General features: G+C 42.1%; 2 protein-coding genes across 12 annotated transcripts; both read right to left on the bottom strand.

Moving 5' to 3' along the window:
* Positions 1-98458: 98458 nt before the first annotated feature.
* On the bottom strand, positions 98459-255145 carry ATE1 (arginyltransferase 1). Of its 11 annotated transcripts, none has more exons than XM_067709196.1 (13): positions 254432-255145; positions 251651-251714; positions 249547-249609; positions 245275-245378; positions 243282-243536; positions 238021-238250; positions 236008-236136; positions 234963-235091; positions 205789-205821; positions 184664-184845; positions 180701-180800; positions 136846-136966; positions 98459-102564 (listed from the first exon to the last, which is right to left on the bottom strand). In XM_067709196.1, exons 1-13 carry the CDS (start codon positions 254514-254516, stop codon positions 102386-102388), a joined length of 1674 nt encoding a protein of 557 aa, XP_067565297.1. In that variant the 5' UTR covers positions 254517-255145; the 3' UTR covers positions 98459-102385. The 11 variants fall into 11 exon arrangements, with proteins under 11 accessions (XP_067565297.1, XP_067565292.1, XP_067565302.1 ...); XM_067709191.1 differs by lacking the exon at positions 254432-255145 and adding an exon at positions 253950-254131; XM_067709199.1 differs by lacking the exons at positions 98459-102564; positions 254432-255145 and adding exons at positions 102571-103438; positions 253950-254132.
* Positions 255146-272399: 17254 nt separating this feature from the next.
* Positions 272400-286759, bottom strand: NSMCE4A (NSE4 homolog A, SMC5-SMC6 complex component). Its single transcript, XM_067709190.1, has 11 exons — positions 286377-286759; positions 285558-285635; positions 282599-282729; positions 280220-280371; positions 277918-278017; positions 277078-277168; positions 276140-276234; positions 274933-274981; positions 274107-274201; positions 273930-274016; positions 272400-272564 (listed from the first exon to the last, which is right to left on the bottom strand). The coding sequence occupies exons 1-10, from the start codon at positions 286666-286668 to the stop codon at positions 273942-273944; spliced, it is 1158 nt and encodes a 385-aa protein (XP_067565291.1). The 5' UTR covers positions 286669-286759; the 3' UTR covers positions 272400-272564; positions 273930-273941.
* Between the last annotated feature and the right edge of the window lie 1599 nt (positions 286760-288358).

Below are 288358 nucleotides of genomic sequence, written 5' to 3'. Positions count from 1 at the left end.
CAAGTTCTCTGTGTGTCCATCGCTACACCTGTTTTCTAGATGGCGTATTAGTTTCCTACTGCTGCTGTAACAAATTACCACAAACTTAGTGGCTTGAAACGACAGGAATTTAGCTAAGCCACAGGTCTGTGGTTCAGAAGTCCGGGTGGGCTCAGTTGAACTCAAGATGTTGGCAGAGCTGTGTCCCTTTCTGGAGACTCGGAGGGAAGAACCTGCTTCCAGGTTCATTCGGGTTATTGGCAGAATTCGGCTCCCGATGGCTGCAGGCCCTGCTTCCTGGCTGCCAGGAGCCCCTCTCCACTCCCCTCTTCCATTGGTAAAGTCAGCAGCAACACACCAAGCCCCTCCCACACTGGGAATCCCTCTGATTTCTTCCCCTCCGGCATCCCTTCTGCTCAAGCCAGAGAAAGTTCTCTGTTTTTAAGGGTTTACATGATGAGATTGGGTCCCCCCAGTTAATCTCCTTATTTTAATGTCCATAACTTTAATTCCATCTGAAAAGTCCTTTTACCATATTCTGGGGATTAGACGATGGATGTCTTTGGGGCAGGGGAGGGGGGAGGCATTATTCTGCCTACCGCAGATGGGGTAGTGATTTTGTAGGGTAAAACAAGGTGCATTCGTTTCCTAGGGCTGCTGTGACAACGTGCCACAAACTAGATGGCTTAAAACCACAGGAATTTATTGTCTCACAGTTCTGGGGTCTAGAAGTCCCAAATCAAGGTGTCAGCGAGCCATGCCCCCTCTGAAACCATAGGAGAATCCCTTCTCTTTTGTCCTAGCTTCTAGTGGTGGCTGGCAATCCTTGGCGTTCCTGGCATTGCAGCTCGTTGCTCCAATCTCTGCCTCTCTCGTCACGTGGGCTTCTCCCTGTATGTCTGTGTCCAAATTTCACTCTTCTTAAAAAGACACTAGTCATCCTGAATGAGGGTCTACCCTAACGACCTCGTCTTAACCTGATTCCACCTGCTAAGATCTTATTTCGAAATTAGGTCCCATTCACAGATACCGGTGCTAGGACTTCAACAACTATTTTGGGGGGACGCAATTCAACCCCAACACGAAGTAATGCCAGAAAGGCACCAGGCATGGGGCCTGACCACTGGCCGGTGCTTAATCAATAGTAGCGGTTGGCATGCACAAGTGAAGTCTCAGACACACTGGGTGACCACGGTCATGGACGGGGCCGGCTGGTGCATGTGTGGCAGGAGCCTAGAGATCACACTTCCTTCTGTCCTGCGTCCTGACCGTTCCTTTCCAATCCTGTGTTCAGCTTCACCCCCTCCCCCCAGCCCTTTACTCAGGCTGCCCCCTTGTCGGTGATGCCCCCTCCCTTCTCCCAGGCTGTCCAAACCCACATCTTGGCCACTCTTCAAGCCCCACCTGTTCTGGAAGGCCACCCCCCAGGTGGCTGTACCCATTGGCAGGTTGGGCCAATTAAAGATGGAGACTGGAAAGGCTATTCCACCCCGAAAATCCCGCCGCTCAGCTGGCTGGAAACAGAGCCTTCCTATCAGGCAATGCAGGTCAAAAACTCAAGGGAGAAACAAAGATAAAGCAAGATGCTGACTCAGTGGCAGAAAGGTTCAGAAGAAGAGTAATTTTCAGGCAAGAAATTGCACCCTCTGCCTCTCCTGGTCTGATAATAATCCGTCTTGTAAGCGCGAGCTGCTCTTCCTAGAAAGAAGAGCAATTAACATCCAAACACCCTGGCCAAGTTAGCATTCCAGGGCTGTAATTCTTTGGGGGTCTGCACTACATACAAGACACTGGGTACCGGCTGATCACCACCCTTGCACATTTGTTCATATTACGTTGGCCTGACTTAAAATGCAAAGGAGGAAAGGTTTGATGGATTCCATCAGCAGTGCAGGAATCTCACTCCATTTTTTTTTGTACCTCCATGTTTAATCAATTAGAACATGTGCAAACGCAAAGCAGTCCCCAGCCACGGCAGAGTCTGTGGAGAGTGCAGGCCTCGGCGCTCACTCTCTAGAACGACTTCCAAACACTTGAGCGTCCTGACCTCTCCTCGTTTCTGGAAACATCCTTAAGCTCACTTCCCCCAGCACAGATGGGAACAGAGCTGGGCGGACGAGGGACAGCTGTCGCTGCCGGAGGAACAGAAGAGACAGGCAGTCTTGTTTGGGGCTGAAAGACGCTCCAGAGGGAAGTCACCATCCCCCTCAAGACACGGCCCCTCAAGGCTCTCACCTGCGGGGTGAGGGGCTCCCAAGGGCCTGGCGGATCACCTCTGCATCGCGAGGATCTAGCATGGGGCCTGGGCAAGATCACTATGGGTTGGCTGAAGAAACAAATAAACTGAAGACCTGGGATTCGAGGCAGCCAGAGAAGATTCTGGAATCTGCCCCTGCTTGCAGTTGAGAATGGGTCTCAGCCCCACCTGAGTCCCAGGATGCAGGCCTCCACCTCCCATGGGCGTCACCTGGCCTGGCCCAGAGCACAGCAGGCAAGAAATGCAGCCACCTTTCAGCTGTAGGCCTGCAGGTCAGAGCCGAGTGCCACAGCCCCATGGGGCAGCTGGCGGGGGGTGGGGTGGGGGGTACCGTTTGCAGCTGTTTATATGATGTGTATCTGGTAGATAAATAAACTTCATTTTCCAGGGCTGCCAATCTCTAAACATGCAGAAATATACATTCGCTCAGAAACTTAAAAAAAAATAAACAGACGTGGTGATGTTTGAATCTTCCTAGCATCAGGGCCCTGGGTCCCAAGCTACTCGCCTTTCAGCTGGTGGATAAACCTAGTTTATGGATCCCCCCTGTGGGCCTGTGTGTAAAAGTTCTGCTCGGAGGAAACGCTCCCTGTTAGGACGTGGGGGAGGGACGGCGTGAGCAGCAGGTCCACCTAGTACATCTGCAGGCAGGCCCACGGCACAAGCCAGGCGACCCTTCGCATAGCCCAGAAGGCGGCCCCCAGCATCTGCTGCTGCCAGCCTCAGCTCAGCCTAACGCGGGGGGTCAGGTAAGCCAGGTGAGAAGCCACCCAAGTCTTTTAAGCTGGGAACCCCCGCCCCCCGCTTTATTGGGACTCCGAGGCACCTTAGACAGGCATCTGCCTGCCTCCATCCCTTCACGGGACACGCAGAGAGGAGAAGGAGGGAGAAGATTCGGTTCTGGGCTTCACTCCTTCTCCATCTCAGGCTAGAAGGTACCTGGAGATGTCCTTGCCACCTCCCTTGCTCTGAGCCGTCACAAAGACGGCACGTTTATTCTTATGGCGCCGGTCCCCAAAGCCCGTTCGCACAGCAGCCCCTGGGAGGCCCACAGGGGGGCCGTTCTTTCCTTCATTCATTCACTCACTGGTGCATCAGGTGACTGGCAACCCGCTCAGGACTGGTCCTGGTCCCGGCGCCCATCACGCAATGCTGAGCAAGACAGCAGCCTTCCAGGGGCGCATACAGTCCAGAGGAGCCAGAGGCCAGGTTTCAGGAACTGGAAACCCAGAGGTGTCAGGGAATTGGGCCAAGGGCTCACCTAGCAGGTGACAGAAAGAGACCCAGAGTCTGGTCCGATTCCCCGATGGAGGGTCTTCCTACCACTCAGTGGAGTCGCATCCTATCCACAGGGTTTTGTGTGAGGAAAGGGGAGTCGGTCGAGAGGGGGAACAGGGTCAGAAAAGAGAGAGAAAAAGAGAGAAGAGGGGGAAGAGAGGAGGGGAAGACAGTTTAAACGGCTCAGGCCACACGCCCCACCATTTGAGGCCTGAGGTGACAGACAGGTAACACTGTTCCCTCCGTCATGATCCTGGGCACCTGTCACAGTGCCAGCGCCTCTCACTCCTGAGGTGAACCCCCTTTTTCTCCTTCTCGACAACATGGCTCCAAAAAGAAAACCCACCACTCTCTCTGGTGCCCAAGGCAGTAGAGCCAGCTCCAGCCCTGGGGACGGACTGGTGCTGGAGGACTGACAGAAACGGCGCAGTCTCCAACCCTTCTCCAGGGATCTCCGAGGGTCCTTTCACCTGCATTGTCACCTTCGCCACTAACTTTGCACCCTAACGCCTCCCGACCCACACGCCCAGGCAGCAGAGGCCACCAGGCTCCGGTTCCTGGAAGGACGCCTGGGCCTGCTGCCTCTCCTGTCATTCCCCGTGGCTCCCGTCACACAGCCAGGAGCACCTCGAGGAAACACACGGCTGCAGTGGGCCCGGGGGAGCACCCATGCCCCCTCGGGACCGTGGGCCTCGCTGCCTCGGCCGCGGTGAGCGTCGGCAGTCATGGCTCTCAGCCCCGTGGGGAGCTGGCCTCCACCGCACACGCCCTCCCCTTCCCAAGGTCATGTCACCTCTAGAGGCAGCCCACGTCCAGTGACTGGGCGTTAGAAGGGTGGCCCATTAATTTTGGGGCTGAAAGGCCACGTGCCAGGAGCCCCTCAGTCCCGCGAGAGTTGGTCACCATAGTTGTCGCACGGGGTGGGCACCAAAGGCCTGGCCCCTCGACCAGCAAGAGACGGCTCTGAAGGGCCACTCTGGCCCCAGAGGCTCCTGAAGGGCTGGCTGAGGCCTTTGCCGTGGCTGCGTCGGAGCTCACCTTGGCCCCGTCCTACCTCCGTCGCTCCCCCACGGATGCAGGTGCCAAGGACACGTCCAGTAAGCTTCCTCAGAGTCTGTGGCACGGGGATCCGACCTGAGATAATAGCGGAAGTTGAATTTTGGCTCGGCAGTGCCGGCTGAAAATTGTCACTCGCCATCTGCCTCTACAAGGTCACTAGCCACTGCAGTCGCCGACCTTCCACACTCCCTGAGAGGAGTTCAGGGCGGAGATCAGGAATGAGGCCCTCTGTGCTCTGGGAAAACTGGCAGAACAGGGCTTCAGAGAGAGATTTTCAGGAGGAGGTTTTATGAGCCCATGTCTTGCACCTCCTCAGATCTAGAAAAGCACTAAGATCATGAACGGAGACATCTGCTCCTCGTGACCAGCAGCGGCCTTCTGCTGAGACGTGCGCTTGACTGCACGCACCCCCTTCACCAAAATCCTGTGTAACACTGACCTTCCCCCCACCCCTTCGGAGCAGTTCCTCAGAGCTCTCTGAGAGGCTGTCTCCCGGGCTGTAGTCCTCATTTTGCCCCAGATAAAACTTCACCCACAACTCTCACGTTGTGCGTTTTTTTAGTTGACAGCAGTCACAGATGTCACAGCCAGGCTCTCCCAGGGACGAGAAGGAAGGCGAGGCTCCTAGCCTACTGTTCCCCTTCGAGAGGCTTCTATTCTTCCCTCTGTGCCTCCTTTCCTGCCCCGATAATGCAGGCTTACTTGACATAAAAGTGGATAATCTCTTACTCCATTTAGCTCTGAGCTGGCATCCCTAGGATTGGCAAAGACATCTGGAGTGCTGCTAAAATGGGCCTGCAGACATGAGACAGTGGGGAACAGCATGGAGGTTCTGGGTATCCCAACCCCTCCTGATCTTCCCTCACGCCAAACACAAATAAAGAACACCTTTGGCACTTTGTGGCCACAGGTACCAAGTTTTGACTTAAAGAAGCATCTGGCTGGTTGGAGGCCGAGGCGGGGAAGGTGTGTAAATACCAGGCAATCCATCTTACAAGAATAGCTTGAGAAATCGGCCGAGGGAAAGAAAGGCCTCTGGGTGCCAAAGTGAGGACAGGGAATGCCAGGTGACGCTGGACCAGGTGCATCACTGCCTGTGTAGCAAAAGGTGGATGACAGGGTCTACATTGTTCTCCTGGTCTCTGACACTGAAGAATTCACCAACCAGAGGAGTTTTCATTAGAAATTCACATCTTGGCTAAACACTGCACTTTATAAGAAATGGGGAAAACACGTTCCCAGCCTTCAGAAGTCTGGTCAGCAAGCCCATCTTCGGGTCTCTCAGTTATCCACTGTCACATAACAGCCCATCCCAAAATGTACTGGCCGTTGTGTGAGCTGGCTGGGCTCAGCTGGGGGGTTCGTCTGCTCTGCGCTGGTGTCACCAGGGGCTGCACTCATCTGGAAGCTTAACTGGGATGGAATGACCACTGTCATTCACTCATGTGGCCGGCCATCTGTACTGACCATTGACTGGGTGCTCAGGTGAGCTGTCCACAGAAGCACCTGGGCTCTCTGCCCCCCCACCCCCAATGCATGTGGCTGCCCCACAGGCCTCGAGCATCTCACAGCACAGCACGCTGCTCCAAGCAGGAGCTCTGTAAGTGAAAGCAGAAGCTGCACATCTGTGAAGACCCAGCTTGGAGGTCCCATAGCATCACTTCCATCACATCCTGTCAGGCAAAGCACGTCAGACCAGTCCAGATTCAAGGGGAGAGTAGAGCGTCTTCACCTCTTGATGGGAGGAGTGGCAGAGAATTCTCAGCCCATCTTTAATCCATGGGGATGGAGAATGACACTCCACTTTGGCCCTGTCGTTATGGTGCAAAAGACACCAGTGTGTGGGCTTCAGACTCACGACAGCCTGGGAAGAAGGATCAGTTACATGCCTGTCCTGGATTGACATGGAACTGGCAGGGAGACCAATGGCCGGAGGCACAAAGTCATGTAAACGGCAGAACATCTCCATCCTTCCCTCAGTGGGTGAGAAATGGCAGGGGGAGAGTGGCTTGGCTTTGAAACCCATTGGCCTGGCCATCTTTTTCTTTTCTCCTTTTGAGTCTGAACATTCCTGATTCAAACAGGAAGCCCTCATTGAACACGGACGCCTACTTTAGGTCTACTGGTGAGATGAGACTAGGAAGTATCCTTCCTCTCTGTACTTTTCAATCCCAAGCTCCAAACACACTTCCAACACCTGTTTTCTCTGTGACAGCACTGGATCTAGAGAAAGTGGAGCTTAAGCCTAGGGTTTAATTCACCTGTAGTAAATTTAAATCAACACAGATAGAGAACACCGCAGGAAAGAGAGCTACACACTTGCTTTTGTTTTTTAATTCATTTTGCCCATTTCCTCCTGATTTCACATGCACAGACTGCAGGTAAGGCACCTTCAGCCCAGCAGGGATCTCTGAGCTGAGCCCCTAAGGAGCCCCCTGCATACCCAGAAGGCCAGTCCAATCAATTCCTTAGAAAAGCACAGGGGAGAGGTATGGGTGTCAGAAACAGCTCGAAATGCTCCCCAAACTAGTAGTGTGAAAACCACACCAGATTTCCAGAAAGGGCGTTCTCATCCCCAAGGCAATTCCAGAGCATGTGACGGCAGAGCTGTAGACTACGGCCCAGAGGGGCTGGACAGCCACCCTGCTCTACGTCTCCACCCTCCACAGTGCCAAGTGGTAAGCCAATCCGCTGTTTCAACGTATTCTTCTGCTTCCTTTCCCAAGGTTATCCCAAAGCAAATTTCAAATCAAACCAAATGAAACGAAAAAGGTGGTCAGTCTCCACAACAAGGCATATCTGGGAGGTAACAGGAGCATTTGATAAAAAGGTACCATGTGGACCAACATGCAGTAAATAACCAAGAAACTGCAGACAAGTTCCATTGACTCGTGGCTGTGTGTATTCAGTCATTCAATCAACGTTTATCCAGCACCTGGGATGCCAGAGCTAGGGACAGCGGTAAACACGAGCAGGATATCCCTGTCGTCTCAGAGCTTGTGGTCAGGTGGGAATGCAGGTGATCACTAAGTCATTACGAGTGGGAAGAGGGCCACAGAAAAGGCAGGCCCAGGGCCACATGAAAACAGCTCCTTACTGCAAAACTGAATCATGTCATCCATCCTGTGTATCACTGAAAATCATAGCAATTTTGATTCTGCAGCTATAAAGCAAAGTCCTATCTGAACAAGTAATACATTATGAACAAATAAGTCCAGAACTAATGCTGTCTGCTGCTGCGTTTTGATTGACACAGTTCCACACGCGATGAAATGACCCCCAGCTACCAAATATCATACAAAGATTTGGAATTTCATACCAGTAAGTGGACACTTGACCACAGAGAAAAACAAGCCACCTCTCCATGACCCACACCTAGAGCCCATCATTCCAATGACCCCATCTTAGTCCACTCAGGCTGCTGTAACAAAAATACCACCAACTGGGTGACTTAAACAACACTTATTTCTGGAGGCTGGAAGTCCAAGATCAAGTCACCAGCAGATTCGGTGCCTGGTGAGGACTCTCTTCCTGTTTCATAGACAGCCGTCTTCCCTCTGTGTCCTCACACGGGGAAAGAAGAGAGGGAGCTCCTTGGGTTCTCTTTTATAAGGGCACTAATCTCACCCACCAGGGCTCCACCCTCATGAGCTAATCCCCTCCCAAAGGCTCCACCTCCTAATATCACTTAGGGATTAAGTTTCAACATATGAATTTGGGGTGGGGGGACACAAACCTTCAGTCTATAGCTCTCACCAATGCTTCGCATTTTTCTTTGGCTAACAGACAGGGCCAGCCTGGGGAGGCAGAGGCAGGGCTGTCCCAGCTCAGCCACTGGGGGCCAAAGGCAGGTCACTGCCCTTCTCTGGCTGCAGTTTTTTTATCTGCAAATTGGGTGGGGGAAGGACTGGCGGACCACGTTCTCTCACTGAACAGTTCTTCAAAGCAACAAGGAGGCAGCTGCAGGCAGGGGAGGTTTCCCCTGGGGAGCAGGTCCTGATCCCCCAGCCACACTGTTGTCCTAGGGACCATTCTGCTGTTGTTACCTGTTTAGTAGGACAAAAAGCTCAGCCTAGGTGGCTGGGGCAGGTTGCTCTGCCTGCACCACTCTGCGCCCTGACCATGGAGCCCCGTCATGAAAGGCAAGGAGCGAGAGCGCTTTGGGCTGTGTTCTAAAGGCGGCGAGGGTCAGAACAAGAAGGCTCGAGGTGAGAGTGTGCCCAGGCCAGCCCCCAGCAGAGGCTAACGAGGAGCACCCTGCCCCCATGCAGCACACCTGGTGGGGGGCCCTGGACTGGGTGCACCGGTGTCCCCTGATCTGGAACCCCAGGGCGATGAACACCGGATTACGTGTGTCATCTAGGTTGGGTTTCCACGTCAGACTTCATTTACAAAGAGTTTCCCTGCTAAAACGAACGTGACAAGCATGGCGCTGGGCGACTGAAGGACCCTTCTGACGAGTCCGCACCCCTTACAGCTAACCTGTGAACACCACACATTTCTATCAATGGACCTTTGTGACAAATAGTGACAAACAGTTCACAGGTGAGAGCGGCTGACAAGACCTGCTTTAGGAAATGTCAGCCAACCCACCTCCTCTTTCCTTCTTTACTGCCCTCTCTCCATATTCATTCATTCATTCATTCATCCAACCAACTAGCCAACCCACTAATAATTTTTGCGCACCTGCCTTGTGCGGGCTCTGCCCAAGGGCACGAAGGATCCAGTATCGAATAAGACAGTATCTTTGCTGCCCCCTAAAATTTACGTTCTGGAGGAGACAAAGCAATAAGTAAGTAAATAAATAAACAGCAATTACAGGTTGGAACAAGGTGGGGAAACAAAACAAAGTGATGAAAGTCACTTTGTCGGCCTTGTCGGCCTCCGAGCCTCAGCCTTCTGGGCGGGCAGTCAGCGCTGGAGCGGGTCTCCACTCACCCAGCAGAGCCTCTGAAACTTCGGTGTGCACGTGGAGCCTGCTTGTAAAAATGCGGAATCCGATTCGGTTGTTCTGGGATGGGGCCTGAGATGCTGCATGTCTGCCTGTCTTCCAGGGACCACAGAACACTGAGTACTCCCTGCAACCCTGACCAAGCAGCTTGTCCTTAGCAGCCCCCCATCACACAGGGCCTGTGGGAGAGCTCAGAGGGGTCTCCACCAGGTGCCAGGACCATCAGTAAACTTAATTAGATTTACCTTTGCCTGAAATAGTATTCTGTTCCAGCTGGGTGTGTGGCGTGGATGGACAGCTGAACCGTGGAAGGTGGATTTGTGATGGACTGCCTTGCGTGGACTGAAGCCATGAGACACATCTCTGCCTCTTTTCATTCCTGAGACTTGGAGAGCTGTGCTCAGTCCCCGGGTCCCCCAGGGTGCTGTGCAAAGAGCACTAGTTTGGACTCGATGGCACTCAAGCCTCGGCTACATCACTGACAAGCATCCCACCTCCTGGCCCCGGTGGCCCATCTTTACAGGGGCCAACATCACCTGCCCTGCTTTCCCATCAGAGGAAACAGACATCGTTAACATAACGAGCAGTCAGGTCTAGAAGCCTGGAAGCGTTTAAGCAGACTTGAAATAGACAGACCAGAATCCTTAGTTGGGGATTTGAATGAAGGTGCTTGAGAGTCGGCCGTGGCTTGTAGTTCTAGGGGACTTGGTGCAGCGTAAGCAAATCTGCAACAGTTAGAAAGACAGCGATCGGGAGTCATAGAGCAGCTTTGTATAAACATCACGCAAAATGGGCGTCTAGAACAGTGCCTGACACACACACAGGGGGCTCTGCTTCAATGACCGTGTGTGAGCATAGAACCAACATCTCCCCACCTCTCACCTGCATCCTCCTACGGATCCTACAGGATCCCTTATTCTTTTCCTTTGTCTCAAAGTCCCCGTGTTCCCGGTTGAGCCATCCAGTTGTATCTAAAAAGCTGTGCTGTCTCTTTAAGCCCCTGGTAGGTCTCCCTGAGTTTCTTTGGCATCAGGGTTGGTCATCTCTGGGAATCTGACCCACATCTGGGTGTGATAAAGAACAATTATCAACCTGGAACATGCCCTGCACCAAACACACCTACCTAACTGGTGCTTTACTTAAGCTAACATTTCACATTATTGTGGCCTCCCCAAAGCATCGAGTAGAAAAGGCGAAGCTCGTTTACTGCGAGATTCCTTGAGGCACGGACGGGCCTGGTACGCACCACACGTGCACAAAAGCCTCCAGCGTGTGCCGTGGGCACGGCCTAATTACTGATGCGTTTATTTATTAGCAAGAACCAACTTCACAGGCAGGGCTTTCTGAGCTGGTTTCTGGAACTGTCTCCGGAACCACAGGACTAGAATAGAATAACAGGCGCTCTGTAAAGATTTGCTGAGTGACTGACAACGTGGACGCCGTCAAGCATGGTGGCTCAGAGGGACCGAGACTCTGCCTTCAGACAGACCTAGGCTCTGGGTCTGGGTCTCAGTTCTGTTTGTCGTTCATTACTGGTTGACCTTAAGTTCTCTACGCCCGTGTCTTCATAAACTTAGGCGATTTGATGAAAGTACAATATTAAATGAAGCCACATTTATAAAGCACATTATCTGGCAAATAGTAAGTCCTTGAAAAATGTTAGCTTTTAAAGGTGACCGAATACACTATTGCCCAAACAAGGACACTTTTAGCAGCGAATAGGGAGCTATCATAACTACACCAGAACAGCCAGCATCAACCAGGACTGTCCAGGCAGGCGAGGGCATCTGGTCACCCTGGCTGTTCCTGTCTGATACAGGAGATCCTTAGAGATCATCAAATCCAACCTACTTCTTTGACACGTGAAGCTAGTGAGCTGGTGAGCCCTGGGGAGGTTAAGAGTGACCTGAAGTGACACTGCCTCCTAGCAAACCCCAGGTTCAGGGTCACACTGCAGATGCTAAGTTCCTTGCCCTCAAGAACATGAGCAGTCCTGAGAGACGCTGTAAGGCGCCGGTCTCTAACTGTCACTGCATTTTTGCAAGACCCCATCTTGCAAAGGACGACGGTGAACCTCCGAGAAGTTCAGAAACTTGCCCAAGGCTACACAGAAGTATGAGCAGGTGCTGGGACTGCAGCCATCTCCCAGACTCTCGTCCACTGAAGTGTAAGCCATCGCTGCGTGGTCTGTACCAGCACGAGTGGTGGTTAGCACGCTGATGTCGGCTGTGATACCAGTGACGTACTTTGAGTGCACCCATCTTCTTTTGGTGTGTTTCAGAGCTCACCAATTCATCCTGATTATTGGTGCGTGACACAGACATCCCAGTCACAATTCACTGCTCCTTCACCTTGCTCCCATACACGTCTCTATCATCGTATCTATCATCGTACCCGTTCCCGGTGTCTGTTTCTAAAGACTGCACTCTGTAGAGAGGGATGCTGCCCACAGTGGTATTAGGCTACGCTCACACAGAAGTGTGCTGAATGTCATTGTTCTCAGCGTCCGTCACATTGCTGACAGTCCAACAGGAACTACCAGTGACCCAACTTTCCCAATTTTCAAGACATGAAAATTCTCAGAAAGGGCCCCAGGCATCCCTGCTGCAAGGACCTACCTCCAGTGCAAAGTGACGGGTGAGAGTTCCTCCTGAATAACTGAGCCTAGTTTACACCTAATCGGTTTCCTCATCCAGGTCTTCTTTCCTCGTGGACATTTGCGTTTCTCTTTTAAATCTGGGAGAATCAACATTTATCTCACACAAGTGAGGGGGCCGGCTCGGCCTGGCTCACGGGAACCAACTTAGTGCTACTGTTGCCAAGGCCGTGTACAGGGAGTTCACGTGGATGGCTTGAACTTGGCCATGGTGGGAGTATTTGCACCACAGAAATCAGCAGATGCTATAAATCAGGGCTTCTTCTTCTTTTTTCTTTTTCTTTTCTCGGAGAACCAGTGGTTTAACGTTTACAGCTCACCACTGCGTGTGTGGCACCAAACCCTGCCTGACTGCTCACGTCACATGCTCTTTATCAACTCAGTCCTCCCAAATTTCTACCAGCTCTCTCAATTCCTCTGCCCTTCCCTGGTAACTATGGGCAGTCAACATACCACGGTCACAGAAGACACAAGTATCATCTAGAACAGAATCAGATGAGTCCGTTTAGCACGCTGCTTGTAAAACTGTGTTTACAGAATCTCTTTCAGATCCAGGCCCAACACAGGCCTTTACTTGCTAAAACAATTACCCAGTTCCCCTCCACTCGCCGCTCCCACGTCCCACACCAAATGTGATCATCACATTTTGTACTCTCCAGCGCGCCCTGGGTCTTGTCAGGGGTCCACACATGGACCGAGTTTCTTTCAAACAGGCTAAAGTTTCCCAGCTCTCAATTCCGTCTTTAAGCATCTGATGAGGGTGACAGGCACACACCACTTCCAAGCGAGGCTGCCGAGAAAAGGACGGGCAGAGCCCCGCAGCTGAAAACCTCTCCTTCTGCGGAACGCTGATTTACAGAATTAAGTTACGACCTGACTGTTTCAACGCATGGTCACAGACTGTGGCAAACCTCTGAGGCTGAAATCTGAGCTGCCGTTCTGCAGCGCGCGTCGTGATTTCTAGCAAGCCTGCTCCAGTCGCCCACCCCGCATCTCAGCACGACCTTGCATTTTGGTCAGTTTCCAAGCACCAGGGCTCTCCGCGTAACGAAACATCAAGGGCTGGGCTTCAACCGCCTTTCTCCACAAACATTTCTTTATGGTGGTTTTAAAAACCAGAGATAAAGTTGACCTTGAAGAGAAGTCTTTATGTAACTCCACTGTCCTCCCTGCTGTTCTGACTCTGTTAGAAATGACGGTTTGGGGCCCTGCCTGTTTCCATAAGACGAAGCAAAAGCCTCTTCAAGCAGTGAACCAATCATGCCTTATTAACTTCTCTGCAACTCAATTATTTTGGAAACAAAATGAAGAGACTGGAAAAGCTTACTAAAAATAGTAAGTCACTGCGTTTCAAGAGCTGGTTTTAAGACAATTAATTACATAGCAGCAGTAATGTTCTTAACCATCTCTAAAGGAAACTATTTGCTCACAGCACTGGAAGAAACCAAGCAAGCACTTTGCCTTAGCTCCGCATTCTAAGATCATTATGCAGGGTCATTTCGGCCCGGCTGTTTTCTGAGTCTTACTGAGGATGCGCTGAGTGGGGCTATGGGAGGTGGAAGCCGTATTTGGGCCACCTGGGTGTCATATGATAGAAAGAGTTCAAGCACATGCCTTCGATGGTTGGCTTCCTTCGGTGGGGAGGAAAGCCCCAACGCCTACCCGATTTCCCCTGCTGTCTGTGAGGATCCGCGGGCAGAGAGATTCTGCTTCCAGGGATTCATTGTGTGTGATAAATTTGGGACCCAAAGTGAACACGCTCATTCATATCACAAGTGTTACCGTAATGTTTCACCATCATCCTGTTTCAACCTTACCACGTAGACGGCTTGCATTTGTTGAGTGCCTGCTGCATACCAGGTACAAGTCTAAGCACTGTATGCACATCCACTGTCTTTTTTTAATTGTAAAATGTACACAACATGAAATTTATCATATTAGACCTTTTTAAGTGGACAGCTCATTGGTGTTAAGTTTATTCACAATGGTGAGCAAGCATCACCTATCTTCAGAACTCATTCATTACCCCTAACAACACACAACTACTCTTTAAATCCTTATCCCCAATTACAGATGGGGAAACTGCGGCAGAGAGTGGTGCAGTAACTAGTCCAATGTCCCACAGTTCCTAAGTGGCTCTGACTAGGGACAAACACAGGGCCACACACACCCTCACAACTCTAAGTAGACTGTGGCCCTGAGAAGGAAAGGACTTGTCCAAAGTCACTCAGACCATCTGTGGCGGAGCTAGACCCCCATTGTCACCATCTCTTTCTGTCTCAGCATTCTGCCCCCAAAGCGACACTTTGAATTCAGAGATGCCTGAATATGGGGGGATACAGGCTGTGAATTAATGTTCTGACATAGAGTTGTGCCCCCCTCGAAAAAAGCAGCAGGTTTTATGTCTCTAAACCAGGGCTCAGCAAACGTTTTCTGCAAAAGGCCAGATAGAAATACTTTAGGCTTCGTGGGCCATATGATCTCTGCTGCCACTTTTCAACCCTGCAGTTGTAGCAAAAGGAGCCATAAATGACCCTGAAGTGAATGGGCATGGCTGCGTTCCGACAAAACTTGGACTTATGGACACTGAAATTTGAATTTCACATAACTTTGATTGTGGTAGAATAGACATAACATAAATTGACCATTTTCACCATTTTTAAGTGCACAGCGCAGGGGCATTAAGTACATTCACATTGTGTACAACCACCACCACCATCCAGCTCCAGAACTTGTTCATCATCCCAAACTGAAACACCATGAAAACTAAACAACTTGCCCCTCCCCCTCCCCAGCCCCTGGCAATGACGCTGCTACTGTCTGTGCCTATGAGTTTGACTACTCCAGGTACCCCATGTAAGTGGAATCATACAGCATGTATCCCTTTGCATCTGGCTTATTTCACTGAGCGTAATGTGAATTTCATACAACTTTCGCATGTCACATAATATTCTTCTTCTTTGGACTTTTTCAATGATTGAAAAATGTAAACCCTTTCTTACCTCACCAGCTATACAAAAGCTAGATGTGACCCATGGGCCACAGTCTGCCAACCCCTGATCTAAAGAAGGTTTTCACAAATACAAGTCTGACCGTCTGCTCTTTACCAATCCCTAAACTAAGGCACAAAGAGTCCGAGCGACCTGCCTGTGGTAGCACAGCTACAAAGTGACCAGATTCAAATCGGAAGCTGGGAATCCACACCCCCAGTTTGGTAACTGGAACAAAGAAGTAAAGTTCGGATCCCTGAGTTTTTTCCCCCAAAGTGGTTCCACGCTGAGTGATTCAGTAGCAGTTACATCGTTGCTGGGGAACACACAGAGGAGGTCTCTTCCAGCCGCCCATCCTGGAGGCGGATTGGCAACGCATTAGACGCTCTGTTTGAGAAGAAATGGCAAGTACGCACTCATGCTTCTGCCTGTCATTCAAGTCAAACACACTGGGCCAGACAGTGAAGAGTCAGCCTTATTCACTCAAACCCTCCTTTCACTGGAACATGCATTACTTTTATATACGGTGACTTGCCACATGCTTAAGAGACACATTTTAGAGAAGAACAAACGTTCCTCTGTTCCTTTCTAGTGGCCCAGGAGATCTGGGGTTTACAACACCAGGTTCTCAGCAAAGCCAGCCTTCTCCCGGCTGTCTTCCCCCCCAGTCAGCCAGAACTCGCACACGTGGGCTTTCCTTCAGGCAGCCCCTGTTGGCGGGACCCTGTTGGAGGGTGGAGGTCGGCCTCGCCCACGCCCGCGCAGTGACCAGAGCACGCTGTTTGCTTGAGTTGGGCTGCGAATGTAGTCGACGGCCTGTACTTCTAGGTCAGTGCCAGCGAGAAGGGCAGGCAGAGCTTATGTGCAGGAAAATAAGTAGTTCAGGGTTATTTTCAACAGCTGCCTTTCGAAAGCTGGAAACAGAGACCCCGGGGCAGGGGCAGAGGCATGACTATCTTTTGCTGTGTCTTCCAAGTGGTCTCACTCATTCCTTTTCACAACTGCCCGCCCCAGGTGTCGAGATAGCAAATCTCTAACTGGAGGGTGCTTGTCCCCGGGGTCTTGGCTCGGCCTCCAGTGGGTTCGGAGTAGCCTTCCCTCTGTGACATCATAAAGTGGATCCCTGGAGCAAAGCGTCCCCCAGGCCTCCGGGCAAGCAGAACACGAGCTTTCCATTTTCATTCGGCTGGTTCTATGGAAACTGATAAGGAAGTACTATTGTAAGCTCCTGCCTGGAGCTTGAGCCTTGGGAAAGCCTACAGATAAATATAATCTTGGGTCAGTATTTTGTAATTTGTAACCAACCAAGAATTCTTATTTACAACAAACTTCATCTTTGGGACAAAAATGAATGGCTGGGAAAACTATTTCTTCAATAATTCTAGTTCATTGCAACTTCCAAACTGGATGAACTACATGATCAATGAAGCCGTCGTTACCATAATGAAGAGAAGGAGGAGGAGCAGCAGCAGTGGCTGCTGACTCGGTAGCAGATCCTGGCACAACCCTGGAAGGCGTGCACTGCAGGGACGCTTGTGCAGCCCAGCCAATGCGATGGTCGCTCAATGGGGTCCAAAGATGAGATGACCCTGCAGAGGGGCTGCAGTCCGCAAGGGGAGATAATGCCCGCACATCGATAACCCTAACACAATGGAGAGCGGCAGGTCAAGTGCTTTGGGGGCTCAGAGAAGGCGATATGGCCTCAAGCCCGAGGAGGAGGAAGTCAAGACAGTTTAAAGCCTGCAGCTGTCTTCAGAGCCCTTTTCTGGCAGTCACTGTACTCTGACCACCCCTGGTTTCTGGACCGAGGATGTCGCTTTGTTCCTCATGACCACGCTTCTTCACACCTTGCTGTCCGCGCAGGGCCCCAGCTCATTCTCTTGGCCCAGGGCTCTCAGCTGATCCCCCAAGTTCTCTGATTAGAGTGTCACCTTGCCCGCCCGTCGGGTGTCCCAGGGATGGAGTCCAGATCCAGAACCACAACCCCCAGGGACCCAGGCCTACACCTCCCATGTGCGGGGATGTCAACAGGCACCCCATAAGAAACGGCTGCCTCTGCAGGACTTGTGTTGGTGCCTGCTGGAAGCTCCACCAGCCTGGCGTACAGCCCTGGTACCCAAAGCACAGGCCTCATCTCTGATCTCTCCATCCACAGGGCCTGGTGAGCCGCAGGTGCTCCAGAAAAGAGAAATGGATCATAGCAGGTCATCAACAACCTGGCACTGGGAGAGATGAAAGCAAACTGCAGTGGAACCAGATGATCTGAAACCTCAGCAGAAGGAGCAGGGCTGGAGGGTCAAATTTGCAAGGTCAAGTGCTTGAGCTTCTCCATTTCCATTGTGGTTAAACAGAAACTTTTCTATATTATACTGTATACTTCCCTGATGTTTTTTTGTTTTGCGGTACGCGGGCCTCTCACTGTTGTGGCCTCTCCCGTTGCGGAGCACAGGCTCCAGACGCACAGGCTCAGCGGCCACGGCTCACGGGCCTAGCCGCTCCGCGGCATGTGGGATCTTCCCGGACCGGGGCACGAACCCGTGTCCCCTGCATCGGCAGGCGGACTCTCAACCACTGAGCCACCAGGGAAGTCCTCCCTGATGTTTTTAAGGAGAATTTTGACAAATTTGGTGGCAGAAAAAAATAAAACTTCTGTATAGAGATCATAATCAGAATTAAATGTCAAATCAGGAAATCGTTTTATAAAATATATAACCGAGGGTACAATCTTTACGACACAAGAAGAAACAGATGCCCAATTTTTTTTAATGGCAAAAAACATGAAGGTGAAATTCTTATAGAAGAAATAGAAATGACTCATACATAGTAAAAAAAAAAGAAAAGAAAGAAAAGAAAATCAACCTCCCTAGTAATCAAAGAATGTGAAAATATTAAAGCAACTTTCAGACACAATTTTTCACCTACCAGAAGGTTTAAGGAACCAATGGGATGCCTTTTTAGCAAGTTGTAGGGAAAAAAGCAGCCATGTACTTCTGGTGGGACTGAAATTTGGTCAAGCTTCCTAGATGGCAGCCTTTGATGTATGTCAAACATCTTTTAAAAATATCTTTTGCTTTTGTCCCAGCAACGTTACATGGAAAGACATATGGGTGTGCACAAAAATTTATTTATAAAGCACATTCACTGCATCATGACTTATAATAGTGAAAGACAGGAAACCATCTAAAGGGCCAAGAGTGAATTAACTAAAAATAAAGAGCGAAACCATACAACAGGACATAATCATTAAACTAGGAAAACGTTTAGTGACATGAAAAAATGTTCACAGTAAATCCAGTGAAGAAAAGCATATTGCAAAACAGTGTGGTTTTGTGACGTTTGTGTAAAAAAAAAAACATCCCAACTTGTATCTATATAGAAAATCATCTGGAAAAGTGCACTCCAAGGTGTTAACGGAGGTTGTTTTTGAATAGGTGGAATTGTCTGATTTTTTCCTTTTTCTCCGTTTATATTATCTGACTTTTCTGCAATAATCATGTATTTTTATAAAGAAAAAAGATTATTTTGATGATAAAAACATATACACACATATAAAGACATATGCACACATATAAAGACATATGCACACATATAAAAACATATATAAACAAGACTGGGGAAAAAATATTTGCAGCAAAGACTCCAGTGCCTGGCTGCTGCTCTTTGGCTCGCGCTGGTTTAATATTTTTGGATTTTGCTTTTCTTTCCTTCAGAACACGCTAGACATCACTCCATTGTCTTCTCTCTCTCTCTTTTTTTTTTTTTTTTTGCGGTACGCAGGCCTCTCACTGCTGCGGCCCCTCCCGCTGCGGAGCACAGGCTCCGGACGCGCAGGCCCAGCGGCCATAGCTCACGGGCCCAGCCGCTCCGCGGCACGTGGGATCTTCCCGGACCGGGGCACGAACCTGCGTCCCCTGCATCGGCAGGCAGACTCCCAACCACTGCGCCACCAGGGAAGCCCCATTGTCTTCTCTTAATGAGTCTGGGACACCTGACTTTTCCCCTGTAGGATTCTTCTGCCTGAATGTCTGAGAAGTCTTTGTTTATCCTCCAAGTTCAATATCTTAACCAGGATACAGCCTAATGTCAGTACTTACATATTTTTCTTCTGTGCCCTTTTGATCTACAGGTTTGTATTTTATTTCTGATGATTTCTCTCTCTGAGTGGTGTGTTCCCTGTTTCGTCTGTTGAGTCTCTAATTCAGAGACATCAATTATTTTATTCGATCATCTTTGTCCTTTATTGCTATATCTCCTCTAACCTATCTTACTCTTTGCCTTTTTCCTGTTTATTTATCATGAATAATTTCAGTAATTCTTCCTTGTCAGTAATTTGATTTTTCAGTGGTGACTTTATTATTCCTTACTTCTAATGTATTAAGTCATCAAAATTGCTTTTTAAACTTAGTGTGTTTCCTTTGCTCTGAAATCTTTTAAAACCTCGTTCTATTATTTCACATCATCACACTTTTGAGGTTTTGCCTTACTGAATTAATAGTCTTATTAAGTTCTATTATCCAAAATGTTCATAGGTAGTTCCTGGAATATGTTTTCATCCAGGACAGGCCCTTCATCTATTTTTTTTTCCTGCTATGTTCCCTTTCTTTCCTTTGTTGTTGTTGTTTGCTATCACGAGTTTGCATGATGGCTGCACTGTTCAAGTTTAATGAGTGCAGCTCTGTGTGAATCTGTTTACTCTGAATACCAGGGGAATTTTCCTTTACACCCTTTTCACATTATCTGGGTCTCACTGTCCTGTAGGCTACAGTGCAGTGATGGATTTTACTAAACTCTCCACTCTCCTATAGTCTGGGGATACAGAGATGGGGAAGGGGCCAGTCATGGGTAGGGAGCATGGCCAGTAGCTTTCTCTTGGAAGTCAGGGCTCTGCTCCCTCTTCTGGGATGCCACTACACATCATAAATCAGGGTCCACTCCATCCAGCCAAGGCTGTATCACACTTCCGTGGTTCTTGGCTTCCTGCACAGTTGCAATCCTTGGCAACTCCTAATCTCCCCCAAGGTTTGAAGGTGACATTTAGGGCCTTCCAAACTCAAGGGATCTTTTCACAGTGTTACCTACTCTTGTCTTCTCTGCTAGAGATGCTGTTTCTCTCTAAATTGAAGAGTATTAGTAAAAATGCTGAATTTTATCCAACCTTTTTCTTTTCTTGGAGCAAGAGTTTGGGACTCAGGAGCTGCACTACATTAGAATTTTCCGGTTCTTTACACAGTCATGACTTTTCTAGACACAAAGGTAATTCCTCGTTTGGTTACTATTTATCTTTATTTACTGTTATTTCGCTTTTTTAATTTTTGTGTGTTTACTAATTTATTTCCTTAGGAATTGGGCAAGATGTATATCCTTCTACCTTCTTCAGCTAGAAGTCCCTCCCTGCCTTCCTAAGCAAAATATTATATATTGAACATAACCTTTTCGATGATTAGGGACGTCACTGAGATCAAAATCAGGGGAATGTTCCTTAGATGTGTCTGCAACTCCAGGGGTTAATGGGAGGGTGGTAGAGGAGTGAGGATCCTATGACAGGACCCAATCCTTGATACTGGTAGTTTCTCGTTCCTTTTCCTCTGTCTCAGAAAGGTAAGATTAGCCTATAAAGCCAATGCCCCTCTGACCAGTGGGAAAAAGTATACTTCCCGTAAAACCAAGTTCATTGAAAAAGTCAAGAGGAAGAAACCTCATTCCAAGGGGTTTTCCCATCATTTTCACTCTTTTGCGGTACGCGGGCCTCTCACTGTTGTGGCCTCTCCTGTTGCGGAGCACAGACTCCAGACGCGCAGGCCCAGCGGCCATGGCTCACGGGCCCAGCTGCTCCGCGGCATGTGGGATCTTCCCGGACCGGGGCACGAACCCGCGTCCCCTGCATCGGCAGGCGGACTCTCAACCACTGCGCCACCAGGGAAGCCCCCATCTTTACTCTTGCTTGCAGGTCCTTTGATGAGTCACTGCTATTGAGGAACGATCAGTGCTCTGATCTTACTAAGTCAAATGACCAAAGCACCACCCAGTCAGCTTTCCTGCCGAAGCACAAGCAGGTGTGTCTCAGCATTTTGAGATTCTAGGACGGAGGCTCTACCAGTTAAGGTTTCTTGGTTGTGAGCAACAGAGAACCACTCTGGTAACTTAAGCAGAAAAAGAATTCACATAGAATTATGGGGTAGCCCACATATTCAAAGAAAGACTGAGTACCCAGACCCAGAAAAGAAGACCAAGGCAGCTCCAGGGACCTGAGAGGGAGGACACAGAGGATGGGCCCTTCTCGGCGTTGCTGTTGAAATAAACCAGCACCAGCCAGTCCCAGTGTCACTCTACTCAAGACTTAAGGTCACGGAGAGAGGGTCTGCTTGGTCCATCACTTGACTGAGCAAGAGAAGAGTACCTGGGAAGATAGTTCTCCAAAGCAACACCAGGTTTCTGCTAAAAAAGAAGGGCACCTTGGGCTCCCCTGGTGGCGCAGTGGTTGAGAGTCCGCCTGCCGATGCAGGGGATGCGGGTTCGTGCCCCGGTCCGGGAAGATCCCACATGCCGTGGAGCGGCTGGGCCCGTGAGCCATGGCCACTGAGCCTGCGCGTCTGGAGCCTGTGCTCCGCAACGGGAGAGGCCACAACAGTGAGAGGCCCGCATACCGCAAGAAGAAAAAAAAAAAGAGGGCCCCTGGATGACAGGGCAGGCAGAATCCTCAGCTGTTTATAAACTCAGTATCAGAAGATGATGATTCTCCTGGTGCAACACCACCAGGCCATTTTCCCTTAGAAACACAGGTGACTTTAATGAAATCACACACACACACACACACACACACACGTACACACACGCACACACACACCAATAAAACTGCACTCTTAGTATGATATTATGTGATGGGTCAACTTTTCTCAGAAAATTCTAAATTTAATAAAATTTGATCGTCTGAATAACACACTCTGCAGCTTAGGTTAAAGCAGGAAGCGACTCTGAAGGGAGAGAGAAGTTTAAAACCCACTAACCTTGCCTTTATAAGGGAAAATGCAAAACCACCCTTTAGCATCAGAGTAGCTTGCCCATGTGAAGATAAGCCAATAATTCTGTAGAGGAAAGAACCAGTCAGAGGCAAAACAGGTGGTCCATCAGCCTTGCTACTCAAAGTGTGGTCTGCAGACCCAGGAGCATCTGTACCACCTGGGAGCTTATTAAAAATGCAGAATCCCAGGCCCCACCACAGACCTACTGAGTCAGAATCTGCATTTTAACAAGACCCTCAGGTGACCTGTGCAAACGTGAACGTTTGAGAAGCACAGACTGAGTACAAAAACTCTTAAGTCAAACTGCCTGGGTTAGCGGGTAGTTTATGTGGGAAAACTCTTCAGAGAAGCAGCTCAGCTAATGAATACAGATCAGAAAGACAGGATTAGAAGTCAACGTGTTGCTATCCCCTATGATACAACGGACCTTAACAGCATTCGTCGAAGGCCGCTGAGATGAAAGAGGGACGGGAGCTGTGTCATGAAGTGACCAGGCTGACACCACCTGAACCCACAGAACAATCACATCATTAAAAACGGAATCACCAGACAGCCCGTGTGATAGAGAGGAGGAGAGGTACCCATGGAGGGTTCTTCCCAGAAAATTAAACCTGAATGGAATCCCACTTCTCACTCCCAGTTTAAAGGAAATATAAGGGACAGAGGAACATGTTAAATGATACCACCAAGATATAAACAGCAAAATCCAGAACATTTTACCAGTAAATGGTAAAAGTGGGCCACAGTTACAGGTTACAAGACAAAAGTTATAGGTTACAAGACAAAGAGCATCAACCAGATACAATATGTGGTGGTCGCACCCTGATTCAAACGCACTAACTGCCAACGGGCCTTCTGGAGGCAACGGGGAAAACTGAACTTGGATCAAGTATTGGATGATATAAAGGAATATTTTGGGGGGGGGGGGTTATAGTACTACAGTCATATAAAAAGGAAAAGAAGTCCTTATCTATTACATACAGTCACTAAAGTATTTACAAGTGGAATGATGTGATACCCAGGAATGAAATATTCCAGGAAACAACAACAAATGCGGGGAAGAAAGATAAAACCGGGTGGCAGAATGTTGACCATCGTCGAAGTGGATGAGGAACACAGAGGTATTCGTTGTGCAATTCTCTCTACGTTTGTATGTGTCTGAAATTTTCTGAAATAAAAACTTTAAAAAAACAAATAAACAAACGTACCTGTCTGGGCTCATATCTTGGCTCCAACACTTCCTGGCTGTGTGAGCAAGGGAAAGTTACTGAACCTCTCTGGGCCTCAATGTCCCCATTTATAAAATAACAATAATGACAGCGCCTGCCTCATAGGCTTGCTGTGAGGATTCAGGAGGCAATATATAGCACATAGTCAGCACTCAATAAACATCCACCATTGATTCCATATTTATGTATTAGCTCAGGTCCTGCACAGCAACAGACTAAGATAAGGCAATAAAATAAAAGCCCTGAGTCAATAAAATCTTTTAAAGACAAAGGTCTTTATGGGAACATTAGCAAATACACAGCAACTATCAGCTTGTCCTGATGCTGCCCGAAAGCAGAGGGACTTTAACTCACTATCCACTGTCAACAAGAAGATAATAAGCACCGTCTCCACATGCCAATTCCAAGTAATTGTAAAACTCTTCTGGTCCTTGCTCCACGCTCAGAAATTAGGTGACTGCAGAATCCACAGAATGCTTCTAGAAGGTCCTCTCGTGCTATTTTTCTCTATTGAGCTTTCATAGCTGCGACGTCTCCGTTTTTAAAGTCAAAATGGTCCTTTCTAGAGAACGGTCACCGCCACGCAACCCCTGACACGTGGCTCTAGCTAAACGTGCCCCCGAGCCAGCTGGAGGCCTTGGTACACCGCAGACTGCTTACAGACACAGTCCTGAGGCCCTGTCTTCCGGTGGCTACACCGAGGCTTTAAATGGCTGCATCCGTTAAAGGAGCCTCCATTTCTGCAACTGTCAAACGGGCATAAAAACATCTACCTGACGAGGTCCTCCGAGGATTAAGTGAGTCGACAGGCCTGTGAAGCACTCGCTCCCGGGAAGATGCTTGGTGACAGCTAGTTCCTTCTCAGGGGTGATTTCTCCCGATCCTCAGCCTTTCCCAACCTTCCTCTCTTGCTCTGAGAAGAAACCCCTCATTTCGCCCCCCATCGGCCTTCACTCTGGTGCCTCCTTTTCTATTTCCCACCGACCAAGGAGGCACCTTCAGGGTCAGCATCTCCCCGCAGCGCCTCCGCTCGGCCATCTCCCTGCATCCAAACACACTCTCGACTGCCCGGCAGCCCCTGGCCCTGGCGCGTCTGTCCTGAGTCTGAAGAACAGGAGCTTTGAAAGATGCTTCAAAGCGGTTCTTTTCACCACGGACCACTCGCCCCCGACTCACACTTTAAAATTTCCAGTGCAGCCCAGTCACACCTCACCCTACGAGATGTGTCTGAAATTTATGAAACCCAAATGGGGACACACATTGGACTCCTTTGCCAAGAACATTCTTACTCCCTTTGAAAGAAAGGGAAAGAACAAAATATATGATTTCTGGTTCTCCAGCCCATATCCTAGAGGAGACTGTTGCCCCATAAATTACGAGTAGACACTGAGGTCCAAGGCCTGGCGGCTGCCAGTGGTACCAAGGGTGGGGTGACAGGGAACGGGTACCAGCTCTGCTGGGCCAGGGCAAGTGCAGCACTCTTGTCTCACCTTCTCTCAGGATTGGGGTGCACATTCTTTTCTGTTTTTAGAATATTCCAGATGCCTCAGTGCACTCATAGTCTCTGCAACGTGTCCACCCTCCAGTAGACACTAGAGTGCCAGCTGGAGGACCAGGTGGCGTGGGCTCTGGTCTGGGTGGCCCGAGGAGGGGAGCTGGACCCTGTCCCTGCCCCCTGCAGCACGGTGCAGCCCAGGTGGCAGTAATACGACACCCAAAGTCACACAAACAGTCGCCATATGAGTGAGAGCAGAGACCAAGGCGGGTAAGAGAAGCCCAGACTCCCGCGGTCCCAGTACATCCCCTGAAGCTCTGCGCTTGACCCCTCACCAATGGGCTGATGGCTGTGCCCATGGGCAAGAGAGCTGGCCTCAGGCTCAGAGCAGCAGACTGAACAGACCGCAAGGGCACCTTCTGCGCCGGGTCACCGGCCATTAGCACAGCAAGGCCACAGCCCCTTCTCTTGTCAGCCAGGCTGGTCTCTGCTGCCAGGACTCCCTCTCCAAATGTCATCAAGGAATGAGGCTTTCGTACCAAAAGAACGGTGGAGAAACCCTGTTAGGAATTTTCTAGAAGCTCCCATGAAGGCCTAGCCAGCACACACACAGACTAAACAAGGGATTAAACATGGAGGGCCTTGCACCCCAGGAGTGGTCAGAGGACCAGCAGCCCCCCTTTACCCGGGAGCTTGCTAGAAAGGCAGGGTCCCAGGCTCCACCCCGGCTTTGCCGAATCGACCTCTACATCTTGACAAGGTTGGTTTGTAAATGCCTTAAAGTTCAAAGTAACGCCAGTTTACGACGCTTGTTGGGTTGCGGCTAAACCACCCAAGATTGCAGTCAGCTCCTGGTGCGACGTCGTGCGAGCAGTTGGCGTCATCCTCAAAGCCACTTGGGAGTAGGACGTGGGGCGGGTACGCTGCAGAGGAAGCTGTCTCTGGTTTGAACCTTGTTAACTGTGGACCCCAAACTGGCACGCAGAGCCAGCTCCTCTTCGTTTCCGGGGCTGACAAGGAGGTGCAAACGCTGTGGTTCACGTCCAAGCAGCCACAGGCGGTGATGCGTAACTCGGTACAAGACAGGCGCACGGTTCCCATTTCAAACCAATGCAGGGAAACTGGGAAATTTACCCAGCAGATGAGACAAGCCAGTCACATTTTTGTACTGCCTTTTCCAATGCGCTAAATTATAATATTAATAATTATCGCTATTATTATTATAGTATTCACAGCTACGGTCAGTGAACACTTACCATGAGCCAGAAACTTCATGCAATGAACTCGTGGAATTGCCCCAGGAACTCTTGTTCGTGAACTCATGACCCCAAGATGGTCCAGTGAATAGAACCTGAGGAAGGTTCTAGTGAACATTGAAGAGTTCCACATGGCAGGAGGAGGGAAAAACAACCTGGACCCAAAGCTGGACACTAACCGTGGAACAGGGGAACGAACAGATTAGAACCTCAAATGTGAAAGGCAGGAGGGGCTCGGGGCCCAGTTCTCTCTTCCTCTGCACAGGGAGGGGAGCAAAGTCCAGAGAGGAAAGGTCTCCCCCAAGTTGCCGGTGAAACGTGCAGCCGGGCTGGGAGGAGAGCTGCCTCCTGGCTCCATCGCTGGTGTCGTCCCCACACTGGCCTCTCAGGTCCAGTTTCCTTTGGGTTCACTGGGTGGCATGTGGTAAAGTGGGATCTCCCCCCACTCCTGACCCTCACTTTGCCTCCTCGGGGACTTCTCAGTGTCCCTGAGGGAAGCGACCATTCGGCGGGCTCCTTCAGACGGAAGTGAGCTTTAACCAGACCGAGGCGAAGAGCCATCTCTCAGGGCACCTGGTCCGAAGGCATCTGCATGGAGTGTGAGGTCCCAGGAAAGTGCAACTTCTTCATGCAACCTCTTTAAAATGCCGCTAGATAGGATAAGCAGAATGTGGTGACCCATACAAAGGAACGTTATTCAGTCATAGAAAGGAATGAAGTACTGACACCTGCTACACCAGGGAGCCTTGGAAACATTACACTAAGTGAAAGAAGCCAGACGGCAAAGACCACAAATTAAATGACCCTATTAATGCAACACACCCAGAACAGGTAAATCCAGAGGTGGAAAGCAGATTACCAGTCGTCTGGGGCCAGGGGAGGGGGAGTAGCGACGGACTGCTCATGGGCGTGGAGTCTTCTTTTGGGATGAAAAAATATTTTGGAACTTATATAGCACGACATTGTGAACGTATTGAATGCCATTGAAAACTACGTTCGTTCAGAAAGCATCTGGGGTGCCAGTTCTGGGCCACGCACTCTTGTAGACGCTGCAGAAACAGAACAAGATGGACAGAAAGACCTTCCCCCATGGAACTTCTGATCCCAGGGCTGAGCAGTTGATACGTATGAACACGTGGCTTCATCACTCTGCACTCTCCCACACACACCTTCACTGGCAAACATGCAGGAGGAACCACTCTATGCTAATTAAAGAAGTCAGGGCTCTGCTGGGAGGAGCACGGGGTGTTTACATGGAGTCACCCAATCCACCTGCCCACCTCGCTGAAATGCCACTCTTTTGAGACCAGCAGTGTCCCTCAGGTTATGTCACTTAAAATGCAGAGGCTCATGAAACTAGGAGCCGTGGCCTTGGTGTGAACTAGTTCATCAGACTATTGATTAACCCAGGAAAGCAGAAAGGTGCTGGTAGGTAAGAAGCAGGTACATACGAGGTACGCAGAAGAGCGGCAGCCCAGGACGTGGGGTCTGGGCCAGAGTATAATGTCCATCCCTATCCTGGGCTCAAAGAGGCAGAACACCTGCTGGGTCCCTAGGAAAGCCAGGACGCTCCGCCTGGAGAGGAGTGGGGCACACAAAGCCACGGGGCATCTTCCTGCAGCCGCAGGATCATGGCAAGGAAGAGCCTTGATGATGCCAACGTGACATGAGAGGGAGAAGACATTAAGTCACTGTCCCCAGTGGCCGCATCAGCCCACATGAGCTCAGATCAACCAGATAACTGGTTCGGTAAACAAGTCCTTGGGCCACGCACCAAGCCATCCATCTACTCAGCAGGGTTCTGAGGGCCTTGGGACACAGGACAGGTACATTTTGATGAGGGGAGAGAGGAAAAGAAGACAAGATGGGGACTAATCTGAAGACAAGGGGTGCAGGGTGCTAGGTTGGGGGCACCAGCCAGAGAGGAGCTAGTGTGAGGGCTCGGGGCTCTTGGGGGGAAGGCCTGTGGGAGGGGAGCAGTAGACACCTCTGCACAGGCTGGAAGCGTGCAAGTAACAGGAGTGGAAGGGAAGTGAGAGAAGACGGCAGGAGAGAAGGAGAGAGGGAGGAGGGAGGGAGGGAGAAAGAACTGAAGGACGATGGGACAGAAGCACAGAGAAGCAGATATGCTGCCCACGGACCCAGGAGCAGCCTGTGCCAGCCCAGTGCTGTCTGGCTCTGTCCTCGGCCTCCCCCCACCCACCCCACAGCCCATCAATGCCTCGTCTGTGATTCAGGTACAAGCCCCAGCCCCTCCTCTGCTGCCACCAGGGAGCTCAGAGGCCTTGTATCATCTGGTACCCCAAGCAGCAGGACGCAGGGTGAAGAGGGAGCCTCTCCCACTGGCACCAGAAACGGCAAACAACTGACTTATCACTGCCCCTTTGTGTGGGAACAATGCAGTCCCCAAGAGCCCCGGAGACCAGAGAGGAAGTCTCCGGACAATGACCTCCCTTCCCCCATTTCCTAGTCTGCGTGGAAATGTGGAGGTGGAAGTGATCTAGCGCTGTGAGGTCTCAGTGGCTCAGTGACCCGGGGAGCCAGGTTCTTACTGCACGCACATGCTCACCTCCTCTGAAACCCTGCTGCCCGCCCGCCTCCTTACCCCGCATCTGCCCCATTTCCCAGCCCCGCCAACGGATTTCCTCCACAGTCCCCTCATCTCCACGTCCCCGTCTGCGGTCCTGGCTGAACCTTCTTCGTCCCCCGTCTGGACTCTTCCTTGACTCCCCAACTGTGCATTGTGGTCCCTCTAGCTCCTTCATCTTCCTCTACCTGCGGCCAACGGGGAAGGAGGCGGGGGGGGGGGGGGGGTGGTCTTTCTAACAATGCACGTGAGCGTCAGTCAGGCGGGGCTGCCCAGACAAGCCGCACAGACCTGGGCTTAAACGACAGATGTGGATTCACTCACTGTCTGGAGGCTGAAGTCCAAGGTCACGGCATCGGCAGGTTTGGTCTCTCCTGCGCTGCAGATGGCGCCTTCTCTCGGTGTCCTCTGAGCTTATCCTTGGTGTCCCTTCCTCTTCTTTTTTTTTTTTTTTTTTTTTTGCGGTACGCGGACCTCTCACTGTTGTGGCCTCTCCCGTTGCGGAGCACAGGCTCCAGACGCGCAAGCTCAGCGGCCATGGCTCACGGGCCCAGCCGCTCCGCGGCATGTGGGATCTTCCTGGACCGGGGCACGAACCCGTGTCCCCTGCATCGGCAGGCGGACTCCCAACCACTGCGCCACCAGGGAAGCCCCCCCTTCCTCTTCTTATGGGGACACCAGTCCTGTTGGACTAGGGTCCCACCCTTATGGCCTCATTTAATCGTAATTACCTTTCTAAAGGGCCCATCTTTAAATACAGTCCACTGAGGGTAAGGGCTTCAACATAGGGATTTGGGGGAGACAGTTCAGTCATAACAACATCTCTCTGCATCACCAGTGTCCCCCATCACCTCCCAAAGTTTCTGAGCGTGGCCTACAGAGTTTTCCCCACACCACAGCGCTTATGGGCACCTCAGCTTTACCTCCTGTTGTGTTTTTCTCAGAACTTATCACTGTTGGACACTATAGTATATACTTGTTTGTTTGTTTTCTGACTCTACTGAGATGCAACCTCATTGGAAACGGAGAATTTATCTCTTTCAGCACAGAATTCCCAGTCCCTGGAACAGGGCCTCGCACTTACCAGGTACTCAATAAATATTTGTGGAAGGCAGGAAGGAACCTTCCCCTTGCATTTTGCTCTCCTTACCCCCTTAAAACTCTGAGCTCCACCCATGCTGTTCCCTGGGTCTACAACACACTTCCAACCCCTCCTTTGTCTGGACAAGTGTAATTTATTCTCCAGCGTTCAGCTCCATGGATTGCTGTCTCTGCAGTCCCTGTGTGGACTCAGTACCTTGGTACAGGACATAGGATGCGCCATGCTGTACTGAAATTCTCTGCTTGTGTCCAACTGGACTGGAAACTCGTCATGGGCTGTGTCTTTTCCATCTCATTATACCCAGTACCTAGCACAGAGTCTGGCTCTCCAAAGCAATACAAATCTTTTCTGATGAGTATTAAATGTAGACGTCATGCCTCATCTGCTCCAAAACCTTTATCCTCTCATCTATTTGTTTCCCAACAAATTATTATTTAGCACCTACTACAGAGTGTCTACTCCTGGGGTCCCTGAATTCAGGGAGTCTGAACGTAGACTAGAAAAAAACTGAAATCTTTAATTTTACTAACCTATAGGTAATATTCAGTATTTTCATCAATGATGAATGGTAAAACATAGTAGTATTAGACGTTAGTCACCAATAGAAAGCTCAGATAGTTTCACGTCAGATTATAATTGTTGCGGACATTGTAAAATAGCATTTACCTTCATCATCACCTTGAAATGTAGTTATTACACCCATACAGAATTTCATTATTTAGTATATTAATAAAGAAGTATATATGTTATTATACTATACATTTTTAATACTGTAATAACTACTTCAATTATATTTTAATATTCTTATTCTTGGTTGTTTGGCCACGCAGCTTGCGGGATCTTAGTTCCCCGACCAGGGATTGAACCAGGGCCACCGCAGTGAAAGTGGGAGTACTAACCACTGAACCGCCAGGGAACTTCCAATATTCTTGGTTTTCTTTGCAATCTTACGTGTTTTATTTATTTTGTTTTTAAAGATTTAATTTTATTTATTTTTGGCTGCGTTGGGTCTTCGTTGCTGCGCACGGGCTTTCTCTAGTTGCGGCGAGCGGGGGCTACTCTTCCTCACGATGCGTGGGCTTCTCATTGCAGTGGCTTCTCTTGTTGCGGAGCACGGGCTCTAGGCACTCGGGCTTCAGTAGTTGGGGCTCGTGGGCTCTAGAGCACGGGCTCAGTAGTTGTGGCCCACAGGCTTAGTTCCTCCGCAGCATGTGGGATCTTCCCGGACCAGGGATTGAACCCGTGTCCCCTGCATTGGCAGGCGGATTCTTATCCACTGCACCACCAGGGAAGTCCCTTACATGCTTTATTTTATGCTTTTAAAAACATTGTTCTGAGAAGTTCACCAGATGGCCCGAGGAGCCCTGAACTGCCTGGGGTTCGGCCCACCTCTAGGATGTGGGTCTCTGACAATGAACAAGAGCAAATGAACCCCCCACAGAACTACACTCCAGGGAGCGAGACAGAATGATCACAAATGAATAAATAATATAATTTCACCTCGTGACAACTACTGTGCAGAAAATAACTTCTTCGTGGAGGAGGGGACTCTCGGTGGTGGAATCAGGAAGGGCTCTTGCGGGTCAGGATATTTGAACAGAGACCTGACTGAAAATGTGAACAGTACAAAGAGCTGGGGGAAGAATGATCCAGGCACAGAGGTAAGAGCAAATGCAAAGGCCCTGAGGTAGGCTTGAAAGGGGCATGTTGCTGTCTGGCTGGAGGAGGCCGGGGGTGGGGGGATAGACGTGGAGAAAGGGGGTTCGCTGGGCCAGTCCCACAGGACTCTGCAGGCTGGGTAAGGAGCTGGGGAGATGGAAGTCAGGGCCGGTGAAGGAGCCACTGTATTTGTGCAGCCAAGAAACAATGAAGCCTTGGACCAGCACGAGAGCCAGAGAGGGGATGAAAAGTGGTTGGATTTGGAATATCTTTTGAAAACAGAGATGACAGGACTTTTGATGGACTGTGGGAGGGTGAGCAGGGTGGGGAGGGCTGAAAGAGAGGAATTTAGGCTACTTCCAGGTTTGGGGCCTCAGCAACTGGGTGGATGACAGTACCAAGACGGAGAAGCCGGGGTGAGGAGCAAGTGGGGCAGGGTGGGCCCCTGGAGCCGTGCTCCTGAGTGCACCCGGAATAAAAATCCAAACCCTGTCACTTCGCTTTAAATTCCCCACGACCTGAGCCCAACCCACACGCCCATCCTCATCCTGACCTGCTCTTAAGGCAGATACTCTGCCACAGCCGACTCTGTCTGCTTGCTGTGCCCCTCGCAAGCGCTCCCTGTGTCCCCCCACTCTCGTCCTGACTGCCCCGTCCTCCAGCTCCCACGTGAAGACCCAGATCCCAGCAATCACTCCCTCCTCTGAAACCCTGCGCTCTCTAGGTCCCCTTGTTTGACACTGGGCGGGTCCTGCCTGCTTCGCTGGTTGCGTTTCTTCCAGCCTCTCTCCAAGTGGTGTCAGTCCATGGGTGGGGGACAGGGGGGCAGACTCTCCCTGTCCTGGTTCCCCCACGAGGCACTGTCAGAAAGCATTCCAGGGCTAGTCTCGATGTGTCCACATTTAATCTCCGAGTGTCCTTGGTTCTGCCAACAGCTGGAGCCATTGGTTTTGAAATCTTTGCTTGAGATTTAATAACTTGAACAGTCAGTTTAAAACGACTAATTGAATTATTACGAAATGTGACATTTTAAAATATCTGTGAATTTCTGGAATTCTTTTAAGGATGTTCCAGAGCCATTTTCATCAGAAAACTTACCACTGAGGTCCCCTCGTGGCACAGATGGATGCCAAACCAACATAAAGTTGGTTGGAATTTCTTAACTCGTTTTCAGGTCACACTGACGAGACAAAATAGGGGAGTTTCCTTCTAAAGCCGCGCTTGCACGTCTACGGCTCCCTCGAGGTAAGGAGCAGGATGGATGGGTCTCCGCGTCTCTAGAGCTGTTGGTTTCATTTCTTCACCTCAACCACAGCACACTAGCCAGCAGTTAGGTCCGTGTAGCAGTGTGTAGTCACAAGTGTGTCTCAGGTTCCTGTAAACAATGCAACAAGCTTTGCGTTCTCTGCATGGGTGTTTCCAATCGCCAGCCACAATGCAACAAGCTTTGCGTTCTCTGCATGGGTGTTTCCAATCGCCAGCCACAATGCAACAAGCTTTGCGTTCTCTGCATGGGTATTTCCAATCGCCAGCCACAATGCAACAAGCTTTGAGTTCTCTGCATGGATATTTCCAATCGCCAGCCACAATGCAACAAGCTTTGCGTTCTCTGCATGGATGTTTCCAATCGCCAGCCACAATGCAACAAGCTTTGCGTTCTCTGCATGGGTGTTTCCAATCACCAGCCGGCTTAGAAATGTGCAGCTTGCTCTCAACAACCCACTACTATTTTCAGGGTAACATACAACCCTAAGAATTAGAATACCTTCAAGGGAACCTGTAAGTTCAAAAATACATTCCGTCTATATAATAAAAACTCTCTTCCATCCCAAGTGTCCACCAAGCTTGGAGTGTGCACACACAAATTCAGCATGGAAATCAAGGATGAAGGATGGGATAATGTCACAGCAGCTCCACAATCGTGGTAAGCTGAGGGATGCTCTCACCTGGTGATTTGAATTTGTCTTTGATGGAGGGGGAGGGCTATTCTAATGAGAAATGATCCCAGGAACATGACAGAGGCCAAGCTTCTGACTTAACATGGCAGTTCTGATTGGCTTTCAAACTCTCTGCTTCTGTAAAGGGAAATCAGCACAGGCTTCCAGGGAAGATGGAATCCAGTTCGAATCCCAGCTAAGGCAGGAAGCCACTTTTTGACTTGGGCACGTTCATTACCTCCCTGACCCTCCGTTTCCTCATCTGTGAAGAGATAATACTTTGAGGGCCGGTATGAGGAAAAGGGAGAGGAAGAAACGGTTCTGGCATTCCGAGAACCATGAAGTTGCTCAGTAAATGGTAGCTATTAATAATATGAAGCAAGACCCAGACAGTCATTGGTAGACGTTCAACACTCCAGGGCCCCATCCGAAGAGGGGAAGGCAGGGTCTCCATTAGGGCAGCCAAGGAAATAAGCATACCTGGAGCTATTGCCAACGAGAGGCACCGGGTCAATCTTTTTTGCCACTCGCTTCTGGAATCATTTCGCAGGTCCCCATGTTCGCAGCTGTGAAGTGACCTGCCAGCGCCCCCGGGCCTGTCCCGCCCGCCGAGCAGCGCTGGGGGCTGGGGTGAAGCGGAGGGAAGTGCGCATGCGGGGAGAGAGAGGCATTGATGAATGTGAAGGCGACCAAGGAAGAGTTTGCAGGCCGGATAGATTTTTGCAGACTATTGATTTTGGAAGCCCATTTGCAGAATTCATTTGACGGCTGGTCCAGGAGCGCGGCGCCTGGAAGAATGAAGCAGAATGCTTGCTAATGTCTTCTGTGGCTCTGGGGCCATCGGGCCGTGCCAGCCCCTGCTCCATCCACCACGGGGCTGGCTCGGTCCACAAATCCGCTCCTCCAGGCCTCCGGGGGACCTAAGCGGGGCAGCGGATTCCCTGCCAGCGTTACGGAAAGAGGAGGGTGTGATCAGACCAGGGAGGCGGCTGAGGCCAATTACACATATTATAAGCTAGTCTTGATTCTATTCTTTTTACCTGCACTTTTTTCTCGGCAGAAAAATGCATTTCTTAATATCAAGAGGTAGAGAGCACAGTAAGCCTGATAAACCTTAGGAACATTTTAGCGCTCCAAAACAGGTGTCAGTCATGGTACCCACACCAGCAGCTTTCAGTTAGAAAAATGACTCCCCTGGCCATTCATGCTACGGTCACCCAAAATCTAGACCCAAATTCCTACAATCTGCTGTATGGGAGAGGCAGATTCGAACGAAAGGCAGCTAGAGTCACTAGATCCATTCCAGGTTTTACCTGTAGACATCGTGTCAGTTATAACATCTGACTTGCCATCCTTAAAGAGGCATCTTTTTTTTTTCTTTTCTTTTTTTTTTTGTTAACCAGACCGAGGGTTGAACTTCAACTCAGCCACTTACTCTCTGCTTGATCTTGAGCAATGAAACCTCTCTATGGCTTGCTGTCACCATCTGGGAATGTCACCTACTTCATAGGATTGCTGTAAAGTTTATATCATTGATTCTAAGGTACATCATTACTGAACCATCAGTGAACTAAGGAAAAACACTGTCATTTAGACCATGACACAATGCTTTCCCATCACTTAGGACAGGGGCTGGCAACCTCTCAACCTGCCATCTATGTTTGTATGGCCCATGAGCTAAGAATGGCTTTTATATTTGTAAATGGTTCTAAAAAAACAACAGTTTTTTGAAATTCAGATTTCAGTATCCATAAATAAATATTATAGGATATTGATACCTATGTAGGAACACAGTTTGCCCATTCGTTTACATTTCGTCTGTGGCAGCTTTTGTGTTACAATGGCAGAACAGTTGTGACAGAGACTGTCTGGCCCACAAAGCCTAAAATATTTACTGTCTGGCCCTTTCCTGAAAAATGTTGCCCATCCCTGGCTTAGAATATTTATTTTATACTTATTAAGAGAACCCTCTTAGACTTATATGGACAGAGAATTTTTAAAATCGCGTACCACTCTATTGCGTTTTTGATGAAATGAGAAATTTAAGAGAGTTGAATTGGCCAAAAAAGCCCTGACCCTCCTCATTCAGAGTCCTATTCTTCTCAATTATCTTTTAAATCAAGAGTTGTCCATCCATGTTTCTGCGCACAGCATTACCCTCTGTGCCTGCTGGGGACACAGCATCTCTTAGAGTCCTCATTCCGGTAGAAGGCAGCTTTTCCTGAAAGACTGCTCGTCGTTATCTCTGGGATTTCTGTCTAAGCCGCTGACCCTGCAAGGAGTGATATTCACGCACCTCCAGCTGGCTCTGTGACTGACAGCTGGGATCGAATCATGCCGATTTTTTTCATGTTAAAATGTGCATGTGTTGGGGGAATGTGCACATTCAAATCCATGGAATACAAGGCTTTGCCACATTTCCTGGCCTGGAGGAATATTCAACACACAAGAGGCTCCCCGTCCCTGTGTCATCCCATCCTCACCACCTTTGTGTCCCTGTCCACAAAGAAAAGTTGATAAAATTCCTTGGTTGCAAGCAACAGAAACCAGCTCCACTTGATTTATGGGATTATCTGGAAGGATGGAGTTGCTAACAGAACTGAAGGAAAGACTGAAGATTCATATCTTGGAAAAGACCAGAACCAGGTCAGCTCTGGGGATTTAAGTTCGGAGAACGAGCAGATCTTGACTTCATGACGTCACTTGAGCCCATCTGTTCAGGCCTGATTCAGGTCAGAGAGAAGCAAAGCAGGCTTGAGGAGAGACCTAGACTCGGAGCTGCGATTGGGAAGGAGAGAAGGATGACACATGTGGATGAATGGTCTTCTTGACGCTCCTTGACCTCTCCCTGAGGGTGCTGGTGAGGAAGCCCACGGAGGCTTGCAGAGCCATTCCTGATGCCCTTTGCACAGTGAGGAGAAGCCTCACTAAGGAGATTCAAATGATGACCACAGGCAGGCTGGCTGCCTTCCATGCCTGTCTAGAGCAGAGCAGGAAATAACATGGGCTAAATAACTTGGCTAGAGAAGTGATCAACTGTCAATAAATATGACCGTGGGCATCCAGTATTATGGGGCTCCACGCAGGGCCCTCAGGGGAGCAAAGAAACTCTCTTCCTGGAAGCAGCTCGCACCTAGGCAAGATGGTAAGGTGTCCTTCTGGACCTGGCTTGGGGTCCCTCCTCTGTGAAGCTGTCCCTGCCCACCAGCTTGGTTAGAGGGTCCTCTGCTCTGAAGGCACTTTGTACTTCCCCTACTTTTCACATTGTAGCACTTCTGTTGGTTGACCTGGCTCCCTCACCATATTAGGGTTCTCCAGAGAAACAATAAGATGTGTGTGTCCGTGTGTGTGTGTGTGTGTGTGTGTGTGTGTGTGTGTGTGTGTAGAGAGAGAGAGAGTTTTATTTTAAGGAATTGGTTCACACAACTATAGAAACTGGCAAGTCTAAAATCTGCACAGTGGGCCCTCAGCCTGGAGACCCAGGATGAGCCAACATTGCAATTCAAATCTGAAGGCCGTCTGCTGGCAGAATCCCTCTTGCACTAGGGAGCTCAATCATTGTTCTATTCAGGCCTTCAACTGATTGGATGAGACCAACTTATGTTGTGGAGGGCAATCTGCTTTACACAAAGTCCATCAATCTAAATGTAAATCTCATTTTAAAAAAATCACTCTCATAGAAACATCTAGAATAATGTTTGACCACATACCTGGGCGCTGTGGCCCAACCAAATGAACACATTACATTAAGCATCACTCTAATCATGTTGTGGGGACTCTTCTCTGAGAGTGGGAACCAGGAAAACTTGCACTTTGTTGCTCTGGTAATTACGAGCCAACCCCACGTTTGCTGAAAATAATGAACGAGGAAAAGTATGTGCTGCAGACCAGGGGTTCAGACGTCTGCTTCTGGGTGTCAAAACAGGGAACAGTTCCTGGGGGAAGAACTTCCAGAAATTTTCACAGGGGAGGAGGGCCGGACCTGGACTTTGAAGGAGCCTTGGGGTTTGGAGGAGTAGAAAGCGTCCATCCCAGCTGGAGGGGAGGCATGTCCTCAACAGCTATTTATTGGGTGCCTGCTGCGTGTGGGTGCTGTGCGTGCAGAGGGGAGGCTCTTGGGCAGAGTGGTGAGAGGTACGGGCACTGTGGAGGTCAGTGTCCAGAAGGTCTTGGTGGAGGCTGGAAAAAGTCCCCCGTCTTTATAAACGGAATCCTGTCCAAGGCTCTAAAAGGTCTGTTTGGTTATCCTGGCCCTGGCTTTTCACAAGCTGAGGCTGGCCAGGTGGGTCTCCAGGAGCTGGTCACATCGACTCTCTGCATGGTTCCTGCCCTTAGACTCGACTTACAGGCCTGGAGGAGGAGAGGTCGGATGCCCACTGGCACCGCAGCCTCGGAGAAAGCAAAGGTGAAGGATCAGTTCCCAAAACGGGGGGCGCCCTGGGCAAGGAGGTGCTGCGGGGAGACCCGGCGGGCAGCCAGCCCGCTTGGTGGTACGAAGCAGCCGGCAGTTTCCGTGGGGAGAGCCAAGTGTGGAAGCAGCCCTCCAAGTGTCTCCTCCAACTGTTTGGGCAGCCAGGGATCGTGGTACCAGGGGCAACACGGACAGCGTGACCCAGAGGAGTATGGAATCAACACTGGGCCGGGGGGGCCTGGCCTCAGGTCAGCAACAACACTGGTGGAAGTGATAGCAGGAAGAGAGCCCTGGGTTCCAGTGGGCAGAGGGAAAACCCACATCCGCTGGGCCCACGCGCTGTGCGGCTTGTGCGGGCGGAGACGGGGGGCTCCAGCTCCCCTTCCTGAGAACGGCACCATCTCTGTAGCCCTTCCAGGCCTGCTGTGCATCAGGGAGCACAGTTATGAATCACTAGCTCTCCAGGGGAAAACTTACTTTCAAGGGAAAAGTGGTTTTATCGTACAAAATGCTACACCTGCTGGTCCAATTCAAATGAGAAGTGACTTTTTTCAGTAACAGGTAACATTAAAACTCTCCTCCTCCTCTGAAGGCCGTGCTAGTAGAGGTCTTTCTGCAAGGCAGAGGCAATCCAAACTCATGGGACACACGGCCACCCATGTGTGCAGCGTCTTGGTTCTGGGAAGCCCCACAGAGACAAGCTCAGCAGGGGAATGGGGGAGGGGCTTTATAATCCACACCCTCTAGAAAGTCACAGAACTCTTCTCTTTGGCCTCAAAATGTCACTCCAGCCAACACTTAACTAAATCCCTACTCTGCCCAAGCCATTGTGCCGTTTTGTTTTTAAACTTTTAATTTTGAAATGATTTCAAGCTTACAATTGATAGAAAGTTCCAAGAATGCAGAGAGCCGCCATATACTCTTTCCCCACCTTCATCGGTTTTTAGCATTTTGTTCTCATTTTGTTATCAGTGTCTTTTTGTTTTCTCTGAACAACTTGAGAAAGGTCGCAGGCATCAGTCCCTCTACCCCTTGTACTGCCACTTGTACTTTCTAAGAACAAGGATATTCTCTTAGGCGACCACAGCACTGTTCTCAAATTCAGGAATTTAGCTTTGATATCATACCTTTAATCTACAGTCCATGGTCCAATTTTGTCCATTGTTCCAATTACGTCTCTTACAGCACTTTTTCCTCTAGCTCAGAATCCAGTCCAGAATCATGCACTACATTTAGTTGTCACGTGTGCTCAGGAACTTACAATGCAGCCACAGACAGGGCGTGGGGTCCTATCCCTAACATTTACAGGACCTGGGCAAGACACTGAAGGAGACCCACATCGCATAGGTCTAAATATTTAAAGGTTATTCTTTTTTTTCTTCTTTTTCTTTTTCTTTTTGGCCCCGCTGGCTCGGCATGTGGGGATCTTAGTTCCCTGACCAGGGATCAAAACCACGCCCCCTGCAGTGGAAGCACTGAGTCTTAACCACTGGACCTCCAGGGAAGTCCCTAAATGTTATTCTTGTAAAAGTCGGTAATTAAAATATGTTCTCTCTTCCTTCCTTGACAAATAGAACTTCAGAGCAACTGGGAGGTCCGTGTTCCCGTGCAGAATTCTCGGACACCTTGGGGCTCTGTGCTGGAATTGATGACTTGGGAAGAGAAGACTCCTGTCTCTGGTCTGTAGCCTGTGCCATCCTGACTCTATCCCACACTGTTAAGAGCCTTGCGGGCACACGGGAGGTCAGCCCAGCCTGCACGTCCAAGTTCCATTCAGACCCCACAAATGCTGCCATTGGACCACGGGCTCAGGGATGCACACATCAGTGACACGATCCCCTCTCGGGAGGGTCCACACAGGGAAGAGGCCTCCTCATGTCCATTTGGGACTGGCTACCTGTGGCATGACCGAAAAGAGGCGGAGGAGGCACGGGCTCCAGGTGGGCTTGTCCCCCTGGTCCCAGAGACTCCTCCCCCCTGTGGAGGGGGGCATGGTTGAAGGAGGGAGGGTCAGAGCAGGGCCCTGAAACGGGGGCCCTGGAACAGGGATCCCTCTTGCCTGGGTTTAAGGGTGGTACTGAAAATATGGTCCCTGTTCAAGAGCTTTGAGTCTAACGGAGAAGATACACAGATCATCTTGATCCCGTAAGGTCAGTGCTCAGGTGGAGGTGAGTCCCACGCTGTTAGCACTTGCTCAGGGCTCTCTTTTCCCTCTAACCTGACAGCCTTTACTTACTGCTGTCTTATGGCAGCAACTTTGTCATTTGAGTATAAATACTTGTGTATGTATCATTGCCAACCTGGACTTGTCTGGATGGCAAGAACCATGCTTTTTTTCCTCTGCATTTCTCAGCACTTAGTACATGATGGTCACAGAGTAGGTCCTTAGAAAACGAGGACTGGATGTATGAACAAGTGCACAGCTGCTTTGCTGGAGGGATGGATAAATGGATGGGTGGATGGGTGGATGGGTAGGGGGTGGATGGATGGATAGATGGATGGATCGGTTGGTTTACAGATAAGTGGATGACTTCACAGGTGGATGGGTGGGTGGATGGGCGGGTGGATAGGTAGGTGGGTGGATAGGTGTCTGAATGAATGGCTGTATGTTTTTATGGACAGACGGATGTGTAGATGGATGGATGAATGGATGCGTGGATGTGTGGATGGATGGATGACGGACGAACGGTCAACCTCTGATCTTTCTTGAACAGCACATCAAGGTGACAAGTACTGTCGGTCCTAGGAGGAGTCCTGAGGTGGTTATGGGACCGGCCAGAGTCATCGGAGGATGTCAGCAGCAGAGCTGGAGAGAGAACCTAATGGTCTTGACTCCTAGAATCACCACCTTTGCCATGAGATGGAGAAAGCCTGCCACTCCCCTCTGGACTTGTACAGAGCCTCTTGCCAGAGTTACTGGATGTCCCCCCGGCTGCCGTACTACGACAAGCCTATCCCTTTTGTTCAGCCGAAGCACCCACTTCCTCTGGGATCATTTCTGATCACCCCACCCCTTCCTGGACACCCACAGCAGCATTTAGGTGTGTCACATTGCCTTTCTGAACTTCCACTTAACAGACACGACCTTGTCACCTTTATTCCCTCTACCTACCTGCACCCTATGTCTTATATCCTAGATTCAACAGGGAGGGCCTGTGTTGTCGGTCCCTGTAGCACCTCCCAGGAACCAATCTCGTGCCCTGGGCAGAGCTGCACCTCAGTAAATCTTTGACGATTGAGCTGCAGAACCAGTCATGTTGAAGCACTTTATAATGCCATGAAATTGGGTCATCTACAGTCAATCTCTCCAAGTTTTCATGTGAGACCACTTGCTACATGCCTAAGAATTACAGCACTTAAAAAAAAAATTTATTCCTCATTACACATCCCCGCCATCTCAGCTTTCAGCAGAAACTTAGAGCATAAAAGCCAATATACCGCATGCTCCCAAACAATTCACAGATTCGAAACAGCAACAAAGGCTGGGAACTGGCCACATGCAAGGGAAAAAAAAAAAAAAAAGATGGCAAAGAAGATTAATTGCCTTTGGAAATAAAAGATAATCACTGAGAGCACAATGATAGTACGTGCCAGTGGGAAAGCATTTGCAGAAATACTATACTAGTCGTCGCAGAGAGCTGGGCTGAAGCCCCCAGTGTGACATCAAAGGGCCAAGTCATGTGGCTGGTGACTGGGATGCTGGGGGAAGGCCTCATAATAGTCTTGTTCTTGCCAGCTCTGCACATCAAAATGTGCCCACCACGGTTGCCCCTGGGGAGGTTGGCAAATAGCCAGGTGACTCTCACCTGGAGAATTGCTCAGTTTACAGAGTTTCTTAAGGGTTGGGGAGGGCCGTAGGGCCTGGGCGGGGAGGGGTGGCCAGTGGCTTAGCATTCCACCTGCAGAGAGAGCAAGAGAAAGCAAAGGAGAGTGAGAGAGAAAGTGAACGCACTCCACACTCTCCCGGATCTCTCCCCGATCTCTGAGCCAGGTGCACTCCCACACTTCCCCTCCCGCAGGGACAGGCAGCCAGCTCTCCAAAGAGCAACCAAGACAGGAAACACAGCAGGTCCACAGCTGGGTGTTGGAAAGCTGGCCCCCAGGAGGCTGAAGGTGGGAGGAAATTTGTTTTGGGTATGGGACCCAGATGGGGCGGGGTGGTGGGAGGAGCAGGGAGTGAGGCAAGATAAGAAGGTGCTGTGATTTAACTGGAAAGGGAGGGAGGGGCTGTTTGGGGCTAAGAGTGTTAGATCTCTCAGCTCGCAGCTACAGAAGCCACCTTTCCTTCTTCCAGGACGGCGGCGTGCATGTGCTCTCCAGGCCAGCTCCGCACAGGGACATCATGATTCTATTCGTTTCTGGCCTATAACTGCCCCATCCAATACAGCAGCCGCTAGCTGCACGCGGCTCCTGAGCCCCTGAAATGTGGCTCATCCAAACGGAGATGAACCGTACGCGAGAAATACACACCAGATTCTGAAGAGCTAATATAAAAAAAGTACAATACCTCATTAATAATTTTGTATTGATTATATATTAAAATAATACAATTTGTTGAGGCTTCCCTGGTGGCGCAGTGGTTGAGAGTCCGCCTGCCGATGCAGGGGACACGGGTTCGTGCCCCGGTCCGGGAAGATCCCACATGCCGCGGAGCGGCTGGGCCCGTGAGCCGTGGCCGCTGAGCCTGCGCGTCCGGAGCCTGTGCTCCGCAGCGGGACAGGCCACAACAGTGAGAGGCCCGTGTACCGCAAAAAAAAGATACAATTTGCATGCATGAATTAAATAAAAGGTATAAACATTAATTTCACTGTTTCTTTTTACTTTCTTATACATGGTTACTAAAAACTGGAAATTACATATGTGGCTCCTACAGTTCCACTGGTCTGTACTGGTCTACAGCCTGTTCACCACCTCTATCCCCAAGTTTCAATCGTTCTGTTCAACTCAATAAATACCTGAGGTGCAGGATACCACTGAGAATAAAAAGATGCTCTCAGAACGTGCCTGCATTTAGAATCGCCTGTCAAGCTCTTAAAAACCCCCCTCTTGGCATTCCGCTGAGTGAAGTTATTCAGATAGAGAAAGACAAACCCTGTAGGATATCACTTGTGTGCGGAATCTAAATATACAACCAACCAGTGAATAAAACAAAAAAGAAGCAGACTCACAGATACAGGGAACGAACTAGTGGTTACCGGTGGGGAGAGGGAAGGGGGGGGAGGGGCAGCACAAGGGGCGGGGAGTGAAAGGTACAGACTACTACGTATAAAATAAGTAAGCTACAAGGATATGTTGTCCAACACGGGGAACACAGCCAGTATTTTATAATAACTATAAACGGAGTGCAACCTTTAAAAATTGTGAATCACTACATTGTACACCTGTAACTTATATAATATTGTACCTCAGCTGTACTTCAATTAAAAAAAATGAAGTTTAAAACAGCTGCCCCCCCCCACCCCCCCACCCCCCGGCTGCGCGGAAACCAATTATGTCAGAATCTCTGGGCTGGGACCCCAGGCATCAGTGTTCTTTTAAAGCGCCCTGGGGGTTCCAATGTGCAGTCAGATTGAGAACCAGGGGCTTATTTTATATGGCCACTGCCGTTTGGGGGTCAATATTAAGTGGGACAGAGGGATCTGAAGCGCTAGTATGGAAAGCTGCCTGGGATAATTAGTCAGTGCAGGACTCGCCAGGGCCGTGGAGGAGAGGGGAGGGGTGGAGAGCACAGCTGCAGAGGTCGGGGCAGAGTGGGACACGGAGAGATGACCTTGACTTGGGGGCTCGGAGGTTGAGGTGGACCGAGGGCGTGGGCGGGTTTTCAGGCAGAGAAGATGCCGCGGCCAAATGCCAGGGCGGTCGAGGACCCAAGGATGGGAGAAGCGCGGGAAGGGCGGAGAATTGCCGGGCCGTCAGGAGCTCTGGGAGGAGGTGAGGATGAAAGTTGGAGAGGCCCAGGATTCAGGAGCGGGGAGCCCAGGAGAGGCTCCAGGTGGGCGAGGCGCGGGCTTGAACCGTGATTTAAGTGACAGGTTTGGCGGGAGGAGGAGAGGATGGAAGGGCCACAAGCGGCCTCTGCTCCCCCGCTGCACCTGCCGAGGCTCGGCCGGCCCGGCTGGCCCGGCTCTCCGACTAGACGGCCACCCCTTGTGGGCGGCCCTGCCCGGGCCCAGGTCTAAACAGGTCCACAGCAAGCGTTTGGTCAGAGTTTCCGAGCCTGCTAATAGTCTGCCCCAACCTGGCCGCCAGGAGGAGCGAGGAAGGTAAGGGCTGCCCTTCAGTGTGCCCCAGTTCTCCACCTTCTCCCTCCAGGAAGCAGCCCTTGAAGACACTGGGGCTTCCACGCAGTGATCTGCAGGGGTCAGTGAGGGGTCCAGGTGGGTCTGCAGAGCAGGCCTTACAATGGCCCCCTTGTCCTCCACACGGTGTCCCCACTTGCTGCATTCAGCCGGGCTGGAGCACCTAAATTACCATTTTCCAAGGATTCCCTGCTGGTCCCCACAGGCGGCAGGTCTGGGCCCCGTCACCCCACCCTCTCCCCCAACTCTGTCTCCCAACTTTGTGAGTCCTTGCTTACTGACATGTAACAGCAGCTCATCCCGCCACAAAAATAGCCCATTAGAGTCTTTTGTGCATGACTTTTAGGTAGTCGAGGCATGAAGCAGCTGGAGACACCTCTCTGCTTCAAGTTGTGGAAATATTTAGAACTGCATCTAATGGGTCTCTAAGCGCGGCTGTCTCTGCACCTTGGGGAGAGGACCATTACAGATAGAGAGTGGGCTGCTTGGGCTGCCTCAGTGTCCAGCAGCCTGGTGGCTCTGGGCTGGCCCGAGTAAGCAAATGCCAAATATTAGGGTCAACATGATCTTTAATGAAAGCTTGTTGCTGTAACTTAAGGGCTGGGTTCAAAGAAATATCTATTAATTGTGAATTTTTGCTCAAGCAACCACTCCCCTTTGCAACAGGCTTTATGCCAAGGAGGCATTTATCATTTCTTGAATGGCAGGATTCCTCTAAGAACACCTGGTTTTCTTTCAGAAGAAGGCCGAGCCTTTCCCTCCCGCACTGGTCCCTCTGCAAAGCTGTCATCTGCATCCCTGGGTCTCCAGGACCTGAGCAGAGACCAGCTCAGGACTTAAGTCCTGGGGGACGTTAATAAGACGCGCCCTAAAGAATGGATTCCTTGCTGAGGATGCTAAGACTGCCTGCCTCTCTTGGTCTCTGCCAGCCAGGCCTCTGGCTTTTCTTTCTCCTTCTCTATCCTTTTAATGCACTGGCTGCTGTAGCCAACGTATCAGGGCTGCAGGGGAGAAGTTGAACTTTAACCCACTAAGTTGTGGGAAACAGTAAAGGCATCAGTGGGGAAGGGTGGGATGGTCAGTTACAACAAGGGCAGGTGTGACCTGAGATTCCACGTGTCCACATTCTACCAGCGCCAGAAACCTAGAGGTAGAAGGAGCCAGCCAGGCTGTCCCAGGGCCCGAGATACAACAAGATAAATGACCAGTCAAGTGCCAGGTTCCTGTCCCACTTGCCCCAGAGAAGGAATTTAAATGCCGATAGAATATAGTTAATTTAGTGGATTTTCCTTGAAGAGATGTGCATACATAGCTGATTCCCGTTCTCACTTTATAAATGGGGAACTAGCTTGGAGAGTTTTAAGTGGTTAACTGAATTCCCGCAATACAAACAGACCCCTGGCCACCCAAATCCACACATATTTGCAAGCTGCCATGATGCAAAATTGTTCCTTTAGTTTCAATTCCCTCACATGTCTTTTTTCCTGCTCCATCAATCCAGTCAGTATCTGAGAGCATCAGTTATGCTCACTGCTATAGGATGCAGTGTCTGGCAGACAGTAGTTGCTCAATTAACATTTTTGAATGAATGCGAGAGAAGAGTCATTATTCTGCAGGGATCCACAGACCAGTGAGGAGGGGTGTATAAACAAACCATAGTAATGCAGCATGGAAAGTACCAGAGTGGGTGATGTGATAGCGGCAGCCTCCAAGGGAAGACAGGTAGCTGTCCAGAGGAGGTGATGGGAGCTGGGTGGTGAGGGTGCTGTAGGAGTTTGCCCTCAGGGCAAGGGGGAAAGGGCTTTCAACAATAGGAAAGCAAGAGAAAGTCCACGAGGTTCATTCAAGGAAAGGCAGCTGATTCCAGCTCGTGATTATTCCCTGGCGTCACCTTCCAAGGTGCTCAGGTTGTGGATGGCACTGTCACCAAGCTCAGGACCAGACCTGTTGAAGGTCAGTGCTACACTGGAGCGGACGCAGTACACACCTGATAACTCGGACTCCAGAGAGAAAGCAGTGAGCATTGCCTTTCTAAGAGCAGCTCTGATGACAGCAGGCCTCGGTCTGCAGACTTCACTACTACCTGCTGCCCTGAAAATCTCCCCATGTGCTCCATGAGACCCTACTAACCCCGTGCAGACCACCCTTTTGCCCTCTCCTCCGGTCTCCTGCCTAGTGCCCGCGACCCGGTCTTGCACTTTAACTCCATCACACTTGGGCTGGTTACCCCGCCTGAACACCTTCCCTGCTTCTTTGTCCACTGGACTCCTATTCATCCGTCAAGACCCATTTGAACTTAACCTACCCTCTGAATCTTTCTTAAATCCTCTGAGTCGCAAATTAGATCATCTCAGGGGCTTTTAAAACACTCACAGATCTGAGCTCCCCCTAGACCGCTTAGTCAGACTCTGGGTGGGACCTGGGTCTCAGGCCTGTATTAGTCTGTCAGGGCTGTGGTAACACAACGCCACAAACTGGGTGGCTTAAACAACAGAAATTTATTTTCTCACAATTCTGGAGACTGGAAGTCCAAGATCAAGGTGCTGGCAGGGCTGGTTTTCCCTGAAGCCTCTACAGTTGACCATCTTCTCTCTGTGGCTCTTCACAGTATCCTCCCTCTATGCCAGTCTCTCTGTCCACATCTCCCCCTTTTATAAGGACACCGGTTATGCTGAGTTTGGACAGCCTCATGACCTCACTTTAAACTGATTACCTTTCTAAAGACTTTGACTCCAAACAGGTCATATTCCGAGGTACTGGAGTTAGAACTTCAATACGTGAATTTGGGGGGGGGGACACGATTCAACCCACAGCAGGGCTGTAAATGCCTCTCAGGTGCTGGTCACCTGCAGCAGGTTTAGGACTTGGATCTAAGCTGACAGGACAGTGGGCGCTTGGTGGACACTCCTGACAAGGCAGTGGGGCGTTGGCTCGGAATCATGTTCGGCTCCGAATAACAGGACTCTGGGCACTGGGCTTAACATGGGCTGTTCCATGTTAGAGAAGTGCAGAAACTGGAATCCCGCAGAGGAACAGTGAAACCTCCAGACCTCTCCCAAGTTCCAGCCACTTTATTTTGTATTCTTTTTCTCAGAGAAGGTCTCCTACACTGCAAAACCCTCAGGCCTCATGAAACGTGGATCTGTCCCACAAAACGAGTCCAGGATGGGCAGGGCTGCTTCCCAGAGCCCTCAGGGGCCCAGGCTCCGTCCAGCCCTTCCCCACATCCATCCCTAGTATATGACTACGATCATTAGGGTTGCACACCGTGATTCTGTTCCCATTTAAACAGTCCCCCCCAAAGCCCCACCCAAGCTTTTGTCTCCATCTTACTGGTGAGAAGTGGGATACGTGGCTTCCCCAGCTGCAGGGGAGCCTGGGACTGTAGTTTTTTTCTGCTGGGCTCATTACTTCCTTAGACAAAACAATAGACAGTTGTCCGTGTGCACCACGGCTCTCCAGGTCTGTGGTGTCTGATTGGTCCCCTGTCCATTTCCCATTTAGATCTGCTCATTCCCTGAGCAATGTGGGAGCCTGCCTGGAGGAGGAGGTGGCCTGTGGCTGGGACCTGAGGCACGGATAAGGAGGAAACATCGGAGAGGAAGGATATCTGGGGGAGGGGACAGCATGAGCAAAGGCACGGCGGTGGGAAGGAAAGGGTCAGGGAGAGGACCTGGTGGAGGCTTCGATATGGTTCCAGCACAGGGCAGTGAGATAGAGGGTCAGGACAAACCAGGAAGGCCCTGGCCCTTCTGTAGCCTAACCCACCAGTAGAGAGACGCCCACCTGGGCACTTCCAGGGCCAGCACGACCTGAATTCGGATTCCACTGTTCGCCAAAGACCTACCCTCTGCCACAGGACTGAGCCTGACAGCTTGTTCAGTCTCTTAGCTCTTCCCTGTGCATCCTGGGTGGGGGACAATCTGGTCTTGTTCTCTGTAAAAGTCCTGAAGGTGCACATTTGGGAGAAAGAGAGGGGATATTCCATGGGAATGGTCTCTACTGAGTTTATTACACTCCACCCTTCCCCCGTCTCTCCACACACACACACACACACACACACACACACACACACACATATGCACTTTTGATGACTTTGAGTGCAGAAGATGACTCTACTGGCCTCTGTGCAGACCGACGGCCCACTCCTGCCAGCTTACTTGGAGCTGAGCCCTCAGCAGTAATTTCTGGCAGGAATTATTGGAAGTTAAGATAGACATATAACACAGCGGCGGGGGAGGGCAGGGATGGGGCACTGCCTGCATCAGTGAGGGACAGACTCCTGACACCGTTTCCCCATCCCAGCTCAGGGGTGGGCCAGAGCCAGGTGGGTGCATCAGGAGGGAGCGAGATGAAAGCTCCTGGCAATCTCCCTGAGGCGGACCCCAGCCTGAGGTGAGCTGGGGAGGTAGGACACACATTGGAAAAGGAGAGGATTGACGCCGGAAACAGACAGATTTGAGCTAGGGGCACACACTTCAGGCCACCTGTCCTCCGGCTCCTAGGCTGCCCACAGCGGAAACAGCCCCTGGTCCGTGCCCCTAACTGGGCTGAGTGTAGCTGTGAGTCATCGAGCAACTTGGGTGGGGTCGGAAATCTTCCCAGGATGCATGCGGCCAAAGGCAGAAGCAGGTGCGGAGGGCTCCCTCCTCCCCCCATCCGCACCCCCACCCCCCAGCTGCTGTGAATCAGGCTCCTCCAGGGAGGGGCCGGGGAGCTTCCCTTCCCAAGCTGGCTGTTGCGAGCAACTAGGAACTCAGGCGCCGCTTTGGAAGGACACCAGGGCGCCGGAGGGGCAGAAGGGGAAACAACCCTCCCTTTATGGGTATTGCTTTGACTTTAATAGAACAGTCTGCTGCCGCAAAAACAGGTCTAAGGGAGCGGAGGCAGATCTGAGCCCCTAGCAAAGGGGCTTCTCACCATCATTCACGTGATAGGCTTTGCAGTCACTGAGCAGGATGAAACTGTCCCTTGAAGAACATCACTGGCGAGGATGACCTTAACCATGGAGAAGTCAGGATGTTCTTGCCGGCTGGGCTCTTCAAATGCCCATATTCCAGCATCAAGGCTACTCACATGCTCACCAGCCTGAGATGCATGTGCCTACCCATGTGGGAGGCTGTTCAGCATGAAAGTTACAGCCTGGGTAAATACTGACAGTTGCTGTGTGACCCCAGACTACTTACTTCACCTCTCTGTGCCTTGATTTCCTTACGTGTAAAACAGGAGCAATAGTTCTGGCCTGGTAGTATATCAAGTGGGTCAAAGGAAAGAAGGCACTTAACAGGTCTAGCATTCTGCCTGGCACGTGATAGATCCTCAGAAAAAGGCAAGGCCTCGGGAGCACCCAGGACAAGCTCCAGACCAGGGTCGAGCTGCTGCTCCCCGATGAAGCGCTGGGGTCACCTCCCTCCGTCAAGACCCAGAGAGGGTGTGTCTTAGCTCCTATCGGGAAGTTCCGCCCTCCCTGTGCTCAGGGAGCTTAGGGTCTAAGACAGGAGCCTCTCAGGGGGAAAATTACAGCACCCATCTTAGTCCCTAAAGCAGCCACGCTACGTGAGAACAAAGCTCAAACTGGAGGCCAAAATTCAGAACCACAGCCTGTGAAAGCTGCCTGGCCATCTGCGGGGAAGGAGTCACACAGACTACAGGCTGGGCTGGAGGGAGGATCCTGTTATCAGCTGATCAAAGGACAGAGAGAAGACAAAGACAGGGAAACAGGCTCCAGGGGAGAAGGTGGGGCTGCTGGGAGGGACCCCAGTGTTCCTTTGGAGAGAAAGTCATCCTGGCCCCTCAGGACAACAGGGGACGAAGCCTCGGGAATTTGGGGTGTCAGGTTTTCCGAAGCAATAGCAGACCCTAAACTCTGAAGTGCGAGGGAGAGAAGGGACACTGGAAGGTGACACGCCTCCCGAACCCTGCCTGCCCAACCCCCCACACCCCCCAACACCCACAGCCCCGCTTCGGAATTCCTAGGCTCATCTTCTCAACCCCTGGGGGCCTAATCCAGAAAGGCCTGTGACAAATGGCCTCTAATTCCCAGGCGTTCTAGCCAGATCGAATCCACGTGGAACCTCTGTGCTGCAGGTTTAGGGATTTCACTATTGGTGTCATAATGTGCCCTTGTGTTTTGCTGCCCCTGAAGAGGTCCACCTCCAAATGCCAGGCTTTGGGGAGAGAAATAAATTAGGATCCAGAGTCTTGGGTAGTTAAGTCTGTAAGGCGAGGTCTGTAAGTACACCTCCTGCAGCCTGGCCCCAGAACTAGGAATATTTCACAGGATTCTCAGAACCCACAGAAGATGACAGCCCCTTGCGCTTGGAGCACGGAGAAGGACGGCAGGCGGTTTTACTGCTGCCTGAGAATTTTGTTTCCATATTTACCATGAGGCTCGCGACTCCGGCCCCAGAACACTTACTGTAACACCACCCTGTGCATGATGGTCCGACTGCAGTGGCCCCGGGAAGAGAATGTTCTGTGCTGGCCTGTAGAAGATCTATTTCACACCAGTCCCCATGGTCCCACCTCCGGGGACTCCCACAGACACCCACACTTCGCAAACTCCTTCCTTGGGGTTGAGAGAAATGAATGAAACAGCATATGTCAGGTGCCCCACAGGGGACTGTAGGGCAGATTCGCAAGAACCTGGGGGTGGGAGGGGCAGCAGGCTCTGCGTGGGGCAGGGGAGGGGAGTCTCGGGGCTGAACGTGCCTGAGATTTCGGGGAAGGTGCTGCAGCCTCCGAGGAAGCCGTATTACAACGTCCCGGCTCCAGTGCAGAGAGGAGAACCCCCCGTCTAGGGAAAAGGACTGATGCCAGCCTCTGAAAGAGGTGAGCTCTGCCCTGAGACTGACAACAAGTCCATCATAGAGGTCTGCTGGTTATGAGCTCATAGCACAGGGAAACACACAGCACGGCTGGAGAAGTAGCTACAGTTCCCTGGCTTCTTAAACAATGGCATTTAGAAAACCTTTGTATCTTGGAATAATTATAGACACACAGGAAGTTGCAAAAACAGCGCAGAGAGGGCCCAACTATCCTTCACCTCACTTCCCCCACGATAACATCTTGCATCACTAAAGTACCACATCCAAACCAGGAAACCAGCACGGGGACAAGCCACAGCCCCGATTCAAACCTAAAACAATGGCATTGTAGTCACCTCTTGACGTGGCTCTCAAATACTGTATTACCAGGAATTTCAGGGCTGCTCTGAAAAATGATTTGACACTCAAGTTGATGGTCCCAGCGCCATGGTTGTTCTGAAAACTCTCATCTGCCCTCTGCCATCTTTTCCTGACAAAAGCCTCCTAGGGTAGGTGGAGACACTGGTCCCTCTCTCTCTCCCTCAATTTCCCTAGAAGCCAGGGAGATGAGGGGAAGTCAAAGACAGAGCCAGGCAGCGGACCTGTTCCTGCCCCATCCTTCAGTGGACTGCCCTGGACCTTATACGAACATAATCAACAGGAGGAAATGGGGTGCCGAACCTCACAAAAAGCAGGTTGTTTGGTGTCTTACCTGCCCTCTTAGGAAATGTCCTTGCAGTCTGTGCCATCACCGTTAGAGTGGCCTGGGCCTCAGTTTTCTCATCTGCACAATGGGGGAAATAACAGAACCTTCTTCATAGTATTGTTAAGCGGAATCAGTGAAGTGATACTAGTAAAAATTTTGGAACATTCCTGGCATGTAATAAATCTACGTATGTCCTTGATAAATTAGTAACAAAAATTAAAATGAAATATCTGTAAATAACTTTACAGGAAACCTAAGCTAGAGCTAAGTTTTTTCCCAAGAGCCTGGAGTGAGTGCCTGAGGCTTTGGGGAAGCATGGAGGTCTTTGACAGAGCATTTAATTTATACGGGGGATGCTTTTTGCATGTAAAATCGATTTGACATGCAAATAAACTGGAGTTGATTGAAGATTATTAAGCCCACGCTCTGAACAGTGGTTGTATTTGAGAACCGCCATTAACCCTACCACCGGCCTTGTTGGTCAGGAATGATTTTCTCCCAGTCCTGGTCCCTGCCTTCCCCGCTTGTGGGATTAGTAAGACCTAACCACACCAGGTCTGCAGAGTCACCACAGGTGTATCCCCAAGGCTGGGGTGAACCTGAATATTTCTTCAATACTTCCTCATATCGTCGTTAGAAATTCCACAGGGCCTGAAAAGGACACGGCCTGAATGTTATTGGGGGAATTTCTAACGATGAAATGACAATCCCTTTTGGTGGCCATCGCAGGACAATTAGTCAGAACCCTGATCCCAGGACGGAGGTGCCCTGGGGCACATCTGCAGACTGAGACTCACTGGAAGGTCTGCTGGGGCAGGGGCTACCCTCTAGGCTGGGCTACGTGCTCCCTGGGGCCGTTCAGAGAAAGCCAGAAATCTTTTCTTCCCCAGACCACAGCAGCTGGGGCAGGGAAATAGGAGGGTAAACAGATTATGCTTTCAACAGCAGGGAGCTCTAATGGACCCTATTCAAAGGGTACCTAAGACCCAACGGTCCCATAATAGAATCTGGCAAATCCCCGGTTCTTTATTTTATTATAGTGGCTGGAAAGGAAAGCTGAGATTTTTTTTTTTTTGGTAAAATATAAGTAACATAAAGTTTACCAATTTAATCATTTTTAAATGTGCAGTTCAGTGTCATTAATTACATTCACACTGTGGTGCAAATATCACCATTTCCAACATTTTTTCATCGCCTCAAACAGAAACTCTGTAGCCATTAAGCAATAACCCTGCGTTCCTCCCTCCCACCAGGCCCTGGTAAAATTTTTATCTACTTTCTTGCTATGAATTTGCCCAACTCTAGATTTTTCATATAAGTGAAATCATACAATATTTGTCCTTTTGTGTCTGGCTTATTTCACGTAGCATAATGTTTTCAAGGTTCACCCACGTTGTAGCAGTTGTCGATATCTCCTTTTAAGGCTGAATAATATTCCATTCTATGGATACATTTTGTTTATCCATTCATCCTTCGATGGACACGTGGGTGTCTCCACCTTCTGACTATTGTCAAAGCAGCTGCTGCTATGAACACAGATATACAAGTATCTGTTTGTGTCCCTGTTTCCAATTCTTTGGGGGACATACCTGGGAGTGGAATTGCTGGCTCATGTGGTTAAGAAAAGCGGCAATGTTTCTGTTCTTTTCCTTTTTTTTTTAAAGTTTTTGGCTGTACCGCACAGCATGCGGGATCTCAGTTCCCCAACCAGAGACTGAACCCGCTCCCCCTGCAGCAGAAGCGAGGAGTCTTAACCACTGGACCACTAGGGAAGTCCCTGCAATTTTTCTTCAAAGCTTTACTTTCTTGGTACAGATTAAGACCCGTCCTAGTCCACTGGGCAGGAGCCACATGACCCATGTGTCACGTGTCACATGCTGCTGGCGCTCAGTCACACGAATTAACTTGTGCTTTTATCACAGTGAAGGGCACATACCTCGTGCTTTGAGTGCAGGATGATTGAGGAAAGTGAATAAGGTGAGGCAGGAGGGAAGATGTACATCTTCCATGCAGGAAACCTCAGACACAGAGGAACTCACCCAGGCTTGGGGGAAGCACAGAGTGGGGGACAGAGGGGGTTCTCTGCCAGGGATGAAAAGCGTGGACACAGCTATTCCGTGGTTGTTACTAATACTTGTTTTAAAATGGTTATAATCCTACCAGCACCACCTGACAGTTTTTTACTCCCAGTGAGTTTGAAAGCCTTTTCCACCAACTTTACTCATCGGTGTACCACTCCATGATTTAGACTGAGGGGTCCATCTCTGTCTGCCGCTGAGCAGAAACACTCTGGCATTTCCTGGAAACGGTAGCTCTTCCAGGTGTTTGGGGATAATGACACTGCCTTTGCTTGTACCTTGTGAAGATAAAATTAGTTGATTGATTAGAAGCACCTAGGACAGTACCTGCATGTAAGGACTCAATAAATGTTCTTATTCTGGGGATGAAGATTATTCAAGGGATACAAAGAGAAGCTTGGACTCTGCTTTCAGGGAGTTCACAGTCTAGGAGAAATGGTTTCAGGCCAAGAGTTGAGGAAGCTTTCCTGAATCACAGGAGATGTGGCATTTGAGCTGGGTTTCCATGGTGTAGATGGAGATGAAGCCCAGACACAGCAGTTGACTCAGGAGTCCTGGACTGGGGTTTGAGGGGAGTTGGCCAGCCCTGTGTCACAGCCCTGGTGCCCACGTGTGTACATCAGAGTGACCAGGGAGCTTGCTAGAAATGCAGGTTCCCTAGGGACTTCCCTCGTGGTCCAGTGGTTAAGACTCCGCGCTCCCAAGCCGGGGGCCGGGTTCGATCCCTGGTCAGGGAACTAGATCCCTCATGCCGCAACTAAAAGAGCCCACATGCCACAACAAAGACCCAGCACAGCCAAATAAATAAATAAATAGAAGAAATGCAGGTTCCCTGGCTCCACGCCCAGAGAGTGTGCTTAGTAGGTGTGCAGTGGGGCTGGAAGCTGCGATTCTGACCCGCCCTTCAGGGGGCCCTGGTGCAGGTTGTTGTCAGGTATGGTTGGGGGTTACCAGCCAGTCTGGAGGGAAGTGAGTTGGGAGGAATCAAGTTCAGATACGTCATGACTTCAGAAGTTCTAGAGACAGAGTGAAGGTGGGAGTGGGAATGGAAGTTCAAGGGAGAGAAAATAACTTCAACCCCCAAACATACGATAAATATTCAGCCACGGAAGGGAATGAGATTCTCACACATGCCACAACGTGGATAAAGCTTGAGAGATTATTATGCTCAGTGAAAGAAGCCACACACAGACGGTCACATATTGTCTGATTCTATTTCTATGAAGTATCCAGAAGGGGGGCATCCACAGAGACAGAAGGCTGACTGGTGGCTGCCAGGGAGTGGGGCAGGGGGTGGTGACGGCGTAATGGGCACCAGCCTTCCCTTAGGGGTGAAAATGTCTGGAAATAGATAGTGATGATGGTGGCGCTAAATACTGCTGAATTGTTCAGTCTAAGATGGTTAAGATGGTAAATCTTAGAGTATATGTATTTTACCACAATAAAATAAAAAGGTAGCCGAGTGCATATTCACATCGATCCATTTTCTAATGAGTAAAAGGCGACTTCTTCCCGTTCCAGCATGGGACTTGCAGTCAGTGGTCCCAGCCCCACAGTGATGCAGTGTACTTTTAATATATTATTTTGAAGGTAGCTGCTCAGGACCTCCGCAGGGGACTTGTGCAAAAAATTCTAGAGAACTAAGGCCTAAGGAGTAAAAGATATGGTGAAATGCACACACACAACCTCTCTCTCCCGGCACACGCTTGCCTTGAGGGAGGTCCAGCACCCAAGTCGTTTCACTCCCTTATTTTTACTGGCAGCAGAGAGCAGGAGGTGGAAAGGAATAACAGCGGACTTCGGGGCCTCCTGAGCAGAGCCAGCACTCTGGTTCTGGTTTGCACCAAAGAGAACCGAACCCCAGGCGACAGAGGCCAGCCCCCAAACCTCCGGACGTGGCTTGCAGAACTCAGGCTCGCCACTACCTGTGAGTCTCAGGGGTATGTCCCCTCTTCGATGGGAGCAGGGCAGCAGAACCCATCCCAAACCAAGATGGAAGGCCAAAGAAACCAAACTAAAATCCTGGCCAGCTCTCGTCGCAGATGCCAGCTGCCTCAGGAACCGGCCAAGACAAACACCCAGGGCTTTCCAAGCAGCTCTAAAAGCCACGTGCACCCAGCACCCGGTTCCCGTGCCCACCTGAAGGTGTGTAAACTCGACCCACCACCTGCACAGATGATGCTTTCCCGACTCCCGTCCCCTGTTCCCAGAGGTGGGCTTCTTCAGGAAGGAACACTGTCAGAAATATTAGTTTAGCTGCAGGCCCTAAGGGGCAAGAATGCTAGAAACTTCTGGTGGGTAGAACGGACTCATGTTTTCTTTTTCTTTCCCCACGGTAAGCTGCAAACTCTTATGAAAGGGTGGATTTGATCCTACTCTCTCTCCTTGCTGTCCTCAGGAAAGGAAAAGTCAAGGAGAGCCAGCGAAGCCCGGAACCTGCCATGAATGGTGCAGAGTCAGAAGGATGCGGAAAGAAATTGTTGCTTGGGACTTAGCCCTTCCAGAGGGTTACATTTTAAGAACCACCACGCCTGAGTGTTCTGCTTTGGCTTCAGAAACCAGGAGAAACTCTGGCTGTGTATTCTTTTCAGAGGTTCTCAAGCACTCCTGAAATGGCTTGGTTTAACCCCAATTCACTTATTCATTCATTCATTGTTCGCTGAGTATGTTCTCTGTGTGTAGAAGTGGTCCAGGTGTAGTGGGAGTCCAAACCCAACATCAGGCTCAGTGCCCCATCAATAGAAGACACCCAATAAATGTCTGCTGAGCAAATGAATGAATGAAAGAATGAATGAACCTTTGTCTTCAAGAAATTCAGAATCCAGTTTGGATGGCAAAACATACACATGAAAGGTTAATGGTGTGAAATAAGTAAAATTGCAAAAGGGAGTTTAGGATTAAAAGGTGTGTTGATGATACAAGCTTATAGACAGGAGTGAGGTGGTTGGTTGATGGAAGAAAATCTTAATGGAAGAGTTTGACTTTAAAGAGAGTTGCAGGATCAGAATGTGGGGAAGGGATGAGAGAAGGCAAGTGAGGATGCAAATACGTGTGCACGTTGGGGAAATAATGAGTAGAACAGCCCAGAGGAAAAGTTGCGGAGAACAGTGGGAGGTGGGATCAGGAGGGCAGCCAGGGCAACAGTGTACATCACCCTACAGGTGAGGGGAGACTTGGAAGCTTTGGATTGTGGTACAGACATGAAAAACAGGTTTTAGATATTGCACTCATGTAATATACAGGATGGACGGGAAAGAGAACGAAAGTGGAGGTAGGAAACCAGTTAGTGATGGCAATGAAGTTTCGGCAGGACTCAGACCCCTCTGAGAATCCATGGAGACCTATAAGCCCACCCCCTCACCTCAAAAGAATCTCTGCACATACGAAACTGTGCATATAATCTCATGGGGTGATTTGCAACTCTAAACCCCATTCATGGACTTTCCAGGGTCCAGGGACTCCAGGTTAAGTATCCTTCTGTTAGGGGAACTAGCCTTTCCTGAATGCCTGTGTGAGCCAAGCTGGATTCTTCTTAGGGGGTTTTGAGAATGATTTGACGTGAGGGTTAAGAGAGGAGGAGCAAAGCTTGAGCTCTGAGGATTAAGCAAGGGCAGCTCAGAGAACAGCCCACAGCCGCAGCGGCCCTGGCCCGAACCATCAGTACCCGCTAGCCAGGGTGTGGCACAAACTGAAACATCATGGCTTGCAACTAACCACACTGAGGGACCGGCTGTGCGTGTCACCTGCAGCACGGAACTGCGTGGGCACTTTCTGGGGGGCGCTAAGAGCATGTTCTTTTAGTAAACAGGAAGACATGATGAGAGTTTTGCAATTCAAAAGGTAAAACTATTGAACTCATTTTTTCTTTATGTCATTAAATCAATACCACTCTAGGTAAATGCTTTCTCTCAAATGTGATCCATACATTTGGGACGGGGGGTGATTTGTTTTTCTGAAGAGACAAAAAACCTATATGGACCTTTGGTCATTGTTTAATGTGTCCCCATGTTATTGATGGCACTGGGGGACATGTGTGGTACGTTTTATGCCCAGACATTAATTAGTGAATAAGAATTCATTCTAAAAAGAAGAGGGAAAGAATTTAAAGTTACATGGTTTATAAGTAAGCCCACAAAAATGTGATAGAAGAAGACCAATAAACTAGAATTACACACACACACACACACACACACACACACACCAAGATCAAATGGATTGAGCACTGACTTTTTTCTTTTTAAGATTTTTTTGATGTGGACCATTTTAAAAGTCTTTATTGAATTTGTTACATTATTGCCTCTGTTTTATGCTTTGGTTTTTCGGCCGCAAGGCATGTGGGATCTTGGCTCCCTGACCAGGGATCGAACCCGCAACCCCTGCATTGGAAGGCAAAGTCTTAACCACTGGACCGCCAGGGAAAGTCCCTGGGCACTGACTTTTTAATTTCATTTTCCCTTTTTCTTCTGTTTCAGAGGCTTGGGGCACATCATCTCATAAAGAAAGAAAAACTCCTACAGAGTTTCAGTCCATCAGCAAGAATCTAGTTCAGTTTCAACTACCACGAAAACCTGCGGGGTCTCACCCCACCTGAACGGCTAAGGAAGGAACGAGTTGTTATGAACACACCTGGGAGTCATAGAAAAGGAGTAACAAGAGAAGCTCAGGGCCTCCAAACCTTGACAAGAGGAGGCCATCACCACCTTTCCATCACATCACAGGGAATCTGCACAACACTTCAAGGAGATTTGAAGACAATTTTTAAGAGAAAGTCCCCTTGATAGAGTAAGCACAAAATACGACCTAACAGCGGGTTCCATGGCAGACCCGGCTGTTTTTTACACAAATTATTCAGCCAGGAAAGCACTGTACAGGAGAAAGCACAGGAGGCCTTTGAAGTTCGCTGTGTTTCTTTGGGCGGCTTAGACTTTTCTGGGTGACCGATTTTTGCATATCCATCTTCTGGTTCTAACTCGGCCTCCATCAAGCCAGCGACTCAGGATCTACCTTGCTGCTCATTAACTAGGAGGAATGCATACAGGGCTTTGAGGTGCTTTCAAGAACTTTGCCATTGTAACAGAGCTGATTTATGGTCCTGCTTTTACAGCTCCAACTTGGTTCAATTTGCCCAAAGAAGCAGAGGTCGCTCCCTGTACAATGCACCAATTACTCATGGATCCCAAGTGAGGCACAAAGGATGGGAAAACCCGGCCACCGCAAAGGCTGCTTCCTTCCCTCCCACCTCGAGAGTCTCGGATAAAACACGGACAGCAAGCTGGGGTTCTGTAGAGCCTGTCACCCCAGGAGAGTCTTTTCTCTTCATGCATATCTTTACCTGGGCTGTGGACAGTCTATGCAAACACAGTGCCTCCACGTGGGTGCATTGCTAAAGGAGTTTATGGAGACGCCATGGGTGATAATGTAGAAATCCACACTCTAAGGCAATTGAGTGATACAATCAACAGGTAGAGAGGACTTTAGTTATTACTAATTCTTCAAGAAAATAATGAAATAATCTTCTCACCAACAGGAGAAAGTCACTTTACACTTATTAATATTTTCTTCTCATACTGCCTCATACCCAATCCCTCATCTGTTAAATTTCCTAACTAATATTTTCAAAGGGAGAAGTAAACATGACTTGCTTCTGAGAAGGGGGAGAAGCAAGCCTTCTCATTATCTGTATAGGTTTCCTCTGGGTAAAATGAAAAGCAAGCATAGAAATCAAGCGAGAAGGGCTTCCCTGGTGGCGCAGTGGTTGAGCCTCTGCCTGCCAATGCAGGGGACACGGGTTCGAGCCCTGGTCTGGGAAGATCCCACATGCCGTGGAGCAACCGGGCCCGTGAGCCACAATTACTGAGCCTGCGCGTCTGGAGCCTGTGCTCCGCAGAGAACAAGAGAGGCCGCGATAGTGAGAGGCCCGCGCACCGCGATGAAGACTGGCCCCCCGCTTGCCACAACTAGAGAAAGCCCTCGCACAGAAATGAAGACCCAACACGGCCATAAATAAATTTAAAAGTAAATTTCAGAAAAAAGAAATCAAGTGAGAAGCAAGTCTGAAAGACCTCCTGTAACTATGTGGCAGAGGGAGGGGTTGCCTGGGGTTGCAGGGGCAGCGTCTATGCTAGACCCACCTTGCTTCCCACCACAGCTCGTGCTACTTATTCCGTAACTGAAACGGCTTTGGGATCCTTCAGAGGCATCTTAAGGAGGCTCGCTTACTCCAACCAAGGGCACTGGGGAGACAAAGGCCCGATGCTGCTGCTGCTACTTCTTCTTAAAATCTAGATTTAAAAAATGTTCGTATGTGCCACTTCCTAGCTTTATTTATTGACATTATTATAAATGGCCTCCTCGGGGACTTCCCTCGTGGCGCAGTGGTTAAGAATCCGCCTGCCAATGCAGGGGACACGGGTTCGAGCCCTGGTCGAGGAAGATCCCACATGCAACGGAGCATCTAAGCCCGTGAGCCACAACTACTGAGCCCACATGCCACAGCTACTGAAGCCCGCGCGACTAGAGCCCGTGCTCTGCAACAAGAGAAGCCACCACAGTGAGAAGCCCGCGCACCGCAATGAAGAGGGGCCCCCGCTCTCCGCAACTAGAGAAAGCCCGCATGCGGCAATGAAGACCCAACACAGCCAAAAAACAAACAAACAAATAAATAAGCGGCCTCCTCCTCCTTTTTTGCTTTTTTATATTTACTTTTAATTTTTTAAATTTGGTGAGTTAAAACAATTTTAAAAGCACAGCATCCATCTCAACCTTGGACCCTGAAGGAGAAGTGATTCCACATGCAGGACCGATTCTGCCATAACCTCCCCTTCCCCCTCCCTTCCGTCCTATGGTGGCAAATCAGGGCCAGCACTGTTTATTACAGCCATTACCTCCAGGTATGAAAATCTTGAACAACTGCCTTTGTAGGCAATTCTGAGAACTGCCTGAGCTTGCCATGTGTTGAAGGGGAAGCCAAGGGGCTGCCAGCGCCCTCCTGGAGGGCATTAAAGCGCAGAGGTCAGCACAGAGAAGGCTTTGCTTGGAGTGCAGACCCCAGTTCGCTTACGTTACAGCATATGCTGCAGACCCCTTACTATTTTAGACTTTTAAAATAAATAGCCCTGAGGGGAACGCTGGCTTTACATCAACACACAAAAATTTAAACTCCCATGAATGCAGCTATTAACAAGCAGTCCCTTTAGGGTAGGAAGGGCTCCTACCAGCAGAGACCTTGGCTATGACTTGAGCTCATATGCTACCAGAACAGTCCGCTGTGTGGGTCTGAGAGTGTATGTTTTTAAAGGCAAAAATAGTACCTCACAACATAGTATTTTTCACTTCTCTCTCTCATTCAAAAAAAACAATTATTTCCAGAGCCTATCATCTTAAATAAGGGAGCTATGGAGGGAAAGTTCCAAATGAAAAAGCATATGGCCACCCACTTTGGGTGGGTGGGGGCAATCCCAGACCATTGCATTGAACGCAGGGTTTGACTAAGGAGCCGCGGGCTCTAAAAGCGGATTGCAAAAAGCCAGTTAGGGAAGCAGCTCTACACATGTAGCCCACTGCGGAGCGTAGCTGCGGTGCTCATCAAACGAAACAATCACTCAGAGAGGAGTTCAGGTGTACAAGCAGTTAATCAGGCTGAGAGGGGCGGGGTTAGCAACATCAATAGTCTGCATGTCAGAAAGGGCACAGGACATCAGGCTCCGGACGCGCAGGCTCAGTGGCCATGGCTCACAGGCCCAGCCGCTCCGCGGCATGTGGGATCCTCCCGGACCGGGGCACGAACCCGTGTTCCCTGCATCGGCAGGTGGACTCTCAACCACTGCGCCACCAGGGAAGCCCCACAGGACATTTTTAAAGAAGTCTGGGGGCTTCCCTGGTGGCTCAGTGGTTAACAATCCGCCTGCCAATGCAGGGGACACGGGTTCGAGCCCTGGTCGGGGAAGATCCCACGTGTCGCGGAGCAACTAAGCCCGCGTGCGCCACAACTACTGAAGCCTGAGCGCCTAGAGCCCATGCTCTGCAACAAGAGAAGCCACCGCAGTGAGAAGCACGTGCACCGCAATGAAGAGCAGCCCCCGCTCGCCGCAGCTAGAGAAAGCCCACGTGCAGCAATGAAGACCCAACGCAGCCCAAAATAAATTAAATTAATTAATCAAAAAAAAAGAAGTCTGCACGGTGGAGAGACATTCTTCCTCAGCTACATTATCCTACAACACTCCCCCACTTTCAACTTTTTAAAAAAAATTTCCTGAGCAGCAAATAGGAAATTTCTCTGTAATAACTTTGATTCATTTGCCTTTTGTGGAAAATACTGTTTTTCTACAAGAGACTGAGCTCTTGTACCATGTCACTCATATTGCTATCTCCTCCCACCCCACCCCACAGCTTTTAGGAAATCAGTAAGACACATTTGGCTGGGGGAGCCATATCTACTCTACTATCAAAAGCCCTAGGTCTAGACCAACCTATGAAGTCACAGGCCCTGAACTGGGTGTGAAACACGGCTCAGCCACCAGAACATTCAGTACAGAACCTGGATGTGATGAACACATTGCCACCAGGAAGGACATGCAATCCCCACCAACCCCCTTTTTCTTCTCTAACACCCACCAGGACAGGCAGAAAAACCCAGCCGGTTAAGGCGAGGCTAGGAATATCATGACTTTCATCCTAATTTATGGTTTTTCCTTATGAGCTTGGACAAGTTAATTGACATCTTTGGGTCCTGACTTAACTTCTCTGCAAAACGGAAGCTTTAGAGGTTTCAATCACAGGCTGAAATGATTATAATGCAAATACAACACTTCCTTGTACATCAAGGTCAAACTTAGAAACATGTGAGAATTATTTCCTTGTTCCCCAAACTGCCCAGCTCCTACCTGCCTTCCCTGCCCTCCGTCTTAACAGAAAGCCCCAATCCTGCCTCTGAGGCTCAGAATGGACTTCCTCTTTCCTTCTTTCCCTCTGTCCCCATCCTTTGAAGCTGGGGACATTTCTAAATGTTTTCACTAACTCCTGTACTGGTCTCACTTATGACCACACCAACCCTACCCCTGGCATGGCCATGGCACGACTGTAAGAAACGGCTATCTCTAAGCTAGACTCCTTATCACAAAGGTCCTCTGCCTCAGTTTTCCTCTGTAAGGATGTGTCCAATAATCCCGTTTCTGCATACGTGTGTGTGTGTGTGTGTGTGCACGTGGATTCCTTCAGCCATTTCTACATTGGTTCTGAATTCCATGGAGGATTCTAGGCTCTGACTTATTCTTTAATTTTGTATTACATGTGTCATTTCAGAAGAGGAGAAGTAGTAATGAGAACAACAAAAGGTGGGGATGAGATTGTAATGAAAATGATACCAATTACGGCATATCCAGATCATAGCTCTGAAAAAGTAGCCGAGGACGGGAATTAAGCTGATGAAGCTTTTTTAAGTCTCTTGAGTACAACTCTTTGAAACATACTATCTTTCAAAAACATCATAATGATCTTGCCATCATGACTTCAAACAGTCTTAACGAAACCCAGAGAAAGGCATGCACAGCTTCTCAGTGGTGAAGGGAAGAGATTCCTTTAGAAAATTAACAGAAAAGAAGACAAGTCCTTACTCGTAGCCATCCTGCTGCTACAGTAAATTATTGCATTGTTGAAGGCTTTTATAAAATTAGGTACCTCGGTAGCAAGAAAAAAATGAAACCCTGTCTCATTTATCGGAAGGATCAGTGGCAACTGAAATTACTCTATCCTGGAAGAGGATTAAATTTGAATCTTTCCCAAAAAAATGTCATTGAAATGAAAAGCCCATCTACCATGGTGCTTCGCGCTGGAGCCCAAGCCTGCCCTGGAGATGTGCGTTGCTGATAGGCTCCCTGCTTGCCTGTTCCTGCAAGTCCTAACGAGATGATGTCTCTCTTATCCACCTGCTTGTCTCACATCCAGGCTGGATGACAGCTAATAGCCAGCAGCTCAGAGCAGGGAGCAGCCTAGCTGGTTTGAACTGGTTTAAAACGACACATGTAGCTCCCTTATCGCACATTTCGATAGGTTCACGTCTCCACTTACAGAGACCTGGGGAAAAATATCTTTGGTATAATTTTAAATGCTCAGCTCCCACCTTAAGGAGCATATCAACCATGTCGATCTAATTAAGTTCCAAAGAAAACTTCTATTCCGAGCCCCTCCCCCACCCCCCAGACCAACGAGCGTCAGGTAACACTAGCTCTCTGGAATTTGGTTTATTTGCTGGTCTTGTCTGGACTCGAGGAGCTGTGCCTTCTGAAATTCTTTGATGGCTGACAGTCCTTCTTGCTCAAAAGAGCCTTTGCTTAAGCATCTACCTTTCACATCCATTGCATGAAGCATGTGTTTGACGATGCGGCTCACAAAACAGCCTGAAGAATGGACCAAGGACTCCTCCTTTAATAAGTTTGTGTCTTGTCTCATAAAGCATCCAGGAAGGCTTCTTCTGCTTCTCATTGCTCTACAGGTGAGACAGTGCAGCAGAGAAGACCCAAATCCAGAAACTGTAGTCACCAAAGTACTGGTTCTCTTCTGGGAAAATTAGCTGGAAGAGACCTTAGAGGCAATTCAGGCAGGTCTCTCATTTTGTGAATGAAAAAACAGAGGGGCAGAGAGGTTTTACAAACGCTCAGTCAGGTTGCATCCCTCCCCTGCCTGGACCCTTTGGTGGTTTTCCATCCCTCTCACCACTCATCTTAGCTCACTCCCTCGCCGACCTCAGTCACTACTCTGGGAGAAGGCCAACCAAACCTCATGGAGAGCCCACACGGAGGAAAACTAAGCCCCTGGCCAACAGCCCCAGCTGAACTGCAAGCCAACAGCTAGCAACAGCTGGCCCGCCAAGGGACAGAGCCAGCCGATGCCATGCGGAGCAGAGAGGAGCTGTCCCCACCAGCCCCTGCCCAAGTGGCAGAATCCTGAGCAAACAGGTGATGGTTTTTAAGACACTTTCCTTTAGGTCATTTGCTACACAGCAATGAATAACCAACCACTACCTGAAATGAGCTTGTTCAGGTGTTTGTTTTCTTCCCATGACCTGCCTCCCCTCCCCCTGCAATCTTCCCTTAGGACATGAGCTCCATGAATACATCTGGGTTCGTCACGGGATCCCCAGGACTCTGCACAGTGCCTGGCCCCCCAATATGCACTCAGTAGATGTTTGTTGTATGAATGAATAAGTGAATGAATGAATGAATGGAGAGTCATACAAGTTTTGACTGGTTAGTCCCGCTCCTAATCTTCATCCTGCTCTGTTACCCCCAGGCACCACCACTGTGCTATACGTTCTCTTTCATGTATCATTCCCTCTGGTGCTTAGTAGGGATTGAAGTCCTAGATTCTGCCAGATTGGCTCAAGCATATGTCCTTAATTCCTAAGAAAACATGGTCAAGGCTAAACATATCTCTAGCTAATCAATCAGACCTTGATGTCCTACGGATTCTCAGAGAAATCATAACAGATAGTCATTGAGCCAAGCACAGCACTCAGCCCTTTATATGCATCGACTCGTTTAATCCTCTGGGCCAGGGGTCCCCAACTCACAGTCCGTGGCCTGTTAGGAACCGGGCTGCACAGCAGGAGGTGAGCAGCAGGCGAGCAAGCGGAGCTCCATCTGTATTTACAGCCGCTCCCCATGGCTCACATTACCGCCTGAGCTCCGCCTCCTGTCAGATCAGCGGCGGGGTTAGATTCTCATAGGAGCGCGAACCCTGCTGTGAACTGCGCATGCGAGGGATCTAGGTTGCGCGCTCCTTATGAGAATCTAACGCCTGATGATCTGAGGTGGAGCTGAGGCAGTGATGCTAGGGGAGCGGCTGCAAATACAGATTATCATTAGCAGAGAGGTTTGACCGCACAGAGACCGTAATAAATCAACTGCTTGCAGACTCATATCAAAACCCTTTCAGGGAGTGGCAAGTAAAAACAAGCTCAGGGGTTCCACTGATTCTTCATTATGGTGAGTTGCATAATTATTTCATTATATATTACAAGGTAATAATAATAGAAATAAAGGCACAATAAATGTAATGCACTTGAATCATCCCGAGACCATCCCCCCAGCCCTGGTCTGTGGAAAAATTGTCTTCCATGGTCCCTGGTGCAAAAATATTGGGGATCTCTGCTCTGGGCAACCTATTAGATGGGTTCTGTTGATTTTACAGACCAAGACTAAGTAGAGGAGAGAGTCACTAACTTGTCCCAGGTCACTCGGCTAGGGACTGGCAAAGCTGGGCATTGGGGTGGGGCAGCGTGCCCTGCAGGGAGCAGCAAATGGTCCTTCATCCAGCCTCAGAGACTGAGCGAGCCCTCTGCTGGTTTTACCATCACTGAGCATGGTCACCCGTCTCTCCTGAGTCTTGCTTATTAAGGACTTGAGCCTGGGCTGGAGATGATGCTATCATGGGACTCCTAGAATAGGGACAGTCCTCTCATTAAAAGCTGGGAAGGTAATGGAGCCAATAGTTCGTCTTCTTCTGAAGCCAAAAGTTTGCAGCAGACATCCAGTCCAACTGTTAAGACACGGTTGCCTTTTGGCAGAAGCTGGTGTCTAGGTGGAGGGGGCGATGTCTAGAACCCCATACAGAGACACCCACGAAATTTGAGACAGAGGTTCCGCCCGAATGAAAGCTGCCCAGTTCTCCTCTGCAGGGCATGGCCTGCTAGAGACCACTACACCCTCAGTTCAGTGCCGCCAGGCATCCCACAGGATCTGGGCGCTGCGCTGGCTGAGAACTTTACCCCAATCGTCAGAAACGCAGGATCTAAGAATAGGAGGTAGCTAGAAGGAAGGGGTACTGAGGTGTCCTTGGGGCCTGGATGACTTTATTTCCAAAGCGTATCTGAGAAAGCTGTGGGTCCCATACCCAGGAAGCAAAGACAAATCCTTTTCTTTGTCTTATTTTCTTGTATTCAGGCAGAAAACTCAGCTAAAGGGCACCAGCTAAGAGGCCGGCCCTTCCTCGGAGCCCCATGGCCTTTGGGGCTTAGCATCTTGGAACAGATGCGAAAGAAACAACCATCTGGCCTGGAACAAGCAAGCAGTTTCTGCTTCATAGACTCATCCGTGCCAACTTGGGTGCCTTTTATCTCTCCCCCGGGCCATTGCCCCGGGGCCCACGTTCTCCATCTGCAGCCAGCTTTCTGAGATCGGTCGGAATGACGTGCCTGGACGGAGAATGGGTGTAGGGAGAAATGTCTCCCTCTGATTTCCCTCTGAGGCTTCGGGTCGTAGCAAGATAACCAGCGATCAAAGCGAAGGCAGATGCCTTGATATGTCTGAGTCGGAGGAATAGCACGCTGACAGGAATGAGCGCCTGCTGCAGAGGGCAGAGTGCGGGAGAGCAGGCTCTGCAGCCCGGGCAGCTCGCACAAGCCCTGGGACGATGGCCCGTTCACGTGGATTCCTGAGGGGCATGAGAAAAACCTGCATTCTCTGATTGATGTCTGTAAACCACCAGTGGAGTTGGAAAAAAACTGCACCAGACCCAGGTTCTCTTTAAAACGGCTCCGTATCCTTAATTAGTAGTTTAAAGCACAAACAAAAGGAAGCGGTTATTATCCTCATCTACTCCCCGGTGTCAAATTTATAAACACACCCTCCCGACCCATTAACAGGTACTGCCCCGTGCTCTGGGGGAACGTCGAAAATTGTGAATGTTTTGAAATTTTTTAGAGGCTTGAAAAGCGAGAGGAGACTTTTAACCCGAGTTTGTTATTTTTAGCACAGCCGAAAAGGTCAACTCCTGGGCTGCAGAAATCGCCGGAGCCGGGCTGAGGTCCTGGCTGCCCCTGCCCAGCTGGGGGGGCACTAGCACCTTCCTTCACCACTCTAACCTGCAGGCTCCCTTTCTATCAAACGCGGACCATCAGGTGCATTACGTGCAGGGCTTTGCCACAGAGCCTGGGGAGGGATTCAAGTGTTTGCTATTATTATCGGCCCTGCATGCATTAGGTTGAGGGTGACGTGAGGGCTCAGGGCAGAGAACAGCCACATCCACCACCATGGTCCCTCGGGTGTGCTTGAAAGTTCACCTTTGAGGTTGGCATTACTGTGAACTTTCTAGTCAGGAGGAAACCGAGGTTCAGACAGCAAGGAGGGTTGGCCCAAGGCCACAGTACCAGCCAGGGGCTGAGGGGAGCTGTGAAGAATAGATGCCTTTTGGTTTCTAGTCCCCAGGACAGCGTCCCTGTTGGGGCAGATCAGCCGAGGGGGAGTGGAAGGGGAGCCCAGAGGTCAGCCATTTGAAGGACATGTTTCCAGTCCTTAAAGCCATCCCCTCTGAGTAAGTCAAAATGGGTAAATTACTAATATTGTTATTAACCTCCAATTTTAATTGAATGTACTCTAGTATGGTTATAATTTATAGATAGGGCTTCCCTGGTGGCGCAGTGGTTGAGCGTCCACCTGCCGATGCAGGGGACACGGGTTCGCGCCTCGGTCTGGGAAGATCCCACATGCCGTGGAGCGGCTAGGCCCGTGAGCCATGGCCACTGAGCCTGCACATCCGGAGCCTGTGCTCCGCAACGGGAGAGGCCACAACAGTGAGAGGCCCGTGTACCGCAAAAAAAAAAAAAAAATTTACAGATAAATTTCAGGAAAGTATTTCCCTTTCCTATGAATGGGTGTCCAGACTACCTTTTGGCCCTTTTTAAAAAAAATAGAACTGATTTTTAGCTAGGCACATGGCTACTCAGAATAGAAACTGTATCTCCCTAATTCCCTTGCAACCAGGTAAACTAACTTCTGGCAAATAGGATGCAAGAGGAAATAGTGTGTTGCTTTCCCCTTCTTCCTGCTTCCTGCTGGTTAGTAGGTGAATGTGACGGCTGGAGCTTGAGCAGCTATTTTAGACCATGAGGTGCAAGCTAAGGTTGGCAGAGAGGTATAACAGAAGGAGCCAAGACAATCTTGGAGCCACCATCTCGGCCTAGACTGCCTGTCCTTGGACCCTAATAGGAAAAGGAAATAAACTCCTTTCTCATATAAGTCTACCTTACTGTGGAATGACATTACTGTGACTCACAGCCAAATCTAATCCTGCCCCATTTTTCTATTTTTCCTGATAGAACCATCTCCAACCACCATGACCCCTCTTCCCCTATGTGACTGGTGATCTCTCTTTCTGACATTGTTTTTTCCCTCTCTCTCACATGCCTTTATTTCAAGATGTCAAACTCCGTAAACAGGATGTAAATGGTAAACCCACCTGGCAGTACTATAATCCTTTACCCTGAGTGCAACCATCACAATTCTCCTTCAGAAATGTTTGTGGTCTTAAAAAGTAGCATTGGAGGACTTCCCTGGTGGCGCAGTGGTTGAGAGTCCGCCTGCTGGTGCAGGGGACACGGGTTCGTGCCCCGGTCCGGGAGGATCCCACATGCCGCGGAGCGGCTGGGCCCGTGAGCCATGGCCGCTGAGCCTGCGCGTCCGGAGCCTGTGCTCCTCAACGGGAGAGGCCACAACAGTGAGGAGCCCGCGTACCGCAAAAAAAAAAAAAAAAAAAAAAAATGTAGCATTGGAAATACTTAAAAATGAACAGGCAAAAAGAGTCCATTTACTTTGACTCTTGGGTACAAGAGCTTAAGCCCTCTTAGCTCAAAGGTTTCCATGGTCCCTCCAGAGGAAGGGAATAGAGCAGAGCCTATTAAGAATAATCACTATGTCCCCAGCCAGAAGCAAATCATCTTTGCCAAGAAGTTTAGACACTTTTAATAGATTTAGTGTTTGTGCTTTAAAGACCTCTGATGAGATGAATGAGAAATCTTGAGGTTCATCAGATTTCTTAGAAAAATGTTAAACTTTTTAGTTGTTATAAACCCTGTAGAAAATGTTCACTCATTGCTTGTGCTACCACACAAGCATGAAAGAAGCTTGTGCTACCACACAAGCATGAGAATGAAAGAAGATTGGTGTGTCAGGTCATTTTATAGGTGGGACCAAAACCCTTAGCTTTCTCCCAGTCTCACCCTTCTCTCACCAAAGAACCACATATCCGGATGTACCTGCAAAAGGAATAAAACTATTGGCATTTCCCCTTTGTTTCTGGATTACTGAAAGAATTTCTGCACGTCTGAAACTTCATACAAACCTCAAGGGCATTTTATTTTAGTGAACAATTTTACCCCTCCGTCTCCCCTCGGCGGGGGGAAAAAAAAAAACCATACTGACCTCACTGTCTCATTTATAGGGACAGAATACTTGGCCCTCACCCTGAGGTATGCCTAGCATTTTCCTCTAAAGTATTGTCAAGAAGGTGTTTGCCATTTTCCAAAATGCAACCCTGACAGGAATGACCAAAAGACAGTCACCAAAGTAAAGTAAATAAAAAATAAAATTCAGGAGCTTAAAACATTTCAAGTGCCCTGACCATTTATCATGAGCTGACCGTCCCTGGAAGAAACAAGCACATAAATACGTAAATAGCTCCCTGTGCATCACAGTCTCTTCACCACCCTTGAATATCTGTGTGTGTGTGTGTGTGTGTGTGTGTTTGTGATTTTGTTTTTGTTTTGCTGTTATCAATTTGGACGAGTACTTTAAAAGAAAAAAACTTTCCTGGGAGCTATTACAAGTTCTACCTTGGACTCAAAATTATTTTAGAGTTCAGTCCTTAAGCTGACACTTACTCATCTGGTGACTATGTTTATGTCCCAGAGAGCAGAGTCCTCGGAGCAGCTTGGAGAAAATGACAAGGCTGATAAAAGGGTAAGAAAACAAGACATAGGAAGAAAGGCTTAAGGTCTGTTGTGATTTAGACCAAAGACAGAGTGAAGGAAACCTTCATTGCAACCTGCAGGCTTCTGAAGACTCCTGAGAAGACAGAGGTCTCGTCCATTCTCCACCTTGGGAGAAGACCTTCACAATAAAGGATTTGGAGTAAGAATGAAAAATTAAGGGAACAACGAAGGCATAATGTCCTGACCCGTGGAATCATTAGTCGAGGGGCAGGTCACCAGAAAGGCAGCCCTTGCTCATTCCCTGCCCATCTTTTAAAGAACGTAGGCCACTCCCCCGGGCACAGAGCTGAGGGTCTTGTAAGATCCAAGCTGAGGGTCTTGGAGGGTCTTGTGACATCGGAAAACCAGTTCACCTCCCAGCTCAAGATTTCATGTCTGGCATCTCCTCGGTGGCTTCTTCTTGAGGTGACGTTACAAAGTGTCTGAAAGCGTGGAGGACAGGGGTTGAATGGGCACCCAGCATTACTATGGCCTGTGACGTCCCAATTTTACCCAAGACCAGAGCTTCCTACTGCAAGCTACGTCATGTGGCTCGGTCTACAGCCACTGCCATGGTGATGCAGCCCTTGCCTGAAAGCATTTGTTTTGATGGAAAAGAAATACTGTTTGGTAAACGCAAGCAAAATGCTCTGTTAAGAGGAAAATATTCCATTTACTCCAATATCTTTCTGGAAAATGGTCACTTGGAAAACTTGCCTAAAGACCTGTAAACCGCAGAGATCAGGGCAGTTTTGGGACCTTGTGAATAGCAGCTTCTTTCCCCTTCATTCCAGGTATAAATACAGTTTAGGCTTGAAGGGCAAACCGGGCCGCTAATGCACAGTAACGGTTGATACTATTACGAATACATAAAAGTGAGGAAATTCAAAGTTATGATTCCCATCGCCACAGTAACTCAACCACATCATGTGATCTGTTTGTAACGTGTACTACTGAACGTTGTGTTAACTTTTATGGCCTCTATTACATATGTGTGATGTGAAAAGGTTATAGCGGGAGAGGGAGTCATAATTCTGAATTTTCTGATAGTTATGACTTTAAAGTGAGCTTACAATGGCTACCCTTTCTCATTTGGTTTTCTAGTTCTGGTTGTGTCTGTTTTTCATTGTATCTTGGATTCTCAGAACTCTTCTGGCAGATTCTTCATTTCAATAATTTTTTGATTATTTACTTCTGTTCAAAAAATATTCATTAAGTGGCTATTATGGGAAGAGGGGCTGCAGGAGATGCAGAGGTGACTACCCTTCCTGTTCTCGATTTCTCCATCCGGTTGAGGAGTTACTAAACGTACAAAATAATCACAGCAAGTGGCAGGGCCATGACAGACGCACAAAGGTGAGCTAGTATTTCCCGAGAGGGCTTTAGAATTCATGAAGGGTGAGAAAGGGGAGGGAATGAAAATGCATTAACCCCTAGTACACAGCAATGTGCTAAGCAGTTTACGGACAGGATATTTTATTCCTCGCATTTTATAAAAAACACATTATCCCATTTTACAGATACATATACTGAAGCCCGCACAGCTAATACTAGCTACTAGGTAGTGGAAGCAAGGTCCGAACTTAAGCTTGAATGACTAAAAATGCATGCTCTTTTCTACCATCCCAAGCTAGGTCTTAAAGAATATGATGTAGGTTTTATTTTTGAAATACTTTTTTTTCATTTATTAAAGCACGATGTATTTGATATTAAAAATTTGGGAAACACAAAAAGTAGAGAGCAGAAAAAAATGTGTGCACGACCCCACTACCCAGAAACTGCCACTTTGAATATTTTAGTGTCTCTTCCTCCAAAATGATTTTCTGAACAAGAGCTTTGTTGGTTTGTTTATCGTTTATCACACAAGAATTGTTCTTTTCTATGAACGTGTTCATGACTTTCTTTTTCATTTATCATAAACTGTCCCAGGTGGGAAGAGCGCAGCAGGTGAGTGGGGCGTGAGAGGAGAGGTGTGGGTGGCAGGTAGAGCGAAGGCGGCGCACTGGACGCCAGCAGGCTCCAGAGCTGGACCGAAGCCTCTGAGGGACAGGCAGGTCCCGGCCGGGGAGCTCCCTGAATGCCTTGTTTCGAGGTTGGGACTTTGTTCCATAAGCCACACACGTGCACACTCTCTAGCTAGCATATCGATGGCAGCTAGGAAACATTAAACACACCTGAATGAAAAGATGCTGAGGCTTTGATCAGAGAAGTGACAAGATTGCAATTGTGCAGGGTAGGGTGACCAAAGGCACGTAGGGTTCCTACAGCCTCCACGGGGGAAGGTAAGGGACATCTGAAGGAAGGTGGTCGGAGGTTAGGTAAAAGGAGGAACGTGGGTGAATGAAACAGGGACATTCCCCAGGGAGCTATAAAACATTGTGATCCCAAACTTCAACAGCAGGAGGCCGGCAAAAGCTTTGGGTTCTAAGGGCTGAAAAAAAAAAAAAAATTGAACTATCTCCTGTTTGGTTTTTAGATTCTCTTTTGAGACCAATTTCAGATAAGAAAAACCTACATTACCATCCTAAGACAAATTTGCAATATAGTTCATTAATTTTGCATGTTTTTATCACCTCTAATGGACCAGGTAAGTATATACATGACCATATCTTGGCACAGAATTCTCCTTTCTCTCTCCCTAAAGCCAGGGGCAGACGTGGCAGGTCACCCTGACACACTGAGGCTGGACTTCACAAACAGTGGGTGTGAGAGTACAACAAACTGGATATGACCCTGGGAATATGTGGCTGACAAATACCCCCACGGGGCTGCATGAACTTCTGCATGTTCAGATCACCTGGCTTATAATTACTTATTTCCATGTCTCACTTCTCTAGTAGACTGTGAACCCCCTGAGAGCAGAGCCTTTGTATTCCAAGCACCTCGCATGACAGCAGAGTTGGCACTCAGTAAGTAATTCTTGAAAGAAGGCATCAACTGCAAGGAATTGTGTGTGTGTGTGTATAATCATATATATGTATTATGTATACGTATGTGTGTATATATAGATTATCTACAGATGAATGTGTAGATGTGTATGTATGTTCCTGTGTGTATATATTCATCTCTTATGTTGTACTTGCCTTCCAGTCTGCCTGTAGTACCCCCATTCCTGACCAAAAGCAGCTTAAGAAAGCAATCTTGGTTACCTATCAGTGACTTATGCTACTAAACAAGTGTTCTGAAAGAAATTCCCTACGTATCAGATTTTTCTACATTGAATCCAATTCTAAACGCCAAAAAAGAGTCTGTTCTTTAATGTATCCTTCACACACATACTTTTGCAACGTGTACTTTGTAGCAATGTAAATCATCGTCCTTAAATTTGTCTGTTTTCAAGTCCAAGTTTGATACATCAGGTCTGCTTACAATTGGGGCATTGCCTACCCGCTTCCACTTCAAACTTCACACATCCTCCAGGGCGGATGGAGCTGCGTTTCCCTTGCTCACTTGTGCGAGTGGGAGTGGCTGGGTGGAAGGTAGCGAAGGATCCATGTGGGGATGTTCCTGAGCCCTCAGCCACTGGGGTTCCCAGGATGCATCATAAAAATGAGTGTATCAATGGAATGCTACTCAGTCATAAAAAAGAATGAAATAATGCCATTTGCAGCAACATGGATGGACCTAGAGATTATCATACTAAGTGAAGTTAAGTCAGACAAAGACAAATACCATATGATATCACTTATATGTGGAATCTAAAATATGACCCAAATGAAATTATCTACGAAAGAGAAACAGACTCACAGACATAGAGAACAGACTTGTGGTTGCCAAGGGCAGGGCGGGGGATGGATTGGGAGTTTGGGATTAGCAGATGCAAACCATCATATATAGAATGGATAAACAAGGTCCTACTGTATAGCACAGGGAACTATATTCAATATCCTGTAATAAACCATAATGGAAAAGAATAGGAAAAAGAATATATATACGTATAACTGACTCACTTTGCTGTATACCAGAAACTAACACTACGTTGTAAATCAACTATCCTTCAATAAAATAAATTTTAAAAAGAAAAGAATGGGTGTATCATTTCGATCATACTTAGCAGAGAAGTTTTACAACATAATGTAAACAATTCAATATCTGCTCCATTAAGCTTGCCAATAACACATAACATTGAAGAGGGATATTGCTGCAGGGGAAAACGGTGGGCCACTTGCAAGGGAGCTGACGGAGGCACATGCTAAATTTGCTTTAATAGCAGGGTCTTTGCTTAATGATCATGACATTGTTTTATTCTATCCAGAGAGAGAGATTTTGACCTGTGGCCTAGGTTGTCTTTGCTGGGTCATCATACCTACTTCTTCTAACACGTGGCTGTCAACATCTCTAGTAGAATTGGAAAATCGTTTGGGGGGGATGTATAGTTTGCTAGGGCTGTTATAACTGAATGCCACAGATTGGGTGGCTTTAACGACAGCAATTTGTTTTCCCATGGCTCTGGAGGCTGGAAGTCCAAGACCAAAGTGCTTGCAGGTTCGGTTTCCTTGAGGCCCCTCTCCTTGGCTTGCAGATGGCTGTGTCCTCACACGGTCTTCCATTTTCAGCAGGTGCACAGCTGGTGTCTCGTTGTGTGTCCAAATTTCCTCTTCTTATAAGGACACCAGTCAGATTGAACTAGGGCCCTCCCTAATGACCTCATTTTAACTTAATCACCTCTTTAAAGACCCTATTTCCAAATGCAGTCATGTGCTGAGGTGCCAGGGGCTAGGGCTTCAGCATATGGATTTGGGGGGTGGTGGTGGTACACGTTTCAGCCCATAACAAGGGAATACTGTCCACAGTCCTGAACACAGCATCCTATCCAATTTACGTAGAGTTTGAGGACCAGGAGACAGAAACACCTGCCTCCCAGTTCTTTCTTCCCCCCATAATAAACAACTGGCCAGAAAAAAAGGCTTGCTCCTTGCATCGTCCTTACCCCAGGAGCAGGGCTGTGAGCCTGAGGCCTGTCTCCAAGATACAGTGTCCACCCAGGGAGAAAAGCGTCTCCCCTCACCCCATGTAATTAATTCTCCACGCTGAAGCTACTCCCGGGTGTAGATTCCCACTGCCTTCTCCCCGCACCCAGCTCTGGCCCTGGGCAGACACAGTCAAAAGCGGGTTGATGCTGACGGGCGATTATGCAGACCCATGAATTCATAATTCAAAATAAACCCATCAAAACATTCGCTCTTACTTTTAACCCCCTGGTACCCCGAGTGGAAATGTTAAGATGCAACAGCAGAAGAGGTAAATATGGCAGACAAAAGTTTTCCCACAGCCTTTAGCCCCTTAAACATTCTAATCCCATTGAGGATATTTATGCCTGGCCAAACAGGGCCACTGGGGGCTGGGCTCCTGCGGTCGCCCCCTCGCAGCGCCCGCCAGGCTTTGTAGAGACCAGCTGCCTGTTGCTATGGCGATTTGGTTGCGGAAGGGCAACACAGGGCACCCAACCCAAGTGCTTTTATAACCAAACCACATGCTTATTAAAAGAAAGGAGAAAGTTTCCATTAAAATATCTGGGCTGATTACATTTGGAAACTTAATAACATGTGTTGACTCAAATAACTCCCATTGAACTGAACCCCAGCAGGACTTAAGAGTTCACCAGGGGAGCAAATATCGCTGATGAAACTTGGCATCTTAACCCTGTTTAACATTTTAATTAAGAAGGGAAAATTCGGTGTCATTTGCTTTTCTGTGGTCTCCAGGAGCGGCAGGGGACACGCTTGAGAATTCCTCCAAGAGTATGTGGAAAGAAATACATTAGCTAATTAGGGATGATGCAAAACATCTACATACAGGATATATGTGGCTCTTCTTTGTTTCGCTGGCCACCGTTTCGACTGCCCTTCTTTCTCCAGATGGATTTCCTAGTGTACCTTCTTCTTTTTTTTTAATACCGTTAATTAAGAGTTAAATGGCTGCTTGAGTCTTTTACTTTACACAGCTAGAGAAAAGCAAGGACAGGGGCATGAAGCTACAGCCCTTCTCTTGGGAAATGCCCAGAATTTAGTAACTTTAGAAAACTCTTCCCCAAGCGCTCATTTCATAGCCATCAAAACCCATCATTTTTATTAGCATTTCCTTTTTCTAGCCAGGCAGGCACCCTGGGGAAACTTCCTTATGATGGCCCAGTTAAGTAGAAAATATTATCTTCCCTGTTTGCAAATAAGCTTGTGAAAGAGAGTTTAAAACAGCGGCCAGGCGGAGGGTCGGGCTCAGGGGCAGCGGTCACACACCCAGCCCCGCTACTGATTTGTCCCAGTACTGGGGGAAAACCTAACTGAAATAAGAAAGAGTAGAAAAATCAGTTTCACCAGAGGATGTGTGGAGATTTTCAGTATACTTCCAAACTCAACAAGTAGCCAGCAGAGACTTCGTTTATTTTGTTTTGTTTTACTTTGCTCTGAAACACTGAGTCGATCCCCATCCTGAGTTTTTTGTTAATTTTAAGCCAGACCTTCCTTTTGACGTCCCTTAATCTACAGTCCAGTCTGGTGCAGCCCAGAATTTACTTCCTGGGAACCCTCCTTGCCCTGCTTGGCCTGTGGTTTCCTGCGGGCCCCCGGGGAAAGCAATACCCCAGGACCCCCTCCATTCCGGGGCCCACAAGGGATGGAGAACAACTGAACTATGTGTTAATTGCGTTAAGGCGCTTTCTCTAATGAAATAGTGGCTTTCTCCATAGCAACGGTGATTAAAAGATGCAGAACGGCGGGTCCTCCAGGGCCTGTCTGTCTGGGAAGTGATTGCCACTTCACAGAAGAATTCAGTCCAGATAGAAGTTTATTGTGCACATTTCACCGAAGCTCATCACTCAGGTCACTCCTCAAAGCCGCTTTCTCTCCCCCGAGCGCTGATTTGGGGGAGGGAGCCTCGGGATATCTGCCCCCTGGTTAGGGGGTGGTAGATGGGAGCTGTTTGGAGCTGGGGTGGGGGGAGAGAGAGATGAGATGGGGGAGGAAAGAAAACCAAAGCTTGCAGCTTGAACGTAAGTCTGCTCTAAAGAAGCCCCATGCTTCATTAAGCACCTTTAAAAATGCTCACTGAGATGCCCAGAGGAGGTAAGGTAAATTCCCTTTCCATTTTTGTGTATCTTTCTAAAGCACACAGCATCCCTATTTTATACACTGTAGGACAAGTGATTTTAGAAGTTGAAGGGAGGAGAGGGAAATAACGTTATCTGAACTGAAACATGCAGAACAGGATGAGATAAGAGTCCAGATAGACTGCAGGACCTCGGACGGATGGGTGGGGGGCATCTGTTAGTCTGTGCTTCTCTACCTTCCTTCTTTCATGCCCATGTTCCTGGTCTCCTCTCCTCCTATTAGGCGAACCAAAAATACAGACTGAGGCTTAGATCTCCCACAAACATGGTGCTGACACACAAACCTTTAACACAGCCCTGCGCCTCTGATGCACATATAAGGAAAGATGATAAAGACTGTGAACTAAAAGGTGCCACGAGCGGGCTTCCCTGGTGGCGCAGTGGTTGAGAGTCCGCCTGCCGATGCAGGGGACACGGGTTCGTGCCCCGGTCCGGGAAGATCCCACATGCCGCGGAGCGGCTGGGCCCGTGAGCCATGGCCGCTGAGCCTGCGTGTCCGGAGCCTGTGCTCCGCAACGGGAGAGGCCGCAACAGTGAGAGGCCCGCGTACCGCAAAAAAAAAAGGTGCCACGAGCCGCTTCCGGTAGGTAAAGATACACTTTGGAATATGAAAAGAAACGAAATACAACTGTGATTGAAAAATCCAGACTCAAGCCTGAAAGCATCCCGAAATATGTTCTCACCTTATAACGGAATCAGATTTAAGTGTGTCCACATTAAGAGCATAGGCTTTGGAGACCCACAACCTGGGTGAGAGTCCTGGCTCTGGCCAGTCGGTTGAGTGACCTCAGCCCAATTACTGAATCCTCAGTTGCTCCATTTGTGAAATGAGATGATAATTAAAGGAGAGCATTATGTACTGGCATGCGGTAAACGCTCAGAAATTATAATAATATATCATCATCACACAGAGTAATGCTCTATTGCGTTTGTATAACACGCTGTGATTCACAAAACGCTTCCACTTACCTTCGCTCTTGTAATCCTCCTAACGACCCCGGGTTATTCTGATAAGCCCTGGTTGCGCCTCGCTGGAGGGAGATCAAAGCTCCTACGCCAGGCACTGCCAGGTCAAGCAGGAAAGGCCAGTTGCTGGGGACAAAACAAACGCAGAGATCCGAACTTCAAACTCTAGCCCTGGGGACCGGGAATGTTCTAGGCTAAGGGACGCAGAGGTGAACGAGAGTGAGACGGTCCTGCCATCCTGGGGCTGACAGTTCAGGGCCACACTGGGGAGGTGGAGGGTGCAGGGGACGGCGGGGCAGAGGGGACTCACCCAGCCCCAGGGAGGCAAGGGACGCTTCCAGGGATGCTTCTTCTATTTTTATTAACGAAATGTAAAAGATAACATACTTAAAGGGCCTTGAAGTGCTTAGATTCCTCTAGGGAATAAAAATGCTATTTATGCTGGCATAAAGTATAATTATTTACACTTTCAAAAGGGTTTGAAGAAAATTGGATGAAGGCCACAGATCTAAATATTTATAATGCCAAGAACTCTGTGTACGACTGTGATTTGTTTTCTACTTAGAAAATAACTCATTTTAAAATTATTATGCTAGTAATACTATTACTCAAACTTGCTAATCCTAAGGGAAAACTCCAAATTCTAAACAAAAGCTATGTTACAAATTACTTTGGGCAAAGAACCTTCTAATTACACTTTTTACACTGGCCCATTATCTGGGTATTTAATACAAATATTCAACATCTTCCAAAAGTATTTACCCAAGTAGCTACAGGAGCAGCAGTGACAGATTAATGAAGACCACAGTGGCCTGCAAGGTGGAGCCACCCTGAGAGCAGACAGTCCCCCGGTGCAGTCATGGGCACCCTTTAAGTGTGGTACTTAAATGTGGTCCAAGAACCAGTGGCATAGCTCCACCTGGGAGCTTGCTGGAAATGCCAAATTCCAACATCCCCACCCACTAACCCATGCCTACCGAACCAGAATCTTCATTTTAACAAGATCCCCAGGTGATTCGTATGCACATTAAACTCGGAGAGTTGAGGGTCTACACAGAGTTTGCACATAGCAGAGTGAACAGACACATGGTCACCCAGTTAAAGACTACCTTCCCCAGCCTCTCTTGCAGCTGGGTGCGGCCGTGTGACTAAGTTCCGGCCATTGGTAGAATGGAAGTGATATATACAACTTTCAGGTGCTGACCTTAAAAGGCAGGAGCCTGCTTTCCCCTTCCCTCTCCGCTTTTCTTGGTGGCTGGATGTGAGCATTGTGGCAGGAGATGGAGGAGCCATCTTAGATCACATGTTGAGGACGGCAGAGCAAAGAAGAGGCCTGGCTACCTGACAGTCATGCAACATATCATACCAGCTTTACCTCCAAATCTCTACAACACATCCTTCTTTCTATATCTTTTATGATACAACCTTCTAGTTGCAATCTGTCTCTGTTATTTCTCGTGGTAGACTGCAAGCTTTAGTGGACAGGGACCAAATCTTATTTAGTCTTATACTGTTTACATTGTCTAGTTCTATGTCTTGCCTATAATAGGTACACAAAACTCTCAGTTAAATGAATGAGCAAATGAGCTAATGAATGAAAGAATGATCTATTACCAAGAAGAACTTGCTAACCTCCCACTGGCCAACGATGGTACTCCTGGAGCTTCAATGAGGTTAGTAATTGCAAAGCATTAAAACTCATCGGATATGTTCAAATATGTTAAATCTGTTTAAATCCACGAGTTCATAATCTATATACAGATGTGTGTGTGTGTGTGTGTGTGTGTATTCTCAGTCACCTTCAGAGAATAAGGAGCAAGTTTATTATCATGAAAACTAGTAAATAAAAGGAAAGATCAGACATGCGTCCTTTATTTCCTGTATGACAGGTACCACAAGGGTAACCCAATAGTAGATGAAGAGAATTTCCTTATAATTATAGCTAATAAATGATAGACTGTCACCATTTTGCAACCCTCCCCCAAATGAATTAATGGGCCCAGACACAGAGCATTAAAAGTTACTAACATCACGTAAGCAGACACAAGACGTTATAAGAACCCGAGTCTGATGAAGCCTTTGGATCTAGCTGCCAGGCTGCAGGAAATAAGGGCACAGAGAGACAGGTTAGGTTGCAACATGCGTGTGCGACTGCAAACAAGTTGTGTTCTTCAACAGATAAATTGTAAGAAAAAGAAACGTGGGAGGGAAATCTATAGATTTCTAAAAAATCTATAGATTTCTAAAAATCTAAAGAAGTAATGGGAGGGAATTCTAAACTACAGTATAGGAAGGCAAGGATGTGATTCCTATAAAAGTCAGAACCGTACTTACTTTTGAGGGAGGAAGGCGTTTGTGAACAGGACAGAGTACACGAAGGGCTTCTAGGGAAACTGGTACAAGTCTATTTCTTGACCTGCCTGGGATTTACAGGGGTGTCTGCCTTACCATAGCTTATTAAATGATTTTTTATATGCATCTGTAAGTGACTGCCCATGCGTGTGGATCATGCTGAGGTACCATGATTGTCACTCCATGGCGGGACTGCCATTGAAAGGACACCAAATTGGCCATGTCCCCTTGACGGGTTTCAACCCAGAATCAAGAAGAAAGCTTAGGGTCTGATCAGATCTAGTCTAGTCCCATCATTTCACAGATGGGAACACTCAAATTCCGAAAGATGAGCTCAGAACTCTTTCTACTAAATGACACATCAACAACATCCTGATGAGGAGTAACCTTGCACATTCATTAAAAACACATCGGGCTTCCCTGGTGGCGCAGTGGTTGAGAATCTGCCTGCCAATGCAGGGGACACAGGTTTGGGCCCTGGTCTGGGAGGATCCCACATGCTGCAGAGCAACTAGGCCCATGAGCCACGACTACTGAGCCTGCGCGTCTGGAGCCTGTGCTCTGCAACAAGAGAGGCCGCGATAGTGAGAGGCCCGCGCACCGCGATGAAGAGTGGCCCCGCTTGCCACAACTAGAGAAAGCCCTCGCACAGAAACGAAGACCCAACACAGCCAAAAATAAATAAATAAACAAACATGGGGTTAAAAAAAAACCATATCATAAGCATTCCACCCAGCTCTGAGATCCAGTTTCCCTCTCTGTAATATAAGAGGGTTGAACTAGATGTTCCCTGAATCTGCAGTTCTTTTTAGATCCAACATCCTATGAAACTGTGCCTGCAAACCAGGAGCTCAAACAGAATTAGGTTTAGGCCTAAAAGGAAGACAGACTATGCGGAAGGTGAATAATGTTTAACATGAAAACCTGACAACAGGTGACCAAAGACTCTAGTCATGGCAACGGGCCATTTAAGAAGGATACTTGTAGACCGACTTCATCTAGACTTGACAGTTTCCAAAACCTGCTTTGCAGCCATGGATGAGGCCACTCAAACTTCACAGAGTCATAGTTTTGTTTGCTGAATCCTAAGGGAGAGCCTAATTCTCTGTGTACATGCAATGTCCCAAATAGAAATTGAGCGTCTAAGTCACTCAGGCAAATCCCCACAAAGTGTGCTCTTAATTGAAGAACCATCTCAGTAAGTATGGTGTTGGTGATAGTGTTAGTAGTAGTATTCTGAACTACTGTGTGTACTGCAGGGTAAATTCAATGAGTAATTATGTTGGGATCATTGGGAACTGGGATTCTGCAACAGGGAGAAAAGAGAAGTAGGTACACATTAGATTGATGTGCTTAAGTAAAGTCCCTAGAGTCCTACATTTGAATTGGAAGTATCATTATGAAGTCATGATATAGTTTATTTTAAAAAAAGTGTTTTCTAGGCTTGTCCCTTGAAAAGGCCTCAAGTTATCCCCAACCCAGTAGCAATGAATGTTCTTAGTATCCAGTTTGTGTCTAAATACCATTTCCCTCTAAAAAGCTCTAAGACTCCTTAGAGAAGTGGCTGGTTCCAGGAATGGGCAGAAATTTGCAAGATGAGCTTGGAGCAACTTGTCATACCAAAAATCAAAGAAGCTATCAATGACTCCTGGGGTCCTGTCAAAAGACCACAGCAACAAACTTGGAAAGGCTCCCATTTCCCAAAGATAGGACAATTGAGTAATCATTTAAGAATAATAACTACAATGGATTAAACCCACCAACTCTGTTTAAATCCATGAGTTCATACGATATTTTGAAAGAAACTCAATGGTTATCTTTGGAATACACTAGGAAACCAACTCCTTATTTTGAAAGTTGCTAAATAAAGAGCAAAAACGAAGCACTTTACCTAGCTTTTCTATATGAACTGTACTTTGGGGCCAAGTAGTTGATGAGGGTAAGCTATCTCTATAGATAAAAAGTGAAGATGGAATGATAAAATTAGAATATCACCATTTTCAACCCCTACTTAAATAATGGATCCAGGCAATGATGACCAATGACTGCTAATATAAAAAAAAAAAAGAGAGAGATACAACAAGTCATTTTTTGACTCTTATTGGGAGGACACACCATCACCTATGAAGGAGTCTTATTTAAAAGAAAAAGAAAAAAAACACTTGGATTTAATTAAGGCTTGAGATAGAACCAGCAATTTACTAGAAGTACGGGGGAAAGAGGAACGTGTTAAATGACGCTATGGGGATGCAGTCAACAAAACCTGGACTTTGGGAGACTCTGCAGGACAAATGACCAGGTTTCTTCAACAAATAACTTCCAAGGGAAAAAGATGTGCAGAAGGCACTTACAGATTAAACTAAACTTGAGAGACATATCAATTGATTGCAATGTATGGACCTAATTTGGATCCTAATTTGAACACACAATTTGTAAAACAATTGATAAGATAATTGAGGAAATGCGAACACTGAAGATATATTCAGTGATGTTAAAGAATTATTGATGATTGCAAAAATGGATGATGTGATGCTAGTGGCTTTGTGGTTAATTATTTTTAAAGCTTATATCTTTTAAATGTACATACTGCAATATTTATTGATGAAACGATATGATATCAGAGTTTTATTCAGAATAATTCAGCACAGGGGAGGGGATTCGGCATAAAGGGCAGTAGATGAAACACCATGAGATTACTGGTGTTGAGTCTGTGTGATAGGTACATGGGGTTCATTATATTCTTCTCTCTAATTTGTATGCTTGAAATTTTCCATAATAAAATGTTCTTTTCTTTTTTTAATGGAATAACCCATACTTTCCAAAGGTTCTAGTCTCTCCTTTCCAATCTGATACCAAGCATGCTTAATGACCCACTGACACCTTTCAATAATCTTGATAAATTAATAACATCTGGAACTATTAACCACAATTCTCGTAAGTTCGGCATTCCTGCTATGTGACACACTATTGCCGTTCCCTCTTATACGAAAGCCTCTTTGGCCTAAAGAAGTATATCCTGACCAAAGATACCCTGAGAAGGACCTCCCTACACACATGCCCACATCGCCCCCCCCCACTAGCCTCTGGGACGGGGAGCAGGGAAGAAGAAGGGCATTATAACGACAACTATTATAACTTCCTCCTTCCAACCATCAGATTCTGAAAACTCAACATTTCCTCCTTTGAGAGGCTTCATTCCTAGAGAAATGAGTGTATGTTTCACAGAGTAACAACACAGGCAATATTTTCCAAGAGGTTTAATCCAGCCTGAACTTGGATGTGTAGACAAGGGACGGTGGCCCTCACAGGATCATCAGAGGCCCTCCTCCCACCCCCAGTCTATGAACTTTTCTTCTGACCATTTTCTCTATTCTTTCTTTTTACTGTTCAATTTCTTGTGAGTTGTTTGGTTAACACAGTGATGCAGCAGTCATTTTAGCCTACAGACAAGACTATGCCTATCACTAAAGTGTTTGCGTCATAACTCCCGCTGAGGGACAATTTTTGGTGACTGCTACCCGTGAAACTACTATTTAAGGAGTTTTCAACGTAGAATCAAATGAACATTCTCATTTATCTTAGGCTATTTTCAATTATATTATAGAGTAATATATATTGATACTATAAAGTCATATTATAAATTCATCTTATTTTAAAGAGTAAACTATAATTGACTCACATAGCCTGGAAACACTAAGTTAATCGTGTTCTACTCCAATTCTTTGTAATCACTGACTTCTTTTTCTCCTCGAGAGTGGGAAAGACGGGGAAGGGCTGCCTTGCTTAACTGGTGGTCAAAAATGAATGCGTCTTTACTGCCTAAATGTACTCAATGAGCAGTCTTAGACTGGAAAGAAAAACTATTATAGAAGACATTATTGGGAAGATCGGTGAGATCAGACATGCCGTAGAAGACACTGTTGTGCCCATGGTTAATTTCCTCATTCTGATCATGGCCCTCTGATCATATGAGACACACAGAGAGGGAAAGGCAAAGTGTCAGCCACTGAAGAACCGGGGTGAAAGGTTTGCAGGGCTTCTTTGTTCTATTCTTGCAAATTTTCCACAAGCTTGAAATTACTTAAAAATACAAAATCTTGAGAATTGATGAAGAATCTGAGCCCCGGGCCGGCTGGTACTAGAACCCAGTACTTCAACGTGAAAGCCTAGCGCTGTCCTGCTCCCCCTGAGTGATGCCAAGTGTGTCACTCCAGGAAAGGAGAGTATTATTCGGCCAAGGAAGAAATGATTCCTTTTCAAGGGCAGGAGCGGAGGGTATCAAAGCTGGAGCCGTCAGCACACTCTTAGGCCAGATGCCAGGGGACTTCTATTACCCAAACAAAATAACAGCAATCAGAACAAAACAAATATGCTGTACGGTTTAATCTTTATTTTTACAGGATTTGGCAGGAGACGTAAGGTCTGGAATGGTGGGCCTTTTGGGGAACTTTGTATTTATTAAAATGGTCTGGACACCGGTTCTTATTATTCTTTCTCTCCCTTTGAAATGGGGATGGAAAATCTCCCGATAAATGGTCAGAGGCATGGTCCAGGTTTGTGTAACTTCTCTCACATCCTTTTGCGCTTCAACATCAGAACGAACTCCCACAATTTACCCTCTTGAGATTCGGGATCCTCAGCTACCTACACTTGCTGAAAATGCTGGGCTAAGTAGAAACACTGGCCTTTGGTCATGGCAACAGCAGGACAAAGTTTCGATTGGAAAGCTTTGTCTAAAAGAAGCTTATAAATATTATACATTTACTGCATGAACCTAATTCATCCTTCTTAGAAGAGAGGACTTTTTGCCCTTAAAATTTACATTTTGTTACTCTACAAATTCCATGTAGTTTTCAGAGTTAACCTCTCCCAAATACTGAAATCCATCTTCGTGAAACAGCACAAAAGACAACCAGGTTGCTATGTCATAATGTAAAAAATTTAAAAATTTTTAAAAAATTTTAATTGTGGTAAAATACACATAATATGAAATTTAGCATCTTAGCCAGTTTTAAGTATACAGTTCTGTAGTATTAGGTAAAGTCACATTGTTGTACAACCAATATCGAGAACGTTTTCAACTTTCGAAACTGAAACTCTGTACCCACAAAGCCACTACTCCTCATTTCCCCCTCCCCCCAGCTCCTGGCAACTAACATTCTACTCTCTGACTTCCAGAATTTGACTTCCAGACATACACATAGAATCAAACAGTATTTGTCTTTTTGTGACAGGCCTGTTTCACTCAACATAATATCCTTAAGTTTCATCCATGTTGCAGCATGTGTCAGAATTTCCTTCCTTCCTTTTAAAGGTTGAATTATATTCCACTGTATGTATTCATATTTTTTTCATTCGTTCATCTGGGCTGCCCTCACCCTCTGGCTATTGTGAATAATGCCATAAACTTAGGTGTACACCTATCTCTTTGAAATCCTGCTTTCAATTCTTTTGGATATACAGAAAGGAGTGGAATTGCTGGGTTATATGGTAATTCTATTTTAAACTTTTTGAAGAACCACCATACTGTTCTCCATAACTGCACCACTGCCACCGACAGTGCACAAGGGCTCCCATTTCTCCACATCCTTGCCAGCACTTGTTGTTTTCTGGCTTTTTGATAGCAGCCATCCTAACGGGTATGAGGTTAAAAATTTAAGGTTAGCATTTAATTGTACAATAAGAGGTCAACTCAAAGAAATATCAGGAATCAATGAAAATGCATGGAAGGCATTATCTTATTTTAGGAAGAAATGTCCTTTGCTTGTTATTTAGCAAGACATCAGGAGGATTGGGGAGACTGAAGCTAGCCAGCCCAGTAAGGAGCCTACTGCACTAGATGAGCTGAGAGCAAACTTAACCAGTGTCAAGGGAACGGAAGGATAAAGATGCTATAACTACACTGGAGTTGGAACTGACAGTGTTTTTCAAGTGGTTCCATGTTGGACACAAAAGAGAGGAGTCAATGACAGGTCACTGAGGCTGCAAGGTGGACGACGGGGGAACTGATGCCATTCGTGGGCCCAGAGGGAAGAAGCAGGGGCTGGTGGTGGAGAACCAAGTGACACTGGAGGAGCTCAAGTACGGCGGCGTTAACAAGTGGAGCTGGGGGCACAGGAGAGGATGACAGGTGACCCCACGAGCATGGATGGCACTGCTGGAAGAGACAGAAACCGGGGGCTGTTGCCGGAATAAAGGAATACTTATTAAGCTGTCCCACATGGTGTGTACCGACAACTCCTTCACCCTAAACGGGGCCAAAAACCTTCTCCAACTTTGGCCAAAACGTTCCAGCGAAGGCATGTATACCGAGAGGCTGGGGTCCTGGGCGGGTCCATGAGCAGGTGTCACCCTCCCCCGACCCCTGCCTCCCAGTCACAGGGGGTGCGGCGACTCTCAGCTCTTCATCGTGCAAGATGAAATCTGCTTGTCACAGGGGCGCTGCAGACCAGAGCACTTCTCAGAAGTGGGAATCCCCTGCCTCTGCTAGAGGGTCAGTCACAGCTCCTGACCGCGGGGGACACGCAAAGCCCTGCACCTTCTCTGACAGCGGAGCAACGATGACAGGTCCTGTGGGTGAGGTGTAAGAAAATATGAAGAATATTTGCAGAGGTGGAAATACAAGCTACCTTCGATGCAGACAACATTTTGTCAACTGCATATGGAAGCAGCCATTCTCCCACAGAATACACTTTGGTGACAAAGTCAGTGTTTTTCAGCCAGAGCAGGGAGGAAAGAACGTGGTGGAGAGAATGATTCAAGTCCTGAGCATTCTGCCTTCTATAGAGCTGTCAACAGTTGACACTTCAGCTGCAGTAACTGCCCTCGACCTGCACGCATAATATTTGCAAGGGGCGTGTGTGTGTGTGTGTGTGTGTGTGTGTGTGTGTGTGTGTGTGTGTGTGTGAATATATCTATGTGAGCTTGCATGCAATGGGGACACATTTGGTTTTCATTGTCCCTGATTGGCTCTAGGAGCAGCAAAAGATCCCCTTCCCCCAGAGTCGGGATGCAGGGCAGCCCAGACATTTTCCAAGCATGGCATGTGGTTTCAGTCGCTTGCCTCTTATTAAAGTCCGTGGGAGCTGTGTGAGGGTGTGGAACGTGTGGTCCCACATCCCCCTGAGGAAATGGGGCGCTAGTACCAGATTTCGTAGCCAGGACAACAACCAACAAGGTGTCTTATTCCAGACCGGGCCCCTGGAGTCTTGCTATGGGTGACTTCCTAGATTACCCATCCCCCCGAGACGTTGCATTAGATCCATTCGATTATGTATCTAATGGGAGCACATAAAAGAGGTGAGTGGGGTGTGGGCGGAGCATCTGTCTGGTGTCTTAGAGCTGCTGGGCCCTTCTGGGTGGGGAGACGGAGGCCTCAACCAAACAGATGCAGGGACAGGTAAGGCCCAGGCAGGAGACAAAAGTCACCTTACACATAAGAAAGGTGTAGGTGGGGACTTTCCAGTTTTGCTCTTACAAAGGGGAGGGAAAAAACCCAAAGCCACAATTTAAATAAAATGGATATTTGCTTTCTCTTTATCATTTAAGACAGGAACCAGTCACCTTGATTATCATGTTTTCATATTTCTAGAAGAAGAAAAAATGATCTAAAATGGATATCCATATATCTTCTCAAAGAAAATGACTATGAAGTGACCTTAGCTGAGAATGCCTATATTTTTAACAGCAGGTATATGCATAATTTCAGATTTCCTCTAGTCCTTTCTCATTTTTGTCTTTTTTCCTCTGACAAATCCTATTTGTTGGTCATGCCATCACCCAGTTTCATCCTCCGGGGCTTGTTCTTGTCGGAGTCTCTGCCTTTCTTCCCGGCCGCCCCCTCACACTGGGTGCTCCCTATAGGAGAGGCTCGGGATTCTCGAATATTCCAAACTAGGCCTCCTGGTAAAAACAACAAGCCAGTTTAGCTGATGGTAAGAGAGAATCTGGGCTTGCGGGTTTCGCGCGGGTGGGCTCCATTTCTATCCTGGGAGACGAGGCCGTGGCTTCCTCTCCTCTCTGCCAGGGAGACTCCTCACAGGCCATCCGTCCGTCCAGCCATTGGCCACTCTCACCTCACTGAAAGTGACCCCTGGGGCTTGCCAACAATGGCACGTCCGAGTCTACCCATCGTGACATGTCCCCTCGGCCTGTCCAGCTGTAGCGCCATGACTTTCTTTCAAGTTCTCTGTATTTCAGCAGAAACTGCATGCTGCTCCCACACATGCCCTGTATTTCTGCCTCCGCACGGGATCTTAAACCATTCCTTCTGCTGGGACCACCTTGATCTTCCTTTCCTAAAACTGACAGCAGGGCAGAGATCAACTCTCTCAGGAAACCACTCTGATTGCCTCCGATCTTCTTCCTAAGGACATCCGCTGGGCTTCCCCTGTGCTCTTAGTCGGGCTCACTCTCCACCTCCTGGTTTTGAGGCTAACCCTCCGAGAAGCAACTGTCCCACCTCTGAATCTCTATGAACTCCAGGTGTGCATGTGGTCGCAGTTTCAGACACTCAACACACGGTCAACTGAAAAAAACATGCACAATTGCGTGAGTTAAGTTTTATCTGGGGCAAAATGAGGAAGGACGACAGCCCGGGAGACAGCCTCTCAGAGAGCTCTGAGGAACTGCTCCGAAGGGGTGGGGGGAAGGTCAGTGTTACATAGGATTTTGGTGAAGGGGGTGCGTGCAGTCAAGCGCACGTCTCAGCAGAAGGCCGCTGCTGGTCACGAGGAGCAGATGTCTCCGTTCATGATCTTAGTGCTTTTCTAGATCTGAGGAGGTGCAAGACATGGGCTCATAAAACCTCCTCCTGAAAAATATCTCACTCTCTGAAGCCCTGTTCTGCCAGTTTTCCCCAGGGCACAGAGGGCCTCATTCCTGATCTCCGCCCTGAACTCCTTTCAGCGGGTGTCGAAGGTCAGCGACTGCTGCGGCTAGTGACCTTGTAGAGGCAGACGGCGAGAGACAATTTTTTTTTTTTAACATCTTTATTGGGGTATAATTGCTTTACAATGGTATGCTAGTTTCTGCTTTATAACAAAGTGAATCAGTTATACATATACATATACATATGTTCCCATATCTCTTCCCTCTTGCGTCTCCCTCCCTCCCACCCTCCCTATCCCACCCCTCCAGGCGGTCACACAGCACCGAGCTGATCTCCCTGTGCTATGCGGCTGCTTCCCACTAGCTATCTACCTTACGTTTGGTAGTGTATATATGTCCATGCCTCTCTCCCTTGAGTGACAATTTTTTGTCCACACACATTTATTGTCACTGCTTCAAAAAGGCCTTCCCTAACCACCCCATTTAAAGTGGCCTTTTGTACAACTGGGGACAATACAGCAATCTTGTCTACTTGTTTACCTGTAAATTATCTGTCTCTCTCCCTAGACTGTAATTCCAGGAAGATGGGAACTCCCTCTGTCTTGTTCACTCAGTGGCAAGCACACCACCTGGCAGAGAACAGGTGCTCAGATAGTTGTTGGATGGATATATCCGTCAAGAAGTGAACGAATGAAGTATAGGTATGTGATGTGGGTTTTGCACTGGGCTTTCCAAGAGCAAGCAGGTTGGGAGCCCCGGGCCTCCAGGAGAGATGCTGCTTTGCAGGTCCAGGACGCGCTGGGCCACTTGCCCTGGAAGCACTTCTCCTGGCCAGCCAGGCGTAACGCACATGTTCTGCTAGTGGGAGGCGTGGTGATTCTCTACAAATGGCACTGTGCGTGAGTCTCTTGAGCAGCTCATGGTCCAAATGCCTTGAGCAACATGCCTCACATGGTCGGGCCTGTCCTTGAAGGCCTCATGAGCTTCAAGAAAAAGCAGCACCTCATAAAATTGGGAAGAGTTCGTGAATTTAAGACCACGTAAAGTAAATAGCAATGAAATCTTCACAAGTTATGTTTAGCTGCACTTTAGCACCCCTACCCGAATGCAATGGAGGAATCCAGGGACGAGTGAGACCCTGAAGAGGAGACGTATTACAAATGCCACCTGGATGGTGGTGAGAACTCTTTTCTGTACTTGGCAGAACTTTGTTTGCAAGGTTTTTCCCCTTTCAGCATCTCAATTAGGCGCAAGGACTTCTCCCAGGGTGACGAGTGTTCAGCATGTGTAAAAATGCCTTTGTGTCCATTGCAAGAATGTCTTCCCATATGTGAAGTGAATTTAAGAGGAAAAGACCAAATTAAACAGGGGTTGCACTGATCTCCTTTAAGAATTTTCAACTTATGTTGTGCACCCTGTATTTTTTTTGGTGTGCAAGCTCTAAACCAAAACAGGCCTGCCCCCAAGGACTGGGATCCACATGCCCATTAGGCCAGGAATGCATTACACAAAGCAACCATTCTACCAACAGCCAAATGTGCCCTCATGTGCCCTTCCCTGCTGAGGCATGTCAACCCCTAGTTGTTCACGGGGTCCTCTGTGCATTCCTTTCTCTCACTGTTCATATGTGTTAAGAGTCTGCAAAGTTTCATATGGTCCACCTTGGACTTGCTTCTTGGAAGGGCTTCCTACCCATTTCCACCCTGTGCTGGGAAACTAACTCTGAGGGGCAGCCCCATCGCCTGACGTCCTGGAGGCTGGGCCTCAGCAGCCCCATCGCCTGACGTCCTGGAGGCTGGGTCTCAGCAGCCCCAGGACACCAGCACACGTTCTCCGGGGAGGTTTCCCCAACGAGGCCAGTCTTTTGCTGCCTCTACCGAGAGCCACGTGCATCATTCCTAGGGCCCCAGTTGTGTTGGCTTTCTCAAGCCTTAAGAAATAATTGCTAAATGAAGATGGAATTCAGACATTGTAGACAAGGAGCTCGTGAGGAGGTAGCACCTGATCTGACCTTGAAGATCTGAATGTATGTCGCTGGAAGGGGTTGGCCATGACTGGTGAGGGAGCAGACCCAGCGATCAAGGCGCCGGAAGAAAAGCGTTGGGACTGGAGCTGATGGAAGGGGGATGCAGGAGGAAAGGTTGAGAAGTCGGGGCACACAGGTGGGGCAGCTTAGGCTTCAGCTGGCAGGGAATGAGGCGCTGTCTGACGTGGGACCAGGAGGGCCGGATCAGATGGGCGCTGCGTGGGGCAGTTAAACTGACTGGAGGAAGCCAGGAGGAGACTGGCTGAAAGGCTTTTGCAGTAATGCAGATACGAGGTACTGAGGGCCTGCACTAGCCCCGTGAGGCTGGAAACACGGAGGATAACACAGGAGAGATTAGGGTACTGCGTCAGGCCTGGGGGTCGTGTAACTACATCATTAACCAATATAAAATGCTGTGTATGTGCAGTTTCCCCCCTCACGATCGCCTTAGTTGCAGAAGGAACAATTCAAACACATCCCAAATCTGGAAAAAAAATCACAGATATGGGAAGCATAATTTATATCAAAAACACTGGCCCTCGTGGACCAGAAAAAAGTTCACCTTTCCATGTATAATCAGAAGGAAAAAAAAAAAAGAAAAGAAAAAAGGAAAAGGCAAGGAAGTTTCTTTCTGCCCCCTGGTGGCTTTTGGAAAACTTAACCGAAAGGGCAGAAAGGAAAGGGGACCAGTTTCTCCACTTGGCGCTCAGTGTCAACTGTGCAAACAGCACTCTAAACAAGAACAGACGTTTCAGACCTTTAGACACTGCAGACCTTCCCCGACACAGCTCACTTCCTGCCTGAGGTTGGCGAGTTGGGGTGGGACCACCGCCAACATCCTCTGATAAGTGCGAGCAGGTGCTCTGCCCACCTCCCGGCTGGATGGGAGATTCGGCCACTGAGATGCTGAGATGCTGACCCTGCTTCCACTGGGGCTCTCGGAGCAGTTTGCTAGAACGTGACCTGCGAGCAGAGCGTTTCTGACAAAGCCCGGGAAACAGCTCGGCGGGCCTCCAAGTCAAACCGCGCTGGCCCAGGGGCTGGGCACCCGCCTCCGCATACAGCAGAATCCGCTCTTAGTTAGGCTGGAGAAAATTACCATTAATATAGAAATACTTTTTCGGGGGTAAAAGCTAACAAATCGATTTCTGAGTCTCATCTCGCTATCCCCCCCCCCCCCCCCAGGCAGCATCCCCGGTCCTACACGATGTCACCCCTTTTCCAACCTAAAAAATGTGCTTTTCATTTCCTGACCTATCTGATAATGCTCTTCAGCTAACCTGTGGCTCTGTGCAAAGCTAATTTTAAGGTGTAATGCCTCCTCCCAAATTTGCCTTCATGCATAGAATCATGCAGGAGAAGGAGGAAGAAAAGCAGGAGCGGTTGGGGGCGAGGTGAAAACAGCCGGGTCATTATCAGTTAGACTGTAACTGGATAAGGCAGCCCGCTGTGTGCAGCGATCAGCGGAGCCCACGAAATGCTGCTGGCTTTCCAGATACCCTGTTGTTTAGTTTTGTCTCTAACAAAACAAACAAAAATGCGCATGATTGTACCAGGCCTCAAAACCCATTTTATTCTCCCATTATACCAAGGAAATCTTGAATAGGGGCGCCACTGGAGTGAGGCTCTCTCCGTGGGTTCCTATGAATAATTGTTGCTCCACATTCTATTAGAGAAAGGCAGCCATTAGAAAGTTTTCACTCTCCTAACATTAGGGCATCCCTTGAACAGGCGTTTTAAATGGATTCTAATTCCACGGTCTTGAAGACCTGTTCCAATATTGTGAATCTGGCAGGTAACCGTAATTTACCCGGGAATAGAATCTTTTTTATTGCTTTAAAACAATTTTGAATAGCAATATTTTAAATGATTCTACATTTTCCTATATTAGAGTATAATGAATGTCTTTTGACCAATTCCTTGACAAATTCAGCACTGCCATTACCAATGTCAACTACAGCCGGCCTGAAGCTCTGTGCGCCCAGCGTCTGGTGAGATGTTTAGGGTCTTCTGCCTTGGATCAGTAGGGTTGACTCTTTTTTTTAAGATTTTGTTAAAACGTCATTTCTGTTACCTTTCTTTTTGGTGACATCTGCTTTGGGCAAGGTGTGATGGGCTGAAGAACAGTGGGGCAGAGAGGCAGTGTGCTTAGGCTTCTACACAGGCCCCAATTCACGCTCCTGATGAGGCTGAGCTCTGCTGACCTCAGGGCTTTGCCCAAGGTCACACAATTAGTACGTGATCCTGGGACTTGAGCCGGCTTGCCTGTAGAGTTCAGGTTCCCTGCACTATTTTTTTTTTTTTTTTTTAAGGCTTATAAAAGGATCCAGTCGCTAGTGGACTGTGGTCGGAAGGTTGCTCTAGGTCTGATATCAGCACCTCCCCACCCCTGGTCCACCTTCCTTCCTCACGCCCAGTCTCCCTTGTCCGTGGGGGCTGTGCTGAATGTCGGCCGCACATACAGCAAGATGATGTGGCTCCTTCCACTCACATGTCATTTCCAGATCGCTTTATCCTTTTACTTTAGCACCAAAATTTTCTTCTCCTTATACCACACGGCCCAAGTGGCTTTCCTAGGAGTAAGGCATGAACTTTAGCACCTGGATTCAAGCCCATTTTAGCTGCTAAGAGGCAAGTTTTCTTTCCTTTTTTTGTTTTTAAACCTTACATTTTGATTCTCCATGTATGTTCCAGATGGGGAAGTGGCTAGATAAGCAACCTGCAGATAAGCAAGGCCCACGACTCATCATCACTCACCGATAATGCTGACATGGAACAGTTTCCATAGCTTAACGGAGGCAGTAAAGGCTAATAGAAATGAATAAAGCACTCGTTATAATAAGCTCAAACTGTTCTCGAGATTTTTTTTCTCTAGACTTGGTTCCTTCATTTCCAAACTTTCCCAACAGAATCTTTGGTGACATTATCAGATGTTAATGACCTCAAGCACGAGCCACCAGCTGTCGTAGATGCAGCTTGGCCACGCACAGATGTTCTTCTGGCCTTCTTAATAAATCAGCGTATGGAATAGTATTAGGTAAACCACGGTGGCTCTCAAGAATAGGCAGAAAACCAGGGAGACTAGAGACAGTAATTCTTCATTTCTGTAGACATCATCCCTCACACTGTGTGGAGCTCCCAGTGGCCCGTGACCGACCTCGGAGGCTCCTTTGATCTCCCACCACTGGCAGCTCTGCTCACGGGGGTCTGCAAGCGGTTTTGGTGAAGTACCTCCAAACTAACTTCTCCGTATCTAAGTAACATGCCTCTACTGAGATTCCTAAAGAGCTTCATGCTGAGAACACTGACAACACAGTTTTGGCTAGAAGTAGGCTAGCCAAATTACCCTTAAATATATAATAATAAAGGAATAAAAAAATCTTTAAAAAGCAGAGCTGTAAATCAATCTAATCTGTCTTCTGAGTCCACTTATGCACGTGAGGTAACCACCAGCTGTAGATTAAACAGTATAAGAGAGATGATATGATGAGCATTTATTTTTCCCACTTTCCTTTTGCAAAGTTAGTCACTGCATAATTTTTTGGTAGACTGCTTTTGGGGGATGCATTTAGATCCTTTTATTGCTATAGATTCAGACTTTGACAAATCTATTTGATCAAAATTAACATGTAACTAGAACAATGAGAAAGATGCAATATAAAAATGGAAATAATAAAATAGCAGGAATCCTGTACATTTCTAAATTAATCTTCCATTCAAATTGTTCTTAAAGAAACACTATCTCTGTACGTAGTTTAAATCATGACATGGCAGGTAACTTAGGAAACTGACACAGCCCCAAGGTGATGAGATACCACAAATTCATACATATGCATAGACGCATGTAAATCAAAGATGGAATAGATTGCACAATGCAAATTAAGAGAAACCAGGAAGTGTCAAAATAAGTTGCCCCAAACGTTTTGCTGTAGTAGTTCCATGGTGTTTTGCCATATAGAAACCTTAAAAAAGTATCAAATCATGACATAGTTTTAAAAATCGCCTTACTGCAGCACTGTCCAATAGAACTTGCTACAATGATGAAGGGGTCTGTATCTGCACCGTCCAACATGGCAGCTCCTCTGGGTTGAATTGTGTCCTCCCACCCAAAAGCTATGTTGAAGTCCTAACCCCAGTGCCTGTGAATGTGACCTTATTTGGAGTCAGGGTCTTTGCAGATGTATTAAGATGGGGTCATACTGGGTTAGGGTGGGCCCTAAATCCAATACGACTGAGTCCTAAAAGATGAGAAGACACAGAGAAACAAACACAGAGGGAAGATGACCACGTGAACACGAAAGCAGAACCACCAGAAACTGGGACGCAGCTGCCAGCCAGAAACCCCCAGGATTGCTGGAAGGGACAGGGAAAGATTCTCCCTGGATCCATCAGAGGAAGCATGGTCCTGCCAAACCTTGATTTGGGACGTTAGCTTACAAAACTGCGTGAAAATAAATTCTTGTTGTTTTAAGACATCCAGGTTGTGGTAACCTGTTACAGAAGCCCCAGGAAACTAATACGACAGCTGGGGCCACATGTGGCTGTTGGGCATTTGAAATGTGGCTAGTGAGGCTGAGGGACTAAATTTTAATTTTAATTAATTAAACAGACACATGTGGCTACAGGCTGTTATTGGACAGAACAGCTTTATCAGTTTGTATGACTTCTACAACAGTCTATTTTTTTTTTAAAAGATTTTTTTGATGTGGACCATTTTTTAAGTCTTTATTGAATCTGTTACAATATTGCTTCTGTTTTATGTTTTGTTTTTTTGGCCCTGAGGCATGTGGGAGCTTAGCTCCCCGACCAGGGATTGAACCCATACCCCATGCATTGGAAGGCAAAGTCTTAACCACCGGACCACCAGGGGAGTCCCTACAACAGTCTTACATATCCAAACCCTTTATCAAATTGACCCTTTGAATGAAAACTGAGAATAAATCATACTATCACCAGCATGCTTTAATTAAGTACACTCTCTCTCACTGGGTGTTATTACGGAAAAACCCGAACTTTTTGGCCGACCCAATATATATACATAAATATACACACACATACACACACACGCGCGCGCGCACACACACACACAGTCTTTGCTTTAATGGTCAATAAAATAACATCAGTAACGGTTAGCTTCCAACTTACAATCTGGCCATCTCTCAATATTTTAAACTGAGCTGGAAAAATGCATACAACTGTCCACATACAACTGAGCCAAGAGCCTTAAGCACTGAATCCACAAGCCTAAAATGCTGTTTTTCTTGTTTCATGATCAAAAAGCTCCATTAGTTGAGAGATGCTATTCAGACTCACTGAATACCGAATTAACAAAGTGATGAATTGGACTTCATGAAGTATTCATGAGTTCTCATTTAATGCTAATTAAAAAAAAAAAAAAAGGCCTATGTTAAATGATTTTAAGACCCTGGCAGAGACTGACAAAAGCATGAAAAATTAAGGTTCAGGGGAAAGTGTGATCCAAAATCACAGAGTTGAATCATGCGAGTTGGGAGTACAATATTTATACCGTTCTGGTATAAATCGCTCTAGCTGGCAACGTATAAATGATAAATAAATGTTTTAAAACCACTTTCTGCATACTGACCTCAATAAAATTGTAACGATGAAAGAAACGAAGATATTTGTGGTCGTTGCTAACAGTCTGCTTTATACCTGCCAGACAAGTGAGGGATACCTTTCTCTGCTTCCAAGGTGGCTGAAACATTTACTTTTGAGCGTCATATTAACAGGTAATTAACTATTAAAAATCACAAGTGCCACATAACATAAGATGTGCTATGCTAGGGGGGGTTTTGGTTTTAAAAAAAAAAACAGCACTTCTATTTGGAATTGCTTCTTCATACTGCAGGTGAAGAGATGTGACGAGGAAACCAAGCTATACAAATCTGCAAGCTACTTTGGAGTCTAAAAGAATAAAAGTTTGCCATGCAAAACATATTCAGCAACTTTAATGTTTGGTCTAACTGCAACAGTTAATTGGAAAATATTTTCTGGATAGGACTGGATTGAAGACACCAACTTGACACTAACTGGATATGAAAAATGCAGTTTTACTTAGAATTAAATCTTAAACAGCCAACATACTTTTAAACGTAAAAAACTGAGCTAAATTAAAAATAGTGGTATGGTTATCCACCCTTTCCAGGCACGCATTTTAAAGACCTCTGTTCTACAAAGAATCAATGAATCAGAAGCTTAAATGGTTTTAAATAACTTTAAGCGTTTAAATAAGACATTTTCTAACTGGAAATTTTAGAGGTGTGCAAACTGTAAAAACAATAGTGTAGGTCTCCCAGAAAATATTTAGTCGAGGGACAATGAGAGGAGGGGCACTAAGTTTTAAAAGCCACACATTTTTCTGAAACTTCAAGTAAGGCGAAAATTCCTATTGTCCAGTGAAAGGCAAAGGGGATCAGGCAATGAGGAATAAGAACAATGTTGCCAAGTGTTACAAAGAACTGAGAAAAACAATTAATGCGATCAATTACAACTCCTGTCATCCATAAGATGGGACTAAAGTCTTAAACCTCCTGTCTCAAAAGAGTATAGACACAGTGGAATATTATACAGCCATTTAAATGATTATTCTTCCAATCTATTTTCATTTTCACAGTAAATTAAGATGTTCAAAAAAATAAATAGATGAAAAAATTATGAAACAATATACATGGCGTAATTTCACATTTATATCAAAATAAAACATATACATAAATGTAAGTAGAAAAAAGTCTGAAAGGACACACACCAAAATGTGAATGACAGTAGTAATAGTGACAGGATTGTAAGTGACTTATTTTCTCTGGTACACTTTTCTATACTGTCTAAATGTCTTCTGGTGAACACTATCCATTTCAAATAAGAAAAATAATAAAGCTATTTCCATTCTGGAAAAAATATCAGTGGGATTTATAAGTAATATTCAAATCACTTGGGAAACAGGATTCATTTTATCATAAACCCACCAGGGTCCCCTGAACCGTAAAAAGACAAAACACTTTAAAATGTATTCTAGAAGCATGCTGTGGACTCTTGCGAAGGATGAAAGCACACTTTGCTTTGTGAGGTATTTATGAAAATTTCTCTGAAAACTAAACTTTTTAAGAGAAATTTATACTTGAGTTTGCTACTTAAATATTATTTCGAGTCCCTCTGGGTAAAAGAATGTCTATTCCCTGATTTATCTTGTGAAAAATTAGGGAATAGACATTCTTTTACCCAAAGGTAATACTTTACTTTTATTTATTCCTGAGAAAGAAATCCATCATGCTTTGATTTAGGTGACTAAGTGATCTGAGATTCCAATTACTGCAAATTAAACACTGTCATTCACGTAGCCAGTGGCGACCTCAGCTTCCTGCATACTCACTGCAGGTGAAATGTGCCAAGAATTCGAAAGATGGACACGTTGGCCTTTAAGTAATGACCACCAACAGCCGCTGCAGACAGGGAGTTTTATTTTTTCCATTCAAGCTTTATCAAATGGACTGTTCAAAAAGCATATACAAGAGCAAAAACTATCACATGCAAAAACCAAACGTGTTTTGTCTTACAGTCACTGGTTTTCTTTTGGAAAATAATCCACATTTGAGTAACTAGAGCCTAATTCAAACACTTCCCAATTGTTTCCACTTCATTTCCTTCTCTAAAGTGAGCAACAGTAGATACGTTTTAAGTAGCTGATCATCATCTTTCTCATCTTTATTCTACTGAAATAATATAAAGCTTTACCAAATGAAACCATATAGTGTCCGGAAATCTGAAAAGATTCATTTACATAATAAATTCCAAAACATAAGAAATCATATACAACTGATATTTTGAAAAATGGATAAAAATTAGAATAAGCTAATATCTGAAAGCAAACGTAAACAGTAATAACTTCTTATCTAAATAATTTTAATCAAATGAATAATATATTCATCTCGTAATAGCCTCTATCTTTCAGAATATAAAGAAAGTGCTCAGATTACATTTAAAAAAAATAAGATAACAAAAATCTCACAGAACTGAAATAATTTAAATAAAGATGACAGCATGGGGAATCTTTATTACATTTTTGCTCCCAAGACAGGGAGGCAGGTATATATATTTACCTGAAATCAGAAAGGGACTGCAGCACTAAGATTGTAAATGCAAAGCTTCCAGCCTTGAAAAGATATGAACTATCTTTGAAAGGTTCTCATGCATCCTGCTTTAGATGAAAGCCGTTAATGCAAGATCAGATTTCTCAGCTGGACCGCTTGTCACCTGACCGAGCCAAGTCACTTTCCTTGACTGTCCTTTTCTAGCCCACTATCAACATTCACTCAGCAGGGCTCAAAAGAACAAATAACCGTCTTCTGAAGACACCTTGTTCATGAGGATCAACACACTGTCTACTCTCAGAAAAACAACACACGAAAATAGCAAGCGAGTAGAAGAATCTTCGTCCCCACCTCTCTCTGGAGCTTCAATGGAGCCAACCTAGACAGCCACGCACAGGGAGAGCACCATGGTTCCAGATAGGGGGCTTAATCCTTTTCCTCTGAAGGAATCCTAAACTGAACTCTGCAGGAAAACACCAGAGTTGTGGTAAGAAGTAAGATCCAAGCTTTCTCTTCATCTGATACTTGAGTTGTGATCTTAATGAATTCCATTCTACACACTAAGATGAAAGTTTGTGTAACGCACCTGATGACATCAACCTGGACATGCCAATGCCAAGGGTACCAGGTATGGACCCACCCTACTTATTTTAATAATACTGAGATTACTCACAACGCTTCTGAAGTCCTATTTTGAAATTTCTTTCAACTCAATAGGATTTCAGGTCATTCTTACTTTCTTATTTATGCTTTGCTTAATGTTTAGCTGCTTAAAGTATCATTTTCATAAATTAAAAAATTAAGCTATCTTCACTTTAGAGGGAAATATTTTTTTATATGTTCTACAGATTCTGAAGGCACTTCTAAATAAGAGTCTATCAAATGCTCTTGGGAGACTATTTTGAAGGACAAAATTCCAGAGAATGCAAAATCCATGCCATCACTCCTCCATCCCCAGCCAGCTAAGTACCTGCTCATGGTAGGCGCTACACACACACACACTCTCTCTCTCTCTGAATGAATAAATACAATTTATTTGGATGTTGAACTTCTAGACATCTGATTTTTAAAACCATTGTTTTATGATCCTTCCTTTTATTCTAGCTAGCTGAAATTATTTTCTAATGTTTTATACCTAAACTCAGTGAATTTAAAAGTTTAAAAATCGGTAGTGGGATTCAAGCCACTAAGTTTTATAACACGGTTTTTTAAAAGATAAATCAACAGAAAATGAAAATATGGGCAAAATGAGAAATGAAAAGGACTCAGTGGCCAAGCAGGTGGCAGCAGGTGGTGGTCAGCTGAGAAAGAGCACAGGAGAGTAAGCCTCCTCTGTCCCTCCCCACCTCCAGCACAGCTCGACTCGCCTGCCCCCCTCCCACCTCCTGGCACAGTGCCTGCCACCTTGAAGGTGGGGGACAAGGGACATCTGCTGAATGAGTGAAGGACCAACTAAGAGAAGGGAGAGGGAAAGAAGGACCCGCCTCTGCTGCAGACTAGTAAGTGTAGTGTCTCCTCTCTGACCCCCAAATCAAAGGGCAAGAACCGGGTGGTTTCGCCTCCTGCCCCGGAACAGAGGTCAAGATGATTCCTGCTTCACTCGAATGCCATGCGTGGCACAGCTATAAACGCAGTCAGATAGAAACTAATTTTTAATCAATAACCAAAAACAAGTGTCCTGAGTTCTGAGGAAATAAAAATTAGTCTACATTTACCTTTGATGGGGCTTAGGTCAAGGCAGGAGCCAACAACTTTCTAAAAAAACTGCACTTCTTAGATCTGAGAAATAACGCAAAGTATCCCAGTTTCGACAATATAATATATAGCTACGGTAATCACGTATTTTATTGTCCAAACTGGGATATTTTGGAGAGTAAAAGGGAGCACGAGTAAGAATTATTCTGGGAAAAATAACTGTGCCAAGACAGCAGACACGAATAGGACTGTCCTGGGTAAAGAGACATCCGATGTTAACACAACAAACAACCTTTTTTGGAAGTTTGTACTATTTCCTTTTTTTCAAGTTTTCTATTAAACTACATAGTATAACATTCGGCAGTAATGTAATACTGAACACTGAGTAACAGCTCAGTTTTGTTGCCTTGAGAAGACATTTTCTAAGTGATGACACAGAATTCCCACTTCTTCCCCACACCTAAGGTCTTTCAGCATAAACGAATGTTTTAAATGGCTCTGAGGAAACAGTTTGTTTTAATATTAACAAGAGAAGTTTACCGTCTCTTGTTCATAAAACAGACTTCCGAAATGATAAACCTCAATTATGAGTCTCGGTCATAACACATTTTAAAAATCTTTATATTAACCATGAGATTCTCACAAATACACTGCCACAAAATATTTTAGAAAAGCTATATAGCCATCAAAATTAAAAAGTCTAATCTGCGGACGGTTACAGAGTTTCCCCCGGGTAATGAACTTGCACTGCTGCACACGTCAGCAGCACAACGCTGGCAGGAGTGCCCGGGCAGAGAGGCGACTGAGCTGACTCAGTTTCTGAAGAGCAGCATCCGCTCGGAGCACGTCTGCCCCACCAGGCTCGCGTACTGCAGCACGGCGGCCTCCTCGCTCGGGTCTCTCTGCTGCTTCTTATACACACCGTAAGGCATTATGGCCTTCTTGTAAAACACCTGCAGGCGGTCAGGTTCCTTACTGCGATCTTCATCCACTGCATTAACAAAAAATATGGATTAAAAACAGCACCTATCAAATCACTTTTCATTTCCTAATTTAAGAATGTTTAACTGAAGTATAAAAATTATGTACTATGTATTAAGATATCTTCTCTGAGCAGTATGTTCAAATGACACTGTGCAGTATTAAGACTAACTTGAGTATGTTAATAAATAACAAATGCCTTGCTGAAAGACAGTAAATTCCCTCCACAAAAAGAGCTGAAACATCAGGGAGACAGACAAGGAATTGTATGCAATTTTTCAAATGGCCTTCAATGTCCTTATTATTTTCTCATACATGATGAAGTTTACAGCTCTCCAGCATCTTTCCTGAGTCTGATTTAAATTTATTTTGCCTCTCCCAGAGCCAACATTCACTGTGTGAAGTTTCCATCCCTGCAGTGAGGCTTTCTGTTGACTCAGCAGTCTGGGCTGACTTGAACTGGCCAGGTTGGGGCGATGAGCACTCGTGCTGCGCAGGCAGGAGGGCAGATGCTTGCAGCTTTCTCGGAGACGGCCACTATCGGTTCTCCTTTCTTCCACATAGAAGAACTCCTGGTTTTTAGCAGGGCATACTGTTTCCCAGCCTTCCTTGCAGCCGGGTGTGGTCCTGTGACCAAGTTCTGGCCAACAGGATACAAGTAAAGGGTTTTGTAGGACAGCTGGCCCAGGGTTTTGCCTCCTTCCTTTTTCAGCCCTTCCTTCATCCTGCTGCTTAGAGCATAAATATCACAGTAGGAGCTCTAACCTCTGTCTTGCAGCTTTCTCTCGGTTCAGCAAAAACAAAAGCTAGAAGGAACCTGGGTACCTGAGAACTTCGTGGAACAAAACGGCCATTCCAGCCCTGGACTGCCTCTGTCTAGAATTCTACATAAAACAGAAAAAAACTACCTTAAGACAAATTATTTTAGGTTTCTATTATTGGCAGTTGCTCTTAATCCTAACTAATACAGAAAACAATGTTAACAGCATCTACTAAAATGCTTTTTTTTAAAATCATTGACTCAGCAAGACCAGTTCTCAGAATCAGCCCACAGCTGACTAAATATGAGAATCATCTGAAGAGTTTTTAAAAAATACCAAAGCCTGGATCCTATTCCCAGAGATCCTGATTTAAAAACTTGTCTCAATGGAACCTGAGCATCAGTATTTTCTTAAGCCTAAGAGGTGGACTGAGAACCCCTGTCCTAGAAAAACAAACACACCAGTGTTTATATATATGTGTAAGGATATTTACAGCAATACTCTCTGTAATACTAAAAAACTGGAGGCAACATAAATGTCCATAATGGAGAACTGGTTAATAAACATGTTAAGGTATATCCATACAGTAAAATGTTATACAGCTATTAAAAAGACAAAGGAAAATAGATTGTTAAGTGAAAAAAAAAATAGGTTCAGTGTTAAAAGCCTAGTATATGCATAGAAAAAGATCTGGACAAACATACATTAACCTGTTAACAGTACTTATCTCTAACTGTTCCCTTTGCCTAGAACTACCCAGCTTCTATTGGTTGCCCTCCCTGGACCCTGAGCCCCTTTTCTCTTCAGCCCAGGGGTGGCAGTGGTTTCCTGCTGTTGCTACTCTCTGGGTCACATCTCTGTGCTCCTGACTCTCAGCAATACCACTGCCTGTTATCACCAATTCCGTGAATTAAATGTTCTCTGTTGTAAATACTTCAAGTGGCTTTGGTGTACCTCGTTGGACTTCAAAATATGTGTTGTTTCTTACAAATTACTTTATCCAACTGAAGCAGAAAATGCACATACTTTAAAACAACTAAATATTTGACATTTACTAGGTTACCACATCCCTTACCAGGGTAAATGACAAGCAAAGGAAAAGGCAGGGACCTGGTTCCTGCTGTCAGTTTCTGACAGTTTAAAGCACATGGATTGCAACACAGAAATCTCCATCACCTGCTTATAAATGCTACTAGTAGGAAAAGGTTAGATTCAATTATGCTTAGAAACTAATACAAATAGAAAAGATCAGTAAGAAGAGCAAAGGAGAGAAGCAAGGACAGTGGCAAAATTGCACAAAACCGGCTAAATCTAAAACCCTGACTTTTTAAAATGGCATTTTAAAGCATGTCTATATTTAACTACACAGAATGATGTTTCACAGTTTAAACCTTTATCCTAAAATAGTTTAGGACAGACATCCTTTAAAATTCAAATGAATGGAACACTTTAACAAATAAAAACTTAAGATTTGATATGCCATTATCTTATTTTATCTAGAATGAAATGCCACCCTCTAATTTTTATTCTTTTCTAGTATGACATATAAAAATGAAAACAGAAGATTAGGAAAAACCCACCATTATGTATAATTTACATCAACTATTTTAGAGTGCACTCCTCTTAGAGAGTAGGAAATTTTGTATTGTTTCATTTGTCAAAAAATATATTTCATTTCTGTTTATTAAGATTACAGGAAAAGCTTTAAGATTCAACCACCGAAACACACACTGGCCTGTGATGTGCTGAGTCTATCGTTTAACTTATATAGCTAATTTTCATAAAACTTCTAAATTAATTTATAGCATTTTTAGAGAACCTTATAGCAAAGAAATCAATCAAGTTCAATAGTTCTTTTTACTCCAAATACTTTTGAGGCCTTTGTTCTGGATTAAAGTAGTCAAATGCTTAATATACTCAAAAAGTAGATATCAACCAGCTGTTGATTTTTTAACATCACATGTAATTACCACAAAAAGTGGTAATAATGAATTGTAAAATCCTCTCCTCATTCCCTTCAATGTTAATATATCCAAGTCATGGGAGACGCAAATATATTTGGTCTCAGTGCTCAAATACTTCGGAAGTTCATGGCACTGTAGTTACAGTTACTGCTGTTGTTTGTTTACTATTCCAAATGCTGTGTTCCTGACATTCTATCACCATTTCACCAAAATACTGAGACTTAACTGAAACTTTTTATAAATGTATTGAAATACAAATTAGTTTTCTTAATTGCCCCCAATTCTTAAATGTTCCCATTATCACACTTTGACTGTAAAAAAAAAAAAAGGTACTGAAACATCATAGAGATAAAAAGTAGCAATCAAGCACATCTTTCCCCACCTAAAAACACTGAAACTGCAGCTCCAATTTGGAATGTAAACTTAGAATTCTGCCTACCCAAAGGTGCCAAAGTATCAATCTAAAACCGCCAGTACTTTTGAAAAAGGAAACAGATCAACAAGACAGAGTGTAAGAGAAACAAAGAAAAGATACACTGTAAAATGTTTAAAACTTGATATTTCAATAACCTGAACTAACCTTAACATTTTCTAGGAATTAGTCATCAATGAAATTACTGAATACTCAATAAAATGCACATCCACTTCTTATTTTGTATCTTTTTAAACCATAAAAGTAATGCTTTTTTAAGAACTCAAATAATACAGAAATAGTGATGTCGGCCCGCACACACAATCCTCTCTCCGACCCTTCTCCTCCTTGCCTCCCCAAATAGTCCATCCACGTTCTCAGAGTTTAACAATTCCATAAGATGCATTTAAAGATTTAAATACAGAGTCTTTTGGATTACATTCTAGCCACATCTTACATTACGGCCAGAAAATCAAGTCAATTACCCTTTCGATGGGTATTGCATCAACTTCAGAAACCACTGACTATCATTATACAAACTACAATTGTGTTTTCTGGGATTAGCAGTCTGCAGTTTTATAACCATTAATTTCATCTGCAATGAAGGCAGATTCTGATTCTTAGTAGAATCTATATAATTAGTATTAAAATTTAAATTTAAAACCTAAACAAGAAAAATTCTACCAGACACTTAAAACACTGAAAATTAGTTGATTTATTTACTAAAGTTAAAAAAAAAAGCAAAGATCCTCACAAAACCCTCCTGTAATCATGTGTGTTGCTTGCCTGACACATGTTACCAGCATTTGTAGACAAAAAGCTACACAGCTAAACCGATACAGCACAACAGGCCTCTTCTTGAGGGGATCTTGAAGATACTAGAAAAATAAAGCCATTTTGAGGTTAAAGGCCATTTGTCATCTCATCTACGGGAAGCTGCCAGCTCATTTTGAGATGTCTTAAAAATGTCCGCCAACACGAACTTCTTCCATCTTTCCTTTCTCTAACGTATCACAATTTAATTTCATAAAATAAAAACCAAAGGCAATCCTGCAAACCCTTTTCTGAGATGAGCATTTGATCTCTAGTGATACAAATATGCTGTCAACTCTGTGATGTTTTAATCTTGAAGGAAAACTCTGGTGGGCAGCAGCTGCTTGATTTCCCCCAGCTCTTTATTCACAGGAGGTGAACTGTACATCACGGGTGCTTTCAAAGGAAAAAACCTAGAGATCAAAGCTTTACCTCTCCTTCTTACGGAGATTTAACTCATTCGTTATTCTTAAAGAGACTCTGTAACTTCTAGGCTTTCCAGAAACTGATGAAACAGTCTGTTTTCTTAACTTCTTTATTTATTGTTACAGCATTGCAAGAACATGAAAACATAAACATAAAAACAAGTTACATACTTGTTACATACAGTTTCTCATAAAGATAGCTGTATAAATGGTAGACTCGGTAACATTAACGAAGCTAAATATCATTGGGCAAAACGGGGATATAATGGAATTTGAAAATTTGAACAAATAAATACATGATGGAACCCAACTATGAAACCAAACTCAACTCTGGCAAGTTCAAAGCCAAACATGATTTAGAACACTGTAAAGTGACAAGAGGTATTAACAAATGTTTTAATTGCCATGGGGGAGTGTATGGGGAAGGTGGAGAGAATTTGAGAGGAAGCTTTTTAGTATGGGAAAGCAAAGGGCAAGGCAAGGGAATACACAGCAGTTATGACAGAAATTAACTGAGCTCAATCAGTGAGGTCTTCAAGCCCATTTGGTGGGAGACTCAGAAATCGATTTGGAAATCCCTCAGGGAGAATTACACATTTTCGTATTCTGTAAGGAATACTGTTGGCTAGTCATTTCACTCAGAATATTTTTTCGTTAAAAATGAAAACTAAGCAAACAAATCTAAACTTAGCTTATTGTGACAGAATACGCAACAACAGCTCTACAGCAACAATTCTCACACCATACAATCCACCCATTTAGAGTGTACGAATCTATGGTTTTTAGTGTAGTCACAGAGGTGTGTAACCATCACAACAATCAATTTTAGAGCATTTTCAGCAACCCAGAAAGAAACCCCATGCCTATTAGCGGTCACTCCCCACCGTCCCGAACTTCCTTAGCCCTAAGCAGTACCAATCTCTCTACAGAATCAGACAATATGTGATCTTTGTGACTGATTTACTTAGCACACAGTTTTCGAGGCTCATCCACATTACAGCAGGCATCAGCACTTCACTCCTTTTTATTGCCAAATCATATACTATTGTAGGGACACACAGCAGTTTCCCCCGTCTTGTCCACAGTTTTGCTTTCCTCAGTTTCAATTACCTGTGGTCAACCACAGTCCGAAAATATTAAATGGAAAATTCCAGAAATAATTCATAAGTTTTAAAGGGTGCACTCCTTTGAGTAGTGTGATGAAATCTCGCACCACCCCATCCCACCCCTTGGATCATCCCCTTTGTCCAGTGTATCCCACCTGTTAGTCATTTGGTAGCCATCTTGGTTATCAAGTCAACTGTCATAATATCACAGCGCTTGTGTTCAAGCAACCCTTACTTTACTCAGTAATGGCTCCAAGTGCAAGGGTAGTGATGTTGGCAATTCGGATATTCTCTTACTGTGCCTAATTTGTAACTTAAACTTTATCATAGGTATGTATATAGGGAAAAACATAGTATATAGGGTTCAGCATATCCATGGTTTCAGGCATCCACTGGAGATCTTAGAACATATCCCCTGAGGCTTAAGGGGGAACTACTGTATCAATTTTTATTTGTCCATTCAGCAGTTGATGGACATATGGGTTATTTACTTTTAAACTACTATAAATAATGCTGTTATGGACATTTGTGTACAAGTTTCTGTGTGTTTTCATTTCTCTTGGATATATACCTAGAAGTGAAATTGCTGGGTCCTATGATAACTCTGTGTTGAACCTACTGAAGAACTGCCAGACGTTTTCCAAAGTGGCTGAACCATTTTACATTCCTACCAGCAGTGTATGAAGTTCCAATTTCTTCACATCCTCATCAACACCTGTTTTTATCTTCTTTTCCTATTGTAGCCATCCTAGTGGGTATGACGTGGCATCTTACTGTGATTTTGATTTGCACTGGGTCAAAGCTAATGATGATAAGTTTCTTTTCATGTTCTTATTGGTCATTCATATATCCTCTTTCTATTCAAATCATTTAAACTGGGCTTTTTATTGAGCTATAAGAGTTGTTTATATATTCTGGGCATTAGATCCTTATCAGATATATGATTTGCAAATACACCCTCCCATTCTATGACCTGCCTTTTTACTTTGTTGATGATGTCTTTGGAAGTATACAAGTTTTTAACTTTGATGAAGTCGAATTTATTATTTGTTTCTTTTGTTGCTTGTGCTTTTGGTGTCATATTTAAGAACCATCACCAAATCCGCGGTCATGAAGATTTACTCCTATTTTTGTTCCCTAAGGGTTTTATGGTTTTAGCACTTACATTTGGATCCAATCCATTTTGAGTTAATTTTTGTATATCATGTGAAATAGGGAATCAATTTCATTCTTTTGTATGTGGATATCCAGTTGACCCAGGACCATTTGTTGAAAAGATTATGCTTTCGTCCACTCAACTGTCTTCGGTATCATTTTTGAAAATCAATTGACCATAATATGAGCTTCTTACTGGACTCCCAATTCTAGTCCACTAATACATATGTCTATCTATATACCAGAATCACATAGTCTTTAACTCTGTTCTTCTTTTTAAGGATTGTTTTGGCTATTCTGGGTTCCTTTACTTTTTTTTTTTTTTTTTTTTTTGCGGTACGTGGGCCTCTCACTGTTGTGGCCTCTCCTGTTGCAGAGCACAGACTCTGGATGCGCAGGCTCAGCGGCCATGGCTCACGGGCCCAGCCACTCCGCGGCATGTGGGATCTTCCCGGACCGGGGCACGAAACCATGTCCCCTGCATCGGCAGGTGGACTCTCAACCACTGCGCCACCAGGGAAGCCCTGGGTTCCTTTAATTTTCATGTGACTTTTAGGATCAACAATCAATTTCTACAAAGAAGCCAGCTGCTATTTTAATAGGGATTGCATTTAATCTGTAGGTCAATTTGAAGACTTAATATTAAGTCTTCTGATCCATGAACATGGAATTTCCCCCCCATTTATTTAGGTCTTCTGTAATTTCTTTCAACAATGCTTTGTATTTTACAGAATATAAAATTTTCACTGCTCTGCTAAATTTGTTCCTAACAATTCTATTCTTTTTGATGTTATTATAAATAAAATTGTTTACTTAATTTCATTTTTAGATGGTTTATTGCAAGTATACAGAAATAAAACTGAGTTTTGTGTGTTGATCTTTTATCCAGTAACCTTGCTGAATTCACTTATTAGTTCCGATAGTTTTTTAGTACAGTCTTTAGGGCTCTCTATATACAAGATCATGTCATCTGCAAATAAAGATGGTTTTATGTCTTCCTTTCCAATCTGGATGCCTTTTATTTCATTTTCTTGCCTAACTGTCCTGGTGGAAATATCTTTTTAAAGGGAAAAAACTACATAATGTTGTCAACTCGTGATATGATGGTAATTAAAAAAACCTCTTGACTCCCAGAAATCATAATATAAAACTAATTCATCAAGATGATTCTTACCAGAAAGAACTCCAGATTAGTTCTGACGTTATGGCATCAAAGCCCTGTAAAAAGGTCACCAGAGGAAAACAGGATAATGCCAGACTCATCGTCTACAGAGTGCAAAAACCACACCAACTTCACCTCCTGCCTCAGCTCACTGCCGTGAGGACTCTACTCAGATACTGGTTACTGGTTACCTAAGTAAAATGCTAATAGCAAACCCCTCCTGATGATGAATAAGGGTTGTATTCTTTCAAATTTCCACTCTATGTGTTTTGATCCTTAAATACTTCCTTTTTCACCACCAATGTTTACCCTAATAAAGGCTACACTTAAAAACTTGTAACAATATAATAAATGTAAATTGAAACACGTAAAACTTACCATTACAGAGTTTCTCAAAGACAAAGGAAGCTGGTTTGTGCAGCTGCCGATGTGTGTAGCGGCTGGGGCCAAAGAGGCAGTCTTCGAGTCCAGAGCCGCCTAAGCCCTTCCTGGCTTGTGTGGTCAAGAGATTATCTACATACAGAGGAACTGATCGTATAAATAAATATACCGAGAAAAATGGGAGCTGGATTTCTCTGCCAGAGAAGGGCTAGAAAGGGAGAAGACTAGAATAAGTTCTGCTGTGTTGGATCAGAATTGGAGGTACAGGTGAAAACTCATGGTGTTTATACACTGTATCAACATACAAATACACAAGAAGATAAAAGTGCGTGAGTGCATTTCCTAGATCTGTCTGTTGAGAGGGCTTGGAAGCAATGAAACCCCAGTAGCAATGAGCATACTTATTGCCCAGATCTTGTTTGCTAAATATTACTCTCCACAAAAAGGAACTAGAGCTCCTTGGAGAAGTGCCTGAATGCAGAGCTGGGTCAGGGGAAGTACAAGGTGAGCCTGGAATACTTTGTGCCAGAAAGCAAATGCTCAAAAAATGTTGGCGATGCATCAAAAGAATACAGGAGTCACCTTGAAAAGGACCCTGCTGGCCAAGTCTGAGACAATTTGAGCATTCAAAACAAATAATGAGAGTAATCAATTATATAATACATTGACCAAAATGTTAGGATTTCATGAGTCCACACTGACATAAATAAGCAAACGGAGAAGGGATGGCTCTTTCTTGTAGTAGAATACCAACTAAGAAAAGTAGAAGGAATGACTGAACGAGAAAAATCATTTGCCAGCTATCTCAGTAATAAACGATCCAAATAAGAATCATCAATGAAAGTAAAAATTAATAGGTATGTTTGATAAAGGTATTTACATTGTCCCAAAGTATCTCCCTACAAAATATTTACTTACTAACATATACAAAATACTTATTAACTTTACAGCAGTGACACCTGCATATCTCACTTTACGAAGTGAGTCCCCAGCAGTCAGATGAATCGACAGCGTGTGCCCCTCCTCAGATGTCGCAGTAAGAACTCAGCATCACTTCCAGGGTATTCTTGCCAAAACTACATAACCTGAATCTAGTTATGAAGTAACATTTGATGAACACAAATTAAGGGATTTTCAACAAAGTAACTGGACTGTATTCTTCAAAAATGTCAAGGTAATGAAAAACCTGGAGTGCACTAAGGAACTGTTCCAGGGAAAAAGGGGCTAAAGAGACATGACAATAAATGCAACACATGATCCCAACCTGAACTCTGGATCAGAAAGAAAAGAAGGTAAAAGGAAAGTAGGTTTGTAAGTATGTCTGTGTGGTTTTGTGTCATAAAGGACATCACTGGAAAAATCTGTGGCATATGAATAGGGTCTGTGGATTAGATGGTAGTAATATATCAATGCTACCTTCCTGGCTTTGATGGCTGTACTCTGATTATGTACAAAAGTGTTCCAGTTTTCAGGCAGTACACACTGAAATATTTAAGGATAATAGCTCAATATATCTACAATTTACCCTCAAATGGTTGAGAAAAAAAATACAGAGCAAAAGGGATGAAATGATAAGGCAAATGTGGAAATACATTAACAACTGGGGAATCTGGCTGAAGAATATGAACAAGTTCTTTGTATTAGTCTTACAATTTTTCTGTAAATTTGAAATTATTTCAAATAAAAAAATTAACAAATGCTAAACTATGTTCTTCAGCGTCCCATCTTCCCTCCTATTTGTGTGTGTGTGTTTGGAACCCAAGCATTACATTTGTACTTTCTTCAATTGTTAAATTTTGTTCTGACATATTCTCATCACTCCAGCCTACTGAGGTATTTTCATATTGTTTCTTTTCTTCTGGCAAGTTAGAGATCCTTACCAGCTTCAGAGTATCTGTAAATTTAGCTATCAAGGTAAGAATAAAAATCTTAAGTAGAGTTCTGAAAAGAGGGAAAAGCAAAAGGTAATACTGTAAGTCAATACATGAATAGCTAATAATTTTTTTTTAGTTATCAAATACATTGAATCAGTTCATTTTAGGATCAATGATGTTCACTTGGTTTGACAAATTGGCTTTTTCTAAATCAATACCTTTAAATTCCACCATATTTGATAGCTCATGAAAGGTATTACCATAATGGTAATGATGTTGCTGGTCACAAAGTCAAATTCCCAAATACAACAAAAGTTAGCTATAATACTAATTTCCAAAGAGTGAATCTGGTATTGGGTTGATTTTGATTCCTTCCAAGGGAATTAAGCTAGAGACTTCTAAAAGTACCTTCAAGCAGCAAAGACTTTTGAAAATTTCCTGGGGAAATTTTCAAATCCTCATAAAATACAAGTTGAAATTACAGTAGTTACCATAGGGGCAAACACAAATTCACTTTTCTTTGCCAAAGGTCTCAATCCAGAAACCTGTCCTCTTCCTCATTCTTGGTCTCAGCTCCATCTGCATACTGAGTCATCCCTCAGTATCCACGGGGGATTGGTTCCAGGACCCCCAGCAGGTACCAAAATCCGAGGATGCTCATATTCCTTATATAAAATGTTGTAGCATTTGCACACAACCTATGCAATCCTCCTGTATACCTCGAATCACCTCTAGATCGTTTATAATACCTAATACAGTATAAGTGCTACAAAAATAGCTGCCGGCAAGTGGCGAATTCAAGTTTTGCTTTTCGCAACTTTCTGGAATTTTTCTCTCTACTAGTTCCTTTCCACTAACTTTCACAAAAGCTGAAGACTCTGCTATCTGGCACAAATAAAACTCTCTGTGACCCCTATCTTTCCTTCCAGTTACCTTACTCTTTCTCTCCTTTAAAGAGCATTTATATTAACAGCCATTTCCTCACCTCCCCACTCACTCCACAGGCTATTTCAATGTGTATCTTGGTCCAATCACCTTCATTCTATTCACTAAGGTCAAAGGGTCTCCCTGACATTGAACACGAAAAAAACATTGCAGTCTTTACCACCCTCAGCAAAGTATAAACTCAGAGGACCACTTCCTCCTCTTTGAAATCCACTCTGCCTTCCACTTTCCTGACACCATTTATCCTGGTTATTCTCTTACCACCAGGGCAATTCTTTACTTGACTGTTAAATGTTGGGAGTTAGTGTTCTGTTCTAGGTTGTTCTTTCTTCTTGCTCTACATTTTCTCCCTCAGAAATTTCATCCATGTCTGTGGATTCAATTACCATTTTTAAGTCTGACCTCCAAATCCTCAGGTCCAGCCAAAATTTTTCCTCAGGAGACTTGATAATACTACGTGTGGCTAAGGGCAAATGCACATTATCTTGATCAGAGCAATCCTACTTCTAGGAGTCCATTCTACATAAATATCAGTATGTGTGCAAAAAGATGTATAAACTCTGTTGTAGCATTATTTGTAATTTAAATTAAAAAATTTAAAACTTAAATGTCCATCAATGGGGGGGGGGGTTATTATCAATAACACATATCATAGTACGCAACCATTAAAAAGGAATGGGTAAACATACTTAGACCATATAACCCAGCAATTGTGCTTCCTGGTATTTGACCAAAGGAGCTGAAAACTTATGTCTACACAAAAACCTGCAAATAAATGTTTATAGCAGCTTTATTCATTAATTGCAAAATGTGGAAGCAAATGTGTGCCAAGATTTCCTTCAGTAGGTGAATGGATAAACAAATTGTGGTACGTCCATACAATGGACTATCATTCAGTGATGAAAGGAATGAATTATCAAGAAAAGAAAAGACATGGAGGAAACTTAAATGCATATTACTAAGTGAAAGAAGGCAATCTGAAAAGGCTACAGACTGTATATGATTCCACTACTATATGACAACCTGGAAAAGGCAAAACCATGGAGACAGTAAAGAGATCAGTGGTTGCCAAGGGATTGGGAGGGGAGGGATAGATGAATGAGGGAGCACAGGGGATTTTTAGGGCAATGAAACAATTCTGTAAAATAACGTAATGGTAGGCACATGTTGTTATACATTCGTCAAAATCCATAAAATGTACACCACAAAGACTGAACCCTAACGTAAACTATGCACTTTTGTTAATAATAATGGATCAATGTTGGCTTATCATTTATAACAAGGTATCATACTAATGCAAGATGTTAATAATAGGGGAAACTGGGAGTGGGGGATTGGAGAGCATATAGGAACTCTGTACTTTAGACTCCATTTTTCTATAGCCCTAAAACTGCTTTTAAAAAAAAGTCTATTAATAAAAAAGTAAGAAAAATTTAAGATATTAACAATAGGGGAAACTGCAGACTCTCAAAGAAAACACATTAAATACAGTAAGCTAAATTCTAGTGCAGTGGTTCTCAACCTTGGTTGCACGTTAGAATCACTTGGGAAGCTTTAAGAAATTCTGATACTCAGGATACACTGTGGGATCATCAGTATCTGGAAGTGGGGCCTACAGATTATGATGAAGAATTCCCTCATCATACAATCAGATATAGATGACACCTTAAAAAAATCAGTGTATGAATATAAGGGTGCATTAACAATTTCTTGCCACTTGGCTTTAAAAATAGTGCTCAGGACAGAGGATTACTTTAAAAAACAAACAAAACACCCACAAGGATGTAGCAGTAAAAATCCTATACAGCCACATTCATATGGCCATTTTTCATTTCTGCTCCCATTAAAAGCTTCAGAATGGAGACAGTGACACTCAGGTGTGCCTTAATAATAGTGCAAACAAGCACAGAGAAAACGAACCTCAGTTGTCATCTTATATCTTAGTACAATAATGTTTTGATTCACTATTTTTGTATTAGAAGATAGCAGATTTCTATTTAATTTTATTTGTTATATGATAAAGTGAATCTGTGGAGACTAAAAAGCTAATATATTAACAATAGATGAGAAAAAGAGAGAGAAATTGATGGTCCCTTAAAAGTACATTTAAGAACATCGAAACCTCAGGAGTAACGGACTGTCACAGTGGTATTAAAATGGAGCAGGACCCTATGGTCCTTGCCTCCCCATGTCCTCGGCCTGCCTTTTGTCTGTGGAAAAATTTTAGCCAAAGAATAAGTTTAATCAGACAAGTGAGAAACTGCAGAAACAAAGGAAAACAGTCAAAGGAGACCAAATAATAATAGTTTAGTCATTAAGCATAGTCAAGGACCTTTAGTTCCTCCTCAAGGGCTACAGATAACACTCTGAGCCACATCCTGCGAGCTGTCTAATAGATACTGAAACCCCCCGCCAGGTGGAAGAAGTGAACTACATGGTGACCAGACTGTAGCCATGACATAAGCTGCCACAATTCCGAGAACTGGCCTCTAAGAAATGGAAACAAACCGACCCTGGAACTGAAGATTAACTGTACCTAAAACAATCGAGATGACGCTGGTCAGACCACCGACGACCAATTTCAAGATGACTGTCAGAGCTGGCTGTGCTGTTTCTGCATGCAGCCCCCTCCCTGTCTATAGAAGCTCTTGCCCCCTGATTGTCGGGGGAGGGGGAGTCGGCCTTTGGACAGGCGTCCGCCCTCGCCCTCGCCCTCGCCCTCCCCCACCCCCTGTTGACAGCATCCAAAGTAAAGCAAACTTTCCCTTCCACAAACCTGGCCTCTTTATTGGCTTTTGAGCGGTGAGCAGCTGGATCCCACTTTCGGTTAAAGTTTCATCTATCAGAACTGTGCTTATTGTCACAGATCTACTCTTTTAAAACTTGATTTTCTTTTCTGAATTTTTAAACCTAAAACTGGTTGCTATAACCACTCTGAAAGTTAATATAGGAAGGAATAGTAGAGTGATAAAAAAAAAGCCCTTTATAAAACTTGGATCAGATTTTATCAGGTTCAATTTTTACCAGGCAATAAAGTTACAGATTTTTCTCAATCATCCATTTACCACACATTAACTAACTGTAACATGTTTAATATTTTTCAAGACACAGTCAGAAACGCACAGCTAAAACAAACGTGACAGTTTAAACAATTCCTAACTAGTAAAAAATCGTTCTTTGGACTTTTTAAAAGTTAAATAAAAGACAAGAGGGCTTCCACTTGCAGGAAGATGAAACAGACCTACTTTTCCCTATTGTCCCACTAAGTACAACTGAAAACGCTTGGCATCATATATAAAACATAAGAAGACACTGAAAGGTGAGAGAAGGTGAGAGCCCAGTAGGGTCTCTGAGACCCTAGGAAGGACACGGTGGTGAGCTCCCTGTGTTTTCTTATTGCCCTTTTATTCCAGATGGCATACTGGAAAAGCTGGAAACTTAAAACACCAACATACAAACCAAAAACATAAAAGTACCATGAAAAGCCTTCTCAATCTAACCAAAGGACCAGGAAAGGGACAGCCTAGCAAGAAAGGAAACTTTTAGATAATAACCTCAAAAAACACAAAACTGCCACAACTTACCCAACACGGAATAGATAATGTAAATAACCCTATAATTAGCGAAGAAATTGAATTTGCAATTAATCACTGAAGAAGAAATATCCAGACCCAGATGGTTTCACTGGAGAACTTTACCAAACAATTAAAGAAGAATTAACACCAACTTTATCAATCTCTTTCAGAAAGTAAAAAAGGAGTGAACCCAAACAGACAAAGGCAATACAAAAAAGAAAACTACAAACTAGTATCCCTTACGAATATGCATGCAAAAATCCTTTCCAAAACGTTGGCAAACAGAATTTAGCAGTTGGGTTTATCCCAGGGATGCCAGGCTGATTCAGTATTCGAAAACCGTCAATATAATCTACTACAGAGAAGAAAAATTACATGATGACATCAACTGATGCAGAAAATACACTTGACAAATTCAACAGCCATGCATGATAAAAACTCTCAGGACACTAGGAATATAGGGGATCTTCCTCAACTTGATTAAGAGTGAATACTTTCCCCTCTAATATTAGGCAGGGATGTCTGCTCTCACAATTTTTATTCAAAATAGCTCTGGACATTCCAGCCAATGCAATAAGGCAAGAAAAGGAACTAAAAGGCATACAGATTGGAAAAGAAGAAATTAAACTGTTTTTACTTGCATATGATGTAATAGTCTATGCAGAAAATCTCAAGGACTCTATAAAACAAGAGCTGTAAGTAAGTTCAGCAAAGACACAGGATACAAGATCAACATGCAAAAATATACGGTAATGCAAATCACATATCTGATAAGGGATTAATATCCAGAATATATAGAGAAGTCTTAAAAGTCAACAACCAAAAACCCAGTTTACGATTTAAAAACAGGCAAAGGACTTGATAGACATTTCTCCAAAGAAGAGAAATAGATATATACACAAAAGGATTGAAATCAGGGACTTAAACAGATACTTGTATACCCATGTTCATAGCAGCATTATTCACAGCTAACAGAAGGTGGAAGCAACCCAAATATCTATTGACAGATGAAAGGATAAACACAATATGGTATATACACATGGAAGAATATTATTCAATCTTAAAAAGGAATGAAATTTGGACACATACTACAATGGGGAATAACCTTTGAAGGCATTATGCTAAGGGAAATAAGCCAGTCACAGAAAGGACAAATACTGTTTGAGAGCCCTCATATGAGGTACTTAAGGGCAGTCAAATTCATAGAGACCAAAATTAGAATCATGGTTGCCAGGAGCTGGGGGAGGGAAGAATGGGGAGTTATTGTTTAAGGGGCACGGTTTCAGTATAGGATAATGAAAAAGTTCTGGAGATGAAAGGGGTGATGGTTGTGCAACAATGTGAACGTATTAAGTGCCATTAAACTGTATACTTAAAAATGGCTAAAATGGTAAATGTTATCCTATGTACATTTTACAATTGAAATAAATAATTCATTTTAAAAGATCAACTGTATTTCAATATACTAACAATAAACACATGGAAACTAAAATAAAAACCACCACACCACTTATAACTGCTTTTAAAAAAACACTTAGGTGTAAGTCTAATTCTTTAATAGGTATGTACAGGACTTGCATGCTGAAAACTATAAAATGCTCATGAAAGAAATCAGAGATGATCTAAATAAGTGGAGAGATAAACCATCTTCATGGATTATAAGACTTACAGTGAAGATATCAATTCTTCTCAAACTGATATATAGATTTAACAAAATTCCTATCAAAATCCCTACAAGTATTTTTATAGATATAGACAAGATTATTCTAAAATTTATATGGAAAGGCAAAGGAACTAGAAGAGCTAAAACCATTCTGAAAAAGAATAAAGTTGCAGAAGAATCACTCTATCCAATTTCTAAGCCCTGTTATATAGCTACAGCAATCAAGACTGTATAGTGTTGGCAAAGGGTAGACATATGGATGTGTAGAACAGAATAGAGAATCCAGAAATAGCCCCACACAAGTATGGCCAACCAATTTTTGACTAAAAAAAATCAATTAAACGGAGGAAGAACCTTTTCAATAGTGGTGGAATACCTGCATATCCATAGGCAAGAAATTAAATCTTGACCTATACTTCACATCTTATACAAAAATTAACTCAAAATGGATCATAGATTTAAATGTTACATGTAAAAATATAAAACTTTTAGAAGATATTTGAGACCTAGGGCTTAGTGAAGAGTTCTTAGACATAACACCAAAAGCATGACACATAAAAAAGTGATAAACTGGACTGCATTAAAATTAAAACTTTTGCTCTGTGAAAGACCCTGTTAAAGGGATGAAAAGACAAGTTGGTAAGGACTTGTATCTAGAATATATAAAGAACTCTGGTAACTCAACAACATAAAAGCAAACAATCCATTTAGAAAATGCACAAAAGACAGGAGGATACGTTTCACCGAAGGGAATGTTTGGATGGTAAATAAGCACATGAACAGGTGTTCAACATCATTAGCCATAAGGGAAACACAAAATAAGACTACAGTGAGATACCGTTACCCATCTATTAGAACAGCTAAATTTAAAAATAGTAACAAAACCAGATGCTGGCAAGAATGTGAAGAAACTGTATCTTTTAGACTTTGCTAGTGGTAATACAAAATGGTGCAGCCACTTTGGAAATGCCTGGCATTTAGTTTGGTAACTAAATGGAAAACAGTTCGGCAGCTTCTTAAAAACATACAACTTACCATACAACTCAGCAATTATACTCCTAGGCATTTATCCAGAGAAACAAAAACTGAAGTCTAGACAAAAACCTGTATAACAAATGCTTATAGTAGGTTTTTTTGGTAACAGTCCTAAATTGGAGACAACCCTGATGTCCTTCAATAGGCAAATGGTTAAACAAACCGTGGTATACATCTATTATCCACACCATGGAACACTACGCCGCAATAAGAAGGAATGGACTGTTTGATACATTAAGAAAGAAACACCACCACCACCCCCCCGCCCCCAGAGAGAGAGGGAGAGCGCGCACTCACAAAGGCAACAGAGTAAAATACCCAGGATGTTCTCATTGTGCCAAGTCTTCATAGTGTAGTTATTTTAGCAGAAAAGTCCCTAATAACCTCTGAGATTAGTGGTCACAGGTAGTATTTCAAGATTTTACTGATTTTCATAAGCCAAAGCAAAACTGTAGCACCTTATGTACAAATTTAAAATATTCCAGGTTTCATTATGTATCATGTTGTTTAAGACTGTCTGCTTTTGAACCTAAAGACCAATTACTTCTTTGTGGTTTAAAATTCAAACAATGCTATAAAATAAATACTTTGATCAATAAAGCCAAATTTTAATAATAAGTCTGATCTGACTTAATAACTCACTGTGCTTGATTTTTTAATAATTTATTATTCAAGATGACTGGGGGATTTATAAGATACTTCCTTAACTGAAAAAAAAAAATCTTATCAGGACCTTTCATTTATCCACTGCAATTAAGAGCAATCTTAAAATGAGACTTTACACATTCATTTCAGAGTATCTTTTCAATGAATGAACAAATGAATAAATGTTTAAATTTTCTGACACATAAAAACACCCAAACCTTTAAGGCAAACGTAGATATCTCAAGAACAGCACTTACCTAGGTTAGGCTTACCAAAAAAATTTTAATAAAAGGAATATTTAACATGAGCAAAATGATACCAAGGCTGTCAGAAAAAAAAGCCAACAGACAAAACAAAACATCAAATTAGATCCCTCAAAAACCTTCACAAAAGGTTAAGTAAAGCCAAGTTACACACAGCCATCTCTTCTCCCCACTGTAAATAGTGATTCTCTGAACGCCACAATAATGATGGCCTGCTGGGTTAAGTTATGAACCATGTTTAATACAAACACAGGTATGCTTACCTAGGAAGCAAGGTTACAGGGAGCTCTTCTCCCAGCCCCAGATTCACCAGCCATAATCCAGCTTATCTAGGATTCTAAAGTTTTTCTTATTCAAGACGTAACATGTTTCAGGGTTTTATTTTAATGCCAAACAACAGTAGGAGTACAAAGGCCAATGAACAGAGTTAATGGCGACAGTACAAGTTTCCAAAATCTTTTATGCAAACAAATTAGAGAAAACATAACCCATATGTCCTCTGTAAAAAATGCGAAGACTTTACAGTTTCATTCATTTCTAACTGTTCTCACAATTTAGAGACCAAAATGCAACGAGCAATAAGCACCACATGTGAAAACAATCAGCAAGAAGGAACGCACACGCAGCGTCACTTTATTCTTCTGTCAACTTCGCTTGGGAAAACGCAGTTACAAATGTCAGCAATTTGTTCCTGTAAGCCATCTTAATGTCACCTTAGCTGCTTCTCCTTAATTATGACCACTTTAAAATGGTGCTTCTCCCCCCAGCTTCATTAAGGCATATTTGACAAATAAAAATTGCATATACAGTTGCCCTTGAACAAAGTGGGGGTTAGGGGTACTGACCCTCTACATAAAAGTCCAAGTGTAATTTATAGCCACCCCCCCCCCATATACGTGGTTCCTCTGTATCCGCGTTTCCGTATCCTCGGATTCAACTAACCCTGGAGAGTGCAGTACTGAAGTATTTACTACTGAAAAAAAATCCGCGCGTAAGTAGACACACCCAGTTCAAACCCGCGTTGTTCAAGGGTCAACTGTACTAAGGTGTACAACGTGAGGTTTCGACATATGTGTACGTCGTGTAAGGCACCCCACGATCAAGCCACTTAACACATCCACCAAAAACGGTGCTTTTTAATGCAGGAAAAAACCACCTTTTATTTATAGGAACAATATTCTAGTTCCTCGTTATCAGTTTATATGTGGACAGCCTTCCCAACCTGACAGTAAAGTCCTCAAGGGTGGGAACTGAATCAGCACCCAGACACCACCTGCCCTGAACTATGGCGATACACAGACGTGTGAGGCGCAGTGCCGCGTAGACGACAAGTAAGCACCTGGGGTTCCCGGTGCTGATCCTCATCTCACACCCTTCAGAGACGAGCAACAGAGACCTATCTTCAGAGCAGCTCCCCGCCTTTTATCAATTCTCATGTTCATTAGTACCACATGTTTATTACTCAATGTCTGAATTCTCAAATTAAATCATTCTTGGATTATTCTCCATTTTTGAATGTGTAATAAATGTTAAAATTAATCAGGTCACAATAGCTTTAAATTGTGCTGTGCTGATCCATTTTTAGAACAAGAATGGTACCTGAAATCTTCATAAAACTCCTGTTAATTAACCGCAATAAAACATAAGGAAATGATGCTAATGCAAACAACCTGTCAAAAATGCCCCTGGCTTATTTGGAATGAAAGGCTCTGTCTCATGCCTCATGCCTCACATCCTGGACTAGTCTATGTCGCTTCTCCAGAGAGGCCGAGAATTCCAGAAACAAAGACACTGTGCAGAGGACACCCATGCTCCGGATCTTTCAGTAACTGGCAAAGCTTAACCGATGATTTGTATGAAGAGAGGAGTTTGGGCCCAAACCCAAGAGTGAATCACAGCCAAAGTCAACTGCTTGACCAGAATTTACAGATACTTTTCAGACCGCCACGAGCTACAAACTGCTTTGCTGCTGCTCAAAAGCCCCGTTGGTTACTGGTCCCCAGTTCAATGCCCATAATCACCTGAGTGGTTTTTTTTTTTTTTTTTTTTTGCGCTACGCGGGCCTCTCACTGTTGTGGCCTCTCCTGTTGTGGAGCACAGGCTCCAGACGCGCAGGCCCAGCGGCCATGGCTCACGGGCCCAGCCGCTCCGCGGCATGTGGGATCCTCCCGGACTGGGGCACGAACCCGCGTCCCCTGCATCGGCAGGCGGACTCTCAACCACTGGGCCACCAGGGAAGCCCCACCTCAGTGTTTTAATTCTATTATCTCCGGATACTAGATGGGAACATGCAACGTACTTCCACAAAGCAAACTCCCCCTCTCCAAGGTGATAAACATGAAGTACGACACTGAATAAGCTTTGCCACGTGTCTTCTGGTATATTATCGTCTTGCTCAGAGGAAAAATGTTTTCTTTTAACTTCCTCTAGCTACCCAGGTTTTGGTGTTTTTGCTTTAACCTTTATTAGACCCTCCCAACCGTTTCTGGGGCTCCCAGTCCAGTTCCATGCACCTCCAGAGCTTCTGCTGTGCTTTCACTAGTTCCCATCTGCTAGGATGGAATCCATTTGTTGTTACCTGCTGAGTCAAATGTCCCCAAATGACCTAACGCTCTAGGTTTTCGTTTTCATTTCATTACGTTGCACTGAAAATGCCTACTTTGAAGCAAAATGTTTTAACAATGAAAAGGTGGAGGGGGTGCTATATATAATAAGAACATTAAAACTCCTTTCTTGTCATTAAATAAGCAAGCTAACCAGCAGCCAAAGTCAGTTACGGCAAAATTTTACCATCAATGTAGAAAACCTCTGGACGGCAGGAGCATGAGAAGAAACGCCGTTTTGTTTCAGGCCACTCCTGGGCCCCTTTCCTGTGTCCCCCTCAGCTCTGACAGATTCTGACACAGACACAGATTCTGACAAGACATGAACTCTTGTCTTCACGTTGCTCAGCTACACACACAGTCACCAGTCCCTAAAAGTTGAGACTTTCTAAAGTAAATTCTAGTTTCTTAAAGTTTAAAATAAATCTTTAAGAACTCTTCCTATAATCCAAGTACTTCTTCATAAGTCTTAAATCAGTTTCAGATTTAAATAGTTATAAAAGAAACAGCTGCAGTTTGTAGTTTAAAGACAGGACTATCTCTCAAAACAAACTCTAGCACCAGTGGCAAATTCAAAAAGTACAAATAAACTAAATGGTCCCTTCTGCTTTTACTTGCCTTCTTGAATGCAGTTTAACTGCTTTAAGGAAACATTTTCAAAAATCCTAATTTTTAAAATGACAATATAACATGGTGACTAACTGCACTGCAAAGAGCCTTTGTATTATCAAAGGATTCATAAAATGGATATAACAATAGGGTGTTTTTTTAAAGAGATATTAAAAATATAATTCAATTTATAATCACTAGACTTTTTCTGAAAACATTATTCATTATTTTAAAGGACAAGGATATTGCAAATTTAGTAAACTAGCTCAAACATAACTTATTTACATTTAGTCAGTATATCAGAGTATCTAATCCTTTCTTTCCCTCCCCATACCCTCTAACTTATTAACCTGGAAAAATTTTCTTTGGTTTTATTCAGAGCGTGGAGGAATTACCTGGCATTACTTTAAAATGAAGATCAAAGCTCCCATAAGAGCAATAATTTGCTTTGGATTGATAAGGCTGGGACAGATGGCAGGTGAGAAAAATGCTGATGAGAAAGTTTAAATAGCACAAGTGTTATTTCACAGCTCTTTGAAGCACTTTCATTACATTCTCTCATAAGCATTGTCACACTTCACAACCTACTCTTCGGAAGAGAGAGATTTTCTTCTTTAAGAAGGGAACTTAACTTAGATCTAATTGTGAAATTAGAACTCAGCGTTCTGGACATTAAGCCTCAGACTACCGCATTAAATGACTCTGCTGTGGTCTGCGAAGACATTAACTATGCAACTTGACACAGTGAGCTAAAAAGGAATTGAGAGAAGAAAACACAAACTGTCTTTATTTAAATTTTCCCTAGCATATTCAAATGTTTATTTAGAGTAAAATATTTTTTAAAAACCATCTTTGACTGTGTAATAAAATCATCATGCGTAGTATTTCAGTCCAGAGTTTGTCCAAGGAGTCAAGCCTATAAGGTCACATCTTTCTCAAAAGGCAGACGCGTCTGGAGAATCCAGACATTTGGTAAACAAAGACTGTTACATTACGAATAAAAGAAAAGTGAAGAGTTATTTTAAAAATAAGGCATATGACTGTGTAGCTTGCTAAAACATATGTGATAAACAATGATATTATTGTGTGATACCACAGAATAGAATTTTGTTTAGTTCCGCACAGTTTTCAGTTAATAATCTTTGGAATACTTGATCAATAAAATTACAAAATTAGACCCCAGTAAAATATAAAAATATTAACCAAGATTAACAGGAGACTCCTCTATAAGAATGCAAAAATCTGTGCTACAGTCCTAAGTCTAAATCTACTGTAACAGAGGAGAGGAGGGAAAAAAAACAACCTGTCACCCATCAATAAACAAGTGACATTTCTTACCCAAAGCTCATGTATGTGTATACACCTAAGAATAAAACACAAAATGAAAACCATGAGAAAAATTGATATCTTAGTTATTGATATCACTAGAATTAAGAAACAGAGAAGATGCCTGTTAGCAACAGACAAGGAAAGCCCAGAGAAGTACAGCTACAATTAAATAAAAATGGCTTTAAACTTGTACTATTTTCTTTTTCCCTTGCCTATATAGTCCTTGCCTAGGGCCAAAACTTTCCTCAGTCTTTTAATGAGTGAGCCCATTATTTCTAACACTTGAATTTCACCATACAGACTCCAAATATCTGATCTGGAAGCCCTCTGCTGAAGCTGTGCAGGGCTGTAACTGGGCACTCAAATACGGCCTTTCAGGACAGTAACTCGCTTGTGTTGGCACATTCCCTGGTCCAACCTCGGCTTTTAGGGCAATGGGCTGGATGTACCCGATATGTACAGACAATATCCACCACTAAGCAGAGGCCTCCCGTTAACTACAACCGTGAGATGTCTAGTTAGTCATTTATACAGGTCTTTCCAGTGACAGGAACATTCTAATACGTGCTCCCCATCCTGACCCCTTTCTGACTCTAACCAGCTGTTTGCCTCATGAATACTGATTTAGGGGGAAGAGCAAGAGAGGAGGCGTTGTGAGGATGAAGGAAGATGATACATGACAAGCACTTAGCACAGTGCTTGGACCAGGAAATATTAACCATACCAGTCACTGCTTACCACTACTACTTCTACCAAAAACAGAAGAAGCAGAAAAGCTGGAGTGACAATCCAGGCCCCCTCATCTCTTAGTTCTCCCAGACTAGTGTTTTTCAGAGTGTGGGTGGTATTTATGGTTAGGAAATCAATGTAATCGACTGTGAACAGCATTTCTTTTTTTTTTTTTTTCCGGTACGCGGGCCTCTCACTGTGGTGGCCTCTCCCGTTGCGGAGCACAGGCTCCAGACGCGCAGGCTCAGCAGCCATGGCTCATGGGCCCAGCCACTCCGCGGCATGTGGGATCTTCCCGGACCGGGGCACGAACCCGTGTCCCCTGCACTGATAGGCGGACTCTCAACCACTGCGCCACCAGGGAAGCCCTGAACAGCATTTCTTAAAAAAAAAAAAAAAAAAACTACAACAAATTCAAAAACACTAGAGTGCGTTATTTGAGTAACGGTGAGTATTGTTCAGCATATTTTTGTTTCAGCTGTGTTTGTGTGTGTGTGGGAGCACGTGCGTGTACACAGGTATTCCAGGAAATGTGTATTATGTCACAATGTAAAGTGCATTTCTAGCAGTGGCCTAGAGTGGAGAGTTCACTATCTGAAACTACTTGGCTTCACCTAAAACTAAAACTGAAATTTTAATCTTCTGGGGACTTCCATGGTGGTGCAGTGGTTAAGAATCCACTTGCCAATGCAGGGGACACGGGTCCCTGGTCCGGGAAGATCCCACATGCCGCGGAGCAAATTAGTCCATGCTCCACAACTACTGAGCCTGCGCTCTACAGCCCATGAGCCGCAACTACTGATCCCGCGCACCACAACTACTGGAGCCCGCGCGCCTAGAGCCTGTGCTCCGCAACAAGAGAAGCCACCACAATGAGAAGCCCGCGCACTGCAACCAGAGAAAGCCCACGCCCAGCAACGAAGACCCAATGCTGCCAAAAATAAATAAATTTTAAAAATAATAAATTTATTTTAAAAAATTTTTAATCTTCTGATAGCAACAGTGAGGAAGAGGGACAGTGGCGCCTCCCAACACCTCTACTGGATGTCTTCTAACACCTTTAAGTCAACAGGTCCAAAGTAGAACTTACTATTCTTTTTCTTCTCCAAAAAATCTGCTCCTCTTCCACGTTCCTCATTTCAGAAATGAAGTCAGCATTAACTCAGTTCCTGTCAGAACCCATAAAACTCTCTTGACAACTCTCTCTCCCCCATCGCCATACACAATTAACCAGCCAGTCCTGTGGACCCCACCTCCGGAATAGCTTTACTATCCTTTCACTCCCTCTCTGTTCCCAATTGTTCCCAACCTAGTCCAGGCCACCATCATCTTCTGCTTAGAGAACTGTACGCAAAACCCTCCTAATTGGTCTTCCTACCTCCAGTCTTAACTAAGTCCCATTCGTTCTCCACATGTGGAGTAGAAATGACAATCTGCTGATGTCACTCAGCGCTTAAAACCCTTTCATGGCCTTCCAGTGCTTTCGGAAGAAAAAGCTGAACTCCGCGCAATGATTTACAAAGTCCTGCATTGGCCAGCTACATCTCCCCGCTCCGAGCCCAGGCCCACTCTAAACTCTAGCAGTGCTCTCTGCTTCCCAGACCTTCTGAATAAGTCTTCTCTGCCTAGAGCTCTTGAATTCTGTCCCTTTAAATTCTAACTTAGATCACTTCATCCAACAAGTGTTCCCTGCCCTCCCATGCCCTGTCCAAATCTGGGTTGAGGACCCTCCTATGTGAATTAATTGCATCTTCTATTACCCCCAATATGCTACTTATCACATTTTACTGAAGTTGTCAGAGTGTCCTTTGCTAAATTCCCTGAGGGCCAGGATGAGTAATTTACATCCCATCATAAAGCACAATGCCTGGCTTAATACTTGTTGAATGAACGAATTTATGACTTCGAATTTAGGTTTCTAATTCTTGCGTTGGCTCCTCTATTTAAAATTAAGCTAGCTTTTTTCTTTTTTAAAAGAGTCCACTACTTTCTCACGTTTGCGGTCCTTACTCTATCTGCCCTAATGCAACTGACATGGTCAACTGACATCAGGGACATGCCACCTCGTTCTATACCTTTCCTATATTAGAAACCTCTTGGGATTGCCTCTTATATCCCCTTGGCCTCACTTCCAACTCATGCTACAACTATGAAGTACAGTTCTATCAGGACAGATTGGCAAGGTCTGTCTCTCTTGCTTCCTGCCTTTCAGAGGCAACAGCCTGCAGTGCCCACAGGAGTCTGCTCTGCAAATGTACAGATACAAAGTGAAAGTGCAGCGGCGCTAACACCCAGTGAGACAACCACTGGCCAGTGGAGAGGAAGCCAGTGGACAAGTACTTCTTCCTCTGGTCCCTTGGGTGGCCAACTCTGAGACACACACCAGAAGGTCTCTCAAAAGGACTGAAATCCAGTCCTTAAAGTGGCAGCTCACACAATAACACATCCTTCTATTCTCTTCCCCCTCCCCTAGTTCACTCTCCCCAGTCCCCCACTCCTGTTCCCCAAGACAATTTCTCAAACAAATCATCTGAATGCAACCCCATGTTTCAGGATCTGCTTCCAGAAAGAAACCAGGCTAAGACAGTCTCTTTAGCATTAGAAGTGCTCAGATTTTTATTCTTGCTTTCTTATTTTGCTAGGGGTTAGTAAAGCAGGTAACTTAATTCTTTCCCTACTGTCAACATTGTCCTTCCTATTTACAGACAAATTTCATTTTATTATTAGTGAACACTCCACAGAAGCATGAACAAGTCAAGTCTCCCCTATGATGTCTATTTCAAATGAATGGCAGCTAGGAAAATACATTTCTTACAAGAACAGGAATTCTACCCAAGTTTCCATGTTTATATTAAAAACATTTTGCCAGCATCACATAAAAGACCACTCATAAACAGACTTTTTCGTACCTTCATGTTACAGCTTGCTTATTTTTCTGCAGAGAGAATGAATATTAACATCCACAAAACAGAATCTAAACAGTTTAAAAATACCTTGCAAGCAGATGCAGAGGCTCCATTCTTACACTGAAGTTGGGTGTGAATGATTTTGGAAACCTTCAGGTTGTTACATTTGTCTTTGGGTCAGTTTCTCCAATAGGTAATAGGCACTGTATTGAATATCAAGTGATGCAGACTCCAAAATACAGAGTATTTACTGATAATTCACAAGGTAGGAAAATGTTCAGTCAACTGCAAATTATTTTAGGGCTGATGACAAGCTTGATGACATCCTGGGATATCATCTTTTGCCCCTTCTTTACTTATTTAATCTTTAAGCATTCCACCAATTGTCAGAGATCACTAAAATTATTGGCTAAGCAGTTTTTAAATTCTCTACTTTTACTGCTGCCTTCCAACACCAGACAAAGTTTAAAAAATTTTTTTTTAATTTGTTTTAATCCAGAATGTATGGAGATGGACAATGCTTATAGAATTTTGATGATTTGGGGTAGTAGAAAGGTTTCACTTTTATTACAATAAAATATCCTTGTAAAGTAGTTACATGTCTTCACCAAATTTTCTAAACTACCGAGATCAGAGTATTCAAAGAACTCTATTACTATCATCAGTGACAGTAATCTGATTTGCATATAAAAGCATTTGAAATCAATGTCTTCCAACTCTGATACGTTAAGTGCACACTCCACCTATAACATATTTAAGGCCTAGAATTGAGATGCCACAAAGCTCTCTAACACATAAAAGCAAGTCTCCTCAACACTGCACAGCCTTGCCAGCTATTACAGGGCACAGACCGAAGCCCGCTTCCTCTATGTTAAGATTCACATTTTTACGTGGTTGACGTTTCTGAAACCCAAATGTATCTTACAACTTAGGGAGTCATAGTCTACTTGGCAACATTTTTTCTTAGTGGTACCTAAAATAAAGAACTTAAAATTGATGATGTCTCATATTCAACAGAATATCACAGTTCATCCAGCACTTAAACAGCAGGTGTGGGCCTTACTTTTATTCTTTAACTGATATTTTGGACAACCCCTTCGTGACATCAGAAATGTCAGTTTTCACTGAAACAAAGAAAGTAGCACAGCAAGATGCCACACGTTAGAACCAGGCAGAACTAGCATTTATAGACATGTTCTGAAGCATCACGATAATTCTGAGCCTGCTATCGTGATGCTGGAATCATTTTTATTATTTATTATAGGATTAATTACATTGAAAACTGGGTGAATGACTGTAAAAGGAATTACTTAAAAAATTGTTTCTATTTCATAAGCAAAAAGAAAGATCAGAGAAATATTTCTTGAATAGCTAAATGGAAATCTTCAGTCTGCTTTTCAAAACTTTTCAGTGGTATTTCAGTCTGCCTCTGGCTTACTGCTCACACATACATGCCTTATTGCGCAAAGACTGGCTGGTAAAGATCTGTAAAACAGTATTTTAAAAATTTCTCTGTAAGACTGGTTTTTTTAAAACACCCTTTAAAAATGACAACAGTCATTTACAACTGTTGAAGTTTACCTTAATGAGTCTTGGCTTCACATTTCTTAATAGAAAACGCAAATATTAAAACATTACACTGCTTCACTCTTACGCATAAACAATGTAGGAAGGACTTCTTGTCTTGCTCCATAGTGTCCTCATTAAAAGACCATGCAAACTAGGGAAATCTAGCTTCTGATTTTTAAACCAGGAGTCATATTAGCACTACACTATAACATTTGGATTAAAAAAGTATATCTTTGAAAAGTAGGTGAGTGGGAAAATATAGTAATAATATAATAAAGTGGTATTTTTAAGTGGATGGGGGTAAATTGAAAAAATTAGGAGACTGTAACTTTCTACATTTTCCATATCAAAACACATTCTTCAGGGCTTCCCTGGTGGCGCAGTGGTTAAGAATCCGCCTGCCAATGCAGGGGACACAGGTTCAAGCCCTGGTCCGGGAAGATCTCACATGCTGCGGAGCAACTAAGCCCGTGCGCCACAACTACTGACCCCTGTGCTCTAGAGACTGCGAGCCACAACTACTGAGCCCACAGGCCTAGAGCCTGTGCTCTGCACAACACAAGAAAAGCCACCGCAACGAGAACCCCATGCACCGCAACAAAGACCCAACGCAGCAATAAATAAATAAATAAATTTATTTTTAAAAAAATCTTAAAAAACCCACATTCTTCCAATTCACCAAATATAAGAGCCAAGTTTCCAAAGATATTTTCTTGGTTTGATGCCTGGTTTCTTTATGACACGCAGTAGGCTACATGTTAATTCTATCTCCAGCTGGCTATATCCAATAGCACCATCTTTACTGGCAACAAAGAATTTACGTTTATTAAGTATCCAACAATCAACATTATTCATTTCGCAACTTCAAATGGGTAGGTCAACCTCAAATCTAGACTTGAAACAATTTTTACCCCGAGGAGAATTAAAAGAACAACAACTTAATTCTACATCTAAAATAATTCAGAAGGCCACTGTCCACTTAACTGTAAGTTATCACTGCAGCACATTGTTAGGGGCCTTAGGGAGTTTCGGTAAATTTGCTTTCTTATCAGGCACTGTTTCCCAGTGATTAAGATGATATTATAGCTGACGTACATCCTTTCCCGAGGGATGTGCTACCAGGCTTGGAGAAACCAAGCAAGCCAATATAGGCCAGAGCTCTTTCTGAACCTGGTTATTTCACACACAAAGGCACAATCAGAGTGGGACTTGGTTTTTCTGTGGGCATGTATGACAGAAACTGCAGAAGTATAGAAAAAATGCCAGGGAACCATGCCAGCAAAAAAGAAGGACGGAATAAAGAGAGAAGAAAAGAGGCAAATGAAACAACATAAAATAACATAGTTCGGAGGCTCAGAGTTTTGGGGGATGGGGACCAAATTAGGAAAAACCATCTTACACTAGTTTAGATTTTCAGCAGCTGCTGGCAAGATTTTAGGTGTCCTAGAAATTCTCTAACCTGGGTTAAGTACATAAAGCACTAAACCAAAATTAGGTGCTGTTTTTTTAATAGTAAATTAAAATTCAATACCTTAATAATTTATGACTTAGTTATATTATAGACAAATTAAGAAATTACTTGCAAATATTTCAAAGTATGTACAGAAAAGAGAGAGTGAAATCTAGACTAATCTGTGGTAAAATGTATACTTCTATAAGTAGAAATAGAAATAAAGCTTATTCTAATTATCTCCTCTGAAATACTAAAAGTATCCATAAAAATATTATAGAGCAATATTTAAATTAAAATTAGTTTACATTTCTGATTAAAAGCCATTATTAGCTATTATTTTTGCAATAAATAATATCTGAGGGGTCAATGATGAAGCACTCAATTATGTTCTGAGGATAAACTGAGGTAACATAGGGGAAAACACAGAATGGCGCTTGGGAAATACCATATGCTTAACAAAGTTTTAATATTTTGTAAAACTGGAACCAAAAGGATTTTACTACCAACAAAAATAGTACTGTCGACTGAAAAAAAACGCACAACGTGAGAGTTGTGAGTGAAGTTTTATCTGGGGCAAAATGAGGACTACAGCCCAGGAGACAGCCTCTCAGAGAGCTCTGAGGAACTGCTCCGAAGGGGTGGGGGGAAGGTCAGTGTTACATAGGATTTTGGTGAAGGGGGTGCGTGCAGTCAAGCAGTCTCAGCAGAAGGCCGCTGCTGGTCACGAGGAGCAGATGTCTCCGTTCATGATCTTAGTGCTTTTCTAGATCTGAGGAGGTACAAGACGTAGGCTCATAAAACCTTCTCCTGAAAATCTCTCTCTGAAGCCCCGTTCTGCCAGTTTTCCCCAGAGCACAGAGGGCCTCATTCCTGATCTCCACCCTGAACTCCTTTCAGGATGTGTGGGAGGTCAGCAGCTACAGACGTTTGTGACTTAATCCTTATAGAGGCAGACGGCAAATGCCAATTTTTAGTTGGCAGTACAATATTGTGCAACATTAAGGGTCAAATCAAATCATAGTTTATCATGGCTACAAAACCAACTCCAAAACATTCGGTTTACCCTTGTAAAACTCTTGTAAATCTTATGCTTGTAAAATATCTGTATTAGATACTATCACAGAAGTAGTGGCATTTGTTTGCTGAATGACTGACCATATTAGTGGTCAAGTAGTTTTTACTTTACTAAAACTAAGAAGCCACACAAAGTATTAAGAACGATAACAAAAGTGTGAAGCATGATTTCTTGTTTTGTTCTTAAAAAATTCACACAGCTATATGCACAGGAAAAAAAGATCAGGAGAGCATAAAAAAATTAACAATGATTTTACTGCTGTACCACGAGAATGTGAATCATTTTCATTTCCTTCTTAGTAGCGGTTTTATGCATTTGAACAAATTTTCTACTAGTGTTTCCAGTAAATATTTTTAAAAATAATTTAATCCAAAAAAGTACAATGTAGCTGTGATGCAGAATTTTTGAAATCTATACATATCTAACCATCAATTTAAAAAGCAACCTAGCACACGTTTACTTAAAAATCATTTGAGGAACTTTTGAAATCCTTTATTTAGAGTAGGCAGAGGTCCTGAATTGAAAAACAAAAGACCTATTTATGAACAAAAGAATTTCTTTAAAATTTTCCGAATTACTTTAGTTTGCCAGCCCCTCCCCCCATGGTACCGTACAGCAGTAAAAACAATAGGTTTTTATTGTGAGGCAGACTTTTTAGCTGAGCAAACCACCATAGAACCCGAATCCCCAAAATATGTGGGGCTGCGGGGGATGGGTTGAGGGCAGGGAAGAATAGGATTTCCAGACGTTCTCAGCAATTCAGGACAGGGGGAAAATGTAATTTTTCCTGCAAGGGCCACTGATGCACCTTGTAACCAAAGTCTGTTTTACCGACACCCATGGTGATCAGCTGTGCCTTTTGCAGAGAAATTTAACTACTGAACAGCTGAAAGGAGAAACAAGATTTAGTGAAAAAAGCACCATGCCGACTAACAATATTGCCCATATTAAGCTCTGTATTTTCTAAGTCAGAGTTTGGGTCAAGTAAGAGTAAAACTGGCCCCAGAGAAGAGAGCAGTTTCTCACAGATTGCCATTTGAAACTCAAATGACCATGTTTCACAGCATGCTCAATGCATTCCAGCATGTAACTGCATTTTAATTTCCTAAAACCACAGGATGTAAGTGTGATTTCAAATAGTTTCTGGACTGTGATATTCAATACTGATAAAACTGTATGGTGTCCTCCTCGAAGTTCCAACGATCCAGCATATGGAAAAGGACCTTCATTTTCTTGGAAGCACTATTATCAAAGAAATTAACTCCTCTGGCTTTTGTAAGTGAATCCTAAACAATGAATATTAAGAGCTAAAGCTACTGTCATAAGAAATGGAACTTAGATTACAGGAAATGAACAGGCTGTATATTCCTCACTCACCAGGGTGTTGTACATCCTGGACAAAACCTGCAGGTATGAGACTAAATTTTCTTTGCCATGAAATGCTCATTAGTGCTTACTTTGGAAAATGAATTCAAAATGTATTAACATGAATGAATCTTTACTTGAATGTCCATTTAGTACATGGAAATCATGCAGTCACCTTTTCAACTTTATAAAACAGGGAGAGCCTGTGACTTTTATTATTTTTTTTTCCTGTGACTGTTTTAATCTCCAAGTATACGCAAGAAGAGAAGCAGATCTATTTTAAAGAAAATAGATCAAGAGGGAAAAAGGGAAGGTGAAATTGTGTCATAAGTTTGGGAGTCGGAACCAATTTGAGATCATATTATTATTCAGTTGGAAGGAACTTATAAAGACAAATTTTTACATGTGAACATCAAACAATGTACTAAGATGTTCAACAATTTTCACCACAGGGACTGGCTCTGACCTGACCTTGAGAAAAGATAAAGGGAAAAATTCTTTTGAGAGGATAGAGTGGTTAAGTACAGTTGACCTTGAACAACACGGGTGAACTGCATTAAGTCCACTTACATTCGGATTTTTTCAATAGGAAATACTACAGCACTACACGATCCAGGGTTGGTTGAATCTGAGGCTGCAGGTACAAAGGGCCAACTCTAAGTCAACTATACATGGATTTTCAGTGGAGGGTTGGCGCCTAACCCCCAAGTTGTTCAAGGGTCAACCGTATATGCTTTCCTCTAAAATACTATTGCCTTTTGAGCCTGACTCCAAAACTAACTGACAAATTCAATACGTCTGTTTTTAAGCAACAAATCTATTTAATTAATGAGGTAGAGCTTAGAATGAAACTCTGAGCAGTAATTTAAGGTACAGGAATGCAAAGCTTTGGCTGCTCTACGAAACCCAAATATCTAGAAAACCTGGAGCTAACCTCGAGGTGCCTGGCACGTGGGCCCCTATGGCCACTCTTCATCAGATTCTAAGGTATCATCATGTGTAAGAAGTGCCCACTCTTGATTTCATAACAGCCTTTCCAGGAGATAACAAAATACAAAGGTACATGAACCAATTTTTTAATGAAAGAAAACCTGATTTGTGGAAAAAAAAAATGCACATCTTAGAACAGAAGAAATAACTGCATTTCTTTCCTCGTCCTCTTTGTCTTCCTATTTGATTTGTCCATTTACTTTCTTCCTTTCCCCTGACCTTTCCATTCCTCTTTCCTTCTTTTTCCTAAAGTTAGCCTAAACCACAGGTGGCTAGTAGGAAAATGTTTGTGTTCTTAAGAATTTATGCATTGGGCATCTCCTTTGGTGGGCTGTGAAGATAGAAAGGTCAAAAAGCATCCACGGAAACACCCAGGAACTTCAGCCTGGGGGAAGACATGCAGTATAACTTCATGCAACTCATCACAGGGCAGGAGAGCATTAGGACTTGCGCCTGACGAGGAAAGCCACAGCGAACACGGTGAGGGTGGGGAGGGCCGTGCAGAGGAGAACTGCTATAAACGGTGAGTGGTACTCAGATGACAGGGAGGGCAACAGATCTGCATGCTTCCTAGGAGAGAGGGATCAGGGCACATAAAGGCAAATGCAGAAGAAACCTGTGGCATACATGGGATGCAGCACCCTAACCTGCCGAACAATCACCAACACTACAATGAGAGGGGGCTATTCTCCACGTGTTTGTTTTATTTTAATCCTCATTATAGCTCAATATGAAAGGTCTTATTATTATCTCTATTTTGAAGGCCAGGAACCTGAGGTCAGAGAGATTATTAAACTGCCGAAGGGGACCCAGTTTACCAGCTGATGATGGAGTCAGGGTCTGAATGCAGGAAGTCTGGCTCCAGGGCTATACTTTTAGTGTCTGTACCTGCTACCAGTGCACAGTATCCAAAGGAGAATAATAAGAGATAAAATATGGCTGGGGCTATTCTGGGCAGGAGATAGAAGAAAGGACAGAAAAGAAGAAGCACCAGGGATGCAAGAAGTCAAGGAAGTATCACCACAAAACCCATCACAGCCGGCTGGCCCTCGCGAAACCATTCCACAACTTTATCTGGTCCAATTGGTCGATACTTCTATCTTCTTTACGTTGGCTAAATGATCCAGTGAACAATTTTTATGCACTGTGATAGTTGTAAAAGTAATGGAGAACGGTGTGAGCCCTCAAAGCATGCGAAAACTAACCCAATGGAAGAAGCTGTGTCAGTAAGTAGCACGAGCACATGAGGCTTCAGCATTTATTTGCAAAACCATGACTGTGAGTGTTGTGTGCGTGAGTGTTGTGTGTGTATGCACACGCAGCGTCTCCTTCTATCCGACAAACACACGCATGTCCGTGCGCAGGTACTCACGCACACTCCACAATATATAAAAAGCTACCAGACCCTGTTAAGGGTCACAACCACGCAAGCGGATTCTGAAACAAAGCCAATGATTTCCGGCCAAGCTCTGCTCCAAACATACCTGCTTCTGGGTCCTGGTTGAAACGGCAGTACTTGGAGTTCTCAAGTGAAGGCAGGCACTGCTCAATGGGTACCCAAACGTATGTCTCAGGACACAGCAAATCAGACGGTCTATACTGACCCTGAAGAGAAGTGAAGGAAAAAGGCACAGGCATTACTAACACAGTAACTTCCTAGTTACTAGACTCCAGAATTCCAGGAAAAGTTTTAATCACAAAGTTAAATGAAGTCAACCAGAAACAGCTTTACTGTAAATACTAAACAACCCTATTAGTAACTGCTTTCCCAGCTCAAGAATGCGCATTTGACCAAAAGGCTCTCAAACAAATGTATCACCATTTGGGATGCCTGTGCTCATTTGGAAGATCTGAGTTTCTACTTTCTTTTGGAAGAAATATTCAACATATGATTCTTGCTGAGCTGATTGCTAAGAATACCCAGTTTCAAATTCAAGTTGTCTCTTAAGTGCCAGTTAATAACACAGTGAAATCTCACATTTGACAGCATTATAATTTATATATGAAATAAACACTTTCCAAAATGGAATTTCACTATCCTTAGTCAGAATTTTTTAAATTTGTAAGCTCAGATGATAATAATTCTTTCCGTTCTAATGTACTAAAAAGTACTGTCTGGTCAACATGCTTCCATAAGCAATCTAGGCTGATAAATGTAAAGAAAGAAAAAAAATTTTAAATTACAAAAATTTCAGGGAAATATCTGTGATAATAATCCTCTAAAGTTTCTTCAAACACTCTATTTTAGAAAAAATGATTTATGTATTTATAACCCCATCATGTACCCCAAATATAAAACAAAGACTATACAACAGATACCGAAGAAAAAAATCATTCACCTAAGGGTAATCTGGTAGCCAATTAACAGAGGATAGTGCAAATTATGTGAAATCACTTAGTGAAAATTTTTAGACATATCAGTTAATTAAAATTCCACATTTCTCTAAATTTTAAAATTCAAAATTCATCATAGAGGTTAAATCTAAACATTAGTTTTCAATTTTTTTAACCTACAACCCATAGTAAGAAATACATTTTGCATTACAACCTAGTAAACCTATATGCAAATATAAAACTAGAAACAAATCTTTTACTATAGAATGCTTACCCATGTTATGTAATCCTTTCTTTTCTACTCTACTTCATTTTTTTTAAAATGATGCTCTTGGACTATTTAACACCAAAAGTGCTTTCATAAATAGCAAATGGGTCACAAGCTCAGAGACTGAAAAACACTATCTAGTGCAAACCCCATGACAACGAATACTGCTGCTTAAGGGCTTAGCACTGTTACACGGCTTTATATCAGAAAGGTGCTCTATAACCAGCCTACCATGTGTGAGCAACTGGTAAAGCATCACTTAGGTTTAAAATGAACACCACACCCTCCCAGCATTCAAAACATTCAGAAATCTGTAAGCTAATGGAGAGACTGTACATAAAACACATGAAAACAAATCAATTCCTTTCAAGAGGTTGGCAGAAGAGTTCAAGGAGGATATGGAGTTTTAACGGGAACAGATTCACTGGCTAAGTCTGGGGCAGGCTGAAAAGGAATGAGAACAATCTAGAGGAAGACTACAGCATAAACAAAGATGCAGAGTTGGGCCTAGTACAAGATAACTCTGGGGAACATGAAATAGCAGAGCACTGCAGAAATGAAAAGGTAGGTTGGGGATCAGCTTCAGATATCATGTTTTGGACTTTATTCTAGATGAAAGGCTTGCTGCCTGAGACAGAAGGCATGAAAGTATGAAGACCAGAACTCAGGTCTCTGACTCTGATCTTCCTGCAGTGTTCACGGCATTGCTGATGCCTTACTGTCCTAGAGCAATAAAGGTCACCTAGAAGGGGCAGGTCTAGGTGGGCCACACACTCATCTAATATTAAAATTTGAAGCACGGGGTTATTTAGAAATGAATTAATAATTTACTTAGGAGGTGTAATAAAGCCAGTTATTCCACTGATATCTACCTTCTCAAAAGCAATGTCATTCTCTCCAATAATTCAGGAAGTATTTTATTGGGAAAAGAGACAGTATGATGCGGTGCTGTCTACATTAACAAATCTGAACACTAGATAGCAGTCTAAAGCAGTGGTTCTAAATCTTTTTTTTTTTTTTTTTTCCTTTTTGGTTATGGACTATTTTGAGAATCTAATGGGGGTGGCGGAAGCTAAATATACAAGCTGAAGAAATAAAACTTCTAGGGGAAAAAAAAGGAGTAAATTTTCTTGACATTGGAGTATACAAAGATTTCTTAGAACACAAAAAGCATTAACCATAAAAGAAAAAATTGATGAATTGGACTTCATCAAAATTACACTGTCTTCAAAAACTTACTAAGAAAATAAATAGGCAAGCCAAAGATTGGGGAAAATATTAAGAAAACCTGTTGTATTAGACAACATATTTGTATCCAAAACATATGAAGAATTTAACAACTCAATAATAAGAACAATCCAAATTTTTTAGAAGGCAAAAGACTTAAAAATTTTGCCAAAGATATACGAATACCTAAGAAACCCAACATCAGTTACCAGAAATGCAACTTAAAACTATAATAGGATACCACTGAATACCCACTAGAATGGCTAAAATTTAGAAGACGAATAAACATGTTTTGGCAAGGATCTGGACCATCTAGAACTTGTGTTGGTTTAAAATGGCATAACCATTTGTGATAAATATTCTTGTATACACATCATTTGTGCATATATCTAGGGTAAACTCGTTGGATTGGAATTGCTGGGTATAAGGGTTTTAAGTTTTATAGCACAAAACTGTTTTCCACTGAAGTTGGGGCGTTTTATATTTCCATCGGCAATGTTATGTATGCAAGTGCTACTTTCCCCACATTCTTATCGACAGTGTACTATCAAAACTTTCCACCTCTGCCAATCTGAGAAATGGCATTTCATTGTGGTTTTAATTTGCACTATGTATCTTTCCATATGTTTAAAGAAATTTGCATTTTTTTTTCTATAAAGTTGGCCCATTTTGTTGTTAGATTTATGGTCCTGGTAATTGAAAAATGCTTTATATATTAAGGAAATTAACCCTTAGTTTGTAAAGTATGTTGTACTTTCCTAGTTTGTCTGTCTTTCGACTGTGTGTGCCATGCTCTTTTACCATGTAGAAATCTGGTAAATGGTCAAATTTATCATTTTTTAAAATGGCATCTGGGCTTTGTAATATAACTAAAAAGGTCACTTTCACTCCAAGATTATAAAAACATTTTCATGGTTTTTTTCTAGTACTTTTATGGTTTCACAATTTTGCATTTACATTTATGCTCCATCTGGAATTTATTCTGGTGTAAGGTAGAAGAAAAGGATCCAACCTAATTTCTTTCAGATGTTTACCAAGTGGCCGCAACATCATTTTTTAAACAATTATCATTTTCCCCACTGATTTAAAATTTAAAATGTCTTTTTGATAACTTACTAAATTTCCAAATATATTTAGATCTCTTTCTGGACTTTCTATTTATTCTGTTACTCTTCTGTCTGTGTAATCATGTACCAGTGCCATATAGGTTTAAATAGTAAAGCTTTATATTATATTTTAATATAATATCTGGTAGAGCTAAACCCCCCTTATTGCTCTTCATCTGCAGAATTTTCTGGTTCTTCTTGCTTAATTATTCTATGATTCTGCATTTAATACAAAAAGATTACCAATATGAATAAGGAAACTAATAAAAATGGATGGTGTATCTTGTCTATTGTGATGGCAGCATATAAAAGAAGAGAATCCCAAGAATGTCTAGTAAAAGGGAAACATATCATCTTAAGTTAAAAAAAAAACAAGAAAAAACAAAATAAAACCCAAAACGTATAAACGACATCATTTTCTAATTTAAGATAGAACTAAATGCTGACTGGCTAAGAGGCACAGACCAAATTTTGGGGAGGAGGGGGGAAATCAGCCATCAACTATGAGTCTCTTAAGATAAAAACAGATACATTCCATGCAGACATTCTGATTCATTAGCAGCCACCTGAATCCAGGGCCTGGATTTAACAATGATGCTGACAATAAAAAATACTCAGTCAATGAACATTAAATGACTCCTCACTATGCGACAGGCACTAGGTGCTGGGAAAAAAAGATGAACAAATGCACGTCTCTAGATAATTCAGAGTCTACTGGGAGTGACTGGCCTGGAGAAAGATAAAGCACACATAAGAATATATTAAGTGTGATCATGCACAACTGTCCAAAGTTCCTAAATTTTCACAATGTTCTTTTAAGGCGGTACTTAATATTTTACTGTTAACTCTTTAAATACTCAGGTTATCTCACTGAAAAACCATACATGTACACATTTTAACTTCTGATCATCCAAAATCAAATTTCAGATTAGGTTAAAACATTATTTTTCTCCTCAGTACAGGCTTATTTCAGTGCTTTAAATATTGTCTCAAGCCATCAAAGAATGCAAAGAGTTTTATGAAATAAACCACTTTGAAATGTTACGCTTTCTAAGCTTAGCTGGTAGAGAGTTAAGTGACCGAACTACCTGCAGTTCAATTTAAAGTTGCCATCACACAAATGAAAAATGCAGAGGCTTGAAAGCTGCCCTGCCTTTCCAGCTAAGAAAATGAGAAAGGTCTGTGTTAAGAATGTAATTACTTAAGGATTTGGACATACTTTCCCATGGTCAGAAGGAAAAATATTTAATCAACCTCTAAGTACATTCATTCATGCTGGAACAATGAGGTAAAAGCAGATTAATTCTCTCCTAGGGTGCTGACTTTTTGTAAATAAGAAGAAATCGGAGTTACCACAGATTTCTAAAGTATTCAAAATTTTGAAAATGTGATTGGTCTGACAGGGCTTATCTTACAATTGTTCAGAACTTTCTTTCAATTTGATCTACATGTTAGAAGATGAACTCTAGATTCCCCCCACGCTGTCCCCAAGAAGCCCACTCAAGAAGGATGGCACCAGAGGGAAGTTTTACCAAGCAAGGACACCTATTTCAAGAGGGGAGGCCACAGGAGAGGACAATGTAGTTCAAGACAAGATGCCTGGAAAAGGTACAAGCTGTCTTCTAAAAAGCCTAAATGTAGAGGAGGAAATGCATGTGCTTCATCATTAATTAAACACTTCTGGTGAGGTGTAACTACCCAAGTCAAAGTCCTCAAAGAGAAGTAAGTTCAGCAAACTCTGTGATCTATAACTTCACCACCTGTTGTAACTTCTGGAGCTGTTTACAAACTGGCACTGTTTTAGAAGTGGAAAACAAAGTGCCTCTATATTTTGAGCTGCCATACAAGAGTGAATATTCTACTCAGAGTACAACTGTAGTATTCAATGATTTTATTTTCTTTAAAGAAGACTACTTAGACTACTTGTAAAACACAAATTATACTACACCTCCCCCACGGGGAAAAGAAGAAAAAATTAAAATAGAGTCATAATATTTCAATCAACTTTACTAGGCTGTCACAGATTAAAATTTGAGGAAATGCAGAAGTTAAATCTAAAACACTAGGGGGAAAAAAACCTAGCTAAATACATGTCCTGATTCATTTCTATTAAAAATAAGTGCTTCTTCTGGAAGAGGAGAGCATACAATTTTGGTTTTTGGTCAATGGAATGAATTGGCATTCTTTTCACTTCCATGCTCTAGACCATAATTTGAAGAACATCTTATGCTGATCTAATTTTCTACACTTCTAAAGAATCACAAAATAAATTATATGTAGAATAGCTCAGTTTAGCAAAATATAAGAATTTTGGCCTAAAAATTACATTCATTTGATAGCCAGAGGTTAAAAACACCTCACTGTCACATCTTACTGAATAACAGGGAACACAGGTAGCCAAAGAGCATATAAAAGGGTATCTAGAAAAATGTGATTTCACAGTCATTAACAATTTCAGCAGAGATATTTTAAAACAGATTAACACCCTTTACTTCTAATGAAAACACAGCCAACAACACGAGGAGACTTTCCCTCAGTTAAGGTATAACTAGTTAGAAATCTAAATTTTCCAAGGCAAAGGCGGTATTAACTAGTTGAAAGAGGAGCAAAAAAATGGTTCCAGTGGGCTTCCCTGGTGGCGCAGTGGTTGAGAGTCCGCCTGCCGATGCAGGGGACACGGGTTTGCGCCCGGGTCCAGGAAGATCCCACATGCCGCGGAGCGGCTGGGCCTGTGAGCCATGGCCGCTGAGCCTGCGCGTCCGGAGCCTGTGCTCCGCAATGGGAGAGGCCACAACAGTGAGAGGCCCGCGTACCGCAAAAAAAAAAAAAAAAAAAAAATGAAAAGGTTCTATCAAGCCCTGACAATCCATTTTTTTGCAACATTTTTATTGATACGTAATTCACATACCATAAAATCTACCCTTTCAAAGTGTAGTTTTTAGGGTATTTGTAAGGTTGTGTAATCACGACCACTATCTAATTCCATAACATTTTCATCATCCCAAAACGAAACCCTGTTCCCACTGGCAGTGGCAGTGGCAGTGGCTCGCCATTCCCTCTTCCTGAAAGCCCCAGCAACCACTAAATCTACGGACAATCCATTAAAACGGAGTATTCGTCTGCATTCCCATCCTCCCTGTTCGAGGCAGAGCACAGGCCAAACCCAAGTCACAGCCTAGGGAGCCCTAAGCGACGTGGCGCTCGTTACCTTTCCAGCCTGTCTTCTACCATCTTCCTCCTCTACCATTCCGCCTTGGCCACACAGGCTCCACACAGGTTCCTGCTGGTCCTGGAACACTTCAGGCCTGCTCCCACCTCACGGCTTCTCACTGACTGTTCTCTCTTCTGGTCTTACGGATATTCCCGTGGCTAATTCTGTCATCCACTTTAAGGTTTTGCTCAGCTGTCACCTGCTCAATGAAACCCACCTATCTCCCCTACTGTCTTTCTTCCGTAGGACTTCTAACATCCTTGTTAACTTTCTTTACTGTATCTATAGAAAACTCCTAGCTAAAATGACGCGGCAGGGATTTCAGTCTGATTTGTTCCCTGATGTATATCCCCAAACCTGCTCCAAGTAACAGCTGGATGAACAATGAATCCAGTACACGCCGCCCGTCCCGTTCCTCCTCCTTTCTCTAAACACAGTAGATATTACTTTAACACACTCTTGTTTTGCACATTAACACGGTACACACGAACCAATCAACATTTGCCGAATTTGTATTTATGATGCACCTCCACTATATTTTCACTAAGACTAGTTCTCAACCCTTGGGAAAGGATTAAAAGTATAAGAACATTATCATCACAGAATCTATAAGAGTTACTGAAATTAAAAAGGAGTTCTCATACTCAAGAAGGTTAGAAACTACTAGTTCAAGTCAATTTGGCTTTTTTCCCCCCAAAGCTGAAAATATTTCTTCCCTTCTTTCACCGGCATACACTTTCCTTTAAAGAAAAGTATAGCTTTTCACATTAAGCTTCATTTTAAGAAAAGGAAGAGAAAATGTGACTTGGGAAAAGGCCTCTTCAAAAAAAAAAAAAAAAAAAAAGGCCTCTTTGTTCAAGAGTTCAGCCATATCACTTTGGTTGGTAATGACAATAACAATGAGTTCTTCCTGTGTTTGTTAAGAACACAGCCCTCGGGCTTCCCTGGTGGCGCAGTGGTTGAGAGTCCGCCTGCCGATGCAGGGGACGCGGGTTCGTGCCCCGGTCCGGGAGGATCCCACATGCCGCGGAGCGGCTGGGCCCGTGAGCCATGGCCACTGAGCCTGCGCGTCCGGAGCCTGTGCTCCCCAACGGGAGAGGCCACAACAGTGAGAGGCCCGCATACCGCAAAAAAAAAAAAAAAAAAAAGAACACAGCCCTCATAATGATTTTGCATATCATCCAAGTTAAATCTTATAATGACATAAAAAGGTAATGAAGATAGACATTATTTCTATTGCACAGATAAAACATAAGATCATTAAATGGTAGCGGTGAACTCAGAGCTAGGTTCCTGATTTCCATTCTCTTTCTATACCTAGATTAAAAAATATTCACAATTCTTTAAAGTATTTTCAAAATAACTTCAAAAAATCTTAACAATCACAACAGTTCAATATGCACAGGGACTCCGCTCAGCATGGAGGATGATGAGATGAAACGAGCCCAGGGAGGCACTCACCGTCGGCTAGGGGAAGGGAGGCAGTTGTGCTCCAGTGACTTTCGCAGCCAGTGGTAAATGCAGGCTGGTGGGTACAAGATGCTAAGGAAGCACAAGACGCTGCAACAGAAGCCCGGCGTGGGCCACAACTCTGAAAAGGGCACCAAGGACCACAAGCAAGGTGTTGGTAGAACACAAAGGTGAAACAACTAGCTTTCTCTGGAGATTCCTCAGAAGTCCTCTGCAGTGTGTCTAAAATTCTGAGTAGCACCATGTTTGGAAAGAAAAATCAGGCACTTACCAACAGCAAATGTAGGCAGACCCAAGCCCTGCAGAGACCATGTCTCCCCACTGAGTTCCCAAATACATGTCTGCCAGAACTTCGCCCAACGGGAAATGAAATGAGAAACAACTGTTTCAGCTCTACAGACAGTATGTGGTCCTTGTCTATGGTTTGGGAAGCTTCAAAAATAAATGTATTTTTTGCTTTACATTCAAAATGTTAACATTAGTTTAGTCATAAAGAGTAACTCCATCTTCTCTCTGAACAAATGCCAATTTCCATAAATTCAAATTTATTACCAGTAGGTATCTTTCTTTTTACTACAGAATGATGTGTTCAAAGTAACTTTCAAGTCCATGAATGGATCCTACTGTAACCTGGCATTATCTGGAGAAATATTATGAAACACATGGTTTTAAAATTATATTCTGGTTTCTTTTATCTCATCCTATCTAGATTCTTATAGAAGTACTCCTTACAATGGAATGCACAACTGATCAAAAATAAAAGAAAAACTTATTATTTACATTATAATGAAAAATACCCTGTAACAATCCTGAAGAAAGCAATGAAATTACTAAACACCCCTTTTAAAACAAATTCCCCGTGTTAACAGGTCCACTTTTTGATTACAGTAAATCCAGAAATACATGACTTTAGTTTCTAAAGGGCTTTATTATCTTTCAAAAAGCTTTTTTTTAAGGGGGACCTTGAAAAGACATATGTGAACCCCAATGCATTCAGGACTACATATGACACAGAAAAATCTCTTTGAATATTACATTTGTCTTTGTATGAGTTTAAAAAACATGCAGATGAGAAGTTATTTCTTTCATTAAAGTTAAAGGATTTGAGACTGTTATTTTTCTTAGAAAAAATCAGAATAGTAAAGAAATGCTTTCATATGACATTCACCCAAGTTAGCATTCTCGGCTTTTAATTGGAAACATCTGGGGATGGGCTTGGCAGATTGCAATAAAATTGAAGTTACCAATTCTCACCCTGCCATTTTGAGGGTATTCTGTTTTTACAGTTTTCAAATTAAAACCAAACGGACTTTCCTTTGAACTCTGGTCCTGAAGCAAAGATCTTTATGAGATTTCACTCTCAAGAATACTTATAAATATTTTGAAAAATAGGAAGGATTTCATGAGTACTTGAGGATAAACCAGCAGAGTTTGTTTTAAAAGTTCAAGTTAAATTAAAATGTAAGAACACTGGAAAGACAATATTATTTAAATACACACACACACACACACACACACAGTGAACACCAACAGCACTGAACAAAAAAAGAAAGAAAGATTAACTAGACATTTAAGTCTTTTATCAGGTAAAGTTGTTATCAGTATCCCATTTTTCCACAATAAACCTATTGATTTTACTAAAACCAATAGCTTAAAGAGAGGTTCTAGCACTACATAAACAAAAATAGTTCAAAATAATCCATTAGAGTGGGCTGTACCTGCAAAGAAAGCGAGTAAGAATAGAGCTTATTAAATCCAGTCTTTTCCCTGAAAGACAACACCAATGGAATCCCATCCACAAAGTACTGCAGCAGACCCCTTGCTCCCTGATTTCGTTATATAAACAGAGATTGACTTTATCAGTCCCCAGGAGAGTGCTTGAGAAGGAACTCGAGCTGCTCTGTTTTCAGAAACTGTGTTTGGATTGTGCCATGCTCAGTTGGTGAGGTGAGCTGAGACCAGTGAAGACAAAGGGCCTAAACATCTGAGTCCATTTGTGTTCCCCAAATTCTGAAAGCCCACAGATGTACTCCATGTGCTGCCAGGCCAAGCTTGGAAAATTTAAAAATACATATTTTTTCCACTGACAAACAGAAAGTGATGGTATTCTGTGTTTCTTTAATTAAAATCCAAGAGTTCACAAAGGCTCCAGGACTTATTTTAAATCTTCCTTAAGACTGGGCTATTTATTTTACTATTAGCAAATAATAGAGAATAAAGATTCTAATTCAGTTTTAATCACAAGCTTTGCTTTTATTTTGGAAACCCTGGGTTAATCTTTTTTTCTTCTAGAAAATACAAAGAAAGCTTGTGAAGAAAAGATTCAGGGAGTCAACTTACAGCACAAATTTAATTTCAAACCGAAGGGTCACAAGTTGAAAAGGATAAAGGGAAAAAAAAAAAAAGATAGAATGCAAGATGAAGACAAAGACAATAATGTAAGGGAAAAATAAAAAAGTAAAACACAAACAAAGCTTCTTTAATATCTGTTAAAGATTAAATATTCACATGAATATTCATGTAGACGTATATGTATGTCATATTAAACTTGGCCTTCACCATATTGGTAAGAAGAATCAACTTGGGTGTTTGCTTTTTTAGGCTATTGCTTGGAAAACAGCACTTAGAATCACTGGTTCTGCCACTATCGAAGGTGAAATCATCCTTACCTGGACAACAGTGAGAAGGGCTGATTTCAAGTTCTCCCTCTTGAAGCTACCCTCCTACTGACACCAGGGAGAAATGACTCTGTAAATTCTCTGTTTTCAAAATGCTTTACTGGCTCGCCAAATCTACAGTAAAGTAGATGGCCCTTTTTAAAGCAAAAAAAATTTCACAGACCTTTATAAGATAATGTAATATTAGTTTCACTTGGTGAGAAATTACACAAGATAAAAACCCACTACAAATTCACTAATGCTTCTAAATGAGTTTGGATGTTACTAATCACAACAGAACCTGTATGTTTGCAGAATGATGGCAGCATACTCACAGGTTTATTAGTCTGTATCCACATTGTGCACATGGATTCACAGACTTCTTGTGAAAGCTCCCTGGTTTAGAGACATCAAGTATCTTGAGCATTAAGGCACAAGGCCCGCTGTCAGTCTACTCTCTTACCCCTGCATCCTCACCCTGGGCACTCACATTGAGGCACAGGCCGTCCTACCTGGGGTGACTTCCAATTTGGTCTAAATGACTACTGCATATTTGAAACCGAAACTAAATGCTTCCTTAGCAAGCTTTCCTTGGACTCTGCTTGACCTCACCACCAACTGAGCTCTCATTCCTGCAGCTAGCAGGTAATTATGAAATGCCAACCATGCCAGGCTGCATGCTAAGGTCCAGGGCATGCCATGGTGAACGGTAACATGGCCACTTTCAGTTCTCAGGGACCTTTTAGTCTAGAAGGGGAGATGAATTTAAGGAAATAATCATACGGAAACATAATTACAAAGTATGGTAAATACTATGAAAAAAAGCACATCAGATAGTATAACAGGGAAATCTAATCTAGATTGGGAGGGTCAGGGTTGGTGTCTTTTGGGTTTCTAGAGAAATCTATCGTAGAACTTAATACAATCTATTGGAGTTGTCTGTTCACAGGCTGTGCTTCTCATACCCCTCCCTCCTACATAATCCCAACTTGGAGTTTCCCAAGAGCTGGGAATACATCATTTCTTTGCATTTCTTGTGACTTGGTGGAATTCTTTCAATGGACTGAGTTCTCAAAAAATACTTACTGAATGTTTATTGAATTAAACAAAATTGTGTCAACTTATATTCCTTAAAAATAGAGAATCAGATCATTTTAAAACTAGAAGGGCCTCAGATCTCCCTAGTCAGTATCCAGTTTCATTTTCATATTTAAAAGATGGGGCGGCGATGGGGGCTCATTTTAGCAACTTAAGGCCAATTATTAGTAAAGCCAAGATGAGAAGCTCAAACTCCTTATTCTTCTTCTGTTAAAATTCCCAAGCTAAAACCAAACGTAAGTATGAATACCTAAAGTGTGTCAGCAATACCCTATGCACCCCTTTATGAAAATGTGCCTAACTAAACTTATTTAGGGTTTGGACCTTTTAGAAACATATTACTGGCTGTTTCTTTTTTCAACATTCTTTTTTCAGTTGATATGCCCTGAGTCAAACAAACGCTAAAAAACAGTTCACAACAAATCCACAGCTTTAATAAAGTCAGTAAGCTGTCTCTGATTGATCACGTCTCTAACTGGAGCTCTTATTTTTTGCCAGTAAACATTTTTCAATGCCTAAAACCCTTAATCGTAAAAGTCTGTTTAATTACACCCCTGAGGGAAATAAGAAGTTAGCTATAACCTCATATTTATCCCAGGGGTGTGATCTTTGTTAATCATTCCTTTTCTTCTGCCTGATGGAAAATTCATCACAAATGACTTAAATGCTTCAAGTTAAGGATAACCTTTTCCCCCTCAACTGTGTAGCAGTAGGAGTCCTGGTAGAATTTACATCCTATCCCCTTGAATGTCATCAGTATTCCCTGTGTCTCTGCAAGAAAGGGCTTGGTAGAAGGTTAATGTAACAGCTTTGTGCAGTGCCTTCACTTCAGAAAGCCAAAAAGATACCTAATACATTATTTCCTTCCTTTCTAAATGATCAGTTATGTAATTATGAAGGACACAATCACTTTAAACTTAAACATAGCTATTCAAAGGGTGAGCAACTCAAGTCCACTCACAGAATTTTAGATAAATTATTAAGATGAATTTACTATGTTACAAACACAAAATAATCTTGGATGACAACTTGAAAAACCTTACTTCTTCATTCCTTTTAAGACATCCATCCTAAAATCTCATACTGGTCCAAACTCAACGTTGTTAGAACAGAATTTATAGTTACAAAGATACTTAGGATCACAGTAACATGAATGTCTCTGTAAACGTTGTACTTTTAACCATTTTTTAGCCCATTACAAAACCACATATCCACCAAACACAAAAAAATCTTTTTGGTGTAAGGATTTTTAATATTTTTATGCATGGTTTTAAAGTGTTACTTAGGACTTAATTTTTAAACATATGTATTTTAAAAATTTAAATATATGAAAGGAAGTTTTCAATGGCTACACCATTAAAATAAAGTTCTTCAATAATGATATCATCTTTGACTTACACAAAAAATACATCATCTCAAAATTTTAAGGAGCCAATCATTGGGAATTCCCTGGCGGTCCAATGGTTGGGACCCTGCACTTCCAATGCAGGGGGTATGGGTTCAATCCCTGGTCAGGGAACTAGGATCCCACATGCCGCACGACACGGCCAAGAAAATATTAAAAAAAAAAAAAGGAGCCAATCATCACCCTTCCACCCAATAACGGTTTCGAGACATCAAAGTATCATAATTATCTTGTCAGTGTACTACATCATAACTCTCTGGAAATAGTATAAATAAAATTGAAGCTGAAATCTACAACTTCCAGATGTGGGAAAGTATATTTTTTGAGAAGTTACTATTATGCAGAGCCTGAAACTATGCTATCTCTATGGTTTTCAGCCTAAAAGTGTGGAGCACTGAGTATATTTGGAAGCTTCTGATCTGCATGCCATCTGTAGGCTTCTGGTGATGTAGCATCTGAGTGACACAATGTGGTACGTAGCACAAACTCTAGCAATGACTCTTCAGTATCATCATGAGCTCATAGGTCTAAAGATATTTAATGTGCTTCAATCCACTGCAGTTATCCTTTTTGATGCTCAAATTGTTCGTATTTTGGCCAGTGGGATTCAATTTAAGTTGGCTCCAGAGAGCTTCCGACATAACCCTAGTAGTTTATGACAGCTTCCATGCTTGCAGACTTCATTTTATCTTCACGTAGACTGATTAATAAAGGAATTTTAACTATCCTCAATCTTCACTGCTTGTTTCTGAGCAGTGAATTTGAAAATCTATCACTAAATAAATCAAGCCTTCATCCAGTTACCTAACTTCAGTCTTGGGGAACAGTATAATCTATGAGAATCTGAGTCTCCTTCCTGTAACAGCAGGAAGCACTTACCAGATGACTGCGAAGAATCACACAAGACAAAATTAAACGTAAGCTTTCCAAAGCACTTTTAGCAAATACCTAGCTTTAAATGAAGGGCATATAAAAAATATCTAAAAACTAGAATAAATCGAACGCACTGGGTGCAAAAAAAGGAAATTTATTATATTTTCAGATCAAATTTGAATAAAGAACTAAATAAACAAATGTCTAATTTTTTTCTTTCTATAAGTTGAAGTCACCCATTTTTAGCAAAGATTATGTCTATATATAATTGAAGAAATAATTTTAGTATTGTAAGGAGTGGTGATTATCCCCATCTTACAGATAAAGACACTGAGGCTTAGAAAGTCTGTACATATAATAAGTCAGGAAACCAAGCTTTGAACTCAGCTTTTTCATCTTTGGAAGCCTGATCTTAACTCTGCTTTCTCCTGATGAAATGGTAATTAATGTTTAAATTCTACAAGGAAATATATTTATAGGCCAACTTTCAGCAGCATTTCACTAAAGGAATGCATAAATATTTAAATTTTAAATGTCTGCGACCAACTGGAATTATGAAATATGTTTTTAAGGTCCTAATGTTCAGAAGAAATTGTGAAAAAGATTCTACTACTGGGAAAAAGGGGGAACAACTATTCAGTCTCACAGGAGGACCCCACAGATGACTTACTAATTGCAAAGGGAATAAAAACAGCTCTACAGTGGAGAAGTCTGGTAGAGTCCACCTGAACCACACCTACAATGGGACAAACTGACTTCAAGGGACTCCAGATGTGATGTCCTGAGATTGCACAGCATGCCCTGGGTAGTATTCTGACCAAAAATGTCCTACCTGGATAAAATCGTGAAGAAATCACCAGACAAATTCAAATCATGAGACCTTAAACTCTTCAAAAATGTCGAAGCTGTGAGAGCAAAAACAGCGAAGTTATAGTTCTAGATTAAATGATACTTTAAAAACCCATAAAACTAAATGGAATATATAATCATGGATAAGATCTCAGTCTGAGGGAAAATAATAAAAGACATTACTGAGACAACTGGAAAATTTGCATATTGACTATATATTGGGTTGTATTATTGTAGGAATATTAGATTTCTTGTACGTGATAATGGTATCATAGTTAAGTATGAGAATATCCTTGTTCTTAGGAGATCCATGCTGACGTACGATAGATACTTGGGGTGAAATGTCATAATCTCTGAAACTTATGTTCAAATGGTTTAGCAGGAAAAAACACATGCATACATACAATTATATATGCATACATACAAAGAGTTAAAACAAATATGGCAAGATGTAGATAGTTGGTGACTCGAGGTAAAGGTATATGTGTGTTCACTATACTATTCTTTTTCACTATACAACTTTTCTGTAGGTTTGAAATTTTCAAAATTTGGGGAAAAAATCAGATTTAATAAAACACATACTTCTCTCTACCATTCATCTGTGCTCCTATAGTATTCTGCTCCTTTTTTCTAGAAGCTACCATATTCGATCTTGCAGGATAATTTTGTAAATGTTTATCCTGTCCAAGTGCTCCTTGCAGACAGGGTCTATATCTCATTCATCAGCACCAGCAGAGTAACTTACTACAGGTTCTCAAAGGGCCTCATTTACTAGCAGGTCTAGTGAATGCTGGCTGAATTAAATATTTGCTTTTTCCAAGATACCACCATAGTGGTTGACAATAAACGGTTTTTAACAATACTATACGGCACTCACAACAGAGTTACTTCATGACTGATAAACTATACCATATAATCATTTAAACTTAGAACAATGTTTAAACTGTTAAGTATCTGGAAAGTTAAATAAAAAAGAAAGGAAAAGTAAATGAAGTAATCAATCACCATTATGTTTAGTCTGTAAACCACTATGGAATAACTAATGGTTTATTACCTCATATAGTATAAGTTTAAATTTATGTAGGTAAAAATCCATTTTAAAATTTGTATCCCAAGTTAGTAATGTGTATTCTAGAGACATGAGGGCAACTTAATCACTGAACTTCACACAGCAAATTGCTCTGATAGTTGGGTTTCCTGATTGTAGAAGAATGGCTATAATGTGTTGGATGATGAAGATGATACTAATGCTAATTCAGACTGTAGAGGCTGGGCCAGCAGGGAGTAAGTGGAAGGTCAGTGGCACCCCGGAGAGCAGGAGTCAGCAAACCATGGCAATGGGCCGAATTTGGGCTGCTGCTTGTTCACATATGGCCCACAACCTAAGAATGGTTTTTACTTTCTTTAATGGTTGAAAATAAATCAAAAGAAGTGTAATAGCTCATGACATGTGAAAATTATATGACATTCAAATTTCAATGTCCATAAATAAAGTTTTCCTGGCGCCCAGCCACGCCCATTTGTCTGCAAAACTTCTGCGGCTGCGTTCACTACAGCGGCAGACCGCGTGGCCTGAAACTGTGAAGATTTACAATTTGGTCCTTTACAGTATGACTGCCAGGGAGAGAAATTTCAATTTCCAGGAGACAATGAGGACCCATGGGTGTGTTTATCTTGTGATTTTCATGGGGGCTCTACACTTTTGTGAATTTTTCTATATGTGTAGTATGACTCAATAAAAAGGTTTCTTTTAAAAAAAAAAACCTATTATTGTGAATTTCAGGGTGTAAGAAAGATATAACGTCCTCAATGTTTCCAAAATTGCACATGTAAAACATTGATTTTTTTAAAGCCATTGTCAGAACCAGGGTTTGATTTGTGACAGAGTCCAGACTATGGCTGGCCAGAGATGGAAACTACAAAGATCGACCTGAGCAAGTCATTTAGAGAAGGTTCCAGAAAACTAAAAACAGCCCAAGCAAGTAGACAGTAACAGTAGGCCCCAACTTCAGTAACAGACACACAAACATAGATTAGGGTTTAAGAGCAAGATTCCAGGATCTAGGAGGACTGGAAGAGTGAGGCAAATTAATACGGCTTTGAGTTAACACCTAAGTGGCAACTATGGAAGTGTATGAGCACAAAACCACATTCAGTGACTCTCAAATCCTACTAATATGCCAGGATTGAAGGCTTGTATGTAACTATATGGCAATATTTACTCATTAGACCTGTTTAATCACAATTTGAGTATCTTCAAGCAAAGATATATTTACCTATAAAGCAAATTTATAGAATCATTTATAGCAAAGGCATCTTACCCAAAGTGAACAGGACTAGTAGTGGTGGGTTCACTGAAAACGTCCATTACAGTGTGTGTGGGGCGGGGGGGATTCATACAAACATATATCCCTTTAACACTTTAAGGTAAAATATATAACTGCACATTCATTGGCCATTCTTAGATTTAGCACCAAGCCTTTTCTTTGAGGATGCATCACTGTGACTTTAGGTTACTGGTTCTTTAAAGCGCAGGGAGAACATATTCTTAGGAAACTGTAGAATCTTTCCAGATTTTTATGGACTTTTTTTTACCTTAAACGCTTTTATTTATCTCATCCACAACTAATTCAGCAGCAATTTTTTTATGACTCAAGTTTAACGCAAGTAACTAAAGCATCTTTTAGCAGTTTACTTAATATTTAAATAAACTGTCTCATTACCATAACTAGTAAAATTCACATAGAAAACTGATGGAAACAGACATGCATGTATACTAAATTATAGTCTACCAGCCATAATCATTCAGACTGCCAGGGCACTGGGTGAGTTTTATGGAACGAATGGAAGAGCATCAGCAGATAAACTGAACACAGAAGGAACAGATTCAAGGCACTGGGCAAGGAGGAGCCAGAGCCTCAGCTATTAAACCCGGACACAGTGCTGATCCACCACAGCACAGTTAGGGACTTCTTTTGTTCTGGGGGTTGAGGGTGAAAGTTGAAAAGGTGCAGCTGCAGGAAGATTAGGTGACCCTACGTGGGTGCTGAAAGGAAGAAGCGGAATAAAGTCAGGACAGAGCCACTGTTGCACTGTAGATGGCCTAAGAAAATAAAGCTAAAGAAGGAAAAAAAAAATGGCAAAAGACAATTATCTACTTTCATATGCTTTGAGGTATCCCTCATCTTTTCTGTTAAAATGTAGAGAAATAAATTTAAAAAGAGAATTTTTATTTCCCTTATTACAAAGGGGCCAGACATCACTGAGTTACTCAATTTTTCTTATAATCCTCTTGAGAACTTGCAAACTAAGGCTGGGAAGTACTGAAAGAACAAAAGCAACCTTTTAGTACTTCAACTTGAAATTAAAATAGCCACAAGAGACCAGCACTACTGACTCCTAAAAGGTAGGATAAAATGTATCAGCACCTAAATAAATCCAGAAACCTGTAGGAACAGAGAAATAAACTTACATTTCATCAGTTTATAAGAACTAAAGGCAGTCAAGTGAAAAATTAAAATTAGTGTAAAATTAATGTAAAATTAATTTAATGTAAAATTTTAAGAAAAACAGAAAAATTAAAACAAAATCAATTGGTTTATTTTTCCTAAAACAGGAAGTATCCTGTTATCCTCCTGTGTACGTTTACACGTCTAATTTTAAGTAGCTTCTAGTATATGATGTTCCTCTGCTCTCCTTGGAAGAAAATGTCTCAAATGAATAGATACTCAGTATGGGCGGATTTCTTACATTCAGCATGAATGTGCAGAAGAATGAATCCTGTGACAATGCCTCAAAAAGAAGTATACAAAAAGACGTTCGCCATGAGTTACTTATAACAAAAAGAGGTGGAAAGAACTTAAACGTATAGTAATAGCCAGATAAATTGTGGCACATTATTAGAACATTTACAGCCACTTAAAATCTGAGGGATATGAAAGATTCAAGGAAATTAGGAAAATACTCATGAAACAAGTGGAAAAAGGTAGAAAAGAACACTGCATACATCATCTAACAACTGTGAGGGAAAAAGAAATGCATGTATATTTGCAAAAGCCCAAGGAAATACAGCACAATGTCAACAGTGATTAGCCCTGGGTGAGAGAACTGTAGGCAATTTTTATTTTGAACATTCCCCTTACTTATTCCCTCTTCCACAAGAGGAATTAGTTTTAAAATTAAAAATAAAACAATAGAGTAGGGGAAGGGCAAACAGAAGAAGGTAACAATCATCTCAAGTAAGGTACTTCTGCAACTGCACAAATCACTCCACCCAATCAACTAATAATTCTCACACCCCCAGAAGTGACACCACTTCAAACAGTTAAGGAGATTTTTGATGCTTTTCAGAAATATTTATATATTTTACTCATGAAAATTAAGCACGTCTGATCTTCAAGCAAGGCCACAATATTAAATAAAATGCAACAGCTCCTCCACCCCTTGGAGCTGGTAACCTAGAATATCATTTTCCCTTTCAAGTGGGAAAGAGAAAACACATATACATAAACACACACAGTGGCTACCTGTGACTCAGTGTCAAGAAGTGCACCACCAAAATTAACAACCAAGTCTGGACACACGTTTATAATGTCAACTACATCACCATACATTGTAAGATACACATCAAGGTTTTTTAATGTGAAAAAGAGAAAACAAAATGCATGTTTTAGAATAGATGAACTCTGGACTTATACAGCCTGTGAAAACTCAAGAGTGCTTTTAAAGCTTACATGAAAGTCTTCACACTGGAACTGTCCTACGAGGGCAGCAATACAGCACAGCTTTAGCCTCAGTCTACCTGAAGGCAAATCCTCCAACATTAACTAGTTGTAAGTTAGTTACAGACTTCTCATTCATAAAATGGTGGGAAAAATAACACCTCTGTCTAGGACTGTTGCACCTGAGCTAATAATTACAAAACATTTATCTATAAAATGTACCTGGCATACAGTAAGCAAAGTATTTTGGAGTGAAGAATCACATAGTATAACCAACTTACTTTCAAACAGTTAAAAAAAATGTGTGTGTAAATGTATAAACACACACATTCACATACCTATGTATATACAGGGGTTAGGGGGAGACAAGGAGGTGAATCTGAGTGAGGGTACGTATGTTTTCTTTCTATCATTCTTATTCTTGTGACTTTTCTGAAAGCTTGAAAATACTTCCAAATAAACAGTTAAATAAATAAAAAGAAAGTCTACCATTGGACTATTAATTATAATACAATAATAGAACTGAGCCCTCTGGTTTTACTATCTCACTTAGAATACTAACTGAGGGCCTCAGGCCATGTCTGGAAATGGCAAGGTTTCCAAAGCAGAGCGGGATTAACAAAACTATCACTCCCCATGCTCAGAAAACAAGTAAAACTGCTTGCCAGACTCTCATCTAAGACTCACTCACCAATCCTACTAAGCTGACTCCAACAGAGAATTTATTCAGCAAAGCCTCTGGGAATGAGTTTATTACAATTAATCTGAATTAAAGCAATAAAAATACTTAGCATCTCTCTAGATCCTTCTAAGATTCTGTAACCAAAAATATGAAAGTATTTTTACCATTCTCATGATGTTTTGCTCGTGAGCCAGGAGCAGTGTAACAACATGGTGCTGTACTGGAATATATGAGACCTTGAATACAGAGAGGACAGAAACTTCCCCTCTACAAGCTTTACTCCAAATTCTTAACTGAGATACGTAGCTACAGTCTATGCGACTCCATAATACAAGCACTCCCAGGGCACTCTGTAATTTTTCCTCAGTTCATCTAAAACTGATGGGAAGAGAATTAATTATTTCACATTAAAATAAATAAATGATAACAAAGAGGGGAGAAACGGATCTCTTAAAAAAAAAAAAGAATCCTTATTTTCCTAAGACTCCCTCTAAGTCTTTATGATTCCTGGCCCATCAAGGTGGCTGTGCAGCACTGAAAATTTTTTTCCACCTTGAAATGCAAAGAAATGCAGCTACTTGGTTTAAATGAGTTATACATGTCTGACTATCACTGTTTCAACTTATTATTTTGCCCCTTAATAAAATTATTAATGGAAAGAATTAAAAACTTTATTGGGGAATTACAGAAAAAAGAAAATACACATTTTCTGTTTAATTTTCTATGACAATGCCCCTCCCTTCCCTTTAATTCTTTATCATAATTTGGTTTGAAAAACAAGTTCAAGACTGCGTAGCCAAACATGCAATACGAAGCAGCAAAACTCTGGAAAAATTAAATATAAGTGAAGCTTGGGTAGTTCCAAGTTACAAAAGCAACTACTATATTTCCTAGGAAAATCTATAAACTCATTATCACCGCCACCTTGTTCTCAGTTTCCACAGATGTAGGCCAAAAGAGCTGAGATGGCCCTCTCTCTGTCTCCAAGGTATGAAAGTCATGTGTCTCTTTCATGGCAACAAAGATGTCTGTCATCATTCTGTTTCTCAAAATTCTCAGGGAAAAAAATTCTCAACCTCAGTAATCTGTTTCAGTATGTTAAAACTTCAGATAATATAATATTCTCTTCCATCTACTCACATTAATTTTTAAGTCAATGTTTTTTGTGTAGCATTTATCTCACTAAATACTACAACAAGCCCAGACACAAACATGACTAATCAACCACTCTTGTGAACCCTCCATGATAATCCTAAGGACAACATCTTGGAAATAGAAGATGAAATGTCCCACTGATTGGAAAGAGTAAAAACTACTTATGATATGGAATTTTATCAAGTCCAGCTTATACAGAATACTCTACCAGCTCTTTCTCTCCTTATTCTTCATCTCAGCCTTGGATGGGCAAGTGGTTCATTCACGTGGACACACCTATGTAGGTACTTCCCGTAACACTGAGCACCCAGGGAACTGGCACAGCTGCTGCCTCCTCTAACGCGTCCACGCTGCTCACAGGCACGCTTACTAGTTTGGCTCTTTAAGTTAAAGAACCAAAATAAATTCACTCAGGTCCACTAAGTTGCTAGTACTAATGGTAGAGAGGAAAAGAATATTTTAGGGAGGAACATAAGAAAATGAGGGCACAGGCAAAATTGGTTCAAGATGGCAGGGTAGAAGGACGTGTGTCCACTCCCTCTTGCGAGAGCACCGGAATCACAACTAACTGCTGAACAATCATCAACAGGAAGACAATGGAACTCATCAAAAAAGATACCCCACATCCAAAGACAAAGGAGAAGCCACAGTGAGACGGTAGGAGGGGCACAATCACAATAAAATCAAATGCCATAACTGCTGCGTGGGCGACTCACAAACTGGAGAACACTTATACCACAGAAGTCCACCCATTGGAGTGAAGGTTCTGAGCTCCATGTCAGGCTTCCCAACCTGGGGGTCCGGCAACGGGAAGAGGAATTCCCAGAGAATCAGACTTTGACGGCTAGTGGGATTTGACTGCAGGACTTTGACAGGACTGGGGGAAACAGAAACTCCACTCTTGGAGGGCATACACAAAGTAGTGTGCGCATCGGGACCCAGGGGAAGGAGCAGGGACCCCATACGAGACTGAACCAGACCTACCTGCTAGTGTTGGAGGGTCTCCTGCAGAGGCGGGGGTTGGCTGTGGCTCACCACGAGGACAAGGACACTAGCAGCAGAAGTTCTGGGAAGTACTCCTTGGCGTGAGCCCTCCCAGAGTCCACCATTAGCCCCACCAAAGACCAGGTAGGCTCCAGTGCTGGGTCGCCTTAGGCCAACCAACCAACAGGGAGGGAACCCAGCCCCACCAGCCAGCAGACAAGTGGATTAAAGTTTTACTGAGCTCTGCCCACCAGAGCAACAGCCAGCTCTACCCACCACCAGTCCCTCCCCATCAGGAAACCTGCACAAGCCTCTCAGATAGCCTCATCCACCAGAGGGCAGACAGCAGAAGCAAGAAGAACTACAATCCTGCAGCCTGTGGAACAAAAACCACATTCACAGAAAGACAGACAAGATGAAAAGGCAGAGGGCTATGTACCAGATGAAGGAACAAGATAAAACCCCAGGAAAAACAACTAAATGAAGTAGAGATAGGCAATCTTCCAGAAAAAGAATTCAGAATAATGATAGTTTAGATGATCCAGGACCTTGGAAAAAGAATGGAGGCAAAGATCGAGAAGATGCAAGAAATGTTTAACAAATACCTAGAAGAATTAAAGAATAAACAAACAGAGATGAACAGTACAATAACTGAAATGAAAAATACACTAGAAGGAATCAATAGCAGAATAACTGAGGCAGAAGAACGGATAAGTGAGCTGGAAGACAGAATGGTGGAATTCACTGCTGCGGAACAGAAGAAAGAAAAAAGAATGAAAAGAAATGAAGACAGCCTAAGAGACCTCTGGGACAACATTAAACTCAACAACATTCACATTATAGGGGTCCCAGAAGGAGAAGAGAGAGAGAAAGGACCCAAGAAAATATCGGAAGAGATTATAGTCGAAAACTTCCCTAACATGTGAAAGGAATTAGCGACCCAAGTCCAGGAAGTTCAGAGAGTCCCAGGCAGGATAAACCCAAGGAGAAACACGCAAAGACACATAGTAATCACACTGACAAAAATTAAAGACAAAGAAAAATTCTTAAAAGCTACAGGGGAGGGCTTCCCTGGTGGCGCAGTGGTTTAGAGTCCGCCTGCCGATGGAGGGGACACGGGTTCGTGCCCCGGTCCGGGAAGATCCCACATGCCGCAGAGCGGCTGGGCCCGTGAGCCATGGCCGCTGAGCCTGCGCGACCGGAGCCTGTGCTCTGCAACGGGAGAGGCCACAACAGCGAGAAGCCCACGTACCGCAAAAAAAAAAAAAAAAAAAGAAAAAAAGCAACAAGGGAAAAATGACAACATACAAGGGAACTCCCATAAGGTTAATTGCTGATTTCTCAGCAGAAACTCTACAAGCCAGAAGGGAGTGGCATGATATACTTAAAGTGATGAAAGGGAAGAAACTACAGCAAAGATTACTCTACCCAGCAAGGATCTCATTCAGATTTGATGGAGAAATCAAAAGCTTTACAGACAAGCAAAAGCTAAGAGAATCCAGCACCACCAAACCAGCTTTACAACAAATACTAAAGGAACTTCTCTAAGTGGGAAACACTAAAGAAGAAAAGGACCTATAAAAACTAACCAAAACAATTAAGAAAATGGTAATAGGAACATACATATCGATAATTACCTTACATGTGAATGGATTAAAGGCTCCAACCAAAAGACACAGGCTCACTGAATGGATACAAAAACAAGACCCATCTATATGCTGTCTACAAGAGACCCACCTCAGACCTAGGGACACACACAGAATTAAAGTGAGGGGATGGAAAAAGATATTCCAGGCAAATGGAAATCAAAAGAAAGCTGGAGTAGCAATACTCATAACAGATAAAATAGACTTTAAAATAAAGACTATTACAAGAGACAAGGAAGGACACTACATAATGATCAAGGGATCAATCCAAGAAGAAGATATAACAATTATAAATATATATGCACCCAACATAGGAGCACCTCAATACATAAGGCAAATGGTAACAGCTATAAAAGAGGAAATTGACAGTAACACAATAACCGTGGTGGACTTTTAACACCTCACTTACGCAACGGACAGATAATCCACACAGAAAATAATAAGGAAACACAAGCTTTAAATGACACAACAGACCATGTAGATTTAACTGATATTTATAGGACATTCCATCTGAAAATAGCAGATCACACTTTCTTCTCAAGTGCGCACGAAACATTCTCCAGGATAGATCACATCTTGGGTCACAAATCAAGGCTCAGTAAATTTAAGAAAACTGAAATCATATCAAGCACCTTTTCTGACCACAGTGCAATGAGATTAGAAGTAAATTACAGGGAAGAAAACAAAAAAAGCACAATCACATGGAGGCTAAACAATACGTTACTAAATAACCAAGAGATCACTGAAGAAATCAAAGAGGAAATCAAAAAATACCTAGAGACAAATGACAATGAAAACACGACGATCCAAAACCTATGGGATGCAGCAAAAGCAGTTCTAAGAGGGAAGTTTATAACAATACAATCCTACCTCAAAAAACAAGAAAAATCTCAAATAAACAATCTAACTTTACACCTAAAGCAGCTAGAGAAAGAAGAACAAACAAAACCCAGAGTTGGTAGAAGGAAAGAAATCATAAAGATCAGAGGAGAAACAAATGAAATAGAATCAAAGAAAACAATAGCAAAGATCAATAAAACTAAAATCTGGTTCTTTGAGAAGATAAACAAAATTGATAAACCTTTAGGCAGACTCATCAAGAAAAAGAGGGAGAGGACTCAAATCAATAAAATTAGAAACAAAAAAGGAGACGTTTCAATGGACACCACAGAAATACAAAGCGTCCTAAGAGACTACTACACACAACTCTATGCCAATAAAATGGACAACCTGGAAAAAAAGGAAAAATTCTTAGAAAGGTATAATCTCCCAAGACTGAACCAGGAAGAAACAGAAAATATGAACAGACCAATCACAAGTAATAAAATTGAGCCTGTGATTAAAAATCTTCCAACAAACAAAAGTCCAGGACCAAGATGGCTTCACAGGTGAATTCTTTCAAACATTTAGAGAAGAGCTAACACCTATCCTTCTCAAACTCTTCCAAAAAACTGCAGAGGAAGGAACACTCCCAAACTCATTCTATGAGGCCACCAACACCCTGATACCAAAACCAGACAAAGATACTACAAAAAAAGAAAATTACAGACTGATATCACTGATGAATATACATGCAAAAATCCTCAACAAAATACTAGCAAACAGAATCCAACAACACATTAAAAGGATCATACACCATGATCAAGTGGGATTTATCCCAGGGAGGCAAGGATTCTTCAATATACACAAATCAATCAATGTGATATACTATATTAACAAACTGAAGAATAAAAACCATACAATCATCTCAATAGATGAAGAAAAAGCTTTTGACCAAACTCAACACCCACTTAAGATAAAAACTCTCCAAAAAGTGGGCAAAGAGGGAACCTACCTCAACATAATAAAGAACACATATGACAAACCCATAGCAAACATCACTCTCAATGGTGAAAAACTGAAAGCATTTCCTCTAAGATCAGGAACAAGACAAGGATGTCCACTCTCGCCACTATTATTCAACATAGTTCTGGAAGTCCTAACCATGGCAATCAGAGAAGAAAAAGAAATAAAAGGAATACAAATTGGAAAAGAAGAAGTAAAACTGTCCCTGTTTGCAGATGACACGATACTATACACAGATAATCCTAAAGATGCCACCAGAAAACTACTAGAGGGACTTCCCCGGTGGTCCATTGGTTAAGAATCCGCCTGCCAATGCAGGGGACACAGATTTGAGTCCTGGTCCAGGAAGATCCCACATTCCACGGAGCAACTAAGCCCGTGCACCACAACTACTGACCCTGCACTCTACAGCCCGCAAGCCACAACTACTGAGCCTGCGCGCCTAGAGCCTGTGCTCTGCAACAAGAGAAGCCACTGCAATGAGAAGCCTGTGCACCGCATCGAAGAGTAGTCCCCACTTGCCGCAACTGAAGAAAGCTAGCACACAGCAACGAAGACCCAATGCAGCCAAAAGTAAATAAATAAATAAAATTTAAAAAAAAACTTCTAGAACTAATCAATGAATTTGGTAAAGTTGCAGGATACAAAATTAATGCACAGAAATCTCTTGCATTCCTGTGCACTAACAATGAAAGATCAGACAGAGAAATTAAGGAAACAATCCCATTCACCACTGCAATGAAAAGAATAAAATACCTAGCAATAAACCTACCTAAGGAGGTAAAAGACCTATACTCAGAAAACTATAAGACACTGATGAAGGAAATCAATGATGACACAAACAGATGGAGAGATATACCATGTTCTTGGATTGGACAAATCAATACTGTGAAAATGACTATATTGCCCAAAGCAACCTACACATTCAATGCAATCCCTATAAAATTACCAATGGCATTTTTTACAGAACTAGAACAAAAAATCTTAAAATGTATATGGAGACACAAAAGACCCCAAATACCCAAAGCAATCTTGAGGGAAAAAAAACGGAGCTGGAGGAATCAGACTCCCTGATTTCAGAATACACTACTAAGCAACAGCAATCAAGACAATATGGTACTGACACTAAAACAGAAATACAGAGCAATGGAACAGGATAGAAAGCCCAGAGATCAACCCACACACCTATGGTCAACTAATCTATGACAAAGGAGGTGAGGATATACAGTGGAGAAAAGTCAGTCTCTTCAGTAAGTGGTGCTGGGAAAACCGGACAGCTACGTGTAAAGGAATGAAATTAGAATACTCCCTAACACCACACACAAAAATAAAGTCAAAATGGATTAGAGACCTAAATGTAAGACCGGACACGATAAAACTCTTAGAGGAAAACACAGGAAGACCCCTCTAACATAAATCACAGCAAGATCTTTTTTTTTGACCCACTTCCTAGAATAATGGAAATAAAAACAAAAATAAATAAATGGGACCTAATGAAACTTAAAAGCTTTTGCACAGCAAAGGAAACTATAAACAAGACGAAAAGACAACCCACAGAATGGGAGAAAATATTTGCAAACGAGTCAACGGGCAAAGGATTAACTTCCAAAATATATAAACAGCTCATGCAGCTCAATATTTAAAAAAAAAAAAAACCCAATCAAAAAATGTGCAGAAGACCTAAACAGACATTTCTCCAAAGAAGAAAAACAGATGGCCAAGAAACACACGAGAAGTTGCTCAACATCACTAATTATTAGAGAAATATAAATCAAAACTACAATGAGTTATTACCTCCCAGTGGTCAGAATGGGCATCATCAGAAAATCTACAAACAACAAATGCTGGAGAGGGTATGGAGAAAAGGGAACCCCTCTTGAACTGTTGGTGGGAATGTAGATTGACACAGCCACTAGGGAGGTTCCTTACAAAACTAAAAATAGAATTACCACATGACCCAGCAATCCCATTACTGGGCATATACCTAGAGAAAACCATAATTCAAAAAGACACATGCACCCCAGTGTTCACTGCAGCACTGTTTACAATAGCCAGGTCATGGAAGCAACCTAAATGCCCACTGACAGATGAATGGCTAAAGAAGATGTGGTACATATATACAATGGAATATGACTCAGCCATAAAAAGGAACGAAATTGGGTCATCTGTAGAGACATGGATGGATCCAGAGGCTGTCATACAGAGTGAAGTAAGTCAGAAAGAGAAAAACAAATATCGTATATTAACGTATATATGTGGAACCTAGAAAAATGGTACAGATGAACTGGTTTGCAGGGCAGAAATGAGACACAGATGTAGAGAATAAACGTATGGACACCAAGGGGGGAAAGCGGGGGTGGGGGGTGGGGCACATGAATTGGGAGATTGGGGTTGACATGTATACACTGATGTGTATAAAATGGATAACTAGTAAGAACCTGCTGTATAAAAAAAATCATAGAAGAAAATTAAGGGACTTCCATGTGGCACAGGAGCTACGAATTTGCCTGCCAATGCAGGGGACATGGGTTCAAGCCCTGGTCCGGGGAGATCCCACATGCCGCGAAGCAACTACGCCCGTGCACCACAACTACTGAGCCTGCACTCTACAGTCCACAAGCCACAACTAAAAAACCCACAGGTCTAGAGCCCATGCTCCACAACAAGAGAAGCCACCGCAGTGAGAAGCCCACAGATCGCAACAAAGAGTAGCCCCCGCTCGCCGCAACTAGAGAAAAGCCCGCGTGCAGCAACGAAGACCCAACGCAGCCAAAAATAAATAAATTAATTAAAAAGAAAGAAAGAAAGAAAATGAGGGCAGAAATATTACCCACATAGGGTCAGGCTCCAGAGAATTCCAGGCTATCCAAGGAAAGGAGGAAAGCCAGGCTAGAGGAAGGCCTCGTGGATAACAGATTATAACTTAAGAGCTGGCAAGTAGGTCTAACAAGAGGTTATCTCTGCGCCCTCAGTAGCAGGAGACCCCAATCTGTATTTTCATCTGCTATTCGCTGTCTCCGCTTCTGCTCCCCCTACCATCTCACCGCTCTCTCACCTTGCTATCTTTTGATTCTCAGACCCCTTTGAAAACCAGATGAAAGAAATCCATGAACTCTACTCTCAAGATAAATGTCCCTGTGTGCAGAAGTTTGCCTACAATTCAAACTTCATGGGCCTGTGTTTATGAAGCCCTGAGCCAACTCTGAGCTGCTGTTACTGTCGTCCGGTGGTTCTGTGTGACCGCCCCCACTAACTGCTCATCCTCCCTGTTGTTAGCCCAAACTTCCTGAAAAGACAGGATCTGAACGGTCTGGTCATCCACCATTCAGTGGGCAAAGCTTTTATGTCAAGCCTTAATACTAACCTACCCTAGATTGAGCACCTGGGTCAGGCACCCATGCCTAGTTCAATTCATGGCAATTAAGATGGGGGGGGGGTCACATGGAACTGAGCATGGTGACCTAAACTCGAAGGCTGCATTTCCTTTAGCAGAGACTACAGGAAAGTATGGGCATGGCAGACATCTGACTGCAATGAACTTCTCTGTATAGGACAAACATAACAGAAAAAATGGGTGGCAAAGGTATGTCTAAAGGCAGACCGGGAGGAATCAGGAAGGAAAGGGAACCCCTGAAGACCAAGCAAGGAAAGTGGATCTAAGAGAACCAGGTGAGAAGCTACAGATTTCCTTGCAAAACAATTCTCACACAATGTAAATCATCCTTGAACAATTCCACTGGCTGAGGCTGAACACAGGATGGAAGAGAGTGAGGTGATGACGGGGAAGGTCCTCTAGCCGTGGACACTGGGCTCCCTCTGCTCTCGGTGTTGTCACTGTCACCTTTCTGCTGTATACCCAAGATAATCATGCTCCTCAAGGTTGCTTTCCTTTAGCTAACGCCACAGACTTAGACAATAAGGCTTCTGAAAGAAAGTGTCAAACATAAAAATCTTACAGTTGCCTGTTTCTACAGAATGAAGATATAAGAACCAAAGAACACGTATAAATTTAAGAAGGAAAGAAGACCTGAGCTGTGATGGGGAGTCCTAGCGTGGGGGAAGGGTGAGAACTGGTTTCATTCTCATAACAACATCAAGGCAGAATACCAGGCAAGAAAAACAATAAACACACATGCCTGCACTTCTCTAAAACAGCTTAGTTCCAACCATGCTCAGCTGCAGCACATGAGCAAGGGATGTGCCGAACATCCCTGTGCCAGCAAAGCCGAAAGGACTATATGACTGCCCATCCTAAAATGAATGCGCCAACACTGTGCTCTTTGTACTAAAAAAGATGAACCCAATTTAGCTGCTAAGGAAAGAGTAATTCAATTCACTTGGTTATTATAAGCTGCCAAGTTTCTATCTCTACAAAGCAAGGAAAACAGAATCCTTTATGATACTACAGACAGACCCTATCATGCACATCAGAACTAAAAAAACAAAGCTTCACAGTTTGGAAATTTTAACCTTATTTGTTGTTTCTGCTGCTCCTTCTAAGAGACCTCAAATTTGCTGGATATATCTCATTGTAAAAAACATTAAATTACCTTTAAGCTGACATGAAGGCCACACATAAGCCCCCAAAGAAAATTTAAGACAGTCCTGGGGTCATCAATAAGTTTATGGCTGCACAGGGTCATGAATTAGACATGAGAAACTTCTCTCTGGTGTGTCATACCGGATAGTTTATTTCAAAATTGTTATGGTGAGCCCCAAATTAATCTTTCATGGCAGTTCCTTTCTGACAACAGTCGTCAAATTACCTGCGGTAACTCAGCAACTGTAAAGCCCTACAGATGTCAATGGCAAGTAGGTAACCCTTTCAAACAAGGTTTCTCAAGCATTAGCACTACTGACATTTTGAGCCAGAGAATGCTTTGCTGCTGGGGACTGTGTGTTGCAGAATGTTTAGCAGCATCCCTGGCCTCTACGGACTAGATGCCAGTAACATACAAACCCCTCCCCCACTGCCCCAGTTGTGATGATCAAAAGGGACTCCAGAAATGGGATGGGGTGGTGATAGGGGCAAAATTACCCCTGATAGAGAAGCACTATTTTAGGATAAGCGGGAACAGGAACTCAGCGTGAGAAGCCCCTTCATTGCCCCGCCACAGGCAATGTTAGGTCATAAAACAAATTAATGTTAATTAAAATAGTATTTAGGTTATACATTTACATTATGCAATTATCAAAATTTATAATTATACTCCCTAGAAAAATATTATTTATACTGTATTCTGCTATTTCAAGGATTTTACAGATAATTAACTTTATTCAACTAGATACATTTCTAAATCAACCTATTTAAAAATAAACCTTTAATTCAAATATAAACCACATATTATATAGCACTATCATTTCAGAATTACAAATGTTCTAAATTATTTGCAATGCTTTTTCAATTTGAAGAAAAAAGCAAATGCAAGAGTATCTTCACTGTTCATCTGACAATTCAAATATAACAACTTTCTCATTACTCTAAAAGTAAACATTTTAATAACTTATATTTGATTAATATTGCCAAAAATATAAAAAGATCTATCCTGTAGAAATGTCAAATGATGCCACTTTATTTGGCATAGTTATGCACTTTCCCTCTAACCAATAATCAAATTATTCATTATTCTTATATCTCCATCCAGCCATTCAAAGATTTATTGAACATTTACTATAAATCAAGGATTGCTGCTACAGTAAGTAATAAATGAGCTCAAACTCCATCTTTCAAGAAGCTTAGACTGTAAAGAGATAGACAGGAAAACAGTGCAGAAATGTCAGATATCAACGTGTAAGCTGCAATGGAAACATATACGTAGGAGAGTCAGGGAGGATTTCAGAGTGGAAGCAAACCTGAGATGATGGAAAGGAATAAAGGGAAGATATAATTTTTAGAGCATGATACAGAAGCCAGGAGCCATAGCGGAAAAGGATTAATAATTTGGGCTACATAAGAATTAAAACCTCTGTATGATTACATAAATACGACAAAATGGGATGTGATCAGCAAATGCTAAATGTTTGATATTACAACTGTTAATAAAGAGCTCTTCATTATGTTTTAATCATTTTCTTAACTGAATTTCCAGAAAACATATCATCCTGTTTAAATTAAAGAGGTTCTCCACTGCTTTTATTTTTTGAAGTTATTTGGAAGAAACGTACAAGAGCAAGTGATTTATCTGCACATCATTCAGTACTTAAATCAAGCATTCCCAGTAGAACAGACTGACCAATGTAATTCTCAAGTTAAGTGAGGAATTTGTTCATTTAATGAGATCAATGCTAAGTCTGAAAAAGGGGAAGCTGGGACATTTTGCCATAACACAAATATAATGACACAGAAATAATTTAGTTGACATATTTATTAAACTAGTATATGCAGGGAAGTACCATTAAGAAACTGAAAGTAATTATACAGCTGGGAAAAAAAAATTCAGTCTTAACCTCTAGCTCAACCATACCTGAAAATCAATTTCAGATAGATTACTGAATTGTGAAAGGTAAAAGTATAAAATTCTCAGAAGAAAATATAAGAAAACATTTCCATGGCCATAGGGTAGGCAGATTTTCCTTGAACAAGACACAAAAGCAATAAAGATAAACTGGACTTCATGAAAACTAGAAACTTCTGCTCATCAAAGGATATCGTTAAGAGAAAGAAAAGGTAAGCAGTGAGTGGAAGAAGATATTTATAAAATATTTATGCAACACAGAATTTTAGCCAGAATATATAAAGAACTTCTACAAATAACAGACACAGACAGCCCAGGAGATAAGTGGGCAAAAGACCGGAACAGACACTTTACACTTGGCCAACAGACAAATGACAAGGTTGCTCAACGTCATCAGTCAACAGCAAAATGCAAATTAAACCCACAATGCACCATCCTTGCTAGACACCTATCAGGAGGTCTGCTGCTAGTGGCAGTGTAAATTAGTATAATCACTTAAAAAAATGTTGGGCAGTATGAAGTAAACCTGAATATTCCCACAACATATAATCTGGTAATTCCACACCTAGGTCTATATGACTCAGAAATGCACACATATGTTCACCAAAATACACGCACGAAATGCTCACAGTTGTACTTATACTAGCCAAAACCTAGAAACAGTCCATCCACAGTAGAATGGGCAGACAGGCAATGAGAATGAACCATCCATGTACACAGAAGCATGCGGGTAAATCTTATAAATGTACTGCTGAGTGAAACCAGTCAGTCACAAGATAAAATACACTAAGTGATTCCATTTTATGAAGGGTTGAAACAGGCATGATTAGTCGTTCATGGATATCTGCGGGCGGCATGAAAGAGGGCTGTGAGGGCTGCAGTGTTCTGCGTCTGGATCGTGGTGCTGGCTGCACAGGTGTAGTCACCTTGTGACCATCTGTCAAGCTTTACGCTTATGAACGGTACATTTTTCTGTATATACATCACACGTTGATAAGAAGTTTACTTAAAAAAAGAAACAACTACAGAGAGGAAATTCACGGAAAATATAAACTGTACTACTGAAATGGGACTCTTAACTCTTCCCTAAGCCCAGTGTCTCAATGAGAGCGGCCTGCACAGAAGGCCAGCGGCCTGCACAGAAGGCCAGCTCCCTGCACAGTTTTCACTTACTTTCCTCCACTTCCCGGCTTTAACCACGAAGATGGACGCCTGCCTTCCACATGTCATGCGCATCAATAAACTCACTGAGCACCTTCTATTTGCCAATGAATTTGCCGGGCCCTGCAGAGAGTGACAGGTAAGAGCCGGTTGCTCAAGGAACTGACAAGCAGGGACCACGTGTGATCATCTTCCTCCTGCCCCGGCACCTAGCGTGATGTTTTGTACAGAGTGGGCCTTCCACCAGTGCTGACTGATCAGCACAGCTACAACAGCAGAGCGCAAGGGGAGCTACAGAGGAAGCACTTAGAAAGGACCAGCGTTCACAGAACTGGAGAGGCCAGCTCCAGCTTCCGTACAGGGGGAGTACAATGGGCGGGGGCCGAAGTGGGAGACACCGAGAACGGTGCACTGAAGAGCGGTGCACACGCTGGGTCTGGACATGTACACGCAGGGGTGAGCGAGATCCCTTTCAGGTGGGAGGGACTCAGGCTCAGGCGGGGAGGAAGGGCAGTTCAAAGGTACATAAAACAATGTCTGGCAGTCAGCGAACGGGGCTGTGTAAAGGAGGACAGCAAACTTTCATCTTCGGTAGGTCAGGGCAGAGCTTGGATCTGAGTATTTTTCAAAAGCTCCAAAGATGATTGAGGTTTTTCAAAGGTTAGGAATCACGTTCTATACCAAGCCTTCCATTTCACTGTGGAAACATACATGACGAGAAGGATGGGAAAAATAAGGGATTGATTAAATATGCTCTGATACCCCAGTAAACACTTACTTTTACTTAATGTGCAAGTATTTTAGGTTTCTCCAAAATAAAAAGTTATATATACCTCATCATAAATCTGATAAACAATGCCATTTATATGAATTTCAATTTTTCAGACTCTCCTTCATGTTGCTAAAATTAAAATGTGAGTTAATGCAAACTCTGGGCAAGAACCTATTGAGCTTTAATTTTCTCATCTGTAATGAGAAGCTTAGAACACATGACCCACTTTTGACTCTGATGTGGCAAAATTCCACATGTGACAATTTTAAGAACAAGAATATGTGATGAGCATGTTATTCCTTTACCTCCCACTGCCTGTAGGAGGCATCAAAAATCCCTTACTACAATTATTCTGTGGTAATTTTTTCTACTGACCATGTCTAATTCACGGGTCACTTATTTTAACATCAAGAAAAACAGATGCTGAATTAAAAACTCGAGTGTTTTGTTCTGTACTGTGGGTAACTGATGAGATTATCTGTATCTCTTTCAAACCAGCAGTAGCAAAGTCACTACCACATGTACCCAAAAGCATCACCCTGGGTTGCAAGACTGTAGTAAAATAACATTGGCTAATTTGTCTAGTCAGGAAACTTTGAAAAGCTTGGGAGCCCGGGGATTTCAGTAGCACAGGATTTTGCAGATGCAGCTCTGTAAACCCCAATTTTTTTTGGGGGGGGAGGTGCTTTTGTAACAGTAATGCCAACTACCTTCTTTTAGGGAAACTCCTGCAGAATTCCAGAGGGGCGGTTTGACCACAATCAAGCTGAGGCATTGAGTTTAAGAATGATTAATCACAGATGAATTAGCCTTTTGTTCCTTTTCTGACATTTCTAAACCCTTTCTGATGTTTCAGCTATCTGATGTCTGGCCATGTCATGATACCAAAGCAGGCTGCCTGGATCACTGTTTACTTTGGCCTGCATACAAGTCTGGATAAAGAGCTCAGTCAAAACACCTCCTTCAGATCACAGAATGGCCTTACAGCAGCAGTCTGAGAGACAACACGAAGAAGAAATTTTTAAAATTATTCCTAACCCCATTTCTATATACTCCAATTTTCACTTTGAAAGGAAACTGAACAGTTTTGAAATGTATGAGAAGGTGTCAAAATACAGATATAAACTAAGCTTTACATGCGAATATTAAACATTTTGAAAGCACAGGAAAATTCATTTTTAAAAAAGCTTTAGAAAACTAAATATACTTAAAGCCACAGCTGAATTTTTTATGTATATATAATAATGATACATATATATACAAACTATTGATACATAACATGTATATAAACTATATATAAAATAAATAAATATAAACCAACAGCTCATTTTTTAAAAATACTGGGTTTTAAGCAGAATTTTAAAAAACGGACCTGTCCAGGTGTTCGCCCTCTGCAGTGGCATGTGCTCCGGAAGTGCCTCCACCCCATCCCCAGTCACAGCCGCCCCAGCTCCATTCCCCTTGCCAGCCACTGACTCAGGCACGGAGAAGAGGCTCAACTCTGACAATGAAATGAGTGAAGTAGGCTAGGAGGCTTCCTGGTAAGGTTTTTCTTGATCTCAAAAAGAAGACAGCAATCACCTCACACACATTAGGATAGCTACTGTCAAAACAAATGAACAAAATAACAGAAAATAACAAGACTTGGCAAATGTAATGGTACAGCTGTTATGAAAAACAGTACGGTGGTTCCTCAAAAAATTACACAAATATTACCGTATGATCCAGCAATTCTACTTCTGGGTATATACACAAAAGAACTGAAAGCAGAGCCTTGAGCAGATATTTGTACAGCCATATTCACAGAAGCATGAGTCACAACAGCCAAAAGATGGAAGCAACTCAAGTGTCCATCAATGGATGAATGCATAAACAAAACGTGGCATATACACACAACCAAGTATTATTCAGCCTTAAAAAGGAATGAAATTCTGACACCTGCTACTACACTGATGAACCTTGAGGACGTTCTGCTAAGTGAAATAAGTCAGTCACAAAAAGAAAGACACTGTACAATTCCACTTATATGAGGTCCCTGGAGCAGTCAAATTCAGACAGACAGAAAGTACAATGGTGGTTGCCAGGGGCTGGGGGCAGAGGGGAATGGGGAACTATTGCTTAATGGGATCAGAGCTTCAGTTTTGCAAGACGAAAGGAGTTCTGGAGATGGACGGTGGTGATGGTTGCACAGCAACGTGAATGTACTTAATTAACGCTTCTGAACTGTGCACTTAAAAATGGTTAAGATAAATTTTGTCATGTACATTTTATCACAATTAAAAGTAATATTTTTTTAAAAAAGAGACACAGGAGACAATCTTATACTTTTCTGATTCTAGCTACTGCTGATGGCTTGTGACGCCTGAAGGCCAGCAACCACCTTGGAACTGTGAGAGGAGCAGACCAAGAGGACAAGCATCCACTGAGGACGTCAGCCAGAAAGCCATACTATCTGCTCCCGCTTCGGCAGGAGAGCTTCTCCAAAGAGAAACGCTCCCAGGCTGAAAATACAATTTCCATTCATTTCAGCCAGTTCCTGAGTCCACAAATCAGTACTGATTTAGGCCAAACAGTACCAAGTCCCATTAAAATGGTCACAATTATGGTTAACAGTTAAAGTGAGCAACGACAACACAACAAATCAAGATGACTTCTTTTCATAACGACTCTGTTTTCCAGCTCTCATTAAATTCCTCTGTGACTACCCTTTGCTTTAATCTAAGACTATGGCCACAGAGAAAACCTAGCTGACTGTACTGTTTATACAGATCAACGTTTATTTAAAACACACACACAAAGAACAGTAAAACCAAAATAATTCGGTAAAAATGAATTTTAGGGAATATTATGCACAAGAATATAACTGCTATCACCTACCAAACCGCTAGGAGGCTCTACTGCAACACATGTGATCAAAGAAACTATGAAAATGACCACATGGTGATTTTCATTTTGCAGTGCTCAACATTAGCAAGACAAGCAAAATCAAAATGTGTCATTATGTTAACAAATGCCTCGTAGGCCCAAGTCTGGGTATTAAATAAAATGCTGTATAAAGATGAATTCTCGTAAGCCAAGTGGGCACATTTTTAGGTATGACCACACAGGCAAATTAAGTAACTTTGCCGAAACTCTCTCACACTGAGCTGTCAACAACTTCACAGATCGGTTCAGCTCAATTCAGGAAATGAGTCTGCACAGCTCAACACAGAATGATTTCCATCGACGTGGAAATCTACAACTGTATCTAGTGATTTCCATCCTACAGCATGTGTTTCAGTCATCTGTTGCTGAGTTAACAAACCACCCGAAAACTTAGAGGCTTAAAAAAACAACAATTAATTATTCCTCATGATTCTGTGGGCTGGCTACAGCTCAGCTAGGTGGTTCTTCTGCCCATCTCTCTTAGGCTCAATCATACAGCTGCATTCAGCTTGCTGCTTGGCTGGGGCTGAAACATCCAAGATGGCCTGAGGCCTCCCACGTGGCCTCTCATGCCAGCAGGGTAGTCAACCTTTTACATGATGACTGGCTTCAAAGACAAAGGAAGCAAAAGCTGTCTGCCCTCTTAAGGCTTGGGCCTGTCTGAAGTCTCAGACATACTTTTACAGTATCCTATTAGTCAGCACAAGTCACAAGGCCAGTCCAATCCGTGTTGAGGGAAACAGAATGTACCTCTGATGGACAGAGCAGCACACACAAACAGGGTACAGGGTAAGAGGAATTGATGATGGAAAGCTCTGGGAATCATCTATCAAATGATGGTCCTTCCTACACATAAAGATAGACTCTTCATTTCAACATGTCTTCATGACAGTTTACTCAATAAAAGAGTTTGTATATTTCAAACCTGTTAATTACTTTAATTTGCTCTACATTATAAATGTATTATATGGTGTTTATGATTTCTTCTGCTAACTTTGGGGTTTATTGGTTCTTCTTTCTCTAATTGTTTTAGGTGTAAGGTTAGGTTGTTTATTTGAGATATTTCTTGTTTCTTGAGGTAGGATTGTATTGCTATAAACTTCCCTCTCAGAACTGCTTTTGCTGCATCCCATAGGTTTTGGGTCATCATGTTTTCATTGTTATTTGTTTCTAGGTATTTTTTGATTTCCTCTTTGATTTCTTCAGTGATCTCTTGGTTATTTAGTAGTGTATTGTTTGTATTTTTTACAGTTTTCTTCCTGTAATTGATATCTAGTCTCATAGCGTTATGGCTGGAAAAGATACTTGATACGATTTCAATTTTCTTAAATTTACCAAGGCTTGATTTGTGACCCAGGATATGATCTATCCTGGAGAATGTTCCTTGAGCACTTGAGAAGAAAGTGTGTTCTGTTGTTTTTGGATGGAATGTCCCAGAAACATCAATTAAGTCCATCTTGTTTAATGTATCATTTGAAGCTGTGTTTCCTTATTTATTTTCATTTTGGATGATCTGTCCATTGGTGACAGTGGGGTGTTAAAGTCCCCTACTATGATTGTGTTACTGTCGATTTCCCCTTTTACGGCTGTTAAAATTTGCCTTATGTATTGAGGTGCTCCTATGTTGGGTACATAAATATTCACAATTGCTATCTTCTTCTTGGATTGATCCTTTGATCATTATGAAGAGTCACGTACCACAATGTTCACTGCAGCTCTATTTACAATAGCCAGGACATGGAAGCAACCTAAGTGTCCATGGACAGATGAATGGAAAGAAGATGTGGCACATGTATACAATGGAATATTACTCAGTCATAAAAAGAAATGAAATTGAGGTATTTGTAGTGAGGTGGATGGACCCAGAGTCTGTCATACAGAGTGAAGTAAGTCAGAAAGAGAAAAACAAATACCGTATGCTAACACATATATATGGAATCTAAAAAAAAAAAAAAAAAAGGTCATGAAGAAGCTACGGGAAAGATGGGAATAAAGACACAGACTTACTGGAGAATGGACTTGAGGACACGGGGAGGGGGAAGGGTAATCTGGGACAAGTGAGAGAGTGGCATGGACATATATACACTACCAAATGTAAACTAGATAGCTAGTGGGAAGCAGCCGCATAGCACAGGGAGATCAGCTTGGTGCTTTGTGACCACCTAGAGGGGTGGGATAGGAGGGTGGGAGAGAGACGCAAGAGGGAGGAGATATGGGGATATATATATATGTATAGCTGATTCACTCTGTTATACAGCAGAAACTAACACATCATTATAAACCAATTATACGCCAATAAAGATGTTAAAAAAGCTTTACAATATGGTGAAGACTGTAACTTAATATGTCTAAATCTACACCAGAAAATCCAAATGAAACATTGTCATAGTTACAGGTACAGTCACTTGGTGCCACTTTATGCACTGGATTACAATTATGTACCCCCTCAGATGTAACCTCCATTAGGGCAGAGCCCATATCTATACTGCTTACAACTGTATTCCCAGTGTCTAGTGCATACCAGGTACCCAAGAGACTGTTCTTTCTTAGTTATAAAAAATATTCCTATTTTAAAATATATTCCTTCTTTCTTTAATATCAGATAAAAATATACTTTGTAGATTTTTCCACTGTATATTTTACAATATGGCAAAAATATATCATTACTAACGCTTGAAGCAGTTATGCACTAAGAAAGAAGATATAATTTTAGCTATTATTGTACTTATATGCTAAATTTACCCATTCAATCTTGAAAATGAGAAAAATTTTAATAGTGTACAATTCACTTTCTGTGAGCTATCTTTTATTGGTCTCTAGCTCTAGCCCTTCAACTTGAAATGAGAAACATTCACACTTGGACCAATATCCATCTTATAATTTCAAACGGCACATTTTCCAGTTGAAAATTCCCATGTTTAAAAGCAGTTGTTTTATTCCCCCAAAACTGAGCGTTCTCATTTGCTCACAATAAAATATCCTTAATTGAAATGAGAATATCTTTACTCTTCAGTGACCTAAAAATGACGTATCTTCAATCATGATGCAATGAAAACAATTTTCTTAAACTAACAATACAAAAATTAAGAACAACATGTTCTTGAAGATCCAAAAGTATTCAAACCACCATGCCAGGAAAATGCTGGCTTTACAAAATTAACTTAATATTCAAATATTTTATCATTCTTATCTCACGAATATTTACAAAGTCACGAAATATAGTACAGATTTTCAGAACTGTCTTTCCCAAGAAGATATAATGTGAATATGATATAACATATTGGGAAATTTTTGAAGTTTTGTTTAAATGGTTAGTGAGTATTCCCCTCCACCTACCTTTTCCACTCTGGGCTGCAACCTAGTTTTACAGGTTTTAATAGTGTTTCCAAATTCCCAACAGATATTAAATTTTGGGGATTTGGAAATGAGAATGTGGGATTCCTGAAAACATAAGTTATTCCTAAAATACTTCCAATATTCTTCATATTCTTTACTCATTAGTATGAGTAATTAAAAATTGTTTAATAAGAAATATCATTTCAAGTAATACAGGCATACCCCGTTTTATTGTACTTTGCTTTACTGCTTTTTGCAGATATTGCATTTTTTATAATAGAATGTTTGTGGCAACCCCGAGTCAAAAGCAAGTCCATCAGCACTGTTTTTCCAACAGCATTTGCTCACTTTGTGTCTCTGTGTCACATTTTGCTATTTCCACCAGTGAAAAGATTACAACTTGATGAAGGCTCAGATGATGGTTAGAATTTTTTAGCAATAAAATATTTTTTAATTAAGGTATGTACACTGTATTTTAGACATAATGCTATTGCATGCTTAACAGACTACAGTACAGTGTAAATATAACTTTTATGTGTACTGGGAAATCAAAAAATTCATGTGACTTGCTTTATTGCAATATTCGCTTTATTGTGGTGGTCTGGAACTAAACCCGCAATATCTCTGAGGTGTGCCTGTATTTACGAAGAACTTTAGGCTACAAAGAATATTAAAACACTGGAAACTGCCAGCAAACATTACTAGGTACTATTTCTAATAACCTAACATTTGGGTCTCTTACCATGCTAACAGCATTACAAAGAACTACAAATTAAGATTACCAGTTTATGATCTTATTTTGCTTCTAAGTTATCCCTTGAAACACCATTAATATACTTTATATATAAAGTGAATAATATTTATTATATTTACACTGTTAGGTACCTTGTAAACAGCAGATAGGGCCACAAAACACATAACACGGCTACAGCTACAAAGAAGACCGACTAACTGAAGGGTGACTGCCCTCCTCCTCCTTTTTTATATGAATATGCATGGCACTGTCACCTATTCATTCTTATTTAAATGCTCCTTCTCCATGAAATGTGAGTCCCTGTCATACCTACTCTTTTTTGAGGCCTCTCTTCCCTTTTAATTAAACCCTTTCCTCTTCCATACCCTATGCAGCAACCCCACTGCCTCCTAGGCCACTTACCAGACCACTGTATTGACCTGATTTTACGTAAAACACCCCCAATCTTCACCTATGTTACAAGTTTTAAGAAGAAGGTTCATGTTTAAACCTTTTCACGTCTTCAGAGCTTAAAGCAGCGCTCTGAGCAGACCAGAGGTATTTGGCGACTGTTATTACGGCAGGCAGGATGTATGCAGTCTGTTCCTTTATACAGCTCTATGCTTCCCAGAGCTTTTACAGTGGGCTACTAATACTTGGAAAACATCAAAGGGTTTCATTAAAGAGAGTCATAAAATTTAACATCAAAAAAAACCAAACAACCCAATTAAAAAATGGGCAGAGGACCTGAACAGACATTTTTCCAAAGAAGACATACAGATGGTTAACAGGCATATGAAAAGATGCTCAACATCACTAATCATCGGGGAAATGTAAATCAAAATTACAAGGAGATATCACCTCACACCTGTCAGAATGGCTATTATCAAAAAGACAACAAATAACAAGTGCTGACGAGGATGCAGAGAAAAGGGAACCCTCATGCACTACTGGTGGAAATGTAAATTGGTATAGCCACTATGGAAAACACTATGGAGGTTCCTCAAAAAATTGAAAATAGAACCACCATACAATCTAGCAATTCCACTTCTAAGTATTTTTCCAAAGAAAAACATCAATTCAAAAAGAGACACGCACCTGCTATGTTCACTGCAGCATTATGTACAATAGCCAAGATATGAAAGCAACCTAAGTGCCCATCAATAGATGAATGGATAAAGAAGACAGGTGTGTATGTATGTGTGTACACACACACACACACACACACACACACAGGAATATTACTCAGCCATAAAATAGAATTAGGGCTTCCCTGGTGGCGCAGTGGTTGACAGTCCACCTGCCGATGCAGGGGACACGGGTTCATGCCCTGGTCCAGGAAGATCCCACATGCCGCGGAGCGGCTGGGCCCGTGAGCCATGGCTGCTGAGCCTGTGCGTCCGGAGCCTGTGCTCCGCAACAGGAGAGGCCACAGCAGTGAGAGGCCCGCGTAGCGCAAAAGAAAAAAAAATTAAAAAATAAATTAAAAATAAATTAAAATTTTAAAAAATATAATAAAGTTAGGCCTGGAAATTAAAATAATAATAATATTGTAATAGCTTTATATGGTGACACATAATTACTAGACTTCTTGCTGTGATCATTTTGTAATGTACAGAAATGTCGAATCACCATATTGTACACCCAAAACCAACACAGTGTTGCAGGTCAATTATACTTCAATAATAAAAAATACAATAAAATAAAAATAAAGAGTCATAAATGGTAAGACCTTTTGTTAAAAGGGAAATTCTAAAATATACTTAAATCTGAAAATAATACAATGAATTACAAAGTAAGAACAGTGGAGACTGTAGTTCTCATTACAGAAAGCTTCATTTCTGCGGCAGCAAACAGATTTCCTTAATTAACCCATTCAAACCCTTTCAAAACTCCAAATTCTGTGCTCTGAGACAAAAATCATATTAAAGATTCATTTTCCCATAATGAAAACCTTACAAACATTTGCAAATATTGTGCTATGGAAAATAGCTTACTACTTACACCGAGCTCCAGTTTTTCTGGAGTGTGACTGTGTCCAAAGGAAACAAAGCTACAACTGAATGGGGGGAGAAGGAATGGAGGGGGAGAGGGTGACGATGCACCTCAAGAAGGTAGATTTCTTAATGGGCACTACTGTACTATCCCAAGTAAGCAGGGCCCTACTGAAGTTCTAGAATAGCTGGGATATATTCAGTGAATTCCTACAGATTAACCTATATTAAACAAATATTAAGTGCCTATTTTGTCAGGCACTGTTTTAGGCAATGAAGAAGCTAGATTCTATGAAAAGTTTAAGACATCTAAAAATAATTCATGATTTACATAAAAATGTACAAGCATGTTAAACTAATGTGATTAGAAACTACAAAAGCACTAATTTTCATAACTTGACTCTATAGCAAATGTGTGAAAATCAACTTTACCTTATATTTCATCTTGGGACATGAATGAATGTAGAAACCCATATAGTAATAGCTGAGTTGAGGTGTTTTCTCATGAAGCTGCCTAGTAAAAGCAATTTCTCTGCCAAAAGAAAAATAAAGATCAAGGTACAGTTAAATTTAGTTCCAAAATTCAAAGTACTGTACAATTTGGTTACACATATTTGATAAAATCTGACATTAAGCTATCAAAATAAAAATCCAAGTGTTGAAAGAAAAACAATTTTAAAAACACTTTCAGATGACTTTTACTAAAGAGACACCAAAGGAAAGTATATTATTTTAGCAAATGCACCAAAGTTCTGGTTTTACTCTTTACTGGGCATAGCAGTGTATCTCAAATCCAAAGAGCACAAAAGTACAAAGGTCTATTTAATACAATTCCTTATTATTCATTATCACCTGGAGTTCTCAAAGACTGGATTTATCAGGTTAAAAACAGGACAACAAATTTTAGAAAGCTCAAAAACCAACAAATTTCAGGAAGAATACTACCATGACCATTTACATGCAAACACTTTCAACTATATATGACATATTACTCTCTATGTCCAGATGCTACTTTAATATTTATTTTCTCTAAAACTAAAGAGGGGGGGGAAACCATGCTATCTCACTGCCTTTTCTCTATTTGTTGGCACAGGCAAGGATTAACTGAAAAAAGAAGCTGTCAGCAATGCCTATGCTCGACGTGGTTTTAATTTGCATCCGGATAAATCTGGGCACAGAATTTCATCCTACTTGTCCAACTGAATGACCGCTTGTGTTCGAGAGCTTTAAGCAAAGCTTCGGTACATTTCTAAAGTATGAGAAAAATTGTTTTGTTTTTGTGTTTGTTTCTTGAAGGTTTTAATTTCCTTTTCTTTTTCTTTGTTTTTAGTAGCAATGGATGCTTGAAATCCAAGGAGAGATTTATTTTTTAAGGGAACAGTCTGTGCATTTTGCAAGTTCAAATTTAAAGCATTGAAGGGTCGTTACCCTAAAAATTCATCTTTACAACAAAAGTATTTCTAAATCCAAACAGATTGAACATTATTAGGCTAAAACAGAATAGATCCTATTATTCTCAGAACTAACCCACTCTTAAGGTTCAAACTGAGGAAGAACGCAATGATACAGCAAGCAATGCAGGACCACCCAGCTCTGATGAGGACGGCAATACCCACTGGCCCTCCTACTCGGCCCTGCTCATCTCAGCTAACTGCAGCACCACTCCACCACCAGCACCACTCCAAGCCCCAAGCCTATGATCCATACTTAATTGTTCTCTCCCTCTCACCCCTGTGTCCAACCCATCAACAAGTCCAGTTGGCTCCATCTCCAAAATATACCGTGAATCTGACCATTTCTCACCACCTCCACCTCAGGTATTTTGGTCCAAGCCACCATTAGGCCTCCCTTAGACGACTCTAACAGCCTCCCAAATAGATTTCCAGTTTCCACTCTGGCCCCTCCATAACCTCACAGAGCAGTCTAAGTAGTCTTTTACGATATTAATCAGGTGAGGTAACCTCTCCAAACCCTTCACCCTCACACTGGGTTGGTATCACACTTAGATAAGACCATTACCTATAAGCCCTTCTCCATCTGCCCCCTCATCAACACCACCTGCCTTGCTGCCATACTTGCACAGCACTGCCTAGGTCCTACCCCATTTCCTAGCCCATAAGGCCTTCCTTCTCTTCATTCCAACGACCTCAGGGCACTTGGACTTGCTACCTTTGACCTGGACGTCTATCCTCAGATTCTTACGTAGCTGGCTCCTATTCTTCTTTCTTGGCTTTTCAGAGAGGTCTTTCCTAACCACCCTATATAAAAAGGGCCTCATGCCTACTACCATAATTTCATTTTTGTCACAGCACAACAGTCTCTAAAATTGTGTTGTCAGTTTTCTAATTTACTGTCTGCTTTGACAAGGCTGGAAACCCTGTCCTATGCACATCTACAAATAGTTCCAGGACACACAGACTGTGCTCAAATAAACATCTGTTAAGCAAATTAATTACATTTCTAAAATTCATCTTGCTAAAAAAACAAAAAAAAAGAAAGGAAATAAATTCCATGCTCATGCTCCCCAATTCAAACATTTTTAAAATCTGTAGACTAGATTACATAAAAATCTAGTAATCTGTAATCTTGATTACAGATTAAAATATTAAAAACTCTTTATTGATTCTACGATTGCTTAAGAAACTGAAGAAATGGAGGAAAAATTTAACAGGCTTCACTGAAATACATTAAAATCAGGAATGGAACTGGCAACTTGTAACCTACTCTCCCCAATTTTCCTTCATAATGTCAGTCTCCTGGCTGCCTTTCCTCTTCTATAAACTCAGCAATTCAGATTCTCAAGAGCACGGAAACAGATGCGGTGCCAATCTCCTCACTCTCCACTGACCCCAACTTTCGTGCTCTCAGGCTCCTCTACTACCTCCTCAAAGCCCTCCAGCTCCAGAACTTTCAAGAGATAAACCAAGCAACAAATAGATTGCTGGGAACAAATTTTGTTGGGAATTATTTGCTATCTCAAATGCAGTGGGATTTCTATATCTCTTTGTTTATTGAAAAATGAAATATTTCATACAGAGGCTGGGATTTATTATCTAAGAATAAATATCATTCTTAACATTTATCTGAGAAATCTAGACAAATCCATGCCTACACATTGTAAAGTGAGAGATACATAAATAAAAGAAGAAAATGGTAATAATTTCAAAGTACTGACTGATTCTGATACAAAGAACAAGTATCTTTTCTGAAATACACACTTCTAAAGTTACGAAATGTGAATGCTTTAAATTATCAGTTCTAATTTCACAAAGAGTTAAAAGATACTACAAAGAATCATGGATGTTTTTTAATTAGTTTATACAAAATGTAATTAAATACATAAGAAAAATAAAAGATTATTATAAGGATCAGTCGTAAACATTGTATATTTTTTAATTTGCTATGTAACTTGGCATTAAGATAGGTCAAGTTGAAAATATCAATATTGTGTGCCACTGAAAAACACAAAAATTATCAATTATGGACCATATATTTTTTAATCAACTAGTGATTTAAAAAAGATCAACTCTCCTACTTTTATAATTCAGAGAAAAGCACACACACAGTAAATAAAATAATATCAAAGTATATTTTATCAAGATGTGAAAAACGTGACCATCAGAGACAAAGAATGGGAAAAGCAAAGAGAAAAAAGTGATAAAGAGGGAGAAAAAAGAGACTCAAGCTCCCAAACAACATAAAAATAATTCTCAACGCTCCTTCCTCCTCTACCACATGTATATGCAGACAAGCAGCAATAAAAATAAAAACAAATATTTTCATGAAACAAGACCCCACTATTTTCATTATTAGGATAATGCACCTAAAAATATCTGTGCTGTGTTGCATATATTTGCAGCCATGGACATAAAAAGGAAATCATCTTTCAATGAGGTCATAGGGTCAAGTGGACAGTCAGGGACTCTCTGGTCCTGTTCTATATACTTTATATAACTGTATATTTCTTCCAACAGACTGCCATTGCTTTAATTCGTTTACACCAGATTCACGTAACCTTTAATTAATTATAAAAATATATATACAATAGTAATGACAAGAGAAAATATATAAATAATGTAACATTTTAAAAAAACATTATGTGGCTCTGACAGGGGAGCTTAAATAAATGCATAAACTAAACAACAAAAGTATCACAGTGACTTCTCATACATTAGACCAGACGGATACCTTAAAAAGCTAGGGAATTACCATCAGACACTGTGGCCTCAGTTCTAAAAGTGGTATTTCTAAATATCAATATATAAGAGACTACTAGAGCAACAAATTATTAATGTACTATCCAATGGGATTTCTACTGTTTATAATAAAATATAATCAAATGAAGAATTATTTGAAATTGTATATGACCATTACAATTGTCAAAAGCAATCTTACCGGAGTGCAGAGTAGACACCCAAAGACAGAAACGAATAATCAGGATCGTAGTACAAATATACAGACGAGACACAGTATGGAAGGACGTCAATCACCCCCACAGCAATGATCTTTCCATCAAGCCAATACTGCTGGTGAAAGGAACCATAACCACAATCTGGTCCATAAGGGGGATTCTCTGCCTGAGAAAAGGTAGACACACAAACACGAACAGTTTGTCATTTTTCTCTTTATATTAAAAATCTTAATAATTAACCTCTTTTACTTGTATTTTACTCAGGTTAGTAAGTCCTAAAGTTTCCTCTTTGTTGCCATCATCTTCCGGCTCTCAGAAGAGTCATACCCTGCAAAACTTTTTAGGTGTAGAAACGCTGAAGGAACAAAAGAATAGAGAAAAACCAACTTAAGATTTTTTTCAACTTGTTTTAAAATTTGCCGTAGGAAATATAAAATCTACAGGATAAGCACGCACTGTTAAACTCTGTTCTTCTGTTCCACACCAAAGTTGGGAAAGAAATGGTAAATGATAGAAAGACGGGGAACATAAAGGTAAGGGTTGAGTGCGAACAGGAGAACTACCCCTACGCTGCCAGCCAGGCCTGATCTGTGGCCACCCCTGCACTCGTAAGGCATATGAGCTCATAATTTTTTCTAGGTAAGAGTTCCTGTGTAAGTGAGTGCTATGACATTTCTCTCTATTAGCCAAAGGAAAGTAAAAGTTATTTCCTTATCATTATTTTAATATACCTATAATCCCACAGAAGAAAATCCCACAAATTTTTGCTACAGGTATCTAGAGATTTCACAGTGTAACCATTTTCTGTAAATAGTTAGTTGAATGATATTTCTCATTTTAAAGTTCAACATGAATTTAAATGAAACTGTTATTAAAAGAAAACCTTATAATGAAAATTATGAAGCACCATAAAAAATGCTTTGCTAGAGACTGAATGAATGTTAGAGATGAACAATTTAAAAGTGAACAAATACAACAAAACTTGTGTATCATGTTCACACACTTAAAGTCACAGAGAGTGTGTATGGGAAAAAAAGCTAGAAGGAAATAAAGGAAAATGAAAAAGCAGGTTTGCTAATACTAAAACCAGAAAAAGACATTAGAAGACAGGAAATCTACAGAACAATCTCTCATGAACACAGATGCAAAAATCCTCAGCAAGATACGACGAAATCAAATCCAACAATGTATGAAAAGAATTATACACCAGGACAAAGCAGGATTAACTCCAGGTATGCAAGGCTAGTTCAACATTAGAGAAGTGATTAAAAAAAGAAAAGCAATTAATGTAATCTAACCATGAAAAGAGGCTAAAAGAAAAATCGTATGATCATATCAATTGATAGAGAAAACACATTTGACAAAATCCAACACCCATTCATGACTAAAAGCTCTCAGCAAACTAGGAATAGAGGGAAACTTCATCAACTTCATAAAGAACATACACAAAAAAATCTACAACTGACATCAGACTTAATGGTAAGAAACTGGATAATCGCCCCCTAAAATTGGGAACAAGGCAATGATATCCTCTCATCACTCCTATTCAATATCATACTGGAAATCCCAGTTACTGAAAAGGAAGTAATACATACAGATTGGGAAGGAAAAAAATAAAATTGTCTTTGCTCACAAATGACATGACATACTACGCAGAGAATTCCAAAGAATCAACAACAAAAATTGAAACTAATAAGCAATTACAAGAAGGTTATAGGGTACAAGGTTGATATACAAGTCAATTGCTTCCCTATATACTAGCAATGACTGGAATTTGAAATTAAAAACACAATACTATTTACAAAACCACCAAAAAAATTATACACCTAAGTATAAATCTAAGAAAATATGAATACATACAGAATCCATACGCCAAAAAAACCTACAAAACTATGACAAATGGAATCAAAATGTAAACAAATGGAAAATATTATATGTTCATTTCGATTGAGGTGTCCACTCTTCCCAAGTAGGTCTCCAGATTTAATTCAATCTCAATCAAAATCCCAGCCACTTATTTTGTGAATATTGACAAGTTAATTCTAATGTTTACATGGAAAGGAAAAAGAGCCAGAATACCAACACAATACTGAAGAAGAACAAAGTTGAAGGACTGACACCACTTGATATCCAGACTTACTATAAAGCTACCATAATTGAGGTAGTGTGATATTGGTGAACGAACAAATTAAACAGCAGAACAGAAAATAGAACCCAGAAATAAACCCACATAAATACAGTCAACTGGCCTTTGACAAAGAAGCAAAGATAATCCACGAGAGAAAGGACAGTCTATAGAACAAATGGTGCTGTAACAACTGGACATCCAAATACAAAAACGGCAATATCTAGTCACAGACCTTACCTCTTTCAAAAAAATTAACTAAAAATGGATCATAGACTATGTAAAATGCAAAACTATAAAACTTCTAGGTGATAAACAGGCAAAGATCTAGGTGACCTGGGGTTTGGCAATGAATTTTAAGATACAACACCAAAAAGGACAATCCATGAAAGAAACAACTGACAAGCTGGACATCATTAAAATTAAAAACCTCGATTCTGTGAAATGCACTGTTATGAGAATAAAAAGTCAAGCCACTGACTGGAGAAAATCTTGCAAAACCTATCTCATAAGGAACTGGTATTCAAAAACATACACTCTTAAATTTTAACAATGAGAAGACAAACAACTCAATTAAAAACCAAAATATCTAAGGAGATGCTTTACCAAAGAAGATGTGCAGATGGCAAATAAGCATATAAGATGCTCAAAAGAATAAATAAATAAAGATGCCCAACATCATTTGTTGTCAGGAAACTGAAATTTAAAAAACAATGAGAGGGCTTCCCTGGTGGCACAGTGGTTAAGAATCCACCTGCCAATGAAGGGGACACAGGTTCGAGCCCTGGTCCGGGAAGATTCCCACATGCCGCGGAGCAACTAAGCCCGTGCGCCACAACTACTGAGCTCGTGTGCCACAACTACTGAAGCCTGCACGTCTAGAGCCTGTGCTCCGCAACAAGAGAAGCCACCGCAATGAGAAGCCCACGCACCACAACAAAGAGTAGCCCCCGCTCGCCACAACTAGAGTAAGCCCGCGTGCGGCAACGAAGACCCAACACAGCCAAAAATAAATACATAAATAAATAAATTTATAAAAAAAATAAAAACCAATGAGAGTACTATACAACTATTAGAATGGCTGAAATCCAATAACCTGTATATCAAATGTTGATGAGGATGCAGAACAAGAGGAATTCTCATTCACTGATGATGGAAATGTAAAATGGTACAGACACTTTGGTAGAGGCATAAGCTACCAAGCCAAACTCACACACAAAATGGAGAAACCTTAAATACATATTGCTAAGTGAATGAAATCAGTGTGAAAGTGCTACAGAGACTGTATGACTCCAGTTACATTCTATAAAAGGCAAAGCTACTGAGACAGTAAAAAGATCAGTGGTTGCCAAGAATTTCGGGGTTTGGGGGGAGGATGAATAGATGAAGCACAAGGGACTTATAGGATGAAACTGTTCTGTATAATACTGTAGTAGTGCATACATGACATTATGCACTTGTCAAAACTCATAGAATTTTACAACACAAAGAGTGAGCTTTAATATATGCAAAGTGAAAGAAAATTAGGAGGGTAAGGGATCCCAAGAAGGAATGCAGATGGTGACAAGAGAATCTACCTGTATACACATGAAAACATCTTACTGAAAGAGGCTGGGGAGGGGAAATGTGCTGACCTAAGAAACTCTGGGGGTCCTGTAAGAATGAAGGCAAAAGGAAATCTTCACATAAGCATTGTATTCTACCTGATAAAGTTGTTTACCACAAGAACCAAAGGTTAACAATTCTGATACTGATATACATGTATACTGGAACTGAACAACTAAGTAAACGGACAGCGGATGGTAGGAACCAAGAGACTCACTACTGGAATGGAAATTTACAGATAAGCAAGGGGAAGAGGCTAGAATGATCCATGGGGCAATGGATTAGAGCTGGAGACATGAGTACGAACTCATGTTTAGCTTAATATAGACACAGATGGTTACATAGAGAAATATTTATAGGTATGCATATACCATAGATATATTCATACAAGCGTTAGTATATGCACATTTATCTCTTTGCTTTGTCAGATGAGAAGACCTAAAAAAACAACAACCCAGTAGCAACAAACATACCTAACACACAAATCTTGGTTTCTAACATCATTCTGCAATAAAAAGAACCAGGGCTGCTTGGAGAAAGGGCTGATCCCAGGGCTGGGGCAGCAAATACACAACATAAGCCTAGAGCACCTCATAGTGCCAGAAAATAAGGAAGTGCACAAAAAACCAAAAACAGAAAGCAAACCCACACTGCTGGAGGTATATCAAAGGGGCACAGGAGTCAACCAAAAGAGCTCACAATGGCAAAATCTGGAACAATTTGAGCAACAAAAGAAAGTAGTATTGGATTATAACCCAAAATACAAAATAAATGTCCATGAGTCCATACTGATATAAATAATTGGATAAACGAATAAATGAGGCAGAAGAGACAAATCTCCCATGCAGAATTCCAAAAAGTTTATGCAGATACTCTGCCTAAAGGCAGGGAAGCATAATTCCCCACTACTTAAGTGTGAGCTGCACAGTGACTTCTTTCCCAAAAATACGGTGTGTGAAAGCGGGGGGAAAAGTACCTGCGTGGGTGATCCAGGTAAACAATAACAAACAAGAGAAAATTTACTAAGGCGCTAGCAGCATCAGTGATTTCTAAAACTTCCACTGCTGTAGTTAAAATGGTGCTTGGGTAGTAAATACATCTTTAACCTTTTAAGAGCTTCCACTAACTACTAATATAATAATAAACTATGTCAAACCCTGGGTTTAGTATTCACTGTCACATATAGCACTGCTCTTTAAAAAATCATTACTGTTTCTCTAGAAACACATACAGTTTGAAGAGCAGAACAGATAACCAAACAGAAGCATTACCCAAAAGGAAAACAGAAAGGACATTAACCTGCTGAATCTACAACACCTGAATTAATCTAAATTCTTCCATGATTTCAGTTTAGTGTGTCATTCTAGGACTCATTAAATCAAATGAGTGTATTTGTTCATTCATTTAAAATGTATTTATTAAGGACATAGTAAGTACGGACTCAATAAGCATATTCTCAATAAATAACCAATATACTGCTAACCCTAAAGATAAATCAGTCCTACTTGTTGTACCAGCTTGAAATATTTTTTTTCAAACTGCAATAATCTTCTCAGTTGCCAATTTTCATCACTTCTCTCATTCCCTGGACCTCCCATTTAATAACCTGCTTACATTTACTTCACTGGTTCGTTCTCCTATGAGTCCAGTCATGACCAACTTGTCCTACCACAGGCATTATTGCCATCTCTCCAACTCACGTGAAAGTTGGGCGTCTTCCCCATCTGCAAGCACTTCATATAGATATGCGCTGTTTTATAATCACTTAGGAGAGAATAAGCCATATAAGCATCTACTCTGACCCCCATCCCATCACCTGAGGAAACCAGAAATCCAGGAGTCAATTAAGCAACAAAATGATCATAAAACCATGGAGTTATTAAATGACACACAAACTGGCCTCCTAGCCCCTAAGTCAATGCTAAATAAGAAAATCAGCTACTTTTAAACACTTCTAAATAAACTCACTTTTCAAATATCCCTCATCTATCCAAGTCAGTAAATAAAGCAGCATGAAAAACAAAGTGCTTCAATGCATGGTTAAAATTTTTTTCTTAAAACCTGCTTTGCTGTACTCCTTTTCTTTCCATCATGGTTTCTGACAATTAAAATATGAATGATTTCCTCTTCTCCCTTGTGGGGTCCTCACTGACCTAATTTTTAAAAAAAGATTTCAAAAACGGAAGATGCTCCAAGTAAAGGGAGATAAGAAGCTATTTTCCTAAAACTATATCTGAAACATCAGCACTACTGGTTAACAATGATCTGCTAGTCTCAATTTGGTAAGTTAATCAATACTTTCAAGCTTTTCAACAAGTACTCGGCAGCTGTGGAAAATGGACTGGAAGTGAACCTGAAATACTGATTCCCTTAGCCCTCTTTGCAGCTGGAATAGCCAGCGCCCCCAGATCACTCACTTCTGGCTGGGAAAGTCTGAAAAAAAGTTAGTGTCTAACACCATACACTAAGCTGATCTAACTAACATGCTTGATGTCTGTCTATGCACACACATATTTGCTGAATCACTTCTATCCTTCCATCTGGCATAAAACTGCCATAATACAATTTCTTTCCCTCAAACATAATCCCTTAATTCAAATTATGTAATACTTTAAAACAAGGAAAAAACACAAGAGTTTGAGGGACAGAGTAAAGGAGATAAAAACAGAAAGAACAACAGTTAGATCTGTGAAATCAGAAATCAGCAGAACGCTTGGTCTGGATCTCCAGTCATTCAACAATCTCCTTAAAACCCAGACTCACTGAACGTCACCATATGCCATGTGCTTCAACATGCTATTATCTGGATACCTGCTGATTACAAATGTGTTCATGAGTAGCAACTAGAAATTGTCTTTATTGTAAATTTAAACCATCAACAAACAGATTTGTCACCTTCACCTCCACTAGGTTCGAAAGAGCCATATCAGTCTGTCCCTTCAATTAACTCACCAAGGGGCTCAGTCCCCCAGTATTAGAGAGGCCTCCTAAGTCACTGACTAGTCTCTATTGATTGTTTTGAGAATCCTACTTCAACTCTTGGGATTGCTACATTTCTTTAACCCCTTACTTAGTTAAGGCCTTTTAATGGTTAATACTCTTCAAATGTCGTTTATAAACACAGAAGGTGAGATAATCACAGATCATGCAGGAAAATACACACACTATTTGGGAAAGGGAAAGTAACAGCGGTGCTGCCTCAATGATACAGGCATCACGAAAATCAGTGACTCTCATACTTCTTGGTCTCAAAATCCCTTTACACTTACAAAACTCACTGAGGACTCCAAAGAACTTTTACTTATTGAGCTGTATCTGTAGATATTTACTGTATTAAATATTAAAACTGAGCCTTTCAAAAATATGTACTTGTTAATTCACTTAAAAATAACAACAAACCCAATACACGTAAAATTAACATATTTTGTTTAAAAATTACTGTTATTTTCCAAAACCAAAAAAAAAAAAAAAATCTAGTTAAAAGAATGGCACTGTTTACGTTTCTGCAAATCTCTTTAATGTGTGGCTTACAGAGGACAGCTGTATTCTCATACATGCTTCTGCATTTAATTTGTAGCCTTTGGAAAAAATCCCCAAACAGTCATAATAGAACGAGAGAGGAAAAGGCTAATTATAAAATAATTTAGACCTTGAGAAGCCCCTGAAAAGGCATCAGGGACCACCAGAGGCTGCAGGACCACACTTCTGAGAACATTCACATAAATGTACTTTTTAAAGGTAGGGAGAGGAGTCTATACACTGTAAACTGCAAACAGAAAGGGAGCAGGTTATAGGGACTTGAGGCCAGGATTCGGAACCAGATATCTGGATTTGAGCCCTAACTCCACTCACTGTACATTTTCTGGCTATTTTATCTTAGCAAGACGATAACTTGACTTTTAAAAGTATCAATTTCTGAATTTTTAAAACAGGAATCATACTACTAAGCACACTCAAAGGTAGCTGTGAGAAACAAATGACAACGTACAAACACTTTGTAGAGTATGAGCAAATTTTTGTTTTTGTTTTAAGGGGTCTGAATGACACATCCTAAAAGATTGTGTCTATGAAATTATATCAGTAGCTCATTTAATAGCAAAGTTATATAAACTAACAGAAGCTATCAATTTCCTCACAAGTCAGTAATGTGATTAGCAACATTTAATAGTTTATCTTTCTCATGCCCACAGTTTGTCACAGTTTTAGATAACTGAAAGAATAAGCGAAGTTATTTTTCAGCAGTTCCTCTATTTCAAGAATTTAGCTGACAACAGGAAAAATTTAACAATAAAGCTCACCGCTAGCTATACAAAAGAAAACACATCTTAAATGTTGGGGAAGGATGGCATGGCTTCTGTGATTAATGAGCTGTGCAGTACAATACCAAAGGTACTCTGTAGAAATGACATCGATATTAATGGACCAATTCAGACTTCCAGCTAAATGGTTTCCAAAATGGGTGTATATTTACTCTGATAAGGTACACCTGTCTCCTGACCCACCTGCCTCCATGTGCTTCAGTTATGTTTAAAACAGACAACTGTTAAGACTCAAAGGAACAGGCAAAGGGGGAGTCATACTCCAGGCACCAGGGACAGCATTGGAGGGACTTACTCATGGGTTCAAAGACTGGAAGAGTGAAAGTCTTCAGGGGCTGTAAGAGAGCAGGACCTGTATTCTCCTCCCTGCTAAAGCATCCAAAAGTAACTCTCCAAAATCACACACCTGTTCACATAAAAATCCACGATTTGCCAACTGATGTCCTGAATTTTTTTTAAACAAGAGTTTATGGAGAATCCCAAAGGTAATCATTTTAAGCACCTGATTAAAAGTGCATTGCTTGAAAATAACTTATTCCTGCAACTATTTTGCCTTTTGTTAAGTTTCATGAAACACTACAAATAAACTTCAGATTCATTTTAAGAACAGAAACTCACAAAGACATTCAGATGGCCAAAAAGCACATGAAAAGATGTTCAACGTTGCTAATTATTACAGAAATGTAAATCAAAACTACAATGAGGTATCACCTCACACCAGTCAGAATGGCCATCATCAAAAAATCTATAAACAATAAATGCTGGAGAGGGTGTGGAGAAAAGGGAACCCTCCAACACTGTTGGTGGGAATGTAAATTGGTACAGCCACTATGGAGAACGGTATGGAGGTTCCTTAAAAACTAAAAATAGAATTAACCATAAGACCCAGCAATCCCACTCCTGGGCATATACCCAAAGAAAACCATAATTTGAAAAGATACAAGCAACCCAATGTTCACTGCAGCACTATTTACAATAGCCAGGACGTGGAAGCAACCTAAATGTCCATCGACAGAGAAATGGATAAAAAGGATGTGGTACATATATATACAATGGAATATTACTCAGCCATAAAAAAAGAATGAAATAATTTCATTTTCAGCAACATGGATGGACAAGAAATTGTCATACTGAGTGAATAAGTCAGACAGAGAAAAACAAATACCATATGATAGCGCTTATGTGCGGAATCTAAAAAAATGGTACAAATGAACTTACTTACAAAATAGAAATAAAGTCACGGATGTAGAAAAACTTATGGTTACTGGGGGAAGGGGGGGATAAACTGGGAGACTGGGATTGACATATACATCATACTGTTGATATATATCAAATAGTAGTAAGGACCTACTGTATAGCACAGGGAACTCTACTCAATACTCTGTAATGACCTATATGGGTAAAGAATCTAAAAAAGAGTGGGGACTTCCCTGGTGGCGCAGAGGCTAAGAATCTGCCTGCCAATGCAGGGGACACAGGTTCGAGCCCTGGGCCGGGAAGATCCCACATGCCGCGGAGCAACAAAGCCCGTGCGCCACAACTACTGAGCTCGTGTGCCACAACTACTGAAGCCCGTGCACCTAGAGCCCGTGCTCCACATCAAGAGAAGCCACAGCAATGAGAAGCATGTGCACTGCAACGAAGAGTAGCCCCCGCTCACCACAACTAGAGAAAGCTCGCGTGCAGCAACGAAGACCCAACACAGCCATAAATAAATAATAAACTAATTAATTAAAAAAATAAAAATCAAATAAGAGTGGATATATGTACATGTATAACTGATTCGCTTCGCTGCACAGTAGAAATTAACACATTTTAAATCAACTATACTCCAATAAAAATTAAAAAAAAAAAAAGAAACTCAAAGGTGTGCTATACCAGTATGGCATCAAAATTTACATGATTTCTTTAAAAAACAAACAAAAAAAAAGACCCAAAAACTAAATTTAAAAATGTGAAACAATATAGTCTCTAAGAAATTAAAAATAATAATAAATTTAATTTGGAAAATGCAAATAGCAATATCATGGTTAATATATCACATAGCTTTGCACAAAGACTCCAACCTTGTTTCCAGTTAATACCCAAAGTATGTGAAATTAAGGGCCAATTCTGAGAAAATATATGGTGGTTGGACACGTAGTTCCCACTTAGGAACATTCCATTAGAACAAAAGATCTGCTATTAAATGAGTCTTGTTCCCCTGGCAAAATCCCACCTCCTGAAAAAGACAACTATAGCCTTGAACTAGTTAGGAACGTTACCTAATGTTTAGCTGCCAATATTCATTGTAATCTCCATCGGCAAGGAATATTTTGCATTTTGAGGTTATTTTTTTCTTCACTGATTCTGACAGTTAACACAAACTGCAAGTACTCTGATTTGATATTACACTAGATATCAATGTTTTACAGCCCATTTTATATTACAGGAGCCAAATTTACTGATCATAACCTTCAAAACACACAATTACCTTAGTTACATATATTTATAAATTAGATAATGCTAACTCTGTAATAAGACTGCACCAAAAATTTTAGCCTATACAGGCTTATTCTAATGTGATTATTTCCTATCATCACCTATATTTCAATCCAAAGGCAATTAAGTTTAAATGATCCTTAAAAAAGAAAAAAAAAAGTACATGTAAAAGTAATAATATTTTGTTATTCTACTTTAAGCAACATTGCCTCTGCTCACAAAGGAAATATATAAAAGTTAATTTTACTAAGTAATATAAATGACATAACATTTACAGCCTGCAGATTAGGAAGAATTCATTCACTCTTCCTATTCACACAATTCTCTCAGGTTGCAGTACAGTACTTTACGCTAGTTAAACATCTAAAGGCCTCAATTTCATCAGAATCCCTGAGTTGGTGAAGATCATCCAGTCATTAGAGAGGAGCCACTTTGAGAAGGTGTAAAAGGGATCTGTAAGAAAGTTGTGATGTTTGTATTTACACACTTTCTCAGTCTGCTATAATGCTTATCTATAACAGGTACTTCTCAATTTCCTACCTCAAGTTTTCTCTACGAAACAAGTTATCACTTTATTAAAAATATAATTAACATGTACGAGTGAGACCATGTTAAGGACAAAAATAAGAGAAATAATATTTGGGTATGCAAGTTAACAGGATAAGACTTGTTTTTATAGAAAGAAGTGAGTAGAACCATTCTAAGTAAAATGTCAACTTGCTTCAGAACTACGGCAAGCTGTAGGTTAGGGGAAGCTTATTTTATTTGCCTGGTTTAAAATACCCGAGTCAGAAAAGAAGCTATAAAACACGTTAGAATGTTGGCTAAGTTCACTCAGTTTTAAGGGACGTCTTCATCTGAGATACTCTTACTCACTTTACAAGTGAAAAAGTGAGGGTCAAGGTGATTAAGGGACTTGCCCAAGGTCACACAGCCAGTTTAGGAGAATGCTAAGAAGGATATGGAATTCCCAACTTTCAGTTCAGTGTTTTTCTCAGCGGACATTGCTTCTGTGGCACACCATGCTAAAACACACCCAAAATATATTAACGTGCCCTGTTCAACCTAATGAATGCAGATACCTCAGCAATTTACTAAACCAAAGTACGAATCAAGAAATGTGTGTCTCAATGACAGAATTCTTAGGAACCAAAATGCTTCAAAGAAAGCAAAAAAGTTTACCCTAACATTTACAACTTAAAACTGAGAACACTGTAATGACAAAAATGTGAACTTTAAGCATAGATAGCTGAGAAAAGATTTACAGTAAATGTTTTTAATAAATGTGACAGAAATAAAAAAGGAATTTATTTCTGCATTTTTACTACAGAACAAATAGATAAAAATTAAGATGTTCATCCGTTGTTTACTTTGACATTTCCTTATATTTTATTTATATTTTCCTTTATATTTTCAATCCTAATCATCCAACAAAAAGACTTCTATGAGGCGCTATCTAAACGCTCAAAAGGAAAAGCAGCAGAATCCCAAACTTCTCACTTCTACCTATCAGCCAATATTTATTGGGCACTACAACAAACACCTTAGAAACAAGAGTGACTAACCTAATGTGAGCCCTTACTTACTGTCGGTTCAATTTGAGCATCCTGCTTTTCCAATCTTTCTGATAGAAGAGAAAAACATCCCACGGTGACAACCCAAACTGATATTTTTATTTAGAACTCAATGACTACCAACATCAAACAAGACTGACATCCCCATGGAAACTAATCCATGCCAGGATTTACCATTCAAACATTTTCCGAAGCATTCATGCACATCTAGTGGGTAATGAAAATCGTCAAGGCAGATGACCTTAACTGTGAACACAGCTGAAAGATCCTCAGAGTAAGGATGAATACCACTACTCGCTAAAGGAAGGCTGACCTGGCAAAAAGCTATCTTGAATGGACTTAAATGCCTAAACTAATCCAAGTCCCATGCAGAAAAATCTTCAACATGGAAATTTATGGCATTTTTCTATTTAATGTTTGGTTTTCTATTCTAGTGTGCTTTCTTTTATTCTCTGAATTTTGAGTTTTTATCACGTGAGATCAGTTTCCAGGAAAAGACTTCCAGCTGATATAATTTCACTACAAAATATAAGGTTTCAGCTTACACTGGCTCAACTATCATGTGATATCCAGAAACTGAGAATAAGTTCATTTATGAACTCAACCAGCGTTTGCTGAATGCCACCGTAAGTCCAGGGAATACTATTCTGACGATCACATGAAAGCTGTCCAAGTATTACTGAAATGAACTGAGGGAAGGAATAACGTCTTCAGTTCAACCGGTTCTTTGTCAGCAGGCTCACCCCAGCCAGAACTGCCCAAGAGGCCTCAGACTCAGCTGAAAGGGAGAGCAATCAAATGACAGTCCCAATGACTTGGGGGACGTGGCTCCGGAATTCTAACTGGTGCCTCAGCCAACACCACCTTGCCTATTCGACTTCTGATTCTACAGCACAGGGCTCAGTCTGAAAACTGCACGACTGTTTCTCAACCCACGTAACTAGAAAAGCAGTGATCTTCACTCATGTTCCCACTTTTGCCCAGTGGATCAAGCCACTGCCCAGTTTTCCATTTCTGATTAGTCAGTAACAAACAGCGGACGGACAACCACTCTCTGAGAAGATCCGGCCCCTCTTGAGTTACCTCTGTCTGCCCTGGCCCCAGCTCTTTCAGCACTGCGGGTCCTCCCAAGCATTATACCAGACAGCAGGTAACAGCTTCCCACAACTCACCAGCTCAGCCCTCTTCCTAGCCTTGTCTCCACAGCTCTCCAATTCAGGCCAGCTCAGTGTGCTCTTTATTTGGTAAAACTGTTTGAACTCCCTTCTCAAGGTTAGCAACTCAACGTTCCACCTACCTCACCCCTCCCACTGCTACCTCTGCAAGCTCCCTTCATTTCTACAGGACCCAGTTGAGGTAAGAGCCATTCCCTCTTCCAAATTCCGGTTACTGGAGATATCTTGATATCTGCCAGAGCCATTCCAAACAATGATATTTTTCATATGCTGACAGACTGAAGAGATGTTAGGTTCTCACAGTCCTTTATTTTCCTTGACAGCAAAATGAATGAATGTTACCACTGGCTATAAAGCCAGATCCCCACCCGTGCTACCTGCAGTTTGCAATCAGTGCACATACATACACATACACACAACCAAATATACACATATGATCCCAGTCTACCACAGAGTTCCAAGTAAGAGCAAAGTAGTTCCCGACTCCCCCCCACCAAAAAAAAAACTTGGAAAGTTGGTTTTGCAAGCTACCGATAAATATTAATGGCTAACTTTATTTAATATTGGGTAGTAACTAGTTAATATTTAAATTAAAACATCTATTTCAACACACAACACTATCTTGGCAAATGCTAAAACTGTGTAAACACCTAGACCACAACTAGGGAAGATGCCAAGCTGAGTCAGACCTTTTCCACAGCATTTTGAGAAATTAAAGGATGAAGAAATGATAAAAGCTTTTTTTTTAAACAGCTTTATTGAGGTGTACTTAACATATGATAAAATTCACCCATTTTAAGCACAGCATTCTGTGATTTTTAGGAAATTCACAGAATTGTGAAACCACATAACCCAATTTGAGAACATTTCTACCACCCCCCCCCCCCAAATTCTCAAAAGTCCACTTGCAGTCGGTCCTCCGCTCGTACCTCTTATCCCAGGCAAGCACTGCTCTGCTTTCTGACTCTTATAAAGTCCCCCTTTCGGGATAATTCATACAGCTGGAAAGACACAACATGCACTCTGTTGTGCCTGGCTTCTTTCACCTCCAATAATGTTTTTAAGGTTCATCCATGTGTTGCACGTATTATAGTTCGTTCCTTCTTATTGCTGAATGGTATTACATTGTATGAAAATACCACACTTTGCTAATCCATTTACCAGCTGACAGACACCTGAATTGTTTCCAGCTTTGGGCCATTAGGAATAATGCTGCCATGAGCATTCACATACAAGCCTTTGTCTGAACATTTTCATTTCACTTAGGTGTATATTCCTAAGGGTGAAACTGCTGGGTCATACAGTAACCCTAAGTTTAATATTTTGAGAAACTGCCAGACTGGGGGTATACCATTTTACTTCCCATCAGCAATGTATGAGGGTTCCATTTCTCCACTTCTCGCCAACACTTGGTATTATCTTTTGATTACAGCTATTCTAGCGAGTTTATGCTGGTATCTCATTGTGGTATTAACTTGCATTTCCCTAATGGATGGTGAGCATCTTTTCATGGCTTATTAGCCATTTGTATGTCTTCACTGTGAAATATATAATCAGGTCTTTTATCTATTTTTAAATTAGGTTGTTTGTCCTATTATTGCTAAACTATAACAGTTTTTTGTTACTGATTCTAATTTAATTCCACTTTGATCAGAGATTATTTCAATCCTTTTAAATTTATTAAGATTTGTATAATGGTACAGCATATGATCTGTCTTGGAGAATATTCCCTATGGACTTGAAAAAATACGTATTTTGTCGTTGGGTACAACATTCAATAGATGTCAACTAAGTGGAACTGTATGATAGTTTTGTCCAAATCTTCTAAATTGCTTGCAATTTTCTGCCTAGTTGTTCTATCAATTACTGAGAAAGCTGTTCTAAAGTCTCCAACTATAGCTGTGGATTTGATCGTTTCTCTTTTCAGTTCCATTAGTTTTTGCTTCATGGATCTTGAGGTTCTGTTATTAAGTGTACCACATTTGGGATTACTGTCCTCACTTGATGAACTGACTATTTTATCATTACGAAATGTCCATCTTTCCCTCTGGTAAGAGCTTTTGCCCTGAAGTCTATTTTGTTAGGTATGAATACAGCCACTCCATTTTTATTATGATTAGTATTTACATGGTATAGTTCATTCTGGTCTTTTGCTTTTAACCTACTCATGCTTTCATATTTAAGATGGATTTTGCTTTTTCTCTTTTACCTAGTCTGACAATTTCTGACTTTCAATTGGAGTGTTTAGACCTGTACTGTCCAATAGGATAGCCACTGGCCACATGTGGCTACATAAGTTAACTAAAATTTAAAAAATTTTAAATTCAGTTCCTAAAGAGCTCAGTGACTATGTATGACCATTGACTACATACATGTTTTCCACTGCACAGATATAAAACATTTCCATAGAGCAGATTTTTGGTTTAGATCATTAATATTTAATATAATAATTAATGTGGTTGTGTTTAAGTGGACCATTTTGCTATTTGCTATTTGTCTCCCTTGTCCTTTGTTCACCTGTCCTTTTTCCCACCTTTTGTGAGACTGAAAACATGTTATCATTGCTACTATCATCGCTATTGGATTATTATTAACTCTCTGTTCTTTCTTTGTTAAGGCTGCTCTAGGGCAGTAGTTTTTAACAGGGAGCCATTTTACCCCCTAGGGATATTTGGCAAAGTCTGGAGACATTTTGTTTCAACTCGGGGAAGGGTGCTACTGGCATCTCGTGGGTAGAGGCCAGAGATGTTGCTAAGCATCACACAATGCACAAGACGGTGCCACCCCAAAATGTCAACAGTGCCAAGGCTGACACATCTCAAATTTATCACTGTCTTCCTTCAAATAATATCATCATCACTTCATGTAATATAAGACATTTTAAGCATGTTGTTGCCATTCACTAGTAGCTGTGATACTGAACTCAACTAAACTACCTCTCTAGGTTCAATTTTCTTCATAAGGAAACTGGAAATAACTACCATATAGACATTCTACAAAAATTAAAATAATGTAAGCAAAGAGTTTAGGATAGTGCCCAATACACTACAGCTGCTAACTTCTCGAAAAATTATTATGCTAACGGCTAACAAAGAAGATTTTAATTGATCTGAAATGAAGGAATAGGACATCCTTAAAGAGAATCCTAAGTGACCCACATTCCCACATGGTTTAACTTTTCTTACAAATGCCTCTTCTGTAGTTCTCTACCTCCAAAATGATGCTGAGACTGCATGCTACTGGATTGGCTGGCAAAGTATGGCTTAGCAGAGAATTTGAAGAATCTTTTAGCCTCTGATACATAATCCCTTTTATTTACCTACATTTAATTGAAGACATCTGTAGGTGGTGCCACACGAAATGTAATTCAGGCTTAGAAATGTCAATAAAAATGTCTGTGAGGGAGAGATCCCATGTAAACCTAGCAGGGGAATGCACACCAGCAGCTACAGAGCCACGCGAAATCAGGAATAGAATGGAAATGTGCTGCCGGACTTGACGAGGTGACAAAAGCTCTTTTCCCATAAAGCTTAATGAGCTCTGTTAGTCTTCAGCTTACAGAAATGTAAAAGGGTCAGCCCCACAGAGGGAAGAACCTGACTCTCCACACATGGCTCCATTCAAATGACAGCAGATCAAATTACTGATGTAATTACTATAACCTGACAATTCTGTTAGATTCATGTGGCAGTTAACTGTTTAGGACTTATAACAAAGCGACATGGTTCATTCATAGTAGTTTAGTTTTTGTAGGCAGAATGAAATTTAAAGTCTCCTCCATTTTCAGCTGCAAACCTCATGTATTTTACTGTCTCCACCTGAACTATTTTTCTTTTATTCAAAATTAGGTAAGCTATCAATATTTGGGTATTACCCATATTTGCAACTTTCCTTCTCCAGCTGAAGCATAAGCTTAATGGCAAAATTAAACATTTAGAGAGTCTCAGCATTCTCCTGCCCTGGCTTTGTTTGGCTCTCAAGTTCTGCAAGGCAGCACAGCAACAGAACCCTGAGCTCAGTGCTGCTGGAAATTCAGGGGCAGCAGCCACTAACTGTGCCATCAGGTGGCCCCTGTGAAATTCCAAGCTAGAAAAATATCAACAGAATGTCCTCAAAGTATTTCCCAAACACTTCAAGAAAAGAAAAGCACATTGGTCATCTTTAATTTTGATTCTTTTGCCTCCTCCATGTCCATAAGCCCAGTAAGAAAAAAGATCAATTTAGCCAAGGTAAAAATATAACTCCAGATCATTAAATAGAAAAAGCAGATTAGACAGAAAATAACAGAAACTATCACTAAACTTTGATGATGATACTTTCCCTTCTACTTTTCGCCAAAGATTTAAGCTTCTACACAACGATTCCCAATATTTAACATGAATAATAAGATGTAATTTTTAAAATATTTGTTTGGTACAACTCTAGGTATATGGTTGGTACCATTCCAAGCCCTATTTATACCTGAGAGGATCCAAAAATGAAAAAGACAAAGATCCTGATTTTAAGTAGCTACAATCTAGCTGGGAAGAGAGACTTAACCATATTGAGACATAAATATTAGACCTTGTGTGCTCTTAGCCAGTCCTGCCAGATTATGGGGAAAAGCTTGCTACTCTCAGCCTCAGCTGTGCCTAGTTTACTTATTTATTTATTCATTCATTCAACAAATATTTACTCAGTGCCTCCTATATAGTACTTAACAATACATGGAAACACAAGGAAACAAGAAAAACACGGTCCTTTCTCATTGAGCTTACATTTGAGAAAAGTCTGTTAGTAAGGGCTATTTAAACGCATCCTTGCCATTGTTTAGTAACATCTTCAAACTGCTGCTTTGCCCCAGTGAAGGAGATATCAAGCTCCAGCTTCCTTATTTACTCCCTCTGCAGGTAAACTAATCCAGCCTTACTGCCTTCTGCTCAAAACCCCTATTCCTGGTTATTCCTCTGAGCTCTTGCTTAAATGAGAGTCCAGCCTTAATTAAGCATTATCAACATTATCTCTTCATCTAAGCTCCTGCCAATCCCTTTTTTTCCCCAAGACTAGACCTTGTTTCCACATCAATTAGAGATTTCCCTGATGTACATCTCAGTCAAACACTGACTATAAGAGCCATCATCAAAAACCTACCAAGGAGGGCTTCCCTGGTGGCGCAGTGGTTGAGAGTCCGCCTGCCAATGCGGGGGACACGGGTTCGTGCCCCGGTCCAGGAGGATCCCTCATGCCGCGGAGCGGCTGGGCCCGTGAGCCACGGCCACTGGGCCTGTGCGTCCGGAGCCCGTGCTCCGCAACAGTGAGAGGCCTGTGTACCGCCAAAAAAAAAAACAAAACAAAACCCTACCAAGGTACCTCATTCTCCCCATGTGACTCCTTCGTGGAAGAACAAGAGGTAAAATAATTTAGCATTTTGTAGTTAACGCTAACATTTGGTGTATCTCCTTCCTAACTAATTTCTGTATACTTAAATTGTTGTTGTTGTTTTTTTACTTAAATTGTTTTTAAACTGAAATCTGCATGTATAATTTTGCATCCTGCTTCTGTCTCTTAGTACAAGCAGAAGTATTTTATACTGCTATTTTTCATCAATATATACGCATGAACATACATGCACGATCACTATTTTAATGGCTACTGGGTGTTCTATCACATGGCCGGCTGCACCATGATTTATATGACCTTTTCCTACGGTTGAACATTTAAATTATTTATAAATTTTTGCCATTATAAATAATGCTGTAACAAACATATTTAAGCAAGTTTTGTCCCAATCTTTATTTCTCTGGCAGTGATTCCTAGATAAGAATTACTCAACCACAAGGTATGCATTTCTATAAGATCTTTAATGTATATGACCAAACTGATTTCTATAAAGGATGACGTTTAAAAACATCCCATCTCATCACATCATCCCAAGCATTCACTTAAAAATAAAAAAGATATCTTGATAGTTAAAAAACTGTATATAACTGCTATTTTAAATTGCATTCCTTTGATTACTTATAAGATTAAACTTTAAAAAACATATTACCATTTGTATGTCAGCTGATCAACTATCTGATAAAATCCAACCAAATATTATGCAAAAGAAAATACTACATTTAAAAACGGTTTCTAAGAGATTATATTAAGTATAATAATCTTTTTATTACACTTTCCCAAATTGCCTCTTAACTCCGTATGTCTTCATGAACCAAATCATGGGTTTTTTTTACAAAATCAGATCTAATTTTTCCATCCTTTCCTTTGTGATACTTCCCATTCTATACTTAGAAAGTGCTTTATCGATTAAAGAGTAGACTATATAGTTTACACTGTCTTCAAGTTTCTTATAGTACAGTTTTAATTTTTATTGTTTTTACACCAAACTATTTAAAATTCTGTGTGACAGGCATTGTACTCAGTGTTTACCACACATTATCTCATTTCGTTTTAATAACCCTGTAAGTTAAGTAGTATTATTACCTCCACTTTTTAGATTAATTGAAAGATGAAATTACTTACTCATGGGTCACCCAAGGATCTCTCATTTCAAAACCCAGGATCTTTCCAGGCTTTGTTTCCCCTTTGGACCTGGACATTTAGAAAATGTAACCAAGCCTGGATGGTACTACCCCCTGTGGTCTGCTCAATTTCCCCTGGAAATCATTCAAACTGGCCACCACGAGGTCTCAAGGAGGCCACCAGGAGGCTGGGCCACACCACATAACAATAGTAGCTTCAATAAGCACAGAATGCAATATTATGGAAGCAGAAAAGGGAACAACTGCCTCTATGTGGAGCGGTCAGAGAGAGCATCACAGAGGACACAGCATCTACGGGATATGATTTGAAGAGGTTGGGAGTGGGGAAGAGAAGTGAGTTTACTTCACAGAGTGAAGTAAACAAACAGGCAAAAGGAAGGACAAATGAAAGGCAGGGACAGAGTCTTATCATAGCCTGAGAGAAGAATACAAAATATTAGTAACATGTGAAGAGCGCTTTATAAACCGCTCCCCTGCCCACTGCTTCATTTAAGAGGTAGAAATTATTTGCATTTTACATATGAGAAAGCTGAGGCTCAGGGAAGCTGCGACTGCCCAGTGCCACATGGCTAGTAAGCGAGGACCTGACCTGAACCCCAGGTTTGGTACCAAGTCCAATGTCCCTCCACACACCCAGCTGCTTCCCCTTTCCGACTCCTTTCCCAAAGCCTTGTCCATCTTCTATCAACTCCTTATCAACCACAGCTCACACTGATAACTGGTTCTCTGATTATCTAAGAGTTTTCTTTATCTCACAATTTATCGCTGGATTTTCAGTTCTAAATTGCAGAACCATTATGAGAATCAGATGAGAAAGCGAATCTGGCACCTAGAATCATGCCTGTGTCACGATGAAGCTCAGTACAAGGGAAGGCCTCTGCTCTTCCCTAATCAATTCATGGATTTTAGAAAGTTCTCTCAAACTAACTGAAACCTGCTTGATGACAGCCTCTGCCCAGACTTCTCCAGGTCTCCTTTAACACCAGGGCAGTTTACAGAGGATAAGGCCAATGTGAGAGCGGCAAGGGAGTAAGGAGATACAACAAGGCTCTTTAAAATGGACTGACTTCATTCTACCTAATAAAATGGCAGCAATGACCTGCTGTGAAGGTCACTGCCCGCACAGAGCTCTGTAACTTACCGGGATAGCTCTGTAACTTATAGGAATTCTTATAAAGGAAAGTCTGCATTCATCTCATTGCTGGTATTGAAGCATACATCATGACAAAATGATCAGTCTTAAATTATCAAATGCCTCACAAAAGATACCAATGGCAATTCTCATTTCAAGGTCATTGAGTAATCTTACCTCCAAAGGTGAGCTGCAAAGGAATCTTGTGAACTGCAGAGTCACATTTGAATAAAATCAGTTTCATCCAATAAATGAGCAGCAAAAGAGAACACACAAAAAAAGGAAAAATTATTACAAAATTTTTCAAAAAGAGCACATAAAGCAAACCTGAATGTCTATATATAGGCAACGTTTCTTACATTGTATCATTCACTCACAGACTACAGAAAAGTTCAATCTAGGCCATAGTAGGTACCCAACTATGTGAACGAGTTTAAATAAACATTTTTCAAAATCTGTATGAAAACAAAGCACAACAAATTCGTCCTAAAATATTTTGCTTTTTAAAGTTTTATCTCACAACCCCTATATAATAAAACATTCTCCAAGGGAGGAATCAGCAATCTTCCTAATCATAAATGCCACAGGCAAAGTAAGGTAAATGCCAAGAGAAGAAAAAGATATAACTCAAAGGGGACACCAAGAAAAGAGAGAAATTAAAAAGTCAAGACCAAGAGAGGAGGTTGGGTGAGTGAGAGTGAAGGAAAGGGGAAGTTATTTCTCTGGTACCCAGGCTGTGATGTTTACACTGTTCTGCCCCTTCCTCTTTTTTTCAGCCCCATATGCATATTTTTTCTCTCTGCTCTTTCTCTGACACAAATAGAGCCTTATAAATTTCATCTGAAAATAAGTGTTACATGCTGACTGTCTCTCAGCATTTAAATAAAGAAACTAATTTTGGAGCTGGGGAGGAGCCATGAAAAATGACAAAGCAAATCGCAGATTAGCTCTGAAATGAGGACTGTCACATTGCTTCATACATATTCATGATGGTAATTCATAATGTTTTCTTAGATGTTATTTACAAAATCAACACTTCAAATCCTTTGAGATGTATTGTAATAATAAAAAAACGCCAAGTAATGTAAACTCTGGATCTTACTGAATACAAATTAACTATAATAAAACGCAATGGCAGGTCTGTTTCCAAGCACTCTTGAACTTCCTCTCCACAACAAAGCTCGCTAGTACTCACTGGGAATACAAATAATTTGATTCGCTTTTAGAGGTACACATTGAAATATTTCTCAATGAAATTACATGATGTCTGGGATTTCCTTCAAAATCACTGGGGGGTTGGGAGGAAAGTAATGGTGGGGAATGCACAGATAAAACAAGAAGAGTCATTATATTAAACTAGTGAGGACAGGAGATGAATATATGAGGACTCATTATACAATTCTCTCTACTTTGTGAATGTTTAAAGTTTTCATAATAAAGTTTAAAAAATATATCAGACACTTCCTCCCCCCAAAACTAAAGCAAATATTTTCCTAAAAGACTACTAGTGCATACCAAAGCCACATAATTAACTAGTAAGTATCATCTAGGCCTTAGATGACAGGGTATACTAAAATAAAGGCACTGTAAGATTTTTTTCTTAATTTAAATGATATTAATATGCAATTCAATTATATTAACTGTTAGAGGAGAAATTTCTGAAAGCGCAAGATACACCAAATTTTAAAATTTCATAATGCTGATATGAAGCACATAATTCTATTGAAATTTAAAGTGCAACCTTTGTGGTCCTGGATTCTTTTTACATTAGCCTTAACATAAACAATCTCTGCCCTTCCTCCCAAGAATAAAAAGTAATACTTGAAAGACTACCCAGTTTTAATAGTGGAGAAAAATGAGGCATGGTGCATTTTTATTTTAAAATGAGAAATTTGCTAATGTAGGGTTTCCGTGCTTTTCTCCAGTATGTGCATGTTAACTATATTATACGTACTCCATTAGAATTTAGAAGTACTTCTGGTTCAGTCGTACTTAATGCATCAATTATGATGGAAGTGTGAAATAAAATTCGTATTTGATGGCAAGATAAGAAAATTTTAAACATAAAAAATTTTTCTGTCCTTTGGCCTCGTCTCTCCCCTCTAATGTACACTGTGTATCTGCGTTATGCAGCCACCAAACCGCCTCAACAATAAAGCGCAACATTCCCCCAGCACCAATAAGACAACTCCTTAAAAGATAACATTCCATCTTGATCTTGTAAGGGGTCACACAACCCATCTCTTTGTACTTGCAGATCTGGATTGTGTAAGTCAATAATACATCATTTAATGTACAGGCCCCTGTGTCAAAAAACTTCTGTAATTGTGCTTTGACTTCTAACGGGCAGAACAGTTCTTGGAGCTTTCTGAGAGGCTGTTCCCAGGTTATAATCCTCAGTTTAGCTTGAATAAAATTTTCCATTTCTTTCTTAGTTTGACTGGACTGATTAATTTTTCATCTGACAGAAGTCACTTTAAATAATGATAGAGTAGCATATACTCTCCAAGAAAACTATTGTCTCTCCTTGAAGCTCCAATAATTTACATATATCTTTGTCATGTACATATGTAACATTCCTGTCACAGTTTTTTTCAAAACAGACCTAAAAATTCTCTTCTTGTTTGAAGCTGCCAAAACATGAACTACATAAATACAGTTCTCAGTCAGCAAAGCAGTAAAACAGAACAACAAATCACAAGGCACACATTCACTATCCTATTCACAGGACACGAAAAAGGCTGAAAAAGGCTTTGTCTACTTCAGTGGACCAGAAAAACCCATTGCTGCTTTCCCTTCCGTTAATTACTTAGTAAATTTTTTCATAGTGAAATGACACATATTATATTCAGTCGAAAAGAAGGTAATACTTTGAAAAACAATAATCATAAAACAGCAAATATAACTGCAAAATACATTTTGTATATACACTGAAATTGATAACAGAAATAGACACCTTTTAACAAATACCACCGTGATGTTAGATCAGTACCAAAAATGGCTCAATTCTGCTGTGAATCTAAAACTTCTCTAAAAAAAAGTAAAGCCTGCTATAATGTAGGGGAGCAGAATTTGCCACCCCAAAATGTGTCTCTTTGGAATATTATCTTAAACTGGTTATTTTCTAAGAAACGGCAGAATTCAGGAAAACTCTGAAAACCAAGTAGGAGTTGCCCCTTTGCAAGAAAACATTTACATTAGTAATGGAAATATTTTGTAAGGGTGTCTCCCTTGCTGTATCTGGAGGAGGAGGAAAATGTAACCAACCTGCCAAATACATAGAAATAAAAACAGCAAATCAGGTGACAGAGGAATATGTTCCAAACTAAGGAACAAGATAAAACCCCAGAAGAAGAATTAAGTGAAGTAGAGATAAGCAATCTATCTGATAAAGAGTTCAAGGTGATGATCATAAAGATGCTCAAAGAACTCGGGAGAAGAATGGATGAACAGAGTGAGGAGTCGGATGTTTTTAACAAAGAGAAAATATAAAAAAGAACCAAACAGAGGTGAAGTGTACAATAACTGAAATAATACACTATGGGACTTCCCTGGTGGTCCAGTGGATAAGACTCCAGGCTGCCAATGCAAGGGGCCCGGGGTTCAATCCCTGGTCAGGGAACTAGATCCCGTGTGCCCCAACTAAGAGTCCGCATGCCACAACTAAAAGAGCTCACTTGCCACAACTAAAGATCCCGCATGCTGCAAGGAAGATCCCATGTGTCGCAACTAAGACCCAGCGCAGCCAAATAAATAAATATTTTAAAAAATAGTAACAGTAATACATTATAAGGAATCAAGAGTAGATTAGATGATACAGAGGAAGAGATGGGCAAGTTGGACGATAAACAGTGGAAATCACCAAAGCTAAACAGGAAAAAGAAGAAAAAAAAAGAAATGAGGACAGTTTAAGAGACCTCTGTAACAGCATCACGTGTCCTAACATTCTCATTTGTAGGGGTCCCAGAAGGAGGGGGGGGGAGGGAGGGGGGGAGAGAGAGAGAGAGAGAGAGAGAGAGAGAGAGGGAGAGGGAGAGGGAGAGGGAGAGGGAGAGGGAGAGGGAGAGGGAGAGAGGGAGAGAGGGAGGGAGGGAGGGAGGGGGAGGGGGAGGGGGAGAGAGAGAGAGAGACAGAGAGAGAGAGAGAGACAGAGAGAGAGAGAGAGACAGAGAGAGAGAGAGACAGAGAGAGAGAGAGAGACAGAGAGAGAGAGAGAGGCACAGAGGACATATGTCAGTACATAATAGCTGAAAACTTCCCTAACCTGGAAAAGGAATCAGATATCCAAGTCCAGGAAGCACAGACAGCCCAAACAGGATCAACCCAAAGAAGACCATACAAAGACACACCGTACTTAAAATGGCAAAAATTAAAGATAAAGCTACAACAAAGGAGGCAAGAATATACAATGGGGAAAAGACAGTCTCCTCAATAAACTGTGTTGGGAAAACTGGACAGCTGCATGTAAAAAAATCCAACTGGACTACTCTCTCACATCATGCACAAAAATAAATTTTAAATGGATTAAAGACTTAAATTTATTTTTTAAAATATTTTATGAAGTATAGTTGATTTACAATGTTGTGTTAATTTCTGCTGTATAGCAGTGATTCAGTTATACATATATATATATATTCTTTTCATATTCTTTTCCATTATGGTTTATCATAGGATACTGAATACAGTTCCCTGTGCCATACAGTAGGACCCTGCTGTTTATCCATCCTCTATATACTAGTTTGCAACTGCTAATCCCACACTGCCAGTCCTTCCCCCTCCCACCGCACCCCCTGCCCTGGCAACCACAAGTCTCTTCTCTATGTAAAGACTTAAATGTAAATGTAAGATCTGAAACCACAAAACTTCTAGAAGAAAACACAGGCAGTACACTCTTTGACATCAGTCTTAGTAATATATTTTTGGTATGTCTCCTCAGGCAAGGGAAATAAAAGCAAAAATAAACAAATAGGACTACATCAAACTAAAAAGCTTTTTGCACAGAGAAGGAAACTATCAACAAAGCGAAAAGGCCACCTACTGAATGGGAGAAGATATTTGCAAACAATATATCTGATACAGGGTTGCCACCCAAAATATACAATTCAACATCAAAAAAAGAAATACCCTGATTAAGAAATGGGCTGAGGACCTGAAATGACATTTTTCCAAAGAAGACATATAGATGGACAACAGGCACATGAAAAGATGCTCAACATCACTAATCATCAGGGAAATGCAAATCAAAACCACCATGAGATATCACCTCACACCTGAAATGACTATTATAAAAAATACAACAAACAACAAGTGCTGGCAAGGATGTGGCAAAAAGGGAACCCACGTGCACTGTTGGTGGGAATGTAAACTGGTGCAGTGACGATGGAAAATAGTATGGAGATTCCTCAAACAATTAAAAATAGAAATACCATCCAATCTAGCAATTCCACTCCTGGGTATTTATCATAAGAAAACACTAATTCAAAAAGATATATGCACCCATATGTTCACTGCAGCATTATTTACAATAGCCAAGATACGGAAGCAACCTAAGTGCCCATTAACAGATGAACAGATAGGGCAATGTGGTACACACACATACACATACATACACAGACACAATGGATTTTTTTTTTTTTTTTTTTTTTTTGGCCGCACCATGCAGCATGTGGAATCTTAGCTCCCTGACCAAGGATTGAACCTGCGCCCCCTATGGTAGAAACATGAAATTTTAACCACTGTACCACCAGGGAAGTCCCCACACAATGGAATATTACTTAGCCATAAAAAATGAAATCTTTCAATCCCTTTCCATCTTTCAAACTAAGATCCCACAAGCTGTGCAGCCTTAATTAAAATAAAATGAAATCTTGCCATTTGCAACAAATGGATGGACCTAGAGGGTATTATGATAAGTGAAAGAAGTCAGAGAAAGACAAATACAGTATGATTTCACTTATATGTGGAACCTAAAAAACAAATGAACAAACTTAAACAGAAAAAGTTATAGATACAGAGAACAAACAGTTGGTTGCCAGAGGGGAGGAACATGGAGGGAGGAGAGGTGAGGGAGGTACAAACTTCCAGTTGCAAAATAAATGAGTCACAGGCATGAAATGCACAGTGTGTGGAATACAGTGAGTAACAGTGAACACCTTTGTACGGTGACAGACCATAACTAGAATTATCATGGTGCTCATTTTGAAATGCATAAAAATATCAAATCACATGTTGTGTTAACAGGAACTAACACAGTACTGTACGTCAATTATACTTCAAACACAAACAAGCAAACTCATAGGAAAAGAGATCAGATTTGTGGTTACCAGAGGCAGAGGTGGGGGGAAGGGAAACTGGATGAAGGCAGTTAAAAAGTACAAACTTCTGGGCTCCCCTGGTGGTGCAGTGGTTGAGAGTCCACCTGCCCATGCAGGGGACACAGGTTCGTGCCCCGGTCCGGGAGGATCCCACATGCCGCGGAGCGGCTGGGCCCGTGAGCCATGGCCGCTGAGCCTGCGCGTCCGGAGCCTGTGCTCCGCAACGGGAGAGGCCGCAACAGTGAGAGGCCCGCGTACAGCAAAAAAAAAAAAAAAAAAAAAGTACAAACTTCCAGTTATAAGATAAGTAAGGACTAGAGTTGTAATGTACAACATGATAAACATAATTAACACTGCTATATGCTATATATGACAGTTTTCAATAGAGTAAATCCTAAGAGTTCTCACTGCAAGGAAAAAATTTTTTTCTATTTGTTTAATTTTGTATCTTTATGAGATGATGGATGGTCATTAAGCTTATTAAGATCATCATTTCATGATGTTGTCAGTCAAATCATTATGCTGTACACCTTAAACTTATACAGTGCTGTATGTCAATTATTTTTCAATAAAACTGGAAGAAAATAAAAAGAGGGGCTTCCCTGGTGGTGCAGTGGTTAAGAATCCAGCTGCCAATGCAGGGGACACGGGTTCGAGCCCTGGGCCGGGAGGATCCCACATGCCGCGAAGCAACTAAGTTGTGTGCCACAACTACTGAGCCTGCGTTCTAGAGCCCGCAAGCCACAACTACTGAAGCCCGTGTACCTAGCACCCGTGCTCCACAACAAGAGAAGCCACCGCAACGAGACACCCGCATGCAGCACAACAAAGAGTAGCCTCTGCTCGCCGCAACTAGAGAAAGCCCGCATGCAGCAGCAAAGACCCAGCGCAGCCATAAATAAATAAATAAAATTTTAAAAACTAATAAAAAGAGAAAAGGGATACACACAGATCAATGCTATTGCTATACAGTCACTTACTGACCTTGCTTCTCTTGCAGCACTCTTACTCACCCCTCCTAGTACCATTATTCTATTCATCATCAGTAGCCTGTCTCATAATACCTTCTCATTCCTTTCAGAGAAGTACCTAATGCTTACCAAAATTTTCTAAACAGTTTTCCAAGAACACAAAATTGTAGTTAAACCTCCTGTCAGTTATAAGCAGTAAATTCTTTTTCCAAGACTTGTTATTAACCATGCCGGTTACTGGGGGCAGGGTGGGGTGGGGGAATAAACAGGAGAGAAGAATACACACTACCAATTTTGTCAAAATATCCCAGTAAAACTATAATCAACCACTTATCTTTGTAATGTAAAATATTCCACACATAAGTAATTTAAGCTAATATCTTCCTGAAATGCCTTTTCTATTTAATAAGGAACCATGTTAAATTCCTATATAAAGAAGAAGGAACACCCAACAGCATTTTTTCAAGATAAGCCACAATTTTTTCCCCGAAACCAAAGAACGTCAGTGAGGTACACCTATGCGTCAGAGCGGAATTCTAAGTCTCATAACTGCTCATATGGATTATCCAGAATTTCCCTGCATTAACAAGTACTTCTGCTGGTCCTGTTCCCTTAGCCTTTCACCCTAGTACACGTACTTTCTTACAAACTGTTAGACGACAAGTCTGACTACATTAGTCTATAATCTAATAATTAATCAAATAATTAACTAATTTAACATTAGTCTATAATCTAAATTTATTTAAAATTTTACAATGATCAACCTAAATCATACCTCAATGTAAAATATCAAGGAGTATAGTTGCTTTACAATATTGTGTTAGTTTATACTGTCCAGCAAAGTCAATGTATACACATATCCCCTCTTTTATGGATTTCCTTCTCATATAGGTCAACACAGAGCACTGTCTAGAGTTCCCTGTGCTATACAGTAGGTTCTCACTAGTTATCTACTTTATACATAGTATCAGTAGTATATATATGTCAATCTCAATCTCCCAATTTTCTATCTAGATTTTGGAAGCTTTAATTATGAGTCTAAATTACATTAAGTTAAACTCTCTCCCCACCCCATTTAAAAAGTCATCAACAGAATGAAAATTAAATCTGTACTTAATAGCAAGTCAAAACTAAGGTTTGAGAACTAAGACCCTGTTTATCCTAATTTTGGTAAAAAGAGCTGATTCAGGTAATTCTGTAAATTCATTTTTACATCTATTCCCTATTCCATTTGTTAGCAATGCAGCTGAAAGAAATGACCGCTTGTACTACCTTTTTTGGTTAGACCCAGAACCTTGGACAGGACATTAAGCTTCAATAAATCTTAAAAGATGACAATGAAAACCTAATTTACATTCTAACATATTTAAAGCTATGTCTTCTGAGCCATTCAATCTCCTTTTTTGCCGATGGAAAGAACAGTGATCTAGGAATTAGTCTGCAATCTCACCAGCTCTAGCTACCTGAGTACTTACATTATTTAGGTCTTAGTTTTCTATCTACAAAATGATTTCAGCCTAATCACTTTCACCAGTGGTATCCTGTGGCATGTCAAGTTCCCAAAACACTCTCTAAAAAATGATTCCATGGCCCAATAAGTTTGGGAAATGCTGCATACTGTTGCTGTCTCACTTCCCCTTCATCTTAGAGAAGTACAAGGTATACTGACAAATTACAGGCCCTGAGAATTCCCACAGTCAAAGAAAAAACCCTAGAAGATGAATAAGTTCTGGGGATCTAAAGCACAGCATTGTGATTACAGAGAACAATACTATACTATATACTTGAAAGTTGTTAAGAGAGTAAGTCTTGAATGTTCTCACCACAAAAGAGAAATGGTAATTATGTGACATGATGGAAGTGTTGGCTAACTCTATGGTGGTAACAATATTGCAACATACCTATATCAAATGAATATGTTGTACACCTTAAAGGTACACAACATTACATAACTATATGCCAATATAGTTAGAAAAACAAAAAAAAACCCTTCAATTTCATTTAATCTAGTGCTTTCCGAAGTTTCATAACCAAAGAGATCTGTTTGTTGGTTGGTTGGGTTTTAATTTCATGTAACATTTATTAACATTCCACAGAACCAATATTCCACAAAACTCATTCTAAGAAACACTGGCCCCTGCCAACTCTGAATCATTTTCCCCAATCTATACTTAATAGAAATGCTCACTGAAAATACTCAGTATGGCTGTTTACAGTGTCAGAAAAATCTAATATAAACTATGAATGAATCAATGGCTCTTCTCCCCCCTTTAAAAGTCATGGTCCCTACCCAATAATATCCCTCAAGGGGATCCTTGCAATATTTAGCACTTTGGATTGGTGAAGGGACTAATGCTCAAGCCCACACCATGGAAGGAACTGTAACAAATGCCTCTTTAAAGATTAACATCGGCCCAGAATCACAAAAGTCCGTAACGCTAACACACAGAGCAAGCTATAAATGTTTTGCTCATAGTGTTGAATCCAGTTTGCTAATGCACATCCTAATTAGTGAGCTACTTCAGTGCATATTCTTTTACTCCTTGCAATGCTCTCCCCAATTTCTAACAGCAATAGGGATTTGGGCTATAATTAAGTCACTCACTAACACCTACCTCATGTGTTCACTATAATAACTGTATATTTTATAAACAGTGGCTCTGTATCTATTAACACAAGTAGTATACATTTGAACTTATTATTTACTACCTCCAACTTTGGTGTTCCTGTTTCTAAAATTAAAAGGTTAAATTTGAAACATGAATCTATAAATCTAGAAAACAATGCCCTAATTCTATAGCTTGAAGAGCTATACTCAAAGAAAACGGAATCTAAAAGAATTTTGTTGCTTTTCAACATTACCAGCAGTGAACAAAACCACCATGAACAGAGTTCACATCAAAATGCAAAGAAAAGGAGTTCTTGGCAAAGTCACCAAAAGGAATACCCACTAAAGAAAGACTCAAGTGCTGGTGACATCATGTGCTGAGAACAGAACTGTTTGCTTCTCTAATGGGAGAATCATTCTATCATGGGACCCTATGACCTAAAGACTTGCCTGTTTACAACACCAAATAAGTTAAGGACCAGCCCAAAATATTAAAATATCTCATAAGAAGTGTGGAAATAATTTCTGAAGTGTGTTTAAAAGAAAAAGTACCTTAGGATTTCTTTAAAGTCAACATTGGGACCAAACTTTTATGTAATAAGAGAAATCCTTAAATCTGTTGCTTTCTTAATCTATAAACTGTGTTCAAAAATGCAACAAAATGGAAAGACTTGCCTGGTGGCGCAGTGGATAAGGATCCGCCTGCCAATGCAGGGGACACGGTTCAATCCCTGGTACGAAAAGATCCCACGTGCCGCGGAGCAACTAAGCCCGTGCGCCACAGCTACTGAGCCTGCGCTCTAGAGTCCGCAATCCACAACTACTGAGCCCACGCGCCTAGAGCCGGTGCTCCGCAACAAGAGAAGCCACCGCAAGGAGAAGCCCGCGCACTGCAGTGAAGAGTAGCCCCTGCTCACCACGACTAGAGAAAGCCCACACGCAGCCACGAAAACCCAACGCAGCCAAAAACAAATAAACTTAAAAAAAGAATGCAACAAAATGGAAACACTTTAAAATTGCATTTTTCTAAAAATAATATTTTCTTAGGTATTGAGTATAGGTATTTCCAGATTGGGAAAGGTATTTGGAATATACTTATACAGGCAGCTCTCCAAGTTCCGTATCCACAGACTCAACCAACCGTGGATAGAAAATATATTTTTTTTAATTCCATAAAGTTCCCCAAAGAGTACATACATATGTGAAAATTCAATAAGCTGTACATCTAAGATTTGCACACCTTAATTTTAAAAAAGGAAATAAAAAGAAAAAAAATATTGTATTTCTCCTGGGGATTTTTCCTAAAAATCACTGAAACAACAGAATTTTACAGTTAAGAGGAATCCTGGCAGTTATCTAGTCCAACAGCTTTAGTTTACATCTAGATAAACTGAGGTCCAGAAATGTTACATTAGTTTACAGTCAGTTAGCAACAAAACTAGGATTAGAACCTAGAAGCTTTTTCCAATCCACGTTTCCCTTCATTATATCATTGACTAAACACAACCATTAATCAGAATTCACCAAGGAGGCAATAAAGCCCAAAGATACCAAGTCTCAGTGTTATAAAACAACACTAAAATGTGGTGATATATAGGTGTTCAGGTAACAAGGAAACAAAGTAACAAGTCTATAACAAAACATATAAATTTTTAAGATAATGAAAATCAGCCAATGAATGGCAAAAAGAAAGAGGAGATTAAAAAAACAAAACACTCATAAGCGACACAGATAAGAAAGGAGATGCGCCACGCCTTGTTTTCCAGCCTCACCAATGTTCCTGCTGTTCTGTGAACACGTCATGCCTGAAATGTACCTCCCAAAGAAATGTACAGGTGCATGCTCTCCATCCAGGTGTCTGCCAAGCAGCCCCTCTCCTCAGAGCCTCTCCTGACGTCTTCATATAATTATCGCCACCACCTCTGTCCCTCACCGCTTCTTCACTCTTCCTGTTAGTGGGTACTATACCGACACTATACTGCATACTTACTTGTTTATTCATCCTCCTCACTAGCATATAATCTCCCTGAGGTTGAGAACGTTTCTCTCTTGTTCACTACCCAGAGTCTAAAATGATGCCTGGCACATAGTAGGGACTCAATGAATATTTGCTGTTTAAATGCCTAGATGCATTCATTCATTTGTGAATTGGATTAATCAATTCATAAACGAATAAATGAATATCCATATTCTGCTCTTTTCCCCTATGTGTCTTCATGGCCCCTGGCTACTTTGCAAAATTGTGTCACTTAGTCGAGGTGAGATGCCACAAACAGAGAGAAGCAATCACCAGTAACCAAGAGCTGGTATCTGTGAAGAAACAGCCTGTGCCCTTCTCATCAGCTCTCCTCAGGACCACCTATGTCCTCAATACACTCCTTTAATTTCCTGCAGGGAAACTTCCAGTATTATTTTTGAGGAGCAACTACTCAAAAGATTACTGAGGACAAAACTAGGTATCACTTAAATGGCACTAAGTTGGTAAAAGAATCCAAACTGACCTTGAAAAACTGGGTGTCTTCCAAAAATCTGAATGACATGAATTAGGGATAAGCAGAAAATACCACAAAACTTAGAAATAAAGTCTCTTAGCAGGAGAGCACAGTCAAAACAAAATTAATTTTAAAAGCTCTCTAGTCAAAGTACTAAGAAATTGAATATATTATCAGCAATTTAATTATTATTGAAAATACTCGATTATATTAACACATGAATAATGGTTACAGGTACTGCTTGCATACTTATCAGACCAACTGATCCCAGGCAGGATCAAATGTCTCTACATCATGCCAGGTAACATATATTTCCATTACTCTTTAATATTATTGGGATTTTAACATTTTAAACATTAATGCAAACTTATGAAAAGAAGTTTTTCATCTTTTAAAATGTGCAGAGGACCGTGTCTTATTCACCTATGCATCCCCATGACCTACCACAGTGACTGGAACGTGCAAGGAATTAAATATTTATATGATTGGTTGAATAGAAGAATCACATTCCTCCACAGCCCAGGAGAAAGAAACATGGGAGCCATTCCAAGTGTAAAACTTTGAGCTATTTCTAGAATGACTGTCACAGAAAAGCCAACATGTATGTTATTTTACAGACAATATTTACAGACCTACACAAATATATCCCCTATTTTTTTTACACATTTACATATTCTGGATTTTAAAAATCACATATATAACGTATATATTTACTTTTATAATTAACTACTGACTAGAAGCAAATCAACTGCTTTTTAATCATGCAAGCAGTTAGCTAAACTTATTTGGCATATCATATGAATTTCCACAGCAAAAACACAAACTTTCCTTGTTTAGGCCAGTCCTCAATAGGTGACACTGTTCACTTGTCAAGTCATTACCAGGAGGTCATAAAACTTGAAGCTCCTCAGGCTTAATGGAAAAAGCAGACCTAAAATACAAAAACTAAAGACAAACGGCAATGGTGCCCACAACAAGATGATCCCTATCACACTAGCTTTGCACTCACTAAAATGTGCTTAACTCGTAGGGGTCAATTTCTCAACACTCTCTCAGCTTTTACTTCTTATAGAAGGACCACTGTCAAGAGCTTTGACATCATATGAATTTTCCTTTGGCTTCACGTCACAAGTTTCAAGAACGCTATTTTCTTTCTTGCAGTTTTCCATTTGGCAAAAATTGAGTTCTCTCTCCATCTGTTTCTTTTTTAAAATGTATTTATTTTTATTTATTTTTGGCTGCGTTGGGTCTTTGTTGCTGCGTGTGGGCTTTCTCTAGTTTCAGCGAGCGGGGGCTACTCTTTGTTGCAGTGCGTGGGCTTCTCTTGTTGCAGAGCAGGGGCTCTACGTGCGCGGGCTTCAGTAGTTGCGGCGCGTGGGCTCAGTAGTTGTGGCTCGTGGGTTCTAGAGTGCAGGCTCAGTAGTTGTGGCACATGGGCTTAGTTGCTCCATGGCATGTGGGATCTTTCTAAACCAGGGCTCGAACCTGTGTCCCCTGCGTTGGCAGGCGGATTCTTAACCACTGCACCACCAAGGAAGCCCTCCAGCTGTTTCTTTTGTTTGTTTGTTTGTTTATACTGCAGGTTCTTATTAGTCATCAATTTTATACACATCAGTGTATACATGTCAATCCCAATCGCCCAATTCAGCACACCACCATCCCCATCCCACCAGGGTTTTCCCCCCTTGGTGTCCATACGTTTGTTCTCTACATCTGTGTCTCAACTTCTGCCCTGCAAACCGGTTCATCTGTACCATTTTTCTAGGTTCCACATACATGCGTTAATATACAATATTTGTTTTTCTCTTTGTGACTTATTTCACTCCGTATGACAGTCTCTAGATCCATCCACGTCTCAACAAATGACTCAATTTTGTTCCTTTTTATGGCTGAGTAATATTCCATTGTATATATGTACCACATCTTCTTTATCCATTCGTCTGTCGATAGGCATTTAGGTTGCTTCCATCCAATTGTTTCTTAAAAATAGTCAACTCAGTTGCCCATTCATTCAATGAATGTTCACTAGGCATCTACTCCATTCCTGGCACTCGGAATTGTATATTCCTTCTGACTCTGACAGAGTATTTTATAAGTTGGTTTACGAGCACAAAGTATACCACAGATTATGGTAGTTTAATACAATATAGCTAATTTTTCAAAAGGAGAGCTCTAGTCACAAAATAAGCAAGGAGCTCCATCGCCAGAGTTAAGGCACAGGAACGTCCACAGTTCCTTTGTTTCCAGTTCTCAGCAAAGTGATTAAGAAATATACATATATAGCTTCACCAAATGACACGTTTTATAGATTTTATGTGGTATAATAGTATTTTAAAGACTAAAATCACATGTTGATGAACCAAACCGAACGGTTTTGAGTATTATTACGTTCTTCCTCTGAAAGAACTGATTCTAATTGAATATTAAAATTTAAAACATATAAGATCTTTTAATTCAAACAGATATAAGAATTAAATGGAAAAACAAACAACAAAGAAAAATTTAATTTGCAAATGTTGGCTGGATGGACCAGAAGTATCACTTGTTTGCCCTTGACCTTGGTGTCTCTGATGTTTCCTAATGGCTTAGCATCATCCCCATCCTACCATCTCAAGTTTAGTCAAAGATTATTTAGCCAAGCACCTTTACCTTGACTTAATCCTCAAAACAAACCCCATGTGATGTTCCCCCCAAGTTTACAAATGAGGAACCTGAAGAGCAGAAAGCAGAGGGAGCAGGAACCTGCTCAAAGCCGCACAGGTAATAAGTGGAAAAGATGAGAGTTAAGGCAAGAGCGCCTGATCAGAGTCCACACGTCACACGTGATGCTACTCAGCCTTCCTGTCATCAGTATTCTTACCCAAAATGTCTAGAATTATAAACACACAAGCGCTGTCTCCTAGTACTGGCGTCATCTTCACACTGTTCAAACCAGATCATTTATCACAGGGCTCATCTCTCCTCCGGCAGCTGGTTAATCAAGTATCAACGTCCACTTCATGCTACACGTTCCATTTGACACCAAACATCCTGCTTCACTGTCTCATTCCTCAGCTTCCAGAAGACAATATAAATATGTACATATTAACTATAATGGTTACTGTTATATTGTTATACCTTAACTAGAGGTCAACTATCAAACTACTCTAGATTTTCAGACATTCAAATCCCAGAAGAAAGCAATAAAGGTTAAAATGAGGACTCAAAAAGGCATGTCCTAATGCTTATGCTCCCAACTTGCAAAAGAATCCCTCCAACTCCCTTTGCCATTTTCCCCTTGACTATTACTTTACAAACAATAAACTTGGTGATCTAGTTTCCAAGCCAGTAACTAATACAGCCACTCCTCCCTTTACACCTGCTCTTCTCTTCCTTAACATTTAACACTTAACACTACTGGGTAATTTGCTCATTCGGGGTGCTTACTCTTTTTTTTTTTTTTTTTTGGCGGTACGCGGGTCTCCCACCGCTATGGCCTCTCCCGTTGCGGAGCACAGGCTCCGGACACACAGGCTCAGCGGCCGTGGCTCACGGGCCCAGCCGCCCCGTGGCATGTGGGATCCCCCCGGACCGGGGCACGAACCCGTGCCCCCCACATCGGCAGGCGGACTCCCAACCACTGCGCCACCAGGGAAGCCCCCAGGGTGCTTACTCTTTAATGACTATCTCTGGCCACTCCTTCCCACCCGAGAATGTGAGCTCCACAAGAGCACGGGATCTTCATCTGATTTATCCACTCATTTGCTAACTGTAGCAAATGCCACTCGGACACTACCCGGCACACAGTATATGCTCAATAAATATTTTAACAAACACATTAAGAAACCACAAATTAGAAGAGGCAAGAATGCCAAAACCAGACAAACTAACACAGTAAAAACTGACAGCAAAAAGAAGAGCAAAGGGCTTTCCTGGTGGCGCAGTGGTTGAGAGTCCGCCTGCTGATGCAGGGGACATGGGTTCGTGCCCTGGTCCGGGAAGATCCCACATGCCGCGCAGTGGCTGGGCCCGTGAGCCATGGCCGCTGAGCCTGCGCGTTCGGAGCCTGTGCTCCGCAACGGGAGAGGCCACAACGGTGAGAGGCCCGCGTACCGCAAAAAAAAAAAAAAAAAAAAAAAAAGAAGAAGAGCAAAAAAAGATGAAAAGAGTAACTTTACAGAAAAAAGCAGTAGTCTGAGGGCATGTGGTACACAGAAGTTCTGTAAGAGCAGAACACTCCAGAGGGAATATGCAAGTCATTATTAAGACAAGTCCTGCTCAGTATTCTGTGTGAGAAGGCAGGGAAGGACACAATACATTTGGACATAAAATTTTAACAATAAAAATGTTTCAATTATTTGGAAAATTTGCTTATGTTGAACATTTCATTCACTGATGTCAGTTATTCTATGTTAACTATTTAGGCCCACTTTTACGTCTTCAAATGACAACACCACGGTCTAGTGTAAAAAGCACTTAAATTTGGAATCATTGCTCTGCCACTAACCACCCATATTATCTTAGACAAATTAATTCTCTAAGTAAGAGAAGTGAATCTATACCATCTACACAATCACAAAGGTCCTTCCGTCTCTAATGTTGTATGATGCTACCATTTTATGATCTGATCTGAGACAAGTTTTGGAAATTATTAACCAAAAGAAACTTTAAGAAAAAATGTCCCCAGCGTTAGTTTAACTCTACCCCTTTGCATCTCCCTCAGAATTAACATTATCATGAGGATAAAACCGTGGCCTCTTCTCTAGATTTATTTAAGTAAATGATTTTAAAATCTTGGTAATTTAACTACTGTTAGTAACAAATGTCATGTAACATACCTTAAGACAGACTACAATACAAAAGTGCCCTGACTTAGGAGCTGCTCATAAAAAGTGGTTTTTTTGATTGAACTGTACAAATATTGCCTAGGCCCTCTACTTTACTCAAGAAAATAGGCTTAAAAAGTATCTTAAAAATTTCAAAATGCTCACACCTAGCCATCATTCAAATTCTGTTCATTATGACAGATATTTATAAAATAGTATATGCCTATCCTATACATGGTTGTCTGGTTTCTTTGCATAATTGAAGGAAGAGGTCAGCATGATACAGTGAATAATTTTCTAAATATAAGTTGTTATTCAATATTTTCATATACATAGAGTAAGGCTATTAAGAAGGAAAAAGGAATCTGAAAGCTTCTCTAGGTTAAGTTCCAGAAAATACTTAAATCTTTAACAAGCAAAGAATCACTTGTAATTATCATATTCAATGCCTCAATGCAAACTAATTCTTATAAATGGCAGAAGAAGAGCATTATCCATACTTCATAGGCTGTAAACACACATCCCACACTGGGATAGGACTGAGCCTGGACGAAGGAACAAACCTGTTCCAGATCTACAGCGCCACCTGGTGGCTGGAGTGAGACAACAGTCCGATATTCTACCACCTCCTTTCATTGCTCCATGGGGTCAGAGGGACCCATGGCAAACTTTTCTTTACCACACTTACTGTCTAATCATTTATGCCTGAATATAAGATAACTTTCCCCAAAATAAATATCCCTCAGAAGTAGAGGTCTCCTGGTATGTGAGTCTCTCACAGTAAATTCTCTGAACCAGTTTAGAAAACAGTGCTTTCTGGGAAAGCACAGTAGCCTGAAATACCTCAATCACTGTAATTTTTAAATTTATACAAGATCACCTGATGGAATAGGCAAAGAGAAATTAAAGTATGTATAGGTAAAAGAGCGTAATTTCAGGGACAACAAACAAAGTGGCAAGGGGAAATAAGGCTAAGTGCTGACAGTGCAGAAGCTGAGCGATGGGCATGCGGGGTTCACTAAACTATTATCTCTACCCTATGAACGCTTGAAACTTTCAATTTAAAAGTCTTTTTTAGAAAATTAAAGTAAAAATATAAAATTCAGATTTATTAATCCTAGTGATATGTCTTTCAAATAACATGTGAACTTCTTTCCAAAAAAGCCTTTTAACCTAAAACTACTCTAAAAAACAAAGTTTGTTCATCTTTTTCTTTTAAAGAAGCCTTTTAAAGATTTCTTTAAAAAACAGTAAATGGTAAGTAACACTGTCAATGTTATGACTATCTACAAACAAATAGAGAATAACTGTCTGGCGTTATTCAATTGAGTACTTGTCGCCTAGGATAACACTTCCACTATCTTCATCCATGGATTCAAAGACTGCTGTGTTTTAAACAATCTGAACAGAAACTAAGATGATGGGCTCTGTAATCTATGCCAGAAAAGTGGCTCCAGTGTTGACAAAGACATCTAGCAGGTGATAAACTATTTTCATCTCCCATGATTATGTTTTCTTGTCACTAACTTGTGAATGTGTGACATAGTAGAAGGGAAAATGAAAACACGGAACGCGGGTGACCATGAAGCCTGAGAACCTCCGCTGTTTAATTAGATAGAGAACGGCATGCTCACAAAAGGAAATCCTTTGTAGTACAGACCTATAATAGGGACTTACTAAAAGTAGGCAGGTGTCCACTGCAGATAACAAAGCCACAGAACAAACAGTTCAAGAAGGGTTCTTGTCAACACAATGGAAGAAGAATAAACTCAGAGGAGTCACAGCCCATGAGAGCTGCTGCCCAGGCCCTCACCCTAGCCACAGGGGTGGTCAGCAATGAAGAGGGGGTACGTAACAATGATGCCACCAGAGGGCCCTCCCTGCATGACACTAGACACGTCCAATACACTGCCACACAGTGACTTATGGGCACACCACTCAAGCCAGGTTTACTCTCTATACCCCCTAACTACGTTTCAGGTAAAAGACTCGACCTCACATAAAAAGGAGAGATAGGAATATATATTTCTCTAAAATTTAAATCAAATTTCCTTTAATTCTAAAACAATGCAACTATGATATGATACGCACACATATACACACAAAATCACATAACACGTTTATTCTGCAATGAGGAGGAAAAAGGGGCATGTAGGCCTGCCTCTTTAGTGCAAGCAGACTTCTTATAGACCAGACAGGGTCTAATTTCTCGCTGCTTAAATATTTTATTAAGGCAATAACCTGGATTCAGTCACTAAATTTAACAAGGAAGAGTCATATTCTCATTGAGAAAAGTATTATGAGTCATTAAGCATACTCTTAGAAAGATCATTTTTAAGCCTCATAATTTACGTTGTTAATAATATTCCTGGTTATTAGGGATAATAACAGTACGTCATCTTCATCACCCCTTAGAACCTTTTTGCTTACTCCCTTCCACTTCTGTGTTACCACCAGCATCAGTCTCTCACCTGTTTCATTAAACTATATAAACTACAAAACAAAATACTTTATATACATTTCAGCCTATGATCACAGAAGTTATCCAAAATAAGACACTCTTCCTAACATCTTTTCAATACTTTAAAAATTAATCAAGGATACAAAAACAAAAAAAAAACACAAAAGTTTGATACCACGCTCTTTTGGGGGTGCTGTGGAGAAAGGCACTCTCATACTCTGGAGCACAGAAGAGTACAACTGTGGAGGAAATGTGGCAATATCTAGCAAAATTCTATAAGCTTTTGTCTTTTGATGCACTATGTCAGATCCAGCAAAAAAGTACACCTTCACACAAATGCAAAATGACAAAATTATACTACCTGTAACAGCAAAAGATTAGAAACAAGCCAATCTTAATAGGAGATTGCTTGAATAAACTATCGTATGTCCACTCAAGAAAAAATATGTGGTTGAAAAAACAAAGAATGAGGGCGATCTCTATGATATCATAGGAGAGGAATCCCTAGGATATGTTTTTAGAGAAGAAAGGTGCCAAAGAGTGTACGCAGAATGCTCTTCTTGGTGAAAGAAAGGAGGAAAAATAAGCATATTCATATGTATTTGTTTATTTTTGGAAAAACAAACAAAACTCTAGAAGGATAAACCAGACACTAGGGGCTTCCCTGGTGGTGCAGTGGTTAGGAATCCACCTGCCAGTGCAGGGGACATGGGTTCGAGCCCCGGTCCGAGAAGATCCCACATGCCGTGGAGCAACTAAGCCCATGCACCACAACTACTGAGCCTGCGCTCTAGAGCCCATGAGCCACAATTACTGAGGCCGTGTGCCTAGAACCCGTGCTCTGCAACAACAGAAACCACCGAGATGAGAAGCCCACGCACCGCAACAAAGAGTAGCCCCCGCTTGCCACAACTAGAGAAAGCCCTCGTGCATCACCGAAGACCCAACACAGCCAAAAATAAACTTATTTATAAAAAAAAAAAAAAAAAAAAAACAGACACTAATCAAAATGGTTATTACCAGAGGGTAGGGGACAGGGTAGAGGGGATATTGCAAAGGGGACTTTAAGTGAATCTCTCTTTCTGTAGTTTTGTCTTTGGAACTATGTAAATGTATCACCTATTAAAAACTAAAATTAAATTAAGAAGCCAACTCCAGGGCTTCCCTGGTGGTGCAGTGGTTGAGAGCCCGCCTGCCGATGCAGGGGACGCGGGTTCGTGCCCCGGTCCGGGAGGATCCCACATGCCGTGGAGCGGCTGGGCCCGTGGGCCATGGCCGCTGAGCCTGCGCATCCGGAGCCTGTGCTCCGCAACGGGAGAGGCCACAACAGTGAGAGGCCCACGTACCAAACAAAAAAAACAAAGATCATCAGTGGATACTAAAACCACGAGATGAAAGGCTGTTGACGAAGGGGACATTCATCTGTGCAGAAGTAACTCTCCTACAGATAACTTGCTAAACACAGGGAAAATCCTATCCTTACAATGAAGACATCTAGACGTTACCTCCTTAACCTAGTGTTTGAAATTAGCATCAATATTGGGACAACCCATCATTATATAACTTCTGACATGATACGATGTACACAAAATCACCTATGAAGCATATCTGTCAAAACTGTTTAACCTGAATCAAGGTTTAGACTTAATTTTCAGTCTACAGGAAATATGGGCAACAAAGAAGCTAAATTAGACCAGGAGGAAAGATTCGGACAAATACAGAATGTGGGACATTCTTTAAGATAAGTGGCCTGGACTTTCAGAAGCCACTGTCATGTACCTAAAGAGCATAACTAGCATCCTGATTTAGGCACAAAAATACCATTCTCCACTAAAAGGAGCTAGGACTCATTGGAGAAAGGCTGATTCCAAACCCAGAAGAAGAAAAACACATTAGTCTGGAACATCTTATTGAACCAGATAAAAAGGGAATAAATACTTAAAGACTCCCTTGAGGGGAATCCTACTGGCCAAATTTGGTACAATTTAAGCATAAAAAAAAAAAAAAAAGATAGCAATGGATTATAATCGAAAAATTGTTAAATCCATGAGCCCACAGTGATACCAGAAGGAAAAATGATGGGGGGCGGGGGAAGGGGAGGTAAATGAAGATAAAGCTCTTCTTTACAGAAGATACGTAATTTCAGATAATAAATGTAGAAGAAAATAAAACAATTAGATAAATCACCATTGTGCAGCCCCTCCCACCTTCCTCTAACTGATTCAGGCAAGAAACACCAAAGGATGATAAAATGACTGGACGATAGGTGATTGGGAAGAGATTTTTCAAAATCTCTCAAAAATACCAATATCATCCCACAGCTCACTTTTTAAATAGTGAGTAATGTGCCTTTACAATGGAAAGATCTAATTACAAAGGTGAAAATGGCACTTAACAATAAAAAGATCTGATGGCTGCCATCCATCTAAGTGAGCAGACCTGGCAGCACAAATACAGGGCAGCCTGACATTATGTGCTGCCTGATATGATACAGCAGGACAAAAAACATGGCCTAACGCCTAGATAAAACTGGCAATATCTAAAAGTTGAACATCTGCATACCTAATGACAGCAATTCTATCCTAGGTGTATACCCAACAGAAATGTGCCCGTATGTTTACCAGAAGACATGTAAAAGGATGTACACATGCAGCACTATTCATAGTGGCCCCAAACCAGGAGCTGCTCACATTCCCATTAACAGTAGAAATGGATAAATTATGGTATATTCATAACTAGAACAGCATACAGCTATGAGACTGAACAATCTACAACACCCAAAAGTGCAGATGAACTGCACTCAATATAATGTTGAGCAAAAGAAACCACAAGCAAAAGAGTACACACGTGATTCAACTTAAAGTACAGAACAGGCAAAACTAACCTGCGGTCTTACAAGTCAAGAAAGTACTGGCAGTGACGGGAAAAGGACGAGAGGGGGCTCTGAGGGGCTGGCACTAGTCGATTTCGTGATCTGAGCGCCTCTGAACAAGGGTGAGTCCAATTTAGGAAAATTCATCTATCTGAACACCTATGTGTATTTTCCTGTATGAAACTATATACTTCAATAAAAGGGTTCTTTTAGAAAGTACATATCACCTACACCTAAAAACATGTAGGCTGAATCTGATCACTAGAAACAAATACGGAATAAAGGACATTCTAAAAACAACTGGCCTACACTCTTGTAAAATATGTCATGAGGAAGAAAAATATTTAAAAAGACTTAGGAAACGTAACAGCCATATTATAAACACAGCATAAATATAATACTGCATTCAAGGCAGGAAGCTTGCTGGATCTAGTATTTTTCTCAAAAAAGCTTTCTAGGTATTTTGGGTATAATTGGGAACATCTGAATATGGATTATGATGTTATAAAATTTCTGTTAATTTTTTAGGAATGATAAACATTGTGGTTACATGAGAATATACTTATTTTAGGAGATGCACGCTTAGTACTTACAGGTGAAGTGTTATAATACCCACAACTTACTTTCAAATGGTTCCGGTAAAGAAAAGATGACAAAGCAAATTTCACAAAAGTTATTAACAACCAGTGAACCTTAGTGAACAGTATGTGGGTGTTCACTGTATTCTTTCAACTTTTCTGTTCATAAATTTCAGAAGTTTCAAAATAAAAAGTTGAAAAAACAAGTCAATATCACAAAAAATAGTTGAAAGAAGCTGTTATACAATTTGAAAAATATAAACTAATATACAGCTAAATGTAATCTACGAACCTAGATTGAATACTGATTTTTTTTAAATGGGAAATTTTTTTAAATGAGACAGATAGTAGATGATATTTACAAATCATCAGTTTTCTTACATGTGATAATGACATTGCATTTTGAAGAAGCACATATTATTTTTTCAGAGACGTACGCTAAAGACTTTAGGAATAAAATGTCATGATGCATAATCTAAGTTAAAATGATTCAACACACAAAGAAAGATAAAGCAAACACAGAAACTAACCACTGCTGAATCCAGGTGATGGGTACCAGGGGGTCAGTATACTATTCTCTCAATTTTCCTTTATGTTTGAAAGTCCTTAATAAAATTTGGAAAACAATTTAGTCGATGCCTCAGAATTGTGATGAGACTACTGGAGCTATGGTTACAGCCGGTTCTTCAAATAGTTTAGAAGAGCTGAGATCAACTGGCACTTAATAAACATTATTAGATAACGCTGTTTTCTAAAATATAACAATAAAATTTCAGCTAAAAATCCCATGTTTATATCATATGGAATTACTGATATTTTGAAAAACAAAGATTATTAAATGCTGGCTTTATACTGTATTATACAAAAGATAGGTGACAAATTACTCCTGTTTTATTTTATCTAGATAGTATTATTTTCTGAAAATCTGGTATCTACCTGAATGATTGAAAACAGTAATAGAAACAAACATATAGAATAATTTACTAAATCCTATGCCATCTCACCGTCTGCAATTACGTGCTGTTTTTCTAAAGATGTTACTAAAAAGAACTGACTTGCTATTCTGCATATCAAAGCAATCTATATTTATTTATATTCTCATCAAATCTCTCAAAGAATAACCTACTTTTTGGGGTGTTTAAACGATTTTATTTTACGGTCACCAACAGAGTAAAAGTGGATTTTATGCATTGATATGGTTACTTAAAAGTTCCCAAGTTAGTATGTTGACTGTTTTTTACTTCAAATGGTTTACAACAACAAAAGCAAAAATGGATTTTCTTAATCTTGATCATAATTAAATTAGTTTGGCCCATTATATTGACAAAACCACAACACAGTGAGCTGCTGCATGGAGCCCGTAAAGCAGGTCGGGACATCATTTGAACTTTTCAGAGGAGGACTTTTTTGGCTTCTCTTTCTGCCTCTGAGCACAGGAACACTGGCTGGTTCCTCAGGTAGAAACCGTAGCCAGGTACAAGGGAAAACTACTATTTGTACTCCATGACAAGAATTAGGTCCCTTCAGTATAAAACACCTCACTTCGAGCCTGAGAAGCAAAGCAGCATGTCCAAATCAGATCGTCTAGGCAGCCAGCCCCACAGACAGAGCACTTACTCTCTACCTGCGAGCAAGAGCCGGCCAAGTGAAGAAAGAATTTCTAGGATGAAAACATGGGAGGTGAAGGACTCATCTACAGCAGTGACCGTCTCCCTACACAGAACTATGACTAGGGCAGCTCACAGGCCTTAAAATTCCCTGTTAATGAGTCCAAAACTTAATCATCTACCCAGAGAAGACCAGAAGTACGGCCTGGCTCCTGCCCAGCGCTGCTCATGAAGCAGAGGTGTCACTCCAAGGGAAGTGAGCCACCGTCCCTGCCCACAGCTCCAGAGCAGTGGCACAAAGGGGCTCAAGAGGGCAGGCCACAGAACAGAGAGCTCCTCAGCAATCGGGACTGCATCTGGGACAGAGGGAAGCTCAAGCCCAGGGGAAGTCTTGAAAACAATGGAGATATTGGTGGAAGCATCTACGAGGAGGCTAGTAGTTCCATGAGGGCAACAAGCTAAACCGTAGGCCAGCTGGTTTACCAGAGAGAAACAGGAAAAGAGACAGTGAAGAAGAGCCCTCCTGGGGTCAGAACAAACCTCAAAGATGGGCCTCAAAAACTGCTGCTGCAAAGGGGACTAAATTTAATAAATCAAACTATGGAGCAATTTATGCCCTGGGGCACTGCTGAAAACAATACGGTAAACAGTCAGCAATTAGTGGAGCCTAAGAGCTGGATGTGAAACCAACAGAGCTAAAACACCTTAACAGAGCCATCAGGGAAGGCGACAAAGAGAACACTAGTAAGACCACCATCATCCCAGGGGGACTGTGCAACGACCACGGCTGAGGCCCCAGGGCGTGACGTCAGAGGCTTCTCAAACACATGTGTGTATTCTTTCTTCTCTGAACTGATTTTAAAAGCAATTGTACAAAACAATATGTGTATAATTGTACTGTTGGTACTATAACATATAGAAAAGTAAGATATTTGACAATAGCATCATAAGGAAGGTGGATGGGAACAAAGCTGAACTACAGTAAGAAAATATTAGATAGGAACTCAGATCCACAGGAACAAATGAACAGAAGCAGAAATGGAAAGTCAGGTTAATTTTAACAAATTATAAACAAACACTTGTTCCTATTCCTCTTCTCAGCTTTATAAAAGACATAAAATCATATAAGGTAATAATTATAACATATATTGAGTTTATAACATATATGTTATAAATAGCACAAAAAGGGGGAGGAGGGACTAGAGCTCAGCAGGAGTAACATTTTTATACCTCACTGGAATCAAGTTAGTATAAACCTGTAGTCACTCCTGTGAGTCAAGATGTATACGGCAAGCCCTAGAGCAGCTACTACACCTCAAAAATATATAGTGAAAAAATCATTAAAGGAATTGAAATGTTACCCTAGAAAATACTCATTTAATGCAAAAGGAAGTAGTAAAGAAATAAAAGAACAAAGACATGAAACATAGAAAAAAAGTTAAATGGAGACATAAATCCAACTCTATCAATAACAACATTAAATATGGACGGATTAAACACTTCAACTAAGTGGGAGAGACTATTCGCCCTCCAAATTAAAAAAAAAAAAAGATCCAAACATATGGTGTCTAAAAAAGACACACTTGAAACTCAAAGACACAAAGAGATTGAAGATAAAAAGGATGGTATAGAAGTATCATGCAAACAGGAACCAGAAGAAGACGGAATGGCTACACTAATATCAGACAAAACAGATTGTAAAATAAAAAATCCTACTAGAGATATAGATAATCCACAGAATGAAAAAAATATTTCTAATCACATATGTGATAAGGGACTTGTATCTAGTCCCTTAAAAAATAGGCAAAAAATTATAAATGGGCAAAAAATGTGAATAGACATTTCTTCAAAGAAATACACAAATTGCCAAAAAACACATGAAAAGATGCTCAACATCATTAGCCATCAGGGAACTGCAAATCAAAACCTCAATGAGGGAACTCCCTGGTGGTCCAGGGGTTAGGCGCTTTCACTGCTGTGGCCCAGGTTCAATCCCTGGTCGGGGAACTAAGATCCCACAAGCCTCGCAGAGCAGTCCAAAAAAAGCCTCAATGAGATAACCACTTCACACCAACTAGGATGGCTAAAATTAAAAAAAAATAATAATAAAGGAATAAACGAGTGTGGCCGAGCATGTGGAGAAAGTGGAACCCTTGCATACTTCTGATGGGAATTTAAAAAGGTGTCGCACTTTGAAAAACAGGCTGGCACTTCCTCAATAGGTAAACACAGAGTTACCCTATGAACGAGCAATTCCACTCCTAGGTATACACCCCAGAGAAATGAAAACATATGTCCACATAAATACTTGTCCACGAATGTCCATAGCAAAACTTTCTATAAAAGCCCCAAAATGAAAACAACCCAAAAGTCCATCAATGGATGAAAAGAGAAACAAAATTTGGTATAGCCATACAATGAAATATTAATTGAGCCATAAAATGGAATGACGTACTGACACATGCTACAACATGGATGAACCTTGAAAACATCATGCTAAGAGAAAGAAGCCAGTCAACAAGAGACCAGCATTGTACAATTTCATTTATATGAACTGTACAATACTGATTGTAGACTAAGGAAATCCAGAGACAGAAAGTGGAATATGGCTGCCTGGAGCTGGGGTGTCTGGGGAATAAACGAGGAGTGACCACTGTGGGAATGGGGCTTCTTCTGGGGATGATGAAAATACTCTGGCGCTAGTGAGGCTGGTTGCACGACTCTGTGAATATACTAAAAACCCCTGAATCATATACTTTAAATGGGTGACTTATAATGGCATGTGAATTACACCTCAATAAGGCTAATATAAAGAAAAAAGCACAGTACAGAGTCCTGACTTACAAAATGTTATTTCATGTTATTTCTTAGAAACTACATTCAGTGAGATAACAAATTCGCCCATGTGAAAAACAACATCATTTCAAATGTCTCTGAAAACTCCATATGAATTCAGTTAGATGTCAGGTAAATAAAATGCTATGAATAAAGTAAAAGAATTGATCAAAGCCAAATATACTCACTTGTATGAAATCAAAGTACTAAACACAGAAAATTCATACTGGTGGGAAAGTTTATGATAGCTTATACAAACTTTCCCACCTGTATGAATTTGCTATAAGCATGTGATACTATAAAATGAATCATTAAAGCAAAACTATTTGGCTACAATAAAGAAATCCATTATGTATTTCTATTTAAACACAAGGTCAAATCATGTACCCAGAGTTCAGTACTACCGATGATAGTGAATGTAAATTTAAGCCTTTTTAAAAAAGCCTCAATCATACCTTATGCCTAAATACAGAACACTGCCCTAGAGCCTGTCCAGATGCTAAGTGGCACTCATCTTTTCAGACTTGGCTCCGATGTCACTTCCTTCAGAAAAACCTCCCTAACCTCCAGTCCCACACTAAGGTGGCCTTCCTTACTAATCCAACAGCGCTGGAACTGCTCACCCATCTGTCTCCCCAATTACGATTATGAACTTTCGCACTGAACTAGGTCTGCAAGAATGGACTCCACCAGAGGCCTGAAGCCCAAAAGGGGGTGAGGGGGTTCCCGGGAACACATCAAACATGTCAGGGTGTTTTGGCCCAACTATCCATACCTGGTAAGCAGGCAGGCACAAAGCCAGAATCTCAAGGGTAGTAGGAAAGAATAACACTGAGAAAGGAATTAAGACCTCCTGGGAATATCAAAGGGAACTTCTTGCACCTTTCAGAATCCTTACCTGTAAATGCTACCACCCACAGCTATAGGTCTCAACGGGGAACTTATGGAAGCACTTATGGAAGCACTTCTCAAATCGGAATGTGCACATGTATCACCCGGAGACCTAGTTCAAAACGCAGATTGTGATTCAGTAGGTCTGAGGGGAGACATGAGAGTCTGCATTCCTGGTGACGCTGATGCTGTTGGTCTGCAGACCACACTTTACCGAGAAAGGCTCTGCGAGACCCAGAAGTCAGCATTCTCTCAGGGAACATGCAGCATTAACTCCTGCCTTATTAATCATCTCTTTTAAGCTAACACATCCTATGTCATTAAAAAAAAAAACAAAAAATCAAAACTTCAATCCTTCTGCATCTGTTGTCATCTTTCTTCCAAAACATCACTGTCCGACTGTGGAAAGTATGCAATCTCTTATTCATCTAAATATCTCCAGCTGGAAAATACAGGCCCTCAATAAATGCATGTTAAATGATGCTCTATGTAACCTCAACACATTCAGCTTTTTCCCACATGCTTCTTCTTAAGATATATTTGTTTATTGGTCCGTCCTTCCCATTTGATCATCAATTCCTTGAAGACAGAGACTCCTCCCTGTGTGCTGTGGCACAGTCTGGCACAAAGAGCACTCGGTGACGTCTGCTGTCTTAGCCCTATGACTGATGTGTAAACACAATACACTCAGGTTCCTGGAGAGAACACTGAGTAAAAACATATCCTTTTTTCTGAGGGATTTAAAATGATCACATGTATAACTTGTTTTCACAAAAGTTCAGTAGTACACAATGTAAGGATCATCAACTCTACTTAACAGATAAGAAAATGGAATAAGAAGGTTATATATTGATATTATGCTTCTTCTTCATAGACAACCTCATCAACATAGGAAAAGAACATTTAGCAAAAGGTACCTCGGTCTTCCCACATTCATCAGGCGGGTCCTGGTGTATGGCCATTTGATACTTGACATATAAAGAAAATGACTGGCTGAAGGACGACTTGAACTCGGGGTCCTCAAAGGAGACAGGTACTAGCCTCACCTTCAGAGCAAGGAAGATACAAGCAAACGCTACTGAAACACCTCTACCTGATGATATGCTTCTGAAGGTGAGGCTAGAGTAAGATCTCCGCAAATCCACTTCCAAAGCTCAGCGCTGAAATTTCTATAAAACGAATAAACCTAGGGACAGGTTGACTAGCACGGAGCGTGAAGCACGAACTGTGCACCAATATTCATGAAAAATTTAAACTCACAAGGGCCGGGACAATTTCTTTTTGTTTTTTTTTTCTCTATCTACCTGTTGTGGTTCTCTGCATACAGCAGAGTCAATATTGCTCCTCATATTAATTGCCACTACCTGTGTCACCTCTACTTATATTAAGGGTTTTAAACTTTTTCCCCTTCCAGATTTTTCTTGGGTAATTTGATTTGTAAAATTATAAGTATATGAGGACTTCAATTAAAACATTCTACTATCTTACTTTTCTAGTCCCACTCAGTTGTGTATGGGCAGTACATCAACGAAGAGTAATTTATTTGTTATGAACTTTTTCTACACGACTTTTAAATGGAGATAAAGCATATTAACTGTGTTGTACAAAGTATGCCTACCATATAGTGGGTTTTTTTTTTTACTTTTTTCTCATAAATATTTTAACTTAGAGATCGCCTTTTCACTAACTCTTAAATAAATGCATCTAAACACAGTGACTTTAAATAGAGATACTTCATTTTACTTTCCATTCTGAAATTATACATGAAAGGCTCTTAACATGGCATCAGGTAAAATCTGCACTTTCAGAATGTCCAGTGTTCCATGGTCCTATCGCTTTGCAGATACACTGCAAATTGAATATAAATTAAATGTACCACAAATAAACCAAGAATTCACACAGTGATATCAAATAGAGGGGAAAGTTGCGTTTGCACAGAAAAATTACACTTGGCCTGCTGACCTGGCTCACAGTTGGTTTATCAGGTGGGTCCTTGTGAACAACCATCTGGTAGCGTTTATAGACCTGGTAAGACTCCTGAAATGTGGCTTTGAACTGAGAACTTGGTGGAGATGATCTCACCACCCTCACCTTCAGAAGGAGTTAAAAAACAATGTTCATTAATTCATTTATTTATTCCATGGAATATGCATTAAGTTATTCCCACCCAAAAAAGCCCCAAAGTTCCAATATAAATATTAAAGCATGAACATATAACGGTAATATTTTAACATTAAAAATCAACCAGTTAGTGAATAAAGAAAAGAAGTTATTTCTCCAAATTATAGACTCATTAAGAAGGCAGAGGATCCTGTCCAAATTCTAAGACTAAGCTCTTAGACTGACTGAATTATGTAAGACTGCCTCTATTGTAAAACAGTAGAATACTTCTGGCACTCAAGACACAGACACAAATAAATACTCTTTAATATTAGCTGTACACAACTGACCTTCAGTAAAACAATCCAAAAGATTGAAAACGTGAATATATTTTTTGGACACTCTTTCATGCATCATTAACTCTAAACTTACAACTTTCTTCTATAAGTGTAAAAGACAACCCTCAAAAAGTGTTCCTATTTCATGGCATAGTTTAACATGAAGACTCTAAGGTCAGATTCCCTTTACTCAAATCTTAAAGGCACCATTTTAGTCAAGTAAATAAATTAACTTCTCTGCGCCTTAGTTTCCTCATATCTAAAATGAGGATGCATTAAAAGCAGTAATTGTACATAGTAATGGCTAACATTTATTTTAACGTTATTTACTAACCAGTTAAAATATGTTAGCAAAATAGAAGAGTGAAACACGAAATCAAATGTAATACAATAGAAAGGCGTAATTGGAAACTTCTTGTTTCCAACTGGAAACTTCTTGTGCCATGAGAAGTAGTTGCTGTCATGAAAGAGTGACACCCAGGGGATAACAAAAATCTATCCATCCTGGATATCCTTACATTAAAAAAGTAAAAGGTGCCTACTGAAGAACTGTTATATTAGGTGTGCCTGGTGCCCTGAATACATTACTATTTGATCAAAAGATAAAGACCTCTTGATAAACTATTTTAAGTATTCAATAGTGTGTTCCATTCTCCTTACAATTTGGGAAGGAGAAAGTCAATACCAAAACAGAGTAGCCAAAGAATTATAATAGTCAAAGTTGTTAACACTTATATCTGATAATATATATTGTCCTAAGATTTAAACTGCACCAAAGTAAATGTTTAATATCAGGTTTTTCAGTGATAAGTGATGCTCTTAGATTATATTAAGCTGTAAATTCAAAGGCTGACCAGTTATTAATCAGGTAAGAGAATATAATAAACTCATTATGGCTAATGTTTTAGAAAAAAATTTTATAAATATACCAAACTAATACTGAAAAATCTAGACTTCACCTGGAATATAAATCAATTTGGGAAAATAAGAGGAATACTCTTAAGACTAGGCATACTCACACTATGCCTAAATTGGTTTGGGGGGAATTAATGAGATGATTATAGTAGTACATTTAGGACTGTTTAGTTAATTCCTAACTGCTGGCTTGCATATGTAATACCATTTGCTGCCTTGATCAAGATCATAAAATGAGAATGGATGAAACAGTGATTTGCCTACTGTGATCTATTCTCTTTCACTACCTAAACCAAAGCTGCCAAAAATGAAATTTTAAAACAGTATCTTTTATTTTTCACTCTACTAAATTTCAATCAAGAGATACAAAAAGCCAGAGTACCTCAAATAACAACACACTAAAACTAGAATTTTCACTTTAGTAGCCAATTGCCTTTTTAAATCCTAAAGAAAAACAAAAAGGTTTTTCTAAAGTACCAATTAACTTAGTAAATATAAATGCTACTCCATCCCAATTCACTTTAATTTCCCATTATATAAACAGCAAAACATCAACTGTATGATCTCAAGTGAAAAAAAACAAAGTAGCTAACAAACAAACAAACAACACCTTCCAAAGTACCTCAAACTTGTGTGATGCACTCTCTGGTAAAGATTCAAAAATTAAATCTTCAAGTGACTTGGGCTGGTTGGATTTAGCCTTTGGTGGGAACAAAGACGGTGGCTGACACCGAACCTGGAAACCCTCCAGTTCTCCACCTGGGTTCTGCTGCATGAGTTTTAACCTTTTCCTTTCTTTCCGGATTTCCTTTGCTTTTCGACATGGAGGCTTACTCAAATCTGCCCCTTTGCCTAAAAAAGAATTTCAAAATATTAGACCAATCACTTTTGGCTCTAGAAATATTTTTTAAAGGTCTCAAAGGTTCCACGAAATCAGTACAAACAGTTCCAACTGTTAGGTTAGCTTCGGGTGGACGTTTCAGAGGCTCATGGTGTAGACCCCTAAGTTGATCTTTAAATTCTACCTTCGAAGAAGAACTGCCAGAGAAAGTAAATAGTAACAGAAACTTTTCAGGCAGCTCGTATTGTTGAAACATTTTCTTTTACATATTCATCCACTTCTCTGCCTTTGTAAAAGGAACATAATCAAATACCTTCTGCTTCACGACACTGCTGTCTCCAGCCCATTTCTGAGGGACATTTCTCTGAAACCTAAGCATTTATCACTGGTGACAGAGATAAATGCTTAGGAACCAGGTGTAAATGAGGACTGATCCCAGAACATACTCCGGCAGGTTTTTTTTTAATGAAAAAATATCCTTGCTTAGTTCAAGATATTTGTGTCCTTCTCTATCTAACGGGGGGGGGGGGGGGTCTCATTAGTTTTGCTCCAATTTGAGTTTTGTTTTAATTAAAAGAGCAAATATCAAACTGATAGACCTTTAAAATATAACAATTTTTACTATTATAAACCACAAATTTTAGTGAGTACCCTTCAATCTAGGAAGTTGTTTTCAAGGAATCTATCCCAAGAAAATCATAAGAGATAGAGGCAAATAATGAACACAAATGAAAACCTCAAAGTAATCTAAATGCTCAATTATAGAATTACACGATTTTTAAAATAAGCAACAGAATATCAAACAGCTATTTTAAATGCTGTAGAAATTTTAGGGGATTTGTCATTATTCAATGTTAAAACGTGGGCTTCCCTGGTGGCACAGTGGTTAAGAATCCACCTGCCAATGCAAGGGACACGGGTTCCAGCCCTGGCCTGGGAAGGTCCCACATGCCGCGGAGCAACTAAGTCCGTGCGCCACAACTACTGAGCCTGAGCTCTAGAGCCCACAAGCCACAACTACTGAAGCCCACGTGCCTAGAGCCCGTGCTCCGCAACAAGAGAAGCCACTGCAATGAGAAGCCCGCGCACCAGAACGAAGAGTAGCCCCCGCTCACCGCAACTAGAGAAAGCCACGCACAGCAAGAGAGAACCAAAGCAGCCAAAAGTAAACAAATAAAATAAATTTATTAAAAAGAAAACATTATGTATAAATATATATAATTAAAATATTTAGGAAAAAACCTGGAAAGAAATATATCACCATGTTAACAGTCATTTTACTTGGGTTTAGAAATTTAAAAAAAGGACTTTCCTGCTCCTTTTTTTTTGTAGTGTTCTCTTTTCTCCAATTTTTCTAACACTAAACATAACTTTGTAATTTTTTTAAAAGCCACTAATTAAATAAAGAAAAACGCTTTTTTAAAAATTTAGGATCCTGAAACAGTATTCACAAATCACAAATTTACAGAGAAGAAAATTAAGACATAGAGTGTTAAGGGACTTGTCAGAGACCAAGACCTGGTCAAAAGAAACTAATTTGATGAGAAAACAGTGATAGTGAGACCATATAATACAACTTCACTACATGTTTTCCAACTAAAAACAAAATTTACCTATTAAAAAAAAACTCTGAACGAGTCTAATAAACCAATAACAAAAAACTAATTCCATAATTAGCCATCACTCTGTTGCCTTAGAGAATTAATTTTCTTTGGCCAGGGAATGCGTCTTTTCTCAAATTTGTCCTGAGAGGCACAACAGCCTGTTGGTCAAGAGCACACACGCTGACATGGGCTACCTGAGGTGAGCTCTGTCACACCTGGCTAGATGACCTTGGGCAAGTTTCTTCGTCTGTACAAGAAAGACAATAACCAGTCCTAACGGTGGAGTTCCTAAAGATTAAATGTGTTAATGCATGTGCAGCTCATAAAACTATATCCACTGTTCAATTAAGGGTCATCTATTTTTTGGTACAGATGAACCTATTTGCAGGGCAAGAATAGAGGCATAGACGTAGCGAACAGACATGTGGACACAGCAGGGGGAAGAGGAGGGTGGGACAAATTGGGAGATTAGGATTAACATATATACACTACCATGCGTAAAATAGATAGCGGGAACGTGCTATAAAGCACAGGAAGCTCAGCTCGGTGCTCTGTGACGACCTAGATGGGTGGGATGGGGGGTGGAGTGGGAGGGAGGTCCGAGAGGGAAGGGGGTGTAGGTATACATATAGCTGATTCACTTCATCGCACAGCAAAAACACAACATTGTAAAGCAATTACACTCCAATTAAAAAAAAGGGTCATCTATTTTTATTAGCTATCATGTGTGTCAGCAATACCTAAAACAATGTTTCATTTCACCTAGCAACATCCCGTAAATAGTAATCAGGAAAAATACCTGCATTTCCTAACAGCTACTCAAAATTACATTCCTACCAAAGTTTTAAAATTATGAACAAATTATAAAACTATCTAGAGTGAACTGAGAAACAACTTTTCAGTATTTTAATGAAAGACCACCTATGTCATCTTTACACTAATTAATTCACTGGACTAAGCAATCCTTACCGTGATTGTTTCACACTATATTTACGTACTGTCACACTGCAAACTGCAATGGGCAGCAAATTAGGATTTCCGTTTATTTAGGGGATACAGATTTCCCCAAATCAATAAATTCCTTCAGCAGAAAGAAAACAGATCATCAGTATAAAATCAGTACACCTGGGACTTCCCTGGTGGCGCAGTGGTTAAGAATCCGCCTGCCAATGCAAGGGACACGGGTTCGATCCCTGGTCCGGGAAGATCCCACATGCCGCGGAGCAACTAAGCCGATGCGCCACAACTACTGAGCCTGCGCTCTAGAGCCCGCAAGTCACAACTACTGAAGCCTGCGCGCCTAGAGCCCATGCTCCGCAACAAGAGAAACCACTGCAAAGAGATGCCCGCGCACCGCAACGAAGAGTAGCCCCGCTCTCCGCAACTAGAGAAAGCCCGCACAGCAATAAAGACCCAACGCAGCCAAAAATAAAAGTTAAAAAAAAGGAAGACTGAAAAAAAAATTAGAAATTTAAATAAGGAATTTTACTTAGGTGCAATAACGGTATTGTGAATGTTTTTTAAAGTACTTAGTTTTTAGAGATGCATTCTGAAATACAGCATGATATAATGTCTGGAATTTGCTTCAATACAGTACTGGAAGAGTAAGAATGGCCAATCATTTCAAAAACAAACAAACAAACAAACAAGCTCATAGAAAAAGAGATCAGATTTGTGGTCAAGGGGGAGACTGGATGAAGGCAAGTCAACAGGTATAAATTTCCAGCTGTAAGATAATATCACTACTTGAGATGTAATGTACAACATGATAAATATAATGAACACGGCCGTATGTTATAGATGAAAGCTGTTCAGAGAGTAAATCCTGAGTTCTCTTCACAACAAAAAAATTTTTTTTCTATTTCTTTAATTTTGTACCCATCTGAGACGATGGATATTCACTAAACTTATTGTGAGAATCACTTCACGATGTAAGTCAGATCATTATGCTGTACACCTTAAACTTATACAGTGCCGTATGTCAATTGTAACTCAATAAAACTAGAAGAAAAAAAAAGAGTGGACATCATGAGTCAATAATTGTTTCAAATGAGGGAAGGGTACCTGGAAATTCATTACAATATTCAGTCTACATTTGTCTCTGAAATTCTCCAAAATGAAGGTTTTTCAAATTTTATAAACTATAAGTAATTTCTATAATAACAACTAAAAATGGTAAACAAACTGACCGACCCTAATGCCCAAGAGAGTAAGAGCTGAAAGAAACGATCTAAACCATTCAAAATATTTTATTGGACTATTCTTATCAATTAGGATGAAATCTCGGACAAACAATTTAAATGCCATGAGATTTTTAGATTAAAAAAAAAGGGCAGGCTTCCCTGGTGGCGCAGTGGTTGAGAGTCCGCCTGCCGATGCAGGGGACATGGGTTCATGCCCCGGTCTGGGAAGATCCCACATGCCGCGGAGCGGCTGGGCCCGTGTGCCATGGCCGCTGAGCCTGTGTGTCTGGAGCCTGTGCTCTGCAACAGGAGAGGCCACAACAGTGAGAGGCCCGCGTACCACCAAAAAAAGAAAAAAAACTATTCAGTAAAAACGCAAAGTTGTCTGTGCTTTAACACATGTAACTTTTAAACAAAAACCTAAAATAATATTAAAAAGTCTCTCCCTTGGATTTTGTATAAATAAATATAAGAACCAACTCAAGAACTGAAGAATAACTATGCAAATTTACATTTAATGAAATAATTTTGAAAGAGTCATACATATGTGCACACATATATATAATAAATCCATTTAACGCTGGATAAATTCTTTTATAAGTGATAATACAGAAAGAAGTCTCACTTTATTAAAGGTGAGATTAAATAGCAACATGTGGAAATTTTTTTTTTTCTTTTTTGGCTGAGCAGCTTGCAGAATCTCAGTTCCCCAACCAGGGACTGAACCTGGGCCACGGCCATGAAAGCCTGGAATCCTAACCACTAGGCCCACCAAGGAACTCCCTGGAAATTTTTCTTTTTAATCTGGAAGTTTTCAAACTAAAATTAATTTTGATTGCATAAAGAAATCTAATGATAAAGTGAAGAATTTCACAATGTCTATATGTCAGACATAATATCTAAAACTTACTTTGTCTCATTTAACACTAAAAGTAAAAATGTTTAGCACCATACCCTCTCACTGACAAAAATTTTATTCTCAAACCTCTAAGCCCTTAAGGTAGTAAAAATAAATGGAACTCTTTTAGAATGTCTGTGTTAGGGGATAATAAGGCTATGATTTCAGGTTTTTTAAACAATTTGTTCACCTAAGTCCAGGTAATAATAAGGTATACAAAACAGGGATCTATTTCACAGATTTCATGAGTAATTCACTTTTTTAGCTCATGAGAGCACCCAGGGATTACAATGTCTCAAGCACAAAGAAAATTATTTAATATGACTTTAATATGGCCTGATAACAAACTTTCAATACCTGGCTGAGGAGCTGTATGCACTTTTACTGAATGTGATGGTTCACCAGAGTCCAACTTCTCTTCCATATCTTGTGACTGGATTAACTCATTAGATTCTTCCCTCTCTGAGCTCTTTCCTTTCTTCTTCTCTTCACTCTTTACGCTCTCTTTGAGGTCATCACCGAGCATTTTAAGGTCACACTGTATATCCAATTTATTTATTAATGCAAAGTCACTGGCAACGGCATCCTCCATGGTGGGCTCCATGGGCTCATCTATAAATCAAAACAGATCAAAGTCCATCAGCCAGGCCATTTGACACAATTAAAATATACACAGGAAAAAAAAGCCCCCTTTTATCCAATGTGGCAGAGACGACTGCGTGTCCACCAGATCCATTCTCCCATCTTCCAAGGTCAGGGCTGCGGTTAAGACTGTGGCACCCTGGCAAGGGAGCGTGTCAGTCCCTTCACAAGGTGTAATCAAGCTCTCGCCAATGGAACAGAACCAAACTGACATGTTCAATTTTGCCTCACTTGTTTTAAAGGAAGTTTGTAACCCTGAAATTCCGCCCTTTCCCCTCCCCACTGGCTCGATTAGTAAAAACCAGAGCAACCTTGAAAATCACATGTTGAAGAGAATCCCAGAATGGCAGGGGTGGGGGATGGGGAGGGGGGAGCAGGGCTGCAGGCCGACCTGGAACACCCACACTGGACTGTTATGTGAGGAAAGAAACAGACTTCTATCATTTTGTAGTCACCGCATTTTGGTGTCTCTTTGTTACAGCTGTTTAGTCTCTTACCCTAATGAGTACATCACTCCTATGAATTGAGTGCAGACATAAATAATTCAGAAGCCTACAACAAGTCAAATAAAAAACCAAATGTAAAAGCTACATAAAAAAACAGGCAATCCTCAATGTACTAATGGAAAGCATCCTCAAAACTTATCTAAGTATTAATTTTTGAAACTCAGAACATGATTCCTGGCTGCTGAAAAAAACTGCATAATGACTAACCACGAAAATCTGTTTAACCTTTAAGGTTATATACTGACAACACTAAACAGAGTTACACCACAATTCTGATGTTTCCAGTATGACCCGGAGCCTTCTGGCCTCTCTGCTGCCAAGTCTGCTCCAAGCTGTCCTGAGTTCTCTGTTAAGCACAGTGCACGAGGGCAAAGAACAAATCTGCTTTGCTGGCCACTGTATCTCCAGTGCTTAAAAGAGGGACTAGAACATCGCAGGCATTCAAAACATACTTGGGGAATGAAGTAACAAGCTAAGACAGGGGTGGGAGGCTCCCAGAGTTAGGCATTTCCTATGGCAGAAGTGAGAAAGAGCTCTAAGAATGGGTGGCATTCCCAATTCTTATGGTCATGTATTAGGTAGTGCCTATAGGAAAACATTAAAAAAAAAAAAAAGGCAGCAAAAACACTGAAAAAGCAAAGTATCTGTAACCCAAGTTAATTAAATGTTACTAATGATCTTTTAGGAAATCCACTCACAATTCAGAATTCATCTGAAAATAAGAGACAACTTCAGGCAATATAATTTACTAAAAACCTTACTCAAACATGGAAACTCTGAGCTTCACTCAGCATTGTGATTACGCAATCTTGTGTGAGTTGCAGATAAGCATCTATTTCTCCAGAGACAGTATCACTTTCTACTTATTTCATAAGGGTATTATTAGGATCAAATAAAATTAAGAATTCTCAAAGAATTGTGAAAACTAAAATTTCAATAAACTCCAGGAAATCACATCTTTAAAATGGTCCTTTCTTCTTCCCAAGCTAGACTTTCCCTGGCATATATTCCCCATATCCTTGATTTGGGGGCCAGCGGTAACAGTAACAGCAGTGCTAAGAGCAGTCATCATCATCAGAGTAACAGTAGTACCTGACTGTATTGGACCTCCTTCCCCTATCTAAGAAATGACTGAGTGTGAGAACCTTGGAAAGAAACATCTATTTGAGGTAAACAGTTTTCAGACCCCCATCTCATCTTACCCTCACAATTTCCTTTTGAAATTTCCCCTTTAGCCAGAAATTTCAACATTTTTTTCAAAACCTTCTTGTGAGATTTTGATGGCTGAAACTGTAAAGGTCGGCACCTAGGAAAGCAAAATAAATATTTAAAAAGTGAACTCAAACTGTGAAGAAATAAAATCAGTGCTGAATAATAGGACAGGGTTTAATGTAGCCTCTAATCCCACCCCAAATCTCACAAAAGTACAGTTAAAGGATTATAAAAAAAAAGAAAAAGACATAAACCACTAGGAAAAAAAAATAATGGGAGAAATGTTGGAAGCTAGAAAGCAGATGTACAAGTGATAACTGACTTAGCAGACCAAAGAAAAGTCGAATCCTAAGCCAAAAGTGGGAAAAGCCAAAAAAATATCCAATTTTCTCTACATTACCCCTAAAAGTCTCAGGGATTGGCCATACCTGACACCCTGGGAGATGAGAGTGAAAAAAGGAAGACCCCTTGAAAGTCTGTTTTGGAAGCGATTTATATATCTGATACTCTCCCCCACTCTGCACATATGACTCTCTACACAACCCAGCAGAAAACTGCAAACTTTTCAGAAAAGGGAAAAATAAGGCCTCTTACTTGAGGGATACAGGCACAGCTGAAAGGAATGGAAGTGTACTGCAAACAGTAAGCGTAAAAGGAAGTATACATGCTGAATGTTGAGACCTCCAAGACCCACTTCTCCAACCCAGCCCCAGAACATCAGTAGATGATACTTCCTTTCCAGAATGTGATCAGAACTAAAAATACTGACCTCAGAGATTCTCCCAAAGAACAGGCTAGCCAGATCACCCTACTTAAAGCCCACAGTAAACGAGACCCACCAGGGTACATAAAATTTCCAGTGGAACACTGGAAGGTTGGAATCACCAGACACTTGAGGAGGGCCTCTAAAACAAAGATAGGTGCCAAAAACCTGGAGAAAGTAACTTGGAGGATAGAGACATACAGTATACAGGAAGAAGGGAATCTCAAAAAATTTAAGAGTCCAAGAACAAAAATCCCTCTTAGAAGTAAAAATATAATAGTAAGATATAATAAGAAGAAATTAAAAGTTAAATAGAAGACAGAAGACTTGGAAAATAAAGGTGAGGAAATCTCCCAAAAGACATGGAAAACCGAAGAGAAAAAAAAATTAGAGTACCAGTCTAAAAGTTCCAATGTCTGAATAAAGACATTAGAGAAGAGAAAGAAGTTAATGGAAAGGAGAGGATCAATAAAATACAAGAAAATTTCCCTGAACTGGAGGACATGATGGGAGGAGCCCCTAGATAAGAAGGGTCCCTCAAGTCCATATGCAATGAATGAAAACAGACTCACAGCCAAACATACTATGAAACATCAGAACTTTGAAGACAAAAAAACTTCCCAAGAGAAAGAACATGTTTTGGACAAAGGAACAAGAGTCAGAATGTCACTGGACTGCTCAACCGCAGTAAGACAACAATGGAGCAAAGCTTTCAAAATTCTAAAGGAAAATTATTTTCAATCTATACTTCTGTTCCTAGCTAAACTATAAGTTAGGTTTGAGTAGTCAATGAAAACATTTTCAGACAAAGTCTCAAAAAACTTACCTCTTACGCACTTTTTCTCAAGAAGCTATTAGAAGACGTGCTTCACTAAAATGAAGGAATAATACATACAAGAAAGAGGGTAGAAGAGATAAGATCCAAATCAAGACCCAAAGAGAATCCTCAAGATGACAGTAAAAAAGGGATCCTAGGAAGACAGTGATGCATCAGGCACAGAGGCAACCTGTCCAGATCACAGCAGGTCAGAAGATTCCACAAGAGGTTTTCATCAAGAAGATAAAAATGATAGCGTACCTGAAGCATCTAAACATACCAAGAGGAAATTTACACCTCTCAGGGAGCATTTTTAGATAAACTGGTAATAGGAACCTAGAAGACTACGCAAACAAAAATGACAATAATCAACACCAGGAAAGTAAAAACTTGTGCAGGGAAAGAGAAAGAAAGTAATCATGGACTACTACACGGCTGAGCTGCGAAGCTTACTTACACAGCCACAATGAGGTGACTACATCTATCCAAAACGATAATATTTCTAAAGTTTGGGACGAGGACAAACAGGAGCTTGAATGTGACAGGGGAAGAGGGCTGAAATAAAGTTAAATCCTTATCTTTCAAAGAGAGAAGCCCAGAGATAATGAAGAAAACCAATTTTTTAAAAATCAAGTATTATAATTATATAAGCATGTCACTTAAAGATAGAGATGAAAACCCAGAAGAATCAGTTAAATGATCTGAAAGTGACTGAACTGGGAAAACAGAACATGAGACAGGCGGGAGGGTTTCAGAGGACTGCTTTTTGCAGAATAAGCTTTACAGAACTGTTTGATTCTTTAAATTGTTAGCATATACAACATTGATAAAAATTTTTTTAAAAAATCCATAGACAGGGAAGTTCATCCTCATTTTTACTCACATACTGGACAGGTCCTAGCAGCTGCCTACCAAGAAGCTAAGTTGTAGGCTAGACCACCTTGCCCTTACATAAGGCCTCACTGTAACTACTGCAGTAAACAAAGTAAAATAACCAAAAGAATATGCAAAATGACTCCAAGAGATCAACATATAAAATAAAGTTGTATAAAGAATAACGATCAGGGACTTCCCTGGTGGTCCAGCGGTTAAGACTCTGTGCTCCCAATGCAGGGAGCCTGGGTTCGATCTCTGGTCAGGAAACTAGATCCCATATGCCGCAACTAAAGATCCCGCCAGTACTCAGCAACTAAGACCCAGCACAGCCAAATAAATAAATAAATATGTAAAAAAAATAAAATAAAATAAAGCTTCCACTCTTGTGTATATTGTTTAAAAAAAAAGCATAACAATTCAGAAAATGTTTGATTCCATGTAAAATTATTAAATAAGTCACATTTTATAATTACTTTCTCTTGCAATGTTAACTGAATCCCTTTTCATAAAGGCAACATACCTGGAATGGTGCTCTGTATGAGACAGGCACCCAGTAAATTATAAATGCTTTTATCTTTTTCTTTAACCCACTGAAATTGGCCTTTTCTGAATAGAGATTCTCAGGGTTCAGGCCAATCAATTTCAGACTTATTTCAACAAAATCCCAGCCATAATCCAGTAATAAATTGTTACCAGAAGGAAAATGACTTCTGTTTTTGAAGATGTTACCACTTCATAAACACTAAGCTGAAAAAGCTACTCTGTCGTTTTATACTAAATGAGATGCTGTCAGCAAACCAGACATCCATCTTTTCTCCTTATTGTACCAGTCCTTTGACCAATTATGTAAGAGAAAGGATTCTTAACCAGGAAGCAGTGAATTGTTCAAAGTCAGTGATCACCCTAAAACTAATATGTTAGATGTTACATTATTTTTGTCTATACAGCTCCCTGTCTTGTTTTGTTTTGCTGCAGAGAGGATCTGCAACCATCAAATTCTCAAAACAGTCTACAACCCCAAAACAAGTTAAGAGTAATTAAGGGAAAAAAAAAAAAAAAGAGTAATTAAGGGAGACAGCTGTGGGGACATGCCAAGCATGATGGACACAACTGTGTTTGTGTTTTTATCTAGAGTATACATACACATTGAAACTGCAGACATATGCCTCACAATGTTAACGTACCTTCCCTATTTTCTACCAGAAGAAGGGGAAGAGGGAGGGGAAGAGGAGGACCTTCATAATCAGAGAAGGGAAAAATCCTCCCATGTTAGGGCAGAGTAAGGGGGGCACAGGGGAAACACAAAATATTAAGAAAAATCAAGCAAACACTCTGTAGGAAAACAGACTTTTAGTTCGAGTTTTCCAGTGAAGAAAACTAGACTCTGAATAGACGCAGATAAGTATCAGCCCTCCTCCCACTTATATAGGATCCTGTGGCATTGCCTGAATGAAACAACTGTTGTCAACACACCAGAGAACTGCAAAGCCATAAGCTAAACTGATAAAAATTTGATATCTAAAATTAATTTAAGTATTTGCCAATATTCTCCCAATATTTCACATATTATTGACTAGATTGCTAAATAGTGTATTTTTTATACCATATTTATATCTAAACCAAACAGTATTATTAAAAGCTATTGATAGGCACATGAATATAGTATGAGTATGTAGAAAAAAATCTGTTTGCTTTTCTTTATGAAGAATGTTTACCTAGACAGAAACAGACACTTCAAAAAGCAAGTCTACTAAAAAATTATACACAATCTTCATATTAATAGAATATATTAATCAAAATTCTTACCTTATTGTGTACTGAGGACAACATGTTTGATTCATGACAGGTTTGTACACATATTTCCCACTTCTAAAATTATAAAATAGTTTTGTTAAGTTTGTACACATTTCTCTTATGTAGTAAAGCCGATTAGTACAGGAGTACAAAATTAATTACGATAAAAAGCTAATCAACAGTGTAAAAACATTTAGGTTTAGTTACTTTTCATAAGCTAAATGATCTTGCAACGTGGGTATACCAAGGACCAGAGTCCAGGTTTTTCTTTTCTGAACGTTTACATATGTATTCCACGGTTAATCACCTCAATTACCCTCTCACCTGCATCTGCAGTCCCTTCCATGCCTCGATCTACCACCCACCCTCAATAGCAAAAGGGCAGTCAGAGAAAACTGTCCAGGATGCTGTGGGACTGATGTGTGCTGTTGCCTATGACATCCACACTTGGGGGTTCCATGGACACCAGCACGAGGAACCCCCAAACCAATCTAATCCTTTCCATGCCTTCTGGATCTCAGTTAATGCAGAGTCATACATTTACGAGCTGAATTTTGTCCAGATTTAAATGTGCCCTAATCCAATCTGACTGGTATCCTTATCAGAAAAGGAAATTGTACACAAAAAGGAACAATAAACAAAACACTAGGGATGCACACACAAAGAGAAAGGACCCTGTGAGGACACAAGAAGGCAGCCAGGTGCAAACCAAGGAGAGAGGCCTCAGGAAAAACCAAAGCTGCAGAGAGCTGGATTTCGGACTTCCGACCTCCAGAACTGTGAGGAAATAAATTTCTCTTGCTCAAGCTGCCCAATCTGTGGTATTTTGTCAAGGCAGCCCTAGCAAACACACAGGAATTCAGTTCCCGAGCCGAAAACCTGCGAGTCCTCCTAGACTCTTCCCTCTAATGCACCTCCATATCCTGCCAGCAAGCGATCTACTTCCAAAATGCCTCAAAAATGTGTCTTATGATCCATCCGATCCATCTCCTGATACACAGTCACTGCTACTGACCATGACAGCGGTCCTCACCACCTCACACACGGACACCGCAATAATCTCTGGAACTAATGGTCCTGCCTTCAGAATCACCCGCTCAGACACCTCTCTGCTATCTGAATGATCACTTCCAAATCACAAATTCCACCCCTTTTCTCTCTGACATAAAAGCCTTCAATAGCTCCCCTGTACCGTTAAAAAAAAACCACAAAATCTCCTTACCATGGCACACGAAGTCTTTCAACATCTGGCCTATATCTGTCTTCATTTTGGGCCCCATTATTACGTTTAAGGAAAGCTGTGAAGTTTCATTTACTGTGCTCAATCCCATGACTTCTGGGGAGTATTGGCACAGGGCACCTAACACTGCTCATACTTACGTAAGGAACCTTACCTAATAGCTATTCTAGAATCATCTACATAAAAACAGCTGCCCAAAAACCTCAGCTATCAAAGGCAACGTGTGGACTTAAGGGAATCCTGATTCAAATAAACCAACTATAAAAAAGAATTTTTTGAGACGAGCAGAAAATCTAATCAAAACTAGGTAACTGGTGACGTCAAATAATTATTATTAAATTTGGAAAGTATGGTAATGATATTGTGGAGATGGTAAGAAAGCAAATCCTTCTTAGAAACACATACTTAATACAGGTATAATGACATGATATCTGCAATTTGGTTTAGATAATCTTGTGGGACGAGGGGAAGGGGGGAGTATCTTATTCTGCTTGAGCTGCTATAACAAAATACCATAGAGGGGACTTCCCTGGTGGCACAGTGGTTAAGAATCCACCTGCCAAGGAAGGGGACACGGGTTCGAGCCCCGGTCTGGGAAGATCCCACATGCCGCGGAGCAACTAAGCCCGTGCGCCACAACTACTGAAGCCCGCACACCTAGAGCCCATGCTCCGCGACAAGAGAAGCCACGGCAAGAAGAAGTCCGCGCACTGCAACGAAGACTAGACCCCGCTCACCCCAACTAGAGAAAGCCTGCGTGCAGCAATGAAGACCCAACACAGCCATGAATGAATGAATGAACAAACGAATGAATAAATAAATAAACAATTTTTTTTTTTTTTAAAAAAGAACTATCTTTGTATTAAGGACCTTTACCTTCGCCATCCTCGGTCTATGAGATCCTGATAATCCTGTACAGTCATGGAATGTGCCCACATGCCTGAAAAATAAGTGCCATGTTAATTACAGCAGGTGGAATTTTACTTTTTTAAATCCAAAGCATTATCTTTAAAATATGAAAACTGAAGCAAAAAAAAAAAAATCCAGCTCATATTGGAGAAATGAAAGTCTGCACGTACTTCATACTTGTTAGCTTGACACAATACACAACACAAATGAAATACATGATGTATTTATCTTAAGTTTAAAAATCAAGCACACAAAGCGATCACATGCAATTCAGGATTAGTCAACAGTCTCTATGACATCATAAATTTAGGTCCTCACTACAATCAAATTACATCACACCTTTAAGTCATAATAATATCCCCAATAATTTAATACCCTGGTCTCTTTAGAAGAATTAGAAAGCAAATGTTTTCTTGTGCATATAAATTCTCCTGATTTTTATTTGTTTACACCATAGTCTTACACACTGAACAAAAGTAAATATACAGCAATGTTCCTTTTAAGTATAAAAACTGAAAGTAATCCAAATGCCTAGGAACAGAAACTTGATTACAGGGACTGTGATGTTATCAATAAGATGAAATAATTATGCAACCATGAAAACAATGAAGACTATGAAAAAACACTGAATTAATGGTAAAGAAAAGTGAATTTTATTCTTGTAAACAGTAAACTGCACCAGCAGTATGTAAAGATAAAGATAGGCTTGAGAGAGCAGGGCGTAATGAGAAAAGCACAGGCATGTGTACAACAGAAATGTCCAGAAGCCTGGTGGAGACCCATTAACACCCAGTTACTCCATGAGGTTCAATTTCCTCATCTGTAAAATAGGAATAGTAAAACCTACCTACCCCATAGGTGGGGTGACCTATAGTAAAGATTATTATTAAAATCGAGATGACAGAAATTTACAGTTATCTAAGTAAAAAGGTTGAAAGTAGGTTTTTTCCACAGAACTTAGAGAACATCTATATTAATCGATTTTCTCTTACTAAAATTACTAGAAAAATAATTAAGGACCTAATATTAATTTTAGACATGTTTAATATAAAGTATTTGCTACATACATATTATAATCACAATACTAAGATTCTGAAAGAGAGAAGGGAAAAATCTCTAATACCCTAAGGCAACCACTGTCACCATTTGGGTTTTTCTCCGCCCAGAGCTGTAACCGTGTCACATATGTTATTTGCATCCTGCTTATGTTCTCCGTTTAACCCAAGACTCTGTTTTTTCACGTTAACTCATCTTCATCACCGTCACTAATGACTGCGTTATACTACACTCTACCCCCGCTCACCCACAAGATGCACCTAATAAACACTTTTAATTAGCGAGTAAACGGACACACCATAATCGCCCAAATCATTCCCCTACGGTAGGACATACATTTTTTTTAATACGGAAACCACCCCAATTTACATCTTCATGGACATCCCATTTTCCACAATGCTAGATTATTCTTTAAAATAAGTGTCTACTTTTGCCAAAACACGACACGGCAGGAAATAAACATGATGTTCTGTTTACAAACAAGAAATCCTCCAAAAGAAAACTGAATCATGGGGGGGAAGGATAGTGTAGGCTGGCTTTGTCGTCGTCATCGAGGTGGGTGGAGAAATGACACGGCACCCAAACACCTGGTAAAATTTTCAAGCACCTCGGTACCAACAGGGCCCCTCGCCAGCAGCGACTACGGTCACTAGTTTCTTCTATATTCTTCCAGAGACATTTTATCCACGGATGCCCGCGCACGTGTGTTTTCCACACACACCGTTTTCTACACCAATAGCACCACCCGACACTCTGTCCTGCACCCCGCGTTTTGCCCTGACCCTCGGAGACACCCTCACAGCAGCATCAGCACTTACAGGTCAGCCCCCGTAACCGACCACGCCACAGCGCTCCCCAGCAGGCGTGCCACCAGGTACTTAACCGTCTCCTACTGATGATGGACACCTATTTCCACACTTGGCTACTGCGAGACAATAATTATTTCGCACGTCCGAACACCTGTGCGAAGAATGAGCATCTAGAAGCTTCCCTGCTCAATCAAAGGTGAGGTCCGTTTTTAATTCCGAAAGCCACTGCACTCAGGGGGAGCCGCGTTCCGCACTCGCTCCACGAGACAGCAGCTGGGCAGGGGCTGGGCGCGTCCCTCCAGCCAGTCGGCCCGGGGCGCCGCGACCCCCGAGGACACCGGCCCACCGCCGAGCCCCGAAGCCGCGGCGCCCTTCCCCGCCCGCCAGCCCGGCCCGCTTACCATTGGAGCGACTGCCCGACTCGTTCTTGCAATAGCCGCAGCGGTAGAAATCCTCGCCTTCGAAATATTCCACGATGCTGGGCGAAAGCGCGGCCCAGGAAGCCATAGCCCCGACCCTCCAAACGCTACGCGGCCCAGCCCAAAGCCGCCGCCACCCCACAATGCACCGCGCCGCCCGGGCGCCCACAGCCCGGCCCTCGCCCGAGCCCCTCGGCGCTGACGCCGCCCGCGCCATCTTAACCTAGGGCAGCAGCCTTCCGCTATTTCCGCTCCTTCTCCGAGAAGGACCGCCATCTTCGGTGAGGATGAGACCAAGAGACGAAACGTGAAGAACAACGGTCTGGGAAGAAACGAGTGGGAAAGGAAAGCGGGAGTTGGGGAGCAGGGCCTGGGTGTTCCCTCGCGAGGGCCCGGACGCGGCGGGCGGTGCGGGGATTTGGACGTAAGGCGTCCGCACCAGCTCCATCGACCGGACCACTCACCGCAGGACGCCTTGCCCTCCTCGGAGTCGCAGTAGCCGCAGTAGTAGCCGACCTTGAGTCCCTTGTACTCCACCACCGAGGCCATGGCTGCCGCCAGGTCCACGCAGGCCGACCACGCCTCTCGGCGCCCCGGGGCCGACCTCTGCGGAGCGCTGGGGTCCGCGGCGGGGAGGAGTGGAGAGCGAGGCCCGGCGCGGTGCGTCGCAGCGCCGGGGGGCCCGGTCGGTATTGGGTCCGGGGGCCTCCCAGGATTAGTGGATCGTAGTCGTGCGCTCTGGTGCCGAGTTCGAGCCAACCCGTTGCGTTACTTCATCGCCAGTCCTTCCCACAACTGCGCGTTGATAGCGCTAATTTACAGATAAGGAGACTGAGGCACAGAGCTTGTGATCACCCTCTTTTTAGATCCTGCAGGTCTCAGTTCCAAAGTTACCATTTCAGGCCGTCCTAGCCAATTCTAGCTTCTTCCAAACCAGCAAGCACTCACTTAAATGTCCCGTAGGTTCGAGTACACATGCATTCTGTGGATGGCAGGGTAAGTGAATTGAACACTTCACTCTTTTAAAGGAAACAAGTGTCAGAGCCAGTTGCTGCCTTGTTCCTAGTGCCACCATATCTTACGACTTCTTCTTTTGAAATTTATTTTTTTATACAGCAGTTTCTTATTAATTATCCGTTTTATACATATTTGTGTATACATGTCCATCCCAATCTCCCAATTCATCCCACCGTCACCCCACCCCCCGCGACTTTCCTAACTTTTAAAAAGAAGCTAGAGGGCTTCCCTGGTGGCGCAGTGGTTGAGAGTCCGCCTGCCGATGCAGGGGACACGGGTTCGTGCCCCGGTCTGGGAGGATCCCACATGCCGCGGAGCGGCTGGGCTCGTGAGCCATGGCCACTGAGCCTGCGCGTCCGGAGCCTGTGCTCCGCAACGGGAGAGACCACCACAGCAGTGAGAGGCCCGCGTACCGCAAAAAAAAAAAAAAAAAAGAAGCTAGAAATCAGATTTTTTTTTCGTACAGTTTTGAAATGTTACTTTAAAAGAATTTTTTTAATTGTACATGTCAAACAACATTTATATAGGCTGAATTCAGCGCATGAGCCTCCAATTTGCAACCACTATTTTAAAGGGGATTTCTTAAAGACTTAAAGATTTCTTTCAGTGAGTACCTCCAACAAGGTAATATTCCTTATTCTTTAATTCTGTATGCACAGATAATTTAAGCCTGTCTGTCCTTATATTTTTTTCCCATCAACAATAAAGCTGATTATCTTTTTATGTTTAAAAAAGTGAAATCATGTAACTTGGAGAAGCAGGTAAACTTTTGAAGTCAGTTTCAACATTCTTGACCCTAAGGTCCACTATGCTGGATATGTGCCTATTTAAGAGGTTTGGTGGCAGAGTGACCTGTCATATCACTACGCATCAGCTGTGCCTCACACAATGGGAAAGAACCTAAGGATAGCTATGTAGCATGCTGGAGGACCTTAGATTTATCCAGCTCCTCCAATCCTTAGATTTAAAGGCCCCTTACTAGATCTCAGTACCCATGTTCTTAAGACAGACCTCATCCGTTTTGTTCATTATAACAGATTTGACTATTTCTGGTGCTTTCCTGGACAACATAGGAAACAAAGGCCAGAGAAGCCAATAATTTGCCTAAGATCACACAACTAGTAAGAGACAAATAGGCAGGGGAAAAGGTGCTAAAAATAAAATTAATTGAAGAAGAAGAAAAGAGATCAACAAATACTAGGTTTGGACATGGGTAGGGCAATAGTTCCTAGATGTGTTTATTTTGCTGAAGGTTAGGCACAAAGTTTTCATCTTCCAGGCCCAAATGAGAAAAATAGTGCAAAGTTTCATTTAGTTTCCATCTTTGGGGGCCGGGGGGAGCTGGAAGAGGGCACTATTAGAACATCCTTTTATTTATGAAATTGTCAGTAATAGATTGACAAAATGCTGGCAACACTAGCATGTTTGGTTCCATTAACATAGTTTATATAACTGAATGTGAAGTTGAGTTTGCAAAGCTTAAGAGTGAGGTTCAGTCCTAGGCACTGATGATGTGAAGGACTCTGCATGGTGATAGGCCCGTGATTCTTGAATTAAAGTGAAATGTGTTTCTCTTTCCTTCTGAAGAACGTGTTGTGAGTAGATAGTAAGCTGGGGGGTGGTGGGGAGGACAGTTAAATACAGAGAAGAGGGACACACTAGGAAAGAGCTGTGTTATGAGCAGAGGCAGGGAGGTAGATAGGAGCACCAGGGGTCTCAGGTACTGGTGGTGGTGGTAGAGTCCTAGGAGATGCTTTCCTCTGTGGGGCACTCACTGCCAAGAGACCTCAGATTAGACCCTTTCCCTCCACTGTCTAGACCTTTGCTCTCCGGTTTGGTAGCCACTAGCCACATGTGCCTACTGAGCACATAAAATGTGAATAGTATGACAGGGAAACAACTTTTATTTAAATTTACTTGAATTCTTAAATTGAGGCAGTATAGACAGCAAGCAGGATAAATGCCAAAAAGTCTGCATGTAGGCACATCATATTCAAACTGCAGAAAATCGAAGACAAACAAAAATCTTGAAAAAAAAGCCAGAGGGGGGAAAACCCTTAGCTATAGAGGAGCAAGGATCAGAGTTACGTCAGTCTTCTGGTTAGAAACCGTACAAGAAGAAAGGAAAGTGAAATATTTCAAGTATTGAAAGAAAAAAAAGACCAGCCTAGAATTCTGTATCCAGCAAAATTATCCTTCAAAAGTGAAAGAGAAGGCTTTCTCAGACAAAACAGAAATGGAGGGAATTTGTCCTCACTAGACCTGATTTGCAAGAAATGTTAAGAAATTCTCCAGAAAGACAGAAAGTAATATACGTCAGAAACTCAGACCTACTTTATAAAAAGAGCATTAGAGGAGGAATAAATGGAGGTAAAATCAAATTTTTCAGAATCTTAATTGACAGATAACAGATGGTTTAATAACAGCAACTTGTACAGGGTGCAAGTTTATGGATAAGTGAAATGAGTGAAGCAACGTTATAAGGGGTGGGAGGTAGGAAACTAGGAATATTATAAAGTACCCACGCTGCCTGTAAAGTAGTTATTTGAAAAAGAATTTGGATTAGTTGTAAATGTATACTGCAAACTCAAGGGCAACCATTTAAAGAAGCAAAAAAAGTATAATTGCTATGCTAACAGAGGAGAAAAAAATAGAATCATAAAATGCTTAATTAAAACCATAGAAGGCAGAATAAGAGTGGAAGACAAAAAAACAGAGCAAGAGCAACAAATTGAAGACAGTAACAAATATGGTAGATATCACTCCAATTATATCAGGGATCACTTTAAACATCAATGGTCTAAATATACCAATTAAAAGACAGAGACTGGGCTTCCCTGATGGCTCAGTGGTTAAGAATCCGCCTGCCAATGCAGGGGACATGGGTTTGAGCCCTGCTCCGGGAAGATCCCACATGCCGCGGAGCAACTAAGCCCGTGCGCCACAACTACTGAGCCTGCGCTCTAGAGCCCACGAGCCGCAACTACTGAGGCCTGTGCGCCTAGAGCCCATGCTCTGCAACAAGAGAAGCCACCACAATGGGAAGCCCGTGCACCGCAATGAAAGAGTAGCCCCCACTCACCGCAACTAGAGAAAGCCCGCGCGCAGCAACGAAGACCCAACACAGCCAAAAATTAATTTTTTTTAAAAAGGACTATCAGACTGGATTAAAAAATGAGACCCAACTATATGTTATCTACAGAAAAACCCACTTTAAATATAAAAACACAGATTAAAGGGATGGAGAAAGATATATTGTGCTAACACTAATCAAAAGAAAGCTCGAGTAGCTACTTTAATTTCAGATAAAGTAAACTTTAGAGCAAGGAAAATTAGGGATGTAGAGGGAGCATTACATAATAATAAAGGGGTCAAGTACCCAAAAAGACATAACAGTCCTTAATGTGTATGCACCTAACACTGTTCCAAAATGTGTGAGGCAAAAACTGATAGAACTGCAGGGAGAAATAGAAGAATCCACTATTACAGAGACTTGAGCACCCCTCTATCAGTAATTGACAGGTCCAACAGGCAGGATCATAATTGAACTGAAGACCGTCAGTCAACTGGATATAACTGACATCTATAGAATACTTCATTCATCTGCAGCAGAATACCTATTCTTCTCAAGCTTACACAGAACATTCACCAAAATAGACCACATTCTGGACCATTAAAAAGAAAGAAAGAAAAGAAAAGAAAAGTCTTAACAAATTTAAAAGAATAGAAAGCATACAAACTATGCTGTCTGACCACAAAGGAATTAAACTAGAAATCAATAACAGAATGGTAGCTGGAGAAGTCCAAAATACCAGAGATTAAACAGCACACTTCTAAATAACACTTGGGTCAAGGAAGTTGCAAGAGAAATTTAGAAATATTTTGAACTAAATGAAAAAATACAACTTAACAAAATTTGTGGGATGTAGCATGAGCCGTGCTTAGAGAGAAACTTACAGCATTGAATGCATATATTAGAATAATGACCTCAAATCAGTAATCTAAGCTTCTACCTCAGGAAATGAGAAAAAGAAGAGCAAATTAAACCCAAAATAAGCAGAAAAAAATTACAGCAAAAAAAAAAATTACAAAAATTAAAGCAAAAATAAATGAAATTGAATACAGGAAATCAATCTAGAAAATCAATAAAACCAAAAGCTGGTTCTTTGAAAAGATAAAAAAAAGTGATGAACCTCTAGTGAAGCTAATTAAGAAAAAAAGAATACAAATTACCAGTATCAGAAATGAGAAAAGGACACCACTACTGCTGCCATGTACATTAAAAGAATAATAAAGGAATATTCTGAACAATTCTATGCTCATACCTATGATAATCTAGAGGAAATGGATCAATTCTTTGAAAGACAATCAACCAAAACACACAAGAAGAAATAGATAATCTCAATAGGCCTGTATCTAAAGAAATAGAATCAATAGTTAATGACCTTTGAAAACAGAAAGCATCAGGCCCAGATGTGTTCACTGGTGAATTCTACCAAGCATTTAAGGAAGAAATTACATGAACTCTACAGTTTCTCCCAGAAAATAGAATCAAAGGGACTTTTCTAAATCATTTTATGAGGCCAGCATTACCTTAATACCAAAACCAAACAAAGACATTACAAGAAAGGAAGACTATAGATCAATATCTCTAATGAACATAAATGTGAAAATCCTCAACAAAATACTAGTAAATGGAGTCCAACAATGTAAAAAGAATTATACACCACCACTAAGTAGGACTTATTCCAGGTATGCAAGGCTGGTTCAACATGACAAAAGCAGTTAATGTAATCCATCACATTACTAGGCTAAAAAAAGAAAAATCATATGATAATATCAATAGATACAGAAAAAGCCTTTGACAAAATCCAATACCCATTTATGACAATTAAAAGAAATTTCAGCAAACTAGGAATATATAGGAACTTCCTCAACTTGGTAAAGAACATTTACAAACATCATTCTTAATGGTGAAAAATTATATGCTTTCTCAATAAGATCAGGAACAAAGCAAGGATGCCACCTCTCACCACTCCTATTAAACATCATACCAGATGTCCTAGCTAATGCAATAAACAAGGAATTTCTTCCTTCTATTGGGAAGGAAGAAATAAAGCTTTCTTTCTTCACAAATGACATGATTAGCCAAATGGAAAATCCCAGAGAATCAACAACAACAAAAATCTGGAACTAAGAACCAATTATAGCAAGGTTGCAGGATACAAGGTTAATATATAAGAGTAAATTGCTTTCCTATATACAAGAAATTAATGAGTGGAATTTGAGAGTAAAAACAATACCATTTACATTAGCACCAGAAAAAAAAAAACAAAACAAGAAATACTTGCGTATAAATCTAACAAAATATGTACAAGATCTGTATGAGGAAAACTATAAACCTGAGATGAAAGAAATCAAAGATCTAAATAAGTGGAGAGGTGATCCATCTTCATTGGTAGGAAGATGAATACTGTTAAGATGTCATTTCTTCCCAACTCGATCTTTAGATTCATTCTAATCCCAGTCAAAATCCTAGCAAGTTATTTTGTGAATATTGAAAAACTGATTCCAAAATTTATATGGAGAGGCAAAAGACTCAATAACCAAAACAGTGTTAAAGGAGAACAAAGTTGGAGGACTGACACTACCAGCCTTTAAGAATTACTACAAAGCTACAGTAATCAAGACAGTGTGGTATTGGTGAAAGAGTGGACAAATAGATCATTGGAACAGAGTAGAAAGCCCAAAAGTAGACACAGTTATATATAGTCAACTGATCTTTGACAAGGAAGCAAAGGGAATTCAATGAAAGGATAGTCTTAACAAATGGTGCTGGAACAACTGGGCACCCACCTGCAGTAAATAATTCAAAATGGAGCATAAGCCTAAATGTAAAACACAAAACTAAAAACTCCTGGAAGATAACTTAGAAAATCTAAGTGACCTTGGGTTTAGCAATGACTTTTTAGATGGAGCACTAAAAGCATGATCCATGAAAGAAGAAATGAAGTCATGCTTCATTAAAATTAAAAATGTTTGCTCTGCAAAAGACACTGTTAAAAGAATGAAAAGATGAGCCACAGACTGGTAGAAAATCTTAGCAAAACATCTGATAAAGGAATGATACCTAAAACATACAGAGAACTCTTAAAATTCTCAGCAATAAGAAAATAAGCAACCCAATTAAAAATGGGCAGAAGATCTGGACAGATACCTCCCAAAGAAGATACACAAATGGCAAATAAGTATATGAAAATATGCTCAGCATCATGTCACATTAGCAAATTGCAAATTAAAACAATAATAAAATACCATTATGCACCTATTAGAATGGCTAAAATTCAGAACACTGACAACACCAAATACGAGTGAGGATGTGGAGCTACAGGAACTCTCATTCGTTGCTGGTGGGGATGCAAACTGTGCAGCCACTTTGGAAGACAGTTTGACAGTTTCTTACAAAACTAAACATACCCTTTACCATATGATCCAGTAATCGTGCTCCTTGGTATATACCCAAATGAGTTGAAAACTTAGGTCCAATACAATTCTGTATGGTGTACTAATTATGGACACTTGTCATTATACATTTGTCAAAATCCATGGAATGTACAACACAAAAAGTGAACCTTAATGTAAACTATGGACTTTGGCTAATGATAGTGTGTCAGTATTGATTCATATATATACCACACTAATACAAGATATAAATAACAGGGGGAACTTGGAGGAAAAGAGTACTCTTTGATCAATATTTCTGTAAAACTACAGCTGCTCTAAAAAAAAATTGTTACTTTAAAAAACAGCAGTGTAAAGCTTTTAAAATTGATTAAGTGTAGAAATGTAATATTTTGTACATATATCCTGGATATATTTTATCCTGACATCCTGATAAATACATATCACAAAAATTAACCTCATCTGTTTCTTTACTTTTTAAAATGTGACTCCTAGATGGCTTTAAATTACATCTCTGACTGACATTCTATTTTTGTTGAACAGTGCTTCCTCACTGGACCAACTCAATTCTCTACTTTTCTCTGCTTCTAGTCCCTACAGTTTCAGGATCTTTTCTCTGGTGCCACTTCTTCTTAAGCACTTTCCTGTTAACAAAATTTCATAGTTCTCTATTTGTTTTGGGAAATCATCAAAATTCCTCCACGTCATATTCTGGCCACTGCGTTCCTCACCACAGACTGTGCTCTATATTCTGGCCCGCAGCATCCATCTTGTACTCTGCCTGTGCAACCTCCTCTGGTTAACCACTCTGATTGACTCACCCCTTGCTTGGCTGGTCTCAGGAGTATCTTCCATTTTTGCCACTGCTCAAAATGTGCTCCCCAAGAAGCCCTCCTTGCTGCACCCCATCTCATGCTAATGACTCCTGCCCTTTGTTTTCCCTCCACACTTAAGCATCCCATTTATACCACTACATCATGCGTGTGCTCTTGCATACATTTCTTGCCTCCCTAATTGGACTGTAAAGTCTACAAAGGTAAGGACTGTGTTTCTACTTCTCCGGTATTCCGAGGTTAGGTGGTATGGCAGGTGCTTAGGACTACAGGCTTTGAGTTTAGACATCTACTTTCAAGTTCCAGCCTCCAACTTGGCTGCTGTGTGGCCTTGAACACATTTCTTACCTCTCTTAGCCACCATTTCCTCTCCTGGAAAATGGGGAGAATAATAACATTACCTCAAGGGTGTGGTTGGAATGTCCATATTTTATGTTCAGATACTGTCAGAGGCACTTTTATTTAGTTTGTTTTCAAACTCCTGCAAAATGGAGACAGCAGGCAAGGTGCTGCTTCCAGTGCCAGCAGTTAATCTGTGATTATACTGTGAAGATTATTTCAAGCTCAGTGACGTGAGAAGTGGTTTCACAATCATTTCAGTTCAGAAAGCATCATCATCTCCTCCTCCAGCTAGGACTTCTCATATAACTATTTAAACATATTCCATGGTTTTTGACAAAGGGTTAAAATTTAGGTATATAAGAAGATACTTGTTAGCAAAGTGTCCTTTTTATATTTGTCGTGGAGAAACACAACTCAAGCCATCTTTGCTTATGTTTGGGCTAAGTGTAGTCTTGCTCAGCGTTTGTTTCAACCTAACTGGCTATCAGAGGTTTTTGTTTATCTCCCTGGCTTATATTCTTTATCCCCCCAGTTTCTCTTATCAGGAAAGAGAAACTTTACAGCATAGTACTCAAAAGTACTTTCAGGTCCACATGATTGTCTTTGTGTGTTTTAATTAAGCTGATTCCTTACTTAAAGAGAGGCTCACATTAAGAATTGCATAGTTTTCTTTATCAAAAAAAAAAAAAGAGGCTTTCTATTCTGTTTTCATGGGATGATAAATAAGACATTGACTTTTAGTCCTTCACATAGTGCCTGGCTCATAGTCAGTGACTATTAGGAATGTGTGGTAGTATGATGCTGTCAGGTCCCAGGTGTTATAAACATTTTGGCGGAATTAATATCACATAAGTTTCACGTCTGAGCAGCATGACTTTTGATCAGTTTTAAAATGGTATCTTGTTTGGTTTGGGAAGCACCTGATATTAAAATGTAGACTGAAGGGGTGGGATAGGGAGGGTGAGAGGGGGGCTCAAGAGGGAGGGGATATAGGGATATATGTGTGCATATGGCTGATTCACAGAGTTGTACAACAGAAACTAGCACAGCATTGTGAAGCAATTATACTCCAATAAAGATGTATTAAAAAAAAGAGAATTCAGTGCTTTGGTATGAAAATAGAAACCACTGTCATGACTTGATGTTTGAAATTCTTTGATTTTTTTTAAGCATAAAATACCCATATTTACTTCTATAACTCATTTATTTCTGAATTTGAGTTTGGGGCTACAGTTTCAAGCTCGTCTCCACAAGCAGCACATTTTGGAAGGGGTAAATTTTATTCCTACTAAATAAGCCAGGTTGTAATTAATCACTGTATTTTCTCCTTTTCACATTTTTTTAAAGAACTAGAGACATCATAGTGGGCTATGTGAGCACTTTGTTCGAGTGGATGCCGCTCACATGTATGGTGAACAGGCTTTCCTGATGTGAATATGCAGTCATTTTCATTAATGTGATTTCAACACTGGTGTATTTTTTGCTTAATGACCAGTTATGAACATAATTATATAGTATAGAAGTATACTAAACAGTATCAAAGCTCACAACTTCATAGCAGGAGCAGTATTTAGTTGAGTGACACGCCAGCTAAGTAATGATGAGACCCCACGACTGGGCCACCTGCACACTTGTCCGACCTCCTGCCACTACTGTGAGTGTGTGTGCAGGACCCGCTCCAGGGTTCTCCACCGATTCCAGGGTTCCATTTCCATGGAAGATACACAATATATATCCCAAAAAGAAAAAAAAGGATGCTCCCGTTGCCTTGGAAGATGCTCTAACTGCACTTTAGCTGGGACACCTGTGCGTGTGAAGCACAGGCCCTTCTGCTCTCTGTCTGCAGCCGTTTAGCCCAGCTCACGCTGAAGCTCATTCCCTGCCAGCCAGAAGATGTCTTCACCTACGACCTCCCAGTAGTCTCAATCTAGGATAGTGATGACACATACAGAAAAGCTTGTGACTACTTCTGGTTGCCCTAGAAATCAAACCAAGGCATCCTGAAGGATCCACAGTAGGTAGCTGAAAGGCTGAAAGAGGGCCAGAAACTTTAATGGCTGGAAAACAGGACTTGGCAGAATAGAGAATGAGAGATGAGCGTTGGGAGAGCAGCTTAGGAGAGCACGTGCTGAGAGGAAGAGAGTGAAGGGCAGAGATGTGGTTTGTGAAACTGGCCATTGATAGGGCGATGGCTGAAACAGAAGACACCAGAGATAAACAGCATGGGGCCCTAAGAGCCGCGGAAGTGGCCACAGGTGCTCCGAGGAGAAGGGGCAGTGGGGGGCTGCGGAAGGATCAACCGGCAGTGCAGATCCCACCCTCACACCCGCCTTTGGCGACAGACTCAGAACGGCTGGATCTGAGTGCAGAAGAGCAGTAGGTATTACTGTCCTTACATTTTGTGTAAAGGCAGGAGAAGATTCACCTATCTGGGAATGGGTGTAGCACAGGAAAGAAAATTATGTGCTCTGGAGTCACACAGGCACACATCCTGCCTCTGAAACCAACCCATGGGACCTTCAGCAAGTCACTGATCCTCTCTTGACCTCAGTCCACTTTGCTATGAAATGGGGGATAACAAGTACTTACCTCATACGGCTGTTTGGAAGATTAAGTAAAAGAATCCATTTGAGTTCTTAGTGCAATGCCTAGAGTATGGTAAACTCTATAAATGTTGCTGTGGAAATAATATAAGAATTGCTTAGGAAAGAAAAATATGAAAGCAGAAATGAGTCTTGGAGAAATTAACTTTACCTAAACAGCAAATATAGTTTTGTTTTTTTCTAGTTCCATGTTATAAAATCCCTCCCTTTTGCTGCTAAGTCAGAGCAACAATATTTATGACCCAGATGGCTAAACAGAGAACCTATCTGCTAACTGAGCAGGTTAAGAGATGAGGTCTTGAGGATGTCTACATGTGATTGTGCTCCGTCTTAAGTGATAAATGTCTCTGCCTTATTCTTCTGCATTAAATTAAGAAAAAAAACCCACAACTCTTTCTTGCCGTCAAGTTGTTTTATTATCTATCTAAAATGTAAACCTTTCACAAGAATCATGAAACATGTTATAGTTAGATAGCTATTATTGGAAATTAATGATAGCTTATCAGTTATATTTATCATTAATCACCTTATGCATAACTGAACTTAAAATGGACTTACCAACTCTGGAATCTCAAATTTCTCATCAAAGGTAAGTTCTTTTTTCTACCATGGTGTGTGGAATTTGAAATAGCAACTCAGCCTCCCCTCTCCAGTGTTCAAATGAATGTACTGAGGACAGCCTCAACCTCAAACACAATTTGGCTCTTTGTTTATGCTTTTATCAGAGATCCTCCTTCCTTGGTTCAAGGAAAGATAGAAGAAGTTAAACATATTGTGGAGGCCTGCCTATTGAAGCACAGAAATGCCTTTTGCTACATAATGAAAAGTGAGTCTCAAATCAACTCCCATTACCATTCATACCAGAGCACGTTTCCCAAAACCTTTCTCCAAATCCTTGTATAATTTCTCTTTTTGCTCCTCTAGATTGGCCTGGGCCAAAAATACTCAAGACCCTCGGTTTGCAGTAGGTTCCCAGTCCCCATGAGAAAAGAAGATGAAGGTGAGGAAATACATTTACCATGAGCTCTGGAGCCAGTAATAGAATCATAAGAATTTATCACCAAGTTAAAAAGGGCCCAGGTATTTCAAGGGAGCATGCTTTGCTTGTACTGTTTGGTTCACTGAGCAACAGTGGTGCTGACTGGACAGCACTGAACAAAATAAACACCCGCAGCCTCCTAGGGCTTAGTCCAGTGAGGGATGTGGACATTAAATAGTTACCACAGATTGTGAGAAGTATCACGAAAAGATGGGATTTTATTTGAATGAGTACGTAGAAGGTCTGAAGAAGTGACACAGGCTAAAACCTAAAAACCATAGTCAGGGGCTTCCCTGGTGGCGCAGTGGTTGAGAGTCTGCCTGCCGATGCAGGGGACACGGGTTCGTGCCCCGGTCCGGGAGGATCCCAAATGCCGCGGAGCGGCTGGGCCCGTGAGCCATGGCCGCTGAGCCTGCGCGTCCAGAGCCTGTGCTCTGCAACGGGAGAGGCCACAACAGTGAGAGGCCCGCGTACCGCAAAAGAAAAGAGAAAAAAAGAAAAAAAAAAAAACCCTAGTCAGAGCCGCTATATTACGTGTTTGGGAGTATATAAAGGAAGAACGTGAAAATACTCAGACAGGAAAAGTCAGTGTGGCTGCAGCAGAAGGAGCAGTCAGCTTGAGAAGCTTGTTTGCAGACGCAGTCAGGAACCAGCTTATGGCTGCCATACTGGAATTGGGGATTTTCTCCCGAAAGCAGTAAGACGCTATCCCAGGTTTCTGTGCAGGAAAGCGATGTGCTCAGATTTATGGAATACAGAGATCACTCTGGCTGCTGTATGTGTGATCGGTCTGATGGGGCTGGGGACAGAGGGAGAAAAGTGTGGATTCAGGGAAGCTAGTTACAGGCTGCTACCATGGGGCGGGGCGTGCGTTTTGAACTGAGAAGTGACAGGACTGAGAAGGGGGAACGGAAGGAAGCGCTCTGGAGGAAGAGTCGAGCAGGGATGCCAAGCAGGCAGGTGAAGCTGAGGCGAGCACAGGGCAGCCTGTGTGCCCAGCTGGCTCGCTCATCCCTGACTCCCACTCCAAACCGGTGCCTGACACACAGCACTTCACTTCCTGAATGATCAGGGCTGTCCTCGTCCAAGGAAGCCTGAGTGTGACTGTGCTCTATCTTAAGTGACAGTTTCTCTGCTGCATCTTCCTACATTACATTTAAAAGGCAACCAGCAAAGCCGGTGGAGGGGGTGGCCATGAGGCAGGAAGAGAATGAGGGGCTATTCAGTTACTTGCGGACGTTCAGCTAATGGCTGGAAGAGTGTAGGGGGTCCAAGATAGCCTTAGTCACATGCCCTTGGCTATAGCCTGAAAGCCAGAAGAAAGAAAGATATTTCAAGGAGGAGAGAGTGGTCACCACTGTAGAATGTTGCTGGGAAGTCAAGTATGACAGGGACAGAAACGAGATGACTCGTGACCTAGATGAGAGCAGTCTCGGACAAGCGATGGGGGTGAAAGCCGAACTGAAGAGAATTGAGGGAAAACGTGAGGCGAGAAAGTGGAGAGGCAACTGCTTCAAGTTACGCTGTGAAGGGGAGTAAAAAAGGGGATGTGCAGTAAAGGAAGAGCTTTCCTTTTTTGTTTGAAGATGATATATACTGAAGTGTATTTTTATGCTGATGGAGCGATCCAGTAGGCGGGAAATTTTGAAGCAGGAAAGGGAATCTGATCGTGGTAAATTCAAGTTCTTGAAGTTCCGCGAGCACAGCTGGAAGAACTGGCTTTTGATAGGCCAAGGGGCATTGTTTCCACCGTAAAGGCAGGAGGGCAGAGTCCAGGATAGATGCACGGGGTTGTTCCTGCAGTGGGAAGAGGACGGTGTTCCTGAGGGGCTGCTTCTGTTTTTACAAGGATGTCTAAGGCACAGTCTTCAACTAGGAGGGAATGCAGGGGGAGGAGAGGGGAAGAGGCTTGAAGAGGAAGACATGAAACAATTACGAGACCCTAGCTGGGACGTGGTGTAAGAGTGCCCTGCAGGGCTAACAGCCACTTGACATCTGTGCCATGGACTATATATACAATAAAGGACAACCAGATACGGAAACATGTATACTGAGCCGAACAAGCCAGAGGCCTCAGAGACCACAAGTGTCGACTACACCCTCAAGGAATCTCAAATGAAATCCCTTCTCCCAAAGTATTAACACTGGAGAAGAATGAACACACTGAAAATATCCAGAAAACACACAAAACTAAGACCAAAAAGCATAGGGTGGCCTGGGCAAAGAAACAAAGGGGCATCAAGATCGAATGACTTGAGGGAGAGGACTCACAGAGCAAAGCAATGGTCGACGAGGTGCTCAGAAACTCTCTACGCCAAGCTCCCACTTTACTGAAATCTCAAGTGGAGAAAGAGGAAGTAAAAGAATTTGAATGGGTCACAGCCTATCCAACTGTCCAGCCTTACCAGGAAGCAGTTATGGAAGTGACTATTCTGATGGAAAAGTCAAAAAAAAGAAGATAAAGTTGCAAAACCACTCCGAAGAGAGCTCTTGAGTATACCACCATTTTTGAGAAGTCAACTAGAAAAACAGAAAGTTTAAATTATTTTCTAGATTGTATTTCTTTTTTAGGCTAGCATACCTTCATAGATGTTGGTGCAGTAAAATCCTATATCCCCTAATGTTGTTTCTAAGTGCATCACACTGAAGAAAAAAAAAAAAAAGTTAAACCACAAGCACAGCATTCCCAAGTGTTTCAGCTATCTCTATAACTAACCTAAAACCTTGTGAATTAAAACCACCACCATTTCATTTTACCTTACAATTCTGTAGGGATTCAGGCAGAGCTCAGCTGAACAGTTTTTCTGCCCCATATGCAGCACCACTGGAAATGCTCGGGAACATTCAGGTGATGGCTTGGCAGGGATGGCTAGGAGGCTTGAGCCTAGCTGGTCCTTCGCCTTGTCTCCCCTTTCTAGGTAGTTTCAGGGCCATGTGGTAGTTGGACTTACTACATGGCGACTCAGGGCTCTGGGAGGCCTATCAGATGCTCACTTCTGCTGTATTCCACTGATCAAACAAGCCACCCAAGATCAGCCCACATTCAAGGGGAGAGAAACAGACTCTTTCTCTAAAATAAACTTGGGGCTGGGCTTCCCTGGTGGCACAGTGGTTGAGAATCCGCCTGCCAATGCAGGGGACACGGCTTCGATCTCCGGTCTGGGAAGATCCCACATGCCGCGGAGCAACTAAGCCCGTGAGCCACAACTACTGAGCCCATGTGCCACGACTACTGAAGCCCGTGCGCCTAGAGCCCATGCTCCGCAACAAGAGAGGCCACAATGAGAAGCCCGTGCACCGCAAAGAAGAGTAGCCCCCGCTCTCTGCAACTAGAGAAAGCCCGCGTGCAGCAACGAAGACCCAGCACAGCCAAAAATAAATAAATAAAAATTTAAAACAAAATACTTGGGGCTGTGTTTTAATCTACCACTCCAAGCCTCTGAAAACTCTTTATCACACACCTCTATCCTTCCTTATGCTTTTCATTGTTCTTTTATGTGAACACTGCTCACAAGAACAAATATTGTTATACAAAGAAACCTGCAATTCCACAGCTTCTGAGTTATCTTGACTAAAGAGCCCTGGCTCCCTCTCTATAAATATAGACAGACAGTGTAAAAGCCTGTTACAATTATTATGCAGACAACACATTGTCTTGCATTCTCCAATGTACCTAAAATTTAATGGGATATCATGTGCCTAAGCCCTAGCCCTGCCAGAGATCCAAGACTCTAGGACGTAGCCCCTTAGAGGGCTTACAATCTACTGGGGGAAGAGAACAATAGAAGAAGTAAAACAAAGCTATGTCCAATTCTGTAGTATGAAAAGCTATACTGAGAATATGGACTAGAGAGTAGGGTAGCAGCAATTTATGGGGGACGTGGGGGCCTGAGAATGCATTTTGGAAAATACGTCCTCGGGCAGGCAGAGCAGTTAGGAGAAACTCAACGTCAATGTCTACCTCCTGCTGGCCACCGTCGGCGCAAAAATGGGGCACAGACTTATTTCAGTTCCAGTGCGGGAACTCCACTGCAAACAGACAGGGTGAGGAGCACCGTATAACTGAGGTCAGCACAAGGTGCTGTTAGAACACAACGCTCTGCAGGAAAAGAGGCTTTGGGGATGTTACATGCGTTTGGTCTTTAAGAGAGAACATACCAGTTTTTTTTTTTTCTTTCTATTCAGACATTTAAAGAAGTAAAAGTGGCCCATAATCTCCCTGTCCAAATAACTTCTGTTGATAATTTTTTAAAATAATGAAAAAGTACATGGTTAGAAAACTCAATTACAGAAAGGTACAGAATGCAAAGAACAGCTTTGCCTCCTCGGTTTGCAGAAGGTAACCACTGTTAAGTTTCTTAGTGACGAGAGTTTGAAACAAGTAGAAAGCAGACGAATGAAAAATCAGCTCTAAACACACATGCTCGAAAAGTCCAAATGTTAAAACCACACGCTGTGTGATTCCATTTATGTGAAATGTCCAGAATAGGCAAATTTACGAAGACAGAGACAGACACATTTATAGACGCAGTGCAGGTTAGGGGTCGGTTAGGCCGAGGGGCTGGAGGCTGGATGGAGAGGGGTGAGTGACTGCTACTGGTCCAAGGCTGGGGGGACAAAAATGTTCTAAAACCAGATTGCGGTGATGGCTGCACAAGCCCATGAACAGACTAAAAAACAATGAATTAATTATACACTTAAAATGGGTGAATAGAATAGTATGTAAAGTATATCTCAGTAGAGCTGTTTAACCAAAATGAAAGCAAGGGCTAGAGTTCAGAGGGAAGGAAGTGAGCCTGGAAATGTAGGCAAAAGGCCTGATCCTGCAAGGCTTTGAACATCACTGAAGAGCTCAGGTTTCAAATCTTGAAGGCAGTGGGGAGATGGCTGAGAAACTGACAAGTGGTTTTGAAGATATGGAAGCAATCTGAAGACAGACAGGAAGTGGGGGACACAGAGGCTAGTCTGTGGCAGCAAGGGACCATACGGGCATTAGTGACCACTTAAAAGGTAGAGACTGTGGCAGTAAAAGAGAAAAGAAATCCTAGGTTTCTCTCTGAGAAAATAAGGTAGTAAAAGTACCCATACGGCAATTACAGGGAAAACAAATTTGGGGGCTGTTTTATACGTATGTCTAAAACAGCCCCCACACATGCTGTCCAATAAGCCATTGGTTACGTGCATCTGTAGCTTTGCAGAGTTTAGTCAGATAAATTTTCGGGAATGTCCAGGATACAGATATAAATCATGAGAGTAAGGTGGTGGAAGGGGAACCAGGGAAAGCATCAGACATAAGGATGTGCAGTTTTCAAAAAGTAAATTTTCAAGTGTTAAATGCACAGCATTTATCCATCGGATTTAACAATTTGGAAAGGGAATCACCAATAAAGAGCCTTGGTAGGACGGTGGCAAAGGAGGTGCTACACAGCATGGTGTGAGGACTGACAGGAGGCAGCAAGTGATTGTTATTTTAAAAGGAGACAGGACAGTAACTTGAGAAGGGTCACAGTAATTTTTTTAAGATGAGAGGTGAGCGCAGTTGAAGGGAAAGTGCTAGATACAGCGAAGGAATGACTGACGGCAGAGATCCCAGGATGCAGAGATCCAGAGCCTCCACAGAAGAGACACCTCTACCTCTGACACCAGAGGGAAAGAGTGAGAAAGGATGGATATAGAAGTGTGGGAATGGGAAAAGGAAGCAACTAGGACGCAGAGGACATCAAGGACAGACTTGAAGGCCCTGCACCCACGGGAGCAGCATCTCTCCACCCTGTCGTACGGGTTTTCTCTGCGCAGTCAGCAGCCCTCAAGTACAAAGAGAGGACTGCTGGTAAGATAGATCCAAAGCGGTCTGGCGTGGCTTGAAAGAGGACTGAGTCGTTTCTTGTGTGTAAATCACAGGCTGAATCCTATAAAATTGCTGATATTTGACTGTATTTTACTTAAAAAACCCAACAATTTCATATGGTGCCACGTAATATTTGTTGACTTGACTAGCTAACTTTACAGCTAAAAAGATGCACGAAGAACCATAATGATCTTTAGGCCATTAACAACCTAACTAAAACTTCTAATGGGACAGGACTGGAGAAAGGAGAAACTCTTCCCAAGGACAGAAAATAAAGAATAACTACAATTATTTGTGAATATGGCAGTGAACCTCCTTTAATCAAAGACGACCCATTAACTATCAAAAGCTACACTTTACTAAAAACAATCTGTCTTTAAAAATGTTTAATCATACAGTATGTACAATACAATACGCTGCTTTCCTTTTTGGACTTCACTATCCACTTGAGTCCTAAAAAAGGGGGGAAAATAGCTGGTTAACAGTTTATAAATGGTAAAAGTTCATTCAAGATGCATACATGAAATCTAACATCCAGCCCCTCCTCAGTGAGGAGGGCCCAAGTAAACACACATTATATATCTTACATGAATTCTCCTCTTTCCTTCAATTATCTTGGAACAAAAGAAGCTCAATTAATTGAAGCACATGTTAAGAGTTTACATTAATTGTCGCAAGATGTTTGGACCCAGATAACGTCTACAGTATAAATTCTTGGCTACTCTTTATGCTGTGAGTTTACTCTGTCCATCATGGACAGTATCAGAAAACACTGGTCACCATCATTTTACTTGGATTGTAGCAGAGAATTTAACGTATTGATGGATGCAATGAAAAGATGTTAAATTTTTAAATGCTCAAATAATCCCCAATATATTGTGGGGATGAGTATCTTAGGGTAGGTAAACAGTTACTTAACTTTTTTCCTCAAAGTCAGTAGCTCTCTTCAATATCTACTAATAAATGTTATTGTCTTTGAAATTGAATTCCAAAATCTCATAGGAATATAATAAAGAGCATACATAATCAAGCTGAGGGCTTAAGTGAAAGATGCTGTTTCATGTATAGTTTCAGTAGACATTTGATTTCTTTTAAAAAGAAAGCTATTTTTCCTTAAAAAAGTTTACATTAAGTACTAAAAAGCTAATTTTAATTCTCCAAATCATAGAAAATTTGAGCTACAAAAAAAAGTCTTAGCAATTATCTAATTCAGAATCCCCCCATTTTATAGATAGATTTATAGAGAAGGAAAACAAAGCTGGGTGAGATTGACCTGCCCAACATTTTAAAGGGGCAGAGCCAACGGAATCCAGTCTTCTGATTCCCATCCACAGCTGTGTGCAGTACAGATCATTACTAAGATTTCCTCCCAGCAATGTTCTCCATAAAGATGAAGAATTACTTCAAAAGCATAACTCAAATTTCAGAAATGCCCATTACCAACATCATTCCAAGGTAATTCCGTCTTAATCCTCCTTTTCTACTTTGTACCTATAAAATAAGCGAACCTAATGGGACAATGAACAAAACTGATGGGAGGATTCAATATTTCACTTATCTACTTTATCCATTTGTTTGGGCGTAAAAAAAGCCAAACCAAGAACAACCCCTGCTCTGTCTCTTTCAACGGCAAGTCTTAACAACACCAAAGTAATCAATCCAAAGAAGGGAACTTGCAACCTCTAGGTCCTGTTCTGCATTTTTCAGCAGTTACACACAGTTCTAAAAATGGGGCACTAGAGGGAAGCAAAATCCAAATTTCACCAGAATGTGAAAAAAAACTAATAAATACGTGCAGCTTCCCATAGGAAATGTTACCTTCAGCTGGTGTCAAGCACTTAGCCTCTGCCGGCTTTGACTTGAAGTAATCATAGGCTCTGAGATCTCAAAGGTCTTCACAATCTCCTGGCAGAGAACAAAGAACATTTGGGCACTGGGTTTACAGCAAAGGAATTCTTGAAGACGAACTGCCCAAGGCAACATGCAGAGCATTACCTCCCAGTCACGGTAACTCAAAGCTATAATTCCCTGATTCCTAATTTGAGTGTTTTGGTCAATTCCTCCACTTTCTTCGTTAATATTAACAGGCTCTGTTTGAAAGACAAAGTTTTCAAAAGTTATCAAGTCAGAAGAGGTAATCTGAACAGAAACCAATGAATAATAGGAATGAAACCTGTATCGACAAGATACTTAGAATATTACATATTTATTAGGATTTCATGCATTACTGTGCTGTATTATTACAATAGCAAGTAGTTCCGTTTGCTTCCATTCAGAAAAAAATGTGGTAGAATAACACATTCCAATCATTTGAAAAACTCTGCATATCTATGAACCAACCACAGAGCTAAGGCCTAGTGGGTCCAACATGAAATTAAGAACTTTTAAAGGAAGACATAAGTGCAATGAAAGAACTTCATTCTCTACAGGAGACCTTAGAAGGCAAAGAGTAATGGACAGTGTGAATCATTCAACAAAGAATTAAAGATTCGAGCTGCTGGCATTAGGGTTAAAATAGAAAGAAGGAAACTACAAAAATAACTGCAATTACAAGCTTTCTAAATTAAAATTTAAGGGAAATTGTATAATTTCTTGTTTGTCTTCACAGCAATAGATGTTCAATCAATGACACAGATGAATCCATAGGTTTTAAACTATGATTAAGTTTTCAGCATTTTCAGTTAGCTGAAGAAGACACAGCATTGTAAAGTTTGTTACCTAAAATAAAAACTAGTTTACATTTAATAAAATACATTTCACAAACTCTAGTAACAAGTACACTTTCTCTAAAACTAATTTTTCTGAACATAGAATCATTTACCTATTATTGGCAGTCGGTCTTGGTCAAGTCTTATTCTTGCAAACCCATCCTAAAACACAAATGTAATTTTAGGAGAAGACTAAAATTTAGATTCAAAACCTATAACCACTGGATGAAAAAATTACTCAACTAGAAAATTCTAAACCTTAGACAATCAAAGTGTACCGTAACAATGAGGAGTTTATATGGACAAGCCTCCTCTAACATCTTTCTCGACACGGGGTATCCCTCAGGTTCTAATCAGCTCTTTTACAACCGCATCCTGAGGAGCTCTTAAATAAAACTGTACCCATCTTGACTCTTTGACTGATTCATACTTTTTGAATATTCCACTTTTTATTTTTATTATTATTTTTTGTCTGTGCCACTTGGCTTGTGGGATCTTAGTTCCCCCACCAGGGACTGAACCCGGGCCCCTCAGCAGTGAGAGTGTGGAGTCCTAACCACTGGATAGCCAGGGAACTCCTGAATATCCACATTTTATAATGCATAATTCTACCATTTACCATTGACAAAATATGCCTTTGTTATCGTTTCTGGAAAAATACTTTGGTCCATACAAGATTTTTGCGTAAGATGAAAATCAAACTCATCTTACAAGTGCAGGAATGCAACCTGACAGAAGACTAAAGACAGCCCAGAGCAAATTCTCAAAGTACATTTCTGAGTACTTTTTTTTTTTTTCCTAAACCATCTAGTTTGAAATTACTTCAAACTTAAGAGTTACAAGACTACTGTAAAGACCTCCCAGATATCCTTTACCCAGAGTCACCAATTATTTGACTTTTGCCATATTTACATTATTGCTTTCTCTCTATATATATTAATTTTTATGAGTGATGGACAATCTGTTCCTTTTCCCTAAGACTTCAGTGTATGTTTCTTGAAAACAAGAATATTCTCGTACATAACATGACAACTACCAAGTTTGGGAACTTTAACATTTACATCATACAGTTATCTAATCTATAAGTTCCATATTCAAATTTTGCCAATTCTTTCTCTAAAAAATTTCTATAATGTAAAAGCAAGCATGTAAGTTTTTAGCTAGTTCCTTCTGCCTATGACTTGTCAATGTTTTGCTACAATGGATCTAAAACACTTATTGGTTAGTACAAATTCCTTTGCCAGCTCCCATCTATACCTGTTATTATTTACCCTTTTAAAAGCATATAAAAACAATTAGAGAAATAATCTTAAATCTTACCCTTATAATAAAAGAAACATGAAAGATGTTTTCCACTGTTCGGGCAAAAGAATGTGGATCAACCACAAAGTCAAAGAAGGACATCGGAGTATCAGCTACAGACAAAAGAGGAAAAAATTCTTCAGTACAGGAAAAGTTGTTTTTGCTTATCAGTTAAGACCAATACTCTCTAGTGTCAGCCAGAGAAAGGAAATGGGCATTCATCCTGTTGTGGGATGGAAATCAATACAACCCTGCTGGAGGGCAATCTTGTGTACCTGTTAAAAATCTGTAAGCTGTCCTACAGAAATATTAGCACATGTGCGCAAAGTTATGTGCCAAGATTTTTCACTCCAGCAGTTTACACAAGAGTAAAATGTTATAAAGAACTTGCCCACTATTAGAGGGTTTGTTAAATATATTTACGATACAGCCACCCAGTGGGAATCACTGAAAAGAATAAGCGGGATCTTATGTATTGATGTGGGAAAATGTCCACATGGAGAAGTCATATTGCAGAATAATGTGTATATTATGATTAGCTTTGAAAAAAGCAAAAAACCGACAAAAATATCCCTACTTAGTTGCATATTTATTATGACATAAACATAAGAAAATCTGAAAATATACACATCACATTTTATAAGTGGCAACCTCTAGGGAGTGAGGACAGGTAGAATAGGTACTTGACTTTTTACCTTTCTCACTTCTATGGCATGTATTATTTTGTAACAGAAAAAATATCCCACCTTCTAAAGATAAAAATGAGAATTTACTACACCAATGTTCTCATGGAATTTCTAGAGAGGAGAAGCCTCATTAAAGACGTACGTCAAGAAAGAATCAAAATGATTCAAACATTACATATATGCCTTTTGAATAAAAATAACTTCTCACTGAAAGTGACACAGGCCTGATAAATACAAGTTGCTCCCTTTTGAGCTTGGTATCATACTTACGATCTTTTTGAAAATATGTTTGCAACAATCCCAAGATTCTTTCTACTTCTTTTTCTGTTGCTTCTTGATGAGATTCTTCCATTCTTTTTAACTGAAAATATAAAGTCGTTATCAAGCAGACTGACCTATTTGTCTGCCTGTTAACCTTTTCTGCTCTCTTACATGGCCAAACTCCTCTAAATATCTTTTATCTGGGATTACTAGCAGTTTTTATCCCCATCTTACAACTAATAGTTAAAAAAGATTTTTCTGGTTTTAGTAACATTTTCATATTAATTTTCTAATAGAAGAGTAGCATTACCAAATCAACCATTTTCAGGTTGAACATAAAATAGCAAAATACAAAAGGGACAATTTAGAACAGTGGTTCTCAACCGGGAGTGACTGTGCACCACCCCTCCCCCACCCCACTGATGGGCCATTTGCTAACATTTGGTTGTCATACTTGGGGTGGGGCAGGGGGAGTGACAGGATGCTATTAACATCTAGTGGGAAGAGGCCAAGGATGCTGCTAAACATCCTGTCATGCACAGGACAGCCTCTCACAACCAAGAATTATCCAGCCCAAATGCTGACAGCGCTGAGGTTAAGAAACCCTGGTTTGGGAGAACGAATCCAAACTATAGAAATGAGTTAAAACTAAGACAAGTGGTCAATCCGATAAAATGTTTAAAGGCTTAAACATGTCAAAAATGATTCAAACATTAAATGATTACTTTTAAGTGACAGAACCTGACTCCAGACCCTAAAGCTTAGAAAAGATGGGCAAAGTACATGTACATCGTATTAATGGCTGTTTGAAATTAGCTGTGTTAAAAGGCAACGTGTGAAGAAACAAACCTCGTCAGGCATTGCCTGCTGCTCTTCTATCATCCGAACTTTTCTGGAACGCTCGGTTCGTGGCTTTGGCACGGGGCACTCTCCTTGTATTGAACCCAACCTAATGAAAAATATGCTCTCATGTCTTTTTTTGGGGGGTTTTTTGTTTTTGTTTTTGTTTTTTGCGGTACACTGGCCTCTCACTGCTGTGGCCTCTCCCGTTGTGGAGCACAGGCTCTGGACGCGCAGGCTCAGCGGCCATGGCTCACGGGCCCAGCCGCTCCGCGGCATGTGGGATCTTCCCGGACCGGGGCACGAACCCGTGTCCCCTGCATCGGCAGGCGGACTCTCAACCACCACACCACCAGGGAAGCCCTTTTGTTTGTTTTTAAAACAAACTAATTTCACTAACTGAAAGCAGTTCCCATGGCATAGTCAAATTCGCAACCAGGCATCAGTGATGTATGAGTGACATCAGACCAAGACTCTTGTGTCAGGTTTGTAACACCCTTTCTGCTCCCTCTGTGTGTCTAAAAGAATTCTTAGGAGCTCGCCTCAATCCCAGATACCTCCTCAACACGTTCGTATTTTACTCTGAACAGTAAGCCGGTGAATATGCCTGTGGTCCTCCCAGCTAGCCTGTTGTCTGTTTCACAAAGCCAACTTCAGAGATCAGGGGAAGGGAACGAACAGCTCCACTGGGGTTAAGATTTAAAAGCCTTTTGGTCTGGGGGTGCCAGGGCAGAGGCCCACAGCCTGGGAATCCAGAACACACCTGTCTTAGGAGATAACAGGTCAGGCAGAGGCCAAGGGATTCCTTTCCCATTTGGATTCCCTCCACCTTCCAAAAAAGCCCTATAGAGGTACCATGCAGAAACCAAGGCCCAGAGAATTTAGACCCATGTGGTCCCTACACTTGAGGAAATCAAAGTATACAGTAGAGATGGACAGATAAATATTCACGCACAAAGGTCCATTTCCACATAATATGGTAGATCCTGTGGTGCTGTAGTGGAGTATTACTCAAGTGCTATGAGAGCATTTGGACAGAGAGATCTACCCAGACAAGGGAGGGGTCTGGTTGGGAAAACTGATCCTACACTGATACCTCTGTCTAGAGAAGTCACTGGAGGCTTCCAAGCTGGTGCCTGTGGGAGAAGTAAACCTTACCAGATGGAAAAAAAAGGGGAAAGGACACTGCAGGCCAAGGGAACAAACAGCAAGTGCAAGGCTGCAAAGCCGTACATAAATCATTGCGGCTGCAAGTTGAGCTACATCATGAGATAAAGGTTAAGTCACACAACAAAAGGCTATCTTTAGATCCTAGGATTTATGACACAGCCTACAACTCAGCCACAAAAAAGACTTGGACTTTTCCTATAGTAAGGAAGCTTGACTTTTTTGCTGTAATATACAGCGGTTCTGGGCACTTGAGTTAAGGGAAGTCTTGTTAAAAACAGATGCCGGGCCCCACGCCCCAGACGGACCACATCTGCATCTCCAAAGCCTTCTAACAGACACTACCAATCTCAGAAGGTTTAGAAGGGTAATCAGAAGAGACAGATGCCCTGGAGCTATCCACTTAAGGAAGAAACCACCTGGGTGCTTACCCCAGAGAAGTTATCTACTATGTATTTAAAGGCTGTCTCACAGAAGAACCAGTAAGAGCTGTTCTTAGCTTCTCCATAGGACTGAGCTGGGAAATTAAGACAGAAGCCAATTCCATCTGAGTATAAAGAAAAGCTTTTCAAAATTAGAGCTGTATCCAAAAACTGAACTAGGCAGTTTATGTGATAGTGACTCAAGCAGTCTTCAGACATAAGTCAGAGATCATCTAACAGGAAACTATATATAATAAATGGCACTTTACATATACTGGTAGAATTTTAAGACATCTTTCATAGGAGGTATCATCCTCCTACCTGATAAGGACTTTAAAGATGATAAAACAAAGCCAGACATTATGCCACAGACCCAAAGTCTGCCACGCCAGAAAGCAGAGGAGCAACTAAGCCCCGGCACAGCCAAATAAGTAAGTAAATAAATAAATATAAAAAAGAAAATAAAAGAAAGAAAGCTAAGGAGCCAGCAGGGCGCCCTGGTAAGGAGGTACCAGCCCACGGCCTTTCCTCCTTAAATGAAGCAGGATGAGGGTCCATCCACATCAAGATTTTATGGGCTTTTAAATCAAAGTTTAGAAAGTCTCCGAACAACGTCATCATGATCGTCACCTCCACAATACCGAAGGATTTTTGCCCCTACGATAAAAAACAATTTAAGGTTTACAAATGGCTGCTGTGTCGGATTTTTAAAATAATCTTACAGAAAGTGGAATGTATGGGTTTTATTAAAGGTGTTTTCTGCTGTTCTGCCTGATATTTTCCAGGAGTCATAGACTATGAATTCAAAATCAGAACTATCTTCATCACGGATGAGTTCTTCAGCTTCTAGCGGATTTACACCCATATGTGTCAGCTACAAAAACGAAGGGAAACAAAAACCCCAGTTAAGCCACAAGCAATCATTCACCGTACCCAGTCGTCTCTATCACTAAACAACAGGCCAGAGGCAAAGTCTGTTTTTGCTGTCCTAACACGTTGGCTAAATTTCTTATTATAAATTCCTATTTTCAAAGGTACCTTCTTTGTGGCAGAAAATATTCCTCAATGTACTCAGAACCTTTTGGTAAGAAAGCGAGATGATCCAGACCAATGGTTCTCACCAGAGTGATTCTGTACCCCCCGTGCCCCCGCAGGGGTCTTTTGGCTTCATGTCTGGAGACATTTTTGGCTGTCACAACTGGGTTGGGGGGAGGCGGAGAGGGCAGCGTTACTGGCAGCTGGTGGGCAGAAGCCAGGATGCTCTCAGTATCCTACAACAGGCCCCCACAACAAAGACTCAGCCAGCCCAAAATGTCCTTCGTGCCCAGCCTGAGAAACCTTGCTCTAGCCCCCTGCAGGCTGAGGGGTGGACGGACCAGAACTAAGCCCACCGGGAATTTCCGATCACCCGTAGTTCACTTTTAAAGTATTAGCAAAGCTGAATTAGCATAAAAATATGACATGACATCCCCAAGCAAAAGTTCTGAGACAGAACAGGGAAGTTTAGCTGGCTTTGGATTTTCGTTTTTCAGCCAACCTCCTGGAGACCTCTATTCAGCTCGTATCTCAGCATTTCCAGAGAGCAGGGGCCTAGCGTCAGGGAGAGAATCGTTCATCTTAAAACCGCCTTCCTGGGAAGAGTTGGCGGAAGTCTAATAATTCTGCTACCTGAAGCTATCTTACAGGAAGTGTATTACATGAAATTTGCTTTTATGAAAGTACACTTTTATTACACTATAAAATTATGAAATGCCTAGAGGTTATCAAATTAAAATGGTAGTATCATATATAAACAGTAATCAAAAACCCTCAGAGAGCTTCACCCGTTAAAGGCAGTTAAACTTTGAAGAAAGGAGAGGCTGCCAGAACCCGATCAGAGAGGCGTGGTCAGCTCCACCCCATCCTCCTGCCGCCCTGTCCCACCGCCGCACGCTTGGAGGAACACATTTCAGTTTCTGTCTGGTCAAATCTACCAATCTTTTCTCTATAGTCTTTTTATTTAGTGTCATACTTGAAAAGATCTTCCCTTCCCAGAGACTAGACAGCTATTAATTTCAGGTTTTATATGGACTGCTTTAAGACTTCTGGAATTTATTTTGATATGTTATTTAAAGTACAAAGCTCACCCTGATAAATAAAAGTAATTTTTAAAAAGATTACCCAATACATAGTTAACTTTATTTATTGAGCTATACATTAGTGTGCATTTTCCAAAATACATGATACGTCAAAATTTTAAAGTTGTTAAAAAAGAAAATGTTAAGGTTTAAAATTTAAGTAGAATAAATTTAAATTTTAAAAAAATCTAAGGTTTTAGAAACAACGAAAACCTCGTCTGCCTCATACCTTTACAAAATACTTTATCTGGTCAGGTCTCATGGTACTAAATCATTTTAATAACCTTTTAACACACATTTGGTCAGAAAATCAATGTCCTAGCAGAAATGCTAGGATACAGGTTGGCTCAAAGTAGAACCAAGGAAAAAAAGACAACAGAGTAACGTACAAAGTTAGTCTCCTTGTGCTTTTTTTTGGTAAATCCATCAAGGAAAAGTTTCCAAATTTCAGGTAACAGCCATTCAAACGTATTAAGAGGCAAAGACAGGTGAACAAAACAACAACAACGAAAAAAACCAAAAGCAGAACCCCAATCATATTCGGATGGTTCTGAAATATTCTCAAAGACAAATCAAAACATGGCCCCTCCACTAGACCTGTCATCTCCAGCTGAACTCTGCCACCTGCAGTGTGGGCTTTTGCCCAGCCTGGGACAAACGTCCTAGGTCACTGAGAATAAGCTGGAACACTTATGAACTGACAGCTGAGTGAGGAAAAACATGGCCATTTGAAATAAACATAGCGCCCAGAGTCTTAGAAGGCTAGGAGATTTTCAAACTGCTCTGAGCTGCCAACCTAGATTCCACCACAGAGCTCGACTGTCATCTGTTTAATTTGGTAAGATCTCTTTGGAGGAATCTGAGGCCCAAAAAAGGAAAAATGAAGTGAAAACCATTTGCATATGGATATAAGCAAAGTAGATAATTATACAATATGTGACAGATGAAGCATTTTTTATTAAGATTCTGTAGCTTTGAACTTACTAGGGTTTCGACATATCTTAACATATCAAACGAGTTCAGATCAGAACGCAGCTGCTTTGCCTTCTCTTTGCCCAAATCTGAAGCCAAAACAAGAAAGTGGGCGTCTAGGACTGCTTCTCTTGCTCGGGACACTATTCAAAAAAGAAGGAAAACACACACATTACAACATACACATTATCCACAGGTATTTTCCCAAAACTTCCAACTACACTTACTCCGCATTTCCCACGGGACCAAAAAAATCTCAAACGTCATCCATCTCCATCTAAAAATTGGTTCCCCTGCCCAGCTCACCAAAATCTGAAATCAAAGCTAACCAGTCTTCCTAAAAGCCAGCTCCCTCTGCACTTTTCCTACTCCCGAGAACTGAACCGCAATCTCGTAACAACCCCAGCTTAACAAAACCTCCATCATCTCCAACACCGGCTTTTCCCTTGGACTCCAGCAACCCATCCCAGCCACTGTTAACACCGCGCTGATGATGTAAGTCAAACTGAATGCCTGCTATGTGTAAGGCACCGTGCTGGGCGTGGTGGTTTGCCAACCAGCAACAGGTAAGTGGTCAAGGAGCCTCAGGTGAAATTAGGTGCGGGGCCGGCAGCGGAAGATGCAGCCTCTACCTGGCAGCACGAGCACCACCAAATGAACAGTCTACAGGCAGCAGGGCCGTGACCGCTGAGGATGGACGATCCCAAGACGTTTGACAGAGGGCATGGGATTTAAGATAAGCTATAGGCAGAAAAAGATTTAAATAGGACAGAAGAAGGGAATGGGGCAGGGAAACCGAGGAGGAAGTTTGGGGAGGTGAGGGAAGGGTCCACTGGGGGAAACAGCAGGGCTGAGAGGAATGGGTTTAATCAGACTCCGAAGGGAACAGGCAGTGTGTAAAAAGCGCTCCAGGAACACCGGCAAAGGCAAATGGAAAAGACACCCAAGAAGAGACAAATACACAAATACCTTTGCTTTTCTCACTCCCCAAGGCCATTTCGTTTGAATTACTATTTCCCGAACATTCCTCAGGCTGGTGAACTTACTGACTCCAGGCTTTGTATTTATACATCATTTTCATTTTTTTTTAACATTATCACAATTTTTTAAAATATTTATTTATTTATTGGCTGCATTGGGTCTTCGCTGCTGAGCGCGGGCTTTCTCTAGTTGTGGCGACCAGGGGCTACTCTTCGTTGTGGTGTGCGGGCTTCTCATTGCGGTGGCTTCTCTTGTTGCAGAGCGCGGGCTCTAGGTGCACAGGCTTCAGTAGTTGTGGAACAGGGGCTCAGTAGTTGTGTCTCGCGGGCTTTAGAACGCAGGCTCAGTAGTTGTGGCGCACGGGCTTAGTTGCTCCGCAGCATGTGGGACCTTCCCGGACCAGGGCTCGAACCCATGTCGCCTGCATTGGCAGGCGGATTCTTAACCACTGCGCCACCAGCGAAGTCCCTTTCCTCAGTTTTAATTTAGGAGAGTTACTGCGAAAGTGACAATGAGTGAGAGAACGAGGCAGAGGCAGAAGCTAGAGGGGCGGGTTCCTGGGCTGCTCTAGACCCCCCAGCACATCACTGTCACAGCGCACACTGAGGAAAGTGCAGATCTCTCACGGATGGATCCAAGCCTCTAAAGAGTTAAAACTGAGAACATCAGATCCACGTCTACGGGGGATACAGAGTTCTGTGCTGGCTGACCACCTCCCAGGTCAGTTGTAAATAATTTTGCCTTAAAGAGGTGACCCAGCCAGCACAGTGGAAATGGCTGAGGGGGAAACGATCTGTTGATCGACAACTCTTAAGCTGGGTGAATAATAATAATAAGGGGGCGAAGGGGTCAAGAGTAACCTTGAGGAGCCAGCCTGGGGGGGTCCAGGCTTGGGAGAGAAGAAAAGCCTAGAGGGTGGAGGAGGGATTTCACAGGGTGAAAAGGAAAGGCTGGCTTCCGGAAGGTTTGCGGAAATTAGGTGAACTGGTAGACCAAGATGGGGGATGGTAAGTAGACCAAGATGGGGGATGGTAAGGAGGCGGCAGTCACAGCAAGAGAGACACAGATTTGAAGGCGTACAGATAGAAAATGTGCACGTGGGTGACATTTAAACATCAGCCACACTAGCGAATGACCAGAAATAAACATTCTGGTCTTCAAAGAACATGAGGAATCGTGGTGTCCGGGCAGCGGCCGGCTCTGCCGGCTTCTTCACCCGCGTCTGCCTGCACCCTCCCTTTCCGCTCCCAATGGACTTAGGAGGGAAAAGTGGTCTGGGGACTCATCCTAGGGCTCTGTGACCCAGTGCCCACATCAGGGGCCTCTCTGACCTGTCCTCTGTCTTCAGACAGACAGACTGCTCTTACCACTAACACTGCTGCTGCTTTTCATTCAAACCAAGATTATTTTTTAGCGCCTCCTCCTTCTGCAACACAGGTCTAGAGTTCAGTGCTGAGATTTCTCTCTCTTTTTCTCACACCCCTCCCCCCATCAGAGACCAACAGGGCCACCTTTGGACATGGCTACCCCTACTGGGTTACAGGTGGACCAAGAGGAAGGAGCTGAGGGAGGGGAGGTCGGGAGGACAGGGAAAGAAACAGGACGTCAAGGTCCAGCTCAGTCCTTTCTTTTTAATTCATCCATTCAACCAATGCATTCTGGGGATACAGCAGTCAATACAGTAGAAAGATAATACACAGAAAGTTCTCAAATTTGAACAAGCAACAGAACCACCTGGGGGGCTTTGTCAGACACAGCTCCCCACCTCCCCAAATTTCACGTAAAGCCCTTACTATATGCTTAGGGAATGGTAAGTGCACAATAAAAGTAGAAGTAGTGCTACAGTGAAAACGGTTCCAAAACTAGTTAAGCACTATTATAAATGTGGGAGTTGTCTGATGTCGATAATTCGCTTCTTATGTAAAACTAATGAAAATTATCCTAAAACATATGATAACACAAAGCTTCCATACATAAAATAATGAATTACCTCCATTAAACAGGGTGTTGGCCTCTTCAAGGACCTCTGTTAACTTGTCGCTGGCATTCAATATATCCTCCCGGTTTTCTATTTAAAAAAATACAAGCTTTGGGAAGCGTGCTCATCATTCGCTAACAAATGGCTGACAAAGTGACCAGCTGCAGCAACACAGCCAAGCCCCGCCCCCTGCTCCCCGGGGGAATTACTTCCAACAGCTTTATCTCTTTAACCAAGACGGCCAGGCGAGAGAAAGAGGACTGTACCCCTTTAGCAGAATGAACTTTAAAAGGGGACCCACTTGGCTCCCCCTAAACTTCACCCAAAGGCTCCACTCCTTCTGCAGCCTCTGAGGAGCGCTGCTAACAGTGGTTCTCAAACTCTGCAAGCCACAGGATCCCCTGGGCCACCTAGAGTTTCAGACTGGATAGGTCTGGAGTGCGGTCCGGGAATTTGAATTTCTGACAGTTCACGGGCGACGCTGCCGCGGGCGGGCGAGCGCTCGCTGGGAACCGCTGGATGCAAGAGAAGGAGCCCAGGCTCCGCGTGCCGTCTCTCCCCCTTCCCGACCATCTGGGCTCGCACGAGTGCCCGCCCGCGCCTGGCCTCCGGCGGTGCCGTCCTGCTCCTCGGGGACCTGCGCGCCCCGGCCAAGGTCGTGCAGCGCTATCCGCACGACGGATATGCGAGCGCCTCGCAAGCCAATCGAGGCGCGGCCAGGCGGCGCAGGGCTGGCCCCGGCCGCCGCCCGCGCCGCCCCGCGCCCGCGCCGCCCCGCGCCCGCGCCGCCCCGCGCCGCCCCGCGCCCGCGCCCGCGCCGCCCCGCCTTACGTTGGACCGAGTTGATGAGCGCCCGGTACTGATGGCGGATCTGGCGGCACAGGCCATGGTCGGTCTCCGCCTCCAAGCTCGCCGGGTCCATCATCTCGTCCCCGGAATCCGACGGCTCCGTCTCCTCCAAGCTCGGGCGCTCCGGGGCCTCCCTGCGCTCGGGCGCGGCGCCGCGGCGGGACACGGGCGACAGCGGGGAGCGCGATCGGGAGCGGGAGCAGGTGCGATCCCGGTGCGGGTCGCGGCCCCGGCCCCGGCCCTCGGACCGGCGACCGCTGCCGTCCCCAGACATCGCGCCAAGCCGCCCTGCAACTTCGCAGCGGCGGAAGTTCGCGCCAGAAACTGAAACCCCTGCTCTGCGCGAGCGCTTGCTCCCTGCGGAACGCGGCTCCCGGGCCGGCGCGAGAGCACAGCGACGCCTGTGGCTGGAGGCCGACGGCGGGGACGAGATCGGGGGCGCAGTGGTTAGAGCGCCGCCGGGCCGGCACCGGGCGCAACGCAGGCCCCTGACCTTTCGCGCCCCTGATGTTTGATACACTGAGATCCCACTTACTCCACACTGGAAGGTGCTTAGGATCTTGGTTGTCTGGTCCCGCGTGCCGGCCGCAACAGACTGGGAAAGGGTCTCTTTGGCTCTCCGGGACACAGCCACAGCCTTGAAACAAATACTTAGCATTCTTCCAGGTGAAAATTCATTCCAAGCGCCAGACAGAAATACCTGGGACATTTATTTCCAGGTCATGGGCACGCAGCCCATGTTTGTTGATCGAGGCTCCTGCAGTTAAGCAGGATGAGCGGTGGACCTGGAGATAAGAGAGGCGATTCTGCCACTATCTGTGAACTTAGCTCCTTGAGCCATCCTTGGGGGGACCAAATGGGGTTTATAAACAGCTGGCAATCCCACTCTTTTTGAGGACAGAAGAACTAATGAGCAAACAAAAAGTTCACAAGTTTTTTTGGTTTTCTCATAGTAAACTCTGTTAACCATCGCTTCTAAATATCTACACCTTGACAGTTTATGTTCATAATCGGTCCTCAAACTAAAAGATTCTAAAATACCTTCAAATGGGTCTAAGAACGATGAAATTATATTCCTATAGTTTTAAAGATAAATGGATGAATTTCATTGCATGTATTTTGGAATTTCATTCCATGTATTGCAACGTTTCTCAAGTGTTCTCTTCGGTGTTGAGAACACATTTTCTCAAAGGAACAACATTATAAGTTGAGTTACTACATGAGCCTACAAAAATACCATTTTGTGAATCAGGTATAGTCAGCTTGAGTAAGCACTATTCATTGCTGCCCAACACATATGTCTCACCTCACACCTGCTTCACCTGGATTTCAGGAAAGGTATGCGCTGGCACCTGCTTCATTGGATGAAGCATGATTGGTCTAAATGAATCATGGTAATCTCATCCCCCTTCCCCAATGACTGGGCTAGGGATAGGACTCGATCCAGTTCTGGACAGTGACGTGAGCGGGAGCTTCCCATTTGGATGACACACGAAGCCTCCGGAGAAGAAAGCCTTTACCCCCATCCTCACTCTTCTTTGTGATGCTGGCATGAGGAAATGGAGCCTGCACGATGACAGCCGTCTACTACTGATGACATGACAAGCATGAGAAAAGACCAGAATACTGGGGACACTGGAGAGGAAGGATGGACATGGCTGAATTGCTGAGTGAGGTGGAGTCTGCCTACCTCCAGACTCCTTGTTAAGTAAGCCACAAATACCCTGTGGTTCAGGCCGCCGTTAACGGTTTTGTAGTTGCTACTTGCAGCTCAGTGCGTTGGAACTGAAACAAATACTTAGCCTTCTTCCAGGTGGAAATTTGTTCCACACTCCAGACAAAAATCCCTGGAACATTGCATTCAATTCAACAAGCTTTTGATGTGTATTAATAGGCCAGACACTCAGCAAACCAAGCAGGTTACAAAGACGGCTGAGAGACTTGTCTTTGCCTTCCAGGGTCTC

This window comes from Pseudorca crassidens, chromosome 16 (genome assembly GCF_039906515.1).
Source record: "Pseudorca crassidens isolate mPseCra1 chromosome 16, mPseCra1.hap1, whole genome shotgun sequence".
Taxonomy (NCBI): domain Eukaryota; kingdom Metazoa; phylum Chordata; class Mammalia; order Artiodactyla; family Delphinidae; genus Pseudorca; species Pseudorca crassidens.
This window is presented reverse-complemented; position numbering and strand designations above follow the sequence as displayed.

Excerpts from the sequence above, each read along its gene's own strand:
- ATE1 (XM_067709191.1), bottom strand. The coding sequence starts at position 254,055 with ATGGCTTCCTGGGCCGCGCTTTCGCCCAGCATCGTGGAATATTTCGAA. Across the intron at positions 245,379-249,546 it reads TGTCCTCAGTACACAATAAG|GTGCCGACCTTTACAGTTTC; the intron begins GTAAGAATTTTG and ends TTGCTTTCCTAG. Across the intron at positions 205,822-234,962 it reads ATGAATGTGGGAAGACCGAG|TTCACAAGATTCCTTTGCAG; the intron begins GTACCTTTTGCT and ends GTGACTCTGCAG.
- NSMCE4A (XM_067709190.1), bottom strand. The coding sequence starts at position 286,668 with ATGTCTGGGGACGGCAGCGGTCGCCGGTCCGAGGGCCGGGGCCGGGGC. Across the intron at positions 285,636-286,376 it reads GCTCATCAACTCGGTCCAAC|AAAACCGGGAGGATATATTG; the intron begins GTAAGGCGGGGC and ends TTTTTTAAATAG. Across the intron at positions 274,017-274,106 it reads TGAGTTACCGTGACTGGGAG|GAGATTGTGAAGACCTTTGA; the intron begins GTAATGCTCTGC and ends GTTCTCTGCCAG.